Source organism: Nycticebus coucang, chromosome 8 (genome assembly GCF_027406575.1).
Source record: "Nycticebus coucang isolate mNycCou1 chromosome 8, mNycCou1.pri, whole genome shotgun sequence".
Classification (NCBI taxonomy): domain Eukaryota; kingdom Metazoa; phylum Chordata; class Mammalia; order Primates; family Lorisidae; genus Nycticebus; species Nycticebus coucang.
Genome location: NC_069787.1, coordinates 45513018 through 45801375, shown reverse-complemented (window position 1 = coordinate 45801375; position 288358 = coordinate 45513018). Strand labels below are relative to the sequence as shown.

Here is a 288358-nt window from a genome sequence, read left to right as displayed (position 1 = left end):
AATTATTCAAATATGGATATTTGAATATCAAATATTAAAGATATCCAGGAAAAAAGATCAAACAACTTCTAAGGAAGAAGTACCAGGCTGGCATTAGAGTTTGCAACAATATACATCATTAGAAAACAGTAGAGGGATAAGGGTGTAATCCTCCAGGAAATAAATAAAATAAAATAAAGTGGGAGCAAAACGTTACCATACCCAGATAGGTGGTTGAAATAGAAAAGTGACAGCAGGAATTTTTGAATCATACAAGCACCAGGAGAATGTATTTTCTATAAAGCCACCTTCAATAAATCATAAAAAAGTAAGTCTCAGTTGGATACTAGTTGGACAGAGATACTGCACCAAAATAAACAAAGGTGAACCTAGATTCCATTTAACTTTAAAAATAAGGAAGAAACAACCCTTTGAATTATAGTTTCTATAATATAATGTGAATAGAATGGCAATGAAGAAACTATCTAATGAGAGTTGGAAAAGAAATTAGCTGATTGTGTGAGGATATTGATTATTTTGTCTTTTATCAGCAGAAGACTAAAAGTCTCATTTTGTCTGATAGATCAAGCCATTGAGGTTTAGGTATATTTTAAGGTGTAAAGTAAGTATTAGAAGAACAAATAATTGGGCGGCGCCTGTGGCTCAGTCGGTAAGACGCTGGCCCCATATACCAAGGGTGGCAGGTTCATGCCTGGCCCCGGCTGAACTGCAACCAAAAAAAAAAAAAATATATAGCCGGGTGTTGTGGCGAGCGCCTGTAGTCCCAGCTACTCGGAAGGCTGAGGCAAGAGAACAGCTTAAGCCCAAGAGTTGGAGGTTGCTGTGAACTGTGTGATGCCATGGCACTCTACCGAGGGCCATAAAGTGAAACTCTGTCTCTACAAAAAAAGGAAAAAAAAAAAAGAAGAACAAATAATTATAGTAGTGCCTACTAAACCATGTTGGAGAAAAAGGTATTTGAGGTATATCAACACATCATTGTTCCTGGTATCTGTAAAATAGGAAATAAGTAGAGTAAATTATGTTACAGGTACAAATCAAACACTAAAATACCCAAAACAGGAAATAAAGTTTCCAAAGAGTAGTAAGATATCCAAAGTACACACAACAAAGCAAAGAAATATACAGAACACAAATAAAGTAGTAAATGAAGAAACAGCCCAAAATATGATGTCAGAGAGAATATAAATCATCTGTTTTTAATATAAATGGATATACTTACTACAATAAAAGTATTTCAGACTGTGTACAAGGCAAAAGCCAAACATTTCTGTGTGTACATGATAAATCTAAAACAGAAAGATTAAAAAATGAAAGGTTGTAGAAGCATGCTGAGCCCACCCATATAAAAATCATGGTTTATACTCTTAACACAAATAAGAAAAAATCAGTGCAAAAAGCACTGAATATGATCAAGAAGGTGTCATGGGTTGAATTGTGCCTCTCAGAGAGATACATTTAAGTCCTAACTGCAGTGCTTATGTGACCTAATTTGAAAATAGGGTCTCACAGGTGTAACGAGGTAAATATGAGTTTATACCAGATTAGGGAGAACTTTAATCTAATGACCAGCATTCTCGTAAGAGAGATATTTGGACAAAGACAGAGGAAACATGGACCTGTAATGAGGGAGACAGATTTGCATTGTAATACGACAAGCCCAGGAGCACAGAGAGCTGCTGGTAACTGGCAGAAGTTAGGAAGAGGCCAAGTAGCATCCTCTGGGGTGTTCAGAAAGAGTTTGTCCTTGTGACAAGTTGATTTTGGAGTTCTAGTCTCCAGAATTGAAAAGCAATAAATTTTCTGTGTTCTAAATGATCGAGTGTGAGCTACTTGTTATGGCAGCCCTAAGAAACTAATACAGAAGGGAAACAAAATTCCAATTAATATTTTATTTAATATTCATTTAACATTTCCAATTCATGTTTGCTTATAAACAAAAAAGTACATTAAGTCAATGAAAGATTAGACAAAAGTTATTTCCCATAGGAGATCCTCATTTACCTCTCCCAGGAAATGAAAACTCAAGTATGCAAAAGCTAAGTATGCAGAAGAGTAGACGGAAAGTAGATAAAATAGATCTAATTGAAGTATATCAACAATTATATACGAAAAGACAATGCACTTAATTTTCCTGTGCTAATAAAATATTTAGTTTTCAAAAATTCTAGTATTAGAAATCACTATATCTAATCTAAATGCAATGAGACTAAACATTACTGATCAAAATTAGACATTGTGGCTGACCACCAGGTAAAATAAGTGAGAGAGAGGGACAAAAAGAGAGAGAGAGGATGAGTATGCTTTCTTAATTTGGGATCAACAAAGCCATCAAAATAAGCCAGTAGATGATCTAATGCATGCCCACATGAGGGAAAAACTCAATTCAATTTAAGATGGGGGGAGGGGAGGAGGATTGGTGTGCTCCCACCTAACGGGCACAATGTAAGTGTATATGGCACACCTCTTGGGTGCAGGACACTGAACAAATGCAAACATTGTAACCTGGTTGTTTGTACCCTTACATTAACCTGTAATAAAAATAAATAAATAAATAATTAAAAAGAAAAAAGAAAAAAATACAGCATATACTAACTTAGTGAATTAAGAAAATGCTACATAATAAAACAATGATTTACAACTGAAAGAGTGCTCACACAAAAATAAATCTTAAATATTTACATTGTAAACAGGGAGAACGAAAACCAATGATTTGAGCACTCAATTCAAAAGATAAAAAATTAACATACGTGATGAAAATGTGTGTTTACCCAAATCCTATCTTCAGCCAAAAAAAAAAAAAAAAATTATAACTTTCTATTGATGTCAAGAAGTAAACAAGGATGTCCACTTTCACAAATATAAGCGTGGCATAAACATTTTAAAAAGAAGGTAATGGTATCATTATTTGCAAAAAGTAGGGCATATCTAAAAAATGCAAGAAAATCAGCTGAGAATTTACTCTACCGAATAAAAAAATACAGTGAGATGACTAAGAACAAAATTGGTGTATAAAAAACAACAGCCTTATTATATAAACAACTATATTTTCAAAACAGAACAGATTTTATTTCTAATAGAAATAAAGATAAAGTGCCTATAAAAAAACTAAAAAATATTGAAGACATACTTATAGAAGAAAGTGTAAATTGTTATCGAGACAACTAAAAAGACGTGTGGATAGAGGAAAAAATCGCGTTGATCCTTGTTAGGCAGACACTATACAAGGAAAACCTCGATTTGTCCTAAATTAGTCTATAAATTTAATTCAGTTCCAAAAAATATGCCAAAAGAATATTTTCTTTCTGGAACTGATAATCAGATTCTAAAGATCATATTAAAAATTAGTTATGTGAAAATAACCAGAATAGGTCTAAAAACAAAGAGTAGAAAGACATGAGAATCAACTTGCTAAATCACATAAAGATATCATCAAAGTGAAGTAATTAAATGGCAAATGTAGCATTGAAACAGAATACAATCCAGAAAAAGGGTTAAATTGCATAAGGAATTTGTTGTATGTCGAAAACAGAACTGATATCAGGAATTAAAGACAGATTATTTGATAAACGCCAGGGAGAAAACTTGATAAAACATTTAAAAAATGTGAAAATAATGAAAAAAATAAATATACTAGATGAAAACATAGAAGCATTTTTATTATTTTGGATCTAAGCCGTACTTTTCTTAATGTGCCTCAAATCACATAAATTATACTAAAAATGTATAAATTTAACTACATAAACATTTTGCAAGGGAAAAAATAAAAACACCATAGCAATGTCAAAAAAACAAGAGAACAACCCAGAAAACCTTCTAACAAATACCAACAGTATGACTATTTTTCATTTTTACTATGTAAAGTTTTTCTGTATCAGTAGGAAAAAATAGACATAGGATAAACAGACGCCAGAAAATAATAAGATAAAACAAGAAAAAAATGACTTTTAGATACGTGAAAAGGTATTAAGCTGACCAGGGCGCCCCCACCCCCCACCCCGCCCCTTGCATCCAGGCATCAGTTTTCATTTATCAGTGTGGACACAGAAGAAACATTCTCCTTCATTGTCATGACAGTTTAAATCTCAAAACTATGCAGAGATCAGCTTGATAATAAATTTGATAATGCATATTAAAATTTAAAATGTACTACGTTTTGATTTAGCACATTTACTTGTAGGTATTTTTTTTTTCCTTTAAGCACTCAAGAATTTAATGGATATACTCCAAGGCATATGTATAAGAACAGTTTTTGAAACACTGGTTGCAATACATAAAACACTCCGAATGTTCAACAATAGAAAACTAAATTCAGTATTATGACATAGCTTGATTGTATTACTATTTTCTGTTGGTCTAGGTTTAAACTCTACCTAGAAGAAGGCGTGGAACAGTAATAGTACTGGCCTATTCGGAAGGAAACAGGAAAACAAGTGGGAAGCCAGTCTTCCTTTCCCTATATGTATATTTACGTGTAGAACCTTGGATCGTGCACTGGGTACTTCTATCATCCATTCAAAATAGAAATAGGCACAGTGATAAAGGCGATGAAAGGGCTGTGGGAGGTACTTCATGAACAAAGTTAATATGTATTAAAACTTAGTGTGAAATTTGGGTTCAAAACTTTTTCATCATTTTGTATATTAGAATAGTTTCATTTAATTTTTTAGAGGCCAGTGTGCATGTTGAATTGTTTAATACGCACAACCTCCCACATTAAATTAAATCAGAAAGTAATCAGTAAATTAAATCAGAAAGTAATCAGTTTTCCTAACATTAGCTTAGTGGCTCTTTATGCTGAAGTATTAGATCAAGATGATTTTTTCCCCCAAACTGCAGTTATCAAATCATATTTCCTTTAGACTTACTTATTTGTATTTGAAGCAGAACTGTTAAACTTTGTCCATTTGCATAGGTCAGTTAATAAATCCTCCAACTATTTAATCTATATCCAGGATATATTTAACCCAGAAGCTCTGGTCTATCTTGATTTAATTTGATACTCTCTTTATTTTAGAACAGTCTGAATATTTACTACAAAGATTGTAGTTTGCCTTAAAATTCCATCATGGACGTTTTCATTCACTCCACAAATATTGACTTAAGCTCTGGGTTTATATGATGCTGGAAATATTTGCATGAAAAAGAGTGGAAGAGAGAATTACACAAATATTATGTTCTGTATTGCCTTGTAAGCCTCTGATGCTTTGTAATAATGTGAGATATTTATTTACATTTGCATTCAACTTGCATTTATTGGATAACAGACATTGGGTTATAAAAATAAATGAGCCATGGTCGCTGACAATCTAGCAGGGTAGAGGGATATATGAACGATTTATTATAATCTGATGTGGCAAATAAATTTATAGAAAGATTTACATGGGTGGAGAGCAAGAACACATAACCCAATCTGGAGAGTGAGACCGACTTGATAGAGACGGTGTCTCTGGGTCTGAAGAGATGGGTCTGATGAATTTAATGAGGAAAAATACAGAGAATATGGGATAGTGGTGGACTTTAGTTCTGAATCTCAGAATCTAACACTTACTAGCTCCGTGACCATGGGCAAGTGCTTCATTTCTCTGTTTATGATGGTAGTAAGAACAGTCCGTACTGGTCCGGTGTGACTGAAGATTAAATGAAAGAATTGGAACAGTGCCTGGAGTGTAGTAAGTGCAGTGTGTACACATGGGTCACTAAGGAAGTTTCCAGATAGACTGTGTAATGGTCCCACGTTTCACTTGAAAAAAACACAGATGACATTACACTTTTGTTGGGCCATGTCCTGAACCAGCACAGAGCCAGGCTCACACCTACCAGGTACAGGGCCTCCCTGGTGGTTGCTGTGGGCCTGGGGGTGGGAGGAGGCGCCCCACGCCATGCTGACTGTGGGCAGCAGCCCAGAAGCTGCCTCCACTGTGCTCGACCTGTCCTCCCTCCAAGGGTCCTGTGCTAAAGAGGAGTCTCTGCTCCCAGCTGCTCTCCGCCTACAAAGGCAGTATACCACATCAGCCCCCAGTTTCTTTCCCTGACAGATGGTCCAGGAAAGGCTGGGCCTGGGAGGAGACCCACCACCTGACCTCAGCTCCTCTCCTTGACAGCAGGAAAGACCAAGGGGTGTGGCTAGGGGCAGAGAGAAAGAACCAGGTCATCTGGGACTGTTCCCCAATAAGAACAGATAGTGAGGAGCCCCTAATGACCTTAGGCTAACCTGGGCTCACTGGGCCCATTATCCTGCAAGTAACTTGCAAATTCCAAGCCCATGGTTTTTTCAGGAAGTTTCTAGGGAACACGCCTGAATATTAAGAAGTTTGTCTTGTACTATCACCCTGGTCAGTTACCCCAAAGACAGGAGGCAACAGTCAATCCTTCCAGGAGAAAGGCCGGGCAAACTAGACAGCATGGTTCTCTTATACAAGATGGTGAGTGCTCAGGCCGGGGTCTCTTCACTCACTGAGAGGGACCCGTCTCAGTCTTGACGTGTGTTTTCCTCATACGGTATGTGCTTTTGTTCTATAATAAATGTACGTGGATGGTGACCCCTGTGTGTTTGTGATCACTTTGTCATCACTTGGGTGACAGTGCTCATTCCTGGCACTGGGAGCCAGGATCCAGGGAACACCCTCCTCCAGAGGGACCACACTTTCTCATTCACCCACGCACGTTTCAACTTGCGCTGCCTGTCCCTGTTGCTCGGAAGGTTTCATATGTTTCCATCTACACAGATTTTACGTTTCATAAGCTGGCTTTTTCCTTGTTTATTTTTTTTTTATTTTTTGTTGGAGACAGAGTCTCACTCTGTTGCCCAAGGCTAGAGTCATGGTGTCAACCTAACTCACAGCCTAATCTCAAACTTCTGGGTTCAAGTGATCCTCCTGCCTCAGCCTCCCAAGTAGCTAGGATTACAGGTGTCTACCACAATGCCCAGCTAATTTCCCCCTGTTTAGTATAGACAGGGTCTTGCTCCTGCTCAGGGTGGTCTCGAACTCCTAAATTCCATTTTGTTTAAAAAAAAAAATAAAGATAGAGAGAGAGACCCTGAGAGGTTCCCTAAGACTATTGATTTCCAAATGGGGGATATATGCCACTGGTGATAAACAAATACGATTCTGAATGTAATTCTAAAATGGAATTGAATTATGTGGGAATACATAATAAGAAAAGCTTCCCCTTTCAGTTCTTTCTCAGTATTTCTAATTATTTAAAGGGAGTGTTGCGCTGGGGGCCGCTTCTGGCTACAATGAGCTGTTTGCTTCCCCTCCCATCTGTTTTCAGGGATGTTACCTTGGTAGCCTGGAACTGGCCATGGTGGGAGGATGTACAGGATAGCAATCAGAAAATGCTACAAGTTACCCTCCTGTGGTTAAACACGGTCCAGAGCACATCCGTACTTAAAGGGACAGTCTTACTTTGATCCTACGATGCAGGTTCTCCCCTCTTCTGTAATCCAATGGTACTTCTTTTTTTTTTTTTTAATTAAATGAGAGCTGTGTACATCAATATGATCATGGGGGTTACTTCTTTTTTAACAAGGAGGCCTGAGATTCTCAGCCTCAGAGAGTTTGTGGTATACTCCCTTAACATCATTTTTCTTTCTTTGCCTTCATGCCAGCACTTTTTGAATTATCTTTCATATATGCCAGGTGTGTTGGTTTGGCTTTTATGTTAATGGTACAAAATGTTTTCCTTTAACTGTATTTATTTAAATCAATTCAATCAGAAGGATGAGCTTAGCTTTTAAAAAGCCAGCGTGCAGAGAGGGTACATAAGTAAGGCAAAATCAAGAGAGTGGGGCAGGGAAGCCCAGGGCTGTGTGCTTGCCTTTCACAAAATCAAATAATAAAATGTGAGGAACTTTGTAGCTTCAGAGCTTTTGTTTGTGGTTGGTTTTCCTATTTGTTTTTGTGAAAAGGCAAGCCTGTGGCATGGGCTGGGGAGGAAAGTGGTGAGTGTATTATCACTTGAAAGCTGACTTTGATGGCCTCCCTTTGGCCACTCTATTGATATCAAAGATACACAAAGGAGACCAAGTCCTTCCTAGAACTCAAACCAATAGCTGATGTCTATTGCACTGCGTAGTCCTTTACTTAGAGGAGCACAGCATGTCTGGAAAAAAATGCTATCTAATCCCTTCAGAGACGGTGCTTGTGGGAAGATATGAAAGTGAACATGTGAGAAGATGTGGTATCTATTTTTTTTAATTTCTCTATCTTCAATATTTAGAAATCAGGAATTAGTTATTTTTCTCTTTTCTAAAGATCTTTGTCCCCAGCTTTCAGTCCCTTAGACAAGCCCAGAATGAGACATAAAATAATTTTAGAATAGTTGAGCAGAGGAATAAGATCGAACCATTGTTTGAATGATCTCTAGAAAGCAATACGTTTCACTCAAACATTTCATCTTGATTTCCGTTTGCTCTTTATATAAAAATAAATCTAGATTGACAGGAGCTGAGTCACCAGTCAGGCCCGACATTTTCCACTGTCTTTCCAATGCGACTGCTGTAATAGTGGCGATTACACACACAGAAAATGCCCCCGTTGCCTTTTCTCCTTGCTTGACAGTCAGCGGTGGTGTGAGACCCTGTGTGTCTGCGTTACACGAATAGCCCACCATTTGCATTTCTATTACACCACCTCCCATGATCCCCTCCTTTAACAAGAAAAACTTAGAGTTCAAAATAAACATTATAAGATAGACATTTTTAATGAATACAAAGTCATGCTAAGTGGTCATAATTTTCACATACCCCATATTTATTATAAAGCATTATTCAAAATCAATATGCTTGCATGAAGAGTGTATTTCGCTCTGTATGTTTGTGGGATCGTTAAATGTTAGATTCCGTTTTATACCTTGTCTGGTATAATAACATAGAGCTGAAAAATATTAGTAAGTCATCAATTCCTCCTTTTACAAAAAAGAAAGAAGGGAAGGGAAGAGAAGGGTAAGGGGAAGGGGAAGGGAAGGGGAAGGGAAGGGAAGGGGAGGGGAAGGGAAGGGAAGGGAAGGGAAGGGAAGGGAAGGGAAGGGGAAGGGAAGGGGAAGGGAAGGGAAGGGGAAGCGAAGGAAAGGGAAGGGAAGGGAAGGGAAGGGAAGGGACGGGAAGGGGAAGGGGAAGTGAAGTGAAGGGAGGGGAAGGGAAGGGAAGGGGAAGGGAAGGGAAGGGAAGGGGAAGGGAAGGGGAAGGGAAGGGAAGGGAAGGGAAGGGGAAGTGAAGTGAAGGGAGGGGAAGGGAAGGGAAGGGGAAGGGAAGGGAAGGGAAGGGAAAGGGAAGGGGAAGGGAAGGGGAAGGGAAGGGGAAGTGAAGTGAAGGGAAGGGAAGGGGAAGGGAAGGGACGGGAAGGGGAAGTGAAGTGAAGGGAGGGGAAGGGAAGGGAAGGGGAAGGGAAGGTAAGGGAAGGGGAAGGGAAGGGAAGGGAAGGGGAAGGGAAGGGGAAGGGAAGGGGAAGTGAAGTGAAGGGAAGGGAAGGGGAAGGGAAGGGAAGTGAAGGGAAGGGACGGGAAGGGGAAGGGGAAGTGAAGTGAAGGGAGGGGAAGGGAATGGAAGGGGAAGGGAAGGGAAGGGAAGGGGAAGGGAAGGGGAAGGGGAAGGGAAGGGAAGGGAAGGGGAAGTGAAGTGAAGGGAGGGGAAGGGAAGGGAGGGAGGGAAGGGAAGGGAAGGGGAAGGGAAGGGGAAGGGAAGGGGAAGGGAAGGGAAGGGAAGGGGAAGTGAAGTGAAGGGAAGGGAAGGGAAGGGAAGGGAAGGGAAGGGAAGAGGAAGGGAAGGGGAAGGGAAGGGGAAGGGAAGGGGAAGGGAAGGGAAGGGAAGGGAAGGGGAAGGGAAGGGGAAGGGAAGGGGAAGTGAAGTGAAGGGAAGGGAAGGGGAAGGGAAGGGAAGGGAAGGGGAAGGGAAGGGGAAGGAAAGGGGAAGGGAAGGGAAGGGAAGGGAAGGGAAGGGGAAGGGAAGGGGAAGGGGAAGGGAAGGGGAAGTGAAGTGAAGGGAAGGGAAGGGGAAGGGAAGGGGAAGGGGAAGGGAAGGGGAAGGGAAGGGAAGGGAAGGGGAAGGGAAGGGAAGGGAAGGGGAAGGGAAGGGAAGGGAAGGGAAGGGAAGGGGAAGGGAAGGGAAGGGAAGGGAAGGGAAGGGGAAGGGGAAGTGAAGTGAAGGGAGGGGAAGGGAAGTGAAGGGGAAGTGAAGTGAAGGGAAGGGAAGGGGAAGGGAAGGGAAGGGAAGGGGAAGGGAAGGGAAGGGGAAGGGAAGGGGTTTTTGCTTTTTAAAAGCTAAGCACACTGGGGCCAGGACAGAAAGTGAGTGACTGGCTCAAGCTCACACAGATCTTTATAAGGATTGAACTTGAATCCACTCTCCCAATGACAATAAAACACAAATGTATTCTAGTACATAGGCTAGAGGGTAAGGGGAGAGGAGGATTGGCAGAAGGAGGGAGGGCATGAGGCAGGATCTCACCTATGGTGCACATTGTGAGGCTGTATAATATGCCCCCTGGGTGAGGGGCTCTGTTTCAACTAGACCTTTACCCTGGAAGTGAGAACAATGTAATCTAAAAATTTGTACCCTCATATTAATTTGAAATAAAAAAGAAAGAATCCAGTTTCCCTATATCCTTGTCCTGTGGGCATTTTATCACTCTTATATGCAAAGCAAATATTTAATGTGATCATAGCAAACCTCGGGTTGTGGACATATTCACTGTGAATATTCATTTAGTAAGGCAGAAATTCATTTGACTTCACTTTACAAACCTTCGCACAAATGAATGTGCAATATCCGGACATGGACGGGAAGCTGCATGTCCTGACCCAGATGCATATTAGATGTTCAAATGAATTCACCCATTAGCGTCACCAGTCTTCTTTCTAATTAATGCAAGTTGGGAGAAGGATGGACTTGAAGGGGCATTTACAAACTGTGCAGGGTTGAAGCTCACATCCTCTACCTGTGCATTTTTGAGAAGTGAGAGAGAAGTGCTGCTTGGATTTTATGTTACTCTGTATGTTTCTGGGATCATAAAATGCTACAATCAGTTTCATACCTTGTCCAGCACATGGAAAGAGCATAACACGTGTTAATTGCTATTAATAAAATACTTGTATTATTATATTTCACACCAGTGCTAAGAGGCAAATAATGAATTTTCTTGTCATTCACATGTGAATACCTTGAAGCTCTGAGAGAATTAGCAGTGCATCCTGGATGACAGAACAGATTTCCGTGGGACCAGAACATAGATCCTCTTATAAGCTTGTGACTTTGACTTCTATCCTGGGTAGCCAGGTATGACCATATATTCACCATATGAATCCAAACAATGTTTGGATCTTAGTGGGTTAAAATTATATCATTTAGTTAAGGAATGGACATTATACAATCAAGTTAGAGTCTACATGGGCTGCAGTTTGGTGATGATAAAAGTCATAGTAGAGAACGGGAAAGTTTTGTATTGGAGAGAATTGCTTAGATGTCATCACTTATCAACATTGCTTGAGCTTCACCTTGTGTCTGGGGCTAGAATAGGTATCAGAGCATCCTCAAGGAACTCTGTTGTTGTTACCCTTGAGCTTTGGAAAGTGCTAATTAACCACATGCGTGAAGACTTGGTGTGTGGGGCCGGGTCATTCTTTGTGTAGGGGGTTGTCCTGAGCACTGCAGGGTGTTTCCCAGCGTCTGTGGCTTCTCCTCTTTGGAGGCGGTGACACTTGCTTTCCTAGTCATGACAATTTGAAAATGTCTCAGACCTTCCCAAAAGTTCCCTTGAGGTCAAAATCATTCACTGGTCTTTTAGTCAATGTAACTATATATATAATCCAGTTTTTAAGAGAAGCTCCATACCTAAAACAGGGTCCCACTTTTTCTTTAAATTTTTTTCTTACTATAAATCAGTATTTCTCAAACTTTTATCTGCATGAACATAACAGGGACATAGAAGCTTATAAAAACACACCCCTGGGCCTCTCATTCCTCTTCCACCAGTTTCAGTTAGTCTGGGTAGGGGCCCACAGTTTTGCCTTCCTAACACATTTCTTAAAATTTCAAGCGATGTTGATGCTGCTGGTCTGGAGAGCACAGGTGAAGACTCAGCGTCACTGTAAGTGTCAGCAGTTCCACCTCGGCTGCGGTTGGTTAGATACCTGTAGGTTGGACCGTTCTTTGTATTTGCCCCCCGCCCCCACCCTGTGTTTCCCACACAATGTGCTCTCACTGAGTGGGGCAAATGAATCAGTGAATCTGAAAGTGTTTTGCAAAGGTTAAAGAGATCCCCAGACATAAAATGCCATTAGGATAGTAATGGAATTTGTACAATTTGGGGGTCACGTTGAGATAGTTCTGTATCCAGAAGCATTTTGACAAGAGAGCTAAAGGAAATGCCTCCAATGAATTTGAATTCATTGTGATTCAAACAAAAGATTGCTGGAAATTATTCTGTTGTCATGGCACATCAAGGAAGTTGATGGATAAATTGACATACTAATGAGAGTCTGAGTGACAATATGAAATGAAATCAACAGACTCTAAGTGACTTTTTGAATGACGCTGGGAAGGCATCTATTTCCATCAATGCTGATTATCAGAATAGCTAATCTTTTTAGGAAGTGCACTAACTTATACAGATTCTGCTGTGCTGGACCGTATCTATACAGGTGTTGGGATCAGAGACTACTTGGGCTGTGTAAAGAGTGAGAGGGGTTATTATTACACACAGTAAGTTCTACTGCTCTGCATTTTGTAGCCATGGTTATCTTTCCCAAGCCCTTTCCTGCCTAAGTAACAATTTTCTGCAATCTCCATATACTCCTTTGGATGATAATTGTCCTCAATGTTTTAAAAGCTGGAAAAAAAAGAAACCAAGGCACAGAATTTTTAATGATGGAAAAAAATAAACTTTTAAATGGAATAAAACAGTTTATAAATACAGCTAACATGAGGAAACAAGTTCTTAAATTTTGATTTTTTTTTTTTTTGGTAGTTTTTGGCCAGGGCTGAGTTTGAACCCACCACCTCTGGCATATGGGGCCAGCACCCTACTCCTTTGAGCCACAGGCGCCACCCACAAGTTCTTAATTCTTAAAAGGAGACCCTTCTAAAAACAGCACCCATCAATATTGAGTGGATTTCACAATGCATTCTTTCTTTAACTTTTTTCTCAATTCCTTTTCATAGAGATGTGACAGTATCTTCTCTTGAACGCCTGGAACCTTCTTTCCTTACTTCTACAGAACTGGTTCCTTACTCTTCAGATCTCCCTTCAAATATCATCTCTTCCAAAAGACCATTTCTGAGCCCTCTTAAGTCACACTTGGCCCTGTTAAATATGTCACTCTGATTATTTCTTTCATAGACCTAATCACCATCTGATAATAACCCGTGAATTTCTTTTTCTTTTTTTTGATATCCTCTTCACTCACAGAAATGTCAACTTCTGAAGGCCAGGGACATGCTTTGGCTTATCTGCCCTTGTACTGACAGCATCTTAGCACAATGCTTCAACAGAACAAGCATTTGCTGCACGTTTGTTGAATAGGTAGATCATCTTCCAGTTCCTATCATGGGTCAACCACCAATAATGATATTTAAACACAGATATTATCTCAAAGAAACTAATCTTTGATGCCTTGAGATCATCTTCCAGGTGGGGCCAATCCCTATTTTCTCCTAGCTACACATTAGTCTGTTATAGATCCTACAAAAAAATTAATCCTGAGGCTGCTGCAGAGATGTCAATAACCAATACGGTCACTTAATTTAATAGGAGACAATAAAGCATAATGATTAACTGAGCAGACCATGGAGCCAGATTGCTTGGTTCATTTTCTGGCTCTGCTAACTACTACCTGTGTAGTTTTGGGCAAGCAACTTTACCTCTCTGAGCCTCAATTATTTCACCTGAAAATTGAGATGATAATTTCTATTTTTGTTCTAAGGGTCTAATAACTTAATATGTGCAAAGTGGTGGCTGGGCACAGTGGCTCACGCCTATAAACCTAGCACTCTGGGAGGCCAAGGTGGGTGGATTGCCTGAGCTCATAGGTTCAAGACCAGCCTGAGCAAGAACAAAACTCCGTTTCTAAAAATAGCCAGGTGTGATGGTGGGTGCCTATAGTCCCAGCTACTTAGAGGCTGAGGCAAGGGAATGGCTTGAGCTCAAAAGTTTGAGGTTGCTGTGAACTATGATGCCACGGCACTCTACCAAAGGCAACTAAGTGAGACTCTGTCTCAAAAAAAAAAAAAAATGTGCAAAGTATTTAATATAGTACTCATCTATACTAAGCACAGTATAAATGTAATCAATAATCATTATGTATAGCCATAGATCAAGGTTCTACTCAGTTTGACTTCATATAAGTAAAGTTGCTGAAATTCAAGCCCTAATGTAAAAAAGCCATAATTGCCATTGAGAAATATAAGGGAAGCTGATTGAGGATGTCATAGACACGCAAATGTTAAGCTATTATATTTGGCATTTACTCTACCCACAAACCCATTTAGATTACACATTGAGAATATATTTCAATTTCAGGGTAAACAGACTGAACTTAGGGAAATGAGTAGCTTTCCCCCCATTTGTTACATGGGACATCACGTAAACAATCATAAACCTATGATAAGCCTGTGCTGGAAAGGGAAGTGTGTGATTCCACACAAGCTAAGCAGGCCCAGGTCTCGATGGACTCTGGATGTCCCTGAACAGCTCCAACAGACAGGGGAGAAATAAACGAAAAGAAACAGCTACATTTCAAATGGGGGTTATAGGTGTATCATAAATACTGCCTTATCAACAATAACATTAGGATCAAAAGATTACCCTGCAATCACTCGGCATCATAGCTCATAGAGATGAAATCAAGGTAGAAACACAACATCCGAGCATAAAACAACTGAAAAGTGCAAAGAAAATGTACAGACTGATCAGTGCAAACCTTAATAACCCCATGCAACCAGGAAACAATTCCACATGAATGATCCCCTTCAAAATAGCAAACATTTGTTACTCTGACTTTATTTTTATTAATGTAATACTTCGATCATATTGAAATGTTTAACATCTCTAACTAAAACTTAAGAGCGCTGGAAAAAATAATCTTAGTAATAAGAAATTAGGCTATAAAATTCAATAACATTGCATTTGAAATGTGGATCTTTTCATTAACCAGAAAATAAGTTTCTAAACTGAATTTTGCACATAAAATATCTGTCTATGGTTGTATGTTTCTCAAAACCTTTTCCAGATTGTTAAAGAAGTCATCGTGCTATAACTGGAGCTATTTGATCTTGTTTATTTTCTCTTTATGTGGCAGCCACTAGTTCTTCCTTCTCTCTCATTACCAGACTTTTTTTTTTTTTTTTTTTTTTTTTTTTTTTTTGTGGTTTTTGGCCGGGGCTGGGTTTGAACCCGCCACCTCCGGCATATGGGACCGGCGCCCTCCTCCTTGAGCCACAGGTGCCGCCCTCATTACCAGACCTTTTACAGTTATTGCCAAGAATCATATCCATTTGACTGCTCTGTTGTAATTTTGCTATTTCTTCCTTTATTATTCTGTTTGATCTCATTCTTACTCCTGTGGAATTCAGACTGTTAATCTGTATCTTTAGATGGCCTATTAACCTACAGATGACATTTCTTTCTTCAACATCTACCCATTCAGGCTCCCACATGTCACTTTCTCCTGCTCTCTGAACATTCTATACTTGTCATTTCTGTGATAATTTCATCTGAAAGGATGCTAATTAATGGCTTTTCTGTATTTTCTCAAACATTTTCCAGAAATAAAATCTCAAATTATAAGTTCTTGGCATGAAAAGATACCAAAAGCCTAATATTAACTAGGGGGAAAAAAGGCTATAAAGCATCAGAGGATTATGGAGAACATAATCTTGTTTTTATTAAAATAAAAGGATAGAATACACACATAGAAAAACACTAAAGGAACATATCAACACAATAATTGAGTTTTGGAAATTTTTTAATTTGTAGGTATTTTATTTGTATGCTTTTTCTTGAATTGTCAGTGTGCACTAGTTTTATTATCAGAAAACAAGAAGGCCTTGGTTTTTCTACTATCAAAAAAAAGGAAAGACAGAAAGGAGATAATTTTGTAATATGTTATAGAAATTCAATGGTTGCAAACATTTAGCACAGATTATGTTTAAGACATTAGAGTAACAGCACAGAGAGAAATAAAAGACAGCATTCAGAACTTAAGGTGCTTTTCATTAATCCAGACTATGCAATAAATGATTCAAAATGTCATAAGCCCCTATTCATTAATTTACTCAAAAAAAAATAGCATCTCTCATATTCAGTATCAGGGACTCCTCTTGGCACGAAGATGTTCTCTGAACCATCAAATTCTTGCATATTTTGCAGTTAACATTCCCGTGGAGGAGATGAACTGCCAGCAAATGAATATGCCAACCAGCAATCATAAATGCTATGCAGGAACATAGGGCAAAGTAAGAGGAGAGAGGGTGACAGAGCAGTGGCTTTTAAGCAGGGCATTAATGGGAGGCTTTTCTGAGCAGGTGAGGCTTTAGCAGAGAGGTGTATGAAATGAGAGATCAGCCGGGTGGGGCTGTCTGAGAACACCAGAGGGAAACACCAGTGCAAAGGCCCTGGGGCAGAATGTGTGAGTAGCATTTGAGGTACCCCACAAGGCAGTGTGGCCGTGGGATGGACAAAATTCAAGAGAGAATATGTTAGAAAATGAAGTCAGACAGATGGAGAAAGGTGGGAGACGAATTACATAGGCCAAGGTAAGGATTTTGAATTTTCTGACAGTTATTACCAGAATCTATAAAAAAGGTTGAGCAGAATGGAATGAAATAGAATCTTATTTACGTTACAAAAGTATCATTTTGGCTTTCCTGCAGAGAACAGTATTGGAGGACAAGAAGTAAGCTGTTGAGGGATGAGAGTTTAACCTAGTGGTTGGCAAACAGTAGCCCCGACTCAAATTTAGCTTACTGCCTAAAAGCAAAGAATGATTTTTACATTTTTAAATGATTTATTATAAATGATTATTTAAGCAAATACACAATATTGTGGATGCTGCCTCTTGGCTGGTAAAAGTTAAGCTATTTACTATCTAGCATTTAAAGAAAAACTTTGTTAATCCCCAGCTTAGAAAACAAGGTTAAGCTTTAGGCTCGTGCAGTTTAATCATTTATTATTTTTTCATGCAATTTTTTTGTTCTGGAGAGGAAAGGGAGAGAAATAATGATTGACAGAAAGAATGAAGAGTAGAATGTGAGGAAGATAAAAGTAGTTGAATTCAGGGTACATTTTAAAGGCCAAGGGACAAGATTTGCCTATAGATTGGAAGTGGCATATGATTTAGAAGAGTAAATATAACTCCAGGAGTTTTGGTCTGATTAGCTGAGTGGATGATGGTGAACAGGTGATCATTAGGAAGGAAAAAGGTGGGCCAGGGTGGGAGGAATCGAGAGTATTTTGTTTGGGGTATGTTAATCTGGGGATTCCTTTAGATGTCCAAATAGAGACCTCTGGTGAATGCTGAGAAGGAATATAGATGATCTCTACTAAGGAATTAAAGGGATGGGGGCTGGGCATCTCCTTCATGGTGACATATAGAGGCCTAGAAACACTGCCTTACATGAGTACAATTTCACAGAGCTGGAAAAGGAGGCAGAGCCCCTGGATCTAAATGAGTAACAGGAAAAGCAGGATGGTCAAGTATAAACGTTAAAAGAAATAAAAGAGCTCACTCAGTATCTACATGAGGAAAAAGGAGTCAAAATAATTTCAATACATATTTATTGAAATCTGCAAGTCCAAGAACAGTGGAAGACAAAAACAAAAATAACTCTTTTGGGTTAATTCCACAATTAACTGACTTTAGCTGAGTAAATACCATTTTAGAATTGCCTGAAAACAAATAAACAAACAACCCAAATACACACACACATACATACACACACACTTTACATGCTTAGTTATATTCTAGGTACTTGCGCTGAGCATTTTGCCACATTTGTATAATCTCCAACCTCACTTTAAAGCTGTGAAAACTGAGGCTTAGATTAAGAAAGTAGTTGAATTAGAGTAGAACTTAGAGCCAGAACTCAGAGCCCTGTGCTCTAACACTTTTCCTAGAATACCTATGGATGGAAGGCACATTTCCCCAGATGGAAAAAGTGAACTGGTTCGTAAGAACATTCTTCAAATTTAAGAAAACTAATACTAATAATTTGGTATGCAATCCTTGTGTGTAAATGAAGAACTTCATTAAAACAAATAAACAAACAAAAACCCAGAAACAAACAAAAAGATCCCAGCATTTCCTTGTTTTGAGGTGCCTGTGTGTTGTAAATACAGGTCTGACAATTAAGTTCACAAACTTGCCATCATGTGCTGTTGTTGCTATTTTTGGCCAGGGCTGGGTTTGAACCCACCACCTCCGGTATATGGGGCTGCCTTATCGCTTTGAGCCACAGGTACTGCCCGCCACCAGTGTGCTTACACTGGCAGCACTGCACAAAGAACTCAGTAAGGTTTCATAACCGTGGTGGATGAGTGTCTCAGAGTTGTGTTCATGTGGACGTGTGGTGATATTTTGCTAAATGGTGTTTACCTATTATTGTTGTGTGTTTTGTGTTTTGTTGCTCTGACAAAAACGTCAGAGCTTGAATTAGAGCGCTGAACAAATACTGATAAATTTCCTGTTAAACTTGGCAAGAATGGAAGTAAAATCAGAGACATAATAGTTCAAGTTTATGGGAATAATTCCATGAAGAAAATAACAGTATACACATGGAATAATCATTTTTCTGAGGAGAGAGAAAGTGTCACTGATAAAGAGAGGTCAGGATGTCAAGTAATGAGTAGAACTGACAGAAATATTAAAAAAGATTTTCAAATTGTGTACCAAAATTGTCCAGCTGACTGTGAAAAGCATAGTAGATCAAATAAATATCAATCAAGAAACAGTTAGGAAAAACTTAACTGAAATCATGGCAACAACTCATGGCCCTTGCATCACAACAGTGCACCAGCTCACATGGCACTGTCTGAGTCTTTACCCAGTAAACACATAACTGAATTGGAGCACCCTCCCTACTCACTGGATCTGGCCCCTGATGACTTTTTTATCTAAAGATAAAGGAAATATTGAAAGGAAGACATTTTGATGACATTCAGGACATCAAATGTAATACAACAGCTTTGATGGCCATTCCAAAAAAGAAATTCCAAAATTGCTTTGAAGGGTGGACTAGGCACTGGAGTCTGTACATAGCTTCCCAAAGGGAGGACTTTGAAGGTAACCATAGTGATTATTCAGCAACTCATTGCACCAAATAGTACTTTTTCTAGAACAAGTTTGCAAACCTAATTGTCCCACCTCATATTACTATGAATAATAATGAGCTATGGTTTAAGACACAGTAAGAAGTATGGGGAAAATAGCATTATGCCAATTAAATTTACTCTGCTGCGACCTATAGAGATTTTGTGCTACATGGAGAATACTGACTGGCAATTATTCTCAATTATCATTTCCATTTACAGATATTAGTGGGATAATAACAACTTCACATTTAATCTGTTACTTGTGTAGAACTATGGATTTTATTGATTGAATACATTCTTAAGGGCTTTAGGAAAATATTGTCTGCAGAAGATAGTCTCCCTAGAGAGTTTTAGAACTCTCTTTGTCAAAACAATAAACAATGGCTTTGCCATGTTCCCTCACATGTTAGATAACTAATTCTCTTGCAAAGATTTTGCTAGATGGTAAGCAATTAAATCCCTGTGTACATTCTGTAGCAACCCAGGAAACCAGTCACAATGTGGTAAACAGGCAGGTCCCCTGCACAGGGACCTTCCCCAGCCACCTGGGGTTTGGCAGAAAAAGGGAAAGAAAGGCTACAAAAGTTACACACACACACACACACACACACACACACACACACACACACACACACACACACACACGGTGTTGTGACCCATGGCTGAGGGACAACATTGTATCAGCCCCTTGTGAAGCTAACAGGAGCCATCCGGAGCCCAGTACTTAGGGCTATATATTTAGAAAATTGGAAGCATGTTTACTACAAGGCAGAACATGAAAATGTAACAGCTTCATGTTTCAATTAAACAGGGAGCTCTTTGTTTATGTGAGAAAGTTATCAGGCTGAAGGATAGGGTAGTACTAAGCTACAAATCAAAGAATACATTGGGGGAAATTTAATGAAGGAAAGTTACAGCCTTCAGGTCCAGGTGCCTGCAGCTGTGGGGTATCTGTGGGGGCAACTATCAATTACTTTCTAGTTTTATTTATATCCTTGTCTCTAAGCTGCTGATCTCTAACTAGACATTTCCTAGACTATTTCTTATCCATTCTTCTGGATATTCCTATCCCCCTTTGCTACCATAGGTGTGCATTCAAATTGGGGAGATGAATTTTGGGGCCATAGCCCGCTTGAGATTTCAGGGGAATGCCAGCCTCGTCTAGCTTTCACCCACACATTCCTTGGAAGATACATTCTTTAGGCCCATGAAATTTAGACACCTCTTGTAATATATTTTCAAAATACTTTTTTTTTTCATTCTGGAGAAATGAAGAAAATAATAAGGACCAGCATGTTGAATACGAAGCAGACAGTATTTTGAAGAAAGTTTTATGACACATTATCATTTATTTAGAAATAATATGGACAGATAATGATAATATTAATCAGAATGGCTAAAATTTATTGAGCATTGTCTAGGCTATGCATTCATTTTCTCTGAGTCCTCGCAACATATGTACTATGAGATTGGTACTAAAATTTCCATTTTAAAGATGTGTAAAGAAATTTGTACAATTAGTAAGTGGCAGAGCTAGGTTACAAACCCAGGTGATCTGATTCCAGATCTGGAAGGTCTTCTCCAAAAGAACCACAAATGAGTCTCTCCTTCGTGCTGTTTTTCTCATTAAACCTCATACAGTGACTTTAAGTTCATAAACATTTAGCAAAGTTACATATTCCAAGCTAACCATGTAGTATTAAAGGTTTGGTAGACTGGGTTATAGCCTATGTGATTAGAAATTGGGGCAGGAGGTGCAATGAAGTATGCCCCTTTGTGGCTAAGGGTCTTCAGTTATAGATTTGGATAGACTAGATTATGAACTGCTGAAATTATTCCTTACTAGCTCAAAAATACTCCAGAGGAAAATGCCTTAATATTTAATCCTTCCTAACTCCTGTTTTAGGTACATTCTGAGTTGCATAGAACTACAGTCATTCTTTGACAGCACAGTGTAAAATGTACAGTATAAAGAGTGACTCTTATCGATGGAATGCCCTTCTGTGTCCTCTGTTTAGAAGCACAAGAATAAAATTAGATATCTGCTCTATTTGGGTCTCACATGGTTGACCTGATGCCAAAAGAATAAGTTAAATATGGCTTCGTAGGGGTAAGGCCAATACATATAACCTATTCTACTCTAGTGAAAACTGTTTCTACTCTCCTTGATGAAGTGGGCAAGGAGATTAGTGACATAGAACGTGAATGATGGCAGCTACAGCAAAAGGTCAGGTTTATCATGTGAGAGAACATTTCGTGTCTTGGGCACCTCGACCTGTATTATAGTGCATTTTTATAAATTGAACTATGTGAATTTGAAATAATGAGCAACTGAAATACATTAAAATATTCTTACTTGATGTATAGAATTAAAGGATATTCTCTCAAATGAAACAGGGTTAGAATCTTGTCATTTGAAAACCGGCGAGCTGGGCGGCGCCTGTGGCTCAGTCGGTAAGGCGCCGGCCCCATATACCGAGGGTGGCAGGTTCAAACCCGGCCCCGGCTGAACTGCAACCAAAAAATAGCTGGGTGCTGTGGCGGGCGCCTGTAGTCCCAGCTACTCGGGAGGCTGAGGCAAGAGAATCGCTTACGCCCAGGAGTTGGAGGTTGCTGTGAGCTGTGTGATGCCACAGCTCTCTACCGAGGGCCATAAAGTGAGACTCTGTCTCTACAAAAAAAATAAATACACTAAAAAAAAAAAAAAAAAGAAAAAGAAAACCGGCGAGCTAAGTCCACTAGAAAAGGGCATTACTTTTTACATGGTGGAGCTCCTGAAGCTGGTGAAAAGAAATATCTGGCAGGACTATGGAGATCATAAAAATATCAGTGGTTGCCAAGGGCTGGGGGAAGGGAGGGATGAATACACAGAATGCTGAGGAATCTTAGAGCAGTGAAATGATTCTCTATGACATTACAGTGGTGGATACATGTCATTATACAACTGTCCAAACTATTGAATGTACAGCACCTGGAGCGAGCCCCAATGAAAACCATGGACTTTCGGTGTTATGATGAGTCAATGTAAGGTCACTAATTATAACCAATGTACCGCTCTGGTGGGGGATGCTGCTGATGCAGTAGGATGCATATAAGTAGAGGAAAGAGGTATATAAGAAATCTCTGTGAATTCATCCCAATTTTGCCATGAATCTATAATTTCTTTTGAAGTCTTAAAAATGAGAAACAAAGGGCAGGGACAGGGCTCATGCCTCTAATCCTAGCACGCTGGGAGGCAAAGGCAGGTGGGTCCCTTGAGCATGGAGTCTGAGATCAGCTTGAGAAAGAGACCCTATCTCTAAAAACATAAAACTAAAAACAAATAAACAAACAAACAAACAAAAAAACTAGCTGGGCGTTCTGGCAGGCACCTGTAGTTCCAGCTCCTTGGGAGACTGAGGGTTGCTATGTGCTTTGAGGCCAAGGCACTTTACTGAGAGCAACAAAGTAAAACTCGGTCTCAAAAAAAAAAAAAAAAAAAAGAAAAGAAAAATAAAAAAGAAATACTTCTTTTGCTGCCTTATGATTAGGCTGGATTTATTTGACTTTGTCCTCACCACATCCCTCTTCAGTGAAGCAACGGTCTTGCACCTCATTTAACAGCAACATGAGCTTCTGACCCTGATCAGGCATTTTCTTATAAATATAACATGATATTGTTCCCATCTTACAATAAAAGTATTAGTGTCCATCTATAAAGAAGCGTTCATTTGAACTCATGTATATGAGCATGACATATGTATGTGTAGATTTTAATAGAAAGAACCTTCAGCAGTTTCTTCTGAGGCTTCTGTGAGACCTTGTTTACCTTGCAAATGAATATCTTAGGCACCAAAATCTTACGGGTGAAAACTAAGCTATAGTGAGGATTATTTTTTACACAGAAAGGTGAATAAGCATATTCAAAATTACATAAATATGTCTGGTGAGAAAGAAATTCTGCAGCAAAATTCTTACATATTTCAATCTATTAGAAACTATTCTTTGAAGGATGTAGACTTATCAAAGTATAGATGCGGCTACAAGAATATTAGCCTTTAAATATAACTAATGAAAAAGAAGGCACAGTTTTAACCTGCTTTTTTTTTCATCTTCAATACTATTGACATCAAAAGACCATTCAGAATGCTCATAAAAATTACTTTGCATCTTTCTTATGACTAAAAAGAGTTTTTCATAAATCAGATTAATCCTCATTCTCTGACACATTTACCAGAATTCTGAGATGAAAAGAAAAACATTCTTGGGCGGCGCCTGTGGCTCAAGGAGTAGGGCACTGGTCCCATATGCCGGAGGTGGCGGGTTCAAACCCAGCCCCGGCCAAAAACACACACACACACACACACACACACACACAAAATTCTTAATATACATCCTTCCTGAGAGAGCAGTAGAGGCAAGATCTGAGTCCAAAATTATTCATTTCTGCTTCAAATATTTCTTGAAATCTTTTCCATGGCTTTGATGTGCAAGAAATAGCTGGAGAATTTTTATCCCCACCCACTCAAGTAACACAAATAATCTGCTCCCCCTTTCTACAAATATGAAAGAAGGAAACTGTCCATGATGATTTGTGGAGAGTAGGTGTGTGTGAGATCTGCTATTTCCATGGTTGGTTCAGAAGTTGATGTCACGATTGCTTCCCACACAACAATATGGGAAACTCTATTAGCAGCAGGAATCCCAGTTGGCAGAATTGTCAGTTGTACCTGTTAAACAGACAGTTATTTGGAGGAGGAAACCTCGGGACACCTTATAGAAGTCAGTCTATGTTTTATCTAGAAATTGGAAACTCCTAACATGGGATGACATATTTTAAAGTCATTAAGAACTTCAGCATGGTACAAGTGATCATTAGTATTAGTTATAGCAACAACACTAGAGCTGTGCGGAGGTCTTTCATATGACTCAAAAACGTTTGTCAGAAATCAAGTGTTTTGTTGAACAGGAATGATAATATAATAATTGATATATTAATATATAATAATATTAGCAATATAAAAATTAAGTTAAACATTTCAGAGGTTGCCTGGAGAAAATTTTTCATAGGAAATGATGACGTCAGGTTGGATTGAAAGATGATGGTCTCAGATTCCAAGGGGATCAAAAATGACTGTGAGCATGACTTTGGCAGGAGATCATTTTACCCTGAGGGCGTTGAGACAGAAATACTCGCCCCTAATAGATGGCAATACGTGGGCTGAAGGACTCATGTTAGTGTGACAGCCATAGGCTCACCAGTTTGAGCGGCTCCAGGGGGCACCAGTCATCCATTCCTCCTTTGCATGAAGTGGCTTAGAATACTAGGCACCAGACAGAAGCTGCAATTTGGAAAGACCATCTGAGAGATTCTTCATAGAACCAGACCCCTGGTCCATAAGGTACACATTGAGAGCAGTGTCACTTGCTACTTGCTCTCATCACACTTCTGTATAGATGTCTTTTTGTTTTTCCTTTTCCCTACTGCATGAGGACAACAAAAACGGATCTGCCGAGGTACCAAGCTCTCCCTATTCCTGTAGATGCTGGCTGTTTCTTTGAAGAAAGTTGGCAAGTTATTCTGAACCAGCCAATTGATCCGTTATAACAATAAGCTCCCACCAAATTCAATTGCTAGGTTCTAATTCATATATTATTCATGTATTTTTAAGTTTTCCTCTTGGGAGCCTTCTCTATAACTGAGTAAAGCCTGAACATGGGAGCTATCCACATTCCAATGTAACAGTTTTCAAACTTTGCCTTAACTGTAGATTCCTTTGTTCAAAGATAGGCTCATAAAGATGCCCGGAAAATAAAATAAACAAGAGGTGCTATTTTTGCTGAGTCTGGGGGTCTTGCCTGCTCATTGTCTATGCCAACTCATGGCCTTGACTTGTTCTATAGAAGCCACTGAGGGAATTCCACTGACTGCCTTGGGCTCTGCCACACCCTGTATAAACAACACCACTTAGATAAAATCCATATCATTGCCTTAAGTGAATTTCTGGAGTCTATTATCAGTTTTCTTTGAAAATATTCCCTTCCCAGAACACATGTACATCGTTATTGGGATTGCAAACTAATATAGCCTTTTGGGAAAGAAGTATGGAGAATCCTCAAAGAGCTAAAAGTAGACTTTCCATTTGATCCTCTAATCCCATTACTCGGTATCTACCCAGGAAGGGGAAAAAATCATTTTACCATAAACACTTGCACTCAAATGTTTATTGCAGCTCAATTCACAATCACAAAGATGTGCTCATCAGTGCCTGAGTGAATTAATATATTGGGATAGATGTATACCACAGAATACTATTCACCTATAAAAAAAAATAAAAATTTTACATCTTTCGTATGAACCTAGATGGAGTTGAAACACATTCTTCTCAGTGAAGCATCATAAGAAGGGAAAACCAAGTATCCAATGTACTCAATATTAGTGTGGAACTGGCAGATGTACATCTACAGGCCCATGTGAGAGGAAAATCATAATGAAATTCAAGAAGTAGGGAGGAGGAAAGAGGAAGGGAGTCGGTAAGCTCCCACCTAATGGATACAATATTGGGGTGTGCGGCACACCTCCTGAATACCACTCAGACTTTTCCTAATAAATACAAATAACATAACCTAACCGTATGTATCTTTATGTTGATCTGAAATAATAAGAAAAAGAGAACATGTTACCTTCCTCATTATAACAATAATCTGTGATTCTAAGTCCTAATCCAAATTGAGCACAACAGTATTAATCCGTATCTGTAGAACTGTATTATTGAGGAGTCTGTGGGTTGCAAGTGGCAGGATCCAACTTCATCCGGCCTGAAGGGGTTCTTGTGGCTTACACGAAGGAAAGACTTAGAGCTAGCCATGAGTTCAAGGGCTGAGAAGATGCAAGAGCTCTCTTTCTCTCTCCTTTTCTATCATTCACCTCAATGTATTTGCTATTGGCCTTATTTATGAAAGGCTTTTTCTTTGTGTGGTATCCCCAAAGTAGGGGGATTTTATGTGATTTTCTTTCCAAGTAATTCCAATGGAATTTTTGAAATTATGATTCATTTCACTCATTGTTTTTACCTACGTTCTCAATGTATAAGGTTTATCTTATTTAGAGTATTTTGGGGTTTACAGAAAAATGGATCAGAAAATGCTGAGAGTTCCCAAATATCCTCTACCCCTCCATACAGTTTTATCTATTCTGTGGTACATTCGTTACAATTGATGAGTCAGTATTGAGACAGTATTATTAACTAAAGTCAATAGCTACCTTAGAGTTCACCCTTTATGTTGTAGAGTTGTATGGGTTTTGATAAACTCATCATGTCGTGTATATACTAACCATAGTCTCTTACAAAATACTGTCCTACAATTTCTGTGTTCCACCTCATCATCCTTCCCTTCCTCCTGTCAAACAGCTGGCAACCAGTAGGTAATATTGTTACTGCTGCTAGGGTTGCTTTTTACCTAAATGCCATATAGTTAGGATCATATGATATGTAGCCTTTTCACACTGACTTTTGTTCACTGAGCAACACCCATTTGAGTTTCCTTCTTGAGTGGCTGGAGAACTCCCTTGTTTGTTTTAATCACTGAGGAGTATTCTTCTGTATGGATATACCACAGTCTATTTTTGTATTCACCTATTGAAGGGGATCCTGAATGCTTCCAAATTTCAGCAATTATGTATGAAATTATAATGAACATGTGTGTACATGTTTGTGTGGACATAAGTTTTAAAATTATTCTAATGAATATTGAGATTAATTGCTGGTTCATGTGGTAATATAATGTTCAGCTTTAGGAGGAAGGAACTACAAGACTGTCTCCAAAACTGGCCATACTGTTTTTCACTCTTACCAAAATCAGTATGTTCCCGTTACTCCATATCTCAGCCAGCATTCCTTGTTGTTAGTGTTTAGTATTTTACATTCTAATAAGGGTGTAGTGGTATATCATTGTTGTTATAATGTGTGATACCTTAAAGATATTGGACCAGTTTTAACTCGTGCCCATTCATGAGCCATTCTCTGTAGTCAAGGGAAGAGAATATGGTGATTAGTCATGTCTGCATATCAGGATGGTTAGTGATTTGCAGATACAAAATTCACAAATGAAAAGTGATTTACAATTAGATGAGAGAGGGAATTGGATACCATACTGACAAATACATCAGAAATTCACCAAAACATAGACTAACTCCTGACAAAATACAATAATATTAAAGAGAGTGTTCATATTAAAAGCATGCTTAGGTGGAAAACACAGGTTGTCTTTCAAGCATCAGGGGAAAAGATGACGTACATATGACATAGAGATTGCAGCACTAACTATGGGAAGACTAGGCTCAATTTGTACCATTTTAAAAAAGTAGAATAAAATACATTTGTTTTCAATCTCAGTTCTTCACTGTACATATCGATTTATGAGTATGTACAGTTCCTTTCTGTGTGAAACATATCACACAGTGGAAATGAAATAAACAATCCAGTAGAATTCTTTTACAACTAAAATGAAGCTATTATTCAATGTAATTACTAGTCTGAATGTTTTAAAGTTTTTCTAAATAAGAACTATGGAGGTTGTTTATTCTACAAGATGGTTCATTGCACAATTATGAATAACCAGCAATAACTCTGTGAGTTGATGATCATAGGGTATGTTTTAGTTGAAAACATATTTTTGGCAATGAATATACAATGCTTATTAATTCAGTCAAAGAGCTCATTACATACATTGATTCAATAAATGTTCTTTGAAAATAAATATGTTGGTCAAGTAATAGGTTGCCAGTCAAAATGCAATTGATGAACTGGAATCTTTTAATTGGCAAGAGGAAGTATGGGTTAAATGTTCACAAATATTGGCACTAGTTAGTGATATAACTAGCGGGAGAAGAAGAGAGCTGCTGTAAACATTTCACAGTTTGATAATGATATTTGTACAATGATTGATTTAATTTGGGGATTGATCATTAGCAAAAGTGTAAGCCATATGGCAACTGATATTTATAAATCTGCTTTTATCAGTCAGTTTTATCCCATTGAGGGCAGCAATTTAAAGATGCAACACATTCTAAGTTTCTTAATACAGTATTGCAAAGACTTTATGAATATAGATTTAAATATAGTTTTGAAAAGATTCTACATAGATTCTATTCATTGTACATAGAATTCTATTCTATATAGAATCTTTGTAGAACCATGAAGGACTGGTGGTAGAAAAGAATTTTCACTTACCATTGACTACATTTATTCCATTCAAAGACTTGTGTTTATTTCATTCAAAGTTCTGATATCATTAGAAATTGATTTTTCTTGGAAATTCCTTGTAAAAAATGTGTAAAATAATAATGATTTATGTCATTGTTTGAAGATACAGATTTTACCTACCATGTTAAAAATTAAATCTGAATTAAGTCAAATGGCAAAGATGGGGTTGCTAAAGAAACAAATATCCTAAATATTTATACAAATTTTATCAAGATGTGTCTTTTCTTAACTTATTAAAAATAAGGTATTTGGGAGGATTGGTAACTAATTCATCTGCCCATCCCACTGAAACATGCTATAGCAGCTATAGGCTTAATTAGTCTACTTTCTACTTAAAAGAATACCCTTTTATAAGTACATATGATACTGTTTTTACAAGAAAGAATATTTTGTGAGTGTATGATGCCCCATAATCATATCATTGTATACAGTTATGATTTAATAAAAAAATAAAAAAAAGAAAGAATATTTTACCTCCATTAACAGAAAACATAAAGCAAAGAACAACATTTTCTGAATATAAAATTAGAGATCTTATCTATATGTTCATTTCTGTTTATTCAGGTGACTCAGGACATCACTTAAGTATAATTTAAGCCATCATTTAACTGTCAATGTTTAATACTGTCATTACTGAAAGTACACTGTCATTTTCATTACTGTAACTGCCGCTGTCACCATTGTCGTCATCATTACCAACATTTTATTTTCTTGGTGCATAAAAATAGTCATGTGTTGCTCTGGTCGAGAGAAGCAAGTGAAACTTGGTGCCATATTTTAGCCAAAAAAAAAAAAAAAACAACAAAAATGCTTTTGGTTCTAAATTTACAGAAGGAGAAATAAAAGAAGAATATGGGTTGTAATGAATGGTTTTAAAGACGGAATCAATCAAATATGTATTAAACTACCAGAATAGTTCACTCGGATCACTGTGTTTTCCTATAGGTAGAACACGTGACTGGGAGTAGAAAAGTATGGCTTGGTCATTAAGTAATTTTCCAAAACCTACTTAATCATTCTGAGATGATTTTTTCAGCTATAAAACTAAGAAATCAAAATAGAAGTCAAAGCCAACACAGTTGCTTAGCTTAGGTAGCCACCCTCTCAGTGGAATGACATTGGACTTTTTCCTGACATCAGCACCATTTCAGTTTTCAGCGCAGTTGACAACTTTCAGCCCAACACTTTCACTCCACTCTGAGTTGTGCAGCTTCCTGGCCTTTGATACTTTGTCTACAATAAGATCAAACGTTCTTCTTGAGTGCTTTATTTTAGAACATTCCAGCTGTGAAAAACAAACAAATAAATGTGGAAAGACATGACAAACATTATCTAAATATTTAAAAAATTTCTCAAATAATAAATGTTTCTAGAAAAATTCTACTCCTAAAACTTTCCATTTCCAAATGTCCATATGCATTTATTCAGTTAGGTCCAGAAAGAAGGGTTATTTTAAGTGCAAATATAGGACTCAATATTTCATTTATTCAGAAGGGGGCACACTTGTGCTTTTTTTTTTTTTTTTTTGTAGAGACAGAGTCTCACTTTATGGCCCTCGGTAGAGTGCCGTGGCCTCACACAGCTCACAGCAACCTCCAACTCCTGGGCCTAGGCAATTCTCCTGCCTCAGCCTCCCGAGTAGCTGGGACTACAGGCGCCTGCCACAATGCCCGGCTAATGCTTTTAATGCAGATGTATTCAGATTTGCTAGTATATGGAAAGTATACAGAAAGTTTTTGCAGATGACAGAACTATTCTTTATTATCAGGATTTCTTAAAAATATGTCATATTTCTTAAAGAATGAAAGACTTCGATATGCAGATTTCTTTTTGGAGAAGGCTTGTATTTGTTATTATTTTTGTTTTTCTTAAGTCCAGAGATGTTTGAATTGTTCAATGTGATTAGCTTCTCTGCTCACAAAGATATCTGTGGCCATGGAACATGTTTTCGACAGCTTCTGTAAAATTATAGTTTGATCCCTGACTTTTGGCAATTGGATAGTCTTAGAAACATTTTCTCCACTGGTCTTCATTACTAATGTGTCATCGTTTATATGCTAAGGTGACACTGACCTGCTTGGGGAAATAAAAAGACTCACGCAATGAGGTGTCTTTTTACCAGCATATTTAATTGTCCTGAGCCATAATTGTCTTTCCCAGGGACACAAGGTGGGGTTTGGCATGATGGTTCCCTAAGATAGGAGTTTACATTAAAGAATTAAAGCCACTTTTGAAAAATCAAAGCCACTACCACAACTTTGGCTTCCGTGTGGTTATGTTCTACCTAATTCAAGTATCTGTTAAGAATGATATAACCCAAGCAGTTTAGATCATATGGTGGTATCAGGTAAAGATAAAGGAAACAAGAAGATAGAATTTCTGTGTGATTAAATTTGTTCTGAGGTTATGTTAAACACTTATCTTGATTGTAATCTGTAGGACAGTATGTGACAGTGGGAGATATCTTAAACATTTAAAGATCGTTTAGAAATGGTGAAGAACATTTAAAATAATCTAGTAGAAAAATGTGTAAAGGTAAAAGATGGCCATTTGATGATTTCCAATAAGAAGAATGATTGTGAAATTATCAATATACCATAGTCAACATCTAGAGGAGAATAGATTTAGTCTATTTTGTAATCTTAAAAAAAAAAAAAAAAAAAAAAACACATGTTAAATGGGATTGAGTTTTGGACGTCTGTGAAAGATTGAGATTAGCATCAGCCCCATCTAAACAATCTCTCTTTCCTTTTTATTTTTGGAGCTAAAACTTAACACATTTTTTCTTCCATCATGGTATTTTCAGTCTTCTTCCCTCATAAAATTTTTCTCTCTAAGACTGATAATATCAAAACAGATGTACATTAGTATATTTTTAGATTATAATCTTGCAATATTTCCCCAGTTTCAATATTTATCCATGTGCCTTGACTGACCATTCAATGTCTCTCTTAAGAGAATGACCTGAGAGAAATAGCTGTACTAAAATGTTTGGTAAACGGTCTGTAAAGCTAGTGAATGATGCCCCATGATCATATCAATGTACACAGCTACGATTTAATAAAAAAAAAAATAAAAATAAAAAATAAAATGTTTATTGCCACGATGCTTAAAGTAGTGAGTAGTTGGCAACCACAGAAGTGTAAATTGAAAATAATTAGTTAATAATTTTTGGTACAAATCTTCAAATAAATACTTTATAATTATTAGTATTATAAAGAAACTCCACATACTTTTGTTTTTAGAATGTCTACATACATTGGTAAGCTGAAAACACAGGTTAACACAGAGATTATGAAGTAATTCCAATTATAAGAAAGAACCATCATTCTACTCTCTATCTTCATGAGATCTATTTCTTTAACTCCCACATATGAATGAGAACATGTGACATTTGTCCTTCTGTGCCTGGCTTATTTCACTTATGTCCTCCAGTTCCATTTGTGCTGTTGCAAGTGATAAGATTTTATTTTTTATGGCTGAATACTATTTCCTCATGTATAGGTACCACATTTTTATTTTATTTTATTTTATTATTTTTTTTTTTTTTGTAGAGACAGGGTCTCACTTTATGGCCCTCGGTAGAGTGCCGTGGCCTCACATAGCTCACAGCAACCTCCAACTCCCGGGCTCAAGCGACTCTCTTGCCTCAGCCTCCCGAGCAGCTGGGTCTACAGGCGCCCGCCACAACGCCCGGCTATTTTTTGGTTGCTGTTTGGCCGGGGCCGGGCCTGAACCCGTCACCCTCGGTATATGGGGCAGGCGCCCTACCAACTGAGCCGCAGGTGCCGCCCGGTACCACATTTTTATTTACCCACTAATCCACTGGTGGACATTTAGGTTGATTCTATATATTCAGCTATTGTGAATAATGCTGCAATGAACTTTAGAGTGCAGGTATCTCTTTGGCACACTGACTTCATCTTTTTTGTGTATATACCAAGTAATGGGATTGATCCTACCGTAGTTATAGTTTTAATTTTTTGAAGTCACTCCATACTAATTTCCATAATAACTGTACTAATTTACATTCTTGATTGTGTATAAGTGCATCCTTACCAGTAAAAACCATTTTACCACAAGTGGAGTGAGAGGATATCTCATCTTGGTCTTGACTGCCATTTCTTCAATGATTATTGATGTTGAGCAACTTTTGATATACCTGTTTTCCACTCACATATTTTCTTTTGAATAGCCCTTTAGCCCCTTAAATCAGATTTTCTTTCTTTTTCACTACTGCATTGAGTTCCTTACATATCCTGGTTATTAATCCCTTGTCAATTGAACAGTTTGAAAATGTCTTTCCCATTTGATAGGTTGTCTATTCACTTGTTTCCTTTGCTGTGCAGAAGCTTTTCAAATTAATGGGATTTGTCCATTTTTGCTTGGTTGTCTGTGCTTTTGAGGTCTCACTCAAGAAATCTTTGCCCAGACCTGGAATATTTCCTTACTATTTTCGTACTTCCATGTTTTACATTTAGGTAGTTAATGGATTTTGATTTTGAGAGTAGAATAATGGTTACTGGAGGCTGGAAAGGGTAGTGGGGAGGAGGAGACAAGAAGGGTTGCTTCATGGATACAGAAATAAGGTTAGCTAGAAGGAAAGAAATCCAGTGTTCAGTAGCACAATAGGGGGACTGTGGTTAACAATGACTTACTGTGTATTTCAAAATAACTAGAGCAGTAGAATTTAAGTGTTTCTAACACAAGGAAATAATAAATGTTTGAGCTGATAGATATCCCAGTTACCCTGATTTGAACATTGCACATTGTGTGCTTGTATCAAAATATGATGTATACCCTACAAGTAGGTTGAACTATTATATATCCATAAAAATTAAAGTGGTAAATCTAAGCATATTTCTTTAGAGATTCAATGAGTGGAACTATTTAACAAAGAAAGAATTTTGAAAGCAGAAGGTAGAATCAAGTTATTACAACATGTTTCTGCATTAGTCTTATTATGTTGGGTTTATAAGTTTGAAAGGAAAATCTAAGCATGTTTAAAAATACAGTATGTGCTTAAAAAATGATAATTATACAAGAGAGAAACATTAGATACAAAATAAATCCCAACATGTTTCCAATAGTGATTTTCTTGTCGAAGTGTTATTGTGTGTGTTCTTCATCACCTAGTGTACGATAGCTGATATTTTAAAATGATGTCCTTAAGTTTTATTCAGAAAATATAACAAAACTGTGGATAAAACACCACTAATCATAAACTCAAACTGCTTAAATTTCCGTCCATGGGAAAACAGGTCAAAAAAACTCAACTCCTGTGCACGGGAGAGATGAAGAGAACATCGTGAGAAAGAGCTGTGGGAAGCAAGTTGGAAAGAATTTGAAGGCACAGACTCTAGATCTTTTCTCTCCTACTGTATAGACTTTTGCTTCCTCTAAGAGCCTATAAAATGAGAGGGTTAGACTTTAAGACCTCTGGAATTACATAGCTGGCTACAGGCACCCACAGAAAGGCCTGGCTAGTTTTTCTGTTTTGGATAGGCACTAGGTCTCACTCTTGCTCAGGCTGGTCTCCTGAGTTCAAGTAATCCACCTGCCTCAGCCTCCCAGAGTTCTGGGATTACAGGTGTGAGCCCCCACACCCAGTTTCCCTGATAATGTACACAATGGGGGGTGCTCAGCATGCCCCCTGGGTGAAGGGCTCAAATGCAACTTGAACTTTACCTTAGAAATGAAAACAATGAAACTTAAACATTTATACACTCACAGTAATCTGAAAGGAAAAAGAAAAAAAAAAAGCTAAGTGTAATTAGAAAAGTTGTCCAAAGGTGGTTTAATCTACTGAGATCTTCCAAGTAGATTTGGAAGACCAAACCTTCCAAGTAGGTTTGTCCATGTCAAAGCAAAGATTTGATGTATGGTCTAGATCATTAAGATTCCAGCTATCGGCCTCTTATAATTTCCCACAAGGCTACAAGCTTCTTGAGGGAGCCATGGTATCATGCATGTCACTGTGTCTCTCACCCTCAGCCTCCAGTCCTTATCCTGTATGGACCAAGTAAGGGAAAGTCTGGTAAATGAACAAATAAGTGAAACCTTCAATGTATAAGTGAGTGAATGCTTCACAGGACAGATGGTCATGTGGAAAGTTGGATAAGAGAACAAATGAGATTTCTGTACAACAAATACATCTACTTACCTGAGGTAGAATGAACTACTTGGATGGTACCAGGTAAAGCACTTTCTGCCCCTGAGGTTCAGCTTCCTCACCTTCAATATAAAGGGGTCAGACTATATACTTTCCAAGCTCTCTTTCAGTCCTAAGATGATGTGACCCTATGTATCTGGGAAACAGACACTTTTTCTGGTATATTTTCTTTTCTCTCATCCCCTACAAGCAGTCCATTAGGCATTTCTTGTTTGGATATTGGATCTGAAAACCTCCTGCCCTCATCATCATCCTGGTCTATGCCACCATCACCTTTCACCTGAACCTCAGAGATTCACCTGTGTTCCTGCATTGGCATGTGTGCTGCCATGGAGTCCATTCTTTACCTACAGCAAAGAGAACGTCATGTTTTAGCAAACAACTTAGATCGTGTTACTCCCTGGTTCAAAGCCTTCCAATTACTGCTCAGAGTAATGCCAATAAAATCCAAGTTTCTTAACCTGGCCTCTGTGATCTGGCTTCTGTCTACCTCGCCCTTCTCCGATCATTCTTCCCCATTGTTTACAGTGCATGTTTCTGACCACTGGACAGAAACCAATGCACTCCCACCTTAGGGGTCTGTCATTGCTCTTGTCTCTGTACGGAAGCTACTTTTCCTTAGAACTTACCACCTCCTTCTCAACATTCGGAAAAATCAGCACTTGCTCACAAAGTCTCCTCCTAATTACCTTGCTGTAGTATGTCCAAGACACTTCCATTCCTTTTGTATCCCACTGCTATGTTTTATAAGCTTTGTGGAACCACTTCCCTGTCTCAATTATATTGTTTATTATTTGGGTTCCTAGTTCACAATTTTTCTCCACTCTCATTTATATACATAAGCTTTCCAAGGACAGGGAAATGCTTTATCTTGTTCATTGCTCTACCCTTATTGTGGAGAACAGTGGTGGACATAGCACCAGGTGATAGACGTATGTCAGGAGCTCCAGAAAGAGTTGTTGCATATTAACAATAATTTTTCCTCCAGACATTTTTGACTGGTGTGGTAATTCATCTTCATCTTCGTGGATTTGTGTGGTGCCATTATGAAATGCCGTTGGGGGTGATGATATCTGCCTCATGGGATCATTGTGAGGGTTAGAGGAGATAATGTATATAAAAGGTACTTTGTATAACATAATAGCATTTATCATCATTATCCCAGTTCACAGATAAGGAAGCTGGAGCTCCAGTGATATATTACTACCCAAAGCTACAGATATAAGCTCTTCTGTCCTCTCTGCAAAGAATCACAAAAGTATTTTGCCATAGCTTTTCTTTTCCGCCCCTATTTTGGGCTGAACATCTCTCATAAAAGATCATGAGAATAACAAGGACATCTCCAATAAGTTAATAATGGTAGGAAAAAAAATATTTTTGAAAAGAAGGATCATAAAGTTTAGTAAAAACAGTCCGAATGAATATTAGGATAAGAAATTCAGGGCAGAATTTGGCCTACTGGCCCACATGGTAAGGGAATAAATTACTTGTGATGTTTAATGGAATGCTATAGAATAGTTAATAGGTTTGTGAACAAATGTCCCAGACTCTCAGCTCACGGTATGATTTCCCAATTCAAGAAACTTTTCTACCCTGAGGGCAATCATTTTTACTCAACTTTTGTCCAAAGAAATTGCCACTATTTCATATTTTCCTTTCTTTTTATATTCCCTTAATAAAAGTTTTCAGCATTATCTGATGAAATTCTGCACTACTGTTTGATGGCATGACACCTTCCTGTCATCAGGAGTCACTGGCACTAACCAGAACAGTTTATGACATGAGAAAGTACATTAGTATATTCAGTTACATAGCATATTCTTATGTAATTCATACAGTCAGCTATTTAGAAGAACTCAATTTCAGAGTTGTGTGATTTCATTTGTAGTACACTTAAGTAAATTTTTATTCTTAAACTTTTTTATTCTTAAACACTGTTATACAGAATATATAGAATAAATACAGAATAAACCTTATGACCAGAGATGCTTAATGATGTGTCGAGGTCTTCACAGCTACTTCACAAGCAGAGTGACAGTGATGGGTCTCCTCACATCTTATACACCAGGGCTGACCTCCCCCCCTTGCCCACTACTTTCCTAAAGACTTAAGCACACAAATCTGAGTTAAGTAACATTTCCTTGATTGTCTTTGTTTGCACTGAAATGCTCTGACACAGAGGGATTATACAAGATTATTTTGCAAACAGTAATACATTTTGGAAAATGAAAATGAGGAAGTAATTTTTTTATTGTTTTCTTGGAGAAGAACGACATTTTAGGGCTGAAAACATCCTTTCCTTAAAAACATCACAGGTCCAGAGAAATACTGGGACTTTCCCAAGTTCATATAGATCTAGAATCCAACTCCTTACAATATATCTTCTAGTTTAGTCTATTTTCCATTGTATTATTTTGATTCTAGTTCCTAGTTCATTAATTTGTCCAGTGTGACCCACTAATAACGTGGTGGTGCAAATCATAATGAAGTTAGTAAGTTATACTAGATACTCATGAATTACCTGCAATGTGAAGCCTCTGTAAAGACATTTAATAAGTAATCTTCTTTCAGCCTCATAATAACAACAAGAGGATACACATAGGTACTAACCATAATTTAAGAATAAAGATATTTCTATTCATAAAAATGTTTCTGTAGTTAGAAAATGGAGGACCTAGATGAAAATCTCACCTCTATGCCTCAAGAACTTGAAAATTTTAATCTCTTTTAGATTTTTTTCAAGACATGGTAAGCCATATCTTTTGTCTTGAATTCACAACTTGGGTTCCTGTATTTGCTGTGTTTTCTCAGAATTTAGCTTTTTGCTAGAGAAGCAAACTAAACAGATGATCCCCACTCTCAACCTTCCCTTTATGTTTCTGCCATGAGATCCCTTTGTGGATTGTTGCATCTAGACTCGTTTTGTTTTGCTTGGTCAATACAATGCAACAAAACCAAGGTGGTACAGTTACTCCCTAGACTGAGCTGTTGCAAAAATATTTATGGGTGAGTTTAGTGGAAGAAGAGAGATGTGTGACCCAGACATGCCTCAAATGATAACCCGTCACCCTCCAGAAGCAGAACCCAGAATAGTCACCTTGCTAATAGGTGGCTAGCCCCAGACACTTAAGGATGTTTAATTAAAATCAAAAGTACCACCCACCAGAGTTCAGCCCAAATGGCTGACCCACAGAAATAAGAACTAAATAATTAGATATAGATTTGGGGTAGTGATAAAGAACTGATACAACTGACATTACCAACTTTCTTTTAAGGAAGAAGGAATTGAGGCCCAGAGAGATTATCTCACTTGCTTTTAAATCGGACAATCATTAAGTGGAGAAAATTGTTTTGTGGACTCCATCATAGGATGGCAAAAGTTAATTTTGCAGCCATATCATTAATTTCTATAGCCACGTGGATATATCAATGTATTCTGAAATGTATTTAATACTGGTTATAATGAATGCCTACAGCTTCGTCCATTTCTGAGAGAGCTTGTCCAGAGCCCAACTTGTCATCAATATCATCAAGTTGACCAATGAGGGAAAAAGGATGAGAACAGGCCCCTAGGTTTTATGTATTTGATTTTACACATATTCAGACCAAGTTATCCAGATTCTAGTTAAAGGTTCCTAATGAGTTTGCTAGGAGAAATTGCTTTCTGGGCTCTAAATACAAAGGGGCAAAAGGGCCTATTTCCATTTTAAAAGCTCAAATGCTGAAATAAATGAAGTGCCTTGAAATCATATGAGAAGAGGCTACCCCAAAATCTAAAGAGTAAAGAACACAGGCTTCAGAGGTGGTAAATTTATTTTTTTTTTTTTGTAGAGACAGAGTCTCACTTTATGGCCCTCTGTAGAGTGCTGTGGCATCACACAGCTCACAGCAACCTCCAACTCCTGGGCTTAAGTGATTCTCTTGCCTCAGCCTCCCGAGTAGCTGGGACTACAGGTGCCCGCCATAATGCCCGGCTAGTTTCTGGTTGCAGTTTGGCCGGGGCCGGGTTTGAACCCATCACCCTCGGTATATGGGGCCGGCACCCTACCGACTGAGCCACAGGCGCCGCCCGGTAAATGTATTTTTAAATAATGAAATTTCCATTCTACTTCATTAAATGTCATTTATTCAGAAGAGGTGAATCAATAGGAAAAAACACCTTGTACAAGACTCTTTTTCATGTCAATTTAAATAAGAATGTTATTCAGTTTGTGCTTCTCTTAAAATAGTTTAAAATTTATATTAGCATTTCTTATACCCACCCAAATAAGCAAAAATAATTTTTCATATAATTTATTATAGCTTATAATGAGGTAGCTCTGAGTATGTTAACATTATTTAATGCTTTTCCATAAAATATTGATATATTTCTACTCACTAAATCTTAGGTATTCAAATATTATGTTAAAGTAATATCTATATCATCATCCAAAAATCCAGAACATAATTTTACAGTCTTGATTGTAAATTTTAACTATATGAAAGCTAGAAGTACATGATGACCATAATACTTTTTGAGGGAGTTGTCTACCAAAGAAAAATTATTCCCTTATTGAAAAATTCAATAGGTATTAATATATATAGGCACAATCCATGCTCTGATTACTTGGTTATAGCTTTCATTAAAACCACAGGCCAAGGCAATTGAGACTTAGAGTGCAGGATATTAGTGACAGGGTTAAGTCAACACAGTATATTGTAATTGTGCATTTCAGGATCCTCTTATTTGAACTTAAGGGAGTCAGTTTCCAGGAAAGGTGACATGGAAGGTGATACCTGATAGATTGGAGGTCATCTAGGCAAAGAGGAGACGTATGTTTCACCACGGTGAGCATCACAGGCAAAGGCATAGAGGGAAAACAGAGTTTGGAATTCTCTGAAGCAGTAAGAGAAGTTCAATTGCTTCTCAGCCTTCTGGCTAAGATCAAGTGAAGAGATAAAAGAAGTTTAATGGTGACTAGAAGTTAGAATTCTTGAAAAAAATTAAACAGGAATTGTGAATAATAAATAAGACTAAGGTTGCATCGTGGAAGTTCATTTCCATCGTGTTAAAAAAAAAATTGATAATTCCTTCCAAGAGGACTGAAATTCTGTAGGAAACTTTTAACTAAAGAAGCGGGCTGGTCAACTTCACATTTAAAAAAAATCATTTCGATGTGAAGGAAAGATCTTGGATAGATAAGAACAATGGAAGTAAAGGCTGAGGAGTTCATTTGGGAATGGCCATTGTGGTTCCAGGTGAGAGATGCTATGGGCCTCAACTAGAAACCCACTAAGCAGGTATAGAGAGAAGTAGGCGGAATCATCAGGTTTGTAGGAGATTAAACTAGGCGGGCTTTAGAGTTGTTCCAAAGTGGAAGAGGGTAAGGATGAAGGGCTAGGAAAGATAATTGGATTTCTGGAATCTGCAACAGAGATGGCCAGTTCCACTATCAAACTAGGAAACATAAAAGGAAAAGCTTGCAAGTGAAAGTAATGAGGTCATCTAGAGCCAAAATAAGTTTTTGTTTCTCTAAGACTCCAAATGAGATGGCTAACAGCAATTTGTGCCTATGGATCTTGAACAAGATCATTTCAGGAAAAAAAATACCTGAGCTAGAGATATAAATTTTGAAATTGTCAGTAAGTAGATGGTAATTGAACATGTGGAAGTATAATAGATATTACCCAAAGCTAATATATAAAGGAATGGTTCTCAAACTTTGGAGTCAGACAAATTACCCAGGTTATCTGATAAAATTCAGTCAACTCCTGGGTATCAGCACAAAAGTGTCTCATTGAGTAGAAGTAGAATGTAGTTCACAAATGTGCATTTTTGACAAGTAGAGCCCTGCTCCACGATTTTGCTGGAGATGATACTCTGACCCTACTGTGAAGTAAAAAAAGAGGATCTCACATCAGAACCTGAGAGATGGAGAGAGAAAGAGGAACCTGGGAAGAAGACTGTGAAGAAGTAACCATAGGTACTGAAGGAAAACAGAATAAAATGTTACAGATAATATAAAAAAATAGTGGGTTCAAGTGTGGTCGGCAAGGGCCAAGTGCTGAGAGATACGGCAAAGACGAAGGCTAACACACGCCCACTGGATCTAACAAAAAGGAGGTCATTACAAAGTCGGCAAGAACAATTTCGGTAGAATTATGTGGGCTGAAGGCAGATTGCTGTGGGCCGTGGGGTGAATTTGAGTTGAAGATGAGACAAGAAGCAGAGACAAAGTGTTTTAAGAGAAGTTAGCACTGGAAGGGAAGGAAGGTGCTGCGTTACAATGTGGGGGAGGGGTGAGGTTTTTTTAGGAGGGAAACAACATGAGTGTAAGTCCTACATCACACTATACATGCTCCATCTCTAACTTTATGTTAATTTTTTTTTGGCTAGGTCAAATGGAAATTTAATGAATTAAAATAAAATAATAAAATATGTTTTAATGTACATTGCCAGATTACTTTCCAAAAAGGTTGTAGTGATTGACAAATTCCAACTTCCCTTCATCTATGGGAATAGCACTTTTCTAGCATCCTCTCCAATTCACATTGACTTTATTTATTTGTATTGGGGATTCATTGAGGGTACAAGATGTGTCACACAGTGAGACCCCCTTCTCTCTCTCTATTCTTCCTTTCTCCCACCCCCTCCTTCCTCTCTCTCTGCTCTCCACTTTCCCCATCCACCACCATGTCATTAATTGTCATTAATTGTCCTCAAATCAAGATTGAATACATAGGATTCATGCTTTTCCATTCTTGTGATGCTTTACTAAGAATAATGTGTTCCACTTGCATCCAGGTTAATACAAATGGTGTGAAATCTCCAGTTTTTAATGGCTTAATAATATTCCATGGTATACATGTGCCACAGCTTTATCAACAATAAAAATCCTCAAAGAAAGCATAGGAAAAACACTGGAAGACATCAGCCTGGGGAAAGACTTTATGAAGAAGATTGCCATGGCAACTGCAATAATGACCAAAATAAACAAATGGGACTTAACTAAACTGAAAATCTTCTGTACAGCTAAGGAGATCACAACCAAAGCAAATAGACAACCTACACAATGGGAAAGGATATTTGCATATTTTGAATCAGACTAGGAGTAATAGAGAATTACTAGGAGTAACAACTAGGAGTTATAGAGAACTCAAATTAATCCACATGTAAAAAGCCAATAATTTCATATTAGGGAAGAGAGATGAACATAACCTTCTCTCAAGAAGACAGATGAATGGCTAGCAAACATATAAAAAAATGCTCATCACCCTTAATTATCAGAGAAATGTAAATCAAAACCACCCTGAGATAACATTTTACCCCAGTGAGAATGGCCCACATCACAAAATGTCAAAACTGCAGATGCTGGTGTGGATGTGGAGGCAAAGGAATGCTGGGAATGCAAACTATACAACCTTTTTGGAAGAGAGTATGGAGAAACCTCAAAGAACTCAAGCTAGACCTCCCATTTAATCCTGCAATCCCATTACTGGGCATCTATCAAGAAGGAAAAAAAAAAAAGCAAACAAATTTTCATCATAAGGACACTTGTACTAGACTATTTATTGCAGCTCAATTTACAGTAGCCAAAATGTCGAAACAGCCTAAATGTCCCCCAATCCAAGAATGGATATGTTAATGTTTTTAACAAATTAATTAAAGTGTAATTTACATTTTATTTATTTTTGAGACAGTCTCATTCCTTTCCCCTGGTTAGAGTGCCATGATGTCATAGCTCACTGTAACCTCAAACTCCTAGGCTCAAGTGATCCTCCTGTCTTAGTCTCATGAGAAGCTGACAAGCACCCACAACAACATCTGGCTAGTTTTCCTTTTTTTTTTTTTTTTTGTAGAGACAGAGTCTCACTTTATGGCCCTCTGTAGAGTGCTGTAGCCTCACACAGCTCACAGCAACCTCCAACTCTAAAAACTCCTGGGCTTAAGCAATTCTCTTGCCTCAGCCTCCCGAGCAGCTGGGACTACAGGAGCCCGCCACAACGCCCGGCTATTTTTTGGTTGCAGTTTGGCCGGGGCCGGGTTTGAACCCGCCACCCTCGGTATATGGGGCCGGCGCCTTACCGACTGAGCCACCGGCGCCACCCTTTTTTGTTAGTAGAGACAGAGTCTCACTCTTGCTCTGGCTGGTCTCAAACTCCTGAGCTCAAATAATCTACCTGCCTTGGCTTGCCTCCCACAGTGCTACTGTTTCAGGTGTGAGCCACCACGCCTGGCCACAATTCATCAATTTAAATGTACAGTTACAGAATCTGATAAGATGATAAAGCTGTGCACCCAGTATTAAGACATTTTCATCGTCACATATGCCACCTACACATGCACAGTCAATCCTTAGTCACCAGCCCGGCCCCAGACAAGCACTAATACACTGTCTGCCTCTATAGATTCATCTGCTCTAGACATGTCACGTAAGTTCCACTTAAGCTCAGTTTTCTCATCTTTACCATGAAAACTAAGATAACATCAATCTTAGGGATAATGCAATGTTTAAATGAGATTTTATATATAAAGCTCCTAACTGTTCAACCTAGAGTTGGCATCCAAAAAACTTTAGGTATTCATATTGTATGATGATGCAACAGTCAAGAGTGTGGTCAAATACCATAATGCCATTTTGTTCATTAAATTTATTTATTTTATCTGTTATTCTCATTTATCTATTTTCCATATTTATGCTCTTAAAATTCAAAACTCTTATCATTATGGTCAAATACCATAATGCCATTTTGTTCATTAAATTTATTTATTTTATGTTATTCTCATTTTTCTATTTTCCATATTTATGCTCTTAAAATTCAAAACTCTTATCCCTAGTGTAGAGAAAATATGCAGACATACAGATACATAAACCAAGATGTAATAATAATATTAAACATACTTAAAAATCATTTAAAATATTGTATTTTTGTACATAATATATGCCTTTTATAATTTTCCTTTTTTCATGTTACCAATATCATACATGAAGCCAAAGAAAACAATACTACTACTAATAAAAATTCATAGGATTTCTTGTCAATTTTTTTAATAAAATTCAAAACTCTTTAAATTTAGAACTCCGTAGACTGTTTGTGATTGATAAAAATCACAACAGTAACAACAGTACCATCCTCCATTATTTTGGAGTAACAATATATAAGGAAATTTGGCAAAATTTTCCTGTAGGAAAATTTCATGCTGAAAACAGTTTTATACAGTAGATAAAGATCTCAGATGATCTGTGTTGGAGAAAATATTTTCAGTTCTTTCTCACTGGACCCCATAGCCTGACTACATTTGCTGCCTTGGCCAATGAGAACAACAATACCGCTTACAGTGGGTTGATATTGAGAGAGGCAGACTGGAATCGTATGAATCATGTGTGAGATGAGGCTCAGACACAGATTCTCATGAGCTTTTGTATCTTAGTCAAAGAGGAAAAGTAAGACCAGGAAGGGCCTAACTCTGACAATCACTGCAGTTAGCCATTCAACAGCTCAAGACAGTTGCTTTCTCTGTCCCAACCAACCCCGACATACATTTACTTCCTTTCCCACTCTAACACCTGCATTTTGTGCCCCCAAATAGCCAAAGTTCACTTTAAAAATTTGTCCAGGTAAAATAAGTTTGTTCCCTCTTCTCTCTCCCTCTCTAACAGAAGCAGACTATGTTTGTTTAGGATTTATTCTCTGATGGCACTCATTAAACCATTCATTTTAAGGGAGTGTTTTATAGCTTTAAAAAGAAAATAGCTCCCAGAGAAGAAAACGGTCTATATTAGAATATAGAAATCAGGTGTTGAGGGGCTAAAACTGTCTAATAAAACCCTGAGGCAGTCCATCAACGTGTTCAGACACACAGTTCTTGAAGGGAAATAAGAAAGCATCTTTTTGGCCAAATAGGATTGGCACCATCCTGGTTTTCACCTCACATGCTCTGAGAGACATAGATTCCCTTCAGTATTCCTTTTTTTTTTTTTTTTTTTCCTTTTGGCCAGGAATATGTGTGAATTAAAGTAGCAGCAATCATGATAACATGTATGTTAAGCAACAAAATAGTTTGCGCTGATGCAGACAGAGTTACAAGTTACATTTTCAACTTGGGTTTACACGTGGAAAATATTTCTACTATTTCATTCAATGTCATCACTTTTTAATGGTTTCTATTTCATTTCATTTTTAAGCTGTAAATATAGTCTAGTCTTTTACAGAAAAGAAAATCTAAATGGTTGTAATGCCAGAGGCTGGAACTAGTTTGTATGCCTGCACCATTAGTGCTCAGGTTACATATATCTAAACCCTCAATTATAGGTTCCCAATGATAAAACCCACTTGGTCATGGTGTATAATTTGTTTGATGTGTTGCTGGATTCTGTTTGTTAGGATCTTGTCGAATATTTTTGCATCAATATTCATTAGTGATATTAGTCTATACTACGTAGAATATAAATGTCTTAACACAATAACTATGAAAATGCCACGAAGGCAGGCGGCGCCTGTGGCTTGCCGGTCCCATATGCCAGAGGTGGCAGGTTCAAACCCTGCCCCGGCCAAAAAAAAAAAAAAAAAGAAAATGCCACGAAAGCTATGTTAACCAGTTTGATGTATATATTCAAATTGTATATAAATTGTATATAAAATTGTATATAAATTCAAATTGTATATAAAACCAGCACATTGTACCCCGTTACTGCATTAATGTACACAGATTTGATTTAATAAAACAAAAAGAATTGTTTTGCGCCTTACAGTGTATACATATAACAAAAAATAAAATACCAAAAATAATAAAAAAAATTATAGGTTCCCAAATCCAAACAAAATTTAGCCCAGAATTTTATTTTATTTTTATTTCTTTGTTTTTGTTTATTTTTTAATTCTTTTTAATTAAATGATTAATATGAGGGTACAATTTTTAGGTTACATTGTTCTTGCTTCGAGGGTAAAGTTCCATTTGTAGAAGAGCCCCTCACCTAGGGAGAGTGTTATACACACTTACAGTGTGTACATGAGGTGAGATCCCACCCCAGGCCCTCCCTCCTTCTGCCAAACGTCCTCCACCGCCCCCTTCTTCCCTCTACCTCCAAACTAGACTATATTAGTATTTTATTGTTCTTATGAGCATGTGATTCTTTATATATTGATCTCATAGTAGTATAGAGCACATTGGATATTTATTTTTCCATTCTTGTGATACTTTACAAAGAATAATGTATTTCAACTCCATCCAGGTGAATGTAAAACATGCACTGTACTCCATCTTTTTTAATGGCTGAATAAACTGTGGAATACATATACGGTATATGTAGGTTGCTTTCACGACTTGGCAGTTATGAATTGAGCCACAATAAACAATCTGGTGCAAATGTTTTTCTGGTAACATTATTTTTGTCCTTCTGAGTGGACACCTAGTAATGAGATTGCAGGCTCAAATGAAAGGTTTACTTTTAGATCTTTGAGGATTCTCCATACTTCTCTCCAAAAAGACTGTATTAGTAATTGCAACAACACCAAAAAGAAATAACTGGGATTTGATCAAGCTGAAAAGTTTTTGCACAGCTAAGGGTACCCCAAACAAAGCAAACGAACAGCCTTAAGAAAGGGAGAAGATTTTTGCATGTTATGAGTCTGACAAAGGCCTGATAACTAGAATCTACAGAGAACTCAAATTAAACAGTAAGAAAAGTGCAAACAACCCTCTTATAAGTGGGCAAGAGATTTGAACAGGAACTTCTCAGAGGATGACAGACAACTGGCCAACAAACACATGAAAAAATGTTCATCATCTTTAATCATTAGAGAAATGCAAATCAAAATCTGAGATATCACCTAAGCCTTTTAAGCACCAATTGATAGAATCATATGGTCTTTGTTTTTTATTCCATTTATGTGGTGTATTATATTTATGGATTTACCTATGTTGAACCATCCTGCATCTCTGGGATGAAACCCCCTTGATCATGGTGTATAACCTTTTTGTTGTGTCGTTATATTCTGCTTGATAATACCATGTTGAGTATTTTTGCATTGATATTCATTAATGATATTCATCTGTAGTTTTCTTTTATGGTTGGGTCCTTTCCTGGTTTGGGCATCAGGGTGATATTTGCTTCATAGAATGCATTAGGGAGAATTCCTTCCTTCTCTATATTTTGGAATAGTTTATACATTATAGAAAGTAGTTTCTTTTCGATGGTTTGATAGAATTCTGGTGTGAAACTATCTGGCCCATGGCTTTTCTTTTTGGGGGAGATTTTGTATCATTGATGCTATTTCAGTGCTTGATAATCATCAAGCCACAATTTCTAAATCTTTCTGGTTTAAGTTATTAGATATCTTATTTTTCTGTTTCTGCTTAGTCTAGCCAAGGGTTTATCAATTTTATTAATCTTTTCAAAGAACCAACTTTTTCTTTCACTTATCTTCCAAATAGTTCTTTTGTTTCCAATTTCTTTTAATTCTGCTCTAATTTTGGTTATTTCTTTTCGTCTGCTGGGTTTGGGATTAGACTGCTCTTGCTTGAGACCCACTCCCCCACTCCCAACCCCGGGCAATTGAAGCAACACAAAAAATACATTACTGGGATCTGATCAAACTAAGAAGTCTCTGCACAACCAAGAACTCAGTAAGTAAAGTAAGCAGACAGCCCTCAGACTGGGAGAGGATATTTGCAGGTTATGCTTCTGAAAAAGGTTTGATAATCAGAATCCACAGAGAACTCAAACTTATGAATAAAATAAGAACAAGTAATCCCATTTCATTGTGGGCAAGGGACTTGAACAGAAACTTCTCTGAAGAAGATAGGAACATGGCCTACAGACACATGAAAAAATGCTCATCATCTTTAATAATCAGAGAAATGCAAATCAGATCCACTTTGAGAGATCATCTAACTCCAGTAAGGATGGCTCACATAACAAAATCCCAAAACTACAGATGTTGGCATGGATGTGGAGAAAAGAGAAGACTTCTGCACTGCTGGTGGAAGTGCAAGCTAATACATCCCTTTTGGAAAGAAGTATGGAGAATACTCAGGTATCTAAAAGTAGATCTGGCAGTTGATCCTGCAATTCCTCTACTAGGTGTATATCCAAAAGACCAAAAATCACTTTATACCAAAGATATTTGCACCAGATTGTTCATTGCAGCTCAATTCATAATAGCCAAGTCATGGAAGAAGCCCAAGTGCCCACCGGCCCATGAATGGATTAATAAATTGTATATATATATATATATATATATATACATACATACACACACACACACACACACACCATGGAATATTATGCAGCCTTAAAAAATATGGAGACTTTACCTCTTTTATGTTTACATAGATGGAGCTGGAACATATCCTAGTTAATAAAGTACCTCAAGAATGGAAGAAAAAATATCAAATGTACTCAGTACTATTATGAAACCAATTTTAAATCACTCATACTTTCATATGATCACAACTATTGCCCAAGATGGAAGAGGGAGGAAGGGGGTATGGGAGGGAGGTCAGATCAAGGGAGAGTGAATGGTGGGATCATACCTATGGTGCATAATGCAAGGGTACACGTCGGATCTATTAAGTGGAGTATAAATGTCTTAACACAACAATTAAGTAAATGAGATGAGGTATACATTAACCAGTGTGATGTAAGCGTTCCTAATTCTACATGAAATCAGCACATTGTACCCCACAAATGCATCAATGTAGACATGTTTATGATTTAATAAAAAAAAAAGGAGAATTCACACTATTCACATTAATTGAGAGAATTGACAGATATGGCAGAGTTTTCATCATCTTGTTTTTCAGAGGTTCAAAGCTTATTTTTATCCCTTTTCCCCATTGTGGAATCTAGACTTTGTTCTTAAATATCTGGGTAGGTTTACTTTGGTGGTATACCATCCTGATGATTATTATGAAGAATGGGTCTAAGTATTTCATGTAGAGCTGTTCTAGTCATGGCAAATTTCTTCAACATGTATATGTCAGTGAAGTATTTGATGTATCCATCACAAATGAAACTCAGTTTAGCAGGATACAGGATCCTGGGCTATAAATTGTTTTGTTTTAGAAGGTTGAAGGATGACGACCATCCTCTTCTGGCTTGAAAAAAAAGTTTAGGTGAAAGATCTGCAGTCATCCTGATGTTCTTCTCCTTGTAAGTAATACTTTTCTCATGCCTGGCTGCTTGCAGAATTTTCTCCTTCCTATCAACATTGGAAAAATTAATTACAGGGTGTCTAGGAGATGCTTTGTTTGGATTGAGTTGTCCTGGGGTTCTGAAACTATCTACTATCTGAATTTCTGTATGTCTTGTAATACTTGGTAAGTTCTCTGCCATAATATCTTGGAGCAGAGAATTTGTGCCTTTGGGACTATCCTCTGTAGGAGACCGAGCAGCCACTGGAGGCTCTGGGAGCCAGTCTGTGTGCCGGAGATGTTCTGCAGCCCAGAGACAAGCCTCAAGCAAGTGCATGCATTAATGAGATAAGATCGGTCTTCTTAGCAAGCAGGTGCTGAAACGTGGACATATGTGGTACAACAGGGTGGGAGTAGAGCCCGTGGGGAAAGAGCACATCGAGATCATTAAGCATGTAGCTCCAGTACATGGGTCCACATACCTGTTGTATAATGCTTCAATAAAAGGCCACGACAGAGGTTACTCGGGGTGCTCCCTGGATGTTGGGAAGCCCACCTCTTACAGGCTTGTACCTTCCATCTGTGTCCCGGCTGTTTTTATTTGCACGGGGATGGGGTGCCCACAGCGGGCACTAACAATCCTCTTCTTCAGAATCCCTATAATTTGGATGTTGCATTTCTTGGAATGATCCCATAACTCAGGGAATATTCTGTTCTTTTCCTCCATTTTTCTGCCTCTTTGAATGCTTGGGATAATTCAAAACTCTTGTCTTCTTTATCTGAAATTCTTTCTTCACACTGCTCAGCTCTATTTCTGAGGGACTCTACTATATTTCAAAGCTCCTTCAATACCTTTTTTCAATTACTTAAGCTCTGCTTGTATCTTTCCTCATTCTGTTCATATCCTTGGTGACTTTGTATTTCTTGAGACAACTTCTGAATTATTTTTTCGTTCTCTGTTTCCATCTTTCCTTCTATTAAATTATCTTATTTGCCATCCATATTCTGAATTCTCTTTCTGACACTTCAGCAGAATTCTATTTCTCTGTGGATGGTATTTTCTGTCGTATTTTGACATCCCGGGGGAAGTTGATTTGTTCTAATTTTTCATATTGTCAAAGTCCTTCTGCTGATTCCTCGCCATGAGTCTTTTCAGCTTCTTTTCTTTTTTTTTAGATGTTAATTATACTTTTCTTAGATGAACGGATAGGTTGTCTCTATTGAGTCCACCCCTCACTGTTGTAGTGCCACCACTGCTGTGACAAAGGCAGACAAGTGGTGTATCAGCAGCCTTGACAGTGTCTCCAGGGGGACAGAATCAGGAGAGAGCACTGGCCCAGAGCTCCAGTCAAAGTCACTTTGCCAGTGCTCTCCAAAGCACTTTGCTGCCTCCACCCACCCAATCAAGCTCCTGAGGCTGCCCAGCAGACAGCATTAGCCCAGAGTTCAGGGAGATGCTCATGCACGGGGCACTGTCCACCCAATCAAGCTCAGAAGGCCACCGCTCTGTAGAAAGCATATGCCCAAAGCTCAGGCAAAGTCATTCAGACACTGAGCCCCGCCCACCCAGTCAAGCTCAGGGGTCCTCTGCCTGGCTGAGGGCACAAGTGTAAAGTTCAGTCAAAAGTCTCTTAAGCACTGGGCACTGCCCACCCAATCAAGTTCAGAGGTTGTCCTGGAGGGAAGAAAACAGAAATCTGTGAGATTTCTGAGAATTCCCGAAGAGCTAGAGCAAGTTAGTTCACCTTGTCCCTGCCAAAGTTAGGACTGCAGCACTATTGTTCTCACACTGCAAGTAGATGGAGCCAGAATTCCCAAGCTTCTCAGTAAACTGGCCAAACACTCCAACCTCTGCAGGTGGCAGTCCTTCCAGCAACTAGGATGGGGGAAGGGTGATCTGTAGCCTGGGATTGCAGGAAGGTATTTGGTCTTTTGTGCCAGGCGGGATGGGGCCTAGGCTCAGTGGTGGGAACTCATTTATGAAGAAGGACTGGGACTTAGCAATTGCTAAGGTGATAAGGTGAACAGACTTTTGATCCCTGTTCGCTGTGGGCTGCTTGCCCTCTTGGAGCTTCTTTTGGGAGGAAGGGTCTCCCTCTTATCGGAGCTAGATTCATACATGATCTTTGTTGTTTTTCTTCTTCTTTCTTGTTTCTGCCACTTCACTCAGCTTGGGTGATGTGTACCTCACATACTCCTTTCTGTGCGCAGTTCCTCACATTCGGCTTACATCCACTGCAGTCCAGCATCTCCCCTTTGGAAATGAGCTGCTGGCAAAAGCCGCTTCTAGTTACCTATCTTCTGAGTTAATTATTCTCAACAAATCATAGTCTACATGGTTGATTGCTATGGACTAAACTGAGTCCCCCCCACAATTTCATATGCTGAAACTCTATCCCCTAATGTGACAGCATTTAAAGATGGGGGTTATGAGAGGTAATTAGAGTTAGAAGAAAGTCTTCATTATGCGATTAGTCCTTTCTTTCTGAAATGTGATGGCAGAGTGAGAAGGTGGCTATTTGCAAACCAGGAAAAGACGGCCCTCACTAGGAACCAAATCCATAACCACCCTTATCTCAGACTTCCCAGCCTCCACATCTATGAGACATAAATGTCTGTTGCTTAACCCACTCACTCTATGGCATTTTATTATAGTCATCTGAGCTGACTAAAACACTGATAATACACAGTATTTTTATTCCCTACACAAATTCTTAAATTTCCTATTTATTCTATTCTATGGTTCCAAATATTAGACACACTACACCTTTATTTACTGGAATAAATCATTACTTCAGAACAGACCTGGTACCAATTTCTTGAGGTTTTTTCCCTTATGTATGTTCCATTTGTTGCTACCACAATCACAATCACAGGGTGAATGTCACAATGATTGTAACACATGTGGGCAAATACTTTATGATGAGTTTAAATTACATGTGAGTTTCTTTCATATATGTAAATAGGTTAAGTGTAGGTTGGAGGAAGATTAGTGAAACTGCTGAGAAAAAAATTAAATTAGGACTGTGAAGATAAAAGATCTATTAATAAACAAATGCATTTGTCTAAGATTAGAGTTGATAAAGTCAAAATGCAAAGTTTATCTATCCCTTACCAAAAAAAAGTGAGAATCAACAGAAGCAGAGAAAATATTAGATCTTTGATTTTAGTTTGTCTATTTTATTATCACACACAGATAGTTATATCTTCTTAATATCTCTTACTGCTTTAAAATCCTTTGACTGCGTAGGGCTCAGAAAGGAAACACACCTATAGGCGTCACGTGCACCAAAAGCCACGGGCAGAAAAGGAATATCTTATTTGAACACCTATAGGCCTCGTTTGGAGTCAAAAGGTTAATTCAGGACCTAATGACAGGTTTAAATGGTACTTTCCTAGTATCCCAAATACTAACCATTCCACATTCTATATCATATCGTTATTGCTATAATTATAATTCTACTTTATATACTGAAGAAACCCAAAACTTATGGCCAGCGCATATTGGATCCCACTGCAATCACTGCAGGACAATTAGCTCTTAGTTTGAAGTATTCAGCTCAAGTATCATCACCATTTATAAATGAAGCTATGCTTCACTCAGCATTTTTCCAAATCACAAGCAAAATGGAGTTTTCCTGCTTTATGTCACTACTATTCTCTCATTATTGATTTTATCACACTTCTGCTGTTCTTCCCTATGAAGTAGTGAGGACCTGATAAAAGGAGTAGCATATAATTTCTCTTTGTTTACCTGTGCCTAGCAGAATACCCAAAGCAGCATTTTATATAAGCTACAGATTTGTATATAAAAAAAATTACCAAACCACTTCAAATTCCTAATTTATTTAGTGAAGGATACAGAAAATGAATGTGAATGTCAAATGTGAAATACAATGAATGTCAGCACACCTAGGATTTCTAGCAAGGACATGCAGCTGTGGTTAACAATGTGCAACGTATGATTTGCTGGATTAGAAAAGCTTAATTTCCTGCTGCACTAGAGCCCCGTTTTATAATTTTGCATCACCAGTAAAAAAAAATACACACACATATTTTTGTACTAATGCTTTTATCTGGGAAAATGTTAACATCTATTAGACTTTGTTGGATCCTAAGTCTAATTTAGCATTGTTAAAGCAGCAACTTCAATTGAGTGAGAAAGCTATTGAGTCCACTGGCATTTCTGAAAGCTCTCTGGGCTTCTTATTACCTAACATCCACAGCACTAGCACATGCCAGGTACCCCTAAACCTTCTTAGAGTTTAAAACTGGAACTCTGAATATTCAGCCCCCGGTTTAGTGCCAGGCTCTGAATTATATTGTTTAAACATTGAGTGAATGAATAAATACATGAATATATCAATGCTTGTTAGATAAATACTAAAACAAGCAGCCAATTTATAGCAGTTCATAGATTGCTAAGTTCCTGGTCTTTTTGTTGAAATACAGTCATGACATGATAAGTATATTTATTTCATAAATCTAAGTGAAATATTATAAAAACTATATTCCATGCAAAATTTCCAATTACTCAGATTCCTTTACTACTACATCAACTAATATTTCCAACCATACTCAATAGGAGAAATGGCCAACAGTAGCATTGTGATGTAGAAGTGCCATGAAATGTTTTATTAAAGTCTTTAAAAGTTAATGTTTAAGGTTGGATTTGGAACAACTACTTACTTTGGTTTAAAAGCAGCATTCCTATATTTTAAGAAAACTTGTTAACTAGCCAAAGGACCAGGAAAGGGGTGGATAAGTAAGACAAAAAATCATACTGATTACAGCCACCCTACTCCAGCTATGAACTAGTGGGGGAAAAATAAAACAGAACAAAACTAAACAAAACAGAATACAGTCATTCACTGTCAATGAAGTTATATTTCATAAACCCCAAATGTACCACTTACAGGTAACCTCTGCATAAATAGATTAAATTTCCCAACTAGTTAGATTCGGTCTCTGTATTTACTTCATCCGAGATCAACTTTTGTTTTGTAGAAGTCATTAAAGATTATCAGATAAAGCACTGATATGACATGGATGAACCTTGAGAACATGATGCTAAATAAAGAAAGTTAGTTACAAAGGTCCATCTATTGTATAATCTTGTTTATGTGAAGTGTGAAGAAAAGGCAAATCTACAGACACCGAAAGTAGATTAGTAGTTCCCTAGGGCAGAGGAGAGTGAATAAGAGGGTTGGAGAATTATAGCTAAATTGTGTAGGTGGTAGTGATGAATATATCCTAAAATTTATTGTGATAACATATGGTACAACTCTTTGAATGTACTAAAAGACATTGAATTATATAGTTTATATGAGTATATTATATGACTTGTCAGTTAAATTTCAATTAAGCTACTAAGATTATCAGGAAATGCTTCTTAGATAAATTTATGTAGTCTCTAAAATAATTTTTAGAAGCTGGGCACAGTGGCTCATACCTGTAATCCTAGCACTCTGGGAGACCAAGGTGGGTGGATTGCTTGAGCTCAGGAGTTTGAGACCAGCCTAAGCAAAAGCGAGACCCTGTCTCTACTAAAAATAGAAAGACTGAGGCAAGAGGATCACCTGAGCCCAAGAGTTGGCGGCTGTGAGTTATGACGCCTCAGCACTCAACCCATGGTGACATCTTGAGACTGTCTCAAAATATATATTTATATACAATAATAGTTTTTAGATAAGAGACTTCATTATCAGGATCAAAAATGTAGCACTAGTAGAGTATATTGCACTTTGAGACATAAATGGAAGTATACATTTAAACTTGATGTCACTCTCTTAAAAGTTTATCATTACATGTAAAAGGTTGTAACCAAAAGTTATGTAGTATATAAGATAAGCTTTTGATTTATAGCTAAAAAAAATTCAGTTACACTTAATTACATTACACCATATGATGCTAAATTCTAGCACTCTAAAAGATATGCAGGCTTTCAAAAAAAACTGTTTAATCCAATTGTCAGATATTAACTCTAAATGAAGAAATAGCTAAATAACAGAAGCAGCTAATTATATTGGTCTAAGGCTTTTTCATCTCAATAAATAAATAAATAAGTAAAAGAAGAAGTGGTTTTTCTTTGGCCGAATTAATATAATAGCCTGTGAATTATAAGATCAAGCAAGCAAACTGTATGTTTTCTAAAATATGAAGTATCCTTCATCAAGTTTTATACTTAGGGCAGCTAAGAGACCAATGTGGAAAAATCAGCAGTAAGCCCTAAGGACAGGCAGTGCACAGCAAGAAAGAAAGCAATTCCCTCGTGTCTTTTGCAGGTCACTACCAAGGACCATGTTAGCAGATCCACACCAGACCCTTAACAGGCAGTTCTACTGCTACCAGTAATTAGCTTGGACAGTTCTGGCTCCAAGAGTAGCAGCAAGGCTACACCATAATGAGCTCAGCTGGGATTAGCAGGACAGGGCAGGGAACCAAGAGAGCTCAGGCATTCTGCATTGCCATATGTATCTAGAAGATCAAACAAGGATGGCTGGCTAGGTTATCCCCTCTCCACCTCATTCCAAAAATGAAGCACGGCAGTGTCTAAAATACAGGCTAATGAAGAGCGACACCTCCAACAGATGAGAGCCACATTAATTAACACAATCCCTAGATCATATTATACGGTTTCTGTTAGAGCTAGTAAATGTGCAACTTGTTATTGCATGATATATATATATATATATATATATATATATTTCTTTTTTTAAAGCTAGCCTTTTCGTCTTTACTTTTATTGGGAAGGAACAGATTATTTCATTTTCAAATTTTATAAAGTATTTCTTTGATGGCCTTTAACGAAAATTCTCCCAAATGTTTATCAAAGTCCATACTGTTAAAAGATAAACTCACTTTTGAATCATTAGCTCCTGGTTTTCCCTTTTGAAATATGCCAGTTCATTCCATACAGCATCAGAATCTTCTTGTTGAAGTTGTTTGGGATCTGCTCTCTTTATCTTTCTAATTTCATTCCTGTTTTTAAAATAAAGTTGCCTTTTTCTTTAACATGTTCAAAATACAGTGTAATTTAATTTATATACTCTTTTGAATTTAAAAATATCTATTGACCAAATTACTAAGTCAAACTGTTTACTGGATCAATTTCCTAAAACTTACACATGTAGAAATTAAACTCCCCTATCATAATTTCCTAAAGCTCAACTGCTACTATGGAAAGCAAACTTTTTTTTTTTTTTTTGAGACAGAGGTTCACTATGTTACCCTTGGTAGAGTGCCAACTCTTGGGCTTCAGTAATTCTCTTGCCTCAGCTTCCCAGGTAGCTGGGACTACAGGTGCCTGCCACAATGCCCAGCTATTTTTTGGTTGCAGTTGTCATTGCTGTTTAGCAGGCCCAGGCTAGGTTAGAACCCGCCAGCTTCGATGTATGTGGTCGGTACCCTACTCACTGTGCTATGGCGCCAAGCCTGGAAAGCAAACTTTTAAGCAGATACATGATATTCTTAGTTCTATTCTTGTCATTCATCTTAATAGTAATAAAACATACACTTCAGAATTTTAGCAATCTCCAAAAAGTCCTATAAGCAACCAACTCATCTAGAATTTGCTGCCAATCAATCTGAACATGGTATAGATGCCCTATCTTATAAAAAGCTATTACCAGCGCACATGTCACTTTTCCACTGATTACTAAAAAGTTAGGTGAGCAAAAGCTAAATCTAGAACAAATTGCTTTATCACTGTTTTACAGGCAAGCAATATGAAACACTTCCATTCATCAAAGGAAAAAATAAGATGTGACAATTATCAACAAGTCACACTAAATGCCCTTTACATTTTTATTTTCTGTACGTAAAAGACACTCTTCGTTCTTATTTTGTAAAAGTGCTGTACTGGACAATTTAGAAACAGTATTTCTCTATAGAGCAGACCAATGTGTATCATCAACATTGCCCTAAAGGATCCATCTCAAAAGATGAGAGGGTAGTAGATTTTCTGTACTCACTCAGTCCTTTGCCCTCTGTTGATACTGTTAACAGGGGAGCCACTTACAACTAACCAAGATCTGAACACCTGTTCAAAGCAATTGAATTGAGACTGCCAATTCATTCAGATAAGATGGAGAACAAACTGATGGATAGTAAAGATCTCCAAATTGCATACTAGGTTGAAATAGTTTTAAGGTAGTTAATTATATATGTGAATTTCATATTTCTCTTGTTTTTCCACTAAAACTTGAACACTTTCTGGGTTATAAACATTGTAATCCCATATTTTATTTATTTAAAAGCAGCTTTCCAACCACATGCATACTAAAAATATTTGCATTAAATTATATACTTTTATTAAGCTATTCCACTGATATTAAAAATACATACAGTAATTCATAATCATCTACATCTGATATCTGCAAATGATAGGAACATTTTTACTTACTGCTAGCACATTTCTGTTTTTATTTGTCATTTCTCCATCTAAATATTCACAGGAAAGATTTGACTACCAAATAATATCTTTAAAACCAAACAAAAGCCATTACAACACCTACATAATGCTACTCCATTCCATTTAATATTTACGAAAATGCCTTTATGAGCTATGTAACTCACATGCCACTGCCTTCTTCCCACTGTTTTAATTGCTCTTTTACTGCTCTGTAGTTGGTCTGTAACATCTGTAGCCTTTCCTTGCGTTTTTCATGGGCATCTCTTAGCTCATCATTTTCTTAGCTCTGTAAAACACAAAAAGCAAGTATGTAAGTTTGAAGAAAGTGTTAGTTTAATGTTTCAATTAAAAGGTTACCTAACCAAAGATGAAATTTGAAAGAAAACAGTGTACAAATATGAATAAATTTATAATATTTAAGCAGAAGAAAGCAAAGAATTTCTCAAGTCACAGAATAGGTTTGCTGGATAAATTCAACCTACACTGCATTTTCTAAGCTGCTTACATAATGTGAAATTTTGCCATCAAGTTAATTTCATTCCTTTCCCTGTTGTTAATATACATACAAATATTCATAAGCCTATAGTATAGATTTTTAATTTTCTTTTTTAGCATATGCATTTATCTATATAAGCATGATTATTTTGTTAAGGTGCAAATACAACTAATGTAAGGATATTAATCACAGTAAGAACAATTCTTCAGCCGGTGCATTCATAATTAATATGCACAAAGCCCAAAGATGATAAAGAAGAAAGAAAATAAGACAAGGCCTGGCATGGTGTCTCATGCCTACAATCCTAGCACTTTGGGAGGCTGAGGCAGCTGGATAGCCTGAGCAAGAAATGAAAAATTAGCCAGCATCCTGAAGTGAGCCTATAGTTCCACTACTTGGGAAGCTGAGACCAGAGGATTGCTCCAACCCAAGAGTTTGAGCTTACTATGAGCTATGACACCAAAAGCTCTGTCTCAGAAAAAGAAAAAAAAGAAACTAGACTTATGGGAGAAGCAATATAGTTTAACCTTTGGGGGTTGTATAATAAAAAACTAAATAAAAAGCTAGGCTTATTACTTTTGAAATGGTCATAGAACAGGTAACTACACATTATGTTGTTTCAACACTAAGCTCAAACGATTACACTCAACTACTTCTAAATGTATAGCACATGTGATACATGTTCATTTTTAGATATAATCATAAAATCTACTTATAAAGACTTTATAAGTAGCAAATTCTTAGTCTTTGGACATATTCACATGATACATGTAGTATGTTTCACAAAGTAAAATAAATAGTGAGTTTTTTTCCCATAGAATTTCAAATATTTTAAAAACTTTTACTCCTATTTCTGTATGAATGAATTTGTATGTTTATTTGGTGGAGGCAACAGGTACTCTCTATCGTCATAGTGACGTGAGATGAGTAGGCACAGGGCAATCAGGAATATCTGCATTCCATCCTTGGAGCTTCTCCTGGTAGTTGCATTATCTTAATAACACTATTTAAATTAATTCAATTTCTTTTTTAATAAAACATGTAAAAACAACCAAAAAAGCAGGTTTAAATTGTGATGATTAAATTAAATTAGTGAACATAGAGCCCCTGGCACCTGCCCTTTAAAGACACAGAGCACAAGTGTCCTTATGATAAAAGGATTTTTTTCCTTCTGGGTAGATGCCCAGTAATGGGATTGCAGGATCAAATGGGAGGTCTAGCTTGAGTGCTTTGAGGTTTCTCCATACTTCCTTCCAGAAAGGTTGTACTAGTTTGCAGTCCCACCAGCAGTGTAAAAGTGTTCCCTTCTCTCCACATCCACGCCAGCATCTGCAGTTGTGAGATTTTGTGATGTGGGCCATTCTCACTGGGGTTAGATGATATCTCAGGGTTTATTGCAGCTCAATTTACAATCGCCAAAATGTGGAAACGGCCTAAATGCCCACCAACCCAGGAATGGATTAACAAGCTGTGGTATATGTATACCATGGAATACTATTCAGCCATTAAGAAAAATGGAGACTTTACATCCTTTGTATTAACCTGGATGGAAGTGGAAGACATTATTCTTAGTAAAGCATCACAAGAATGGAGAAGCATGAATCCTATGTACTCAATTTTGATATGAGGACAATTAATGTCAATTAAGGTTATGGGGGGGAAGCAGAAAGAGGGACGGAGGGAGGGGGGTGGGGCCTTGGTGTGTGTCACACTTTATGGGGGCAAGACATGATTGCAAGAGGGACTTTACCTAACAATTGCAATCAGTGTAACCTGGCTTATTGTACCCTCAATGAATCCCCAACAATAAAAATAAATAAATAAATAAATAAATAAATAAAGTCACAGAGCAAAAATTAGCTTCTTTCAGTCTCCATTTCCCAGGTGATGCCAAATTCACTGTCTTCTTGACCATTTGCCTCCCATCTAAACAGTAAGGTAATACTTTTTACAGAATTTGCATTATTTGACTGCAATTCTGTCTGTTTCAGGGGTATATATATTTTGTCATTCTACTTTTAATACATTTCTAGTAGGATAATTCTCATAAGTAGTTATTAGCATGTACCATTTGTTTGTACCAAGAAATATTCTATATGCCATATGAAAATAGGAGTAGTTGATGGAAAAGCATGAGAATAGCATTAGTTGACAGGTACAATCAAAATAAATGTTATCCTATAGAGTTTCAGAAGATACACAATTCACAGTTAATGCAAACTTGCTAAAAGTTGTATAACTTAAAACATCAAGTAAAAGTCAAACATTCAGGAAAGTGAGTTCAATTTTGTTCATTTCATTTTAAAAAGCATACATGAAATGCCTATGATGCAGAAGCTTAAGTGCCAGTAAGAGTTCAAATCTTGCTACTCAAAGTTAACTACATTTTACTTTGATACAATTACACAAGTTTAGTACATCTCAGTTTCTCTATCTTCAAAACATATTTATATCTCTTTTAAGATGTTAAGAATGATTTAACCTGGAAGCTAAATTTTTCATAATAAGTTTGATAAACAATCCAAATATCACTTCACATCTTTAACACAATAAGCTTTCTAATCTTAAGTAGGTTAAATAAATAAATTAGCCAAACAGAAGATTAACAATTAACTGTTAGATAGATCTACCTATCAGTTAGATAGATAAATAGATGACAATAAGCTAATTATGTTCATTGGTATTTCTTAAAACTAAAAAATAGATTAGGAATTTCAATACAGTGTATTAGAAATTTGCTAATAAAATAATTTAATTACAAGAAATTTATAGAGTATATTGGAAGAATGGTTCATGTAAAAACATAATTTCAAAATAAACTTACACTTGAACTATAACAAAGATTTCATTTTAAAGATTTCAAAATAGCTTTTTATAATTATTATTCATTGAATCCAAGTCTGTCTTCTAAAACTCTTATTTTACAATGAATTTCTTAAAAATTAATACATACAGGCCAGGTGTGGTGGCTCACACCTTTAATCTCAGCACTTTGTGAGGCCAAGGTAGGAAGATCACTTGAGGCCAGGAGTTCAAGATCAGTCTAAACAATATAGTGAGAATCTCTCTTTATGAAAAAGAGAAAAATTAGCTGGGCATAGTGGCATAGGCCTCCAGCTACTCAGAAGGCTGACGTGGGAAAATTGCTTGATCCCAGGAGTGTGAAGTTATAGTGAGCTATGATCACACCACTGCACTCTAACATGGACAACAGAGTAGAACCCTGCCTCAAAAGAAAAAAAAAAAAAATTACTTATAAACCCTGTATTTGGGGAATCATTAAAGTTCTGGGTTAAAGTCATTAAAAACTCTTGAGTAAATAGACCCTAAAACATTGATCGAAAAGTGAAAATTAATAGAGTAGGATATACAAATTTTCTTGATTACTTTTCACAATGATCCTCTATTGAATTAATGGAACAAATTTGAGATTCTTTTTTTTTTTTTTTTTTTGTAGAGACAGAGTCTCAGCTTATCGCCCTCGGTAGAGTGCCGTGGCGTCACACAGCTCACAGCAACCTCCAAATCCTTGGGTTTAGGCGATTCTCTTGACTCAGCCTCCCAAGTAGCTGGGACTACAGGCACCCGCCACAACGCCCGGCTATTTTTTTGTTGTTGCTGTTTGGCCGGGGCTGGGTTTGAACCCTCCACCCTCGGCATATGGGGCCGGCACCCTACCCGCTGAGCCACAGGCATATTTAGCATTTTTTAGTACTGCTTCAGTTCCTATTGATCACTGAATCTAATATCCAATGTTTTCCTTCATTCTCAAATAGCAATTGACTATCTTACACCATTAAACTTAAGAATAAACTCAATAAAAATCTCCCAAGTCCTATATATCGCTCATGATGTGCCTGTATCTAAACTAGGCATATTAATCAAAGCACTGAATACAGCCATTTTTGATTCCTAAAGCTTTAGTGTAAAATGTTCAGTATTAGCAAAATCTTGGCTTTCCTGTAGTAATTTGAATACATGACTAATTCGAGTAAGTAGTGATTACAAAAAAGGTTTCATACATGAAATTTTGAAGGCCACCAGGAATAAGCACCAGTTGACCGACCTACAAGGGCAATTCCATCAGAGTGACAGCAGATTTCTCAGCTGAAAAACAATCTGTGGGATCACACCTGTGGTGCATATTACAGGGGTATTTGCGAAACTTGGTAAATGTAGAATGTAAATGTTTTGGCACAGTAACTGAGATAACACCAGAAAGGCTATGTTAACCACTGTGATAAAAATGTGTCAAATGGTTTATGAAGTGAGTGTATGATGCCCCATAATCATATCATTGTATACAGTTATGATTTAATAAAAAAAAAAAAGAATAGACAGGACTCTCATTTTCAATATACTCAAACACAACAACTTCCTGCCTAGGATTCTGTATTCTACAAAACTAAGTTTCATATTCAATGGATACATGAAATGTTTTCCCTGCAAGCAAACGTTGAAGAAATTTGCCACTATAAGACCACCTGTCCAGGAAGTACTCCAGAGTAATATCACACATGGAACATAAAAATGTACCACAAGCAAAGACACACAGAAATTAAAGGTCATAGCCTAACTTCCTCAATGTTACAAGTGATAAATGTAGGTGGCAACCTTCACAAAAGACAAACACAAATCCATCATAGTCAAGCCATAGTGAATGGCTTGAATTACCCACTGATGAGACACAGACCAGATGACTGGATCAAAAGCACAAGCCAACTATATGCTGTCCTCAGGTAACATATTTAACAGCTAAGGACAAAACGAGACTCAGGTGGAGGGATTAGAAATCAATATTTCAGGCAGATGGAAATCAAAAGAAAGCAGGGGTCACAATTTCAAGATACATTGGGCTTCAAACCACAAAAGATAAGGAATGATAAAAATAAAGTACTCTATTTTCTTGTCAAGGGAACAATACCAGAAGACATCTCAAGCCTAAGTCTTTATGCACCCAAATTAATTAAATGTTTCCAGATTTACAAAATGAACTCTAACAAGTCTGAACAATATAATATCCTATAACAGCATAATTTCTGGGGACTTCACACCCTATTGACAGAACTGGACAGACCCTCCAAACACAAACTGAGCAAAGAAACGATCGAATTTAACACGACTCTACAAAACATACCACCCCAATATTACCAAATACACATTCTTCTCATTAGCTCATGAATAATTTTCCAAAACTGACCACATCCTAAGACACAAATCAAACCTCACCTAATTTAAAAGAATAGAAATTATATTCCCAAAATCATAAAAAACTAAACGATCTTACGCGAAACACAACTATTTCAAGGAGAAGACAAAGGAGAAAAATCATCAGATTTGTCTAACAAAATGATGATGAAAAACCTCTGGGATACTGAGAAAGCAGTCATAAGAGCGAAATGTATTGCATTACATGCCCACAGCCAATAATTTAAAAAGCACAAATCAACAATCTAATGCATCATTTCTAGGAACTGGAAAAGGAAGAGCTATCCAATCCCAAACCTAGCAGAAGGAAAGAACCAAAATGGGAGCAGAAGAAAATGAAATTGAGAACAAAAGAACCATTCAGGAGATTAAGAAAACAAAAAGTTGGTTCCTTAAAATAAATAAAATTGATAAAAATAAAAAAAATTGATGAAACTTTGGCTAGTCTAACTAGAAACAGAAAAGTAAGATCTCTAATAACCTCACTGAGAAATGAAAGAGGGAAAATAAGAATAGATGTCACAGAAATACAAGAGATTATCTCTGATTGCTACAAAAATTGCTATGCCCAGAAATTTAACATTGTGGAGGAAATGGACTAATACCTGGAATCATACTACCTACCTAGACTTAACCAGGAAGAATTAGAACTCTTGAACATACCGATATCAAGCACAGTAATTGCAAAAATAAAATAGCTTCTAACAACGACAACAAAAAGTCCTGGACCAGATGATTTTACACCAGAATTTAAACAAACATTCAAAGAAGAGCTCATACCTATGCTGTAGAATCCATTCAAAAACACTGAGAAGGAAAGAACACTCCCAATTCATACTCTGGAGCAAATATCTTCCTGATACCAAAACCATAAAAAGGACCCATAAAGAAAAACACACACACACCCCCCAATTTCACGAATGAATACAATCCAACAATACTCAAAATCCTAGCAAATAGAATACAGGTGTGGGGGGCGGCGCCTGTGGCTCAGTGAGTAGGGCGCCGGCCCCATATGCCGAGGGTGGCGGGTTCAAGCCCAGCCCCGGCCAAACTGCAACCAAAAAATAGCCGGGCGTTGTGGCGGGCGCCTGTAGTCCCAGCTGCTCGGGAGGCTGAGGCAGGAGAATCGCGTAAGCCCAAGAGTTAAGAGGTTGCTGTGAGCCGTGTGACGCCACGGCACTCTACCCGGGGGCGGTACAGTGAGACTCTGTCTCTACAAAAAAAAAAAAAAAGAATACAGGTGTGGGACCGCGCTGCGGCGGGTGACAACGGTCCCCACGTCAGTCTCACCTCACGGGCTGCCGTGGTGACAACCGCTGCGGCTCCCCCGTTCTTCGGCTCCCCGGTTCTTCGCCGCCTTTGCCTCCAGCAGCCCCGCGTCCCGGCAAAGTCTCCGCGTCCGTCAGCCGCTGCCTGCCCGACTGCGCGCCACGTGACCCGGCGCTGGAAGACAGCGTCTCCGCGCACGTCGGACGGGCAAGGCGCCTCAGGCCAGCGCGGGCTCCACAGTGGCCCTGGGCTAGGAGGCGGTGCTCGCCACAGCCCTAGTGCCGGCCCTTCCCGGGGACCCACGCCGACGCGGTCCTCCAGAGCCTGCGCGACCGGCAGAAGCTGGAGGCGGTGTTAGGGACCCCGGGACGAGCCTGCCGGGTGCCGCAGCGCACTCACACCAGGCCCAGCTTAGGCGAAGTGCGCGCGCGGGGTGCGCGAGGGTACCGCGCCTGGTGCGGCCGCTGCGCGGCTTGAGCCAGGCCCTGCGGGAGGCCGAGGCGGACGGCTCCGCCTGGACCCTACTGCACGACCAAGCCGCGCCGTTGCGTGCCCAGCAGGCCTACCGGTTGCAACCGCTGACCCAGGCCGTCTATCTGGACGAGGCGCGGCGGAGGCTGGAGAGGGTCCGGCACCGCCAGCTGAGTCTTCGCGAGAGGGCTCGGGAACGGAAGACCGAGCTGGAGGAGGAGGCCAAACTATCCGGCCCCGGCAGCGCACGGCGCGGGGGATGGATGGTGTGCCAGGAACGGTCGTCGCACGCTGTCAAGCCGGCCAGACAGGTCCCGGACACACAGCTCACAGCGCTGGGTCACGTGAGCCGTTGCTGCTCCCCGGTGCCTCGCCGCCTCACCGCCTTGGCCTCCAGCAGCCCAGCGTCCCGGCAAAGTCTCCGTGTCGGTCAGCCGCCGCATGCCTGACTGCACGCCACGTGACGGCGTCACGTGACCCAGCGCTGTGAGCTGTGTAGCCTGGACGCGGGGCTGCTGGAGGCCAAGGCAGCGACAGCAGCCCCGCGTCCCGGCAAAGTCTCCGCGTCCCTCAGCCGCCGCATGCCCGACTGCACGCCACGTGACCGCGTCACGTGACCCAGCGCTGTGAGCTGTGCGTCCGGGACACGTCTGGCCGGCCTGACCGCGCGCGACGACCCTTCCTGGCACCACAGCATCCATCCCCCGCGCCGCGCGATGCCGGGGCCGGATAGTTTGGCCTCCTCCTCCAGCTCGGTCTTCCGTTCCCGAGCCCTCTCGCGAAGACTCAGCTGGCGGTGCCGGACCCTCTCCAGCCTCCTCCTCGCCTCGTCCAGATAGACGGCCTGGGTCAGCGGTTGCAAACGCTAGGCCTGCTGGGCACGCAACGGCGCGGCTTGGTCGTGCAGTAGGGTCCAGGCGGAGCCGTCCGCCTCGGCCTCCCGCAGGGCCTGGCTCAGGCCGCGCAGCCGCCGCACCAGGCGCGGTACCTCGCGCACCCGCGCGCGCACTTCGCCTAAGCTGGGCCTGGTGTGAGTGCGCTGCGGCACCCGGCAGGCTCGTCCCGGGGTCCCTAACACCGCCTCCAGCTTCTGCCGGTCGCGCAGGCTCTGGAGGACCGCGTCGGCGTGGGTCCCCGGGAAGGGCCGGCACTAGGGCTGTAGCGAGCACCGCCTCCTAGCCCAGGGCCACTGTGGAGCCCGCGCTGGCCTGAGGCGCCTTGGCCGTCCCACGTGCGCGGGGACGCGGTCTTCCAGCGCCGGGTCACGTGACGCGGTCACGTGGCGCGCAGTCGGGCAGGCAGCGGCTGACGGACGCGGAGACTTTGCCGGGACGCGGGGCTGCTGGAGGGCGAGGCGGCGAGGCACCGGGGAGCCGCAACGGCTCACGTGACCCAGCGCTGTGAGCTGTCCGTCCGGGACCTGTCTGGCCGGCTTGACCGCGTGCGACGACCGTTCCTGGCACAGCATCCATCCCCCGCGCCGTGCGCTGCCGGGGCCGGATAGTTTGGCCTCCTCCTCCAGCTCGGTCTTCCGTTCCCGAGCCCTCTCGCGAAGACTCAGCTGGCGGTGCCGGACCCTCTCCAGCCTCCTCCGCGCCTCGTCCAGATAGACGGCCTGGGTCAGCGGTTGCAACCGGTAGGCCTGCTGGGCACGCAACGGCGCGGCTTGGTCGTGCAGTAGGGTCCAGGCGGAGCCGTCCGCCTCGGCCTCCCGCAGGGCCTGGCTCAGGCCGCGCAGCCGGGGCACCAGGCGAGGTACCTCGCGCACCCCGCGCGCGCACTTCGCCTAAGCTGGGCCTGGTGTGAGTGCGCTGCGGCACCCGGCAGGCTCGTCCCGGGGTCCCTAACACCGCCTCCAGCTTCTGCCGGTCGCGCAGGCTCTGGAGGACCGCGTCGGCGTGGGTCCCCGGGAAGGGCCGGCACTAGGGCTGTGGCGAGCACCGCCTCCTAGCCCAGGGCCACTGTGGAGCCCGCGCTGGCCTGAGGCGCCTTGGCCGTCCGATGTGCGCGGGGACGCGGTCTTCCAGCGCCGGGTCCCGTGGCGCGCAGTCGGGCAGGCAGCGGCTGACGGACGCGGAGACTTTGCTGGGACGCGGGGCTGCTGGACACAAAGGCGGCGAAGAACCGGGGAGCCGAAGAACGGGGGAGCCGCAGCGGTTGTCACCACGGCAGCCCGTGAGGTGAGACTGACGTGGGGACCGCGGTCCCACACCTGTATTCTATTTGCTAGGATTTTGAGTATTGTTGGATTGTATTCATTAGTGAAATTGGGGTGTGTGTGTGTGTGTGTTTTTCTTTGTGGGTCCTTTTTATGGTTTTGGTATCAGGAAGATATTTGCTCCAGAGGATGAATTGGGAGTGTTCTTTCCTTCTCAGTGTTTTTGAATGGATTCTACAGCATAGGTATGAGCTCTTCTTTGAATGTTTGTTTAAATTCTGGTGTAAAATCATCTGGTCCGGGACTTTTTGTTGTCGTTGTTAGAAGCTATTTTATTTTTGCAATTACTGTGCTTGATATCGGTCTGTTCAAGAGTTCTAATTCTTCCTGGTTAAGTCTAGGTAGGTAGTATGATTCCAGGTATTAGTCCATTTCCTCCACAATGTTAAATTTCTGGGCATAGCGATTTTTGTAGCAATCAGAGATAATCTCTTGTATTTCTGCGACATCTATTCTTCTTTTCCCTCTTTCATTTCTCAGTGAGGTTATTAGAGATCTTACTTTTCTGTTTCTAGTTCGACTAGCCAAAGTTTCATCAATTTTTTTTTTATTTTTATCAATTTTATTTATTTTAAGGAACCAACTTTTTGTTTTCTTAATCTCCTGAATGTTTCTTTTGTTCTCAATTTCATTTTCTTCTGCTCCGATTTTGGTTCTTTCCTTCTGCTAGGTTTGGGATTGGATAGCTCTTCCTTTTCCAGTTCCTAGAAATGATGCATTAGATTGTTGATTTGTGCTTTTTAAATTATTGGCTGTGGGCATGTAATGCAATACATTTCCCTCTTATGACTGCTTTCTCAGTATCCCAGAGGTTTTGCATCATCATTTTGTTAGACAAATCTAATGATTTTTCTCCTTTGTCTTCTCCTTGAAATAGTTGTGTTTCGCGTAAGATCGTTCAGGCAATTCGTGTGCATTTTACATCAAGAAAACTCTGTTTTCTTAGCTTATTGAAAATGATAAACTATTCTGATAATTTTAGATTAAAAAAACATTGTTGTCTATTCAGTTTTTTAATTTTATTTCCTTTAACAGAGCTTTTTCTTTCTGGAGTAAAAGGTTTACACCCAATATGTTGAATGTACTTGTAAATATTTCTTTCTTTTTGATACTATTGTGAATGGAGTTGTTTTCTTAATGTCATTTTCAGATTGCTCATCACTAGCATATAAAACTACGGTTGCATTTTGCATGTTGGTTTTGTATCTTGTGACCTTGCTGAACTCATTTCTCAGTTCTAGCAGGCTTTAGTACAGTCCTTGCAGAATTTCATATTCAAGTTTATGTCGGACCTCTTCTTTTTCAGGAGGGAGGGCTTTGTTTAGCTTTCTTACGCAGTTTCTCTGGACGACAATCCCAGTTCTAGGAAGAACAGAGCGGTGGAGTTGACATTCTTGTCCTGTTCTCAGATGTCAAGATAATTTTCACCATTATAACAGCGTTAGCTGTCGGTTTTTTCACTGACTCCTTTTAAGGGGTCAAGGAAGTGCCTTTGTATTTCTAGTTCCTGGGGAGCTTAATCACGAGCAGGTTGGATTTGTCAAATGCTCTCTGCGTATGTAAAAGGGATCTTTTGTTGTTCTTTTATAATTTTTGATTATTAATAGTACATAATAGTTGCATGTCCTCATCGGGTCCCTGTGATGTTTTGATAGAAGCAGACAATGTGAACAAATCAAATCAGAGTAACTGAGGTATTGCTAACTCAGGCGTTCATCATTTCTTTGTGTTAGGAATATTCCAACTCCATTCTCTTAGTTATTTTATTTTATTTGTTTTTATTATTAAGTCAAATGCACATAGATCATGAATACATTCATGCATATGTGGGGTATAATGTGCTATTTTTTTATATACAATCTGGCATGGTTAGATCACTTATGGAGCATATGACAAGGGTACAAGTCAAATCTGTCAAGTATAGAACATAGATGTTTTGGCACAATAATATAGTAAATGAGGTGAAAGTTATGTTGATTGGTTTGATCTTTTAGTTATTTTGAAGTATACCCTAACTTATTGATGATTAGAGTCACACTGTGGTGTTATCACATATTGTTCATTCTACCTATCTAAGTATAATTTTATACCTATTAACCATCCCTACTTTATTACCCTCTCCCCGCTGGTAATTATCATTCTGCTCTTTACTGCTGTGGGATTAATTGCTTTCAATAACTAGCTCCTGTGTATGAATGAGATCATACACGATTTGTCTTTCTGTGCTTGGGTATTTCACTTAACATAGCATTTGCCAGTTTCATCATGTTGTTTCAAATAGCAGGATTGCATTCTTTTTGTGGCTGTATGATATTCCATTGTGTAAAGATACAATTTCTTTATCCATTCATCCATTGATAAGTGACACTTAGGTTGTCTCCATATCTTATTATTGTGAATAGTGTTGAAATAAATACCAGGGTGCAGATATCTTTTTGATAACTGTATTTCCCACCTTTGGGTATATACCTAACAGTGGTATAGCAAGGTAATGAGATAGTTCTGTTTTTAGTATTTTACTTTTTTTTCCCCCCGACACAGTTTTACTCTGTCACCCAGGCTAGCATGCCATGGCATCAGTTTAGCTCACAGAAACCTCAACCTCCTAGACTCAAATGATCCTCCTGAGTTTCCCTTGTAGCTGCAACCACAGGAGCCTGCCATAATGCCCAGCTAATTTTTCTATTTTTATTATTTTTTTATTTTTAAATCATGACTGTGTACATGAATGCAATCATGGGGCACCATACACTGGTTTTATAAACAGCTTGACACATTTTCGTCACACTGGTTAACATAGCCCTCCTGTCATTTTCTTAGTTATTGCGTTAAGACATTTATATTCTACATTTACTAAGTTTCACATGTAGTCCTGTAAGTTGCACCATAGGTGTAATCCCACCAATCACCCTCCCTCCACCCATCCTCCCCCCAACCCTCCCCTCTCTCTCCCCCTTCACCATATTCTTAGGTTATAACAGGGTTATAGCTTTCATATGAAAGCCATAAATTAGTTTCATAGTAGGGCTGAGTACATTGGATACTTTTTCTTCCATTCTTGAGATACTTTACTAAGAAGAATATGTTCCAGCTCCATCCATGTAAACATGAAAGAGGTAAAGTCTCCATCTTTCTTTAAGGCTGCATAATATTCGATGGTGTACATATACCACAATTTATTAATCCATTCGTGGATCGATGGGCACTTGGGCTTTTTCCATGACTTAGCAATTATGAATTGGGCTGCAATAAACATTCTGGTACAGATATCTTTGTTATAATGTGATTTTTGGTCTTCTGGGTATACACCTAGTAGAGGAATTATAGGATTGAATGGCAGATATATTTTTAGATTTCTAAGTGTTCTCCATACATCTTTTCAAAAGAAATGTATTAATTTGCATTCCCACCAGCAGTGCAGAAGTGTTCCCTTTCCTCCACATCCACGCCAAAATCTCTGGTCTTGGGATTTTTTGATTTGGGCTAATCTTACTGGAGTTAGATGGTATCTCAAGGTAGTTTTGATTTGCATTTCTCTGATGATTAAAGATGATGAGCATTTCTTCATATGTCTGTAGACCATGCGCCTGTCTTCTTCAGAGAAGTTCCTCTTCAAGTCCCTTGTCCAGCCTGCGATGGGATCACTTGTTCTTTCTTGCTTATATGTTTGAGTTCTCTGTGGATTATGGTTATTAAACCTTTGTCAGAGACATAACCTGCAAAGATCTTCTCCCATTCTGAGGGGTGTCTGCTGACATTACTCAGAAATAAAAACAAAGCAGGAGGAATCGTGCTACCTGACCTCAGAATATACTATAAATCGATAGTGATCAAAACAGCCTGGTACTGGCACAGAAACAGAGAAGTAGGTGTCTGGAACAGAATAGAGAACCAAGAGATGAGTCCAGCTACTTACCATTATTTTATCTTTGACAAGCCAATTAAAAACATTCAGTGGGGAAAAGATTCCCTATTTAACAAATAGTGCTGGGTGAACTGGCTGGCAACCTGTACAAGACTGAAACTGGACCCACACCTTTCACCATTAACTAAGATAGACTCTCACTGGATTAATGATTTAAACTTAAGACATGAAACTACAAAAATACTAGAAGAGAGTTGAGGGAAAACCCTTGAAGAAATCGGTCTGGGCAAGTATTTCATGAGGCGGACCCCCTGGGCAATTGAAGCAGTTTCAAAAATACACTACTGGGACCTGATCAAACTAAAAAGCTTCTGCACAGCCAAGAACACAGTAAATAATTTTTCTATTTCTAGTAGAGAGAGGTCTCTTTTTTGCTCAGGCTGGCCTCAATGTCTTGAGCTCAAGCGATCCTCCTGCCTTGGCCTCCCAGAGTGCTGGGATTATAGTCATGAGCCACCACACCCAGCCCATTTTTAGTTTTTTTGAAGAAGCCTTCATAGTGCTTTCACTGATTTACATTCTCACCAATAGCATATGAAGACTTGCTCTTTCTCCACGTTCTCATAAGCATTTGTTCCTGCTTGTTTAACAAAAGTCACTTTAGCTGGTGTGAGATGATGTCTCATTGTAGTTTTGATTTGCATTTCTCTGACACTCATGATGTTGAACATTTTTTCATTCCCCTATTGGTTATATATGTGTCTTTTTTTAAGGAAAAAAAGAATCTCCTTTTTAAATCAGATTATTTGAGTTTGTCCCATTGAGTTGTTGGAGCTCCTTATGTATCCTGGTTATTAATCTCTTGTCATGTGGGAAGTTTACAAATATTTTCTGGTGGTCTCTTCACTTTATTTCCTTTCTATGGAGACGCTAGTTTGATGAGATCCCATGTATTCAATTTTGCCTGTGCTTTGGGGCATTATTCAAGAAGTCCTTGTCCAGACCAATGTCCTAAAATGTTTCCCCAACATTTTCTTCTAGTAGATTTGTGGTTTCACGTCTTACATAGACATTTTTAAGTCATTTTGATTGATTTTGTACATGGTAAGAGATGAGTCTCATTTCCTTTGTCTCTACCTCTACATAGATATCCAGTCTTTACAGCATCATTTTTTGAAGAAATTGTACTTTCCCCCTATAGATTGTTGCCAACTTTGTCAAAGAAAAGTTCACTATAGATACGTGGATTTGTTTCTAGATCCTCTATTTTGTCCCTTTAGTCCATGTGTCAATTTTCATGCCAGAATCATGCTGTTTTGTTTGACAAAGCTCTGCAGTATGCGTATAATTTGAAATCAGATATACATTATGTAATTCCTACAGTTTTGTTCTTTTTGCTTAGGATGGCTTTGGGTATTCTGGGACTTTTGTGATTTTATATAAATTTTAGGATTACTGTTTCTACTTCTGTGAAGAATGTCATTGGTATCTTGGTATGGATTACATTGAATGTGTAGATTGCTTTGGGTAGTACAAACAGTTTAACAAGATTGATTCTTCCAACCCACGAGCATGGAATATCTTTCCATTTTGGGGTGTCCTCTTCAATTTCTTTCATCAGTGGTTTCCAGTTTTCATTATAGAGATATTTCACTTTTTTGGTTAAATTTGTTCCCAGGTATTTTATTTTTAGCTATTCTAAATGGGATTAATTTCTTGGTTCCTTTTTGCAGTTATTTCCTGTTGTACAATACAGAAATGCAAATGGTTTTTATCTGTTGATTTTGTATCCTGTAACTTTATTGTGTTTGCTTATCAATTACAGTAGTTTTTTTTTTTTGTTTGTTTGTTTGTATTGTTTTGTTTTTTGGTGAAGTCTTTAGGTTTTTCTAGTTATAGAATCATACCATCTGAAAACAATTTGACTTCATGCTTGTTTGTTTTTGAGTTAACTCCTTCTTAATCTTTTTTTTTTTAATTCAGATTAATATGAGGGCACAAATGTTTAGGTTACATTGTTTTCATTTAAATGTAGAGTTCAGGGCGGCGCCTGTGGCTCAGCGGGTAGGGCGCCGGTCCCATATGCCGGAGGTGGCGGGTTCAAACCCAGCCCCGGCCAAAAAAAAAAAAATAAAAAATAAAATAAATAAATGTAGAGTTCAGGTCATGGTTGTAGCTGAGGTATTGACTTCTACCTTTTTAATTTGAAGTCATTTCTTTCTTTCCCTAATTTGTTTGCTCTAGCTAGTAATTCTAGTACTACACTGAATAATAGTGGTGAAAGTGGGCATCCTTGTCTTTTTTTCAGTTATTAGAGGAAAGGTTTTCAGTTTTTTCCTATTCAGTGTAATACTAACTATAGGTCTCTCATATATGGCTTTACTGTGTTGAGGTTAAGTTTCTTTTATGCCCGGTATTTTGAGAAATGTTATCATGAAGAGGTGCTGAATTATATCAAATGCTTTTTAAGCATAAATTGAAGCAATTGTATGGTTGTTGTTCAGTTAATAAGATACATCACATTGATAGATTTACATATATTGAGCCATCCTTGCATCCCTTGAATTCCTCATGATCATAATAAATAACCTTGTGAATGTGCGCTGGAATTAGATGTGCTAGTGTAGTGTTGAGGATTTTTGCATTCATATTCATTGGAGATATTGGCCGATAATTTTCTTCATTGTTGTTATTGTATATTGTCTTGGGTATCAGGATGATATAGACCTTGTACAATGAATTTGGGGGTCGTCTTTCCTTGATTAAGAGAGACTCTTTCACTCTATTTTCTTTATAAGGCTGATAATTCTCATAATTTCCCTTTTGAGGCTATTTTCTGAAAGGAAAGGACCCTTCCTTTCTTGGAGGCTTCCTTCTGTTGTTGTTGCTCTTTTTTTCTTTTTCCTCCTCTATTTTCAAATAGCCTGTCTTCAACCTCACCATTTTTTTCCCTCTGCTTGGTCAATTCTGTTGTTGAGGATTAAAATGCATTTCTCAATTTGTCAATTGAATACTTGCGCTCCAGATTTTCTGCTTGATGTTTATTAATATTTTGAGACAGAGTTTCACTTGGTCACTCTTGGTAGAGTGCTGTGGCATGTTAGCTTACAGCAACCACAAACTCTCAGGTTCAATTGATTCTCTTGCCTCAGCCTCCCAGGTAGCTGGGACTACAGGTGCCCACCACAGCACCTGGCTATTTATAGAGAAGGGGTCTCGCTCTTACTTAGGGTGGTCTCAAACTCATAAGCTCAGGCAATTCACCTGCCTCAGCCTCCCAAGTACTGGGATTATAGGCATGAGCCAATGTGCCCTGCTGATGTTTATTATTATCATTTTCTTTGTTAATTTCTTCTTTTAGGCTTTTTTTTTTTTTTTTGAGACAGAGTCTCACTGTGTTCACCTTGGTAGAGTGCTGTGGAATCACAGCTCACAGCAACCACCAATTCTTGGGCTTAAGCAATTCTGTAGCCTCAGCCTCCCAAGCAGCTGGGACTACAGGTGTCCGCCACAGTGCCCAGCTACATTTTTGTTGCAGTTGTCCTTGTTTAGCTGGCCAAGGCTGGGTTTGAACCCTTCAGTCTGGGTGTATGTGGCCAGCACCCTACCCACTGAAGTATGGGCCTAAGCCTTTTTTTAGTCTTTTTATGAATTCCTTCTCTGTGTTGTCCTGAGGTTCCCTGAGCTCCTCAGGACAGATATTTTGAATTCTTTGTCTCAAATGTCATATATCTCCCTTGCTCTGGGATTTGTGACGGGCACCTTATTTAGTTTGTTTGGGTATTCTTTTCCTGGGTATTCTTGATGCTTATGATCTGGTCCGTTGGTCACACGTCTACTGCTCATGTGTGAGCATGAAAGAGTAGGTAAGTGTTCTATTATTCACAGGCTAGACATATTTGACTGCATCCTTCCCCACAAGGCATTCCAGATATTCAAAAGGAATTAAGTATTGTGACTAAGTCTTTGATAACTGCTGCTTTATCAGAAATGGGATGTCCCAAGCCTAGTAATGCTGTGACTCTAGCAGATTCCTGGTGGTACCCCCTTGATGGGCTTGGGTAAGATAGGGGAGAACTCCCTAGATAACCAGGAAAAGTCTCTTCCTCACTGTCTGTGAAGGGCTGCTGAAATTGGGAGAAGAATGATGTGGTTACACTTCATGGCTACCAGTGCCAGGTCACACCTAAATCCAGCACTGTCTCACTCAAAGACCATAGTGACCTGGCTGCCCCTGATTTTAATTCAAATCCCAAGGCTCTTTGGTCAGCCAGTGACTTAAGGGCAGCATGTTTACTTCTGGTCCAGGGTGAATTCAAAAATACTCTCTAGGAGCTGAGGCCTAGATTTAGTTTGGTACACTCCTATGCTGTGGCTAAGCTGGTGTCTAAGTTCCAAAACAAAGTCCTCCAAAATATTCCCTTTCTTTCTCCCAACTGGAAGAAGACTTTCCCTACACTGCACTGCCTGAAGTCAGGGGAGAGGTGAAATAGGCTTGGCCACCGCTGCTTATGTTTCATGGGTGCACCCAAAGTCCACTGGTTCTGGGCCAGTGCAGGCAAAAGAATTGCCCAAGTACTGCAGCTTTTGTAGCATGATTGCCTTATGAATTTAACCCAGGCCCCAGTCTGCTTTTTGTCATCTAGCTATGGTGGCTAGCTGGAATTTGGATTTCTGGGTAGAAGATTTACTCTGGGCGGATCTAAATGCTCCCTCTGTGGACAGTGGCAGAATTCTTCCCTATGCTGTGTTCCCCCGTAGCAGGATGGCCCTTGAATTTCAATGACTATCCTATAATCACACAGAATCTCTCAGATCCCACACAGATCTCTCTCTCCATCCTACTTGCCTTGCTGGCATGGCATCACTGGGGCCTGGGATAGGGCTGGCATGGGCAGTGCGAGATTGTCTTTTCTTCCCTCTTGAACGCCTCTTTCTTTGCCGTATGTTTAAAATTCAGTAGTATGATCACTCACCAGATTTTTGCTTCATCTGAAGGTCGTTGCTTGTGTGGATAGTTGCCAGATTTGTTGTTTGTGCCGAGGAACTATCTGCCAGAGGTTTCTGTTTTTCCATCTTGCTGTTCCCTGGATATATGGCTTCAATTTTTAAGTCAAACTAGAGGTAAGAGAATTTCTAACAAATTTTTGATATAAAGCATTTATTAAATGTGATAAAATTCCTTGCCATTTGTGACAGTGGTTGAACAGTCAAAGGGTCATGACCCTGTTTATTTAGCTACTGTGTAACTTCAAGGGAGTAGGGTGTGAAGTTAAAGATAACGTTTGAGACCTGGAGAGTATTATACATAGCAGCCTTTCAAAGCCTCAGTGATCTTGTCTGTAAAATGTCTATAATCATTAGGATCTTAGGTGTTGACATTGAAGAAAGGATATTGAGTGCTGAAAGAGATAGAAGCCTTCACATATACAAGCTAGGAATAACATATTGTGGAATGTGGGTTAATATAGATGAATCAGTAGATGTTTATTAAGTACCTACTAATTATGAGCACTTTAAAGGTATGGAAAATGTAGAGAATACATCTCTGCTCTCAAGGTGGGAAAGCAGTGGTAAAGATAAAGTGATGGTAAGCAGGAGGACATTGCCTCATCCCACGGGCCCAGCTCTCAGCTGTCCTCAAGGAATGAAGCGTCATCTGTGTACAAACACGTTCGAGCTTCACAGCCAGACTGTAAGTTGGGTTCAGCATGTTCACCTCCCTTGTAAAAAGGAAACTAAAGCACCAAGAAATCTAGTAAATTTGTCAAGTTCACACAAACAGGGAATAGTGAGATTGCGTCTAAAGAGCAGAGTGAGCTTACAGTCTACAATAATGACTTCTGTATATCACAAAAAAAAAAAAAAAATCCTGAATTTTGTCTTCAAATCTTCAACAGTAATTTTATGCTCATTCCAATAATGTAGATGGAGCTAAATCATATAATATTCAGTAGACGAAATCTTACACAAGAATATGTTCTGTATGATCTCATTTATATAAAGTTCCAAGGAAAATTTGATCTCTGTTCTGCTTAGGAACCAGATTTTTAGGGCTTCAAAAATATGTCAAAATATTTATTTTAATTAAGTTATTTTTTAACCAAGTAAATTCCATGTGCATTTGATCAGCTGACTAAGCTGTACTTTCATTAGGAATAGTGAATCCTGGGTGTGAGAATGAGTAGGTCCCTTGGACCCAGAAGACAGACCAGTAAGCCACAAAAGATTATTCTTGGCTCTTTAGGTTCAATGGAGTTTGTCCTGCCGAGTTTTGGACTGACTTGGGAGCCATCCCCCCTTTCTTCTTTCTTTTTTTTTGGAACTGAAATGTCCACCCTATGCCTGCCCCACCATTGTATTTTGAATGGACACAACATACCTGATTTAAAATATTCACAACTCAGGGGGAGGAATTTTGTACATTGAATTTCATGCATATCTGATTTAAGTAACATTTTGATGAGATTTGGGGCTTCCGACTTGAGAACTGATGCTGAAACTAGTTGAGATTTTTGGCACTGTTGGGGTACAATAAATGTATTTTTTAGGCGGGAATGATGTACATTTGGGGGAGCCAGAGTTAGTATGCTGTACACTGAATATTTGTGCCCACTATTTTGTATATTGGAGGCCTAATTCCCAAAGTGATGGTAATTAGAGGTAGAGTTTTTCGGAGATAATTGCATTTTCATAAGATCATGGGATACAGTCACCATATTGGAATTGGTATCCTTACAAGTGGATGGAAGACAGAGCACTCATGCTCTCTCTCTCTCTCCCCCACCCCATGTGAGGATACGATGAGTAGATGACTATCTGCCAACTAAGATGAGGGCCCTTGCCAGTCACCAAATTTCCTGGAACCATACTGAAGACCTTGGACTTCCCATATTCCAGAAATTTGAGAAATAAATGTCTGTTCTTTAACCCAGCCAGTCCACAACAACCTGAAATAAGTAAGATAGATTGGCATGTGCAATTGACTATAATAAAAGCCTCAACAACTAACTTATCAGAAAAATCACCTGGAAAATGTACTAAAGTGCAAAATTTTAGGTCTTAAAGCCCTGTAGATTTTGCTTTGGTAGCACTGGATATGGGCCCTGAATATGAATTTTTAATAAGCATCACACTTGATTTTAATGAAGGTGATTTCAAATGCTCTACTTTGAAGAACACTGCTTGGCATCCAGTTCACACTCAGTGATGATGTTTTATGCCTTTGACATCATACAGGTATAATTTGCCTACCATATCCCAGCAAGTAAGTGATAAAGTGAAAATTCTGATATCTGTTTCATAGGGCTTTCAAGATTAATGAAAGGGATTAAACATGTAAAACATAATGCGAGTAAATGTGTGCTGTTATTTTTGGACACAAATAGTTACTTAAACCAGAAACAGTGATTTTCAATTTGTAAATATCTACCTCCCTAGAATCTAAACTACCTAAATTTATGGGAATATTGACTTCTAAACTGGCATGTGGAAGAAAAAGAAAGAAAACTATTGACTATTTGGCACATTATTATATCCTAAAACTTGCTCAAGTTCTCATCTAGCAAGCATTGGGGTCTGTTTCACTTCACATTCACTTAATTCCCAAATGACTACAAATAGAAAATGTGTGGGACACATTTTCTTTACCGGGGAAATTAGTGACTTTGGAGAGATTATCCTGAAATAGGAAGCCCCATAAGCTTGAGGTGGTGGTGTACTGTAGTTAAACATAGAAGCCCCAGACAGAGCGAGGGAAGGCTGAAAGAACCGCAAGGTCACATTGTGTTTACAGCAAAGGCTCATCCCATCATTCCTTCCCTGTGTGGCGCTGTTCAATTTAGCCTCAGTCAGGGAGAGCTGGTGTACTAGCAGATTTTGTTCTCAAACCTGGAACAGGGACAGTGCTTCCAAGGAGCCCATGTCATATTCTGCAAAGCCTGTCTGAGTCTCAGTTGGAAATCATGAGAACAAGTCTATCAGGACTTACATGGAGCAGGGTCCTGTGTTCTGTGACTTTTTAGGGCCATGTTTTATGATTCATTATGAGAATAGGGGCCTGAATAGGAATAAGGTGAACAGTAATTATGAATCATGTGGGAGGCAAATTGTAAAACTGTTGCATTTTGAACTTTCCTCTGGAGTTAATATATTTCTTAGTCAGTGGTTATTTCCTGCAATTAACCCAGGTTTTTGGTGGTCATTCTATCTTAGCTGAACTAGACCACATTACAAAACAAACAAACAAACAAAAAAAAAACATTGACTATACTCTTATCATTCTAGTTATGTGACTCAAGACATTAAATAAGTTCACATGTGAAATGATACCAAGAGAAAACTGATTTACCAAACTCTCTTTTCATCTAGACTTTCATGTCCTACTGACCTTTCCAGGACGGAACACACAAAACAAAAGTCTGTGTTCCTGTCTGCAAGGTGTTTACTCAACCTGTGTGTGGCAGTTCTATTCTCAAGATGACAAAAATACACAAGAGAATCACAACTTAGATTTCTGAAATGTCAATTTTGCCTGAAGATTTGGAAGAAATTATTTTTAGACTCAAAAATGTAGAAATTCATTATGAAGCCAAGCATAAAATTGTCTGGCCTGTGGTAGTACTGCAGGCTGCCCTGGGACTGTAGGCCCCATGCCTTGGGTAGTCCTGTTTATTCTGACTGTCAAGCGCCTTCCCTGTACCAGGCAATGTTCAAGTGTTCTGCCTGTCCTCTCTCATTTTGCCTTCACATGATGGTATAGCTATTATTATCCCCATTTTACAGATGGGAAAGCTGAGGCTTACAGACTACAAAAGCTTACACACTGCTACGTAGTAAATAGCAAAGCTTGACTTTACATTTATATTTGAAGTTGGCAAATTTGTACCCTTAATACAGATTTATGGTGAATCTTGATCTTTTCAGTTACCCTGTAGCTGTGAATAGGATTTCATGGACATATTTAACAATTAGCAAATTAAGTAAGAATAAAGGAGTAGCTAGTTACATGTGAAGTTTCATTTCTAGAAAGCCTGCGTGATTTTTTTTTTTTCAATTTCCAGAAACTCCACTGATATATTTCTTTGGTAGGCTCTCGTAGGTTTTATTTGGTGAGAAAGAGCAAATTTCTTTTAGGGTATCATGCCCTTCCTTAAAAATCAACCACCTATTCTTTAAGTGGAAGGCTAATACAAGCAGTCCCCAAGTTACAAATATCCAACTTTCACATAACTTGCACTTACCAACAGGAGCTATTACAGTTAAGTCTCCAAGTTACAAACATCCGACTGATGTATAACTCACACTTCAAATGGAGTTTATCACAACTAACAGGTAAATATACCTCTTCCAACTTACATACAAATTCAACTTAAGAACTGGCCTACAGAACTCAACTTGTGCGTAGCCGGGGGAATGCCTGCAGTGACATTCCATAACGCATTCTTCTTTTTCCGAAACTGGAATTTACAGTGGCTTCTGGTTCATAGTAAGTGCAATGTTTATGCAGAGAGAATTTTCTTGTATTTCTCATAGTACATGATCTCAGAGTTAAAATGAGTTTGCTCTTAGCAGCTGAGGACTCATATTCCTGTATTTTTCTCAAGCTAATGCCTTGTGCCTTTATAGTTTCAAGTTCGGTCCAAAAACCTTGAAAGTCAAAGATAAGTAGTTAGCTCCTCTGTTTCAGAACTGATCCTACACTGCAATTTTATGAATTACATATATGAGATTGAGGTGTGAAAACTTTTAATTGTCTCTGAAAAGTAGTGTTTGTTTGAATTATCTCTAGGCAACAAAAACACCTCACTGGGTCTGGCCAGTGCTTCACCATTCATCAGGAGGTCTCAGGTAAATTATCTCATCTTGTACTCACAACAGCCCTGGCAGGTCTGTCATGATTATGCACATTTTATAGTTTCGGGTAAGTTAAAAGGTAGCTGGGAAGTGGTGAGGCAGTCCAAGACCCAAGTCTTCTGTGTCCAAGTCTGAGCCTTGCCTAAATCATACCTGACTTCTTTTGATCCTTTCTACCTAACAGAAGCAGCCAGGGTGCATCCTGTGATGAGTAGGCACTTCTCAGCCTGGAGTTCGTGAGCTGGTTGATATGATGAACAGCAACTTTTGGTGACCTTTCACCTCTTCTCTTCCCTCTTTGGCACTCGTTCCCACCACTGGAATCTCATACTGGGTTTAGCTGTACAAAAGTCCGTGAGCTACAGCCTTCTGGACATTCCTGCCCTCTGTGATGATCTAGTTTCAAATATCAAGGGTTTTACTTACTTCTAGCCATCTTAAAAGAGTTGTCACGAATGAAAAACAGACAAACAATTTTCCGGCAAAATCTTTGCAACTAACGATATAATCACTATTTTTCAGGAATTATTTTTGTTTCAGTCAGAAACTATCTAAAGACTCTGACTTGACTCGGAGGTATAAATCATCATGGCTTCCTCCCTCCCTCTGTCCTTCCTCCCTTCTATCCATAAATGAACATACTTTGGTGAGATCAACTAAACATCTTAAATGTGCCAGGTAAGGGGCCAAGCAGTGTAGATAAAGTGTGAAATGGTGCAGCCTCTGCCTCAGAATCTGACCAGGAAGGCAGACATGTTGACAATCAGGATACAAAGAAGTGCTCTGTTGGAAGAGCCCTTTGTTAACTTTCGCTGAGGAAATGATTGAGCAATTGAAAGTAGTGAAGTCATTTCTGGTTTTAAAATGTGTGCAATTAGTAAGCTATAAATAGATACATCAAAAACCTCAAAAACACCAAATAAGACACAGGCTTATGAGAGATATTTCTGATAGAGGGGATCTTTATTTCTTTGAAATAATGCCATGTGAATAGTGGCAAATTGCCCTCATAGAGATTAAATTTTTGGATTATTTTCCCTAGCTTTCTTTTCTGATGAAGTGCAGTACCATAAAAATTACCTTGTAATTATTTGGAATTTGTTTTTCTTTTTTTTTTATGTTTTGATGAATATATTCATATAAAGTGGTAAAATCAAGCTAATTAACATATCCATCATCTCACATACTTATCATTTTTGGGTGACCACTCACTTTTTTTCTTTTTTTATATATATATATTTTTTTTATTGTTCGGGATTCATTGAGGGTACAATAAGCCAGGTTACACTGATTGCAATTGTTAGGTAAAGTCCCTCTTGCAATCATGTCTTGCCCCCATAAAGTGTGACACACACCAAGGCCCCACCCACCTCCCTCCTTCCCTCTTTCTGTTTCCACCCCCATAACCATAATTGTCATTAATTGTCCTCATATCAAAATTGAGTACATAGGATTCATGCTTCTCCATTCTTGTGATGCTTTACTAAGAATAATGTCTTCCACGTCCATCCAGGTTAATACGAAGGATGTAAAGGCTCCATTTTTTTTAATGGCTGAATAGTATTCCATGGTATACATAGACCACAGCTTGTTAATCCATTTCTGGGTTGGTGGGCATTTAGGCTGTTTCTACATTTTGGCGATTGTAAACTGAGCTGCAATAAACAGTCTAGTACAAGTGTCCTTATGATAAAAGGATTTCTTTCCTTCTGGGTAGATGCCCAGTAATGGGATTGCAGGATCAAATGGGAGGTCTAGCTTGAGTGCTTTGAGGTTTCTCCATACTTCCTTCCAGAAAGGTTGTACTGGTTTGCAGTCCCACCAGTAGTGTAAAAGTGTTCCCTTCTCCCCACATCCACACCAGCATCTGCAGTTTTGAGATTTTGTGATGTGGGCCATTCTCACTGGGGTTAGATGATATCTCAGGGTTGTTTTGATTTGCATTTCTCTAATATATAGAGATGAGGAACATTTTTTCATGTGTTAGCCATTCGTCTGTCGTCTTTAGAGAAACTTCTATTCATGTCTCTTGCCCATTGATATAAGGGATTGCTGGCTTTTTTCATGTGGATTAATTTGAGTTCTCTATAGATCCTAGTTATCAAGCTTTTGTCTGATTGAAAATATGCAAATATCCTTTCCCATTGTGTAGGTTGTCTCTTTGCTTTGGTTATTGTCTCCTTAGCTGTACAGAAGCTTTTCAGTTTAATGAAGTCCCATTTGTTTATTTTTGTTGTTGTTGCAATTGCCATGGCAGTCTTCTTCATGAAGTCTTTCCCCAGGCCAATATCTTCCAGTGTTTTTCCTATGCTTTCTTGGAGGATTTTTATTGTTTCATGCCTTAAGTTTAAGTCCTTTATCCATCTTGAATCAATTTTTGTGAGTGGGGAAAGGTGTGGGTCCAGTTTCAGTCTTTTACATGTAGACATCCAGTTCTCCCAATACCATTTATTGAACAGGGAGTCTTTCCCCCAAGGTATGTTCTTGTTTGGTTTATCAAAGATTAGGTGGTTGTAAGATGTTAGTTTCATTTCTTGGTTTTCAATTCGATTCCAAGTGTCTATATCTCTGTTTTTGTGCCAGTACCATGCTGTCTTGAGCACTATGACTTTGTAGTACAGACTAAAATCTGGTATGCTGATGCCCCCAGCTTTATTTTTGTTACAGAGAACTGTCTTAGCTTTACGGGTTTTTTTCCGGTTCCATACAAAACGCAGAATCATTTTTTCCAAATCTTGAAAGTACGATGTTGGTATTTTGATAGGAATGGCATTGAATAGGTAGATTGCTTTGGGAAGTATAGACATTTTAACAATGTTGATTCTTCCCATCCATGAGCATGGTATGCTCTTCCATTTGTTAATATCCTCTGCTATTTCCTTTCTGAGGATTTCATAGTTTTCTTTATAGAGGTCCTTCACCTCCTTCGTTAGGTATATTCCCAGGTATTTCATTTTCTTTGAGACTATGGTGAAGGGAGTTGTGTCCTTAATTAGCTTCTCATCTTGACTGTTATTGGTGTACACAAAGGCTACTGACTTGTGGACATTGATTTTATATCCTGAAACATTACTGTATTTTTTGATGACTTCTAGGAGTCTTGTGGTTGAGTCTTTGGGGTTCTCTAAGTATAAGATCATGTCGTCAGCAAAGAGGGAGAGTTTGACCTCCTCTGCTCCCATTTGGATTCCCTTTATTTCCTTGTCTTGCCTAATTGTATTGGCTAGAACTTCCAGCACTACGTTGAATAGTAAATGTGACAGAGGACAACCTTGTCTGGTTCCAGTTCTAAGAGGAAAAGCTTTCAGTTTTACTCCATTCAGTAAAATATTGGCTGTGGATTTGTCATAGATAGCTTCAATTAGTTTTAGAAATATGCCACCTATGCCTATACTCTTCAGTGTTCTAATTAGAAAACGATGCTGGATTTTATCAAATGCTTTTTCTGCATCTATTGAGAGGATCATGTGATCTTTATTTTTACCTCTGCTAATATGCTGGATAACGTTTATAGACTTGCGTATGTTAAACCAGCCTTGCATCCCTGGGATGAAGCCTACTTGATCATGATGAATGACTTTTTTGATGATAAGCTGTAATCTATTGGCTAGGATTTTGTTGAGAATTTTTGCATCTATGTTCATGAGTGAGATTGGTCTGAAATTCTCCTTTTTGTTTGGGTCTTTTCCTGGTTTCGGTATCAGGGTGATGTTTGCTTCATAGAATGTGTTGGGGAAGATTCCTTCTTCCTCAATTTTTTGGAATAATTTCTGCAGTACAGGAATAAGCTCTTCCTTGAAGGTTTGATAGAATTCTGGAGTGAAGCCATCTGGACCAGGGCATTTTTTGGTTGGAAGATTTTTTATTGTTTCTTTGATCTCAGTGCTTGAAATTGGTCTGTTCAGTAGCTCTATTTCTTCCTGGCTGAGTCTAGGGAAAGGGTGTGATTCCAAATATTGATCCATTTTCTTCACATTGTCAAATTTCTGGGCATAGAGTTTCTGGTAGTATTCAGAGATGATCTCTTGTATCTCTGTGGGATCAGTTGTTATTTCCCCTTTATCATTTCTGATTGAGTTTACTAGAGATTTTACTTTTCTATTTCTAGTTAGTCTGGCCAATGGTTTATCTATTTTATTTATTTTTTCAAAAAACCAACTCCTTGTTTCATTAATTTTCTGAATGATTCTTTTGTTTTCAATTTCATTGATCTCTGATTTGATTTTGGATATTTCTTTTCTTCTACTGAGTTTAGGCTTAGATTTTTCTTCTTTTTCCAATTCCATAAGATCTCTTCGAGATTGTTGATGTGCTCTCTTTCTGTTTTTTGAATGTAGGCATCCAAAGCGATGAATTTTCCTCTCAAAACTGCTTTTGCAGTATCCCACAGGTTTTGGTAGCTTGTGTCTTCATTGTTGTTATGCTCAAGGAAGTTAATAATTTCCTGTTTTATTTCTTCCTTCACCCATCTGTTATTCAACAGAAGATTGTTTAGTTTCCATGCCTTTGGGTGGGGTCGAGCATTTTTGTTAGAGTTGAGTTCCACCTTTAGTGCCTTATGGTCTGAGAAGATACAAGGTAAAATTTCAATTGTTTTGATTCTGTTGATATTTGTTTTGTGTCCCAGGATATGATCAATTTTGGAGAATGTTCCATGGGGTGATGACAAGAATGTATATTCTTTATCTTTGGGATGGAGTGTTCTATATGCGTCTATCAAGCACAGTTGTTCTAGGGTCTCATTTAAGTCTCTTATATCCTTGTTTAATTTCTGTTTAGAGGATCTGTCCAGCTCTGTAAGAAGAGTGTTAAGGTCCCCTGTTATTATGGTATTATCAGCTATCATATTGCTCAGACCGAGTAAGGTCTGTTTCAAGAATCTGGGAGCATTTAAATTGGGTGCATAGATATTTAGAATTGAAATGTCTTCTTGTTGTATTTTTCCCTTGACCAATATAAAGTGACCATCTTTGTCTTTTTTGACTTTAGTTGCTTTAAATCCACATGTATCTGAAAATAAGATTGCAACTCCTCTTTTCTTCTGAATTACATTTGCCTGAAAAATTGTCTTTCAACCCTTGACTCGGAGCTTTAATTTGTCTTTTAAAACCAGGTGTGTTTCTTGCAGACAGCAAATGGATGGCTTGTGTTTTTTAATCCAGTCAACCAATCTATGTCTCTTCAGTGGGGAATTCAAGCCATTAACATTTATTGAGATAATTGATAAGTGTGGTAGTATTCTATTCGTCTTATTTTGTGAGAGTCCATTGCTTAGTTTTATCTTTTGCTTCAGTGTGGAGGTTTGGTTCTGTCCTTTAATTTCTGAGTTCTTACTTTGCTGCTGATCCATTGTGGTGGTCAGTGTGCAGAACAGGTTGAAATATTTCCTGTAGAGCTGGTCTTGTTGTGGCGAATTTCCTCAATGTTTGTACATCCGTAAATGATTTGATTTCTCCATCAATTTTGAAGCTTAGCTTAGCAGGGTACAGAATTCTGGGCTGGAAATTGTTCTGTTTAAGTAGATTAAAGGTAGATGATCATTGTCTTCTTGCTTGGAAAGTTTCATTAGAGAAGTCTGCGGTCACTCTGATGGATTTGCCCCTGTAGGTCAACTGGCGCTTACTCCTGGCAGCTTGCAGAATCTTTTCTTTTGTCTTGACTTTGGACAGGTTCATCACAATGTGTCTTGGAGAAGCTCGGTTAGAGTTGAGGCGACCTGGGGTCCGATAGCCCTCTGAAAGCAGTGTGTCAGAATCTTTGGTGATATTTGGGAAATTTTCTTTTATAATATTCTCTAGTATGGCTTCCATTCCTCTGGGGCATTCTTCTTCCCCTTCTGGAATTCCTATAACGTATGTTGGAACGCTTCATAAAGTCCCATAATTCTGACAGTGAACGTTCTGCTTTCTCTCTCTTCTTTTCTGCCTCTTTTACTATCTGAGTTATCTCAAAAACTTTGTCTTCTACCTCTGAAATTCTTTCTTCTGCATGGTCTAACCTGTTGCTGGTACTTTCCATTGCTGATACTTTCCATTGCATCTTTAAGTTCCCTGATTGACTGTTTCATTTCCTTCAGCTCTGCTATATCCTTTTTATATTCTTCATATCATTCATCTCTTATTTGATTCTGTTTTTGGATTTCCTTTTGGTTATTTTCCACTTTATTAGCAGTTTCCTTCATTGTTTCCATCATTTCTTTCATTGTTTTCAACATTGGTATTCTAAATTCCCTTTCTGTCATTCCTAACATTTCTGTATAGTTGGAATCATCTGCAGTAGCTACCTCATGGTCCCTTGGCGGTGTTGTTCTGGACTGGTTCTTCATGTTGCCTGGCGTTTTCTGCTGATTCTTCCTCATGGGTGATTTTTTTTATCTGTTTCCTTGCCCTAATTTTCCTTTCACTTCCTCTTGCTCTTTAAGTTCTCGTGCCTGTGGACTAAGGGTTACAGGACCAGAAGTGTGAGAAGGTTTAAGAGCAAAAAAGGGATGAAAGAAAGGAGGACCAAGTGATAAGAAAAAAAAAAGAAAAATAGAGAAAGGCGAGGGGGTGGGTAAAAGGAATATTGACAAAAAGAAGAGAGGCACAGAAAGAGGGAGACGGAGCAATATAGGTGTACACTAGGGTACCTTGATGCAACCTTAAAAAAAAAAAAAAACACCTTCTGGGGGTGCCCAGTGGGGTGGTTCCCTTGAGGTCAGCAGCTCTTTGCTAACCTGATCAGACACAGTACCCCACCTCCACCAAGTAGAGAGGAAAAACAAAAATGCTATAAATCAAACCAAAACAAGCAAATAGAAAACTTTATGGGATAAAATTGGCTGGAAAAACCAAATAAGAGCGGTAGAAACACGAACAAAAATGAAGTTCTAATTATTGAAATAGACAGCAATGGGAAATTATAATTAAACTAGAAAAATTGAGAAAGAAAAAGGATCTGTATGGAAAAGGTTGAACTTAAAAAACAAAACAATCCACAACATCAAAATAAACAAAAAAAACAACCAAACAAACAAACAAAAAAAACACAACCAAAAACAAAGCAGTATGTATATGTTAGTGACTATTGTCTGGGCAACACGTGGTCTTCTGGGGTATGAGATGTTAATCACAGTTCTGATACGACTGGAGGCTGCTAGTTTCTCGAACCCCAGCAGGTAGACACCCTAAATCTCTCTTCAGCCCACTTAAAAGGCACTTTGAACTTGTTCACTTACTGAGCAGAAGCTTTCTCAGGGAAGTGCTTGTCGCTGGAATCACTGGAATCACTGTCCCCGAAAGAATAGGTGGATTTACTATTTCTCAAACTCTACAGTCACTATCTCTGTGTTCTTGCTATTGCTTTCCTTGCTGGAGGAGGCAGCCCATACTTTGTATGGGCTACAACTATATCCCTTATTTAACTTACTCATTTTTTAAATTGCCCCTTGTTGGCAGTTAGCAATCAAATTCTTAATTAGTTTAAATCCACCTGGCTATTTTTCCCCTAATAAATCAATTAATTCAATTCACATGGAGGGGGTTGTATTTAGTGCCACGTTTCAGTCATTACTGACCATCATTGTGTGTGGCTGCCGTATGTACAGTAAAGACATGATATCCAAGCAGAATTTTTATTCTCCACTGTTTTTCAGTCTGAAGCGAAGAATGTGGTTAGTGTTTTTAATGTAGAAAGGGATTTTGCAACAGGCCTCAGAAGACCAAAACAGAAAGTAGGAGTCTAGTGTATGTTATAAGCAGGTTCACTGTTTAGGTTACAGCCTTCTCACATACACCTGATGATGTGCAGTGTCATTCATTTCAGACTCAAATTGTATTTGTTCAGTAGAAAAATTGTGAGATTATATTCTCTGTTGTTGCAGTAAAGGTTGCTGAACATTGGGATAAAGGTTCCAGGAACATGTTGAGAATGAATTCCACATAATTATACTTTGCCCTCAAGTTTCCCATGGGTACATTGTTTGGGAAAATAGGGCAAATTTAAGATTTCATTTTTAAAATCAGCTTGAAGAAAGACTTTCATATATGGATAAGTTTCTTTTCACCATTTAATACTGTTTCTTTTGAAAGAGAAACTTCTTTGGGGGAATGGTAGTGAAGTATCAGCATACAGAGAACTATAATGATCAAAATAAAATTTTTTAAAATAGGTTAAGTTTAAAGAAATTTCCCAAATGTAATCAATATATCAAAATAGTTAAGTATAGACTGAAATTTATTGCTGTAGCATAGTCGTGGGCATTTCATTCAGGAGTCTGAAAATACTGTAGCTGATTGACAAAATATAATTTTACTCATCTATTCTGATTCAGTTTGTCAATAAAGTATATAGAACCTCAGAATTAAGCACAGGGAAGTAAGCAAGTGGGCAAGTAACTCAAAGGCTTGTGTGCCATCACCACCTTGGAGCTAGACTTACGGAAGTACAAATTCTAGTGCCACAAAGGGTAAAAGGAAATCTTGGCTTACTTTGTTTTTTATCAACAGCTTTATAGAGACATAAGTTGTACATTACACAATTCGGCCTTCTAAATTGTACAATTTAATGACTTTTAATATATTTATAGAAGTGTACAAACATCACCAATATCTAAATCCAGAACATTTTCATCACATCAAATGAAACTTTATACCCATTAGCAAACATATCCGGTTTCCCATCCCTCCAGCCCTTGGCAACCAGTAATCTAGTTTGTGTCCGTGTGTATTTGGATAATACATATTAATGGTATTATACCATAAGTGGCCTTTTGTGACTGGCTACTTTTACTTAGCATAGTGTTTTCAAGGTTCATACATGTTGTAGTGTGTGTTAGTGCTTTATTCCTTTTTATTGTAGAACAATATTTCATTTTATGAATTTACAAGATTTTGTTTGTCCATTCATTAATAAGGGACATTTGAGTTGCATCTCTTTGGGGCTATTGTGAACAATACTGCTATGAACATTCATATACAATTTTTTAAGGACTTAGTTGCAGTACTCTTGGATATATGCTTACGATTAGAATATCTGTATCTTGGCCGGGCGCAGGGGCTCATGCCTGTAATCCTAGCACTCTGGGAGGTCGAGGTAGCTAGACTGCCTGAGCTAACCAGTTTGAGAACAGCCTGAGCCAGAGCAAGACCCATCTCTAAAATAAAAACAATAGCCAGGCATGTTGTTGTGGGTGCCTGCAGTCTTAGCTACTTGGGAGGCTAAGGCAAGAAAATTGGTTAAGCCTGAGAGTTTTGGATTGCTGTGATCTGTGACACCACAGCACTCTACCAAAGTGACAAAGTGAGACTCTGTCTCAAAAGCAAACAAAAAAAATAATAGTTGTGTCTTATGGTAAATCTATGCTTAACATTTTGAGAACTGCAAAACTGTTTTCCAAAGTGGATTTGCCATTTTACAAACCTACTAGCAATGCATGAGTGTTCTAACTTCTCCACATTTTCACCAACACTTTTTATTGTCTTTGTTATTACAGCCATTCTAATGGGTATGAAATCATCTCTCTTTGTGTTTTGACTTGCACTTTTCTAATGATCAACAATGTTGAATAGCATTTTGTGTGCTTTATGTTCATTTGCACACCTTTTTATGTTTAAGTAGCCACCTTGTAACCATTTAAAAAATGTCTATTCATATCCTTTGCCCATTTTTTAATTGAGTTGTGTTTTAATTGTTGAGTTGTGAAGTTTCTTTATATATTTTGGATTTAAGTCCTTTATTAGATATATGATTTACAAATATTTTCTCCCACTGGTCTTTTGTCTTTTTCAGTTGTGTCCTCTGAAGGACCAAGGTTTTTAATTTGAATGAAGTCAATTTTTTCTATTTTTAAAAAATTTGTGTCTTGTGCTTTTGGCATCATATATTAGAAGCCATTGCATATAGCTGGGTTACAAATGTTTCTGTATAAGTTTTCTTCTAAGAGTTTTATAGTTTAAACTTTTACATATATGTCTTTGATCTATTATGAACTAATTTTTGTATATATGGGAGGTAGGGGTCCAACTTTACCCTTTTGTATATAAATATACAACTCTCCTACACCATTTGTTGCAAAGACAATTCTTTCCCCATTGGATTATGTTGGCAACTTCATCAAAAATGAAATCAGGGCGGCGCCTGTAGCTCAGTGAGCAGGGCGCTGCCCCATATACTGATGGTGGTGGGTTCAAACCTAGCCCCGGCCAAACTGCAACAACAACAACAAAAAAAGAAAATAGCTGAGTGTTGTGGCAGATGCCTGTAGTCCCAGCTACTCAGGAGGCTGAGGCAAGAGAATCGCCTAAACCCAGGAGTTGGAGGTTGCTGTGAGATGTGATGTCATAACACTCTACAAAGGGTGATAAAGTGAGACTCTGTCTCAAAAAAAAATAAAGAAATAAAATCACTGTGCATGTAAAGGCTTATTTCTAGACTCTCAGTTCTATTTCACTGACCTAAATGTCTATTCTTACTGCCAATAACACACTGTTTTGATTACTGTAGCTTCGCAAAACTTAGTAAGTTTTTTAATCAAGAAATGTGAGTCCTCCCACTTTTTGAAGCACTTTTTAGTTCACAATACCTGTCATGTGATCTTCACAACAACTGACATGGTAGTTATTATTTAAGGGTCAGTTTATGAACATTCAATAAACTTTTTTTCTTTTTTTTTTTTTGAGACAGAGTCTCACTATGTTGGCCTCAGTAGAGTGCCATAGCAGCACAGCAACCTCAAACTCTTGGGCTTAAGCAATTCTCTTGCCTCAGCCTCCCAAGTAGCTGGGACTACAGATGCCTACCAGAACACTTGGCCATTTCTTTGTTGGAGTTGTCATTGTTGATTTTAGCTGGCCCAGGCTGGGTGTATGTGGCTGACACCCTACCCACTGAGTTAGGGGCACTGCCTCAATGAACTTCTTAATGACTTATTTAGACCCTGGTGATATAAAGATGAAGGAGGAAAATCCACTTCCTTCAGAAATCAACTTAATGATGCAGAGATGCAAATATATAGTTGGATAATTACAAGTGTCACCAATATTAAAAGTGATACTAGGGTGGCGCCTGTGGCTCAGTGAGCAGGGCACTGGCCCCATATACCGAGGGTGGCGGGTTCAAACCCAGCCCCGGCCAAACTGCAACAAAAAAATAGCCGGGCATTGTGGCGGGCGCCTGTAGTCCCAGCTACTCGGGAGGCTGAGGCAGGAGAATCGCCTAAGCCCAGGAGTTGGAGGTTGCTGTGAGCTGTGTGACACCACGGCACTCTCCCGAGGGCGGTACAGTGAGACTCTGTCTCTACAAAAAAAAAAAAAAAAGTGATACTAATGGACATATAAGTCAGGTGCTTCTGGAAATATAGAGAAAGAAGCTCCTATTCTGACTGGGATATGTGTTCAGGAATAAATAGAGGGACAAAATTAAACCTAGATGTGTAAGAAGTCCTGAAAAAGACAGCCCAATGTGAAAAAGGGGAAGAAAGTAGAGCAACTCTTCCACCATTTCCGTACCTTTGCCTGTGGCATCTTTATTGCCCTTTCTCTCCAGCTGTGTTTTAATAATTCTATTCAAGCCCTACTCTTACTTGAAGCAGTGAGAATAAACACATATAGAATTAATGAGAATCTTCCTTCATAATCCTTATTAAGCTAATATCTGAGAAATAAAGAACTCTCCATATTAAAAATATTAATAGTACTTTCATCTTAAATTTATCTTATTTTTTCCCGGGATTTACTTGAAAGCATGATAGGCATGTTAGACAATCTAATTACATCATAAATGCAAATCTAACTTTAATTTCCACTTCGCTTTATTTTTCATCATGGTAGTCAATGTGAAGAAACCAGGTCTAGTTTCTGGGACTATGTTATAGTAAAACAGCATCTCTAACTGATAAGTTGGAAATATTTCATAAATTTAAGGAATAATTATTACTTTTTTCCAAATCTGGTCATTTCTTCTTTATTTCATTGTGGTTACTTTTAATGCAGCAAAACACCATTAATTGAAATCACTGAGTCAGGCACTGTTGGCTGTACCTGATAGCTATTCCTACCTTTATCATTAGCACAGAAACCCAAGGAAGCCACATGGGAGAAGGGCTCTTTTGCCAACCCCACAGACTAGATTATGACTAATCTACATACAGGTTAGACTTAGAATAAGTCTAAATAAATCTAAAATAAGCCTAGTAACCACAAACCCTTTGCTAATAATTAGTTCATGAGTGAGCATGTGACCCGGTTCTGGTTTAGAAAAAGAAAAACTTTGATCTTGGGACTCCCAATAACAATTTTACTTCCTTATGAAAAGAAAAAGGCCAAGGAGACCTGTCTCTTCTTACTACATTGCACAAAGTTGCATGAGGATGTAGTGTTTTGAGCTGTAGTAGCCACCTTGCAACCATTTGCAATAGGCCCAAGGATAAACAGCCAACATATGAGGAAGGCAGAGGAAGAGAGAGATACATAATATAACATTGTTCACCAGTTATACTTGCAGCACCCACCGACTTTAGATGTCTTGTTTCATGAAGTAATACCTGCTAATGATGGCAATGCCATGCTGCTTGGTTGCTGTAGCCTTGCAGAATAATTTGAAGTCAGGTAATGTGATGCCTTCAGATTTGTTCTTTTTTCCTTAAGATTTCTTTGGCTATCCTGGGCCTTTTTTGGTTGTATATGAAATTTAGATTTATTTTTTCTAGATCTGTGACAAATGACATTGGAATTTTTATGGAAATTGCATTAAATCTGTAAATCACTTTAGGCAGTATGGACATTTTAACAATGGTGATTCTTCTAATCCATGAGCATGGGATGTTTTTCATTTGTTTGTATCATCTATGATTTCTTTCACTAGTTTTTTATAGTTCTCCTTGTAGTAATCTTTCACCTCCTTGGTTAAGGATGTTCCTAGGTATTTTATTTTCTTTATAGCTACTACACATAGTATTGAATTCATAACTTCTATTAGAATATAGAAATTCTATTGATTTGTGTACATTAATTTTCTAGCCTGAAACAATACTGAATTTATTTATCAATTCTATGAGTCTTTTGGTGGAGTTTTTTGTGTTTTCTAAGTACAAGGTTAACAAACAATGATAGTTTAGACCTCATCTTTGCTGATTTGGAGACCCTTTATGTCTTTTTTCCTGATTGCTCTAGCTAGGACTTTCAGAACTATGTTGAATAAAAGTGGTGACAGTGAGCATCTTGGTCTTATTCCAATTCTTAGGGGGAATACAAGCTGCTTGTTTTGCCACTTTGTCACTAGAGCTAATGTCTTAGTTTTGGGGATCTTTTATAAACCCCCAAGTCTCAGGGTTCAAGGGACAGAGGTCAGATCTGAGATGTAAGTGCTCTATGACCTTAGCCATGTCACTCAACCAATCTGGATCTCAGTTTCCTCACAATGAAAAAAGGAACTTGGACAAAAATAATCTTGAGGTCCTTTAAGAAATCAGTGAACTTGAAGATAAAGAAATAAAAATTATATAAATTGAAATATAAAGAGAAAAGGATTAAAAAATAGAATAGATCATCCAAGCGCTATGGATCAGTATCAAACCATGTAACATACTTCTATCAGGAATCTCAGGAGGAAAATATGAAGTGAAAAATATTTTAAAATATAATGGCTGGAAATTTTCCAATCTTAATGAAGAGCCTCAAGACTCTCTAATTTCAAGAAACTGGGGTCAGAAAACTAGGAGCAGAGATATAGTTTATCATAACTTAAAAATATTATTTATTCTTCTACATGTTTGTCCATGTGTGTTACATATTGCCTTAATGAGAAATTGTGTGTGAAATTGTTATTGCTCTTCAATACATCTATAAAGTCATGAGTGAAATGCCCCAGTGCAGAACTCATGCTCGCAGGAAATAATTTCATCAGCGAAGAGCTTTGTCCACACCAAGCAAATAATGGCTGTGTGGAAAATTACATTGATGTAATAATAGCCTAGAAGTATTTACAAGCAAACTCTCACAGATATTAGGAAACAGAGAGGCTCACAGATTAAATTAAGATGCTTGAATCTCATATTTGATGAAATTAATTTAAAATACACGATGGTTCTGCAAGGGGAAAATGATGAGGTAGCTTAACAATCTTAGGGTAGGGTGCAAGCTTCCACCCTAAGAGAACTTTATAATCAGAAAAAAAATGGCTAATCTACAAAATCACTTCTTGAATACCTCAGAGTCAAGTTTGTATGACAAGCAACCATCCCAAAATCTAATGAAAGAGGAGAGATCGGATATAAGCACTTGCTCACTTGAGATAGTTACAGGATGCCATATAAGCTAGTTAGAAGATTTTCCTCTAGCTAACAATTTTTACTGCTAAAGGCTGAATGTGGACTAGTATAGAAGGATATAACCTCTAGGATCCATAGACAGAAGAGGAATTTTCACAGACTTGCAGTTCTTTCTTCAGGGATCTCACTCAGTGCCCATAAAAAAATATTGGAGGCAGGAAAGACAAGAGATAATGTAGGCCTGGGGGAGGATAGCAGCCACTTCCAAAAAGGCAAAAAGTCCAAACTAATCCCTTCTCCCCTGAGGAATAGAATCATTAAGCCACTGGGGGAAGAGTCACAAACTGTCATCATTAGAGCACCCACGCACCTGGAGGAAACAAAAAAAATAAAAAAACAACTACCACGAACCTTCGGTTCTTAGGGGAGGGACCTGAAAAGTTTCTGGTCCTTTAGAGCACCTTTACCCTTGCGGGAGGAGAAAAAGCATTCAGAAGGCCGGAGTAGGGCACCAGCCCCATGTACTGGAGGTGGTGGGTTCAAACTCTCCCCAGCCAAAAAAAAAAAAAAAAAAAGAAAAGAAGGCCCTACCCCAGTTCAACTCCTGATTAATTGATTCAACACCCCACACTAAAATGCTAACAAAAAAAGAGGCGGGTCCACTACTTTCAGTATACTACTATGCTACACAAAATGTCCAGCTTTCAATTAAAACTTACTAGTAAGAAGCAAAGAACAACAAAAAAAACACAACATTCTGTTAAGAGACAAAGCAATCAATAAATGCAGATATTATTCAGATGTTGTAACTGTCAAACAGATAATTTAAAATAACCACAATTCTAGTATACAACTTGCATAGATTGAAAATTTTAGCATAGAGATGGAAACCACAAGAAGCAATTACATGAAATCCTAGGGGAAAAACACCGTAAAAGAGATATAGAATGATGTCGAGAAGCTCATTGACACACTTGACATAGCTAAAAAAAGAATCGATGAACTTAAAGGTAGGGAAATAAAAACTGCACAAATTGAAACACAAAGAGAAAAAAAGTTAAAAATAAATATCACCTAACCCCAGTGAGAATGGCCCACATCACAAACTCTCAAAGCTGCAGATGCTGACATGGATGTGGAGAGAAGGGAACACTTTTACACTACTGGTGGGACTGCAAACTAATGCAACCTTTTTGGAAGGAAGTATGGATAATCCTCAAAGCACTCAAATTAGACCTTCCATTTGATCCTGCAAGCCCATTACTAGGCATCTACCCAGAAGAAAAAAAATCTTTTTATCATAAGGACATTTGACTAGACTGTTTACTGCAGCTCAATTTACAATTACCAAAATGTGGAAACAGCCTAAATTCCCACCAACCCAGGAATGGATTAACAAGCTGTGGTATCTGTATACCATGGAATACTATTCAGCCACTAAAAAAGATGGAGACTTTACATCTTTTGTATTAACCTGGATGGAGGTGGAACACATTCTTCTTAGTAAAGCATCACAAGAATGGAGAAGTGAGAATCCAATGTACTCAATTCTAATATGAAGGCAGTACATGAGCTAATACAAGGGGGATTAGGGGAATGAGCAAGTGGGGAGAGGAGGAGGAAGGTGGATGGAGGGTCATAGTGTCACCTCTTGGGGGCGGGACACAATTTATAAGAGGGACTTTATCTAACAAATGCAATCAGTGTAACCTAATTCTTTGTACCTTCAATGAATCCCAAACAATAAAAAAAATTTTTTTTAAAGGAATATGCTATCTAAAGCTGTGGATCAACATCAAACTGTGTAACATACATATTTCCAGTAGAAAAATAAGGAGTAACTAGAGCAGAAGAAATACTTGAACATATACGGCTTGGCATTTTCCAAATTAACTGAAGACACCAAGCCACAGGACCATCAATTTCAGAGAACTTCATACTAGACAAATACAATTTACATACATGCACACACACCTCATATTCAAACTACCAATAACAAGAGATAAATCCTTGAAGGCAGTCAGAGGTAAAAAGTACATAAGAGTTAAAGAATTGCACATTTCTTGTCAGATACTATGTAAGCCCAAAGACAACAGAATGACGTATTAAACATTTTAATTAATTCTTTTTTATTAACAGATAATTATATACTATGAATATTTATCATGTACAATGTGATGTTTTAAAATCATATAGATAGGCCGGGTGCAGTTCCTCATGCCTGCAATCCTAGCACTCTGGGAGGCCAAGGTAGGTGGATTGCCTGAGCTCACAGGTCGAGACCAGCCTGAGCCAGAGCAAGACCTTGTCTCTAAAAATAGACAGGCATTGTGGCAGGCACCTGTAGTGTCACCTACTCAGGAGGCTGAGGCAAGGGAATCCCTTGAGCCCAAGAGTTTGAAGTTGCTGTGAGCTATGACGCCATGGCACTTCACCAAGGGTGACAAGTGAGACTCTGTCTCAGAAAAAAAAAATAATAATACTATATATAGATAGATAGATAGTGAAATGGCTAAATTGAGCTAATTAATAGGCATTACTTTCCCAACTTATCATTTTTTGTAATGAGAACACAAAATTTATTTTTGGCAATTTGCAAGAATATATTATTATTAACTATAATCATCATGTTGTACAATAGATCTCTTAATTTTATTCTTCCTAAGTAAAATATTATATCCTTTGACCAACTTCTTGCCAGCACCCTTTCCACATTCTACTCTCTGCTTCTATGAGTTTGACTCTTTCACATTGCATATTTAAACATCTTTGTCTTTCCTGGCTTATTTCCTTCAGGTTCATCCATGCTGCCACAAATGACATGATTTGATTTTCTTCTTTTCTAAGGCTGAAAAGTATTTCATTGTGGATATATTCCACTTTCCTTTGTTCATTCATCCACTGCTACACACTTAGGTTGATCTCCCTATTTAGCTATTGTGAATAATGCTGCATGAACATGTGAATGCAGATCTCTCTTCAACATGCTAATTTTATTTCCTTTGGATATATACCCAGTTGTTGGATTGCTGCATCATATGGCAGTTCTATTTTTAGTTTTTTGAGGAACCTCTATACTGTTTCCCATAATGGCTCTACTAATTTGCATTCCCATCTACAGTGTGCAAGGATTCTCTTTTTTCCACACCCTTGCCAACATTTGTTATGTTTTGTCTTTTTGTTAATAGCCATCTGACAGGTGGGAGGTGAAATCTCATTGTGGTTTCTTTTTTTTTTTTTTATTAAATCATAGCTGTGTATAATAATGCAATCATGAGGTACAATGTGCTGGTTCCACATACAGTCTGAAATATTTTCACTGGACTGGTTAACATAGCCTTCATGGCATTTTCTTAATAATTGTGTTCAATCCCTTATACTCTATCATTGTAGTTTCTTAAAAAATAATTTTAATTTCAAACTATTGAGGGGTATAATTGAAGGGGTCTTCATGGATGAATTGAATAATGCTGAAGTCAGGGCTCTCAGTGAGAATATTATACATTGTATCCAATATGTAAGTTTTTTTTTGTTTGTTTTTGCAGTTTTTTGGCTGGGGCAGGGTTTGAACCCGCCACCTCCGGTATATGGGGCCTGCGCCCTACTCCTTTGAGCCACAGGTGCCACCCCAATATGTAAGTTTTTATCCTTCACCCTCCACCTCCCATCCTTCTTAGTTTCTGGTGCCCTTTGCACCACTTTATGACCATGTGTACTCAACATTTAGCTCCAATGTATTAGTGAGAATATGTGAGTTTTTTTCTCATTCCTGAGATGCTCAGGCCAGTGTTCTCTAGTTCCATCCAAGTTACTTCAAATGAAATTATTTCACTCCTTTTTATGGCACAGTAGTAGTCCATGGTGTGTATGTGTATATGTGTGTGTGTTCATATTTTCTTTATCCATGCATCAATTGATGGGCTCTTAGGTTGATTCCACATCTTTGTAAGTTTGTAAATCTTCTTTTGAGAAAAGTTTTCAGGTCCTTTGGCTATTTTTTAGCCTCGATAATGTTTTTTTGCTATTGAATTGCTTGAGTTTCTTACATATTTCAGATAGTAAGCTCTTAGCAGATGTATGGTTTGTAAATATTTCTCCTGTTCTGTTAAGTTGTCTCTTCACTCTGTTGATTGTTTCCGATGATTTCTGTGCAGAATCTTTTTAGTTTGGTGTAATCTCATTTGTCTATTTTTTTTTTTTTTTTTTTGTCTCTTTTGGCTGGGGCTGGGTTTGAACCCGCCACCTCCAGCATATGGGACCGGTGCCCTACTCCTTGAGCCACAGGTGCCGCCCGCCCTATTTTTGTTTTTATCACCAGAATTTTGGGGGTCATAGTCACAAAATTGTTGCCCAGACCAATGTCACAGAGATTTTCCACTACATTTTCTTCTACAAGTTTTACAGTTTCAGTTTCATTGAAGTTTGAAGTTGATTTTTTGGATATAAGATAAGGATACAATTTTTCTGCTTGTAGATATTCATTTTCCAACATTCTTTATTGAAGAAATTGTCTTTTCTTTATGGAGTATTCTTGGCACCTTTGTTAAAAGTTGATTGACTAATAATAATAATGCAAATAAAGCATTAATATTAATGCAATCATATTATTAATTATTAATGCAATAATATAATAATAAGTGCCATAATAATTATTATATTATTGCTTAATATTTTGATGCAGCAATTGTCGGATTTCTTTCCTGAACGTATTTATCTTCGTTTGTTCTTAACGAGGTTTTTGTTTCTAGTCCTTATCTTAAACATTGTTATTATTATTAAATTTTAAGCCTTTTTAATTTCGTGAAGACAAAAAGTGGAAACCTAATAAATGCATGTATATGTAAAATAATTTTTTAAAAAGTTGATTAACCATAAATGTGTGTATTTATTTCTGGGATACCTGTTTTGTGCCATAGATTTATGTTTCTGTTCTTAAGCCAGTATCATGATGTTTTGATTACAATAGCTTTGCAATATATTTTGAAGTCACATAGTGTGATACCTCCAGTTTTGTTCTTTTTACTCAGAAAGAACAAAGTTATTCAGGTACTTTGGTGGTTCAGGACAAATTGTAGGATTATTTTTTTCTCTTTCTGGGAAAAAATGTCATTAGAATTTCAATAAGGATTGTACTGAATCTGTAGATGGTTTTGGGTAGTACGGACAGTTTAATAAAATATTAATTATTACAATCCATAAACATGAGGTACTTTTCATTTATTATGTCACCTTTAATTCCTTTTATCAGTGTTTTATAGTTTTTAGTTATATGTTTTATAATTTCCTTGTTTAAATTTATTCTTAAGCATTTTTGTAGTTATTGTAAATGAACTTGTTTTCTTATGTCTTTTTCATATATTTCATTATTGGTGTATAGAAAAGTAATGATTTTTGTATGTTAATTTTTTGTCCTGCAGTTTTGCTGCATCTGTTTTTTACAAAAGATATACCAGCTTTTTGGGAGTCTTTAGGATACTTTGCAAATATTATGATGTCATCAGCAAAGAGGGAAAATTTGATTTCTTCCTTTCTAAGTTAGATGTCTGTTATTTCTTTCTTTCTTTTTTTTTTTTGTAGAGACAGAGTCTCACTGTACCGCCCTCGGGTAGAGTGCCATGACATCACACGGCTCACAGCAACCTCTAACTCTTGGGCTTACACGATTCTCTTGCCTCAGCCTCCCGAGCAGCTGGGACTACAGGCGCCCGCCACAATGCCCGGCGATTTTTTTGTTGCAGTTTGGCTGGGGCTGGGTTTGAACCCGCCACCCTCGGCATATGGGGCTGGCGCCCTACTCACTGAGCCACAGGCGCCGCCAGATGTCTATTGTTTCTTTCTCTTGTCTAATTTCTCTGACCAGCAATTTTAGTATGATGTTGAATACAAGTAAAGAAGTAGGCAAAATAGTATATTCATGTTAGTCCATTTGGACTACAATATATTTTAAATCTGATGCTTTCTTATAGACTTTCTGTCTGGAAGATCTGTACATTAGTTTTGAAAGTATAGGATACAAACAGTATGAAAAGATCACACTATGTGCATCTTAGGTTATGGTGTTCATATGTCTCATCTGTCTGCAAGATCAGCCCTCTCCACTGATAGTGTAAGTGTGAAGGACAAGAGTTAGGTTGAAGCCAAGAGAAAAGGTAGTTAGAACCAATGCATGTTTGAGAGATGCTAGGAAAAGTATATAACATACCAACCAGCCTAATGAACAGCTTATATGGACAGAGGTAACATAGGGTCAGAGTGATGTTACCAATCTAATACTGAGTTCCTTAATATTGCTTGCTCAGTATTGAGTATTGAGTGCTCATGTACCTCACATCAGTTTTAGCATAGCATGAATATTTTGTGCCTGTTGATCCTCCTATCCCTTTATATATTAATATGTAGAAGTAATAGTTTCAGATCCTTTTTATTATATACTTCAAGCATTCTATCTATCTTTAACATGTGTAATAGTTAACTAACTCACTATTTATCATCTAATTAATTTTATATGTCTGACAAGTCACTGGGTATCTACACTTAATGCACCTTATGCGTTTAATTCATTCCATTTGTTTTTCTTGTCCCCTATAACAGAATTGTCAAACAATACAGAAATCCTACATTGTGATAGTGCTAACTCTTCAGAAAAGGTAGAAAGAAAACCTACTCTCTGCTTCCTGGGCACTGACTGACCCTGACATCCTTGTCTTGTATCACTTTCATCTCTATTACTATCAACTGCCAGGAGCAAATTGCTAGGACTAGGGCAAGATGATCCAAGTCACCTCATTTTAAAAAAAAGTCTTTCATTGACAACTCACCCCTTTGGTGACCTGATAGCATCTCTATCCCCAACCTGACTGTTGCCTCATTTACCTTATATTAATATTTGAGAAGCAGAGCTTGGCTTTTAAAACCCTATCCTCACTGTTTCCATCTTGTTTGTGCCCTCCTGCCTTCGCACTTATCCTCATAACCATCCCATAGCTGTTTAACAACTCCTGCCACAGGTCCTAGCCCTTGTTTTGGTTTCTATTTCTGAATAATAGGCTTTGACTAAACCTTATTCCCTAGCTATGATCAGCAAGTGTGTTGCTATTCACCACTCTTTGCCCATAACAGACAAAACTAAGTAACTTTTTTTCTCTTTCCCGTCAAACCTAGAAATGGGCTGAAAATACTTAACAGCACATTCCAGATGGCCCATCATAATCAATCGAAGATGCCAGGTAAGATGAAACCTAATGGCCAACCCAAGTCTCTTCTTTCATTATGGATTATTGAGACATAAATTGTTTTAGCCTAATCTAACATGCCGTAGTCCTAGGCTTCCCCAGGTTATGCCCCAGCTTCACAGTTGGCACCTGGTAACTGACTGAAAGGTGATAAGTCACTGTGAATAAACTTTTACCTTGATGAGTGTTGCACTGACCAACATGTTCAAAAATCTGCTATGGTTCCCTCATTTACTGGGCACTTTAATGTCTCCATTTTATGCATGCTACTCCTCCTCCCTTGAATGCCCTTTCTGTCCCAGACAGAATTTCTAAATGTGAATATCTAAAATCTGATCACATGACTCAGTAAAACCCTTCACTGACTCCCTATTGACTGTTGGATAAAGTCCACTCTCCTCAGCCTGATGTAGAGGACTTTCTGTGAGCTGCATTTGACCTACCTCTTCAACCATCTCATTCTAGACCCCCACTTCCCTCATACCCTATCCAAACCAATCTATCTTCAGTTTTCCACTCTTCTCTCTAGCATCATGAAATGTCCTATAATTCTATATGCCTGGTGAATGCCTATTCGGATACTTAGTTTCAGCTTAAATATCACCTCCTCTTTGAAGGTGATGGTTTGAAAAAAATCACAAATACAACTATTCTCTTTATTGCATTTTCTGGGAGACACAGGAGTCTTATTAAATTTCTGCTCATCTTTCTGGTAGAATGACTCATTTAGTTCCAGATTATCTTTTTAGGATGTTTGTATAACAGATAGCGTTGGAAGATGGAGACAATGTTTACTTCCAGAAGTATGGGCAGGTTTGTTTACTGTCCAGTTCATAAAAGATGTCTCTTTTTAGAGCAAAGTACAGGCAAGTTCACTGACCATTATAAAATATTCAGTTTCCCTAGACTGACAGGTTCTCTCCCATAATGCAACCCACCGCATATTCAGGCATCACCTGGACTATTCCTTTTTCTCTGATCTAGGAATCTTATGTTTTCTGCCAATGTTCATGAAATCATGACAAGCTTGCAAATGATTAAAACCTCAGATCCTTCACAGTTCTTGACAGTGCTACACTTGAACTCTATAACACTCTGGCACAAAATATTATTTTATTGCATTTTTTGGACACCTACTATGTACTAGATACCGTGACCAGACCTGAGAATAGAAAGCCAAAAGACATGATTTCTATCCCCAAGGAGAATATACTCCAGTGCAATCACAGCTTCTTCAAGATAATTTATAAGTTAGCCTTATTGTAAGAAAGAAAAAATAAGGTTGTTAAGGGATTAAAGAAAAACTTCACTCAGGTGGCAGAGTTCTAGTCTGGACTTGTAGGTTAAGAAGAGGATTTGCCTAGGCAACCAGAGGAAAGATTTCACATAATTTTAATGAAATTAAAATTCCTGTGACATAATTTTAATGAAAATTCCTGTCACATAATTTTAATGAAAATTCCAAATTCTCTTCCAATCATCTACTGCTATATAACAAAAGAATCCAAACCTAGTACTGTAAAAATAAGAACCAGTTTAGTATGCTCATGTATCTGTAAAATAGAAATGCCGAAAGGGCAGACCAGGGACAGCTGGACTCTGCTCTGTGTCTTGCATCTAGAAAGACTCTAGAAATCCAGAAATGGCTTTAAACGACTCAAATGCCTGAGTATTGTAATTATATGAGGTCAGCAGTGTCCTCCAAGAAATGGCCTTGCCTATTTGTCTGGTTGCATCCTCGAGGGCATTTTATCTGCTGATACAAGAAATTGAATGGTGAAGAGTAAACAGTGTACACATTGGCTCCAATAAATGTCTGCTAAGGGACAAGTAATTTCTAGCACTAATGATATTTGTGACCCAATATAACCTTTCTGGTACAAGTGTAAAGGAGGTGAATTAAACTATAAGATGAAAGACAATGAGATCAGTAAGGAGGATACCAGAAGAGAAGTGGTGTTAGAAGAACATTACTGTAGACACAGCATGAGCGAGTGAGTGGATGACACTTTTGAGCTTGTCCTTTCTTAAAGATGTAGCTAAGCACTGGTGTGTGCTCTTCCCCTCCAATACATTTTGAAATGCCTCTTTGACATTTTTATCCATCTGAATGTCCTTTACCTGTAAATATGCTCAAGACACTCCTATTCTTAGAAAAATAATAATAATTGTAAAATTCCCCCTTGACCTCAGTTCTCCTCCAGGACAACCAGACAATTTATTCCTATCCATCCTTTGGCCACCACTTTCATTAAGAAAACAATTTCTTCTCAGATCACTAGCAAATTCAGTGGGCATTTGATAGACTTGATCTTACTAGACTGGCTGCTGGATCTGAAACTCTCTAAAGCTCCACTAAAAACTCTGTGCCCGGGCGGCACCTGTGGCTCAGTCGGTAAGGCGCCGGCCCCATATACCAAGGGTGGTGGGTTCAAACCCGGCCCTGGCTGAATTGCAACCAAAAAGTAGCCGGGCATTGTGGCGGGCACCTGTAGTCCCAGCTACTCGGGAGACTGAGGCAAGAGAATCACTTAAGCCCAGAAGTTGGAGGTTGTTGTGAGCTGTGTGATGCCACGGCACTCTACCCAGGGCCATAAAGTGAGACTCTGTCTCTAAAAAAAAACAACTCTTGCCCTGGATGACTGGGACACTCTTCAGTTTCTTTTGACTTTTTATTTTTCATTCTAGTTTCTTTATCCAATCCCACAGCCTCACTGAGAAGTGTTTTTCAGGCTAATCATCCTGTTTTCCTGACTCTAGAGCACTGACCAGTGTAATATTCACTGGCCACATGTGGCTATTGAGCATTTGAAATATGCTAATCCAAATAGAGATGTATGGTAAACAGAAAATGCAGGCCAAATTTCAAAAATTTAGTTCAAAACATAAAAAAATAAAATACTTTAATTTTTTGTTTGTTTGTTTTTTATAGAGACAGCGTCTCACTCTGTTGCCCAGACCATAGCCTAGAACCCCTGGATTTAAGCACTCCTCCTGTCTCAGATCCCACATAGCTAGGACTATAGGTGTATGCCACCATGCCTGGCTAATTTTTTTTTTAGAGGTGAGGTCTTACTGTGTTGTCAGAATTCCTGGGCTCAAGCAATCTTTCCACCCTGGCCACCCAAAGTGCTAGGATTAGAGGTGTGAGATTTTTTAAAGTATTAGATGTATATTGAAATTGTAACATTTTAGATATAGTGTGTTAAATAAAATACATTATCAAAATTAATTTCACCTGTTTCTCTAGTTTTTTAAAGTAACAGGTTTTTTGTTTTCTAAATTTCAAATTTTAAAAGTACATATGTGCCTTGTGTTTCTATTGGACAGGGCTACTCTCCCTGGGTGATTTCACTCAGTATCATATTGCCCTTAAAATTATGTAAATCTAATCTCTCTTTCTCCCTTATCTACAGATTCATATATTCACCTGCCAGCTTACCATTTCCATATGGGTGACAGCTAGCGACAGCAGACATTTATGGTGTGCTTTCTGTGTGCCAGGCACCACACTAAATACTTCATGTGTATCAGTTCATTTCTAATCCACAACAGCTCTACAAGACAGGCTCTATTCTCTATTTTAGTTTATTTACTATCCTCTATTTTACAGATGAGCAAATTGAAGCACAGAGAAGTTAAGATATGAGTCTATGTTCACATATCCAGTAAGGGGTTCACAGATGCAAATACAGGAATTTCTGCCCCCAGAACCTATTCTTTCCCAAAACATTATGCAACATAGCTCCTACATATGCTTTAAAAACCTGTTTATAACTGAACTGGCAAATGTTGAGCTGCATAACTTCCACGTTGCCCCCAGATCCACTATTGCCCTAACACTACATTGGTGGGCCTCCTTTGTCTCCATCTCTACTGCTGCATGGGTTTGGCCAATGAGTAATCACAGCAGGAGATTGGAAGGAGAGGCTAGAATGAGGTCACGGTGTTTCTTGCTCTCCTTCAGCTCCCTACAGGGCTGCAGCAGCACTCCTGCTTCCCTATCCCTTGATTGAAATCGTAGTTCTTGTTGGGCAGCCTTCTTCACACAGCCATCTGTCTCCAGCTCCCAGTAGCTGGTTTCTTCAGGTCTTGGGTTGATAACCGCCTTCTTTCCTCCACCCCATTATAATTAGCTCCAAGGGGCTGCATTAGTACTCATGGATTCTTTATACAATACCCTGCCCACAATTTTGTGTAAATAATTTATTTATTAAGCCCTCCTCAAATTGCCCATCCTGATGTGATTCCTGTTCCCCATGGATCCCCTGACTAGAATATACATGTTCCTTTTTCGGTATTCATTAACTCAGCAGCAGCATAAATACTCAGTCACCAAAGCTAAACCTGGGAGTATCACTCTGTTTTCTCCTCCCTTCACCACCCCAACTCCCACGTCTACCCTTTACCAAGACTTGCCCATTTTGCCTCTTTGCTGGTTTTGTCTTCTTTAGGACTTGCCATCTCTCATGTCTCCTAGATTATGGTACCACCTTCCAACAAATCCTACTAAAATCCACCCTCAGTAACACAGCCAAAGCAAGCTCTTTGGCTCTTTTTTCATTTCTTTGACAAAATTAAAAAAATCTCAGCAGAATTCTCCCTTGTTTAACACCCTTCCCTAGCTCCACATCACCAAGTGCATGGTACTTCACCAAGAACACACCCCATGAGTCTCTGTCTGACAATTCTAGCAGGCTGCTCATGCTTCCAAGTTCACACCATCAGCATGCATTTCTCAACTCTGGGCCTTTGCATGTCACTTCTGCTCACCTCTCCGCCACCACCCCAACTCCCAGCTTGGCCAACTCCTTCCTCATCCTTCACCACGCATCCTATCACTTAGGGAGATTATTGAAAGTCTTCCGAAGAGCATCTCTCCACACACGCATTAGTAGCTACTTCTGGATAAGTTTTCCCTCTCAATGCCACGTGCATGCCTCTGCTATTGCACTTGCCACCTTGTCTTTTTATTACATCTTTGAATGTCACGTGCCCCCTTCATGTGCCTGAGCCTAGCTCAGTGCCCAGCACTGACTACACGCTCAATGAATGTTTTGTTGAATAAACATATATAAGGTAAATATTATATCCAACCCACAGAAAGTGAAGTCACTAAGGTATGTAATTTTGACTATCTAAAATGTAAATTCAGTTTGCATTTAAAGACTCAACATCAGTTTTTGTTGAATACTTTAAGCCAATGTTTCTACACTTTATACCTGTGGAGACACCCAATCTAACTCTTAAGATATTTAATATATTTCCACTAATCTTTTCCCCTAAACTGTGTTTTCTATGAGTGACGTATTAGTTTTTTTTCCCCTAAGCAGTATGATTTTGTGGTATGCAGCTAATACTTTCCCTATACCTTGCTTCTAAAATATAGCCCTTTATTTCTTCTATCTCTTTCAGTAAATTTGAAAATTCATAGTTGTTTCACTGCTTGTTGTGTTGACAGTATTCCATACTTTTGAAGACAACTTTTGCTTTCAAAGGTACCATTTAACAAGCAGATTTGACCATTACCCAATCTCAGTATGAAATTCATTTCCAAAGAAGAGATCGGGGCTGGGCATGGTGGCTCACACCTGTAATCCTAGCACTCTGGGAGGCTGAGGCAGGTGGATTGCCTGAGCTCAAGAGTTCCAGGCTAGCTTGAGCAAGAATGAGACCCTTGTCTCTAAAAACAGCCAGGTGTTCTGGTGGGCACCTTGTAGTCTAAGCTACTTGTGAGGCTGAGGCAAGATGATCAACTGTACCCAAGAATTTGAGGTTGGTGTGAGCTGTGACACCAGGGCCCTCTACCAAGGGTAACAAAGTGAAACTCTGTCTCCAAAATAAAAAAAAAAGAATTCTTTCTCTCTACTTCTTCTACTCCAAAATCCACCCAAGAAAACCTAGTCACTTCAATTAAAAGCTTCAGAGCTGACAGATTAGTTATTTTTCAGGGCTCCAAGAGTCTATTATTTCACATTTTTAGGCTGTGGCTTGTTTAAATGTTGTTTTTGTGTAGTTGGGTTTGTTTTGTTTATTCTGTTTAAATTTTTCTTTGCCTATTTTCAGGACCCTGAATGAAAATCTACATGGAAGCTGAGAGTGCAGAAGAGGTAGTTCAGTGATTACATTTCTTACATTCTTTTTCCCCAGAGGTAGAAGTCAAGGGGTGTTTAGTCCAGAGAACTCGGTGGAAACTCAGCCACACCTTTTCATCCTATCCATTGTCCTGGGAAATTCTCATCAAGGTAAGCTCTCATGTCTTCCTGCATGTAATAATCTTGAGATAAAAACTTTTCATTTTGCTGTTTTAAGAATGTAACTAACTCCCATCTCATGTGTACATTGTTTGGTAGATTTCTGTGGTGAGCGTGTAATTTTAACACCATAGCAGAAGCAGCAAGACTTGTGGCTGTGTGAGGCCTCCAAGATCTTCCCTTGTGCACATCACGTACAGGACCTTGAATCTCAAACTTATCACAAACGTATGCACTTGTTAGGTGTGTTGGAGGTTCTGTTGCCTAGTCACACCACCATTGTTGTTGTAGTTGGACAATGTTCTTGAATTTCAAATACCATTTTAAAATAGTCTTGTGTTGCTTGAACCACAGTTGTAGTTATACCATTTTCCTTTAATGCCATCGTTAGAGTGAACACCACACTATGCATTGCTACCATAATTCAATTCAACTTTGAAAAGTAATACATAACATTGCTTAAAATGTATGCACATTTTTTGGCATCCCTGGGGGTATATGTGTGTGGTTTCTTACATAGACAACACATATTATTCCTGGTGGGCCCCTTTCCCCAACTCTCTCCTTGCTTCTCTGCTTTATAGATGAATGTAGAATGCACAAAAGCAGAGTCAAATTTCAGGGCAGGTGGGGCCGTGCCTATGGCTCAGTGGGCAGGGCACCGGCCCCATATACCGAGGGTGGCGAGTTCAAACCCGGCCCCGGCCGAACTGTAACAACAAAAAAATTGCCAGGCATTGTGGCATGCGCCTGTATCCCAGCTATTTGGGAGGCTGAGGCAAGGGAATGGCCTAAGCCCAGGAGTTGGAGGTTGCTGTGAGCTGTGTGATGCCACGGCACTCTACTGAGGGCGATAAAGTGAGAGTCTGTCTCAAAAAAAAAAAAAAAATCTCAGGGCAGGTGATTTACTCCATCTCCTGCTCAGTCCCCTTTGGTCTTCTGTGTCAGTCCCCTTCTTAATTCATTCAGCAATAATAGTCACCACGTTCTTAGCCAAATGTACACATCTTTGGCCAAAAAAATATATAAATAAAATTAAAAATAAAAAGTCAATTCTGCTATTCTGTTATTATATCTACTTTTGAAACATTCCGTATGATTATTCACTTAGATAAAATACTTCAATGGCTTTTAAAAAGGAAAAATCTTGTAGCAAATATGCACCTACATGAGCTTTTATTTCTGAGACAAAATGCCTTAGGTGACCTTCAGGGACTCCTTAGCTGGATAACACTAAAAGGACCAACTGATTGTCCCCCAAAGATATTCATCCCCTGGCTACATGGAAGCCGCAACAGTGCTGGGAGGCAGTGCTGGTGGCATGAGCCTGTGATCTGCCTAGTTGCAGAGGGAGTCCCACGTAAATGGGCCTGCGTGCCCACTTGTGGCCTACTGTTGCTGTCTTGGAATTCTTAATAATTTTTGAACAAGGGTGCCCTAGTTTTCATTTTGCACTGGGACCTACAAATTATGTAGCTAGTCTTGCTGGGAGGTAGGAACTAACAAGCACAATTTATGGGGGAAAACATACTTAATCCTCTATACATTCTTTTCACAGAATCAGGCCAAAAACATTCCAGAGAGCAAAAGGATTCCCTTTCTTCACCTTGGTTATTTCCTTCACCTTGCTCATTTTATATGAACGTGATTATAGTATCCTAGAGCATGTAAAAGAAGGATCAGAAAAAGGAATGATAAATTTAAATTGTTTTTTATATTAGAGACAATAATTCTGGTATGAAGAGAATAATGCAGTTAGTGATTTAAAAAAAAATACTCTAGATCATGAGAAGTTTTATATTCCATTTACTATAAGCCTAAATTACCTTAGAAACCTCCAGAGTAATGACCACAATCATTGCTTTATTTTCAGTACTTAAATTTACATTTTAGGGAGGAACTTTTCCAGAAATTTGATATTAAAGAATTTGCTGATTTGGGAATGAGAAATGTGACAGTTCTTATTTCTCCTCTACTCTGGGAGGCAGTAGAACATAGTGAAAAACCAGTATCTCCAGGAAGGATTTATTTCAGTCCCAGCTGAATTACCTCAAAGACATCCCTTAAATACTCTGAACTTCCGTTTCCTCAACTATAAAACTAGGTGACTAATATTCATTTCATAGGGTGGTTGTGACAATTAAACAAGATAATGCTGGCAAGTGATAGACACTCAGTAAACACTATCACATAATGAGGGCTGAGGGTTGAACAAGATATGAGAAATGTGGCTCAGACCAGCTCATGTACTTACAACTCCCCTGAAATACCCCTTTTCTCATAATTAAGTGTGAATTGTATTTGAAATTATAAAAATAAAGATTAATTTCCCTAGCCATATACAAGGAATAACAACCAACATGCTTTCAGTTCCTAAAGCACTTTAATGCATTATCTCCCCTGATGAGGCCACACAGCTGGTAAATGACATTGTCTAGAATCCTAACTCTAAATTCTGTGATCTTTCTTCTTCATTGCTTACTTATTCTATCAAATATTTGGAGACTCTTCATAGTGCTGTCTTCAGGAAAATTGCTGTGTTAGATTACTAAGGAAAGATGGTTAAAAACACTCTATAGTCAAGAATTCCTTGGCACTTAAAACTAGGCTCCCCTCTTCCCCCACTGATGTCCAGGTATCTTAAGGTTGTCAAATTCAAGAGAAGGGGATCCAGATCGTGGATACAGACAGCCGAAGAGGACAGGGACTTACCGAAAATGAATTCACTTGCATACCAGTCCTACGTAAAATCATCCCTGACTTTATGTAGCAGTGTTGGTTTAAACCCCAAATTTCAGAAAAGCTTTATTATGACCATTATTATCAGGCACCACACGAAAGCATCTCATCCCCACAAAAAAAGCTTTTGTGTTGTTTTTGTTTTGTTTTGTTTGTTGTTTTGGGAGAGATTCTATCTCTGTTGCCCTAGGCTAGAGTGCTATGGAGTCATGGCTCCCAGCAACCTCAAAATCTTATGCTCAAGTGATCCTCTTGCCTCAGCTTCCCATGTAGCTGGGACTACAGATGTGTGCCACCACACACTTAGTTATTTTTTTTTATTATTATTTTTAGTAGAGATGGGGTCTTGCTCTTGTTCAGGCTGGTCTCAAACTCCTGACCTCAAGCAATCCACCTGCTTTGGCCTCCTAAGAGTGCTAGGATTACAGGAATGAACTGCCGTGCCTGGCCCTCTGTGGGGTTTTGTGTAAACTCTTCTCCATGGTAGACAGCACTCAGAAGAGATTTATCTAATTTCTTAGATGGTTTGTCTTCTAGTTCTAGTCTCTCTGTACTTGGCTTCTACTTAATGTGGAACCCTGTGTGCCAGCCCAAACTTACCTTGTTCAGGTTCAGGGACCATGGGGCTAGTAAGATGGAACCTCGGATCTCGCACAGGGCTGCCATCCTTTAGATGTTTGCTCTTTTTAGTGGATAATGGCCCACCCTTCACGCACCTTTCCTGTCTCCAAGTGTCTAGCCAGAATGAATCACAATCCAAGACAACATTCTGCGTTATTTCTTTTTCTTTCTTTTTTTGTTTTTGAGATAGTCTCACTTTGTCACTCTCAGTACAGTGCTGTGGCATCACAGCTCACAGCAATCTCCAAATCTTGGGCTTAGGTGATTCTCTTGCCTCAGCCTCCCAAGTAGCTGGGACTACAGGTGCCCACCACAACGCCTGGCTATATATCGGCTGGGGCTGGGTTTGAACATGCCACCTCTGATATATGGGGCCAGAGCCCTACTCCTTTGAGCCACAGGTGCCACCCCAACCAGCTATTTTTTTGTTGCAGTTTGGCCAGGGCTGGGTTCAAACCTGGCACCCTGGGTATAGGGGGCTGGAGCCCTACTCACTGAGCCGCAGGTGCCGCCCAATTTCTTATGCCTGGCTTGTTGGGGAAAATTAACTCCTTCCTTTTAGCCACCAAATTATGAGAAATGGCAGAATGTGATCTTGTCACAGATTCAGAAATAGTTCCTCTTCCTTTTACACCAAGCATTGGCTCAAATTCTCTAATGGTGATAAAAACCAAAACCAGGCATGCAAAAATCATTGGTACATGTGATATAAAACCTTTGCTGTGGATTTTATCTTTTAGTTCTCTAAGTGGCCACTCCAGAAGGTTCCACATGGGCAATTTCTTTTGGACTTTACAAATTGCATTTTGACCACCTCTAGTAGGAATGAGACAAGAAAGACATTAATTTCTTTATTTTCCTTGCTGCTGGGAAGCTCAGGAACACTATATGAGAACAATAGTAACCCCTGTGGTTAGTGTATTTGCCTCCTCTTCCTTCCCTTTATTCTAATTTTCCATTTTATCATCTAAGTGGGTTCAAATAATTTTGAAAAGGGATGGGGTAAAAATGAATCACTGCAAAAGCCTTAGAGTTTTCCAAGTCGTTTAAGCACATCATCAGAAGGATAAAGGTCCCAGGTATCTTGCAGTATCCTTAGGGAATAAACAGGCAGACAAAGCGTTCTGCAATCTCAAATCCATGGCCGGGTGGTCTGTGGTTCCCAAACTTCAAGGAGCATCAGAGTCCCCTAGGGGGCTTGCTAAGACACAGATGCTGGGCCTCACCCCCAGAATTGTGAGTCAGCGGTTCTGGGATGGGGCCTGCATATTTACATTTCTGACAAGTTCCCAGGTGATGCTGATGCTGCTTTTCAAGGACCAAAATTTGAGAACTCTTGACAAAACAACAGAGACAAACCTCTAGAGAGACATCTAAGTAAAAAAGATATTTATACAAAGTCTTCATCAAGAAAAGGGCAAAATAAAGGGAATAGAAAGCAGATACCAACAAGTAATGGAGATATTAGGAGAAATAGGATTAAAGAGACCAGGGGAAGCCAGAGTCCTGAGGCTGCCTGAAAAAGGCTTTGGGAAAAAAAGTTCGACTTAAGCCTGAGATAAAAACCAAGAGTGAAAGGCAGGCCAGGCAGTGGGGTAGATATCAACAACCGGGAACAGAAATGTTGGCAGCTTTGTTTGCTAAATGATGCCCTCAGAATGCACCACCCAAAGAACTCAAACATTTATTGAATAAAAGAACCAGAAAGGGGCAGGGCCCAGTGGCTCATACTAGTAATCGCAGCACTTTAGGAGGCTAAGGTGAGAGGGTCACTTGAGGCCAAGAGTTCCAAACTAGCCTAAGCAACATAGCCAGATCCCGTCTCTAAATAAAATTCAAAAAATTAGCCAGGAACAGGTGGTACCAGCTGCTTCACCCAGATGCTCATGAGGCTGAGGCAGGAGGATCCCTTGAGCCCAGGAATTTGAGACCAGCCTGAGCAAGAGCAAGGTCTCTACTTAAAATAAAAAATAAAATTAAAAAAAAAAAAACAACCAGCCGGGCATGGTGACACCTGCCTGTAGTCCCAGTTGCTTAGGAGGCCAAGGCAAGAGGATCACTTTAACCCAGGAATTTGAGGTTGCTGTGAGTTAGGCTGATACCACATCACTATACCTAGGGTGATGGAGTGAGACTTGGTCTCGAAAAATAAAAAGAAATCAGATAAAATAAAACAAAATGAATTGGTCAACAACAGCTATGTGGAGAGGAGATGGAAAAAACAATATGTATCCATGTTTTCAAGCCTGGGCAATAAGGAGAAATAATTACTGACAAACATAAGGAGGTGTGGAATAGGTGATAGATTTTGGAGAAGAGATGATAAGGAAGGAACTATTCATTCTTAGTTTTAAAGCAAGGCATGGGGAGAGGGAAGGGCAAAGCCTGTCCAGCAGGCTGGCTATAAACCACCAGTTTTAGTTTGGGGAGAAGAAAGGACTGGGAGAGTGGAATCATTCTCATGGAGATGACAATCCGGTCACAAGAAAAGCATCATTAGCCCTCAAGCCAGCCTTTCTTCCCTGACCCCTTTGCTCTGTGGATCTCCTGGGAGCTCTGACAACTTTGGCAAGTTGCAGCCCAAAGCCTTTGCCCTCACCCCATGTCCGAGGCTGTCAGGAGGTGCACATCAGTTGCACAAAACTGCCCTGGCAGTTGCCTCTGACCAGGGTGCAGAGGCCAGAGTGCTTCACAGCCTTTCCAGGGCCTGGGACTTAGCAGCCCGACTCTATGGCAACCCTGGCAGGCCCAGCTGGCAGAGGCAAGGATGGCAACAGCAAGGCCCTCTGTCACCACACCCTGTTGGAGGGGAGTCCTGCCAGAAGGGGGAAAGGTCAGGCCGGGGCTGGAGCTGAGACAGGCAACAAGTACTAGGTTTTGAATGCAGCTGGAGGCCAACCAGGGAGAAGATATTACTGTAGCAACAAAGGCCAGCAGGAATGTCAAGGCAGGGGGAGAATGTGACCGCACTAAGGATAGCACAGAGACGGGAATGTAGAGGGCCCTTCCCATGCACCTGATTAGAAGAGAAGACTGGAGGGCATGGGATGGGGTGGGGGGATAAGAATGAATAGTTCCTTCTGGTTTATAGAGAAGAAATGGAAGAGGGAGGAGCATGAAAACTAGCAAAGTTTTTGAAGAACCAGTAAGACTTAGCATACTGGAAGCTCTAGGCAAAAACCAAGGAAGTTAGTCCTTTGAAGAACAAGAAGACTGAGATTATATACAGTGACTTAGAGTAAGCTGGAAGAAAAAGAGGTCCTTGGAAGACATACAAAGTGAAACAATGGAAAAATGAGTTATTCCTTATGTCTTGGGGTTAGGGGTGACTTAGTCTAGCTAAATGTGTGACACATCACCATGCACATTTGGTGGTTTGCTAGTGAATCAGAGTCAGCGCATATTTGATGTTTAAAGAGCCTCTCAGGTGTTTCCAATACTCAGCCAGTTTAGAGAACCAGTCCAGAGATACTGAGAAGGTAACTTGACTCAGGGAGCTGTTTGTTTTTTTTGCTGCCATGGAAGCAAGAAAGCATCAGAGGAAAGTAGAGCCGTGGGGCCTTGTGAGTCCAAGGTCATGAGTTGCATGATATAAATTGGAAAGCGGGATTTCGAAAACTTAACCAGGTTCAAAGATTGGCAAGCTGGAAAATAGCAAGGAAGCCCTGATCAGTAAATCTTGAGTTAATTTAACAGTAGGATCTGAAATGGGAAATTGCAGAAAACAAAATTTGCACTTTAAAAATGGCCTGTGAATAGAGAGGACCAATTTGCTCTAGAGTGCATACTGTGTGCTAAATACAAAATAAATTAAAATAATACTCACCTAATTTTTTAAAGAAGTTTTTAGAAAATACATATGAGTGGTTTTACAGTCACAATAATTTTTAATCATGATGAAGATACCACTAGGCCGACATTATCACTATTTTTAGGGGGAAACTTAAACTCTAAGAATTTAAAAATCTTGTACATGTTTCTAATCCAAGCATATATTCTTCTGAAATATTCTGCCACTAGAGAATATTCTTGTGTTTTTATCTACGCTCTTTAAGACCAGATTCATGGACACTATTTGTCTAATAGGAACCTTAACTCCAGGTGGGCTTGGTGGTTCACGCATGTAATCCTAGCATTCTAGGACACAGAGGCTGATGGATTGCTTGACCTCAAGAGCTCATGACCAGCCTGTGCAAGAGCAAGACTCCTTCTTTACTAAAAAATAGAAAAAAATAGACAGGCACTGTGGCAGGGGCCCATAGTCCCAGCTACTTGGGAGGCTGAGGCAAGAGGATTGCTTCAGCCCAAGAGTTTGAGGTTGCTGTGAGTTATGATGCCACAGCACTCTACCCAGGGTGACAGAGTGAGACTGTCTCAAACAAACAAAAAACCTTAACTCCCCTTCTATAGCTTATGGGGCTGAAAGAACACCAAGAAGACTTGAACAGGGCGGCGCCTGTGGCTCAGTCGGTAGGGCGCCGGCCCCATATACCGAGGGTGGTGGGTTCAAACCTGGCCCCGGCCAAACTGCAACCAAAAAATAGCCGGGCATTGTGGCGGGTGCCTGTAGTCCCACCTACTTGGGAGGCTGAGGCAAGAGAATCGCTTAAACCCAGGAGTTGGAGGTTGCTGTGAGCTGTGTGAGGCCACGGCACTCTACCCAGGGCCACAAAGTGAGACTCTGTCTCTACAAAAAAAAAAAAAAAGAAGAAGAAGAAGACTTTACCAAAGGAACTACACTATCTGCCACATTTTCCTTCATGACAAAAGGAAGCAGTGCTGACCCCACTGAAAGAAAAGCAGGAATTAAACAAATGCATGGGTTACAGTATTATTTTTCTGTAATAAGAAATATGGAAAATATGGGGCGGCGCCTGTGGCTCTGTTGGTAGGGCACCGGCCCCATGTACCGAGGGTGGCGGGTTCAAACACGGCCCCTGCTGAACTGCAACAAAAAATAGCTGGGCGTTGTGGCGGGCGCCTGTAGTCCCAGCTACTTGGGAGGCTGAGGCAGGAGAATCGCTTAAGCCCAGGAGTTGGAGGTTGCTGTGAGCTGTGTGAGGCCACGGCACTCTACCGAGGGCCATAAAGTGAGACTCTGTCTCTATAAAAAAAAAAAAAGAAAGAAATATGGAAAATATAAAAGCAGACTTTGAACTCTTACCGTATCCTATAAAGACATATTACTTTAAAGTCAGAATGAGTCAGCCAAAAAGAAGTCGTTTTTAGCTTTTCCTGAAGCTCTGTTTTCTCAAGCATATTCCCAAATATTAGATCCTGAAAAGAAAAAGTTTATGATGTCCAAAGTAAACCAGCCAGAGTCAAGAGTAGCACTCAAATGTATTTTTAATCATTACTACTTTTCCTTCTACTTCTTAGCATGTAAACCTAACTGCCAACCTACCGGGTGGTTGTGACAAGCAACTCAATTACTTCAATAAATGTAAGGACATCATTATTACCAATGTATTAAAATTTCTTTCTTTTTTTTTTTTTTTTGTAGAGACAGAGTTTCACTTTATGGCCCTCGATAGAGTGCCATGGCATCACACAGCTCACAACAACCTCCAACTCCTGGGCTTAAGCGATTCTCTCGCCTCAGCCTCCTGAGTAGCTGGGACCACAGGCGCCGCCATAACACCTGGCTATTTTTTCGTTGCAGTTCGGCGGGGGCTGGGTTTGAACCCGCCACCCTCAGTATATGGGGCCAGCGCCTTACCGACTGAGCCACAGGCGCCGCCCTATGACATTCTGAAAATAATTTGGGGAGAAGTTTTTTTTTAGAATATACATATGCATATCTGAATGTGTGTTTATGTGCGCATGTGTGTGTATCCACAAATATACATATATACATTGTTTTCAAATCTAATAGAACTGGTAGTCAAAGAAAGTGCTATGAGGGTAGCACCTGTGGCTCAGTGAGTAGGGCGCCAACCCCATATACTGAGAGCGGCAGGTTCAACCCTGGCCCTGGCCAAACTGCAACAAAAAATAGCCGGGCATTGTGGTGGGCGCCTGTAGTCCCAGCTACTGGGGAGGCTGAGGCAAGAGAATCACCTAAGCCCAGGAGCTGGAGGTTGCTGTGAGCTGTGACACCATGACACTCTACCAAGGGCGATAAAGTGAGACTCTGTCTCTACGAAAAAAAAAAAAAGTGCTATGAACATAAGGTTAACTTTCATAACCTATGGAAGGCAGTTACTATGACCCAGAGGAAAAGAGAAGATCTCCTTCATATTTCAGTGTGACTATGGGTCATTGTGATCTTTCAGGATCAGAACAAAGGCATATCGAAGGCTGGTAGCCTTAGTCATATTGGCAGTTGAAGTTGAGCATGCCCTGTTTTCATCTTCTTTAGACAAGCCCAGAGTGCCAGGTGTGATTCTCTGGTTCTCTGCCCAGGTTTGCAGATTGTAAGTGGCACCAGTCACATCCACTCCTGGCTAAAAAGAGCATGCTGGTCTTGAGAAGATTGTACACTTTGGGCCACATAATCTGAGTCAGAAGAGGTAATAGTGGGAAAAAGGCTACGAAAAAGGGAGAGTTCAAGGTACTATTTGAAGGATAAGATAAAATGTCATCAGAATCAAAAGAAAAGTCTTTCTTATATTAACCCAGACAAAGAATAAAGTTGTTAATTTTTTGTATGAAGTGCGTATTTTTATAATGATTGATTTCAAGAATATTCTTTGCCCTACAGGTTTTCTACTGGTAGCCCTTAACAGTGGAAACTGTACTATTTAACTGATCTCATAATTTCTTGAAATACTATCACTTCCTTAAAGAAAACTGAAGTTTCGTAGAATATTTCATCACTACCAATGTTGACATTAAAAATATTTCACCAATTCTTCCTAAAATGAGTATTTGTTAATTCAGAAATATTGCTCCTCTTTTAAGTTTTCTTGGCAATTAGGAAGAATAAAAGCACTAATAAATGATGAAGTACTATGCTGGTAGCTATTATAGAAAAAATGCTTCAAAACTGAATAAACATAAAAGTGAGACTTTTACTCTTTGGGAAAGAGTATCATGATGTTTGCATTTTGAAAACAAATTCTGCAAATAAACTTGTCAAAATATATTCTTTAAGTACTAAAGAATGTATGATTATGGAAAAAATAATTACCTCTTCAACTTGAGAGAAGGAAAATTGTTGGAACAGTGTAGGCAATGCCTATCCAATAATAAAAAAGGTTTCTCGGACCACAATTAATTCTCTAAACCTTCAAAAGCCTATCATTAATCATTAATTTTGAAATAAAACAGGAAATACCTGTACTAAGAGAACCTTTGAAAACAAGCAGAATAATTGGCAAGGAATATTTTGAGAGGCACTGACAATAATGTAATGCCTGGATTAGTCTTTCAAAAAACATGAAATTGTAGCTGGGAGGCACATGTAGCTAAGATTCAGCATTCCAGTGCTGAGCATTGTAACTCAGTTCTCTTGATATTCTGACACATGGAAAATGTTCCCAAAACTCAACTGCAGAGTTCCTATATGAGTTAAACTTCCACTGCTATAAAGGAGCTCACAGATATGACTGGCAGGAAGATATCGAAGGGCTTTTGTGTTGGGCCACTTTCAACAATGAACAAGAACACTTTTAAAAGATATTATCTATGTATGTTTGTGTGGGTATGTCTATATGCGTGAGGACATACATGCATGAATTCATTTCTAGCTGGTTTCATTCAAAATGGACTGACAGATGGTTATATTTAGTTGTCTATTAAATCTATTTCATTTTTCAATTGTAATTCTTTGAGCTGTATCTAGAAGTATGCAGTATTATCACTATATTATCCATCTAAAATGTTTGCACCTTTCCAGAAATGGACCTTGGATTTTCTCACCTCTTTGTCTTTACTCAAGCTGTGCTCTCTACTTAGAATACTTTCCTTTTGTACTTCTTTCTCTCAAGGTTAATTCAAGGGGTAAACCTTCTCCTGAATTCCGGATTTGATCTCCTTCATTTTCTTTTTACTTTACTTTGAATTAAGCTTATTCATTAGTACATTTGCCTCCTTTTTCCCCTTCCTCCACCCCCAAAAACTAATCAGTAAATTTTTTTGAAGGACAATATTTTATTTTCCCCTTATTACAAAAAAGTAATTGAGAGTAATTTGGAAACCAATACTAACCTCTACTAGGGACGTTACCAATCAGAGAAGGCCAACAAACCTCTACGAGGGACTTTAAGACCGCTGTTCCCCTTTAGCCAATAAAATATTTTCTTGGTCTTTCTTCTGAATGCACCTTTTAAAGTTTCCCTGTGAGTTCCTTCAGTGGGGCACTGAACCCCTTTGTAGTCAGATGCTGCCAGATCACCATCTGCTCAAATAAACTCTTTAAATCTTAAAGTATCTATCTTTTTTTTTTTTTTGTAGAGACAGAGTTTCACTTTATTGCCCTTGGTAGAGGGCCGTGGCATCACACAGCTCACAGCAACCTCCAACTCCTGGGCTTAGGCGATTCTCCTGCCTCAGCCTCCTGAGTAGCTGGGACTACAGGCGCCCGCCACAACACCCGGCTATTTTTTTGTTGCAGTTTGTCCAGGGCTGGGTTTGAACCCGCCACCCTCGGTATATGGGGCCAGCGTCCTGCTCACTGAGCCACAGGTGCCGCCCAAAGTATCTATCTTTTAACAACCTATGTAACACTGATTAGTACAGTGGCTTTGCCTAGAGTGGGTGCTCAAGAAACATTTGATGAGTTAGAATAGATTGTTCTGGATTGAATTGCTGAGACTTTCATGTTCACTGAAATAGGAGAATTCACTTTTTATGGTTTGTTGGGTTGTCTTTATTCAGACACTATTCTTTTTTTTTTTTTTTGTAGAGACAGTCTCACTGTACTGCCCTCGGGTAGAGTGCCGTGGCGTCACACGGCTCACAGCAACCTCTAACTCTTGGGCTTACGCGATTCTCCTGCCTCAGCCTCCCGACAGACACTATTCTTTAAAACAGCATTCAATATAAATTATAAGGATTTGATTTTTCTCTCCTTTTTTCCATATGAATTACTTTCCTCCCTTCCTTTTTCCCTTCCTTCCTTTCTTCATTACTTCTTCTAACATAAATTTAATGCCTCTTATTTGGCAGTTATAAAACACAAAAAGATTTCTGAGTATTCTCCATATCCACGCCAACATCTCTGGTTTTGGGATTTTGTTATGTGGGCTAATCTTACTGGAGTTAGGTGATATCTCAAGAATGGAAGAAAAAGTATCTAATGCACTCAGTCCTACTATGAAGCTAATATATAGCTTTCACATGAAGGCTATAACCCAACTATAGCACAAGACTATGAGGAAAGGGCCAAGGAAGGGGAAGGGAGTGGGGGGGTTAGGGTGGAGGGAGGATAATGGGTGGGGCCACACCTACGGTGCATCTTAGAATGGGTACAGGCGAAACTTACTAAATGCAGAATACAAATGTCTTCATACAATAACTAAGAAAATGCTGGGATTACACCTATAGTGCATCTTACAAGGGTACATGTGAAACTTAGTAAATGTAGAATATAAATGTCTTAACATAATAACTAAGAAAATGCCAGGAAGGCTATGTTAACCAGTGTGATGAAAATATGTCAAATGGTCTATAAAATCAGTGTATGGTGCCCCATGATCGCATTAATGTACACAGCTATGATTTAATAATAATAAATAAATAAATAAATAAATCCTGAAAAAAAAGAAAAGAAAATGCCATGAAGGATATGTTAAACAGTTCGATGAAAATATTTCAGATTGTGTATGAAACCAGTACATTGTACCCCTTGACTGCACTAATGTACACAGCTATGATTTAATAATAATAAAAAAAGACACAAAAAGAAATGAGAAATCTGTATTTAGATTTAGAAATTAATAATCTGACAAATATGACATTCAGAATATAAGAAATTATATTCTGAGTGAAGGCAAAGACTTATTTGATACATTTACCTTAACAAAAAAGATATTTAAAAACTTTATCAAAGATGTCTTAAGTGGTCAAAATTTAAAATTCCTCCCAAGTCTTTCTTCTACCAGAAAATGAAACCTTTCATAATATGACAGTAGCTTAATCCCAAATTACAAATTTTAGAAAACAGATTGGGAGAGAAGGCAGGGCATTTTGTATTATCTTCATACACTCGCCACCACCCAAATACCTCAGTTTTTAGCTTTTCTTTAAACAAGAGATCAAGTCTCGCTCTGTCAACCAGGCTAGAGTATAGTGGCATGATCACAGTATATGCAGCCTCCAACTCTTGGGTTCAAGCCACCCTCCAGCTTTGGCCTCTCAAAGTGCTGGGATTACAGGTGTAAGCCACCATGCCTTGCCTCCTATCTCTAGCATTTAAAAGGCAAATTGCTTAGGGTGGTGCCTGTAGCTCAGTAGGTAGGACACCAGCCACATACATCTAGGTTGGTGGGTTCAAACCCAGCCCGGGCCAGCTAGGACAACAATGACAACTGCAACAAAAAAATAGCTGGATATTGTGGCAGGCACCTGTAATCTCGCTGCTTTGGAGGCTTAGGCAAGAGCATTGCTTGAGCCCAAGAGTTTGATGTTGCCATGAGCTGTGACGCCACAGCACTCTACCTAGGGCGACAGCTTGAGACTCTGTGTCAAATAAATAAATAAATGGCAAATTGTTTAACACTGTAACCTACCTCAAGTGATTCATTCTCTATTATTTATTGAGCAACTACAACAAGCTAGGTAATATTCTAGGTACTAAGTTTAATTTTAAAAAAGAATACATTTCAGCCCAAAATTAATATAACTAGTTTTACCTTAGAAGGAAGCAGGCTGAATTAAAGACATCAAGGAAATAAGGTTGCCAGATAAAATACATGATGTCCAGCTAAATATAAACTTCAGATAAACAACAAATAACAGTTTATTACATGTATGTTTCATGCAATATCTGGGTTATACTTATATAAATAATGTATTTATTGTCTAGCTGGAATTCAAATTTAATTGGACATTCTGTGTGTTTTTAAAGACTATTTTTTAACAGTAGTTTTAGGTACACAGAAAAGTTAAAAGGAAGGTACAGAGATTTCCCACATACCCCTGCCTGTATATACATATAGCCTTCCCCATTATCAACACTCCCACCAGAGTGGTTCATCTGTTACAGCTGATGAACCTACATGAACCATCCATAGTTTACATTGAGGGTTCGCTCTTGGTGTTACACATTATGGACAAAGGTATAGTGACATACACCCTTCATTATAGAATCATATGTGGTATTTTCATTACCCTAAAAAATTCTCTAACCATCTTCCCCCTTTCCCCCAACATGCATTATTATTAATATTTGCTAACTCTGGCAACCCTAGTGGGAAAAAGACCGGTTACACTGCCTCCTTCCTTTGCAGAAGCTTGTCTGGTTGGGACTAAACCATGAGACCCAGAGCAGACAGCTCAAGGTGGCAGACTGGCTTGGGGTACACATAACTGCATAGGGAGGGCAGAGGATTAAGCAGGGAGAGCTGTAAGGAGCTGACTACATCACGTAATAAAGTTGTAAATTGTTAGAATGGGCTTGGAATGGGGGCAGACACTGAGAAAGAAAAGCACAAAAAGAAATTGAGCATCACTGTAAGAGGCTAAAACTCAGGCAGAAAAGCTCAGTATTGGTTTTTCCATACATTAGTGATAACTATTCTCCTTCATCTTCACAAATCTTTAACAAAGTCTGCTGCAAATATACATTTGCATGTATGTAAACAAAGGAACAGAAAATATTTTATACGTGTACAATAACGCTTGCTTCAATCTCAGGACTTTAACTAGTTCTTCAAGGTCCCAGCCAAATAGCTTTACTATGGACACAGGGCCATCCCAAGTATTTGCAGTAAACACCAGGAGAAGACAGCTCTTCCTTTCCTAGAAGCTAGTAAAGTTCTGCCAAACACATGCTTGTGGCTCTCACTTCAGAAGCATATAAACATCATTTTCTACTCTCTGCCCAGGAGCTGAAGCCAGAGTCTAGTGTTTCAATGGCATTATCAGATAAAAAGTTCCTAAATAACATCACCAAAAGGTCAGCCATATATGCCTGGCCTTTTTTGATCAGGGATCTAAGCCTCCTGGAGTTTCTGTATACCCTCTGGGTCTCTGGGATTCTGTATGCCTGCTGGCTCTCAGAGGTTTCAGGTCCCATCTGCCTGGTTTCTGCCTCTCCTCCAGCCAGACTCAGTTGAAGAGCCTTAGTTGTGCTGCTAAAGTACAATGAGAACGCTCCCTCTGTTCCAGCTGTAAGTCTGAAGGCTGGCCTTAACGCTTTTCCTTTCAGTTTGGAATCCTCCCTCCAAAATCTGGACTCTAAAATGTACTCTCTGAGATAACCTCTTCTGTTCTCCCCCCACCTACACCCTAGCAACTCCCTTCCCCTGTTAGCTCATGTCCTCCTCTCTCACCCTTAGCTCACAGCGTAACTTTTCAACATTTAACTTGTCTCCTGGAACCTGAACATAGACAATCTGGCTCTCTCCTCATTCCATATTTCATTTTTGGTCTTGGAGCTAATAACAATGTGCCTGAGACAAAGTGTCAGAATTGTTCCCTTGCACCTCCACCAGGGAGTGGATAGAAGAAAAACATCACACACGAGTCACATTAGCTGCTATGACAGACAAACTTGTCAACTTTAGTGGCTGCATGCAAAAAAATGTGTGTCTTGCTCATAACAGAAGGGGGACTGTTGGCTTTTTTCTGCTATATGGTAACTCCAAGACAAGAGTTCTTCTATCCTGTGGCTCTGCCATTTTTTAGGGCTTCAGATTCTCCTGAATTGAGAGGGCAGAGAACATAATATATGCCCACTTTTTAAAATTATTGGGTGGAATCACATTTTCACCTAGGGCAAAGGGCTGGGAAATGTGCTCACTGGTCTGGAAGCCACTATTCACTAACAACTGCACACCATGGAAGTGGGTTACACAAATCTTTGCTAGACAATAAGCTGTCTCTGCCAGAGGCAGTAATCTTCAATTGTCTCAGTCAAAAACACAGCTTCCACCCTAAAAAGAAATAATAATGTATAAAAGTATTAAGATCTCAAGTATGCTGAATAAATTAATGAATAAAAGGCTTATGGAAAAGAAATGGATTCTTCAAAGTGAGTTGACAAGTCTCTGAGTAATTTATATATCTATGGTGCTCCTTCCTCTGTGTATACCATAACAGTACATAACTGGTTTCTCAATCTCCTGTAGCTAAACAAAAATAATCGAGAGATAAACATGTGTAATGGGTTTTTTATTGCCTATAAGCTAAACACACCTGGTTGAAATATAGTAGATGAGATTTCAGAGAACCTTCTCATTTTTGTTATTTCATATAGAAAAAAAGCATAGAGTTTTACAAACTAAGAATACTTGCTAACAAAATTTATTCATTTAACAAATATTGTTTGAGGGGAAGGGGTGGGAGTTATAGTAGGGGATAGTAGGGGGACCACACCTATGGAGCACATTGCAAGTACAAGTTGGATCTATCATGTGTAGAACACAAATGTCCTAATGGTATAATTGGGTAAATGAGGTGAAAGCTATGTTGATTAGTATGATGTAAGCACTCCAATTTGTACAAATAATCAACACATTGAAAACGGCATAAATCTATTTATGATCTATGTACAAAAGACTTAATATATACAAAAAAATAAAATGAAAAAAACAAAAAACAAATATTGTTTGAATGCTTACTATGTCTGGGTCATGGTCCTAAGCATGAGAGCTATGAGAGTAATAAGCAGGGTCCCTACTCTCAAGTAGCTTACAGGCCAGTGAAATAAAAAGTGCATGTCAAAGTAGTTTCATTTTTTTTGTAGAGACAGAGTCTCACTTTACTGCCCTCAGTAGAGTGCCATGGCGTCACACGGCTCACAGCAACCTCTAACTCTTGGGCTTACGCGATTCTCTTGCCTCAGCCTCCCGAGCAGCTGGGACTACAGGCGCCTGCCACAACGCCCGGCTATTTTTTTATTGCAGTTCTGCCGGGGCTGGGTTTGAACCCACCACCCTTGGTATATGGGGCCGGCACCCTACTCACTGAGCCACAGGTGCTGCCCAGTGGTTCCATTTTTAATATTAGACAGTTCTTAGTTTGTCCTTTGAGAAGAGAGGACTAGATGTCAAGATTTGCTGTGGACGGGCGGCGCCTGTGGCTCAGCGGGTACGGCGCCGGCCCCATATGCTGAGGGTGGCGGGTTCAAACCCAGCCCTGGCCAAACTGCAACAAAAAAATAGCCGGGCGTTGTGGCAGGCGCCTGTAGTCCCAGCTACTTGGGAGGCTGAGTCAAGAGAATCGCCTAAGCCCAAGGATTTGGAGGTTGCTGTGAGCTGTGTGACGCCACGGCACTCTACCGAGGGCGATAAGGTGAGACTCTGTCTCTACAAAAAAAAAAAAAGGAAAAGAAGAGAAGAAAAAAAAGATTTGCTGTGAACTATTTACAGGAAAAAAAAAAAACCCTCAGCCAATGCCATATAGATTTTTTGTATTGCTTGAGGGTAGAATCTATGTCTTTGATGATCAGTATTGGTCATATGGTTATGGGACAGATAGCTGCCTACATGATGCACTTTGTGAGCTTATACAAGGCCCTTGATGACAAAGCGTTTCCCATTACTAGCTTGAGAGCTAGCACATGGGGCAGGTATTGGGCATTATCATCTTAGCAGTATGAGTCAAACTTTAGAAGAAAGGATGAAGAGAATGGATAAGAGGACTAAACACTGAAATAGAGAGATAGAAGGATACAACCAGAAGTTAACCTGGACTAATCAAGCCTGAATCAGAAGAGAGGAAAAATTACTACTTTTAAGAGTCATGGCTATTGTAAAACTCTGTTGCTCATAGAATGCATCCAATTCACAGGCATGTCGGGGGGGGAAATCTTAACTATCTTAAGAATGCATTTTGACTCTTTCTCCAAGGTTTTGAAGTTTTGCTATTGATTTTAACAGGAATTTTATACGATTCGGGATAGAAAATTGGCATGAGGGTCCATTAGAATGGCAATGTGCAGGCTTTCCCCAGATTGCCAACTACGTAATGTGCTTTTTCTTACTACAGGAACCCACACATTGTTCAGTTTTCTTCAGTTGAGCTCAGATCTTATCAGGATCCTTGTTATGAAGGTCCACTAATGAGAAATAATCACCCTATTCTTTCATTTGCCCTTGTTGATCTCTGTTATAGCATTTACTGTATTTTATGGTGGATTATTATTTGTGTTATCCTTATTTCTCTTACTAGATGAAAAACTGTTGGCAGGAAATGTGAGGATTAAAGACCTACTCTGGATTTAGATAGATGTGGAAGAGCCCTACCAAAGCTCCTTAACTGTGTGACCTCAAACCAATAATCAACTGCTCTCACCCTCAATGTGTTCTTCTGAGAATGGATATTATAATAAAGGTAAAATATTGATAGGATGGTACTCGACATACAACAATCAATGGAAGTTAACTAGTTTTATTAGACACTTTTCCTTTCTAATTTAATAATTTCAACCTCAGGAAGCCAGTGTTGGTAAGCCATTTTCCTGAGGAGGGCTCCACATTACAGAGGTTACCTAACTTTCTCAAGGTTATGCAGCTGGTTGATAGAAGAACCTGAATTTCAACACAGATTGTATTCTTTCCAGGACAATAGGAAGCTAGTATTGATCCATAGCTAACTTGTACTGTGACATTTTATTAAGTCCTTTTCTGTATCTTGTTTTCTCCCAGTGAAACAAATAGGCTCTTGTAGGTAAGGATCTTGGCTCAAGCATCCCTGTGTTTATCACAGGAATAGTATTTCCTGAACATTTGATGCTTTGAGACCTGAAAATTGAGAAAAGATACTGTCTTTAATTCTGAGCAATGATTTGTTTATATAAGGACAATTTTACTTTTTAATTTCAGATTAATATGAGGGTATAAAAAAATCCATTTACAGTGTTTGCATTTGCTAGCTAAAGTCCCTGCTGTAGTTATGTCCTATACTCAGGAGGTGTGCCCACTAGGTGCGAGCCCACCAACCCCTCTCCTGCTTCCCTTCTCCCCACCTCACTTCTTGCCCCCTACCCCTACTTGAATTAAATGGCATTTTTCTCTTGTGTGGGCATGTATTGGTTGGTCTACTGGGTTCATATCAGTATTGAGTACATTGGAAACTTGATTTTCCATTCTTGTGATACTTACTAAAGAGAATGTTCCCCAACTCTATGCAGGTTAATACAAAAAATAAAATCTCCACATGTTTATGGCTGAATAGTATTCCATGGTATACATTACCACATCCATTCATGGCTTGACAGGCACTTAGGTTCTTTCCACATCTTAATAATTGTAAATTGAGTGGGGATAAATAATCTAGTGCAAATGTATAATGACAATTTTAAAGTTTTTTCATATAAAAATGTTTCACTGATGGAATGCCTGCACCCTCTTCTTCAAAGCTTCTTTCCAGCCCCAATCAGTTAGGTCTTAGCTTCCTATCTTGATTTTTCTCCAGAATCAGGATTATGTACCCCAATATTAACAGAAGCAGGGGTAAAGTATACATTAAAGTGACTTATGTTCTGTATTTTACAATTCTGTGATATTTTCACTTGGAAATCCAGAGCATATTTACTCTTCAATGTTAAAGAATGTTTACCAATTAAAAGATTAAAAAAACATATTCTCTAGAGAGAAAGGCAGCTCTCAGCTCCCAACAGTACCTCTCATATCTTAATACTTAAAATGTAAGAAATGTAAAAGGACCCAGGGAGACAGACAGCTTTCATAATTCAGAATTTCTTCACTTACCCACTCCAGCTTTTCTTTGCTTTGGTGGCTCTCTCTTTCCAGTTATTCTTTAAGTCACGTGTCTTGCATCTCTCCTTGAGATCAAAAGAGAGACTGTGTGGGGGTATAACATCTTTAAGTCAGGGTGGATTTGGGGTGGGAGGGCAAGGTTGTGAGGCAAAGGGAGAGATTCAAAACTGGTCTATGGAAATCTGGCTTGGAAAGGTTCAGTTACTGGCCAGCATCACAGTTTGTGCGTGGAAGCACCAGAACCAGAATGTGTGTGTGTGAGGGGGGGATGGGGGGAGGTGCTTTTTTGTTTGTTTGTTTTTTTACTGCAAGTCTGAGGTTTTGACACAGCTAGCCTGGAGGATTTTATGGTTCAAGTCATTCCAATTTTGTACATGAAAGTTGCTGATACAGGTTTTCTGAGGACACACTTTACCTGCCAGCTGAACAGAAGGTTCTTTGATTCCTCAGAGAACTTGCATCCTTTAGGTAACCAGTTTAGAACAAATGAATTCATTTCTTGTTAATGCTGTTTTGCTCTACATGCCAGTCACACCATACCTGAAAACTGAGTTTTTCTCTAATGGGTGGGTTGGCTGAGGCTGCACCTCTCAGGTGAAGGAAAACCACACGGAGTACTTGACCTGACTTCTCCACCTCCAGCTGTGCTCTCTGGGATCACTCCTCCTCGCATCATCTTGCAGTAAAACAGCAGATAACCTGAATGTGGATGCCTCACTCTAGTCTCTGCTCCAATAGTGACTCCTTGAACTACATAGACCTGTCCAAAATCTTGTTCCTGGTTTCCCTGACATTCTGTGGATAAAAAATTAAAAAGAAAAGAGGCAATACATCTGAAAACCTCTTGGAATAAATACATATATACATAGTTTGCAGTTCAGCTTGGTGTATTTTTAGCATCAGTGTATACTCCGTTGGTCAAGCACATTAGTGTTCCATTACTGGAATAATATTGGTGACATGCCAAGTGTCTTCCGATTCGATATCAAACTGGGAATGATAGCCAACTTGCAAGAGTGAACTAGCATCTGTGGAGCTCCTTATCACTGAGATAACTGATTTTATATTGATATTTTCCAATTTCCTCATTTGCTTTTGCTTTCCTTCCTGAAGAGCATGTTTACTGTTATTTTGGATCAGTTTTTGTGATCCTGGTATTAAGTGAGACAGCTTTGTAAACAAGTTGCAAGCCATTATTAGTTTATCAGTAGAATGATGTCAGGTCCATTGCCAAGATTCATTGATCTGTTTATTATGACCCTAGCCAATACAATATTAGTGGCAATTTTAAAAACCGTCTTAGGGTTTCACTTACAGAAGTCCACTGGTTCATTTATTAACCCGCATTTGAAGACTAACTTGCTGTATAATCTTGCCAGCATTATTATGACAGTTGTTATAATCCACCGCAGCCAGGGACCAATATCCCAATGACATGTTCTATTGTTTCACTTGTGATATGAGAGCAATACAAATTGTTGACGATAATTATGTTGATTTTCAGCCGTTTGCAAATTAGTAAATTAGTGCATTTAGAAATATAAATATGGGGCGGCGCCTGTGGCTCAATCGGTAAGGCTCCGGCCCCATATACCGAGGGTGGCGGGATCCTGTAGTCCCAGCTACTCGGGAGGCTGAGGCAAGAGAATTGCTTAAGCCCAGGAGTTGGAGGTTGCTGTGAGCTGTGATGCCACGGCACTTTACCGAGGGCCATAAAGTGAGACTCTGTCTCTACCAAAAAAAAAAAAAAAAAAGAAATATAAATATGCCCAAAAGATAATATGTATGTTGGGGCTAGTTAACAAGTATTTATTGAGTGCCTATGGTATGTGTTGTAGACTATAATAGGCACAGTGGTAGGGACATCAGAGATGGTATAAAACAAACAAGGAACATATCTTAGCAGACAATTTGTGCTAAATAAAAATGAAAGTACCTTACTAATTGAGTTACTATTTTCTGGCAACAAATAACCCTGAAACAATGGCATAAAAGAATTTATTATTTCCAACAATTCTATGGGTTGGCTGAGCTGTTTATCAGCTGGTTTCTCCTGGGCTCAGAGGGATGTCCAGCTTGAAAGACACGGGATGGGAAGGGCTTCACTCACATGAATGGCAGTAAGTTCTGGCTGTGGGCTGAGCATTTGCTTCTCTTTGAGGTGGCCTCTCATCCCCTCTTAGGGCAGACCAACTTCCTTACATGTTCTCAGGGCAATGCTCCAAGAGGATGAAAGCGGAATCTGCAAGGCCTGTTGAGGTCTAGCCTCGCCTCGGGAATTGCATAACATCATGTCTGCCACATTTTACTGATCAAAGCAAAACATAAGCCCAACCCAGGTTCACAGGGTGGGGAAACAGACTGCAGCTCTGATGACAGGAGCAGCAAACTCACATTTAAAAGGTGAACACATACCAGGATGGGAATGTCGGCACCAAAATATGGCACCTTTACCTCCTGAACTAAAGAAGCCGCATCAAGGGCTCTCTGACGCCTCATCATCTCCCATCCTCTGTCTCTCCCAAAGTACAGGATAAGGATGTACTCGAAGTTCCCTGATCTATTTAGAAATGAGACCCACCAAAAAGAGACATAAATGACTTTGATCCTCCCCCTGACATTTTATTAACCAGAGAAGATTAAAACTCATATTACAGGCTCAGCACCCGTAGCTCAGCGGCTAGGAGCTGGCAGGTTCGCATCCAGGCCCAGCCTGCCAAACAACGACAACTACAACAAAAAAAATAGCCGGGTGCTGTGGCAGGCACCTGTAGTCTCAGCTACTTGGGAGGCTGAGACAAGAGAATCGCCTAAGCCCAAGAGTTTGAGGTTGCTGTGAGCTGTAACACCACAGCACTATACCGAGGGCAACATAGTAAGACTCTGTCTCAAAAAAAAAAAATTTACAGAGGAAACTACTTAAAATTAACACCACATTTAAAACCCTGATGAATCTTGTCCCAGACTATTGTTTATTCTTAGGTACCATTCAGTTTCCAAAAGGAATTATTTACTAATCATCGTCTAAGCATTGGGACCATTCGTTCCCCCTAAAAATCATTTGCTACCCCTCGAAATACGCATTCTTCCCACCTCCCCTTTTCCTATGTAGATGAGTATATAAGCATCCAGACTTCATTGGGTTATTGGGTAATTATTCTCCTGTGATTCCTCTATTCTTATGTACATTAAATATATTTATATGTCTTTTTCTACTATTAATCTAACTATTGTCAGTTTATTTCTAGGGAACTTTCAGAGGGCTGAAGGGAAGTGGTCCTCACAGGTGGAATTTGTGACAAGTTTTGCAAACTACCACGCTTCCTATGTAAAAATTATTTCTTCACAAGAGTTGTTTTTGCACTTCTATTCTATTGCTGTAGATGATAAATATTGGATCAAAACAAAGCTCTCCTCATACCTTAGGTTTATACAGGTTCCTTTCCCTATTTTAGGAATTTATCAATTTTAGATATTTATCAATTTTAGGAATTTATCAATTTTAGATATTTAAGTGTTAAAAGACTTGTATCCAGGATTTTACTGTTCAAGTATCTGGCCTAGTATTCAGAAAATAGTGGGCTACCACTTATGCTTTAAAAATTGCCAGAGGGAGATAATTGTAGAGCCCTGAAAACAAAGAAGAACTAATTAACTTTGTGTTTCCCAATGTTAAAGTCTATTTATCTTCAGTTGCTTTTAATTTTTGAGTCTGAAGGCATTGTCTTCTTTAAACTTTTAAAGAATATATTTTAATAAAAACAATAGGTTCTAGAGTAACATTTTATTCTAGAAAATAAGTTATTAATTTTATGGCAAACTCAGATGTGCTCTGTATGTGGAATATATTTACTTATATTATTTTCTGTTATTGAATGCTGTGTACACATTAAAACACTGGGATTTGACTCCCAGATCCTCTGGAAATGTCTCTTCATAATTATGTTGACTTTGCAATTTGTTTATTTAAATTATTTTCAGAATAAGTTATTTTATTTTCATGATTCAAAACTCAAAAGATACAAAAGGTTGTATCCCATCAAAAGTCTCACTCTCAGTGCTGGGAAAACTGGATAGCCACATACAGAAAAATGAAACAGGACCCCTACGTCTTACCACTCAAAAATATTAATTCAAGATAGATAAAAGACTTAAATTTAAGACATGAAACCGTAAGAATTCTAGAAGAGGCTCAGCGCCTGTGGTTCGGTGGCTAGGGCGCCAGCCACATACACTGGAGCTGGAGGGTTTAAATCCAGCCCGGACATGCCAAACAACAATGACAACTACAACCAAAAAAATAGCCGGGTGTTGTGGCGGGCACCTGTAGTCTCAGCTACTTGGGAGGCTGAGGCAAGAGAATCACTTAAGCCCAAGAGTTGGAGGTTGCTGAGAGCTGTAATGCCATGGCACTCTACCAAGGGTGACATACTGAGACTCTGTCCAAAAAAAAAAAAAAAAAAGAAGAAGAATTCTAGAAGAAAAGAAGAAAAACTCTTCTAGATGTAGGCCTAAGAAAAGAATTTATGACTAAGACCCCAGTGGCAATCATGGCAACAATAAAAATAAGTAAATGGGATTTGATTAAACTAAAAAGCTTCTGTACAGATAAGGAAACAATCAACAGAACAAATAGACAACATACAAAATGGGCGAAAATATTCACAAGTTATCCATCTGATAAAGGGCTAATATCTAGACTCCACAAAGAAATCAAGCAAATCACAAGGAAGCAAAGAAACAACCCTGTTTAAAAGTGGGCAAAAGATACTTTTTGAAGAGACATTTCTCAAAAGAAGAAAGACAAATGGTCAAAAAACATATCAAAAATGCTCAGTATCACTAATCATCAAGGAAATGCAAATTTAAACCACAATGAGATATCACCTTATCCCTGTTAGAATGGCTTGTCCAAAAACAATAGATGTTGTCATGGTTGCAGAGAGAAAAGAACATATACATGCTTTGGTGGGAATGCAAACTTGTTCAACCACTATGAAAAGCAGTATAGAGATTCCACAAAGAACTAAAAGTAGACCTACCATTTGATCCAGGAATCCCACTTTGGGGTATCTACTCAAAGGAAAAGAAGACTTTTCATCAAAAAGATACCTGCGCTTGAATGTTTATTGTAGCACAATTCACAACTGAAAAAATGTGGAATCAACCCAAGTGTCCATCAATTCATGAGTGGATTAACAAAATGGTATATGTATATCATGGAGTACTACTTAGGTATGAAAAAGATAAGTTAACACCTTTTACAACAATCTGTATGGAAATGGAGACCATTCTCATAATGAAGTATCTCAAGAATGGAAAAACAAACACCACATGTATTTCCTATTAAATTGGAACTAATTGACAAGAACACGTGTGTACAGTGGGAAGTAAAACTCAGTGGAAATCGAGTGGGGTTGGAGGAGGAAAGGAAGGGAAGGGCAAAAACCTATCTAATGGGTACAGTGAACACTATTCAGTTGATGGGCACACCTACAGCTGGGACTCAAGCATTTCAAAAGTGATCCATATAACAAAACATTTGTATCCCCTTAATATTTTGAAATTTTAAAAAGGGCCAAAAAATGTACAAAAACCAAAGTTTACCATTAAAAAAAACCTTACTCTCACTCATTCCTCCCTCTCTGACAGTTAGTGTTATCAGTTTCCTGTGCGTTCTTATAGAGATATTTTATCCACACACATGCAAATACATAGAGATATTTCTTGTTTACACAAAAGGTAATATGCTATATATGGTGTTCTTTACCTTGCTTTTTTCCCTTGCTATATCTCACTCCATTTCAGTATTTTGATTTTTAAGAGCTACATAGTATTCCATGTACCATAATTTATTTAACCAGTTCCCTATTGAATGGACACTTAGGTTGTTTCTTATCTTTTGCTATTTTAAACAAAGCCACAGTAGATTGCTGTCACTTTCTTCAAAGTATACCTAGAATTTCATAGAAGTTCAAAGTACATATGCATTTGTAATTTTTGATGAATATCACCACATTATCTTCTCTAGTAGCAGAACCAGTTTACACTTCTACCAACAATGCATGAAAGTGCCTGCTCCTAACACCTTTGGGCAGGTAGTATCAATGGGCTTTTACTCATTTTAGAAGTTGTTGTTACAAGTTGCTTTTCTATAATGCCTTAAATTAGAAAGAATACTTTGACATTATTCTGAGTTCCTACAACAGTGGCTTAGGTTTTATTATCATAATTTTCCAAGGATCATGCCACAAATAGGGAACAAAATCAGACGTGGAACCCGAGTCTTTCACCTCTGAATCATAATTTTCAGCAGTCAAATGAAGCAGTTGTAATATTTCTGAGAAATTAACCTTCCCATGTACTAAGTTGCATGGTGCATAGTTTCACATTTTTAAATTATTAAGTACTATGGAACATAGCAGATCTAATCCTAGGCAAGATAGCAAAATCTGACGTTTCCTTGCATTTGCATGCATTCCACTCTGAAAAAAATCAAGAATACAAAGTGCTTCGCTATTTCTTTTTTCTTTTCTTTTTTTTTTTTTTTTTTTTTGCAGTTTTGGGACAGGGCTGGGTTTGAACCTGCCACCTCTGGCATATGGGACCGGTGCCCTACCCCTTTGAGCCACAGGCGCCACCCACTTCATTATTTCTTGATACTATATCTGAAAGTAACTATAAAGACAGTTTTCAACCCCTTAGCTCTCACCCTGTCTTTACTATATTACACTGCTTGGATTGCCTTTACAGATACCAAACTGGGTGGCTTAAACGAAAGTTATTTATTTCTCATAGTTTTGGAGATAGGGAAGTCCAAGATCAAGACACTGACAGATTTGGTTCTTGGCGAAGGACTTCTTGTTTATGACTGCCTTCTTTCTGTGTCCTCACATGGTAGAGAGAGAGTGGGAGCTTTGGGCATTCATGAATGCCTCCTATAAGGGCATTCATTAATCCTATGATGGGGGTCCCACTCTCATGACGTCCTCTAGTCCTAATTACTCCCAAAAGCCCCATCTCCAAATACCATGACATTGGAGGTTAGGACTTCACATAGGAATCTGGGGAGATGTAATTCAGTCCAAGGCAAACCCTATGATGAATGGGTAAGAATGCAGTTCCCAGGCTTAGCTTTAGATTGTGGATGGTGAAGCAACCCAGACTGGCCCCAGATTTGAATGGGAACCCAAAATTGACTCAACATAGGTCTCCTCTGTTGCCTTCTCTTATTTTTGATATTTTGTATATTCAACCACTGACCACCTGTCTTTGGCCAGGCACTGTTTTCTAGGTGCCAGGAAGAGCACTGAACAACATCAAAGTCCAACATGCACAGAGCTTACATTCTGCTGGGAAAAAATAAATGTCAAATTAACATTTAATGTCAGGGGTAGCAGGTGCTAAGAGGAACAAGCAGGCTGGGTGTCAGAGAAAATGTTACTTTAAAGAGCTTGCTTCACCAGCTACCTCTCCTTTTGTTTACAAGGTTCATAAGCCCTCTTTCGCTTGCTTTCTCTTGAACTCTCTCTACTCCATCACTTTCTAATGCATATGGTATTCTTTTTTTTTTTTTTTTTTTGGCATTTTTGATATTTGAAAGAGCATTTAATATTGAGAAAGCCTCTATTATTTATTGAACTCTTACAATGTGTTATGCTCTGTGCTCAAATGTTTTCTTGGACTTGTTCATTAATCCTCACAACAACCCCATGAGGTAGACTTTATTATTGTTAATAATTTTCAGATGCAGAAACCCACTAGTGCACAACAAAGTTAAGTAAGCTCATTGGTCATTTGTCTATCTTTCTTGGAAAAATGTCTATTCAAATTTGTTCACTGATGAATTAATGTGAAATTATGTGAATTATGATCTGAATGTGTCTGAATTATGTGAATTATGATCTGATTTATGTGTTGAAATTTAAGGACCAATGTTATAATATTAAGAAGTAGGGCCTTTAAAGGTGATTAAATCATGACATCAGAGCACTCATAAATGGAATAGTGCCCTGATGAAAGGACTTGAAGAAGTGAGATCACTCTTTTCTGCTAATCCGCCAGATGAGGACACAGCCTTCTCCCTTTCTTTTACTTTGCCCTTCCTTCTCTCTGCTGTGTGAAGATGCAGCAAGGAGCCCCTCCCGAACACCAAATATTGGCACCTTGACTGGAGGCTGTGGACTTCCCAGCCTCCAGAACAATAAAAAATACATTTCTGTTCTTTGTAAAATACCCAGTCAGTGGTATTTTGTTGTAGTAGCACAGAGGGATTAAGACATTGTCCACAATTTAATGATTATTCTGGACCACAACCCACATCCTTGGGCATTTCTTTTTATATTTCCCCTCTAGAATTCATTCAAAGAGATGTATCACTTTATCATAACCTTTGGGTTAATAGAGGCACAGTTATAATTGCTATTCATAATAAGGAGAAATCCTGGTCAATCCTGATGTGCCATCTGGCCTAATTAAAAAAAAAAAGTCGACGCCTGTAGTCCCAGCTACTCGGGAGGCTGAGGCAAGAGAATCGCGGAAGCCCAAGAGTTAGAGGTTGCTGTGAGCTGTGTGACGCCACGGCACTCTACCCGAGGGCGGTACAGTGAGACTCTGTCTCTACAAAAAAAAAAAAGTTGGGTGGTGCCTGTGGCTCAAAGAAGTAGGGTACTGGCCCCATATGCCGGAGGTGGTGGGTTCAAACCCAGCCCCAGCCAAAAACTGCAAAACAAAACAAAACAAAACAAAAAAAGTCAATGATGGTAATTACAAATCATTTTAGAATTTATAGGTAATTTAAATAGTCTGATTCTTAAAATTGGCAGTTGATTAAGATTCTCATTGACCCTTCATTTCTAATTTTCCTCATTTCAATCTACTCTATACATTGCTGCCTGAATAATTTTTAACAGTGTAAATCTCATCATGTCACTCTCTGGCTCAGAAGCTTCGATAACTTCCCATTGCCAACCAAAGTAAATGCAATCTTCTATAATCCAAGATCTTTCCATATGCTGTGGTTTGTATGTGTCCCTCAAAAGTTTGTGTGTTGAAGACTTGGTTGCCATCTTGGTGGTGTTGAGAGGTGAGGGCTTTAGGAGGAGTTTGGGTCATAGAAGCTCTGCACTCAAGAGTAGATTAGAATTGTTATCACTTGAGTGGATTTGTTATCTTAGGAGTTAGGTCTCCTTTTTTTCTCTGACATAGTTACTTCCACCTTCTGCCCTTCAGCCATGGGATAACCTTCTCTAGGTGCTGGTATCATGTTCTTGGCTTTCCAAGCTCCAGAACTGTGAGCCAAATAAACTTCTTTTTATAAATTATCCAGTCTATTGTATCCTGATATAGCAGCATAAAATGTACTGACATCATCTTTTTTTTTTGACACAGACATCAGTGGAATTCACATTTTATAGTGTTACCCCAAATGCAAACATGTATTATGTACATAAGCAAATACACACTCAACAAGAAAACATATCTTTCACAAAAAGTTTACACTGTTACTATATGAAATGCATTCTGATATTCTGAAACACTTCTCCCCCAGAGGAAAAAAAGAAAAGAAAAAAAAAATGTGATGACTCACTAAATAGATGTGCAAACATGACTCTACAGCATGGCCAAATATGGCAAGTTTCTTCAGAGTTTGATAAAACCTACTCCAATGATAGTAAAACCTGGTTGCACATTAGAATCATTAGGAGAACTGAAATCATTAAAAAAGAAAAAAGCCAACATAATCTCAATTTCCACCATCAAAAATCAAAAATTATCATTCATAAAGCCCAGGAAAGACCCCAGAAGACTGTGTTTTTTATTAAATCTCCCCAGTTAATTCTGTTGTGCAGCCAGATTTGGGAACAATTACTCTTACCATGTACTACTTGTCTTTCCCCTATCCCAACCAAATATTTCTTGCGTTGTGTATGTTCATTTTCCTCTACCTGTTGTCTATGCCCTCTGCCTTTCTCAGGCCTTTCTCAAATACCACTTCCTACTTAGTCTTCCAAACCAAAGAACAGTGTCCTCCCCTTGGGTTTGCCAAGATATTTATCTGGGTTTTGTTGATGGCACTTCTCTCGCCCCAGCTCATTGTGCGCATCTTTCTCATACATGGTATGCAACCACATTATAATTATCCCTCATAAGGGAGAACAAGACCCACTTAAAGTTAGAATTTGAAAAATTTCCTTGAAATAGAAACTTCCATTCTGGGGAAGAGCTAGTAAAAAGAGAGTTTTAGTAACATCGGATTCTATTATTTATTCATTTTTTTTAAACAGAGTCTTACTCTGTTGCCCAGGCTGGAGTGCCATGGCCTTCCTCACAGCAACCTCAGACTCCTAAACTCAAGCAATTCTAATGCTCCAGTCTCAGCCTCCCAAGTAGCTGAGACTACAGGCACCTGCCACAGCCCTGGCTATTTTCTCTATTTTTAGAAGAGATGGGGGGTCTCATTCTTGCTCAGGTTGGGTTCAAACTCTCCTGAGCACAAGAGATCCTCCTACCTTTGCTTCTTAGAGTGCTAGGATTACAGGCGTGAGCCACCATGCCTGGCTGCATTCTGTTATATTTGAATGTGACATTATGGACATGAATGTTAAGACTTTCTATAGATGTAGGGGATATTCACGCAAGCTAGCCTTTGGTTAACTCTTTTCCAACATTCCTTTCATCACAGACCTCTAAAGGAAGAGATTGGCCAGACCTAAATGCCCATAATCAAAATAGGGTGGAATCAAAATTCTCCCCATCTTGTTTGATGTTAGTCTCCCTTAAAAGTTCCTAGTCTCTGTGACTGGGGGCTTCTAGGTCATGTCTGTGAACTTGAAGCAAATCAAACATCCCAAATATTTTATTTTCATCTGATTTGGCTGTGTGTGATCAGAGCACCAGCACACGTTATAGAATTATGTTTTCCATTTTGCATGGGTATAAATTAAAACACAGAGGGGATTTGATTAGCTCAAGATCCCAGAGTGACTAAAATGATGGGAATAAAGCCTTGCTCCCCAGATTCCTGGCCCAGTTCACTCTATACAAAACCACAGGTATGTTGCCTTCTTGCTGATGAGGCCACAGAGCATTCCTTGGAGGGGATACCCACTAGCTCTGGGAGGATGAAGGCACAGGGGGAAGCTTCAGAGAGCAACTCAGAGAATCAGAATAAGGGCCAATGACATCCTAGAAGTTTGAGTGAACATTTTTCAATAAGATTTAGAAAACATGTGGTTAGCAAATACATAACAGGGTTTAGGGATATTTATTTTAAATGTCAAGCCACTTTGCATTTATGGATAATATCTAGTCCTGTATGTTCATCTCTTACTCTGAGTACAATGTAAACAAAATGATAAGACAATATAAAGTTTTTTAAAAAGACAACCATCATTTAAACTCCTAGGAAATGCTAAAATTTAAAATGACACCAATGACAAAATGAAGGTGGTGCTAGTGGTGTCAAATTATATAACTGGGTATCAGAATTAGCAAAGAGTGGAAATTCTGGCCTCCCGGTATATCTCAGAAGAGGGAAAACCACTGGAGATTCCCCCTATATACCCAAGATCACAATGTCACCCCATTTGACAGTGGATACTCTACTTGGTCAATCTTTCTGACCTCATCTGAAATGAAAGGTATCTTGGGATCTTTCCTATTTTTTTTTTTTTTTTTTTTTAGAGACAGAGTCTCACTTTGTCACCCTCAGTAGAGAGCTATGGCATTACAGCTCACAGCAACCTCTAGCTCTTGGGCTTAGGCAATTCTCTTGTCTCAGCCTCGGGAGTAGCTGGGACCACAGGCTCCTGCCACAATGCCTGGCTATTTTTTTGTTGTTGTTGCATTTTGGCCTGTGCTGGCCACCCTGAGCCACAGGCACTGCCCTCTTTCCTCATTTTCATAGTATTTTGATTGAATATATATGTTCTCTCTGCCTGGCCTCTCCTTCCAACTTTAACCTATCCCACTCTTCCCTTTCCATCTGGGCACACGTATCACACTAAACTTTACATTCCTTTCATACCTCAGGGCCTTTGCAAGTATCATTTTTTGTGCCTAGGTTATTTTTTTGTTTTTCAAGACAGGGTCTTGCTTTGTTGCCCAGGCAGGAATGCAATGGTTAGATAATAGCTCACTTCTACCTTGAACTCTTGGGCTTAAGCTATCCTCTTGCCTCAGCCTCCATAATAGCTAGGACTAAATGCATGTGTCACCATGATACCAGCTAATATTTTTATTTTTTGTAGATACAGGGATTCACTATGTTGCCCAGGCTGCTCTGGAATTCCTGTCCTCAAGTTATCCTCTCGCTTTGGCCTCCCAGACTTGAACTATCATGCCTAGGTTCTATTTTATTTTTATTAAAACATTTATCATCGGGTGGCACCTGTGGCTCAATGGAGTAGGGCACTGGTACCATATGCTGGAGGTGGTGGGTTAAAGCCAAGCTCTGGCCAAAAAAACCCAAAAAAACAAAAACAAACAAACAAACAAACAAAAAAAAATTATCATCATCTTAACTCTAATTTGTTAACTTTTTTATTGTCTATCTTCTCCACTAGATAGTAAGCTCAGGACAAATAGAGGCCTTGTCTACCCTAGTCAAGGGTTTACCCCCAGCATGTAAATTACTTGGCAATTATTAAGGGCTAAGTATGTGTGTTGTATAAATGAAACATCCATTAGTGATGTCACTGGAGGAAATTCCTCTTCAACTCCATGGATAGCTCTAAGAAATCACCTAATAATGATTTTTGGGATGACTTCAGCAAGTACATTAGGTAATATTTCCAAAGTATAGGCTGGCTTCCAGAAAACATTAGCCAGCCTTCACTGTTCACAAGAAGATGAATTCAGCTTCCTATTGGATAATCTTTTACTTACATGACGTAGTAAAGGATGAAGGGCAGGTGTCCTGGGTGTCAGGGAAAAGCTGTACCCTAGCCTGTTGTGCCTGCTTCTGGCAGCAGAAGAGCCCTGATGAAAAGCAGAGGAAATTACAGTCATCGGGCCTTGTGGTCACAAGGGCATGTGTTACATTTGCAAGGTCATCATGGAATAATTTATGGTATAGCTTGCACACATTTTCTGCTGAAAGGGAGATTTTTCTTTTTTTTTTTTCCCTACCATATCCAACAAATGGTTTGCCAAAGGAAGGGCACAAGATCAGCAGCACGGATGAGCTGGCTCAGTGTTTTTAGACAAGAACTTTAATAAACCAAGATTCCCTCTGACTCCTCCAAAAAGGCCAATAGAATTTACTCATTACCAAGTGTGAACAGCAACCACACAAAGCCACCAGATCACTTTTGTCTGCCATACCAAAAGCCATTTCTCAAAAAAATTCCTAAATAGTAACACTGTCAATGCTTATTTTACTAAAATCTTTAGGGAAAAAAAGAGTGTTAACCTACTTCTTTATGAATAAACATAAACATTTATGTACAAATGGAGCACAAAGTATGTGGTGCACAAATAAGATACATATTTTGATGGTAGGAGAGAGGGGACTTGACTGTATATAAAGGGCATAGAACAAAGGAGATGAAAGAGATATGCAAGGGGGGCTCTGTTTGACACAATTACATTGCAATCATATACATAGCTCAGGCGATATGGAGCTTTAACAAAATCTATAATACTTGAGCAGCAGACACAATGCATAGCTAAAGCAATAAGTTAAGATAGCAAAACAGCATGCAATAGAAACAAAGCACACAGAATGTAGTCTGGTCCCAACGACCAGGTGACCAGGTACAAATGAAGTCAAAACTTATCATATGCATATGTAACCTTATAAACCCTACTATAAAGGACTTCAATTTCTATAGAAATATGGTTTTCACATGAAATTATTTTATGGCAAAGAATTAGAACTTTGTTTTCATAAATTATTTCATATAATCCTTTGTTTGTTTGTTTGTGTGCCTGTCACTCTATCAGGGATAATGGGGAAATTAAGAAAAGTTTAATATGTAGTGTCTCCTCAAAGAGCTTGCTTTCTCATCAAGGAGATAAATTAGACACATATAAAGTAACCACAATTAAATAACAGTATGTAATTAGGTAATAAATCAATGATCCAGGCTATAAATGCAGTAGGAGCTGGGGGTGGGGGAGAGAGAGAGAGAGAAAGCATGAGTATTCTCAGAAATAAAGATAGGCTCCATGAAGGATGTGAAATCAAATCCTGAAAGATGGATGGGATTTAAGGGCCGAAGATGGACCTGGGATGCAACATTTGCTTTAACATCTATATACTATTTCCTTAGGCAAGGTGAAGTTTCAGAGTCTCTTTATCATCCATATAAGAGTGATGATAATGCCTAGCTCTGTCTGTTGGAAAGATTCAATAATGTATGCAGAGAAAACGATAAATAACTTGACATATAGTAGGTACTAAGTAAATTTTAACTATAATTATAAATGGTCTTATGTAGTTGTGTCCCTGTTGTGAGGGACTTCCACTCACCTTTGGAAGTTGGATATAATAAGTTGGCACAAATAGGTAAAGAGAAAGAAGTGCATTTTGGGGTGGCGCCCATGGCTCAGTGGGTAGGGTGCTGGCCCCATATACCCAGCATGGTGGGTTCAAATCTGGCCCTGGCCAAATTGCAATAAAAGCATACTGAGAGACAGAGGCAAGAGAATCGCCTAAGCCCAGAAGTTGGAGGTTGCTGTGAATTATGTGATGCCATGGCACTCTACTGAGGGTGATAAAGTGAGACTCTGTCTCTACAAAAAACAAAAAAACAAGTGCAAAGTGCATTCTGCTGTAGAGTCAAGAGAAAAATGTAGAAGTGATTATGCACATTTCTAGGAACGCTATCCAACCAGAATTGTGGGTTCATGCCTTGGTGAGGAAAAACATTGTATAAATAGGAGGAATCATTCATTCATTCAACACAAACTTAGTAAACAATAAGTAGGTAACAGGCACTGTACTAGGGTATAGGAGTTGAAAAATGGTGAGCCTTGGGCGGCGCCGGCAGCTCAGCAGATAGGGTGCCAGCCGCATACACTAAGGTTGGCAGATTCAAATCTGACCCAGGCCAGCTAAAACAACAATGACAACTGCAACAACAACAACAAAAATAGCTGGCGTTGTGACAGGTGCCTATAGTCCCACCTACTTGGGAAGCTGAGGCAAGAGAATTGCAGCTGTGATAAGAGCTGTGGAACTACCCAGGGCAACAGCTTGAGACTCTGACTCAAAAAAAAAAAAAAAAAAAAAAAAAAAGGTGAGCATTGAAAAGGAGATATTACAATTTGCCTTGGCATGGTAGAAAGCAGAGCAAGATTGAAGATATTTATTTAGCTACTTATTAAGCAGGGGAGGGACATAAAATAAAAATAGAATTAAAAGAGCTAAAGTCTGGCAGCAAATGGATGAGAATGGGAGTGGAAGGTGAATATAAGGAGCACAATTGAAACATTGCTGCAATAGTTAACCTGAAAGAATGGTGGTCACATAAATAAACTTGGAATGGATAAATGTGAGGAGTAAACTGAAGGAACTTCTTTGTGAATTAATAAAAAATGATTTGGGAGATGAAAGCAAGGAAAAGATGGTTCAACATTGAATACAAGGTTTGCCTCTAAATGAATGAAATGAATGGAAGAACAGTAAAGACAGAAAAAGGAAAGTTGAAAAAAGAAATTTGAAAGGGTCATGAATGGTTTCAGTATCAGTGTGAGTTTGAGATGAAGAAGAGCTAGTTATTGAATATTCTATTAACAAGAGCCATTTAGAGAAAGTAAGCTAAGGAATGAGAATTTGGGGAAAATAGAAATGCATATTGAGTTCAGGTTGCATTTGGGGTTCAGACGCTGAAGACCATAACAAAAAGAGAAGAGAAAAACCATGAGGCTTGACCATTTGAGCAGCAGGGGTGGGAGAGGATGTTAAGGAAAGGAAGGAGCCAGCATAGGAAAGCATGAAAGAACACTAGAGGGGAGTGTTCATTTTTGAAAGATCATCAGTATCACAATATCTGAGAGTCAAAGAATAGGATTGGGGTACATACTACTGCATTTGTTCACAAAACGAATAATGGATAACTATAAAATAATGCAGACTTCTAAAAATATGTTAATGGCAGGAAATTTTTAAAATATTTTGATATTGCAAATATAGATTTAATGTTTTCAAAAGTCTGGCAGATAATTAATCTGTTGATTTGGAAATAAGAAATTAGAATTCCTGGGGGTTCGCAAAATAAAAATGTATTTTGTATTTTCCAAGACACTTCACTTACATCTTTCTAAATAATAATATTGAATGATCGTAATTACATAGTAATTCATTTTCCTGTGATACGGTTATACTAAATTCTCAGAGGTTTTTTTTTTATTAAATCATAGCTGTGTACATTGATATGATCATGGGGCATCATTCACTAGCTTCAAAGACCGTTTTAGTCAAGTATGATTTAGTACATGAATCAGTGTATTGTACAAGAGTATATATTTCAATAACATGTAAAAATTAACTCTACCTGATAAGGATACTTAATAGAAAACACTAAAATATAGGAAACATTAATATAACATCAATGACAATGAAATATACTTAAAAATTGTAAGCTAAAACCATAAATATTTAGTATTTTAATATGTTTAAAATAAAATTAAACTTAAAACTAAGTTAAATTAAAACTTTGAAAACATTAATTGCTTTATCTCAATCTCGGTTTCATGATAAAGTTTCCCTATGTAGAGAAATTTCTTTCATTTGCTGTTGACATTGATCAAATTGATAACAGTAAGTCTGAAAGCATCCTAAAGTTGAGCATTAATGTATATATTATTCCATATAAACCTACCTTCTTTTTCTTTTAGGATGAAAATATTTTGTCTGCCTTTATGTTGGTTTTAATATTGAAATTATATTGCTTTCTTTAAGTTCATATTTTTCCACAACATTTATATTTCCTGTCCTTTGTATTCACATAGAACAGTCATCTATTATGAATATATTGAGTAGCATTTGAATAATACAATATTCAGGATCTTCTACCAGGGTAAACAGCAATACTCAAAATCATGTGTTGAAATGATCAATTTAAGGACTTATTTTGTTTTTAAAACATGTTATTCCTTGGAACACACACATAAAATTTGTAAAGAGCATATTATGCAGGCCAAGCACCTTGGCTCACACTTGTAATCCCAGCACTTTGGGAGGCCGAGGTGGGTGGATTGCCTGAGCTCCCAGGTTCAAGACCAGCCTGAGCGAGAGCGAGACCCTATCTCTAAAAGTAGTCGGGCATTGGGGTGGATGCTTGTGGTCCCAGCTACTAGGGAGGCTGAGGCAAGAGAATCCCTTGAGGCTAAGAGTTAGAGGTTGCTGTGAACTATGACACCAGGGCACTCTACCAGGGTGGACAAAGTGAGACTCTGTCTCAAAAAAAAAGAAAAAGAAAAAGAATATGTTATGCAAATAAGCTTATATTTACTTAATTTGCAAAAATGACTCATCAGTTGTGGTAGACAGGATCATGAATACACACTTACAGTGTGGCCACAACCACAAACTAAACTAACTGATTAAACCGTAACCTCTTCTGGAAATGTAACCTTAACTTTCAACTCTGTGTCAGCATTTTGTGCTCTCACATTCAGTTTAACTAGTAATGTCTCAATTGATGCTTAAGTTTTAATTTTCATAGGAGAATTATGATTTAAGAATTTTTGCATTTTGCTGTTTTTCACAGATTTTTATCAGAATTTGGAAAAAATATACAAATTTAGTGGGAAATGACAGGAGGAAATTCCTACATGAAAACTCTAAACAGACATGCCACTTCTCTGTAATCTCAGAAAACTTTAAGCTGCAAGTACCGTAAATAGAAATGCAACCTCAAAATGGACTAAATGATAAGGAGGTTAATTATGTCACATAACAGCAAATTCCAGGCTGGTTGTGGTGGCTCGTGCCTGGAATCCCAGTACTTTGGGAGGCCTGGGCTGGAGAATCCCTTGAGCTCAGGAGTTTGAGACCAGCCTAAGCTAGAATAAGACCCCATCTCTACTAAAAATAGAAAAATTAGCCAGGTATTGTGGTAGGTGCCTATAGTCCCAACTGCTCATGATTTTGAAGCAGAAGGATTGCTTGAACACTTGAACTCAGGAGTATAAGGCTGCTGTAAGGTAGGTTGATACCAGGGCACTCAAGCCTGGGCAAAACAGTGAGACTCTATATCAAAAAAAAAAAAAAAAGTAACAAATATGTACATATATTTAAAAATGAGAAATAACTTTTCCAAAGCAAGACAAAATTTATTGAGAAGTATGGCATTGATTTACATTTTTGGTCAATCTCTTAAACGTTTGATATAATAAAAGACAGGTGGTTTCTCACATCTATTTCTGCATTCAAACTGTTGTGATATCACATGTCAGATTGCTTTTGGAAAACACCCACTGTACACACAGGAGTAAATGTGAGTGAAAAAGGCAAATAACTTGCCAATATATATTTTTTTATTAAATCATAGCTGTGTACATTAATGCAATCATGGGGTACAATGTGCTGGTTTTATATACAATTTGAAATATTTGCATCAAACTGGTTAACATAGCCTTCATGGCATTTTCTTAGTTATTGTGTTAAGACATTTGTAGTCTATATTTAGTAAACTTCACATGTACCCTTGTAAGATGAATTTTAATTAGAATAGTTTTGACTTCATGGGCCTCCTAGAAGAGTCTTTGGGACACTTAGGCTCATATTTGAGGATTGATGGTACAGGAAGTCAACTGTACTTGCTACATAACCCCAAAGAATGAACTCTTTTATTCCATTATTTTTACAGGGAATTTGTTTGGCCCTTGTATCAATATAGTGTAATGATTTGGACATTTCTTCATTAATTCAAAAAATATTTATGAGAGTTCATTTTGTGCCCGGCACTATTTCAGGGGCTAAGATAAGGTGTATACATTGAGTCCTCACTTGGCAGGGTGTAGTCCCACAAACACCCATATTCTTTCAGACTGGGACCATAGGTACCCTAATAGTGATGATCCTCAGTTGTAATTTTTGGGATGTGGGAGGAAGCTGGAGTACCTAGAGAGAAAATGCACAGACAAGGGGAAAGTATGCAAATCCCACACAGACATCGGCCCCACCTGGGAACTGATTTTTTTCTGATCAACTACTGCTGTTAAAGGGACCTGCTGTGAAGTCCTTGTCCTCATGAAGCTTACGTTTTAGTTGAAGAAAAACAATACACACATAAATGAGACAATTTCAGATACTGATAAGGAACAAAAGTATTGGGAGGTAAGTGTGAGGGGTGTTTTGGTGGTAGGGAAAATTGATATTAGACCTGAGACAGGAACGGTAAGAAAGAACCACTGGAAAACTTGGGAGAACATTCCAGGTAGAGAGAATGGCAGGGGTAAACCACAGGAAGAAGCTTGGCAAATGAGAGGAACAGAAAGGAGAGCATTTGTGACTTGAGTTTAGTCCACAAGGGGAATGAACAAATGGACTAAAGCAGTGGAGTCAAGCAGCTGTAGCTCATTAAGGTCTTGCAGGCCACAAAAGGGACTTAACATTTTATTCTCATTGTCATACAAATCACTGGAGGAAGTAAGACACTTCTCTTATAAGCTAGGCTTTGCTGCCTTCTGTAAATTCTCCCACCTTCTCCAAGGACTGCTTTACAGGCCAACACATTCCCCATCTTTATAAAGATGATGCTTTAGAAAAGCATGTGACCCCAAGTAGACACATCTTGCCTCACATAAATTGTTTGTATGTTAACATCCAAAACAGATAGATCTGGAACCAATCAGGAGAATGTAAATTACAGGTTGCTTGATGTGCCTTAACTTCTGCATGTTGGCCAGTGTAGGTGCACAGCCAAAATGAACTGTGTGAATACAATTGTTTGGCAATTACTGGTCTGTCACTTGTCCAAAGTGCTAAGTGTGTGAATGGATTTGTATGGGTAATGACTCTGAAATTACCAGCTAGCTTTTCTCATCTCTCCATGATAGAGGAAAACACATCCGAACTTGGCTCATTTCTGGAGAAGTCTTGTGATGATCCTCAGTTGTTCAGAATGCACATTTGGTCATCATTATCCCTCCGGTAATCAGTTTCTACAAACTATAAGATGATGTTACAGTTACACCTTATTCAAATCATCTAAAGATGACCCTTCCAAGAGAACATGTATTTAAATATATATGGACAGTTGCTGGTATCTCTGCTTTAATTATACCACAGTGAGAGAAATCTTGTCTCACTGGAAACCTCTAGATGGACCACGTGTCTAGAACTCTAAGGTTATTTACTGTAAATAATATGGGAGATGTGATTACTAGACAGATTCCTCCACAACAAAATGATGCACAGAATCCACAAACGGAGTGTCTTGAAATCAGCTTTGAAAGGGCCTAGAAACAGCCAGGAATTTGGACCCAATCAGTACACAGAACTGCAGGTGCTGTGTGTCCCTCTCCCCCAGTTAAAACGCTGGATCCACGTGAATAATAAGCTTAATCACATTTTCAAGACAGCTGTGGGTACTTGGGACCTAGTCTCTCGTCAGCGGCTCCCGAAAAAATTTTGAAGGTTACTATGAAAATTTATATTAAACTTAAGACCAGATTGTGCATCAAAGAAAATAAAACGCCTTAATTTCAAGGCTACGTTTTTATTTAATTGTGATCTCTGATTGCAATTAAGCAGTCTCTCTCTCACCCCAAGGAAGAAGGGAGGATTTTCACTTTTCTGTAGGAACCGGTAACCAAACCTGTTGTTCTGCCAAGTCAGTCTTCCCCATTCTCTGATTTCTTAGTGCTCTGGGAGTGGCCTGAAACCTCTGCCTGCCTCCCGTCAGATAAGCAGAAAGTTTGCTCTAGCTTTGATAAATCTGCACTACGCAGATATGTTTTTGGCACTAAGTGTACGTTCCCAAGATGATGACGATGAAGTCCCCCCACCCCCACCGGCCCTTTCTTGCGGCCACGGAGTGTGTTTTGCCTGCGTTTAAGAAACGTCCTTCATCTGCTGGCGTGTGCGCGCTCCGCCCGAAGCCAGCGTTTCTGAGTCGCAGGGCAGGGCGACTTGGGTCGGCTGAGTGTCACCCACAGATGTGACCGGTCTTCCCCCCCGCGGGCGCCCGCGGAGGCAACAGCCTCCTTCCTCTCTAGCCCGCGGCCCGCGGCCCAGACCAGGGGAAGGGGACGGAAGCTCTCGCCGCAAGCCGGCGTCTGGGCCGGCACACAAAACGCCGCCACCAGAAACTTTTTCCCCCAGCTGCGCGCAACTTTTGGCCTTTCCTCCCGGCACGTTCTCGTCCCGAGTTTCTGTGCCCAGGGTTTCCCTCCGCCTTCCTCCACAGCGGCGCGCGGCGGACCTGGGCTGAGAGGGGCCAGGGAGCCGGGGCAGCCGCGGCGGGGACGCAGGAAAAGGGCAATGGCCAGGGCAGGACGGGACGCGGCGGCGGCGGCGGTCCGAGAGGAGGAACTGGTCAAAGGGGACCGCGACCCGCGAGCGCCCGGAAAGGAAAGAGCTGCCGCGGTTTGCTGCCGTCGGAATAAAGTTGGCGCCCTTTCCTCGGCGTTTCGCAGCCTTCTCTCCTCGCCTTTCCTGCCTCCTCCCCCCCTTTTTTGACAGCTGGGAGCTAGCGGCCACCTCCACCTCCACAGCCGCACCCCCGGGGGGCGCCGGAGTTGTTTTCCATCCCCAGAAAGTTGTTTTTCCATCCACAGAAAGAGACCGAGAAGGTGGGAGGGGGAGAAATATACATGCTCCTTCTTGAAACCCCTAGAAATCTGAGGACGAACAACCACCAAACTAAGCTACTTTTATTTTGCAAAAGGGAAGCAACATTGTAGTCACGACAATTTTGCAGAGAGAGGAAAAACTTGTGGGGCTTGGAAAGCCGCTCCGGGTCACCTCGCCCGCAGTCTCCCCCTCCTCCCGCGAGCAGCCCCCTCCCGGGACAGTGCGTTCCTTTTTTTTTTGTCCCGAGGAGGAGCCGGGGGAACTCTGCGGGATTGGACTTGAGGAGGAGCGCGACCCTGGGCGCGCGTGTAAATCAGTCACCTGAGCGCTGAGGGGCCGCGGCGAGGGCGCGCGCGGGCGGGCGCGCGGGCGGGGAGAGGCGGAGGCGGCGAGTGCGGCGGCCCGGAGGAAATCGGAGGGGAGGGAAGGAAAGGCCGAGACGGAAGGAGCGAGAGGCGGCCGCTAAGAGGAGACCAAGAGGCGGGGGCTGCCCTTGACAACCAGCATGCCGAGATGGTAAGAAGTTTCCACCCTCCTTTCCTTTTTATTCTAGACTTCGTAAGAAATGACTCCCGCGCCCGAGCCCACCAGAGCCGCCCGGGGGCTGTGTTTTCCTTCAGTCCGGCGGCGTGAGGTGGAGGGGGCGCTGAGGAGGGCGGGCGGGAGAGGAAAACCCCAGTCCAACCTGGCCCCTGCTGTGCTCCCGCAGTCTGCCCCTAAACTTGGCCCCAAGTTTCCGAGGCGAGTCCAGGTGGGAGGGTGTGTGTGTGAGGGGGGCTCAGTCAAGTTCGGCCGCGCTCGCGGCTTCAGAGCAGAGGTGAGCAGCTGGCGAGCGGGAGGCTCCCAGGAGTTGGGGACGAGGTGGAAGGGACGCGGGGGACGAATGGAACGCTGGAAGGAGCTGGGGCGGAGAGGAAAGCGGCTGGGACCTCCGGTAACTTTTACAACTCGCGGGCCGTGAGGGACGGGCGGCTGGGCGTGGGTGCCCGGCGCGGCGGCGAGGGCGCAGCCGCCCGGCCCGGCTCGGCTCCTCGGCTCGTCCCTCCTTCTGCCTGTTCCGAGCCTGCCCTTTGTAAGGAAAGGTGGGAGGAAATGCCTCCAAGTGCAGAACGCGGGGCAGGCGAGTCACTCCTCGCCTGAGAGGGATCCACACGTATTTTCCAGGTGCAGTTCTAAAGGAGCCGATTTGTTTTACTTAACACATTGACTGGACTGTGGGATTTGGGGCCCGGGGAAGGAGCAGAATAAAAGAAAATAATAATAATAATAAATAACCCAACTAGGTGAAATCCCCTGTGAGGTGAGGCTAAGGTTTTTAAGAAGTCCCAAGTGTAAGTGCAGGAGGGAACTGGCATGGCTTTGCGAAGCGAGACTCAGCCCGGTCCTTGTCCGCGGAGCGGCTTCTCTGCAGCGAGGCAGCGTGCAGTTAGTTCGCCGGGTGATGAGCCGCTCTGTCCTCTTTCGGGGAAGTGATTTGTTAGAAATGGGGCCTGACCCCCCAATGTACACAGCCCTACTATGAAACTAATTTGGGACTCTCACATGAAAGCTATAACCCAGCTACAACTTAACAATAGGGGGAAGAGGGAAAGGGGGGGTGGGTAGAGGGAGGGGGATCGGTGGGATCACACCTGTGGTGCATCTTACAGGGGTATTTGCGAAACTTGGTAAATGTAGAATGTAAATGTTTTGGCACAGTAACTGAGATAACGCCGGAAAGGCTATGTTAACCACTGTGATAAAAATGTGTCAAATGGTTTATGAAGTGAGTGTATGATGCCCCATAATCATATCATTGTATACAGTTATGATTTAATTAAAAAAATAAAGAAAGAAAGAAATGGGGCCTGACCAGTCCCTTCCTTTCAGTTTGCTTCCACCCGGCGTTGCTATTGTTACCCCCACTTGGGGATCTGATATACTGCGTTCCATATGTAGATGGAATATGTAAGGTAAAGGGTGATAGCGGGTTGGCATTTTTTCCCTCTTCCCTTCCCCCTAATGTGACATCTCTTGTTTCAGTGATCAAAGTCACAACTGGAGTGTAGGAGATGCGACTGTCAAACGCAGGCACACACACATACACAAACGTGCGCCCAGGACTGTGGTTACAGTAACGTTGACAGAAATTAAAGTGGTTTTGAAAGCAGCGTGCGATTTATGATGGTTCCCATTTACCCTGGAGTCAAGCTGTTGTAAAACTGATGTACAAAAGACATCCTAAAATAATCCTGTGTACCCAGGATTAAAGTGGCAGAAAGTGACCCGTTTTATTATTTTTTATGTACTTCGTGGACACTTGGCAATTGTTGGTATCTGCGTTTAAGTGAGGCATAAAAACAAAATAGTAAATATATCTGTTTAGAGCCCGAGAGTTTTTCTTCAAACAGCACTTTACACAAAAATACTGCAAAGGTCGGTTGCAGGTATTTTTCTTCCTTTTCCCCATAGCCTATATTAACTATATGTCTACACATCTCTTCCTATATACTAATCACTTTGGACAGTGTCTAAGCCAATTGTCTACCACTCTTTCATTCTGCAATTTCAAATGTTACTGTGCACACACGTACATGCCTTAAGTGGGGGAATTTATTTCTGGCACTGTTAGTGCCTCTCATCTGAAGATGTGCCTGAGTAGTGAGACCTTGTACAAGTTAACAGAACTTACTTTACCCTTTGGAACCACCTTCTCTCCGCCCCCCCTCAGCCCCCAATAAGAAAAAAAAAATCCCTTGTGAACTTTTAGGAGGATCTGTGTTTTAGATTGTATTTGTAGCTGTTTCATTTAAACGGTTCAGTCTTAATGAAGTTCTTAGTTGAAGCTACTCTTTCTGTTCCCAGAGAGCAGTGTATTTAAAATCCAGATTGCTAATTACTTTACCAAAGTAGGGGAGTATCTTCACCTGAAGGAAGTAATACTGAGCCTGAAGGTGAACTCTGCTTGGAGTGTCTTGTGAAACTGCCTTTATTTTCCCTGGAGAATATGAAGTTGGGTGGTGTTGGCATGTAAAACTTTGAATAAGAATAAACCTCACGTGATATTTAAAAATTGATATTAAGAAGTTATTGATAGCAGTAGTACATTCTTAATACCGGATTTTTTTCCTGAGATGTAAGATAGCTGTCAGATACAGATATGTGATTACAAAAAGAAGCAGACAAAAGCAGAGCTGACTATTGCTATATTAAAATGTAAGTGTTACAGTTTGAATTTTCAAGTGAGAGTTTTTGAGTTCAGGGCTTTACATAACATTTTGTCCTAATCTTGCTTGCTGTCAGGGATGTTTCATGGTTGTGCAATTGCTGCAGTCAAGAATGCCAATTTGCATTCCAGGAGTGTCATTTGATTACTTTTATGTGCACAGCTCCAAGACCCGGCCCAGACCTCTCGTTTCATCTTGCCATGTCACGAGTCAATGCTGTGTCGTCTTTTCAAAAATCTGCCTGATTTAGACAAGAAAGAAAAGTACTTTCATGTTGCAGCCGCAGTCCCCTGCTAACTTGTCAGCAGCAGAATATGATTCACTTGGGCCCAGAAGAATGGAACAGAAAGGCGGGTTAGGCGATTCAATAAAGCCCACGGACAGGTAGTGTGTGACACCCCCAGAGAGCCGCAGTTAATGAAGAACAGGTCTGCTTAGTTCTCCACACGCTGACCTGGTGCTGTCCCCACAGTTTTCTCATTTGATCTTTCCCAGCAAATTGATCTTTTCTTGTATTTTTTTTGCCTTCCAAGTTAGTCCTTGTGGGACTGAAATTAGCAGAGCAACTTAAGTTGGATAATACAGCTGTTCAGAAAAGAAGAAATTGGACACTGGCTCAAAAAGAGGTGGGGGCGGGGGGGATATAAGGAGCTATTCTTTTTGTTGTTCCTGGGACTATTTCTTATATTAAGAGAATCCAAAATAGGTGATGACTTGAAGTTAGTTCTTTCCCTTTTAATTTTGGAGTTAAGGTTCAGTTCTATTTTAAATACTCCTCAAATACTTGAAAGATGGTTTTTGTGAGTATGAGGATCTTGATTTAACATTTTTCATACTTGTTTAAAATGATTTGCCAGTCAACTTATATGGTTTTTATGGCTATTGTAAGATGGTATAATACAACTGTATTATTTATGGTCTTCTAAATAACTACAATCCCCAAATATCCAATACCAAATTACAGAAAAGATTAAACAATAAAAAAGTCATTATACCAGTGTTGTGTATAAATATTATGGCTCCTGAAAATGTTTTCCACAAATTACCATCAGCATCTTTTTTTTGCATAAATTCCACAGATACACTGTTAAAGATTTTTTCTTTATTTTTAAGACCCTGCATTTAAATGTATGCTTTTAAAACTCACATAAGACAAATGTTATTTGTTTTTTGAGATTAAAATTAATTTGAGACAAGGTGGTTAAATCTAACTTTGGAATGTATGCATAGTTAAACAGATTAAAGTTTCACTATAGAATTTTGTACATAAAGCTTGGGTTGGAAGCAATTAATGGAATCTTAACATGGTGAATGTATAAGGAGCAGTGTTTTCTGAATTTCTCAGCAGATGGTCTCATTTAACATCTACATTCTTACAAGAGACAGAGTTAAAAACATTTCTTATGGAAAGAGAGGCAGTCTCCTCAAATCTTTCCTGTTGGATGGGAATTATGTAGGATCATTGGTTAGTAAACTCCTCTCTGAAGAGCTAGAGGGAGCCTCATGATTTTATGAGGTAGACTTAAAGTTAAAAAAAAAAAAAAAACACTTGGGCAATCAGAATGTTGTACTAAAAGAGTAGGTAATGAATACTGGCCCGGTTTTTAGGCTTGGAGGTGCTGTTATTATATATTTGTTAAAGCAGTGATAGAAGCCAAAGAACTTCACACAAGAACAGTCACAGAGCCGGTGAAGTTTTCTAGGTTTTTACCTTTCTGATGATTTGGAGATCAGGCAAAATGCAACCAAATACTGTATTTTAAATATTTTGGTTTGCCTAACTACTGTTTGTTGTTTTGTCAATTGAAGGAATTATTCTCATTTTAGGAGAGTAACACAACCTTCAAAGTTGTATTAAGAATAACTTCCTACCAAATCACTGAGGAGTGGAGTACTTTTGAATTCACTCAAGACAACCTCCTTTTTATAAATGTAGGTTTATAAAATAGTTGTACATAATAACTGCCATATTCTGGAGAGAAAATTCCTTCAAAATAAATGCTTCATCTTATAAGCACAAAGAGTAAGCCATTTATAAAGCTGATATATTACGGATCAATAGATAAGTTCAAATAAGAGAAATAGAATATAAGCGGTATTAAATTCAGTATTTGTCATGTATGGTAATTTCACATCTGTTTATCAGTCTTTCCACTAACATTTGTGATACATTTATGTTAGAGTCATCGATCATAATTGCTCTTTAATATTTGTATGCTAGTTTTTAGCATCATTACTTTGGACAAACTTATTTGCCATTTAAGTAAATAATATAATCCAGTGAGATAAACTACCCAGATTTGTCCTTTTTTTAATCTCTTGCACAGTAGCTCTCATTATGTTACTAGCCAGTAAAAGTCTTTATTTGTTGCTTGTTAGAACCCTCAGTACACTCCGAGTTCAGCTATAATTTAATTTGGCTGTTCAAAGAGCCTCCCTTGTTTTAAAAACATGTTCTCAGTATGCTTTTACCATTTTTTGTGAACCTATATTGTAAGTCATGCATATGCATAAGAACTATAGCACAGACACATAATTCTTGAAGTTTTTGCCTTTAAAAATATCTTTACAAAACATTGTCAGTTTTGTTCTGCTTTCTCTATTTTCTCTTTGACATTCTGGAACATTTTTTTCTTGGTAATTTAAATTGGTTTGTTGTTATGATTTAAACTGAGTTACCTAAGGAAAACAACCTTCCCTTAAGGTATAGAGAGAAAAATCATTACGAATTCTAGTTGAGGTTATTCAGTAATTACGAATTCTAGTTGAGGTTATTTCATAGTTGTGGTCGCCTGAAATTACAAAAAGTTTGCCTTGTACATCACAGATTCTAACATGATGAATTCTGCTTCCTTGCAGTAACTGCTGGGAAGTTTTGCAATGAGTGGAAGATGGCTAGAGAGTTTTTGTTGTATTTGTACCAAATCATGTTCACTAAGACTAGTACTTGACTATAAAACTGTAATGAGATAAGTAGTGAGAATTCTTCCATAAGGAAGGCAGAATGTGGAACTCCTAAGTGACTCACTCCATGTGTGTCTTACCAGTGGGAATTGCATAAAGTCAGCCTTCTAGATACAGTATTTAATAGTTGTCAAAATGTACAGTATTGTCTTGGAACTTGTGGTTCATGAGTTCATAGTCTCTGCTTTTTTGTGTTTAGTACAAAGATGTAACAACCCACACAAAACATTTTTCTCTTATTATGACCTTACATTTGCCAAAGTGCCCCATGCTGAAATTCCTTTTCAGTATCTTTTTTTTTTAGTCCAAAGCCAGACGTGTACCCAGACACAAAAGCCTCTGTGTATAGCAAGTTGTTTTAAATATTGTGACTCGACGATGTGCTGTCCTTTCTCTGCTTGAGCCAAGGATCTCTGCTCAGTGTCTGTGGATTACCAAGCTCCTTCTTTATTGTACCTCTTGTCAACCATTCCTATTCATTTAACCTTTCATTAGTGTCTGTGCAGGCAAGGAAAAACCGAAAGGCCCCACTGTCACAGTTATTAGATTTCTCGGTTACATCCCAGCAACCATAAAGAAGTAAGAGTCCACACTATGGTCGTGCATGCTGCTGTCCTGGGGTGCAGCTCTTCTGTGCATGTCAAGGACATGTGCCACATGTTGATATGCATCTCAGGGATAAATGCACAACATGGGGGACAGGCGGAGGCTGGCAGTAATGAGCTTTGTAGGAGTTATTGCAAAGACCAACAGTTTGTGAAGGAATTTTGCTTAACAGGCCAAGGAGATAGACAGAGTTGAGGGCTGCCAAGATTTGCCTGTGCAGAAGTTGTCAGTCACATTGTTTTCATCTAAACTTCATTTGAGGAGAAAATTGAATACGTTTGACAGTGACGAAAGATCTTACCTTTTTAAAAAAATTTTCAGAGGACAAAACCAATATTTCTCGTAAGTATTTAGTGTTATATTAATTTTTCTACTGACTGAATCATGTATATGAATGGATCTATTAATGATTTATCTTAATTGTTACATATGTAGAATATAGAAGATATTTCAGAGAAAAGATACTTCATATACTGTATGTTTTAAAATCTGTGTGAAAGTAATGTAGCCTATTAATTTTTCTATGTTGTTTTGATTTCCCTTTATTGTAGCCTGGTGTTATCATTTGTTTCTTTAGAAATGCATTTGCCCTGTTGCCCGAGGTAAAGGAGAAAAAGGTTGATCATGCATTCATTTTCAAATCATAACAAATACAATATTTGCAGATTTTGAATTAGAAAATATTATTTCAACATTTTAGAAGATTAAAAGAATTCTTTCTTTAAGAATTCTCAAAACATTTTATTAGAAATGGTAAATTACAATACATGTACCTTTGTCCCTCTAGCCAAGTTTTATCTTTTTTTTTTTTTTTTTTAACTAGGAGAGTCTTTGTTACCAAGGATGTATAAAATATTTTTGTCTTCCTAATTTCAGTAGTTTTTGTCAGTTTGAGTGCCCAAACTCTTTTGAGGCACTCTAATAACTTTTTAAGTATACTTAATGACTTATCACCAAATCCCTATAAAGTTATTTATGGTTTTTCTAGAACCTTGCCTTTTTTTAGCCCAGGCTAACTTTTTGGTAGTTGTATTTGAAACTTTTCTCTGGTAAGGTTCTGTTGATATGTTATGAAAGTATTATCTAGATCAGTTATCTTTGTTTCATGAAAAGGAGATGAGCTATTTTTTCATACTCTTTTCCTCAGGTGGGATGTTTCCTTCCAGGGAAATACTACTCAGTGTTTGGCAGCTAGGTACCCAGCCAGCCTAGGGCTGTCCCCCAGCCTCCTGGCCAGTGAGTGAAAGGTCTGTGTCGATTGTATTGAGATGAATCTGATCAGGTTATCTGAAGTGAACTGATGGCCTTCTCACAGACAGGACGCAAGTATCTTAGCTCTCCTTTTCCTAATAGTCCCATTTTCATTCACTATGGTTGTGTTGAGAGTAGTAGGAAAGAAGGTCTTGTAATGACAAATAACTTCCCTCTCTCACCTAAAAGAAAAAAAAAATCCCAAACTAGAAAAAATAGTCCAGTGCTATGTGATAATTAAAGAGAAAGGAATACATGACAGTAGCTACTCTGCAGATATCCTGCACCTGTGCTGCATCCAGTCATGCAGCTGGCTGACTACTCCTTGGAAGACAGTTGTATCATTGGCTACTAAAGACTGAGAACATCCCTGGGCCTAGGGATCTATGCAGGCCCAGTTCTATCCCACCTACATTTGAAAGCCTGCATTCTGTTATTTGTAAAACAAATGAGGTAATTTCTAAGTTCCTTTCCAATTGGTACATTTTGTATTTTATGTGAGAGGACTATGTAATTATAGCAGTTTACTATTTCTTTAGCTTTATTGAAGTATAATTCATATACCAAATAAGTCACCCACTTAAAATATACGTTTAAAAATACTCCATTACATGGATGTGCCATCTCTTACTTTTTCATACAACAAATTAATGTACATTTGGGTTGTTCCCACTTTTTTCTTGTGTAAGGCTGCCCTGAAAATTCATGTAGAAGCTGTTTGTGGACATATATTTTCATTTTTTTCAGGTATATACTTAGGCGTAGAATTGCTGGGTCATATGGTAATTCTGTCTTGAAACTTTTGAGGAACTTTTAAATTGTTTCCCAAATCATCTGTAGCATTTTGCTTTTCTACCAATAGCATATCAGTCTTCCAATCCCATCATATCCTTGTCAACACTTGTTATTGTCTATCTTTTTATTTTAATCATCTGAGTAGCTGTGATGGTATGTCACTGTGGTTTTTATTTGCATTTTCCTGATGGCAAGTGATGTGGAATAGCTTTTCATCTACTTACTGGGCCATTTGTGTACTTTCTCATTAGAATAGAGCATTGTCTCTGTTGCCCATATTTCATTTGGCTTATTTGTCTTTTTATTGTGGAGTTTTAAGAGCTCTTCATATATTCTGAATATAAGTCCTCTATTAGAAAATAAGATTTGTAAATGCTCTCTGCCATTGTAAAGGTGGTCTTTTTACTTTTTTTAAATGGTGGCTTTTTAAGCACAGAAGTTTTAAATTTTGGTGAAGTACAACTTGTTTTTTCTTTTATTGTGTTTTTGCATGCTCTCTGAGAAAGCATTGTCTAATCCCAGGTCATGACAGTTTACTCCTGTGTTTTCCTCTAAGTTTCTTACAGTTTGAGCTCTTGCATAGCAGATCCATAGATTTTTGATACATTTGGGTAAACCTTTACATAGTGTGAGGTAGAGATCCAGCTTCCTTCTTTTGAGTGCAAGTATCTGTTTTTCCCATTTGTTGAAAAGACAATTTTTTTCCATTGAATTGTCTTGGCATCCTTGTGGAAAATTGACCATTAAAGGTAAGGATTTATTTCTGAAATTTCTGTTCTATTTTTTTTATTTTGTTTCATTTTTTACTGTTCTTCCTTTGGCGATTCTCTTTCTTGTTGCCTCCCAGTAGCTGGGATTACAGATGCCCACCACAACATCAGGCTGTTTTTGATGTTACTAGAGACAGAGTTTCACTCTGTCTCACTGCTGCTCATACTGGTCTCGAATCTCTGAGCCCAGGCAATCCACCTGCCTCGGCCTCCCACAGCTGTGGGACTACAGGCATGAGCCACCACGCCCGGCCTCTGTTAGTTCTATTGATCTACAGGTCTGTCCTTGTGCTAGTACTGCACTGTCTTGACTATTGTTGCTTTGTATGAAGTTTTGCAATTGAGAAATGTGAGTCTCACAACTTTGCCCTGGCTTATTCCCCTTAGCATATTTTCCTCATTTATATTTAATATGTAACTAATCATTTAGCATATAACAGAACTGTCTGCATTTTTAAGGCTGAACAATATTCCACTGTATGTATACGTGTACCACATTTTCTTTATCCTTTCATTCATGGATGGATGTTTAGGTCACTTCCACTTCTTGGCCATTGTGAATTGTGTTGCTGTGAACATAAGTATGTAAATCTCTCTAGAAGATCCTGCTTTCACTTCTGGATAAATACAAGAGAAGTGCGATTGCCAGATAATAGGGTGATTCTCTTTTTAATTTTTTGAGGAACCTTTATACTATTTTCCCTAGTGGCTGTACCATTTTACATTTCTGTCAGTAGAGCACAAAGGGTTCCAATTATCCACATCTTCATAATAGTTATTTTTTGTTTTTTTTGATAGTGGCCGTTCTAACAAGTGTGAGGTGATATTGTGGCTTAAAATTTTATTTGTAATTTTTTAAAAGACAAAGTCATGGTGTGACTATAGATCATTGCAACATCTAAATCCTGGGTTTAAATGATCCTTCCACCTCAACTTGCCTTGTAGCTAGGTCTGCAGACACACATCACACACCAGACATGGTCAGGGTCAGGCTATGTTGCCCAGGCTGGCCTCCAACTCTTGGGCTTAAGCGATATTTTTTTTGAGACAAGAGTCTCACTGTGTCGCCCTTGATAGAGTGCCATGATGTCACAGCTCACAGTAACCTCAAGCTTTTGGGCTTAAGCAATTCTCTTGCCTCAGCCTCCCAAATAGCTGGGACGACAGGTGCCTGCCTCAACACCTGGCTATTTTTTGGTTGTGGTTATCATTGTTGTTTAGCAGGCCTGGTCTGGGTTCGAATCTGCCAGTCCTGGTGTATGTGGCTGGCGCTCCAGCCACTGAGCTATGGGCACTGAGTCTCTTTAGCCACCTGAGTAACTGGGACTACAGACACGTGTTATCACACCTGACTAATTTTTTAATATGTAGAGATGAGATCCCTCTATGTTACCCAGGTTGGTCTCAAACTCCTGTGTTGAAGTGATCCCCCCACCCGTCCCCCGCAAGCCCCCCAAAGTCCTAGGATTACAGGCCTGCATTGCGGTTTTGATTCACGCTTCCTTGATCTTGAGGGTCTTGACCCTCCCTTGAGGGTCTTTTTCATGTACTCATTAGCCATTTAAGTATCTTTGGAGGGATGTCTATTCTAGTCCTTCACCTATTTTTTCATCAGATCATTTGGGGGTTTGGGGGTTGAATTTTGTCTATATATTCTGGATATTTATCCCTTATCAGAAATATGGTTAAAAATATTTTTTTCCATTCTTTGGGTTATCTCTTCCTCTGTGATTGCTTCCTTTGTTTTTGCTGCATAGAAGTTTCTAAGTTTGATTTAGTTCCATTTGTCTGTTCTTGCTTTTGCCGTTAGCAGTTTACTTTTAAAGCTCAGATTTATCTGATCCTCAGAAGAGTAAAAGCTACATTAAGAAAGTACATTCTATTGTTTAGGTAAAAAAACTCTTGGTGGTACTCCAGGGGATGAGAAATATGTCATTCGGTAGCCAAAAGATGATAGCTCCTAGTTCCCTGTGAAACACCCTGGTTTTACTGAGTTTAAAAGCATTCTAGGTATTCTATACGATAAGAGACACACTTTATACCCTGGAAGGTAAAATTAAGTACCCAGAAATAATTGTTTTTGGTTTTATAAATACCTCCAAAGGAAAGGGAAAAAAATCATTATTGAGAAAATTTGTCTTCCTAGAATCCCGTCATGACTGAAAAAACACCAACAGAGATAAAACTAAGAATTATTATGTGATCTCCAAACCCCAAATAACTGGTCCAGATGTTTTAAATAAATAACCATGTTCAGATCTGGCATGGTGTTTAGAAACATGAGCTTGTTTTATAGTCTACCTGGGAAATTTTGTAATTAAAATACCTCAACATTGAATTAGAGAAACTTGAGAGCAAATGAAAGGTAACTTAATTTGGAGGCAGCTATGTTGCATCATTGTTGAATTAAATGAAATACTTGTTTCCTTAAAGTTCTAATTTTCTCTTTATTCATGTCAGTAAAGACCTATATTTATTTTCATCTAAGTAATTGCTTTCCTGATATTCTAATGGACCATTCTTGGCTTAACTGCATTGTCTGTTTTTGGTTTTTTGCCAGTTATTTTAGACCAAAGTTTCATAATTTAGTCAGCATCAACTATTAATTAGACGGCCAACTGATGGAATTTATATGTGGAACCTATGTATTTTTTTCCTTATAAGTGTTTATATATATAAATTATAATTAGCAATTAAAAATGATAACCTCAGGACACATTGGGGGGGTTTATTTTTTCCCTGTGAAATTCTATAGAGGATTTATAATTATTTATAAAAGTTAAAAAAATTGTTAGGGCAGAAAATTTTTTGTTTAACAGGCAAGTGATTTTTGGTTACATACAAATGTCATTATTTTGATCACGTGGACCAAAACATTTTTACTTTAGTGTTCTTTTTAGACTGTTTTGACATGTGCTTATGTGTATTTTTTATATATATGGACTGACAAAGTCATTTATCTTGTTATCGATATCTTATATGGTTTGGGTAATATAATAAACCGAAACAACACAGTGACTCAATGCCCACTCAGTTCTTTATCCTGGGGTATCTAATCTCCTTGTAATATACCTTTTATTGTCTAGTGGATCAGGGAAGTTAATTCTATCAACACATATGCTAACAGGTAGTCTTCTGAAAGTACAATATGATAATTGAGGTTTTTCTCTCAGTCAGAATGGTGATTTGAAACAAAACATACCATTTTGAATTAGTTTTTGATAAACTTAAACATTAATTTTTCCTTAGGGTATATTCTAAAATATATGAACAAGTAAAGAAATGCTTTTTAAACTTAGAAGTACTGCCAGGTCTTGAGCCAAATTTTTTCACCTGATAAATGTCCTTTGTAAGAAATATTTTCACATTAAAGGCTAGGGCAATGTATACAACTGTAGTCCCAGCTACTCAGGAGGCTGAGGCTGGAGAATAACTTGAGTCCAGGAGTTCAAATCTAGCCTGGGCAACATATTGAGATCTTGTGTCTAAAGTAATACATAAATAGAAATATTTTGACATAAAGGTACATTGGTCTTCATAGCTTCACTTATGTTCGTAAACAATAATGTCACCAACGTGATATTTTTGTGTACACAGGGCAATGATAATTAGATCTAATGAAGTTAGTGTGCCTGCATGTGTGTGTTTGTGGTTTGTGTGTGTGAGAGAGGGAAGCAGCATTCATAAGAAACTAATATAGCAAATTCTTTATGGAAGATGGTAGAAGGCAAAAGAGTATGGTTGAATTTTGCCGGGGTGGGGAAGGAAGGGCTTGAGATTGATGTACTTTTATACTGTAGTACGTAATGGCTGGTACATTGTTTTTTGTAGTTTTATATATATATTTATGGATGGTGAGTGTAATACTGATTGTCTTACTAGTATGCTGTCAAATTGTATTCCTAAAGTATAGAAATGCCACAGTAATAAATCTGTTAGCAGCCAGTAAGTACATGTTTGCTGACTATATGTAGAATAACTTGCTATGGGATTAGCATGGAACAGCATTCAATGATTGTGTACAGATTTGATAAAACTAAAGAAGATGCTTTTTAATATTTTGATGTTTAATCTGTACATCTGGCATAGACATGTGGATTCTAGGTACCTTCATTTGCAAAGTATAACTTTTTTTTTTTTTTTTTTTTTTGAGATAGAATCTCACTCTGTTGCCTTAGGTAGAGTGCCATGGCATCATAGCTCACAGTAACCTCAAACTCCTGGGCTCAAGCAATACTCTTGCCTCAGCTTCTCTAATAGCTGGGACCATAGGCACCTGCCACACTACCCAATTAGTTTTTCTTTCTTTCTTTCTTTCTTATAAGAGATGGGGCCTTGCTCTTGCTCAGGCTGGTCTCAAACTCCTGAGCTCAGACAACCCACCTGCCAAGGCTTCCCAGAGTGTTAGGATTATAGGAGTGAGCCACCATACCTAACCTGCAAAGTATAACTTTTAATTATTTTAGAGTATAATGATTTAAGAAGCATTTGAGTTTCTGTTAAATCTATGTAACTCTATTAGATACTATAGGTATTACAGATGAAGTAGAAGCTATCATCCTAATATTAAGGAGGATACCCATTATCTTAAGAGAATAACCATAGTCCATGGTCTGCCTCTTGTGTTCATATGCCTAGAAACCTAATTTTGTTAATAAACTTTTGAAAAACTCATTCAGTTTGTTTGACTGAGGCATGGAGATTACACATATACACACCATATACACTTGTGCACACATGCCATATGAACGTGTGTGTATGTGCATACCATATGAGGTGAGATATTTGTGTAGTCATATTTGCATGATTGGCATGTTCTCTCCTTTGCAGGAAAATTTAAGTAGGGGAATCAATATTATGCAAATATTACTCATTTGTTTTTCTCTCTCTTTTTATTTTTTCTTTGAGACAGTCTCTTTTGTGTTGCCTTGGGTAGAGTGCCATGGCATCATCATAGCTCACAGCAGCCTCAAACTCTTTGGGCTCCAGAGATCATCTTGCCTCAGCCTCCTGAGTAGCTGGGCCTGTAGGCGCTCACCACACATTTGGCTATTTTTTCTATTTTTGTAGAGACAGCTCAGGCTGATCTCAAACTCTTGAGCTCGATCAATCCACCCTCCTTAACCTCCCAGAGTGCTAGGATTACAGGTGTGAGCCACTGGGCCCAGCTTATTGGTCATTTCTTTTCCCCCACCCCTTTTTTAAAAGTGGAATTTAAATTTGTTTATTTTTTATTTACAAATTAAAATGAGGGTACAGATGTTCAGTTTACATTATTTTCTTTTTTCTTTCTTTTTCTGAGACAGAGTCTCCCTGTGTTGCCCTCCGTAGAGTGATGTGGCATCACAGCTTATAGCAACCTTAAACTCTTGGGCTTAAGTGATTCTCCCAAGTCTCAGCCTGTAGCTGAGACTATAGGCACCTGCCACAATGCCCAGCTATTTTTTTTTTTTTTTTTTGTAGTTGTCATTGTTTTAGCAGGCTGGGACCTGGTTCAAATCTGCCAGCCACTGTGTATGTGGCCAGCGCATCTAACCACTGAGTGATGGGCACTGAGCCACATTATTTTCAATTCTAAGGTAAAGTTCAAGTTGTAGTTGAGCCTTTCACCCAAGGAGCATGCTGAACATCCTCACATGGTACACCTTAGGTGCGATCTCCCCAATTGTCCTTCCTTCTGCCTGCTCGTTTATTTATCAACTTGGAATTTGAGCAGAAAATATTAGGGTAGGGATGAGGGGCTTCAGGGTCTCCTTCATGTGTAGGGAAAACCTTCCCAGTGGCCTGTGTTGTAAACGGTGCACACTTTTTGGACTCCTTTCCTGGACTGTACTTGGAAGAGCACTGACAACGTTAGCCTCTTTTGCTTTTTTTCTGCCTCTATTCCCTTTCTGATTCTTTTTTTTCTTTAGATTTGTTAATATTCTCAAGTCCCTGTTAGTCAGCTGTCCTGGGAGCTAGTTGTTAAGGTGACTTTGCATCTGTTTGTTTTTTATGGATCTCATGCAGATGGCAGTCTCATTTCACTCATTTTAAATTTCTTGGGAGATACCTCATGCTACTTACTACCTTACACATAATATGTTTTATATATGGATAGGTGAAAATGATAGAAAAGGATGTACATTACTAAAAAAGATGTTGGAACTAGTTATTAAATACTTGGAAGAGAAAGTTTGTATTTGTTAAATTCTTTATAGATAAATATCTTAATCTGAGATTGGCCTTATGTATAAATGGAATAAACTATTGTAGAAGTCAAGAAAGAGGGAGGCTTGTTTTTTTAATTTCTGCATCTGTTTTCTGTATGATAGAAAATTTCCTTAGTTTCTTTCTTTTTTTTTTTTTGACAGACTCTCACTTTGTCACCCTTGATAGAGTCCTGTGGCATCATAGCTCACAGTAACCTCCAACTCTTGGGCTCAAGAGATTCTCTTGTCTCAGCTTCCCAAGTAGCGGGGGCTACAGGCACCCACCACAGTGCTGGGCTAGGTGGGGTCTCTCTCTTGCTCAGGTTGGTCTCGAATCTGTGAGCTCAGGACAATCCACCCGCCTCGGCCTCCCTTAGTGCTAGGATTACAGGTGAGAACCACCACACCTGGCCTCCTCAGTTACTTTCTGTTTTTCTTTTCCATTATAAAATAAGGTATAAGACTAGATTTTAAAGATTCTTAATAGTGTTTGGTATTGCGTCATGCTCAGCATCTTTTTTTTTTTTTTGTATTTTTTATGCGTGTTAAAGGAGTTAAAAAGTTAAAACTATGCCTTTACCTTCACATTTGTTGATCCTGCAACTTTCCAGTTTAATTTTTTTCACTTTCAGTCTTTCTTTCCTTTTAAAACACTTTAATATCAAGAATAATTTGTTACAGGGAGAGAAGGTAGAAAGATAAGCCACTGAACGAACATTCACTAGCCACTGTGCAGAAAAATAGAAGTTGGTAGTCCAGGGACTGACCTGGTGCCTTGGTTTCTTTAGGGTTCAGTCTGACTTGTATCCTCATACCCATATATTCAGGCCACATGTAAGTTTCAGAGCAGTCATGGTACTAGCATGTAATGTGAGAATTTTCTCATTCAAATCTACTGAGTTTAGTATGTCCCAAATTTTATTTTATTTTTATTTTATTTATGTTTTAGAGACAAAGTCTCACTTTTTTGCCCTTGGTATAGTGCCATGGCGTCACAGCTCACAGCAACTTCCAGCTCTTGGGCTTAGGCAATTCTCTTGCCTCAGCCTCCTGAGTAGCTGGAACTACGGGTGCCTGCCACCACGCCCTGCTATTTTTTTGTTGCAGTTTGGCCCGGCTGGGTTTGAACCCGCTACCCTTGGTATATGGGGCTGGCACCCTACTCACTGAGCCACAGGTGCCGCCCACATCCCCAATTTTTAAACATGAAAAAGTATCTGAAGTGAAAACAAAGTGAGGGGCAATTGTAGAGAGAATTGCACAGGAAATGTGGAACATGGATAAAAATGTAATTGGAAAGATACATTGACAAACGAAGGGACAGTTAAAATGAGTGTCATCAGACTTATTTTTATGTATTTCTCAACACTCATTTTCATTATATTTTTTTCGGAGTTTTATTTGGGGGGGTCTCCTCTTGTACCCTTCATCTATCAACAAGTCCTATCAGATCTGCCTTCCAATGACCATCCATTTACTACCTCCACTGCAGTCACCCTGGTCTACAACATGTTCATGTGTTGTACTAGTATCTTCCAAGTGGCCTAGTACCTCTTCCCCCACCCACTACTCCCAGAGTACTCTCCACAGAGGGATAACTTCCTTATCTCAAGATCTTTCAGCATCATCACAGCTGTAGTGAAATCCCAACTCCTCTCCATGACTGAAAAGGATATTAGATGTACAATCCCTGCTCAGCTCTCCAACACTGTTTCCTACCATTGCTCTCTCTGTTCCAGCTTTGCTACCTTGCTGTTCATTAGACTTTACCAACCTTGTACCTACCTCCACCCTTTGCATGGGGTTTCCTCTACCTGTAATGCATTTCTTCCACACTTTTACAAGGCATTCATTCTCTTTCATTTCACTCGGGTCTCCTCTGAAATGTCACCCCTACAAAGAGACTTTCCTGCCATGTTCCCACATCTCTTACCCTGTTTTTTTTTCTTTATAGCATTTTATTACCACTTGTCAATACATTTTTTGTTTATATGTAATTTATTGTTTTTATATAGTTTACTATTTGTCTTTTCTCCCACTCCCCCAGAATGCAAGCCCCTTAAGAATAGAGCCTTAGTCTGTCTTGTTAATTTCTTCATTTCTACTACCTGTGGCAGTACCTGGCATGGAGGACACTCAACAAACACATTGTATCAAATAAATCAATGAGTATACCACGTATGATTGCCCTTGTGATCATAAACTGATTCTTTATCACTGTTTGTCATCTCTTAGTTCTGTGCAGAGTTATGTATGGCATCTGCTGCTGTACTTCTTCATGGTTTATGTGTGGGTCAGTTGGAATAGTGGTTTCCAGGACAGATGTGAATATTCCAAGGGGTGTGTAGAAATCATCGTATAAGATGTGGGAGAAAATACATTGTAAATGTGGTTTATCTTTTTCTATTTTTGTGTTTTATAGGGTGCATGACACCTTATCATAGTACGCATCTGAGGGAAACCTTGTGTAGTCAAAAAAGTTGAGACTTTGGATTGAGCATGATCTGGACAAGAATGATTAACTTTGTTTAGAGCAAAAGATATCTCTGTAGTCAAGCTGTTTCTCATATTTTGTGCTTTTGATTAATAAAGTGATGGAGCTACTGTTGAGAGTATAAAATCTCTTCCCACTATTCAGAAAATCATGCAATCTCATCCTGAGCTCAGAGTGAGACATTCTATATGATGAAAGTATGTATATCTCTCTGTATATATAGTCCTTAATATTCAACCTCTGGTAGAGTTTCTAAGTCTCTGGTTCAAAGCACACTAATTTGGGGGCCCTTTGTATACCTATGTTAACATATGCATGGGAGGTATGTGAGCTATACCACATAATTGAAAATTTTCTAATTGGTCTATTTTGGGGTGATCTGGGCTTTTTGACTATTCTTTGAATTATTTTTCCCCTCATTTTGAACAGGTAAGGCTTTTTGACAAACTATTCTTTAGGCTCCCATTACTTAAATTTTTTTTAAACAGTTCTATTGACATAACTCAATACCATAGAATTCACTGCTAAGTAAGTGTACAGTACCAGTTTTTAGTCCTAATATGTGTACTTTTAAAGTACCATTTTGTAGTCCTAATATATGTACTTTTAAGACTTTTAGGGAAATTAAAAAAAATATATTATACTTAGAATTTGGAAGGAAGTCTAGTTATATACTTATTTTTGAGACAGTCTCACTATGTTGCCCTCGGTAGAGTGCCATGACATCACAGCTCACAGCAACCTCAAACTCTTGGGCTTAAACTATTCTCTTGCCTCAGCCTCCCAAGTAACTGGGACTAAAGACGCCTGCCACAACACCCGGCTATGTTTTTGTTGTAGTTGTCATTGTTGTTTAGCAGGCCTGGGTTGGGTTCAAACCCGCCGGCCCTGGTCTATGTGGCCAGCGCCCTAACCACTGAACTACGGGTGCTAAGCCATATATACTACTTTTAAATACCCACAAGTTAAATGAACTTGTATAACATTTGAAGAGCTTATTAATAAAATGTTTGACAGGATTCATAAACTTGATAAGGCATTATATACATAGATACACTAAAGAAACTTGAAAACCACAAATAAGCAGATTCAAGCAAATATTATTTTTTATAAAATAGTCATTTTAAGGCCGGGTGCAGTGGTTCACCCCTGTAATCCTAGCACTCTGGAAGGCTGAGGTGGGCAGATTTCTTAAGATCAGGAGTTTGAGACCAGCCTAAGCAAGAGGTAGACCCCATCTCTTAGAAAACAAAAATAAAAACTAAAAAACTTGGGCTCTGTGGTGGGTGCCTGTGGTCCCAGCTACTAGGGAGGCTGAGGCAGAAGGATTGCGTGAGCCTAAGAGTTTGAGGTTGCTATGAACTATGATGCCATGGTACTCTACCGAGGGCTATAAAGTAATACTCTGTCTCGATAAATAATAAATAGTCATTGTAGAAGATCATGCAATAATGGTGTCATAGCTTAAAAGTGTTTTCAGAGCTCTTTATTTGACATTGACTACAGACAGCCTGTGTCTAATTCCTCTTACATATGTTTGATACTGGAACATTTTCTATGACATAAGTTTTGATTTTCTGAATCATTCAGAAATCTTTTGGCGTTAAGCCTAAAGAACTTAGTGGGTGATAAAGCTAGATGGGCCGGGTGTAATGGCTCAAGCTATTATAGCCCTAGCACTCTGGGAGGCTGAGGCAGGTGGATCTTTTGAGTTCAGGAGTTCTAAACCAGCCTGAGCAAGAGTGATACCCTGTCTCTAAAAATAGCAGGGCGTCGTGGCGGGTACCTGTAGTCCCAGCTACTTGAGAGGCTGAGGTAAGAGGATCACTCGAGCCCAGGAATTTGAGGTTGCTGTGATATATGACACTACAGCACTCAAACCCTGTGACTGAGAGACTGTTTCCCCCAAAAACTATAAAGGTAAATAATTCTGTTTTTGATTTATTTTTTTTTAAAGGCAAAATTGATTTTTCACATCAGTTTTGGCTCTAGAAGTATTTTTTTTTTTTTTGTACAGACAGAGTTTCACTTTATTGCCCTCGGTAGAGTGCCGTGGCATCACACAGCTAAAAGCAACCTCCAACTCCTGGGCTTAGGAGATTCTCCTGCCTCAGCCTCACAAGTAGCTGGGACTACAGGCGCCCGCCATAACGCCCAGCTATTTTTTTGTTGCAGTTTGGCCGGGGCTGGGCTTGAACCCGCCACCCTCGGTATATGGGGCCGGTGCCCTGTTCACTGAGCCATAGGTGCTGCCCTAGAAGTATTTACAAATGATGAATTCTATAAATGTTTGGAACAATGGTAACATTGTTGGAAGAAGTACAGTATCGTGAGGTGACAACTTTGACATATTGATTTTTTCCCCCACCAGTTATGGGACTTTTTTTTTTTTTTTTTGAGACACAGTCTCACTATGTCACCCTCAATAAAGTGCTGTGGCATCACAGCTCACAGCAACCTCAAACTCGGGTTTAAGCAGTTCTCTTGCCTCAGTTTCCCAAGTAGCTGGGACAACAGGCGCCCACCACATTGCCTGGCTTATGGAACGTCTTTAAATCTATAAAAACTCGTTTACTTATATAAGAATTAGTATGAGATTTTGGACATACATAGATTCATGTATACATACATGTATGTTTATAACGTCTTTATAAACAAAGATGTTTATAAACATCTTTCCCTTGAACAAATTGTGTCATTTTATAGTCCTGTATAAGTCTATGTGATAAGTACCTGATAAATTCTACTATAGAGTACATTTTGTGAATCGTGAATAAAATTATTATAGGTTGTAGCGTGAGAAGGCTTTGGAAAGCAAAGAATATCAAGAAAAAAATTTTTTTTTTTGGAGACAGAGTCTTAAGCTTTTTTTCTGGTTGAGTGCCATGGTGTCATCAGATCTCACAGCAACCTCCAGCTCTTAGGTTCAAGTGAACCTCTTGCCTCAGTTTTTCTATTTTTAGTAGAGAGGGTGTCTTGCTCTTCCTCAGGCGCGTCTCGAACTGGTAAGCTCAAGTGATCCACCCGCCTTGGCCTCCCAGAATGATAGGATTACAGGTGTGAGCCACTATACCCAGCCAAGAAAAGTTTTAACTAAGATATGAGACTACATTAATGCTTTGTGATATTAAACACTTTTTTATATAGCTTGTAGGCTAGAAATTAGAGGGCTTGTCACATAACCTGTGTTGTATGTTTTCTTTTAGTTGAGGAAGTCTAGGTGAGAGCATAAAAAATACTATGATGTTAGAAATGACAAAGCTGGTGATTTGTGCACATAAACTATTTCCGAGGCGTTCTTATCCACACTGGTATTGACAGAAATCGAAGGAAAAAGTAGTTGCTGAAGGTGAATATGATTGGGATTTTTTTGTGTGCTTTAGTTTAAGACTTGTTTTTGAATTTCTATAAGTTGTGGTTTGAGGTTAATGTTAATTAAGAAAAGTGTTAATGCTTTCTTAAAAAAAATCTATTCTTAAACTTCCTTCCAGTTCATTTACAACCTCTTTTCCGCAGCATAAAACGTGAATTTTGCATGTAATCTTCAGGTCTCATAATCATTTTATAACTAAAAATGTAAAAGAAGTGGGCATAGTGGCTTGTGCTTGTATATTGTAAATCTAGCGCTTTGGGAGGACAAGGTGAGAGGATTGCTTGAGGCCAGGAGTTCAAGACCAGTTTGGGCAATGTAGCAAGACCCCATCTCTACAATAAAAAAAATTTGCCAGATAAGGTGGTGCACACCAGTAGTCTTAGCTTTTCAGATTTCGGAATATTTTCATATATGAAGTGACATATCTTAGGGATAGGTCCCAAGGTGAAACATGAAATTCACTTATGTTTCTTAAATCCCTTATACACATAACATGAAAGTAATTTTATACTATATTTTGAAAAATTAGGTGCTTGAAACAAAGTTTGGATACAATGAACCACGGGGAAAAAATGGTATCAAGTGTGGAATTTACCACCTGTGGCATCATGTTGCTCAAAAGATTTTGTATTTTGCTATATTCTAGATTAGGAATTATCAACCTGTAAATATAAGGGTCAGCTTTTCTTTTGTTAGCTGAAATCTCCTGGGTGTTTTCTTTTAGCCTAATCCAAAAGCTTTTACATAACTGGTATACTAGGCTTCCTATATAGTTGTGAAGGTGAAGAGGGCTCTTAACAGGCCTTGTTATAAAGGTGGAAGGCTCTGCTGGACTAAAACCCAAGGGCATAATCAACGCTGTTTTTGGAGGGACTTGGGTGCTATTTTCATGGACCATTTGGCCCATGAGATGAGATTTGGTTCATAATTCATTGTCATGTACTGTAACTCTTGTGGGAGTGTATAAGGTCTAGCTGCTTTACATTGGATAGGATCTTGTTCCAGGGTGGATTATTATACTCAAGAATGCACTTAATTACAAGCTTTATGTTTCCAACACCCATTCACAATACCTCCTCTTCAATACACCTGACTTCATCAGTGGAATTTCATTTGCAGATTGAGGACAGTGTATGATTTCCGAGGTGGAAGCTGTCAGACTTAAAGTTTACCTCCTTATTTCCATGGCTGCTCTTTACCTTGATATTTCAGACCTTTCTATTTAAAACCTCTTTTTTAAGGTTAATTTTCTCAACAAAAGAAATTATTTGATCAGATATTTAGGGAAAAAGCAGCAAATATTGGGTGTTTCTGAGAGTATCCTTATAAGAGTTTGAGTTTTGTTTGGTGTTTTTTTTTAAGCTATTGCATCTTAGGCTTGATTTTAATAAAATCTTTGAATAGTGGCACTTCCTTTGAAAAGGGATGCTTTGGACTATTGGTTTCAATCTTTTGAGATTGAATACAGAAAGTTCTTAAGGTTAGATCCCTCCAGTTTCTTGAATTTGTGCCTCTTACAAGCTTAATGACACTTTATTGTAATCAGGTTTGCAGGTCTATTGCAAATACTGCTGTGTAGATTGTCAGGTATATTATTATGATCTTTTCATTTTTTTCCCCATCTTTATTAAGGAATAAGTGGGCTTAACGGGATTGTGATTTACTAATGGATTTATTTAATAATTTCATTTTTTAAATTTTAAAGCCTTCGTAATGATTTTGGTTTTTAAGTATCTTGATATATCTTGGACAAGCTTTTAATTGTCAAAATGAAACTTTGCTGCCTTGTATAGTGTAGTTTCAGAATATAGGGTTTTATTTTTGATTGAGAAACCTATGACTAGAACTATTAAGACTTCCTAAATATGTTTGGTCAACATGTAGTCTTCTTTGGAAGGTGATTTTTTTTTTTAAATCAATTGAATTTTATAAACTCTACTTCTATAAGTTGTTAGCTCAATGAAAGCCACAGGGTGTTTTTTTTTCCCCCCTGAGAAATCTTTAAAGAGATGTTTAAACTAATCAAAATATGCTCACAATGTAAAAGAAATAATTTGATGTGGCAAGTTTTAAATTAAAAAAAAAAAAAAAAAGACACATACACTCCATAACCTTTCTTTGAGTTTTTGGTTTAAGTCTTCTGTCATATAATGCCAGAAACTTTGTTCTAAGCTGTGTGTGTGTTGAAACATGCATGCGTGTCCTAGTGTCATAAATAATTATATCTCTTGTATGCTTGCTTCTAGTAATTGGAAAGTAGACCTACCGCAGCATACATCTTAACATCTAGTTTTATCTTGAGGACCTGCTGCAGAGATCAAGTTTTCTACCATGCAGCAACTTGACATTGTGAATAGTTAGTAATATTTTAAATATATCATCTACTTTGCGTTTTGCAGAAATAGTGTACTTTGAGGGAAGAAAAGTTTCAGGTGTTTTTAGAAGCACATCTATCTTTACCAGTAATTATACACTAATACTGACCATCTTTGCAGTTTTGATTGAGATATTTCATCTTTGAATTAGAAATCGATGGTCTGGTGTGGTGACAGCAAAATTTTGTGGGATTTCCTTTTACTTAGAGTTTTTCAAAACATTATGGCTTGTGGAAAAACTGCTGATGCTTTGGTCGTTTAATCTTCATAGATTGGTCTAAAGTAACTTGGGGTTTATTCTGTAAACATACATTGAGTAGAATTTTTATGGACTAATTTAGAAATCTTGTCTCGGACATGCTTATGATTTGGGTAACAAAGTTTCCTATGTGTACCAGCATGTATAAAAATATGTGGTCTGTGTCCGTGCCTGCTGAAGAACTCTCCCCATCGTTGGTGAGAGCTGCAGCCTTGTTGAAATTAAAGTCTTAGGACTGGGAGCAGTTAATGCTGGTGATAGATTGTGGTATTTACCGTTGTGCTGTGTTGTGTGGTGATCTAGTTCTGTGGATTTACAACGTCTAGTCAGAACTAGGGAAAGAGTATACTGCAGAATTTGTGGCAATTAAGTATTTTTAAAGCAAGAAATATAATGACTTTTCTTATTAATAAGCAAGCCCTTTGGGCTTTGCTTTAAAAGAGTGAACAGATTATACATTTCTGTTACTGATAATTGCTCAACAGTTAGCATTTTCAGTATTAAATTTTAAGGTATTACTTGCTTTGAAGTTTCATTTTTTTCATTCTTTTGTCATAGTTAAAAATAAAACTTCAGTACCATGTTCCAAACTTAGCTCTGCCTTTTAAATTTTGTTCTAAATTAGTTTTTATAAATCCTGCATTGTTTCTGTCATATGGACAACTTAAGTATGCAGAGACATTGAACTTGAACGTTTGGTGTTTTGGAATATGAGGTTTAGACTCTTGGTATAATTTCTCTGTTTTGAAAACTGAATTCCCAATGGTTTCTTTATAATCAATATATCATGACTTGTTGCATTAAAAAAGTTAGATGGTCTAGGCCATCTGACTTTTGAAGATTGTGAAAATAAAAAAGCAGGTGTTAAGTCATGAAAGAGCCCCTCCATTTTCTAAATGTCCATTTCTTTCTTCTTCTTTTTTTTAAAGACAGTCTTACTCTGTCAGCAGGCTAGAGTGCACTAGCATCATTGTAGCTCACTGTAACCTCAAACTCTTGGGCTTAAGCAATCCTCCTGTCTCAGCCTCCTGAGTGAGTAGCTGGAACTACAGGTGTGTGCTGTCATACCCAGCAATTTTCTCTCTCTCTCTCTCTCTTTTTTTTTTTTTTTTTTGTAGAGACAGGGTCTTACTCTTGCTCAGGCTGATCTCAAACTTATGGTCTCAAGCAATCCTCTTACCTGGGCCTCCCAAAGTGCTAGAATTACAGGCATGAGCTACCGTACCTGGCCCTAAATGTCCATTCCTTTTTGAGTTTTTATGGTGTCAAATTAATGCAGATGTGCTTGGTTTTAAGGACCAGACGCGATGGCTCACATCTGTAATCCCAGCAGTCTGGGAGGCCAAGGCAGGTGTATTGCTAGAGCTCAGGAATTCAAGACCAGGCTGAGCAAGAGCAACACTCTGTCTCTATTAAAAATGGAAAAACTAGCTGGGTGTTTTTAGGCTATAGTCACAGCTACTGGGTAGGCTGAGGTAAGAGGATTGCTCAAGCCAAAGACTTTGAGATTGCAATAAGCTATGATTCCCTGGTTCTTCACTCAGGGTGACGGTAAGATCCATCTAAAAAAGAATAGCCAATGATGGAAATCAGAATTTGAAGCTGATCGGATACATAGAGCAAGAGTAATTACACAAGTGGGGCATCCAGGCAGTGCCTGAGAGGACTGACCCGAGCCTGATTGATAAGAACAGTTTTCCCCTCAGTAGCTGACTGTGAAATAGGAGGGCCTGAGCTGTTGAGGCTTGTTTGGGTTCTGTACCTGGGGGTTCTCCACCTGGATCCACTGAGTGTTTGGAAGTCTTCCTATTATGGCAGATATCACGGGATGTTTTGTCTGTCACAAATGACTGAATTGGGGATGCCTCTAGCTATTTAGTGGGCCAAGGACACTGCCCTGTCTGGATTGCAGAAGAATTTACACACAATGGTGAGTTGTTTGCCCAAAACATCAATGACATCTCTACTGGGAACCACTGGATACTTACTAATATAAAAATTGAAAAATATTAGTAAAGTAAGATACTTTCCTCGCTAGAATTCTCACCTGACATCTTTTTTTCTTTAAAAAAGAAGTAGATCAGGCGGGACACAGTGGCTCATGTCTGTAATCCTAGCACTCTGGGAGGTCGAGGCTGGTGGATTGCCTGAGCTCAGGAGTTCAAGACCAGCCTGAGAAAAGAGTGAAATCCCGTCTCTAGGTTCCTGTAGTCCCAGCTACTTGGGAAGCTGAAGCAAGAGGATTGCTTGAGCCCAGGAGTTTGAGATTGCAATGAGCTACCACCACAGTACTCCACCAAGGGCAACAAAGTGAGACTGCCTCAAAAAAAAAAAAAGGCATTTATTTTTTTTTTTTAAAGCATATACTAGGTACCAACTTAACAAGTGGAATGCTAAATTTCACTTCTTTTTTTTTTTTTTTTTTTGTAGAGACAGAGTCTCACTGTACCGCCCTCGGTAGACTGCCGCGGCGTCACACGGCTCACAGCAACCTCTAACTCTTGGGCTTAAGCGATTCTCTTGCCTCAGCCTCCCGAGTAGCTGGGACTACAGGTGCCCGCCACAACGCCCGGCTATTTTTTTGTTGCAGTTTGGCCGGGGCTGGGTTTGAACCCGCCACGTTCGTCATATGGGGCCGGCGCCCTACTCACTGAGCCACAGGCACTGCCCTAAATTTCACTTCTTAACATTCTTGTGTAAATGTAATTTGTAAAGGCACAAATACCTTTGGCCACATATAAATATGTGGATATTTATACACTTGGCATACTAAAAATATTTCATCCTAGACCCCCAATCAAACCCAGATATACCCATTTATGCAAATGCCCATCATGTTATATGTCAGTATTTGGTAAATTCACACATAATGAAGTATGTTGAAGCTCATGTCTCTAATTATTTTTGTAATTTAAGAGCAGTTATCCTTGTGAGAAATTGCTAAACTATTAAAGGATTTTTAGATCAATGGAAAAACCCGATGGAGTAGAAACCAGAATTTGATCAAAACAAATATTTTCACATGCTTTTTATTCCTCATGGTACTCTCAGTTCTGAAATTTTGACTGGGAAGAGAATTTCTAACATAAGGCCACTTATTTTTGAATAATACTCAACCAGGAGTAACTGTTTGATGGACTGGTCCATACTCAAGCCTTCTCTTCTCCTTCTACACACATTTGTAGGCTTACAAGATAAATTTAAAGTGCTTAGAAATGTTTAATAAAACCCGTTTACTTGATAGAAGTAGAGTTTTCATTTATATAAAAAAAGGAACTTAATTTTACTGTACAGCTTTAAAATAAACCCAAGTAAAATATCCATACTATCACAGGACAAACAGAATAATAACCCTTCCCTTTTTGGTCTCTAATAAAAAAACCTTTTATCCAGTAATATTATCTCCCCCATTGACTCCCTCTTTAGTAGCCCTTAGCATCTTTTACTATTTAACCTCTCCTCTACAAAATAGGTATAATAGTACTTATAGTGGAGTGTTTTTGAGATAATACACGTGAAAATGTCTGGCATAATTATTTGTCTAATGCAAGTGCCAAACATCCACTCATTTATTTTCGCATCATGGTAGCAGAAAATATCATACTTACATCTACAGGAATGATTTTGGAAACTATGATGCCAGTATCTTTTCTAAAATGAATTTCTCTTACTAGTTTAGAAGATCAACAGAGTGCAAGATAGTGTTATTCCCTAACGTATGTTAAAATAACTGAGATAGGGCAAAACAGCCTCAAAACTCAAAAAAAATGCATGTGTTAAATAATGTTTTGTAGACACAGGCTTGGGAAATGTAACTTTTGCTATGGGTAGCCATCATACATAAAGATCTTTTATTGATTAATCTTTTATTTTGAAGTATTTTATCTTTTTTGACATGTTTTATATAATCATTATTTAAACATTTTCAAACATTGTATTTTTTTTTATTTCAGAACAACACGTGGTAAATACCACACAATATGGTAAAACCACCCAAGGATCTTAAGGGTTCCATTGTTATCTTAAATGACAGACACACACCTCGTGACCTGAGTTTGCTTAGCTTCTGATGATAAGATGGTTTGATTGTGGACATGCTGTTTAGCCATCTGCATTTTGAGGAATAGTTAGTTATGGTTCTGAATGCCTCACCAAAATTTTTACAAATGTCTAAATATTTATAATGTAGTAGAAGCAGCATAGTAGCCTAAGGATAGAAAGCATATAGGTCAGAAAGGCTTGAGTTTGAATCTATGATGTGAGAAGTTTCGCAAGGGACGGCATTTCTTTTTAAGCCTTAATGCCCTCATTTGTAAATATGGAGGATAATAACTGTCATTGCATAGGGCTGGACTGAGGATTAAATAAAACATAGTTTGGGTAAAGATCAGCACAGTGTCTGACGTAAAATAAAAACTCATTAAAATGGTGGATGTCATTCCGATTTCCTTGTGTTGTTTAAATAAAGGACACTTTAATATTATGATGCCCACTAATTTATGTCTGAACTTTTTTTATTTGCCTAGAACATTTCTGTATGTGAAGTAGAGAATTGCAGTGTTCAAATGTAGAATCTGAAGAGCAGCAGAAATATAACTGGTGGAAGTAGTGTCAGATTTCAACCAAAAAGATTTATTTTTTTAGGTATAATATTTACTGTGGCACAGTTATGCCTGCTTATTGTGAAGTAGTCAAAAATACAGTATGGTATTTAAAGTGTAATAAATACAAAAAATTGTCCAATCTCAGAATATGTATGTATGAGGGAACTCTTCTCAGATGAGCAGTTTTAGACTCATTTTACCATAGAATTGCTCAATTAAATGTGATTGAAATGTTCATTTGGTGTCAAATTCATAAACATTATGTATATGGTGTCTATGACTGGTGACTATGTATAAGAATACTAGTTTTTCCTTTTTACTTGAACTGATTTCTTTTTTTGGTTTTAATATGTCTTACTGTCTAAGTTCTTGAGCCTTAGTGACAAAACTATAAAGTGTTTCTCACAAATGTACCTGCTTGGAAAGGCATACAGCCACTACAATATTTTGCTATTGTGACATTCAAGGAAAAACACTTTTTAATAGGGTAAATACTTCTGAGAAGAAGCAAAGGTCAAGCTGTAGCGTGAACTTTTGAGTGACCGCTAATGGCTTATGGGGAAGATGCCATTCATTAGCTGCACGGATATAAAATGACAATAAGTTCTTTACCCTTTTATGCTAGGGGCATTGAATTCTTTAAAAGCAAAAGGGAGAGGAGCATATGGTGAGAAGTTAAATGATCAGGACACAGAGAAATCAGGGAATGGTAAGTGTTAGGGTGCGTGTGATAAACATTACACATAGGCACTGTAGTATTGATCAGAAGGCACAAGGTCTGGGTTTTTTCTAACCCAGGTTCTGTCTCTGATTAGCTGTTTGATCTATGTGACTGCTTTGGTACTCCTTAGAGCTCCTTATCTGAAGAGTAGAATACATTAAAGATGGAAAACAGGTTGTAACTCTCAGGATAATGATAGATTGGTAATGGCTACTTGAAAAGAGAATTCTGAGATTGTACCTTGGATTATTGGGAAGGAGTTCTAGGGATTAATTCTGATGACTAAATTCAGTTTCTGATGATGGTTGGGAGGATGGTGGTGGGTGTCTGCTTATAGGTAAACATGTTTGTATGTAAGTACACACACCACTTTTGTTGATCAGTCATATTTAAGAATCCTTAAATTACATTCAAGGATTACATACCAGAGATTATGTTTTTCTTGGCTGTAAGGTTGAGAGGATTTCTACTAATCAGCCTTTGTATTTCTGCCTGAAAGCCAGTGTATTTCTAGCTATGGGAAAGAATTACAGATCATAGACCAAGATGCCTAATAGAGATGGATATAGTGATGTCATCTAGGAAGGAATGAGGTGGTTCTTGCCAGAGCTAAAAGCGGGTACAACATGCTTTAGACTCACATGGTGTTCCTTTCTAACCTGCAGTTCTGCATGAATCAAACCTAATAGGTCCCTTCAGAAAGGTAGCAATCTAATGAACTACAGTTAAATATTTATCATTGCTTAATATTGGGTGTAGGACATTTATTTTTATTCTAGGATAACTTTCAAAATCAGGTAGTATTTTGGGTAGTAGTTTAAAGCCACACAGTAAGAAGACTGGTAAAAATGGGTGATGGCATGTAACTTTTTCCAGATGGATACATAGCTAATATAAACAAGGCATTAAAAGATGCAGAGTTCTTAGCAACTAGTGCTAGTTATGAAGTAGTTTTCTTTCACATGTGTCCCTCAGGCTCCTATAAACTGTTGGAGAATTACTGATTGACTTAAAGGTACAAAATTCTTAAGTTTCTAATACCTTTTATCTGGGAAAGTTATCTGGAGTTGTTACCAATTTAACCCTCCATTTTAGGAACACCCTATTTTTATATCTTTTATGTATCAGTCCTTTATACAAGGAGGCACCTATGATTAGTGAAATTAGTAGTTTTCTTTCACATGCGTTCCTTAATAAATTATATGTAGCAACAAATTATATGTAGCAACAACATTTGTGGCACATGTAGGCCCACAACAGCCTTTTTGTTATTTCTTTTTATCTGTCTCAACCACCATTAATGTCATCCTTACCTGGGTCAGGAGTCCATGTTTTATTCATGTTTGAATTGCCAAACCTAACATTAAGTCTGGCACAATATACTATAAATGTTGAATCAGTATCCGAATTATAATTCTACCTAAAAGTAACGGTGAGCTAGCAGGTGATAATTGTATCTACTTTGAAGTCTAAATTGGTGTATCTGAAAACACTGGATTTTCTATCCTGCAATTTGTGTGTGTGTGTGTATTTTTTTTTTTTTTTTGAGACAGAGTCTCACTTTGTTACTTTGTCGCCTTTGGTAGAGTACTGTGGCATCAGAGCTCACAGCAACCTCAAACTGTTAGGCTCAAGTGATTCTCTTACTTCATGCTCCTGAGTAGCTGGGACTACTGGCACCTGCCACAAATGCCTAGCTGTTTTTAGGGTTGGGGTCTTGCTCTTGTTCAGGGTGGTCTCGAACCCGTGAGCTCAGACAATTCACCTGCCTTAGCCTCTCAGAGTTCATATATGTTAGTGTGGTATGTTCTGTGGGCATAGAACATACCTTTTATTCTCAGTTATTATCCTCCAGTTGTTATCTCCATCTTACATTTCTTTGCTTTGTTTTTCCTGTACAAATCTATCTAGAATTAAACTGTCAGTAGAGATCTAGGCTTGAAAACAATTCTAAAAAAAAATTTTTTTGGTTAAAAATATGTGAGAGGTTGAAACTTGTGTGCAGCATAAATATAGTATTATGTGTGCCTTACTTAAGTAGGCCTAAATACCTGGAAGCCTAAGCTGTAGCTGCAAAGGGCAGTGGTGGATCTTGTTAAGGTTTGGCATCTGAATAATCTGGTTTTGCCTTCTACTTCTGGTAGTTTTATACCACAGAACATAAAATATGGAAAGCAGAGCAAAAGTGAAAGAGCATATACCCTGCGTGTTTTTAATGTTTGGCAAAGGTGATTGTAGAAGAGGAAAGCAGTGCTTTACAACCCCTAGACGAGCTGGTTGGCTCTGAAATTCTGGCTCCTTGTCTTCAAAGTGGCGTAAGAATACCTGTCTTATATACCTTAGGAGGATTGGTGTGCTAACATGTTTGAGAGTACTTTAAACAATGTAATTCTGAAGTTTTGTTTATCTCATTCTACAAATATCATTTGAAGCTCCTTTTTGCCAGGCATTGCCTTTGAGGCTGGAGGTGGCAAGAACTCGGCAGTCTACCAAGGATTTTCCAGTCTGGTGGAATTATGGTTTTTTAAGATTATGTTTCATAGAATTTCAGTTTTATGTTACTGAGATCTTTGTTGTGGGTCAATTTTTAGCTCCAATAATATGAAAATAAATTGAAATTTTGAAACTGTTTTATTTACTTCTCTATGCTTATAAAAGCTTAACTCTTAGATTTTATATATGTAGTCCCTAACCTTAGGTTCTGAGACAGTGGGAAAGGAATTTGTGATAAGACAAAATTTTTTTGGCAGAACCAAAATATTCTAACATATGTTGAACCAGGTGTGTAAGTTGAATACCTTTTAGACATGTGGCTGTCATTTTTAATATAAGTGGCTTGCTATCACTCAGAATGCTGCGGACAGACCAAGGGCCTTTTCTAAATCTTCCATAAGCAGGAAAGTTTAATTTGTATGTTTGCCTTTTCCTCTCCTCCCCTCCCCTCCTATTTCCCCCCCTCCTCACCCTTCCCTTCCCTTCTCTTCCCTTCCTCCTTTTTTTGAGGTTGGCTCACCAAAACCTGGGATGAGGGTGAGGGAAATCATTTTGGTGATTTGTTAGTTACAGTTTTTGTAGCAGTTTCACTTTTAAAATTGATTACTGAAGTATCTTTTCTTTATTCCTGATAACTATCTGGGAGAAATTAGGATTGAATGAGTGGGTTGAACTTAATAAAGAGATATTCAATTATATTCTTGAATTTGTTTTCTAGACTTCCCCCCCCCGCCCCCCGGAAGGAAGAGTTCAGAATAAGTTTTAAGAACCAAGATAAACAGAGATTACTTCACATTCTTGGACACATCATTGTTTTGGATTCTATTTAGTTTGCATATATCCCTTTATAATTCTAAGAATATTATTACTGATGGTCTACTTTATATATGCATTCATTTGACTCTAACATATAGTAATCATTGCTTTAAAAAGTGTGACCTCTAATCCTTTTTTCCAAATCAGAACAAATTGCTTTTGAAAGCAGGGCCATAAGGATACCTCAGATGGCCATAGACTTGGCCCACAAAGGAAAGAAAATTATGGAGAGAAGGGAGTCATGCCTTTGGTCCCCCCAGATCCTAATCTGGGAACCATTAGCAGGACCATCTTGCTGTGAGGCACATTCGTAGCATGAGAGGCAATTTCTAAAACTGCTAAAACCAATCCCTGTAGGGTTTTAGAGATTAAACTCACCCCCCTATGTTATAACCAGATGAAAATAATTATGTACTGCAGCCTGCTGAGTGGGGTGAAATAGATTTCTAGTGCCAGGATTCTTAACTAGGTGGGATGGGTGCTGCGTTTCACTGAAGACTTGTTGTAGTTGAAAACTTTATCCTATTAGAGCAAGTCTCAAAACTGGTAAGTCTGGAAAAAAATAATACAACTTTTTTTCAGACCTCTTTAGCTTAAATCTGTGTTTGCTGGCAAGAGACTTAGCCTCGTGTTTAAAATAGGATGCCAGAATTGTGCCTTGCACCTATTAGTTTTCTGGTAAATAGATGTTAAATAAATAAAAAATTTTATAAGCACAAATGCAGTACAGTCTCAGTTTCCTCTGTAAAATAAGGAGAATAATGGAACCTAAATTGTAGTTATGGTGGTGAGAATTAAATGAGTTACTACATGTAAAGTTCTTAGAAACATGTTTAATACAGAAAATCAACTATCAATAGACTGAAAGTCAATCAGTTGTTGAAAAAAATCCTTTTATCATAAGGACATTTGCACTAGACAATTTATCGCAGCTCAATTTACAATTGCCAAAATATGGAAACAGCCTAAATGCCCACTAACCCAGGAATGGATTAACAAGCTGTGGTATATGTATACTATGGAATACTATGAAACCATTAAAAAGACAGAGATGTCTGTGTTAACCTGGATGGAGATAAAACACATTTTTCTTACTAAAGTATCATAAGAATAGAAAAGCAAGAATCCAGTGTACTCAATTCTAATATGAAGGCAGTAGATGAGGGGAATGAGCAAGTGGGGAGAGGTGAGGGGTCGGGCGATGGAGGGTCACCGTATGTATGGCACACCTCTTGGGAACAGGAAAAAATTATAAGAGGGACTTTAACAAAATGTAGTCAGTGTAACCTAATTCTTTGTAGCTTCAACGAATCTCAATTAAAAAAAATAAGTATAGAACAATTTTGACACATTCAAAAAAAGCAATGATACTTGCTGTTGTTATATAAAGTTGCAGTTGTTAACATCTCATCCATATGAATTGTTTCTCTACCTGTGTAGGGCGATGTTGCTAACTGTACACACTCTATAACTGATTTCTTCTTTTGAACAATGGCATGAGGTTGGTGATACTAGTGGAATGAAGCCAATGTAAGCGAATGAGACTCGTTGATTAGTTTGCTTGCTTGCTTTTTCTTGAGACAAAGTCTCACTATGTCGCCCTCGGTAGAGTGCCGTGGCATCGGAGCTCGCAACAACCTCCAACACTTGGGCTTAAGTGATTCTCTTGCCTCAGCCTCCCACGTAACTGGGACTACAGGTGTCTGCCACAATGCCGGGCTTTTTTTTTTTTTCTTAATTGCAGTGTCGTTGTTTTTTAACTGGCCTGGGCTGGGTTTGAACCCGTCACCCTCTGGGTATGTGGCTGGCACTGTAACCACTATGCTATGGGCACCGAGCCATGACTAGTTTTCTTAAAGACAACAGAGAGGTCACTGATTCTATCTCAGTGAACTATGAATTCTCTGAATGAATGTTTAGCAACTATACACAGGTGAGGATGAGACTGCCAAAGATGTATTACCTATTGTAGAAGTATTAGCATCTCACTTAAAAAGCAAAACTGGCAAATGGAAATTGAGAAATTCATTCCATAGTGCACTATCTCTTTGTCAATCCTATTTATAAACTCTTCGTTGAATGCTTACTGAATATATAGCAAACATTCTACTGGGTTCTGGGGATTCAGTGATAGAGAAAAAAGACTAGAGATCTTACCTTATGGAGTTTACGTATGAACTGGGAGACTTATATTATTTAGATAATAAGGCAAAAATGTAAAATGATAACTGTGGTATGTTTTAGGAATGCAAACCTTGGCATCCTTGATAGGATGACACACGACTATAGTAGACCACCATCATTATTAGTGAAATTGGCAGCTGTGGAAGGCTGTAAGCATGGATTGAGCTCAGAGGAGTTTTTTGAAGGGTTGACTTGGCTGCCTGTCAATCCATTTGAGGTGGTTCTCCTTCTGGAGTCAGGGGCACCATTTGTCTTCAGTGCAATAGTAATGATTCCTTATGGCAAGTGGCCAAGTCACCAGCAATCCCAGCATGTCAGGGTCCTGTGATGAGACTGAAGGACAGTAACACTGAAAAAACACAGAAAAAAATTGCTCTTTGCCCTTAGTGAACTAAGGATAAAGGAGCAATAAATGAATATAGTCAGCTGTTACTACTGGGAGGCTAATGACCTCAAGAGTTCTCAGCTTCTAAGTCTACCCTTTTTTCTTTTCCCTCTTGGCATTTCATTGCTTGAGAGCAACTGTTCTAGGAAATGGAAAAAGAATTGGCATTTAGATTCAAAGTGGGAATTTTCTTTACTTTTTAACAATCCTGGTAAAATGATTATAGAGGCAGAAGGTTGAAATCACTCTAAAGAATGTTTTTAGATTCCCTTGTTAATCTTGTTCCTCTTCTTTATGGAGAGAGCTTCTGAGAGAAGATCTTAATTTATCATCTGATGAATAGCTCAGTTGTCATTTGAGAATAGGAAGTAAAGTTGGTGGTGACAAGAGAAGGGTGGATTGATAGGAAGTGTGTCATTGTCATGAGAGTTTTTGTTCTAATTCTTCAGACACATAGCTATGTGACATAGGGTGAATCAGTGAACTTCTATAAGGGTGATTCCTGGTCTACAATAAGAAGGAGTTTGAACCAAAGAACTTTTTCTCAGGGTTTATTCACTTCTGTCTTCTTTTTCCCTCTAAATACTATATGGAAAATGTTTTAGAAATTAATGTGATTTATTTTGAGGATTTCACAGATCCCTTAAGAGAATTTAACCCAATTATAACCTAAGAATATGGGGAAAGGGGAAAGGGAGAGAAGGGGAGGGGGAGATACACCTACGGTGCATCTTACAAGGGTATATGTGAAACTTACTAAATGTAGAATATAAATGTCTTAACACAATAACTAAGAAACTGCCAGGAAGGCTATGTTAACCAGTGTGATGAAAATATGTCAAATTCTATGTAAAACCAGTGTATGGTATCCCATGATTGCATTAATGTACACAGCTATGATTTAATAAAAAAAAGTGAAAATGGAGAAACTAATATTGTAGATAAAGGACAGCAATAAAGCAATAAGTTCCTGACCAATTAAAAAAATATATTTTGTGTTTGTTATAAAACTTGGGTTAGGATTCATTAACTCACTTGTTTTGTAGTCAGGACATGGTTGGGGTGGAGGTCTTCATAAATTTGTGCATAAATTGATACCATTGTATAAGCAGATTGAACGTTATAGCTATGTTCTTGGAAAGAGAATCTTTTAGGCTTCTAAAACTGGGTAGAATGTACTGTGTTCTCCTGTCTCACAAATTGCCTGCTTTTCGGTGGAATTCTGTGGCTTCCTCGTGGCTCCTTTTCCCTTGATAGGATGACACACGACTCATGACCTCAAAGAACCGCTGGATTTTATTCTTTTATTCTTTTGGCATTAAAGTACGTATAATAGCCTCATATTTTTCCTTTGAAGACTCCCTTGTAGTTTTAATAAGAGATCAGTAAAGAGTTCATGTTCACGTTCTTTAAAAATGCCTTTTTTTTTTTTTTTTTGAGAAAAGGTCTTATTTAAAATGCTATTCTCAAGAATCTATGTTCTCTTCAACAGGAATCAAAAAAGTCATTGTTTTAAATCTAGATTTTGGTTTCATTCATTCATTTCTGTTGTTTTTTATTGTTTCTGCTGAAACAAAAGTACCATGTGAATGAAACCTACTACATGGACATTTAAAAAGCTCCTGCAGCCAGGAAATGGCATTACAGTATTTTACTCATGGCCAGCTGGAATTCTAATAGATTGGCTTGCTGGTTGTCCTCTTAGTTTCTGTTTTGGTTTGAGTATTCAACTCTTCTGGCCTTCCTGGACTTGTTAATAGTTATGTGCTGGTCTATAATACTATAGAGAATGGTAAAATAATTGCTGGTAGACTCTCCAAAGTTTCCTAGATCTTAATGATGAGTGTGCATATTTGATAGTCTGTGGATGTTACAACCATTGACATTATTTGCTCAGTGGAGAAAACAAAAGCATTAAGGAGAAATTGGGGGTCCAAGAAACTATAACCCATGAACACTTCCTTGAATTTTATTTTATTTTTTTTTCTTTTGAGACAGAGTCTCATTTTGTTGCCCTTAGTAGAGTGCCATGGCTTCATAACTCACAGCAACCTCTAAGTCTTGGGCTCAAGTAATTCTCTTGCCTCAGCCTCCAAAGTAGCTGGTAGGCGCCCGCCATAATGCCAGGCTATTTTTTTTGTTTTGGAGAAGAGGTCTCTTGCTCTGGTTTTGAACCTGGGAGCTCAGGGCAATCCACCTGCCTTGGCCTTCCAGAGTGCTAGGATAACAGGCATGAGCCACTGTGCCTGGCCTTGAATTTTAAAACATACAGTAGACTAAGGGCAGAGTACTACATGAAGATTCATTTCAGCCCAAGCTTAATTATGTAGAGTTAAGCCACCAAATCTGTTCATATAGGTATTATGAAGTCTGTCTGGAAAATACCCAGCTGTGTAATATTAATATGAAGAATATTATTAATAATGGCTGGATACTTTCAGGCAACTTCGTATATAACTCTTGAGTCTTTGAATACTTCTTACCTTAATTCCAGATTTTATTCTATTCTAATTTTTTTTATGTTCCTGATAACAAAAAACAAACAAACAAACAAAAAAAACTGAAAAAACCATTACTCTGCATTTGACATAAGATACAATGTTTTACTTGTTATTTTTCTTATAAAATGTAAGTTCATTGTAAGAAATTGTAGATGGTTAAGTGACAACACATAAACACAGATACATTCCAGTTATTTGAATTTACATGAGGTTTTTACTTATTGATTGAATACTAAGATAAAGGCAAATAAAAATGGTCACTTAAGATGGGGCACAGTGACTCCCGCTGTAATCTTAGTACTCTGGGAGGCTGAAGCAGGAGGATCCCTTGAGCTCAGGAGTTTGAGGTTCCTGTGAGCTCGGCTGATGCCATGCACTCTAGCCTGGGCAACAGAGTGAGACTATGTCTAAAAAAAGAAGGAAAGAAAGAAAGAAGGAAAGAAAAGAAAGAGAAAATGGTTACTGAAGCTCTTTTATATATTTGGCATTTCATTGTACAAATTTGCACATTTATAATTTTGGCTTATAGAAGTTTTAAATTATTTAGCTTTTTATCTAGAAATATCACCCATTTTTGAAGTCTTTTAATTGGGGGAGACTGTATTAGGCTGGAATAATGATAAAGTATGTTATATAAATAATTGCAAATACCCAGATTATTTCTTTTTTATAAGTTGCAAACAAATCTTATAAATTGGACCTTGGCATTGATTATTTTAGATTGCCTAACTTGTCAAGAAGTATAGTTTCTGTTACAAGGAAATAATGATGTTTCATTTAGAGGATGAAACATTTTCCAAGACTATGAATCTGTTATTGGCTTCATTCACCCAGTTGCCAGTGGAATCCAATTTCTAGAAGGCAGAAGCAGTGCCATTCACCCTTGCTGTTATTTAACCGATTTCTTCAAATTTTAAATCCTTCAACCTCTAAGCATCCTTAGGGTTTTCCTCTATCAGGTTAAATGTGTGAATAACAGAATAAAAAGTGAGTTGAAGATTTGTTCCATTTCCTTCTTTCAAATAATGATTTCTCACGGTTTTCTTTTTTCCTTTGGTCATCTACATTCAGAATCTAAGTCACTAAATGAGTTTTATCAAAGGAGGAAAATGTACTTAGATACTTGGAAATTGAAATGAGATTCTTAAGTTGGCAATCACCTCAAATGAAAGTATAGTCAGCCTTTTGTATCCAGGGGTTCAGAACCCACAGATTCAACCAACTATGGATGAAAATAGTGGAAAAAGAAATTCCAGAAAATGTTACATTATTGCTGATGTTTCAGACAGACATTTTTCTCGTCTTTATTCCCTGACCAATACAGTTAGAACAAATATTTATATAACATTTACACTGTATTAAGTGCTATAAATAATTTAGAGATTATTTTGAGTTTACAGGAAGATGTGTGTAGGTTATATGCAAATACTATGTCACTTTATATAAGGGACTTGAATGTTGTAGGGGTCCTAGAACCACCCCTCCATATGTCAGGACAGTGGTTCCAAGTGAGTGTTGCTTTGTCTTAGCCAAGGTGCTATAATTAGTCTTAATGAATGTTAAGCATAAGCAATTTTAAGGATTTTAAATGTTAAATAAGCAATTTTATATCTTAATTATATATATATAATAGAAATAATTGCCCACCAATGAAGTTTTGTTTTTGTTTCTGCTATATTATGTCATTAGAATTGTTACTGAAATGCAATTGTGTGGAGTTTTTAAAAGGAAATCTGGAATATGTTGCTTAAAGATTTTAACATAGATTCTAAATTTCTACACAGACCTTTGTAGCCTTTTCATAGATGTAATCATTTCTGAGAGGGCTGTAGTGAATATTTTTATTCATTTTACAAACTTTTGGAGCAGGAACAGGCATTAAAATGTTTTCATGTACAAGTAGGTGGTTTGTGTACCATAGTGTGAATATGATGTTTCCTATTTTCTTTAGGGGGACATTTTTTGTTCCTGTGGGGAAATAAACTTCCCATTTATTTTTCTTAAATATTTTTAAACTTGGCTACTTATTTTTTTAAGTAATCCCTGCCACTTTTTATATGTAGAACCCAAGTAGCATTTGTAGTTGAGTCCTGTACATCAAAAACTAATTTCATCTAGCAAATACTCAACAAGTGCCTACTGTGTGTACATGTTTGTAGAAGTACAGTTTTGTTTGTGAACATCAGCGCTGAGCATGGGTCTAAATCTTGTTCTCTGCAAACACCCCTGAGAATAGGAACTAAGGTGAAAATGTGTTTTGGCCTATATCATGTTTTCTAGTCATTTCTACATATTTCATTAGAAAAATATTTTTAAAAAACGTTTTGGGTTAGGAACCAATCCACTTGTGCAACTTGTGAAAGTCTATGGAACACCACCACCATCAAAAAAGCCAACATTTTCACATCAGGAATGTAATCACTCAGGCACCTAATAAAAAGAGTGCTTCAGCCAATGCATAGAGGGAAAAAAAGCAAAACCATTCATTTGGTAGTGGGAGGGTAGGGGCAGGGAGCAGCCCTCCCCTGAAGATAGAATTCTTTAAAAATATGTTGCCATTAATATTTAAGACAGAAAGTGTTCTGAACCCGCTCCTCTCCTTTCCCCTTTCCTCGCAGCATTTATGTTTTAGTTTGCTCCCAAATGCTCACAAGTCTATGCCAGGCGAAATTCACAGAGGAGGCTGCAGTCCGGCAGAGGCCACTCAGGGGAGGGATGTGGGCGGAACAGTCGCGCTCTGTCCTCTCAGGCCCCAGGTCCTCCGTGCCTGGTGCTGCTCAGGACTGGCCTCCCTTCTGCTCTGCCTGCCCAGCCTGCCCAGCCCGCCACCCCCCTGCTCACACATGCGGGCCCCTCCCCCTCCAGGCCTCTGGTGTTGCTTCGAGGCCGTCTAGTCATACGCTGTCCATCAGATGTGTTTACTTTTTTCCCGACAGCTGACACATCTGGAGCACATATTCAGGTTATTCCAGTGCCACTAGACACATTCCACAAGATCATTTCAGTGGTTGTTATGGCGATCTTCCTCTCTCCAGTGATTTTCTTTTTTTTTTTTTTTTAATTAAATCATAACTGTATACATTGATATGATCATGGGGCATCATACACTCGCTTCATAGACCATTTGACACATTTTTATCACAATGGTTAACATAGCCTTTCCGGCGTTATCTCAGTTACTGTGCCAAAACATTTACATTCTACATTTACCAAGTTTCGCAAATACCCCTGTAAGATGCACCACAGGTGTGATCCCACCGATCCCCCTCCCTCTACCCACCACCCCCCCATCCCTTTCCCACTTCCCCCTATTGTTAGGTTGTAACTGAGCGAGGAGAGGGCCTCCAGTGATTTTCAAGTTGCATGACAGATATAGCTGGAGCTAACCAGGGGGACAAAAGTCAACGGGATCAGGCCCTTCTTTCACCGAATGAACTAATTAGTGACCCTGCTGGCCTCCAGTGATTTTCAAGTTGCATGACAGATATAGCTGGAGCTAACCAGGGGGACAAAAGTCAACGGGATCAGGAAGGGCTTCTTTCACAGAATGAACTAATTAGTGACCCTGCTTTCTTCACAGGGCAATGAGCATATGGTTTAATAAAGTGAGTCTACGACACTTTTTTTTCTCTGTAGGCAAAGCTGTCACTGGCTGAAAACTTTCCTGTTTTTACTGGTAGGACCATAGTCTGCTGTCTTTCAACAGAGTTTACTTCACAAGTAGAAATTGTTTGCTCCTGAGAGTTAAACTTCAGAACTTTTTCTTGGCTTCATACTACCTAACTATAGCAGATCCTTCAACTGAAAGAGACAGTATTCATTTTAGATGCATTTCTTTGGAAGGACTTATGCTAAGTCAAGACTAGCATTTTCAGTTAGGTTTTTGTAAGTACTATGGATTGGTTCCTGAAAATTCAGAGAAATATTTGTTATTTGTGGCTTTCCTATAAAATATAATCAATATTTCTCACTGAATTAGGTATAAATTTATTTGGACCTGTGATTTTTTTGTTGGGCACAATTATATAATATTTTAATACTAAAAAGTTTGATTAATTAAGGAACTCCATTTTTTATCACATTTTAAGTAACATTGCAGACGTCTGGTTATGATTCAGTTTTGTGTCCCGAGGCTTAGTCTTTTATATTTTGTGTAGCTTTTTAGACAACTTTATAGTGTGAACATATCATTGCAGACATGGGAATTTAGACCTGAAACCATTTTGTATTCTGAAGTGAAATACTCCTTGCAGTTTATAATAGATATTTAAGGTAACACTGTAAAGCTCTGCCATCTTTGATTACTCTATGAAGAATACAGACGTGCCTTACTAAATGCCTTTTTAATGAATGTACATATCATGTGGATTCAAACTAAACATGTGTTGCCATTGAACATGACTCTGAAATCTGTAAATCATATGGGCTTATTTCCTTTTTCTTTCTTTCTTTTTTTTTTTTGGTATTACTGCACTTTAATTCAGTGTTTAAAATGTAGCTGACTATAGGTATTACACACTTTTCTACATATGTACCACAAAATGTTTTTTACATATGTGTGTACATAGTATTCTCTTAATTTCCTTTTCTTACTTGCTCACCAACACCCACAAACTCCCCTCCCTTGCACATACCTCATTTTAAAGTTTAGCCTCAAGGCTCTAAAGTTTCTGTGAACAACTGAGTTTCTTTTTTTCCCTATTGATTGAATTACTCACACGTTGACTGAGTTGTCTGGATTCTGGGAATATGACAGTGGTGACAAGTAGGAAAATCAGAAGTGGACTCTTCTAAGCACTTTGTCTTTTTTTATTTTTTTTTAAGACAGTCTCCCTCTGTTGCCTAGGCTTAGTGCAGTGGCATCATCACAGCACACTGCAATCTCAACTCTCCTGGGCTCAAGTCATCCTCCTGTCTTAGCTCCTGGATAGCTAGGACTACAGGTGGGCACCACCATGTCTGGCTAATTTTTTCTATTTTTAGAAGAGATGGAGTCTTGTTCTTTGTCAGTCTGATCTCCTGAGCTCAAGCAGTCTTCTTGCCTCTGATTCCCAGAGTGCTAGGATTACGGGTGTGAGCCACTGCACCTAGCCTCTTAATATCTTTCTCCATTGGTATAATACCCCTTCCCTCTCATACTCCTAGTCAAATTTCGTATCTGTGGGTTCTACTGATGCCGGTCACCAGACTGTTTAGTAGTTCCTGCTCTTAGGAATACTGGAAGGATACTGAAAGTTCATATTATTAGATATGAATTTAATTCATGGAAACCTGCTTGTCGCCTCTCTTGTGTTTTTGCTAGTTACACATGATTAACTGTGGTGCCTTTCAGCGCCTCAATTACTTGGGCGAGTATGTATCATGCAGGGATTGAGCTCAAGTTAGAATGCTGAGAGTGGTATAAAATTATGTTTCCTTCTCCAGATGTAACTTTACAGTAATTAAACTTAATGCAGTTTAAGCTTGTAGTCAGTGTTGTGGTTGCTATCTCCAAGTCTAATTGGTAATATCACTTAAATCACAGCACTTATTGCCAGTTATCTGGGAATGAGAATAAACCAAAAAAGTCCCATATGTTAACCCTTGGTTTTTCTGCATCAAGTGATCTTGTCCCTTTATCAAAATCTGTTATGTGGAATTTTGATACTATTTATGACTTTATGTTCTTAATTTAGATAGCTCTGTGTATGTATCCATCCATCATTCTACCCATCTTTAGGTTGTGATTTTCTGTAGTTTGCTGACCTGGTTTTTGGAGATTCTGTCTAGCCTAGCGCGAAGCTATTGTGCACTTGGTTTACTCAGTTTCCCTAAGTAGATGGTCAAAATCCATGGTGAAAACATACTTGCCCAATATAAAAGGGTACTTGTTAATTATATTTCAGTCCAAGTTTCTGCCAAAAGAATAAAAGTGAAAGGGTCCAAGGAATATATCTGAAAAGATCTTAAGTTTAAAATTTTATTTTGTGTTTATTTTATTACACCCAGGAATATGGCAACCAGCTTAATTCAATCAAATAGCCAGGGTGCCAGAATAGTTTCCCTGCATGTGATAGCTAAATAAATAGTGGACTCAGTATAGCAATGATAATCTCAACTTATAGGGTTTTCCCAGTTGTGAAATGTTTGTGTTAAGGATGACTTTTCTGTTGTTTTTGTTACAGTCTGACAGCTGAGGATGCTTTTAAAACCTTCTAGTCACTTAGGGTAGAGCTATACTATCCAGGCTTGGTGGTTCTAAAAGGCAGGTCCAATCCATCACAGAAACAGCAAGTCTCTGGGTTATAGGGGAAGATTGAGGGGTGGGGGAGTAAGGCAGGGAGAAGGGGGAGCTGCTCTGTCCAGTTTACATTTGTCACCAGTGACTAGCTTTTAAAAAATGTATTAGCTGTGCATGGTGGTAAGTAAGATCAAGCTGCAGGGGATTATGGCTTTGAGTGGGTCAGAGAGCTTGGAATGCATTCAGTTCCATCAGGGGATTTGTGTCCCTCATCATCAGCCTTAACATTGCTAAAACAGTAAAGATTGAGAACAGACCGGTGTCACCTGCTCTGAACTTTGAGAAGCCCAGGAGCCATGAAACAAAGGGAAGTGGTTGTTTAGAAAGTGTCCCTTCTCTCTGTCCCAAAGTATTTTTCAAATGGCACATACGAATATAAGGAAACACAGATATACTCAGGTGAAAGGTGGTCGGTCCGTGGTTGAATTATTTCCACAACTTACTGAATATGTCACAGTCATAATTTGATAAAAATGCCTTCTACAAATACCTTTCAGTTAATGAACTTTTTTTTGTGAGGCGGTTTCCAAATGAAAATGAACAGTCAGTAGTTAGGAGGGAATATTTCTAAGATTTGGTCTCACTGTATGGGAGAAAAAGCTTTTGCTTGGTTTGGTTTGGTTTTGGTTTTGGTGACCCTCTTCTCCTCCTCCCTCAGGAAGAAAGTTAAGAGAACACCACAAAGGTCTACTTTTTTCAGGGATTTTGAAATTTAGCATACATGCCAGCAAGCAGTTTAGAGGCAGGAAGTCTTTTCTAGTAGTGCAGTCATGAACTGGTAAACTAGAAGCATCTGTAAAAATTTAAAGAAAATATCAACTTTCTCAAAGCTCCAGTCCAAATGTAATGAGGTGCAAATCATAGCACTGCATAACCCTTCCCCACCCCAATTGTGGAATGAGATATTAAGACAAATATAAAGAAGAGGACAGGGATTTCAGAACTCCATTGAAGTAAATTTTGTTTTTCAGATGAGTTGGCATATGGATGACTAAGAGTAGCTCCAACTTTGAGGGTTGATGATCAGTAAACAAATGATTTTCTGCTCCGGATCTATAGGTACCATTTTGAAAAGTGATTGCTTTTAGGGTGCGAGTGTGTGAAATGACATACCTAGTCATTTGGCTGATTAAATTAACAAGATGTGTTAAATTTGAAGTAAACTTCAGCTGATTTGTATCTTTGCCAGGCACCTCTCTCATTACAGAAAGAAAAAAAAGGGGGAGGGTAAGAAAAAAAGATGTGATTTGTTTGAAGGAACACATCTGGGGTGTGATCTGCTCTATCTTAACACCAGATGGCAGGTTTAGGCTGACAACTAAACCCACTTTGGCCTGGTCAAACTGTATTTTAGTATGTAGTTTTCTCCACCTCTTACTCCTCCCACCCCCCCCAAATCCGTACAGGAAGTAGAACAATTATTTGCACTCAGGGCTAACAGTCATCTTGTATCTGCGGCTTTGGGTTCTCTTTCTCTGCCTCTCTACTGTTTATAGACAAGGCTAGCTTCCCTTGGCAACTCTTGAAACAGGTTCCCTCTGTGGCTCATACCTTTTCAAAGGTATGTTTTGTTGAGGCAGGGGTGTGGTGCCTTTAGGTGGCTGGTGCTTGTCATGACGTGCATGGCATTAGCTGGGCTGAGCAGTGACTAGAAGTGACAGTGTTGGGTTGAGGTGCCTGGGGGCCTTTCAGTCATCACACTACTAGAGCATTGAGAACATGAAAGCACCTCAGAGCACCATTGCTTATTGTGGAGATAACAGGGAGAAACAAGGTTAGGAGGTGGCTGTGTTGCCAAGTACCCCCCCTTTATTTTCTTGTCCTACATTTTACTTGAAAAAGTGTCACATATGTAGTCTTTGGAAAGAAAGAGTGTTAGGGAGCTTTGTCCAGAATCACAAAAAAAGGCAGTTTGAATTTCTGTAAGTTATAAGTACTGCCATTAGATTTACAGTTTCTTTGTGTATTGTCATGTCATAAAATGACCAAATGTTAAAAAAAAAAAAAGTGAGAAAAGCCTTAATTAAACACTTTAGGGAAAAGAGGCCAATAAATAATATATTCTTCCTTGCTATTGTTTGATACCTTACCTTTTTGAAGATAATGATAGCAATCAGAGCCTAGCTTGGTTGCTCATTCTCAAAGGACTGTGTCAGAAGGTTCTTGTCATCTCCATCCATTAGATTTTTTGGTAGATTTTCCAGGAATTATTTTTAGATTCTCACTGTGGATTAATGGACATATGTGTAACCTATGCAAAGAGCTACAAAATGCATTCATTAATCCATTCTACAAACTAAGATTAATTAGAATTGTCTGTAGGCATTCCTATGATAAGGTCACAAATCTAATATTATTTGATAGGAGCTGTTAGGGATTTGAATGAAATTTCAAAATCACAAAGAAGGAAAAAGACCTCAGAGGAAGTCAGTAAATGTTCTTACTCAGCAGAGCTTGAAGTTAATTCTGGGGCTTTTTCTTCATCATAGTTCAGCTTTTTGAGTTGTCGAAGATCACATGTTTAAAAAACAAACACAGTTTCTCTATTCTAATGTTGCTAGTTATTGAAATCAAGGCAGTCAGAATTTTTCCTGGGCGGGTTTTTAAATTATTTAAGTTAAAATAAAATTCCATGCATAATTTTTATATGGCACCATGCAACTATTTTATATACAAAGTTTTCTACTTGGCATATTAGAGAAAGAATTTGTTGGTTAAGGATCATCGAATAGAATTTAGTAAGAGTATTAAGAATAATCTATTTAATATGGTTCTGGTAAATAAAACACAAGCCAGACTTAGTTGATTCTCTTCAGGAAACTTAGCCTGATACCAAGGTAAGAGGAAGAGCCATTGGATAACTTGCAGTAGTAAGGGCTAACTAATATGGTATTAATCATAGCGTGGAGGAGGTACATTATATTAATGAAACAAAACCATTTTCTAGGTCCTTAAAACTACTTGACCAGTTAGAGTAATTTGAAAAGAGATGCTTCCTGGTAATAAATTCAGTTTGTAGTATGTACTTTTTGTGTTTGGGCCTTTTGTAATTTTTTTATGGTTTCAAAAAATATATTTAAGGGTGGTGCCTGTGGCTCAAGGAGTAGGGCACCCCTTATGCCGGAGGTGGCGGGTTCAAACCCAGCCCCGGCCAAAAAAAAAAAAAAGAAAAAAATATATATTTAAATTTGGAGAGCAGTAATGATAGTACAACATTTGATTAGATTTTAATGTTTCACATAGTTGAATATATTAATTTCTGAAGTAGAATATTCAGTTTCCTCTAGAATGTTTCCATTTATTCACTACAATTCAATCTTTTTTTTTTTTTTACCAACTTGTCACACAGCTTTTATTTTTTTTTAATTTTTGATGTAAATTTACTTTATTGCATCTGACACATTTGGGTAAATGACAGTAACTTTGGTGTTTTTAAAACGTTCCCTGATTCTAGAAATCAGCCTTCAAATGAGCTTCAGGCAGTTTCCCAGTTAAGTTCTTAATGGATTGCCATCCTTCTGCCTATCTCTCTTTTTTTATTTTTTCCTTACATGCCATACAGTAGGAAACTACCTATATTACTATACTAACCCTACTTTAAATACTAGTGAGAGTTTAAAAGGATGTGATTTTGCAGCTAGGCTTACTTGATTTTTATGAGTGGTGTGTGACCACAGGCAAGTTTCTCAAGCTCTGCACCTTAGTTTCTTCTTTTTTACGGATAAAAGTTAGGCCTAAATTATGCTTTTTGTGAGAATAAAATGAGATCATATTAGGATGTAGAATTAGAACTAGTACAAAGACTAACATAGAGTAGAGGGAGGTACAATACTTGATAGTTACTATTATTAAAATAGAAAACTGGCAGGAAATTGAAACAAGCTATGACTATTTGAGGAGTGGTCAGATTCTGAGTATAATACTTTGTAAAAGGTGCTGTTTGAAAATTACAAAATTCTTTATGCCTCATTTAGTTTATATCGCTGTAGTATTTTTTCATTAGTTTACTTTAGCCACCATAGATACTCTTATCAATCACCAGATTGATAAGACAGAGATAGAAGAAAATTATGATTTAAGCTGAACTTACCTACTTTAATACTTTTTTCCCCTTTTTCCTTTTTTTTGAGTTTACTTAGAAAGGAAAAAAAAAACACTTTATCTCATCACTACAGGTTGAACATCCCTTATCTGAAATGCTTGGGATCAGAAAATTGTTTCAAATTTTTGATTTTTTCAGATACTGGATTATTTACAATATATTTGCCATTGAGCACCTCAAATCTAAATGTTCTGATGAGTCTCCTATGGGTACTCAAAAAGTTTCATATTTTGGGCCTTTTCAGATTTTTGGAATTTGATGCTCAACCTATATTACATTTGTATGTTTATGTACACCTGACGATCTTTCCATATAGTCTGAATATTGTGGGCCTGCTTTCGGAAGGAAAAGATTTATAAATCAAAATTGAGAAATCCTGCTTTTTTTTTATTGTTGGGGATTCATTGAGGGTACAATAAGCCAGGTTACACTGATTGCAATTGTTATGTAAAGTCCCTCTTGCAATCATGTCTTGCCAAATGTTACTATCAGCCAGGCCCCTATGTTTGTAATTTGCATTTCCCTAGCAACTAATGATCTTGAACTTCTTTCTTTGTGCTTTTTCAGCATTTGTATTAATACATCTTCTTGGGTGAAACGTCTGTTCAAAACTTTTGCCTATTTTGAATTGCATTGTTTATCTGGTTTTCATTGAGTCAAAAGTTTCTTATATGTTTTCCATGTAAGTCCTTTGTCAGATATATAGTTTTCAAATATTTCCTCCTAGATTATGATTAGCCTTTTTGTTTTCTTAACAGCATCTCTGGAAGAACACTTTTTTTACTGTAATGAATTCAGTTTGTAGATTTTGTTGTTTAGAGTTTATGCTTTGAGTTTCATATTAAGGAAATCTTTTCCAAGCTTAAGAATATTAAGAATCTTTTTTCTAGAAGTTTTCTCTATTTAGTTATGACATTTAGGTCTATGACTCAGTCTAATTAAATTTTGTAGCTACTATGAGTTATGGGTCGAGGTATATTATGTTGCATATAGATATCCAGTTACCAGCAATATTTCTTGAAATACTATCCTTTCCTGTATTGAGTTGCCTTGCATCTTTGTAAAAATTAATTGGCCATCTACATGTGAGTCCACTTCTAGCCTCTCTTCTATCTATTTGTGTGTCTTTTTTAATGCCATAAACACTTGATTTGATTACTTTTACTTTATAGGTCTTAAAACTAGTAGTGTAAGGGCTTCAACTTTCTCTTTTTGGTGAAGCGATTGGAGCAGAATGTAGTAGATGGGTCATTATTATATTCCACCGCAGATTCTGAAATACCCTGGTCAGGAACAAAGTTACCTCCTAAGAGATTGACTTCCTTAAAGAAATAAGAATCAAACTAGCATTAGCAGCACTAGGTGATAGAGAGAAAATAGAGCAAACCCTTCCATGTTCTGAGGAAATTGATTTTAACTTGGGATTTTATACCCAGCCCAACTACCAATCAAGTGTGAGAGCAAAATAAACATTTTCTGAGACACAGACTCAGAGACCAATCAATAGGCCATCTCAGGGAAAATTGCTTCAAATATACATGGCAAATAGAACATGAATCCAAGAAAGAGAATACACAGTATCCAAGGAAAGCAGACCAAATCTAGAAGAATCCCCAGTGATAGGTATGTAGCAGGTCCAGGAATCAGCCAAACTATAGCAGTGAGTCAGAGAGTCTGCAGAGGAAGATTGCAAGCACAAAATGGAGTTTTTCTGAGGCAATTATTTTCTTATTCTTATTCTTCCATAGATATAGTGTTTATTTTCTAAAACTTCTTTAATAATTTTTATTTTATCATTGATATTCTGCAGTTTGAATATTATGACCATTTTGGCATTTATTCTGTTTGGTCTTATCTGTACTTCCTTGATCTTGGTTTTGAGTCTGACATTATTTTGGAAAATTTGAGTCACTATTGCTTCACATCTCCTGTGGTTCATTTCTCTATTCTTCTCATTCTGGAATTCACATTATATAAAAAAAAACTTTTGTAGTTATGTCACAATTACAATTCTGGCAAATCCCATTGCTTTTTTATCTAGTATGATTTCTCTCTGCTTTTCACCTCAGAGAGTTTACATTGACATATCCTCAAGGTCACTGATTTCTTCCTTAGCTGTGTCCAATCTAACAATGAACTCATCAAAGGTATTCTTTATTTCTATAACAGCTTTAAATTTCTAGCATTTTATTTTATTATTTCTTAGAATTTTAATTTTTCTGCTTATCTGTGTTTTCTTGTTGTCTATTTTTTCCATTAGTCCCCTTAGCAAATTAACCATTGTTAACTTAAGTTTCTGGTCTAATAATTACAACATTCCTACCATATCTAGGTCTGGTTCTGGTCCTTGCTCTGTATGTTCAAACCATGTTTTTTTCTTTTGCTTTGTTTAGCATTTTACCCATTAGAATGCTTTGTGGATTTATGTTGTTGAAAAGCAGACATCGTCAGCAGACCAGGTAAAGGAATTGTAGTATATAGGCCTTTAGTATGTGGTAGAAAGGTGTGGGGCGAATATAACCATCTATAATCTTATAATTAGGTCTCAGTCTTTGAGTGAACCGGTGTCACTGGGCTATAAGCATTACCAGCCCTTCTCAGGGCCTTGATTGGTTTTTATATACAGGGTTTTTTTTTGTTAATTGTTTATTTTCTTTATAAACAATCATGTAATTTGCAAATAAAGACAGTTTTATTTTTTCCCACTCCAATTTGTATACATATAATTTCTTTTTCACCCTCCATTGTATATCATTGCATTGGTTAGTATTTCTTGTAAAATACTGAATAGGAGTTATAAGAATAAACATCTTACCTCTTCCTGATCTCAGGGGAAAGACATTTGGTTTTGTACTATTAAGTAGGTATGATATTAGCAATACATATATTTTGTATTTGTTCCCTTATTGGATTGAGGAAATACCCCTCTATTGCTTGTTTTATAGAGACATTTTATTGTAAATGTTGGCTGCTGTCAATGCTTTTCTGTACCTATTCCTACATTATATGAATTTTAGCCTTTAGCCTATTGATACGATGGATTGTATTAATTGATTGGGAAATGTTGAATAAGCCTTACACACTTGGAATGAATGAATCTCAATTTTTTATTGTCTAGGAGTCATTTTTATACATTATAGGATTTAATTTTTAATGCATAGGTCCCTTTTATCTGTAGGGGATATATTCCAAGACTCCTAGTGCATGCCTGAAACTACAGACAGTACCAAACTTTATATATACTATTGTTTTCCCCTTACATGCATACCTATATTAAAGGTTAAATGTAAGTCAGACAATCAGACTGCATAAGGTTACAATAATCACTAATAAGCAAAATAGAGCAATTATAACAGTATATTGGAATAAAACTCATGTGGATGCCCGCTGTGCCTTCATTTGTTCTCTCTCTCTCTTTCCCCACCCCCACCACATCAACCCCTCTCTCCCTTTCTCCAAACCAGGAAAGCAAAACTATGCATAATAGGGACTACTATTATATATATACTACTATATATAAGTTCTTTACAACTTAGATATGGGAACTCTGGAAATCAAAACTAATAGCAATAGATAAGAAAAGTGACAACCAGGGACTTAGAATTGAGTGAAGAACAAGAGGAGGGTGCTTGGGTAGCAGGTGTGGCTGGAGACATGGGGAAAGTCCTGCAGAAAACCAGGCTTTCAAGTAACTTGAAAGAAATTTTTAGAATGAGTGGAAAGAAGTGGATTGAACAGCAACTTCCTAGAGCCAGGAAGAAGACATCAAGTCATAACCCCATCATTTTCCAGCTGGTCAACAGCACTGAAATAGACATTCTACCTCTCTGAGCCTGACTCTTAACTCTTAAAAAGGCAGTCATATCTACCGTTTGAGGCTGTGGTGATGATTAAATGTGCTTCCTTTCTTCCTCCCTATGTCTCCGTTAGTACCTTGCTGTGTGCTTTAGGGCGATATCTCCCAGAAGTTCTACTATCAAAAGATATGCAACATAGCGTATCCCCTTTTTAAATAAACTGGGTTAAATGCATTCAACCATTTTCCTTTATTATAGAACTTCTCAGAGTCCTCAGCATTGCACTGTGTATTATGACTCTCTGAGGGACATATATATTATGAATCATTTCTCAAAGTTGTTTGGCAGCAGAATTCTTTTCAAAGGGAATGACACAAGAGATTATATGAGACAAGTCAACACAATGTACTATAGGAAGTGCACATACAGAGTAAGACCTGGGAACCAAACATCAGCACATAGGAGTTCACAGGCTATATTTGCTGTTTGGTGGTTGTGTTGCATTCAAAACAAGTATGTGATATTTAAATCCTTTGCACTCCAATTTTTCTGCCATCTGCATACTCTCTAGCTCTTTATTTTGGGTGGGAAAGAGGTTGGGAGATTACTTGTAATTATACCTGAGGTTAAAAGAAAAAAACATACATATGACCTCACCTGAGGATTTTATTATGTATTTTAGGTTACATAATTAGTATTTTTGTTTCTCTTCTGTTTATAATTTTTTACAGTGTAATTTTTTTTTTTTTTTTTTGTAGAGACAGAGTCTCACTTTACCGCATTCAGTAGAGTGCCATGATGTCACAGGACTCACAGCAACCTCTAGTTCTTGGGCTACCGCGATTCTCCTGCCTCAGCCTCCCAAGCAGCTGGGATTACAGGCGCCTGCCACAACGCCCAGCTATTTTTTGGTTGCAGTTCAGCTGGGGCTGGATTGGAACCCGCCACCCTCAGTATATGGGGCTGGTGCCCCACTCACTGAGCCACAGGCGCCACCCTACAGTGTAATATTTCTTGAAGGTGGTAACTGCTTAGGTCTTTGTCTAGGTGGAAGGGGGATGAGTGACAAGTAGTGTTTATGGAGAAAATACTGGGTAGCCAGCACTGTTGTGACTGACTTAAGCCAAGTTACCTAACAAATTAATGATTTATTTTAGGGCCTGATTGCCACCACTTACTCTCCATAAAGCCAAGCGTGGAACTAATGAGGGACATGAGAGGTTGCCACTGGAGCACCCAGCCCAGCCTGAAGCAGCAGCAGAGAGAAGGTCTCATCAGCAGAATGTCCAGTCATCAGGACCCTCCTGGGGGATGGATAAAGTGTGTAGGCCCGAAGCAAAATGCACCCATGCAGGGGTTGTCTCAGTAATGAGGGGAGGTGGTCTAAAATCTGGGATTGTTGCCACCTTTGCCCTGGGGGTCCTAACCATCCTGGCTTCCTTCTGCCCAAAATACCTCCTGGACAGTTCCTGTGGAGGAGCCCCCAGACCCACCTCCTTCAGAAGCTGCCCTGATCCCTCAACAGCAGGTGACCATGGGCGGGGCTGTGCACATCCATTTTTTATACCTGTGAACAGGTGGCTGTATGTAGCTAGTTAGGTCCCTGTCTCATCTTCCCAGCTGGGCAGCAAGGTCTTCACAGTGTGGGCATCTGTGTCTGATCCATCTCTGGCAGCCCAGTGGGCCTTGGCCAGATGGCCGGCATGTGGGCTGAACAGTGAGGAACCCACAGGGGCAGAGGCTGGAGGTGTGATGACTTCTGTGGCAAACTGGAAGACTCACTGTGTGTAGTGGAAAGGGTGGGCTGGGGCAGGAAAAAAGTCAACAGGGGCTAGAACATGGAGTGACCTGAAAATCGACTGAGGAACTGGGACTTGCCCTGAAGGGGTGAGAGCCAGTGGGGAATTTAAGGGCAACAACAGTGGGTGACCACTAATTGGGCTGTGAGGCACAAAGAAATTCCTCTCTGGGGGACAAAGTGGACCCACAAGACTCCCACCATGTCCTCAGATCCTTTTTGCTTCCCCTGGCCCTGCACTGCTGGGGTACAGGAGAGTCATCTCCCTCACTGTTATAGTGGTCAGGGCCGCTGCATGTTAAAGACTGCTCACACCATGGGGCCAGTCCATGCAACAGGGCTGGGGCCTTCCCACACATTCCTGAGAATTCTTAGAACCTCAAGAGGCAGCTGATTCAGGAGTGTCTGAAACCACAGATCTATACCTGTCATGGAAATACCAGGGCCCTGAGAAGGTGTAACTTGTCTTATGAAAGCCATTCTTCCCACCACCTGCCATTCCTCTGGACTGTGGTCTCCCAGGATCCATTCTGCCTTTGACCCCTAGGACGTCTGTTTGGCCCAGAAGCACCCTTTTACCTCCAGCTGGCTGGAGACCCACACCTCACTCTGCGTCTGAGAAGAACCTTACATATCAATGTGATAAAAAAGAGAAAACATCACAGAGGAAAGTTCAAGTGTTATACTTTTCAGACAACATAGAGGGACAAGCAGCCCTAACACACTCTGGAGACCATACCCAGGTCACTCTCTGACACACTAAACAGTCTGCTTCACACAACATTGTTACCCTACTCTGGATAATGAACACAGGCCAGCAAGAACTCAAATCCCCATTGTTCCTAGTGAAGATGTTAACCAGGTGACATCACAGGTGTGTGCATCACCACTTTGTAAATGACCCAGAGACTCCTGTCACACCAGACCCAAAAGGACCAAAGGTGAGGAGGGGAAAGCCCTGAAGCACTGGTGGCCCTGTCCCAAGTAGGTAATTCATGGTTATTGGGCACGGAGTGTCCCTCGATCACGGGGAGACTAAGGGGTGGCATCCAGATCCCAGTGGCCATGGTCATAAAGGAAAAGGCGTAAAGTGGCAGGGTTCCACACTGGATCCCACTCATCCCCTCCAAATCACACACGAAGAACCCTGGGTAACCCTGCCATCTCATTGTATAGCTGTGGCATTGATGGGTGCGTCAGTAGGACGCATTATACCCCACGTTATTATGTAATTGAGAAAGGACAATTAGCCACCAAATTCTGCTTCTCTCACAGGTTCAAATGTCATTGCTACGAAGAGTCTTTTTAGACAAATTGGGCCTCAATTACAATCGCAGCCCAAGACAATTATGAGCAAGCCTTGAGACAGCTGTAACAGGGAACAACAATGACCTGCAGGTGTAGAGGGCGTGGACCCTGGGACCTGGGCAGAGGGAAGCCAGGGAAGGCTGAGGGGGTTCCTCCAGGACAGGCGACTCTCAAACCAGGCCACCTTTTCCCGTTTGTTGAAGGAGGCTGAACAGCCTGGTCTTTATGGCATCCTGATTTCCTGTTTCCCTGTGTGCCATCCCTAAACTGGCAGAACCTCTGTCTCTCTCCTCCCTCCCCTCCCCCTGCCAAGAGGAAGGTAAATGACAAGCTCCACAGCTTCTCTGGTTAAGTTCTGCTCCCTGTTTGTCTGGTGCTTCCCAGCTGCCCTACCCCCGAACTAGAAATCTGTCCTCTGGATATTGCAACATTTGTATCACTGTGTTAGGGCTTTCCTGGGCAAGCCTCCTCATTTGTTTTCCGGCCACACTAATTCTGAATTGGCTGGGTTTGACCTTTAGTGCTTTGCTAACTGAGAGGGGGAAGGGAAGATGGAAACATAGAAGTTCTCTGCTAGGTTTCGGGGCTTCCCTACCCCAATGTCTGACAAAATGTTAGTTCAGGATGGGGTACGGGGGACTCCCCACTAGACTGCCTCCTGAGCAACTGGAATGCCTAGGAAGGGTTGGCAAGAAAATGGCTCATTGTTATGTCTCCTGACTGGAATTTGGGGTAAAACCCTGGATGTGTCTTAGTGTGATCCGTGATATGTAGGACTATTTCTGCTATCATTGGTTGGGTGGGAGCAGCCAGGTCATCTGAGTTGTATGTATTGATGAAAGTGCTCGTGTGTCTAATTGTGTAGGTCTTCCTAGTGTGAATCCTGATTTCTTAGATCACAGGTTAATAAATTGGATAAATATAAATAAAACAGAGACAATGTCTTCAGATTTTTCTATACTCTGCTAGTGAGGGCCATATGGTATGCTATTCGAGGAAAATACAGAGGTGGCCCTTCTCCTCACTATCTCTCTAGCCACTCTGAATTATCTTCTCTTGCATGAAGACCCCAAATTCTCAAAACATTCTCTTTTCAACTTCTGTATCACTTAATAAGTTGTAACAAAAAGTTTATGTAATTATTCATTGAATGCCCCTGTTTAAAAGTAAACAGAAAGCCTTAGGAAGACCATGTCTGTTTCATTCACTGCCACGTTCCTAGGATTCCACATTTCTGAGTCCAAGTACATAATAGGTGCTCAATAAATATTTGTTCAACAAATGGATTTATCAACCACGGGCTACAGGTATGTACACATAGCTTGAGTCCACAGATAACCCCAAATAATTTCAAGTTTATGCGTTTCCCTCAGCAGTTTGTTTGATAGGTAGGTCCTCTGTGAGTAACATCCATACCTGGCCCTCACTCATCTGCCTTATTTGTGCTAAGTCAGCATATTAGGTTCAAACAACTCAATGGTAGACAGAAGTGATTAGCATTACCTTCATTTGCAAAGTGTCAGGAAAAACAGAAAGCAAAGGGTCACACATAAGCTTCCAGCTGCATCCTTGATTGCTATTAGCAAATGTGTTTTTCTGGAGGCTAATACCTCCCGGGCCTAGGCTAATTTCTTAAGCTTTTTTATTACAAGTCCATGCTAATTCACATACCTATTTCTATAAAGGAGAATTGAGAATGTCCTTTCTTAGGGTCTTCCCTGCACTTCAATGTTACTGGTGAGGGAAAGTCTGGGAGTCTGGATGCACATGGTTTGGTATATGGGGTGAACCAAGGAGGAGGAAGTGTTATGAAAAAGGCAATAAACATGCCCCTAGTGAGGAAATATATGCATACTACCATCTAAGTTAGAGGTTGTTTCAAAGTTGATTCAGTGTATGGATTTGAAAAAAAAGATAAAAAGAGAGGCAAAACAGGTTGTGAATGTGGAAATGTGTTTTTGCAAAGAAAGGACTGAACACAGAGGAACGGTGTTGTGTGGGAGCAAAGGCCCATGCCTGGTTCAGGCCTCTTGGACCCACCTGTGCTACAGTAATAAAAAGGAGGAAAGATCAAAGAGAAAAGTTCAAGTGTTACATACACTATTTCATCAGAACACAGCAGGACAAGTGGTCCCCTAGGGTACTTTGGGGACCACAGCCATGTCACTATCTGACTCCCTAAACAGTCCGGTTCACATGACTTTGTTATCCTACTTAGGATAATCAACACAGGCCAGGGACACCTCCAGTCCCCATTGTTACTGGTGAAGATGTTAACCAGGTGACATCAGGGTGGGGAGGCCACCCATGCGTGTGTGCATCCCGGCCCTGCATACCGCCCAGAGTCTCCTGTGTGGCTGTTGGGGTGACCTTGGTAGTTCCCTCCAGGCCCCTTTCCACTGAGTGTTTCTCATTCACTACAAGTACCAAGCTCCTCCTGCAGCCTACACCAGGGTGTGCATGGCCCCAGCTGCGCAGGGAGGACGGAAAACAGCAAAATACCCAGGACTCAGCTTTCAGGATTCACATTTATTTGTACTGATTTGGAAGAAACGGGACTGGGATGACTAAGAACCCTCTTGCCCGCCCCACAACCATGGAAGAAAAGGGAGAGAAGGGCAGTGAGGAGACCAATGCCCAGGAGTCACAGTCCAGCCACAATGGTTGTCCCATGGTCAGGGGTAGGAAGCCAGGCCATGCTCCCGCTCACTCCTCTCAGGCTGCTTTTCTGGCCCCCCCACCCAGTTGGGAGTCTTTGCCTGGCCGACCTCCCACACCGTGTTTCCGGATGCTGGGAGCTCAGGGCCTTCTTGCCCTCCAAGGAGACATTTGAAGTGGGCTCTCGGGTAATTTGAAATGTGCCCTATATTTTCCTAAACCTGGTCACCCTCTGTGCAACACGGGCTGTGGACACAGGCCAATAGAACCTAAGTGTCCACTGTTCCTTCTGAAAAGGTTAACCAAGTGACATCAGTGTGGGGAGGCCACGCATGGGGTGCGCATCTCTGGGGAGCCCAGAGACTCCGGTGTTGCTGTGAGCTTGGCAGTTCCCTCAAGGCCCCTTTCCACTGGGGTGTCCGGACTTCTGAAACTTGATTCCCTGTGACCAGCCCCAACACCCCATCCCTGCCTATGTCGCCCACCATCCGTGTCACAATCAATGAGGTCAGCTCTTCAGAGGTGACACATCTCTGACAGCAAGCTGCATCTGCCTGCAGGGATGGGGGTGTTAGCTTTATGTCTCCATTCCACACGTACCTGAACTTCACCTTGTGCCCCACCCGTGTACACACAGAGAAAGATATAATGTCAATGTCAGTTTATTGAAAATCCTCTAAAACTGTAAGACATGAAAGGAAAAAGCTTGGCCGCCTCACCCTGGCTGGTCTGGGCCTCAGATCTCCAGGCTGGTCACAGGCACCACCTTGTTGCAGCGGCGGAACTTCTGGGCAAGCGGGAGGCAGAACATCTTACAAAAGAAACTGGCAATCCTCCTTGCGCACCCCCGCCAGCCATGGACGGCTTCAGTGGTGTCCTCTTCCACTACCACTACCTGCCCAGCCGCCGGGAGGGAGTGCTCTTGTCCGGGATTGGCATGAGCTCCTGCGTCTCCCTCTGGGCCTCCCCTAAGGTGGCTGGTGCTGGGGGAGGGAGAGGACGCCGGACCAGGCTAGGGGGCACAAGTGGCACCGGGAATTGGCGGAGTGGCGGTCTCTGGTGGCATGTCTGTCACTGCTGTGCGTGGCCTCTGGCTGTCTTGCCCAGCCTGGATCCAGGGGTCTTCCATCATCTGACGGAGGCTGGGCCTTTTGCTGGGGTCAGGGTTTAGGATCTTTTGGAGATAGGATTTTAATTCAGGGGTAGTGAAAGCAGGTGTCGTATAGGTGCTATTTAAGACTGACCTTCCTAGTTCCTCCGAATCCCGTCCGAAAAATGGGATGGTCCCAGTGGCCATTGTATAGATTATGTCGCCAAGGCTCCAGATTTCTGCCTCTGGTCCTTTGTAGGGCTGCAGCAGGAAAATCTCTGGGGCCCAATACGCAGGGGTGCCACAACAGCTCGTGAACATCTCAACTTCGGTGAACGTTGTGGCCAAGCCAAAGTCAGCTAATTTCACATTCTTTTGGGAGTCCAGTAATACGTTGTCAAGCTTCAGATCCCTGTGCAAGACGCCCTCTTTGTGAAGGTACTCCACGGCTTTCAGTATCTGCAAGAATATGACTCGGGCCTCCCCCTCCTCCATCTGGCCAGATGTGTCTATTCTGTTAGCCAGGTCACCACCACCTGCATGTTCCATAATGAGGTACACCCGATCCTTACCCTCTATGACCTCCAGCAGCTTAATGATGTTGGGATGGTCCAAGCACTTCATGATCTCAGGCTCCGAAGAGGCACAACCACGGTGTTTGCTGATGATCTTCACCGCCACCTTGGTCCCGGTTGGGAGGTGCCGAGCCAGCTTCACCTCACCGAAGCTGCCCCGGCCAAGGGTCTTCAAGAACTCATAGTCCTGGAGGACCTCCTTGTCCAGAGACGCGGAGGCCACCCCAGGTGCCATGGGGAGCCTGACTACTCTAGCACTATGCTAGATAAGCTACGCTAAATAAGGAATCAACAAAAACAACTAACACTATGCTAAAAACACTAACAAACTATACTAACTGGGGCACTAAATAGGCTAACACTACTAATGAAAGCTAACTAGGATAAAAATAATATGTCAACTGATGCTAAGAAAACAAATAACACTATGCTAAAAATACTGTCTCCGCTATTCTAAACTACTCACTGGGATAACTGCGAGAACTACCATCAAGGAAACACACTATCTGAGGTCTAGTCCGCAGGTCACCAAAAGAGCTTCCTGGGCTGTAATGACCAAAGACACAGGCCCAGACAGAGGTTTATGTAGGATTCAGCCTCAATGGCTCTCTATGGGGTCAATGGACCAATCAGGGATGGGGATAACACAGAGTGGATTTCTTTCTTTCTTTCTTTTTCTTTCTTTCTTTCTCTTTCTCTTTCTTTTTCTTTCTTTCCTTTTTTTCCCTTTATGAGCACAAAAACATTTTCCCCTTGAAAGTGAAACATGGGCTTCTTGTTTACATGGATTATAGAGATTGATATTTGAATCAATTATTAGAAATTAAAACCTGTGCGACATTTCAGTGGCCTTATCACTTATCATTTGAAAATATATACAAACTTTAGGTTTCTAGAGACCTCATCATGTCTATATGGGAAGTGTTGAATGTTTTTTCTTTAAATTTGGATTGTGGTCAGAAAGATGCCATAAATAGCTGTCATGACAATACGATGCAGAAGTGTTTTGGGGTGTGCGATACACAATAAATTCCATTGTTAACGTCAAGGAGTTGTGAGGATGATGACTCTCATCATCATTTTTCCACATGAATAACATCATATTTCTCACCAACAACCTCGGAGGCTGGATATCGATGGGTTGAAATATTCAAAATCATGGGGTGAGGGGGAAGGTCTGTCTACCGAGAGTCCAATATCCAACAGAGTGTGCTTCAAAAGAAAATACCTTCAAATCATACCGGATAATAGGTTCAGATGGAAAATATTTAGAGAACTCCTATGTTTACAACAATAAAAGAAAATAACCTAAGGTAACAGTGGCCGAAGGACTTGAATAGATATCCCTTCCAAGGTGGTACACAAATGGCCAAGATGCTCATGAATAGATGCTTAACAGCACTAATCATCAGAGTACTGCAAAGCAGAACCACAAGGAGAAACTGCTTTACACTCCTTAGGATGGCTCCTATCCAAACAGCAACGGAAGTCAGTAAGTGTTGGTGAAGATGTGGAGAAAGTGGAACTCTTGTGCACTGGTGGAGGAGGGGATGTAAAATGGTGTATTTGCCTTACCAGACATGTTTATTTCTTTATCAAGGTCTGAGTTCCTATCTAGTGTCTTTTCTATCCAACCAGAAGGACTCCTTGCATTGTAGGGCAGGGCTGCTGCAGGGAGAGTGGTGGGAATTCAGGAGTTACTGTTTACTGGGTACAGAGCTTCAGTTTTACAAAAAGAGTTGTACAGAGAAATGGTGGTGACAGTAGCACACGGTGTGAGTGTCCTTCAAACCTCTGAACTGTACATGGAAAAGGAGCAAGGTGGAGATACTATGTCATGTGTGTTTTTTCAGAATCAAAAGAATGTTTTAAAAATGTCATTAAGGCATTGATGGAAAACAAAGGCAAGGATATAGGGCAACTGTTAGGAGCAGTATCCATCGGTGGAGCCACTTTGAGAGAGTTATTTTGCAATAATAACGCATGCTCAACGGCCTAGAAGACTCACTATTGGGGAGACACCCAACAGAAACTCCTAAGCGTGCCCTCGGAAAGGAAGGCGCCTGGATGTTCTTATCAGTCCCGTGGATCTGAGCCTCAGACTGGAAGGAACGGAAATGTGCACAGCAGCATGGGTCAGTCTACTGCCCTGTGTCCATACAATGGCGTGATATATGGAAATGTGCATAGGGACCTGCAATGTGTGACAGATGAGGAAGCTCATGAACGATGTGGAGCCGAGGAAGCCAGGTATGGAAGAGTTTAACTATAGCATCAGGCAACATTAGGCTTTTGATGGTAGAAGTCAAGGTAGGGGTTTCCCTAGGGGACAGGCTAGACATCAGAGGGGTCTCCAGGAGACCCTGGGGTGCTGATAATCTGTTTCCTGATCTGAGTGCTGGATACAGGGTGTGTTCAATATGTGGCAAAAAAAAAAAAAGTAAGTCGTATAAAATAAAAAGTGCAAGTTGTATATTCTAGTGAAGTATATTTAAATTAAAAATGATTGTTAAAATCACCAGATTTCCTATCAAGCCTAGAATGAAAGAGGGACCCTCAGCCTGCCGTGCCTTGTTCACCAAGGGCAAGTTTACGGTGACCATGTAGTTCTCCTTTTTGGTGCAGGGAGGCTGCCACCGGGCTCTAAGCACTGCAGTGGCATCAAGGTGAGAGCCGAGGCCAGGGCTCCAGCACACTCCTGGTGAACTATGGCGTGGCCACGTCCACCTGAGTGCCAGGATCACCATCACTGCCTATCTGCTCTTCAAGGTGAGCTGGGGCCCTGCCCCTCCCATACCTCCTTCCATCTCCTTCCTCGAGGTGAATTATTCATTTGCTCTGATGAATTCCTAAGAAAACCCCAATTGTTCAGAATAGCTTTTGGCATGCCTCCCGCTGCCTGTGACTTTCTGGCTGACAGCAGGAACTGATGTAGAGGAGCAGAGCCTCCCCCGCAGGGGACAGTGGGTGCTGACAGCCACATGTTCAAATGGACAGTGATTGGCAGGCTTTAAAGTGTGCTGACCTGCCTGGCTGTCGTGACCACAGCAGTAACGTGGACTCCAAAGAGTTGGAAAAGGTTCCAACAGGGGTCAGGGCAGAGGGGCTCTTCTGGTCCACTCCAGTCCCTTCAGAATCCCCACAGAGACCCAGAACCGGGGCAGTGGTCTTTGGCGTGTTAGATTCTGAGGCCTCTACAGACTTGTTTCTGGGGTGGAATCTGCCCCTTGCCTGGTGTCTGTGAATCCCTGTTCCCGTGTGAGGCGGGAGGTGGCCATGGCATGTGCAGGGTGGAGCACACGGGCTCAGCTCCACACCAGCCCCAAGACTGCGTCCGGGTCTGACACACAGCAGCTCTGTGCTCTGGCTCATCGAACTTCTCTGGGCCTCCAGGTCCCTGCTACCGTATAGGCTGTGGTGAGGATTACTGAGCTGATAAGCAGAGTGGGTGTAGAAAGCAGTCTGGGAGGTAGTGAGTGCTCAGTGAGGGTCATTGAGTAAAACATGAGGACGAGGACTTGGCCCTCCCACCGAGGGAGGTTGTGAAGTCTTCACACAAGGGTTCCCGCACAGCAGGCGGTTCGATAGACCTGCCCTGCCTGTGTCTGATCCCTGCCTAATCCACAAGAGGCCCAGAGGGGCCGCGCTGGTGGGATTTCCTTCTCCTGGGGGAGCCCCCAAGGTCCTGGATGGGCCGGGCAGCCCTCACATTTCCTGCCATCCAGGGTGACACAGTGCTGGTCCCCACGGTGTGTGATGTTTATTTCTCCCTGTGTTCCCTTTGGAGGCCAGTTCAGTGACCTTAGGACCTTTCATCTCTGCACTTGTAGCCCTGGGCATAGTGCCAGATACAGAACAGAGTCCAGCCAAGGGTGTCCCTTGCCTGATGTCTGTGAATCTCTCTTCCCATGTCAGGGATTTTAGGGTGAATAAGTGAGGAAATGGGCCTAGCATCACCCAGCAGGGTTGAAAGCAATGCGCCCTGACCCCCAGAGCAAACTCAGCAGCCCTTTGCAGGTGTCAGCTTTGAGCAGCTTTGAGCAGATGCCCACCCTGCTCCTCCTGACCCTCCATCAACTCATGAAGCGCGTGTCTGTGAGACCTCCCTGTCCCTACTCCAGATCAGGGCATGCCCCAGAGCAGAAAACACACAGAAACCTTTGTCCTGTGATCTGCGACTCAGAGAGAGAGAGAGAGAGAGAGAGAGAGAGACACTACCATGTGGATATAGAAATCCCAGTTAGGCCAGCAGTCATTTTTAGGCAACACCTTGCCATACCTTTACAGAGACGGAGCTTTTCACCAGGATCCAGGAGAGGGAGGGAGGGAGTCGGGGCCCTTCCTGGCTGCTTGGCTGAAGCAGCAGAGACCAAGCTTGAGCTCACTGTTGCTATCTGGATGTAAGGGTGAAAGAAAGGTAGTTGTGGTTTTGAGCTTAGCAGCTTCCTGACTGGATGAACATAGAGATGAATTAAGTCAACTTACTGGAACAAAACCCAAAATGGCCCCGCCTTAACCAATAATTTTATTTCTCTGTCACCTGTGACATTTCATACGGGGGTAGTTTGGCCGTTCCTTATTCATAAGGGGTTCAGACTTGTCTTTCTATGTCATCGTGCTATTACGTGGCATATATAGTTTAGGGGACTCGGGGTCTAAAATGCTTGATGGAGTTCCAGCTGTCACATCTTCTTTCCACATAGCCTCAAAGTTAAAAAGCTCACGTTTTAGCTCACCTACTTGTTTGTCATTAGCCTTGCCAGGGGCTTAGAACAATTTCTCTCTACATCTCATTGACCAGAAGATTGCCCATTATCCATACCAGGAGACAAGAGAAGCTAGAAATGTTTTCCCTGGAACACTTATACCCCCCCAAAAGTGGGGGATCCTTTCTTAAGGAAGAGGGCCGTGTGGAAACTTGGAAGGCAGCTAACAGCCATTGCTGCCACCTATATTTGCTGGTTCGTGTGTCTTTTCGCTCTGCAGCCAGTCTTGAGCACTGCTCATTGTGAGCTCACCACTCTCCTTCAAGCCTGCACAGACATTTGGGAGGTCAGACCTAGAGTCTTAGGCAGGAAAGGCTCCAGTGGCAGGGTGTGCAGCACATCTGTCTGGCTCTGGGACCTGTGCTGCTTTGTACCAAGGCACGTCCATGAACCCCCAGAACCAAAAGTTGAGTCTGTGCGTTCCCCCCATCTCAGCTCCTCCCGGAACCTTGTTCAGGGCTTGTTAAGGCTGATAGTTCACATGACCTCAGCAGACTCGGTTTTCAGTTTTATTTTTTTTATTTCTGATTAATAAGTAATGATGTTTGCATTTGTTACGTAAAGTCCCTGTGGTAATAGTGACCTACACCCGGGAGGTGTGCCACATACCCTTACATTGTGCCCATTCACTGGGAACACACCAACCCCCGCCTCCCCTTCTCCTCTTCTTCCCCATAACTTGAGATTTTCTCTTGGTTGGGCATGTATTACTTCACCTACTGCTTCATATTAGTATGGAGTTCATTGCGTACTTGATTTTCCATTCTTGACATACTTTCCTAAGAAGAAGGTGTTTCAACTCCATCCAGGTTAATACAAACGATAGAAATTCTCCACCTTTTTATGGTTGAATACTATTCCATGATACTCACATACCAGACTTCAGTAATCCATTCATGTGTTGATGAGCAATTAGTTTGTTTCTGCCTCTGGGCAGTTGTAAACTGAGCTCTGATAAAACATCAAGTGAAAATATCCTTATGATAAAATAATTCTTCTTTGTTCGGGGTAGATGCCTAATAATGGGATTGCAGGATCAAAGGAAAGGTCTAGTTTGAGTTCTTCTATGATTCTCCATACTTCTTTCCAAAGAGGCTGCGTTAGTTTGCAGTCTTACTAACAATGTAAAAGTGTTCCCTTCTCGCCACATCCGGGTCAGCGTCTGAAGCTTTGGGAGTTTGTGATGTGGGCTGTTCTCTCTGGACAGTGACATTTTCATATCATACACAAACTTAACTCACAGTGAATTCAAGACTTAAATGTCAGGAGTTAACAGTATAAAACTCGTAGGAGTAAACGCAAGAGGGAAGCTCGAGGACAACGTGGGTCCTGATACTTCCTGCTGGTGGGTCCTGAGGGATCAAACCCAATATAGTGAATCTTGTGTGGAAAAGTGTTGGCTTAGGAAACAGGGAGATATCCGAATGCCTCTGGCTTTGAACAGGCCTGAGACTTTGAGGCAGTGATCAGGACTGTGGCTGCTGCTTCAGCCCCGGGAGAGGCACAGCCCCACCAGCATAGGATCCCACGCCTTCTCTTTAGACCCCTTTCTGGACTTTCTTAACGTTCCTTCTCTATGTTCTTTGCAGGAGGTATCAGGACCCACAGGACAGCCTGTGAGGGTTCGGGTTCTCTTTTCAGTGGGTGATCTAGAGGTGTGTAATGAAAAGTTAGGGAATTTCTCTGCTGACCCTGGGAAATTCACAGAGGAATGTGAATACCTGGCTATTGTTTTTGATTTGACCTAAAAGGATGCGTGCGTCTTACTCTCACATTGATGTTTGTAGATGACAGACACAGGATTTGGACAGCTGGTCACATCTAAGGGGACCAATTCCGTGCCCTAGTCAAAGCTCCTGCCTGGGAATCAAACAGTTCAAGGGGATCCAGGGTGGAATCTGCATCTGTGTCAAAGAGGATCCCATCTCCGCAGCCAAATGCTAGTGTGTTTTATAAGGGCATGGAAGCTATTCAGGTGAAACCACTCAACTTTGCCAAAGTAACAGAGGGGTTCAGGGAAAGGAGGAAAGCCCAGCAATATGTAGAGAAATAATCACCGAAGCTGTCAGAAGGTGGACAACATGGAGCCAGATCAGCCGAGGCAGAAATAGTGATTGATCCACGATTGACACCTCTGACTGTGATAACCCATAGGAAACTCCAAGTTGGCCTTAGGCCCCCAGACATGTCCCAGATACTGTCAGTGGCCTCCTCTGTCCCCAACAACCGGGATATGTAACACAGGGGAGTTCCAAAAGGCCAGAATACTGGGGGTGCCTTTTGTAGCAATGCCCTCCCCAGACACTCACCCCACAGTGCCCTGGTGATGGTGGAAAGACCTGCCACCCTTGTGGGAAACCGGGACACTTTTAGAGAGTGTCACACCAGCCCCAGAAGGACCAAAGTTGAGGAGGGAAAAGCCATGAAGCACTGGTGGCCCTGTCCCAAATGGGGACATCCTGGTTATTGGGCACGGAGTGTCCCCCGATAACAGGGAGCCCAAGGTGGGGGGGTGTCCCGAGCCTGGTGGCCATGGTCATAAATGAACAGGCCTAAAGTGGCAGGGTTCCACACTGGCTCCCACTCATCCCCTCCAAATCACACATGAAGAACCCTGGGCAACCCTGTCATCCCCTTACGTAGCTGTGGCATTGATGGGTGCCTCAGCAGGAGGTATTATACCCCAAGTTATTATGTACTTGGGAAGGACTATTAGTCAGCCAGCAACTTCTGCTTGTCTCAGAGGTTCCAATGTCATTGCTACGAAGAATCTTTTTAGACAAATTGGGCCTCAGTTGCAATCACAGCACTAGACCATTAGGAGCAGTCCTTGAGACAGCTGTCACAGGGAACAACAAAGACCTGCAGGTGTAGAGGGCGTGGACCCTGGGACCTGGGCAGAGGGAAGCCAGGGAAGGATGAGAGGGTTCCTCCGGTACAGGTCACTCTCAACCCAGGCCATCTTTTTCTGTTTGTTGAAGGAAGCTGAACAGCCTTGTCTTTATGGCATCCTGATTCCTGTTTCCCTGTGCTCCATGCCTAAACTGGCAGAACCTCTGTCTCTCTCCTCCCTCCCCTACCCCTACCAAGGGGAAGGTCAATTACAAGCCTCTGTGGATTCCACAGCTTCTCTGGTTCTTCGGCTCACTCTTTGTCTGGTGCTTCCCAGCTGCCCTACCCCCGAACTAGAAATCTGTCCTCTGGATATTGCAACATTTGTATCACTGTGTTGGGTCTTTCCTGGGCAAGCCTCTGTGTTTGTTTTTCAGCCCGACTAATTCTGACTTGGCTGGGTTTGACCATTAGTGCCTTGCTAACTGAGAGGGGGAAGGGAAGACGGAAACATAGTAGTTCTCAGCCAGATTTCGGGGCTTCCCTACCCCAATGTCTGACAAAATGTCAGTGCAAGGTGGGGTTGAGGGGCATCCCAGGGGACTGCCCACTAGACTGCCTCCTGAACAACTAGAATGCCTAGGAAGGGTTGGGAAGAAATGGCTCATTTCTAGGTCTCCTGCTTGGAAGTTGGGCTAAAACACTGGATTTGTCTCGGTGTGATCTGTGACAAGTAGGACAATTTCTGCTATCATTGGTCGGGTGGGAGCAGCCAGGTCATCTGAGTTGTATGTATTGACGAAGATGCTCGTGTGTTTAATTGTGTAGGTCTTCCTGGTGTGAATGCCTGATTTCTTAGGCCACAGGTGAATAAATTGGATAAATATAAATAATACAGAGACAGTGTATGCAGAGTTTTCTATACCCTGCTAGTGAGGGCCATATGGTATGCTATTCGAGGAAAATACAGAGGTGGCCCTTCTCTTCACTATCTCTCTAGCCACTCTGAATTATCTTCTCTTGCACAAAGACTCCCAATTCTGAAACCATTCTCTTTTCAACTTTTATATTACTTAATAAGTGGTAACAAAAAGTTTGTGAAATTATTCATTGAACTCCCATCTTTAAGAGTAAACAGAATGCCTTAGGAAGACCATGTCCATTTCATTCGCTGCTATGTTCCTAGGATTGCACATTCCTGCATCCAAACATATAATAAGTGCTCAATAAATATTTGTTGAAGACATGGATTTATCAACCACGGGTTACAGGAAGGTACACATAGCTTGAGTCCACAGCTAACCCCAGAGAGTTTCAAGTTTCTGCATTTCCCCCAGCAGTTGATTTGGTAGGTAGATCCTCTGTGAGTGATATCCAAACCTTGCCCTCGCTCATTAGCCTTATTTGTGCTTAGTCAGCATATTAGGTTCAAAGAACTCAGTGGTAGACAGAAGTGATTAGCGTTACCTTCCTTTTCAAAGTGTCAGGAAAAAACAGAAAGCAAAGGGTCACACATAAGCTACCAGCTGCATCCTTGATTTCTATCAGCAAATGTATTTTTATGGAGGCTAATATCTTCCGGGCCTAGGCTAATTTTTTAAGCTATTTTATTACAAGTCCATGCTAATTCACATACCTATTTCTGTACAGGAGAATTGAGATTGTCCTTTTTTAGGGTTTTCACCGCTATATAAAGTGACTGGTGATGGAAAGTCTGGGAGTCTGGATGCACGTGGTTTGGCAGATGGGGTGAACCAAGGAGGAAGTGTTATGGAAAAGGCAGTAAACGTGCCCCTAGTGAGGCAGTATATGTATACTACCATCTAAGTTAGAGGTTCTTTCAAAGATGATTCAATGTGTGCATTGGAAGAAAAAAAAAAAAAAACTACAAAGAGAGGTAAAACAGGTCATGAGTGTGGAAATGTGTTTTTGCAAAGAAAGGAATGAACACAGAGGAATGGTCTTGTGTGGCACCAAGGCCCAAGCCTGGCTCAGGCCTCTTAGAGGGACCCACTTGTGCTGCTGTTATAAAAAGGAGGAAAGATGGCAGAGAAAAGTTCAAGTATTACACTATTTAGTCAGAACACAGCAGGACAAGTGGTCCCCCTTGGGGGACCTTTGGGCACTTTGGCCAGCAGGACCTCAAGACCCCATGGTTCCTCGCGAAGATGTTAACCAGGTGACATCAGGGTGGGGAGGCCATCCACGGGTGTGTGCATCACTGCCCTGCAAACGGCTCAGAGACTCCTGTGTGGCTGTTGGGGTGACCATGGTAGTTCCCTCCAGGCCCCTTTCCACTAAGTGTTTCTCACTAACTCCAAGTACTAAGCTCCTCCTGCAGCCTACACCAGGGTGTACACAGCCCCAGCTGGGCAGGGAGGACCCAAAACAGCAAAATACCCAGGACTCGGCTTTCCGGATTGAGATTTATCTGTACAGATTTGGAAGAAACAGGAGTGGGATGTCTAAGAACCCTCTCGCCCTGCCCCCCACAACCATGGAAGAAAAGGCAGGGAAGGGCAGTGAGGGGACAAGTGCCCAGGAGTCACGGTCCAGGCTCAATGGTTGTCCCAGGTGGCTGTGGGTAGGGGGAGTCTAGGCCGTGCTTCCGCTCAGTCCACTGTGGCTAGGGGGCCTCCGCAGGCCTCAGGCTGCTTGTCTGGGCCCTCACCCATCTGGGACTCCTTGCCTGCCTGACCTCCCACACCGTGTTTCAGGATCCCATAAGCTCAGGGCCTTCTTGCCCTCCAAGGAGACATTTAAGGTGGGCTCTCAGGCATTTGGAAATGTGCCCTACATTGTCCTTAACCTGGTCACCCTGTTGTGCAACGCGGGCTGTCAACACAGGCCACCGGAACCTAAGTCTCCGCTGTTCCTTCTGAAAAGCTTAACCAAGTGACATCAGTGTGGGGAGGCCACACACGGAGTGTGCGTCTCGGGCCTGCACACAGCCCAGAGACTCTGGCGTTGCTGTGACCTTGGCAGCTCCTTCGAGGCCCCTTCCCATTTGGATGTCAGGACTTCTGAAACTTGGTTCCCTATGACCACCCACCCCCAATCCCTGCCTATGCCGCGTACCATTCATGTCACAATCAATGAGGTCAGCTCTTCAGAGGCGACACATCTCTGAGAGCAAGCTGCATCTGCCTGCAGCGCTGGGGGTGTTAGCTTTATGTCTCCATTCCACACGCACCTGAACTTCACCTTGCGCCCCACCCATGTACACACAGAGAAAGATACAATGTCGATGTCAGTTTATTGAAAATCTGCTAAAACTGTAAGACATGAAAGGAGGAAGCTTGGCCGCCCCACCCTGGCTGGTCTGGGCCTCAGGTCTCCAGGTTGGTCACAGGCACCACTTTGTTGCGGCGGCGGATCTTCTGGGCCAGCGGGAGGCAGAACATCTTACAAAAGAAACTGGCAATCCTCCTCACGCACCCCCGCCGGCCCTGGACCGCTTCAGTGCTGTCCTCTTCCACTACCACTACCTGCCCAGCCGCCGGGAGGGAGTGCTCTTGTCCGGGACGGGCCTGAGCTCCTGCATCTCCCTCTGGGCCTCCCCTAAGGCGGCTGGTGCAAGGGGAGGGAGAGGACGCCGGACCAGGCTGGGGGGCACAAGTGTCACCGGGAATTGGCGGAGTGGCGGTCTCTGGTGGCATGTCTGCCACTGCCGTGCGTGGCCTCTGGCTGTCTTGCCCAGCCTGGATCCAGGGGTCTTCCATCATCTGACGGAGGCTGGGCCTTTTGCTGGGGTCAGGGTTTAGGATCTTTTGGAGAAACGATTTTAATTCGGGGGTGGTGAAAGCAGGTGTCGTATAGGTGGTACTTAAGACTGACCTTTTCAGTTCCTCCGAATCCCTTCCGAAGAATGGGGCGGTCCCGGTGGCCAACGTATAGAGGATGACGCCAAGGCTCCAGATTTCTGCCTCTGGTCCCTTGTAGTTCTGCCTCAGGAAAACTTCTGGGGCCAAATACCGGGCTGTACCACAAAAGGCTGTGAACGTCTCAACTTCGGTGAAGGTAATGGCCAAACCAAAGTCAGCTAGTTTGACATTGTTTTGAGAATCTAACAAAATATTGTCAAGCTTCAGATCCCTGTGCAAGATGCCCTCTTCGTGTAGGTACTCCACGGCTTTCAGTATCTGCAAGAATATGGCTCGGGCCTCCCCCTCCTCCATCTGGCCAGATGTGTCTATTCTGTCAGCCAGGTCACCACCACCTGCATGTTCCATGATAAGGTACACCTGATCCTTACCCTCTATGACCTCCAGTAGCTTAATGATGTTGGGATGGTCCAAGCACTTCATGATCTCAGGCTCCGAAGACGCACAAGCACGGTGTTTGCTGATGATCTTCACCGCCACCTTGGTCCCGGTTGGAAGGTGCCGAGCCAGCTTCACCTCACCGAAGCTGCCCCGGCCAAGGGTCTTCAAGAACTCGTAGTCCTGGAGGACCTCCTTGTCCAGAGACACGGAGGCCACCCCAGGCGCCATGGGGAGCCTGACTACTCTAGCGCTATGCTAGATAAGCTACACTTACTAAGTAATCAACAAAAACAACAACAACTAATGCTCACTATGCTAAAAAAGATAACAAACTATACTAACTGGGGCACTAAATAGGCTAACACTACTGATGAAAGCTAACTAGGATAAAAATAATAGGTGAACTTATGCTAACAAAACAAAGAACACTATGCTAAGAATTCTATCTACGCTATGCTAAACTACTCACTGGGATAACTGCAAGAACTACGATCAAGGAAACACGCTATCTGAGGTCAAGTCCGCAGGTCACCAAAAGAGCTTCCTGGGCTGTAACGACCAAAGACCCAGGCCCAGACACGGCCTTATATAGGTGTCAGCCTCAATGGCTCTCTATGAGGTCAGAGGCAGGGGGAAATGGACCAATCAGGGCTGGGGATAACAGGGTGGGGTTTTCCTTTCCTTATATGGGTGAAAAAACCTTTTCCACTTGACAGAGAAACAGGTGCTCTTTAAAATCATACAGAAAATTAACTCCCAGTGAATTCAAGACTTAAATGTCAAGAGTTAACAGTATAAAACTCCTTGGAGTAAATGGAAGAGGAAAGCTTCTGGACAACATGGGTCCTGAAACTTTCTGCTGGTGGGTCCTTAGGGATGAAACCCAATATAGTGAATCTTGTCCGGAAAGTGTTGGCTTAAGGGAGCAGGGAGATATCCGAGTGCCTCTTTGCCTTTGAACAGGCCTAAGACTTTGAGGCAGTGATCAGAACTGTGGCTGCTGCTGCAGCCCCGGGCGAGGCTCAGCCCCACCAGCATAGGATCCCACCCCTTCTCTTTAGCTTCCTTTCTGGATGTTCTTAGCTTTCCTTCTATGTTTCATTTGCAGGAGGTATCAGGACCCACAGGACATCCTGTGATGGTTCGTGTTCTATTTTCAATGGATCATCTAGAGGTGTGTAATGAAAGTTAGGGAGTTTATCTGCTGACCCTGGGAAATTCACAGAGGAATGTGAATACCTGGCTATTGTTTTTGATTTGACCTGAAAGGATGAGTGTGTCTTACTCTCACATTGATGTTTGTAGATGAGAGAAACAGGATTTGGACAGCTGGTCAGCTCTAAGGAGACTAATTCCGTGCCCTAGTCAAAGCTCCTGCCTGGGAATAAAACAGTTCAAGGGGATCCAGGGTGGAATCTCCATCTGTGTCAAAGAGGATGCCATCTCCACAGCCAAATGCTAGTGTGTTTTATAAGGACATGGAAGCTATTCAGGTGAAACCACTCAACTTTGCCAAAGTAACAGAGGGGTTCAGGGAAAGGACGAAATCCCAACAATATGTAGAGAAAGAATCACTGAAGCTGTCAGAAGTTGGACAACATGGAGCCAGATCAGCCGAGGCAGAAATAGTGATTGATCCACGATTGACACCTCTGATTGTGATAAAACATAGGAAACTCCAGAAGTTGGCCTTAGGCCGCCAGACAGGTCCCAGATACTGTCAGTGTCGTCCTCTGTCCTCAACAGCCAGGCTACGTAACATAGGGGAGTTCCAAAAGGCCAGATTATTGGGGGTGGCTTTTGCTGTAATGTCCTCCCCAGACACGCACTCCAAGGTGCCCTTAGGATGGTGGAAAGACCTGCCACCCTTGTGGGAAACCTGGACACTTTTCACACCAGCTGTCACAGCAGCCCCAGAAGGACCAAAGGTGAGGAGGGGAAAGCCCTGAAGCACTAGTGGCCCTGTCCCAAACGGGTAATTCATGGTTATTGGGCATGGAGTGTCCCTCGATCATGGGGAGACCAAGGGGGGCCGTCCAGATCCCGGTGACCATGGTCATAAAGGAAAAGGCCTAAAGTGGCAGGGTTCCACACTGGCCCCCACTCATCCCCTCCAAATCACACACGAAGAACCCTGGGTAACCCTGCCATCTCATTGTATAGCTGTGACATTGATGGGTGCCTCAGCAGGACGCATTATACCCCACATTATTATGTAGTTGGGAAAGCACTATTATTCAGCTACCAAATTCTGCTTGTCTCAGAGGATGTAATGAAATTGTTACAAAGATTGTGTTTACACAAATTGTGCCTCAATTGCAATTGCAACCCCAGACAATTATGAGCAGCCCTTGAGACAGCTGTAACAGGGAACAACAATGACCTGTAGTTGTAGAGGGCATGGACCCTGGGACCTGGGCAGAGGGAAGCCAGGGAAGCCTGAGAAGGGTTCTTCCAGTACAGCTGACTCTCAAATTACACCATCTTTTTCTGTTTGTGGAATTAGGCTGAACAACCTTGTTTTTATGGACTCCTGATTCCTGTTTCCCTGTGCTCGATCCCTAAACTGGTAGAATCTCCGTCTCTTACCTCTGAGATGGGGAAGGTAAGTTACAAGCCTGTGTGGATTCCACAGCTTCTCTGGTTGAGTTCAGCTCACTCTTTCTCTGGTGCTTCCCAGCTGTCCTCCTCCCTAACTGAAAAAGCTGTCCTCTGGATATTGTGACATTTGTGTCTTGGAACTTTCCTGGGCAAGCCTCTGTGTTTGTTTTCTAGCCGCACTAATTCTGACTTGGCTGGGTTTGAACATTATTGCTTTGCTAAGTGAGAGGGGGAGGGAAGGTGGAAACATAATAGTCCTCAGCGAGGTTTAGGAGCTTCCATATCCCAATGTCTGACAAAATGTCAGTTCAAGATGGTATAGTGGAGCTTTGCATTGGACTCCCCACTAGACTGCCTCCTGAGCAACTGGAATGGTTAGGAAGGGTTGGGGGCAAAAATGGCTCATTTTTATGTCTCCTGACTGCAAGTTGGGGTAAAACACTGGATTTGTCTTGGTGTGATCTTTGATAAGTAGAACTATTTATGCTATCATTGTTTGGGTGAGAGAAGCCAGGTCATCTGAGTTGTATGCATTGAGAAAGATGTTTGTGTGTTTACTTGTGTAGGTCTTCTTAGTGTGAATGACTAATTTCCTAGGTCACAGGTTAATTAATTGGATAAATATAAATAAAACTGATACAATGTCTTCAGATTTTTCTATACCCTGCTAGTGAGGGCCATATGGTATGCTATTCGAGGAAAATACAGAGGTGGCCCTTCTCCTAACTATCTCTCTAGCCAGTCTGATTTATCTTCTATTGCATGAAGACACCAAATTCTCAAAACATTATTTTTTCAACTTTTATATCACTTAATAAGTTGTAACAAAAAGTTTGTGTAATTATTATTCTGAATGCCCATGTTTAAAAGTATACAGAAAGCCTTAGGAAGACCATGTCTATTTCATTCACTTTTATGTTCCTAGGATTCCAAATGCTTGAGTTCAAGAATATAATATATGCTCAATAAATATTTGTTGAACATATGGATTTATCAACCATGCATTACAGGAAGATACACATAGCTTGAGTCCACAGCTAACCCCAAATAATTTTCAGTTTATGCATTTCCCACAGCAGTTTATTTGATAGGTAGATCCTTTGTAATTTCAAAATCTTGCACTCACTCATTGGCCTTATTTGTCCTAAGTCAGCATATTAGGTTCAAACAATTCAATGGAAGACAGAACTGATGAGCGCTACCTTCATTTTCGAAGTGTCAGAAAAAACAGAAAGCAAAGGGTCATACATAAGCTTTCAGCTTCATCCTTGATTTCTATTAGCAAATGTATTTTTATGAAGGCTAATATCTCCTGGGCCTAGGCTAATTTTTTATTACAAGTCCATATTAATTCATGTACCTATCTTGTAATACCCAGCAAGAGGACCTCTAAAGCCCCCTAACTGTCTCAGCCCGAGTCCCCACACATCTCCACCTCCCCAGCCACGACAAAATCCAGTAACAGGTTTCAGAATAGAATAAGGATGTTCCCTCAGTTCTCAAAAACTCTTAGCAACAGATAAAATAATGGTGAAAGCTTACTCAAGGTTAGTTTCCCAAACTAAGTTTCTCCCGGTGCCAACTGCCACGATATAGCCCCCTCCTGAGCCAACTCTGTAACCCCAACCCTGAGCTAACTGGCCACGTTCTGCTCTGTGCTCACCAGCTTGCCTGCCAACACAGCACAAAAATGGTATCAAAATCAGCCTACTCCTCATTTCAGGGCTGTTTGCCCTTTGGTGCAGTGACCCACCTGCACAGGTGTAATAAATCACCATTTGACTTATACCTGAATTGGGGTCCAAGTCGTTCTTACAGGTGGCAAATGAGTACAACATTTCTGGAGGCCCCAGCCAGATTTCCCACCTAGGCTACTGCTGCCCAACATCTGCAGGGGAAGTCCTCAGAGAGACATTCCTCTGACCCCCGAGTCCTCAGATGTGTGGAGCCAGGACATAGTTTTACAAAACTTTTAAATTGGTGATTAATCAGTAACATCCAGGTGAGTTTTATAAGTTTGTTTGGAACTCTAGAGGTATTTTTGGGGAAACTAAACCATTTGGACGCAACTACATGGTCTGTTTTCAGATGGGGGTGAGATGTCTCTCCCCGTCCTGGGTCTTGTGTCTGGCTCACAGGAGTGAGTCCTAGGTCTTGTGTCTGACTCATGGCAGTGAGTCCTGAGTCTTGTTTCTGACTCACGGGCATGAGTCCTGGGTCTTGTGTCTGGTTCACAGGAGTGAGTTCTGGGTCTCGTGGGGGACTCACAGATGTGAGTCCTCACTGTGTATTTGTTTTTGTCTTTCTATCTCTTGGTAAACACCCTCTTCCATGTCAGTGAGATTGTGTGAAACTTGTCAGTCTTTTCCGTACCCAGTCTGTTAGTTTCTCTTCTTTGGACTCACAGAGTGTAGATCTGTTAGTCTGTCAGCCCTTCCTGTTAGGACTCACAGAAGGTTTTTTGTTTTGTCTGTTTTTTTCTCTTCTGTAGGCTCACAGAGGGTGATTCCCTAGTCTGTCACGTCGTCTTCTTAGGACTCACGGAGGGTGGGTCTTCGGTTTGTTTGGCTAGTATGTGTGAGTTGTTTGTCAAATTTGTGTTTGCCATTTCCAATGGTTTGTCAGAATTCCTTTCAAAGATTTGTCAATTCCAAATTTAGGTGTCAATATCTCTGTTTTCTTGTTGCCTGTCAACATGTCAATGTACAATTTGTTTTAACCCAGGCTATGGCCACTGGTTGTGGCTAGAGCACAAGAGCCAATTTTCACCCTGGGGATGGCCGCTGAGAATTTCTCAGCCCCTGGTGAAAGACCGATTCTGTCCCCCTGCCTCACCCTGCCAACTAGCCTGTTTACCTTCTCTTACATCCTCTATGTCTCCCACTGCTCTTGACATCGCTTTCTGGGTGGGAGTTAGATCTTTCTTATATGACCCTTTTGTACTTGCTCATTTTAAATTGACATTATAGTGTAAATAACCCACCTGCATTTTAAACCTTCTCTTTCTGGCAATTAAAGAGTGACTACAAAGTTTAGTAAAACTGTTCCTCCTATTGACTGCTAAAAAACTATGGTTGCTATGTAACAATTAGTCTTAACATAAGGTGCTAGCATTTAGCAAAAGACCCAAGGTCAATTACTCATTTAGAACAAAAGACAAAGAAAAAACAAAACAAAACACAGTCCTCTTTACCTTTTAATACAGCATCCACTTGGCATTACTCTAGTTAGTTGGCACACATTCTACCGATGGTAAGGTGGCCTCAAGAAGGGGAACAGGCTGTGGTCCCTGTTATGGGAGGTGCCATCTGGAAACATCCCAGGGTCGCTAGAGAACCTGGAGCCCCCAGGACACTGATTGAGGATCACTCCTATATTCACCTGAGAGTCCACTTCCAGAGGTAAGGCACTTTAAAGTCTAATTTTGACTAGTGTCAGCAGACATTAATTTAATTATTCAGGGTATTTTTGTTGTGCTTGTTTTTTATGAATTTTTAGAAAAATATGTAACTGATTGTTGAATTCAATTGTTATAATTTGTGTAGAGCCTCTGAGGGAAGGCCAAAGAGACCAGGACCTCAGGTTGCTGGGCTATTAGCCTGTCAAATGTTTTTAGATGCATGAGAAGCCTCAACCCTACTGGCCAGTTGGAGGCTCCCAGAAATGTATGTTTGCACCTGTCACCAGAAACACCATTAAAATGAAAGCAGGCATCCAATCAACCCCTGCAGTGTTAAGTCACCCATAGACCTGTTAAAAACTATATGAGAAAGTGTTCTGGTTCTAGTTTTGAGAATATGAGAGTGTAAGAGTAAATGTGATCTTTTATTTATTTTTTTTTTAAATCTTAATTATTTAATCAATGTGCTAGAATCTCAATGTGGATATGGAAGAAAAGACTCATTTTATAAACAGCAGGAGCAATATATTTTAAAGGCTGAAGTGTTTGTTTTTTACTTTTTGGTTTATTTTAAAAAAATAACTTTTAGGTATTATTCATGTCAGTCCCTTGTCTACCGTGTCATTTTATTGCATTTATTCAGTGTTTCTTAAAAGATTGGTCTCAGCCTAAAACAATCCTGTATTAAACAAAAAAAAAGAAAGAAAGGAAAAAAGTATAAAAGAGTTTTAAAAAGATTCCCTAGGACTCAGCATTTTATAACTTGAGACACCTGAGTTCTAGTTCTTGTCAGCAATTAGAGGTTTTTTCCTCTATATTGTTAGCATAAATGTTTGTCTGTTTTAATTCACTGTTTCCCTGTAACATCTGGTTCCCTGATGAGAGTACTCCCCAGCACCCTGACTGATGCCATTCCCTAAGAGCCCTCCCCTACTAATTACACGGAGAGGGGGCCCCAGCACGGTGGCAGGAAGGTCCCATGGTAGTCCTCTGTGACAGCAGCCCACCAATAGAGAAATGAACATGCAGAGGAAGATCAGGCTCTGACAATAAACCTACTTTTGTTAACTCCATCTCTGAAGTAAAAGGTAAAATACAACCCCCTGTGTATTTCAAAACTTCCTCACCCCTAGGAAAATAAAGTTTAACTACCTTCCCATAGTGTTCATATGGAATGTTAAGGTTAAGTTAAACATCTAACTTCTTTAAAGGCAAGACAAAGGTCAAAAATTCTAAAATATTTGTACAATGTCTGTGCATGTTAAACAAAACTTATAAAGAAGTTTTCGTGTAATCCAGTTAACTATGTATTTCCTTTAATTTTCATTGGAAAAATAACATGTCTATGAGTATTGCTAACCTAACTTCAAACAGAGCAGAAATCAGTTATGTGGACCTGGACTAGTTTGTAACGGCTTTTTATTTTAAATATTGTTGATTCTTTCTATGTTCTGTTTTCTAGAAGTCAAGAAAATAATTTTCTGACTTTTGAGCTATTTACAGCTTTTCAAGTATGTACCTATAAGCAAAGTTTGAAACAACATGTAGTTTTTCTCTCTCCTTGATTTCTCCAAAATTTAAAAGCCACTATTAAGTATTCTTAATTTCTGGAAATACAGTTATTTGCATAAGTTCAAAAAGAATCTGTTTTGTTGTATAAAATAATGAAGACTCTAGTTACCACTGCTTTGTCTGGAATAGCATTTCCAGAAGTGTCCAAACTGCACTGAGGAATTACAGTTGACATTATAAAGCCAATAAAAAAGCCCTTTGAAAAAAGGAACTGGCCAGATACCCATCAGTAACATTTCCTGATCTGTAGTAAGTGACGAAAGTCACTTGCTGACGGGTCCAGGAATCAAATATGCTTGGGGACCACAAGAGAAGAGAAATTTACCCAATGCATGCAGGTATCTAATGGCATAAATGAAACCTGGGCTCGTGAAAGGCTTCAAGTCCAACTGAGATTTCTTATAAAAGGTTCCAGCAAAGCCAAATTTAAAAAAAGAGCCTAGATAACTTATAATTAGTTATACTTACTGCACTCTATGCAAATAATTAAATCTAGTATACTGAAGGTACAGTTTATTTTAGCAACTAAGTTAGTTATGCTATATTTTGTTTTTAGTAAAGAGAAAAATTGGAGAGAAAAAAATATAGCTCAGAGAGAAAAGGCTGTAACCCACCTGTATTAAATGCCAGCCTTGTCTGTAATGTCAACTCATGAAATGAGACATAATTGTTTTTACAAAACTATTCTGTTCAATGGGGCTAAGAGACTGGCCAAAGAGTATAGAATTATATACAGTAGTGATATTTACTCTGAGACCTTAAGACTCAACTAAGATCACCTGTTAGCTACACTGGAGAATTTGTATAGTATCAAATGTTAATGGTATAACTGTAACACTGCACCCTACTGTGCCTAATCTGTATACTCTGCTGAGTTTGCTGCTAGTAGAAGCCAAGTGGCCCACTTGCCTGGACTTAAAGGATGACATCCAGAGACAGCCAACCTGCCCTGCTCCGGCCACATAGAGCTGGCTGGCCAACACACAGTGAAGCCTGAGGATACTACTTGAGGGACTTGTCTTAATTGGACTTTTGCACTTTGGGGAAAGGTGGGGAAATGTCACATGGAAAAGTAAAAACTTTTTAATATAAAAAATATAAAAAAGTAAAAAGCCCACCATCACAGTACTATTAAGGCCTAAGTAGAAAACCCAAGAAGAGTCACAGTCCCTAAGACCTCAGTGCTAAAATATCAGCACCTTCAGAAACAAGCTGATATGAAGACCCTAAATCAACTCCTTGGACAGTAGACCACTGGCAGGTCTGTTAAAAAGTGTGTGAGAGTGTGTAGGTGTGGTGTGACTGAGAAAACTCTGAGGGTGGAGTTAGACCTCCCTTCACAGGATGTAGGAGAGTGTTAGTTTGCCTCCTATGGCTAACTGGCAGCTTCAGTTAAAATCGAGGCTGCTCTGGTTAAAAAATGGGTTGGGATTGTATACACGTAAATGCTTAAAGAAATACTGAGATGGGTAACAATGGGGGGGCTTTGATCCCCCCCACTCGCATTCACAGAGTGAAATGAATGTGTGGATGTCCCTGCTCCAACTTTGTCCCCTGGCTATTCTGAGCTGAATCAAGGATTTGATTCCCCAAAATACCAGTGGGGAATGTAATACCCAGCAAAAGGATGCCTAAAGGTCTCTAACTGTCTCAGCCTGAGTCCCCGCACATCTCAACACCCTCCTCCCGGCAAAATCTGGGAACAGGTTTCAGAATAGAATAAGGAACTTCCCTGAGTACTCAAAATCCCCTAGCAACAGATGAAACAATGGTGAAGGCTTACTCAAGCTTAGTTTCCCAAGCTAAGTTTGTCCCAGTGCCAACCGCCATGCTGTAGCTCCCCCTGAACCAACTGTGTAATCCAGTCCCTAGGTTAACTGGCCACGTTCTGCTTCTGAGCTTGCCAGGTTGCCTGCCAACACAGCACAAAAATGGTATAAAAATCAGCCTACTCCTCATTTCAGGGCTGTTTGCCCTTTAGGGCAACAATCTGCCTACACGGGTGTAATAAATCATCATGTGATTTATACATGAAGTGGGGTCCGAGTGTTTCTTACAGGTGGCAAATGAGTACAACAATTTCTGTAAAGGAGAATTGAGAATGTCCTTTCTTAGAGTTTTCACTGTACTTTAAACTTACTGGCGATGGAAAGTCTGGGAGTATGGATACACGTGGTTTGGCATATGGGGTGAACCAAGGAGGAGGATGTGTTATGAAAAAGGCATGAAGCATGCCCCTTTTGAGGAAATACATGTATAATACCATCTATATTAGAGGTTGTTTCAAATGTATGGATTCAATGTATGGATTTAAAGAAAGAAATAAAAAGAGAGGTAAAACAGCTTATGAATATGGAAATGTGTTTTTGCAAAGAAAGGACTGAACACAGAAGAATGGTTTTATGTGGGACCAAAGGCCCATGCCTGGCTCAGGCCTCTTAGAGGGACCCACTTGTGCTACTTTTATAAAAAGGAGGAAAGATCACAGAGAAAACTTCAAGTCTTACACTATTTAGTCAGAAAACCGCAGGACAAGTGATCCCCTAGGGCACTTTGGAGACCACAGCCATGTCACTATCTGAATCCCTAAACAGTCTGATTCAGTCAACTTTGTTATACTACTTAGGATAATCAACACAGGCCAGCAAGATCTCAAGTCCCCATCGTTCCTTGTGAAGATGTTACCCAGGTGACATCAGGGTGAAAAGGTTACCCACGAGTGTGTGCACTGGGCTTTGCACACGGCCCAGAGACTCCTGTGTGGCTGTTGGGGTGACCTTGGTAGTTCCCTCCAGGCCCCTTTCCACTGAGTGTTTCTTATTAACTCCAACTACTCAGCTCCTCCTGCAGCCTACAACAGGGTGTGCACAGCCCCAGCTGAGCAGGTAGGACCCAAAACAGCAAAATACCCAGGACTCAGCTTTCTGTATTGACATTTATTTGTACTGATTTGTAAGAAACGGGAATGGGATGACTAAGAACTTGCCCACCCCCCACACCATGGAAGAAAAGGCAGAGAGGGGACAAATGCCCGGGAGTCACAATACAGGCTCAATGGCTGTCCCATGGTTGGGGAGAGGGGTAGGTGAAGTCCAGGCCGTGCTTCTGCTCACTCTACTGTGGCCATGAGGCCTCAGCAGGGTTCAGGGTTTCAACTCTGCCCAACTTGGGCTTGTGCCTTTCTGTCACATCAAGGCACTCGCCTCTGCACTCTGTGCTCCTGAGGGATGGGCACTTCCCCTTGGTTAAGGCCCTGGGTTAAGTCCTAGGTTTTTATCCTGAGTACAGTCTTCTTTCCATGTCTCACTGTGGCCACTTTCTAAACCATAGATGATAGAAAATGCACTTCCACTCATACTTTTAGACTTTGCTTGGGTCACAGGTCTGTTTAATTAATTAATGTCTTTTGGTTTCAAGGTGGGTGCCCTGCAGGAACCACTCCTCTCCCGAGTTTGAGTGACTAAAAATGACTTCCAGGTCATGCTATTTCAACAAGTATGCATTGAGCACTTGCTGGATACTGGACACTGGACATTAGACCACTTAACTTTGTCAAAGAAATTTGTACTTTTGGGGTTATTGCTTGTTGGCCAGAACAGATTTCTCCCTGGACTCAGATCCAAGGCTGCTGTTTATGGAGCTCAAGTGGATGCCAAGGACAGAGGCCAGAGCCTGTCCGGGCAAGGCTACGTTTTTAACTATGCAATGGTGGGGCTAGGATTTGAACAAAGTTTCATCCCATGAGGAGGCAGAGGAGCCTATGTTTGAGAGTGATAATCATTACAACAACTCTGAGGAGACGGGCAGATTCTCGCTGCCCACCAGGAGTAAAGTGAGCACGGCAGGCCCCCTCATCCCTGAGTATGTAAGTGATACTTCCTGCAGCAAAATGGACTTTGGAGATGTGAATAAGGATCTTGTGGCAAACAGCCTGGATTTACTGGATTGTCTATGGGTGAAATCACACGTGTCCTTCTGAGAGGGAGGCACAGAAGAGAAGGCAATGTGAGCAGAGATGGGAGTGCTGCACTGTGAAGATGCAGGAAGAGGCCAGGAGCCAGAAATACAGCAGGTGCTGGGGCCTGAAAACAGTAAGGAAGGAAATTCTATGTCAAGCTTCCAGGCAGCCCTGCCTGTCAGTGACTTGACTTTAGAGTGATCTGTGACTTCAGGACTTCTGGCCTCCAGAACTGTAAGAGAGCACCTGGGCGTTGTTTTAAGCTACCGAGTTTGCAGGAATTTGTCAGGCAACTATAGTAAAGAGCACACTAACACAGAGGAGAGAAACATTTGCCTGAGGCCCAGGGCTAGGAAGTAGCTGTTCTCCCAGATTTCAGCAAAGTTCTCACATCTACAGGCAGACATGACTGGTTCAAATCATGTAGATGTGGGCCTTCCCCACTGCACTGAGGTCACATATCACTCATCTATTCTGTTGATTCCACCTTTTGTTCTTTTCCTGCTCTGAAAGTGAGGACCAGACCATATTGTCATGATGCTCTAGGCAGCCACTGGCTGTTCTACCCAAGGATGCTCTGGAATCCATCAGTCCTTTTATTTACCATCTCGCGACTGCTAAGAAGAAAGGTGGCACCATTCTTGATCAGCTTTCTTCCCTCTTTTCCTACCCAAGATTATAATGCCAATTCACTGATCAGTAACAAGAATTCCTTAGGGACCACTCTGTGCCTTGCCCCGCACTGACCCCTGGTGCTGTGCCTTTATCAATCCTAGTGAGCAAGTGTTCCAGAACTAGGTCTCCGTCCTGAAGGACCAGCCATTTCCACAGCACCTGGTGTCTTCTTTTTTCACTGTCTTACTTCAGTTTTCCTGGGGCTTGAGATGGATTTGGATGTGTGTGATTTCTGGAGTTAGCATGACAGCTGAGGGCAAGGAGATGAACAAGGATGGAGGTCTGGTTGGTTTAGACTCACACTACGGTGCTTTCCCCTGCCCAGCAGGAGCCACCTCTGGGTGGGGGTGTGCATGCGACATTCTGGGAGAGTTGGCTTGTAATGCTTGAGGACAACTCTCTAGAGGAGGGGCCACTGTGTACCATCAGTGGCAAAACACCCTGTGGGCAGTGTGCGATGGTGGAGCAAGGGGGGGTCCCTAACTGAAAAGGAGCTCTGGTGGGCACCACAGAGCCTCTGAGTAGCACCTGAGTAGCAAAGCTGAGTGTCTGCTTTCTTTCTTGTGGTATTCTATGAAAAAGTCATCTGGCCCTGAGCCCCTGCTTCTAGTGACTTTTTGTTGTTCAGAAACAAGGTCCTCTTGGTTGCCCAGGCTGCAGTGCAGTGGCACTATCGTAGCTCACTGCAGCCTCCTAATATTGGGTTAGAACCATCCTCCTCCCTCTGCTTCCCCAGTGGCTGGGACTACAGGCATACACTATTACTCTTGGCTAATGGTTAAATTTTTGTAGAGACAGGATCTCACTATGTTTCTAGGCTGGTCTGGAAGAACTGGCCTCAAACAATCCTCTTGCCTCAGTTTCCCAAAGTGTTGGGCCTGGAGGTGTGAGCCATGTGCCTGGCCAGTTCTTGGGAGTTTTAACCTCAAATCAGGGACCTGCATTTCTTGCAGCTGCTTAGTCTGTGCCCAGTATTTGTGATCTCTGGTCTGTGTTTACACGAGACTCCCTTCCTAAATGTTTCCTTCTTTCTTCACTGTTTGTATCTGCTGCTACCCCATGCTCACTGGCCTTGGGTTCCATGAAAACCAATTTAGAGTCTGCTTTGTTTTGTAAGCATGGTTGAAGGTGTGGGCGAAATTGGGTGAGCTTCCCCTGCTGGCCTCCGGCTGACCACTGATGTGAAGCAGCTGTTCGGAGTGGCTCCCATGATCCCTCCTACTGGTATTCACATCCTTCTAGAATCTCCATTTCTTTCATGTGGGCTGGATCTAGGGGTCTCTGCAAGCTCATGTGGATCCCAAGTATAATCTGCTAATGTGGCTCCAGAGGCCAGTGGGCTCACCCTTCGTCCCAGGAAGGACCTGTGACACTGCCTACAAGGACTTTCCCAGGGTGGACAGCCACTAGCAGGTGCTTCTAGTGAATAGAATTTGGCAGAAGTTATGAGATGTCCCTTCCAAATTCAGGCTCTAAAAGATCGTGTCTCCCATCTTACCCACACTCGTCCTTGCCCTTTGCTTGCTCTGATGACACAAACTGTCATGGTGTGAACCTGAGCTCAGGGGAGAGGCCCACGTGATGAGGAACTGAAATTGGCCTCTGGCCTATAGCCACAGAGACAGCAAAAGCCTGGAAGCTGATCCTGCCCTCATTGAGTCTTGAGATGACTGAATTCCTGACACAGCAGCAGTGACATAATCAGCGGTGGTGTTCTAAGCAGCAAAGTCTGTGGGTAATTCCCTACACAGCAGTGAGTAACTAATGCAAAGAGTTCTGGGAGGTGGAAACTGAGACAGAACCTGTATCATATGTCCATAAAACTTTATATTATGTGGTAACATTTTCCCCAGATAATAAAAAAACAGCCAGAACATGATTTTTCGTAAATTAATCATAGTTTATTTAGCCTTTCTCATATTATCGGCTATTTTGATTGCTGTCATTCTTTTCCATGATGAGTAATGATACCAAGTTTTGGACATGAACTTTCATCTACATCACTGTTTACTTCCTATGGGATTGTTTTCTAGAAATGGACTTGTTACAGAACACATATTTTCATGATTCCTGGTAGATATTTTCTGATTCTCTCCTGGAAGCCTTGTATCCATTCACAGTCTCATCAACAGAATATGGTAATGCATGTAGGAAGCCCATTCTAGACTGAAACTCCCTTGTTCTCGATGACTAAGGGAGCTCCACATCTGTCTCTAGATCTGCAGAATCTAGCTCAGGGCCTGACACAGAGTAGGGTCCCTTGAGCGATCACCAGAGTATGGAAAAGCCTTCATAAAGGCTGCAAGAATCTTGAGACTCCTTATGTTTGTTTCCAGGTGTGACTTCTCATTGGAAAACTCCTACTCTTCACCTTGTGACATCTGACTGGTGGGGAAAGGTGTACACAGACTTTAGCATGCATCAGAACCACTGGCAGTCTTGGTAAAATATAGGTTCTCAGCTCCAGTCCCAGGGATTCTGAATCAGGAGGTCTGTGAGCGTGCGTTTCTAAGTAGCTCCTGAGTGATGCTGAGGCTCCTGGTCCCTGGGCCTCACGTGCAGTAGCACTGGAGCAGGGGACATCTGCCATGCTTTATTCTCTAAGACCCTCTTGAGTACCACCCCCACCCCACCCTGTGTGGTGTGTGGGGCTGCCAACCAAGGTTGCCAAAACACCACTGCACAAGGGTGGACATGGGTCCTCTGTTGGTCAGAGAACCAGTAAGAGGGCCCAGGTTGGTATGTGACTTGGGTAGGGACATTCAGAGGCATTTGCAGGGATTAGGTGGATGAGGAATGAGAAAGGAAATTTCCCATTTGAGTTTAAACGGAGAGGATCAAGTGAGCCTGGAGATTTCCTGAGAATGAAATTAGCAGAGCCAAGGAAGTGGAGAGAGATAGTCTTCTCAGGGTGGAGTATGAGCCCCATGTCTATTCATACCTTGGGCTTCCTAGAAAAGGCCCAAATACACTGCTCTTTTGCTTAAGCTTGTTTGAGTTAGGATTTAGTCTTTTAGAATTTGAAGAGATCTAATTCAGGATTCCTATGATCTGGAATGCAGGAGGATGCGAATGTGGACATTAGCAAGAATGACTGCTCACAGACGTCTCTCTGTAAAGTTCAGGGACTCTCAGTGTAACCTCCTGGCCCTGGTTCTGGGACCATGTGCTAACCCTCAAGCAGAGGAAAGACTGCAACACTGCCTGTGAAGATTTTGAGCAGAAGAACACATGCCAGTAGCCCTCTCCACAGTTGCATCATTAGCCCAGTTCTCTGCCAAATATCAGGCTTGCTCAAAAGGTAAATGTGTATGAGGTCTGAAAATTAAGTTCACAACTGATCCTAGAAAAGGGGCTACATACCTTATTATTGAATATTACTATAGTCAGCTTCAAAACCCTCCCCTCTGGAAGCTATGCACTGATGGAATCACCTACTCCACACTTCAAAGCAATTTTGGAACTCTTTTTATTCTGGAATAGCTATTAGAGTTATTGTATTGCCCTTGATGTCCTGAATGGCATCTAAATGTCTTCCTTTTAATGTTTCTCTTTGGGTAAAGAAAAAAGTCACTGATGACCAGATCAGGTGAATAGGGAAGGTTCTAATATAGTTATTTGTTTACTGGTTATAAACTCTGTCACAGACCGTGCCACGTGAGCTGAAGCATTGTCATGATGCAAGAACCACAGCTTTCTTATGCCAGGATAGTCAGTTAAGATTTTCCTGTTTCTTTATTGATATTCACTTGGTCTGTTATGCTTCTCACAGTCAGCCAATGATTTTTGATGTGAAGTTTAACAAATTTTTGCAATGTTTTCATCAGTTCTGCTCATTATGGACCACCCTGACTTTTCTTCAGCAGTGACACTGTCTTTCCCTATAGAAAAATATTCAATCCAGTTGTACACTGCTGTTTTCTTCATGGCATTATCCCCATAAACTTGGGCTAACATGTCCCTGATTTCACTTTCACACTTGCCAAGTTTAAGAAGAAATTTAATGCTTGTTCATGGCTCTTAATTCAAGTTCCAACATTCTCATGAAGTCATACCAAAAAGTACAACAATAATTAATGCCACTCCTCAAGACATGTCACATATTGACAAGAACATAGCTGTGAGACCCTGATATATCAAGGTGATGAAACCTTCCTGAGTTGTTTGTACAGTGTTGCCAACGTAAGTGCGTGAAGTGCACGGTGGGAAGTACACAAACTTAATTGTCAGAACTTGTGTGTGTCTGCACATACACATACAGTAATGGTTATTATTATTATTATTTTTTAGAATAAGGGTCTGGCTTCACTGCCTATGCTGAGGTGCAGTGGTGTGATCATAACTCACTGTAGCCTCCAGTACCTGGGTTCAGGGGATCCTGCCACCTTTGCCTCCTGAGCAAGTGGAACCACAGGTGAGTCACCAGGCCCAATTTTTAAATTTTGTTTATAGGATTTGGTCCCACTGTGTTTCCCTGGCTAGTCTAAAATTCCTGGCATCCCAAAGTGTTGGGATTATAGGCATGAGCCACCACTGTCAGCTCAGAAGAGGTCAATTACATGTTTAAGGAATGATCCTCTGTTTACCTGAGTTCTCTTTATTAGAGGTAAAGTCTTTGATTCTACAATAGGAAACAAAGGTGCTGATGAAGAAGCTTCTGGGAGAAAGGTTGTAGTTACTTTGGTTACAGGGTGAATGGGATGTGATCAATCCAAGGTTTGACAGATGAAGAGGTGAGGTGGGAAGGGGGTGCTGTGGGGTCCTAGATACTCATGAAGAAAGAGTAGGGGGCAGAGACGGGCATCTGTGGATACTGAAGACAGAGGGCAGAGCCACTCTGGGTCTTGAGAGCATCTCTGTAGTCAGAAATACACTTGATCGTCAAGCAGCATGCTCGCTGTTCTGTGCCAGTGCTCTTTACCCTGTAAGTAACCACTTCTTCTTCCTCCCAGGATTTTCCTCAGGATTATTATCTTAAGCCTTCGCAAAATCTTTCAAGACCACTCCTTCCTTCTATTTATTTAGTTGTATCAATTAAAGAATGATGAGGTTTATAAATTTGCAGAGGAGAGCTTCATTTCTCCTAAAGGGTTGCAGCCTGCAGGGTGACCTTTCTGACAGTCTGGGAAACCACAGCCTTGGGCAGAAGCTCAGAGCATGTACTTTTAAAGGTCTTAGCAAAATAACTAAGACAATGCTACAAAAGCTGTGTTAACTAATGTGATGAAAATGTGTCAAACGATCTATGAACCAAGTGTATGGTGCCCCACGATCGTACTAATGTACACAGCTATGGTTTAATAAAAATAAAAATAAAAAAGAAAGGAAGGCAATGAGAATAGGAAGTTATGCTGAGTGGGGTGGCCACTATCACTAAATATATGTATTTAACAAGTGATAGGAGTCGTAAGCATTTATGAAAGGAGAAACATGCACACATGCAATTCAGCTTCCTGCCCCTGCACAGGTCACATGTGCAAAAATGGCAGTGTTCCCATGGTCTGAGTGGGTCTGGGTGCAGATTTTGGCCCTCTAGTGTCAAAAGGCAGATATAAAAATCCTCACTGTGCATCCTCCATAGACTGGCCAGACCCACTCCATCCATGGTCAGGGGCTTCCTTTTAGGAAGGAATGCTGGTCAGCTGGGCTGTAACTGAAAAAACGGAAGAGCAGCATTAGGTGGTTGGTGGAAATCAGTGGTGGAGCAAGTCTTTCCAAAGGGCTGGTTCTGTTTAACCCTTAGAGAAGACAGCCTAATAGCAGTGAACAAGGGAGGGGGCATAATGTTGTGTGTCTCCAGTCCTATCATGGCTGGAAACTCAGCTTTTAAGGTTTTCGGGGGTCCCTTGGCCAAGAGGGGGCTCACTGAGTCAGTTGTAGGGGTTTAGAATTTTACTTTTATTTTTTAGTTGTTAAACAAATATTCATTGCCAGACACTATGCCAGATTAAGTGTTGGGGTAAGAGCTGACTCAAGAAGCATCTATAGCCCCTGCCATCAGGAGTTTGCAGCCAGGAAGAAGAGGGAGATGTTAATCTAATAACCACTCAACTAGATAATTACAAATTCTCATATGTGCTGAGAACTACTGTCAACTGAAGAATGATGAGGTTCATAAATTTGGAAAGGAGAGTTTTATTTCTTATCCACAAGCACTCAGCTCAACATCTTCATTAACAAAACTTTTCTATTGACTATCCACATTAACACGTTTTATCATTTCAGAAAACTCATGTGCTGGAAGCTGAAGATGCAAATAGCTATATCGTTTATTTGGGAAAATCCAATTATCCATATGGTAGATTTTCCAAGAAGCATTCTTTAGGGTAAATATCCCTTCTCAGGATAACGGGTTGCTTAATCAGGCTCATCAAATGACTTTTCAAGACTGCTCGGAGATCCTTGTCTTTCTGCGTCCATCAATCCTAAGTGATTACTCTGTGAACTTTGTCCAAGCCCCATCTGACCTGGTAGTGAATGAACTGCCTTAAACTAGTCTCCTGAATCTTTTCAGTACCCCACCTTTGCCTTCTCCCTCAGACATGCTACTAAGAGTTTGACAAGGTTGTGCTTTCTCTTGGCTTGGTAAACAATGAATTCGAAGTTGGCAGTTGATAGTGCTCTGAAGAAGTGAACTGCAATTCTAAGAGACTTTATAACAGAGAATGGAAGCCAACATTGGAGTTTTCCCTGGAGAAGTAATGCATGAGCTGAGTTGTAAAGGATGTAAAATAGTTACTGTGGCAAAAGGAGACAAGTGGATGAGAGAGGGCAAGAATGGGATAAGAGGAGTGTGCAAAGGTACTCGGGAAGAAGGGCACATGGAACTTCAAGGGACAGAGAAAACTCAGAATGGCTGGAGCCCAGGGGCAAGGCCATCACAGTGAAAGTTTAGGCTGGAAATACAGGAGGGTTGAGATCACCCACTAGGGCAGTGGTTCTCAACATGTGGGTCATGACCCACAGGAACTGTATTAAAGGGCTGCGGCATTAGGAAGGTTGAGAACCACTTCCCTAGGGCCTCATAAATTGCCCATGTAAGCAATTGTGGCCTTTATCCAGAGAGTACTGGAAAGCCCCTGACAGATTTTTTAATTCAATTTTTATTTTTAAAAGTGCTCTCAATTTACAATCAGAAAGAACCATTTATTAGGAGGCTACTATGGGAATCAAAGAGTATAGACACCTGAGTAGCTGGGATGAGCGAGTCAGGGTGCTGGCAAGGAGATGGAAAGAAGTGGTAGATTTGGAAGTTCTGTAGAAAGTCAAAGTGAGGGCTGGAGAAATTAAGTAAATTGATCCAAGTCACAGAGTGGGTATTTAAATTTGTATTACTAAAATTATAGGAAGTAAGAAAAAATACTACGTGAAGTTACACATTCCCTTTTCTCAGTGACATCACAAAGGGCCTCCCTTCCCCCTTAGCCCCCAGAGCACCGAACAGAAATATACTACATAATTGCAAACCTCACTTGAAAGGTAACCGTGTGATTTTTAAATGATGCATGTCCCAGTTGTTTATTCCTCGTTCATTAGTACATTGAACCTCTTTTCTGTGCACCTCCCATCAGTTTAGCATGTCTGTTTGTCTGGGGTGTCACTTTTGCACTGGTTTTGTCTTCACCATCTTTGTAGGTCAGATAAGAACTGGGGGAGTGGAGGAATTCTCAGGGCCCTTGTGTCATGTCTTGCCACTCCGGGAGAAGTGTCCCAGCCAGGTGACCTGTGTCCTCTCGTCAGGAGCTGATAGGAGACGTGGAAGACGCCGTCTGCCTCCACGCCTTTTACTGTGCCATATGGAGGCGCTGCGGTGCCCTCCCTGCGCGGTATAACTGGTGGCTGCAGGCCCCTGATGTTCTCTTCTACCCGCTGAGGCCGGAGTTGGTGGAGTCCACGTACCTCCTCTACCCGGTACTAGAGTGCGCTGAGCAGTGCTCTGTGTGGAAACGCTGGGAAGACTGGAGCCTCCGGTTCTTCATCAACACCTGCTGACTGAGGTAGAATTCTGTGGTTTCCTAATGACTCTGAGAGGGCTGCCAGCTGTCTGTAGTCTCGTTAGTGCTCAGAACCACTCCTGGCCTCACAGGACAGAGAAGGTGTCTACAGTCAAATATATTTTTTAACCTCACATTTTGAAAAGCCGAATTATGTTTTTACCATAAGACTTACAACTCATATCTTTAAATATTCAAGAGCAATATGTTACGTCCAGTTTTGTTCTACATTTATTTGATCAAAAATCCCTTTTGGGGGGATATAATTTTGTACTAATGTGCTATGGAACCCTGGTCTGTGTAGTAATTATTCAGACAAAAAGAAAATTATTTTTTTCTTGGTTGTAAGTGAAATAATCTGGGATTCATCTGAATGCCCATCTCTGTTTAATTGTTTTTTTTAAGAAAGCAAACATACAGCGTTCATCCTTCATAAAATTACTTTAGTGCCAGAGGGAAAGTCACTGTAACTGTGAAATGTCTTTTCCGTGATGGCTGAAGGCAGATCCTTACACTTCTGTGCATGCCACACATGTACACACACTGAGGTCCTCACAAACACAGCAGCAGAAGCTGCCAGCTTTCTAAGAAGTTGCTTCAGTGCCCTCCACAGGCCTGCAACAGACTCCCACTGCACAGCTTAGTTCTGGTAGATGGAATGTGACTTGCCCAGCTCTGGTGGTAGGAATTGTACTGGGGTTTGGATTTATTAAAAAAAAGAAAGAAATTATACTGCATCTTTGCCATTTGCTTCTAGATGGAGAAAGGGGAAATCATGTGAACCAGTAATGATCCTTATGCCTAAAGACTGACCTCATGAATTTTAGCGAATCTCTCAGAAAAGGTAAAAGATGATATCCTTAAATTTGGCCTCTCTGGGCCCCTATAGAGCAAGACTGCCCACACTCTGCCATCAGCCTGCCCACTGCCCTCCGAGCGCCCCTCTTGAGATTAGTCCCATTGCCCGTGAGTTTTATTTCTTTGTTTCTGTCAGTGCCTCTTTGCTATTTTCAGCTTCTTCCTCACATTCACTAATTTCTTAGGATCTAGAGAATTCTGGCACTTTCCATCTTTACCTTTCCAAGCCACACCCTGTGTTCTTTTAATTCAGAGACAGCTAACCTTGTAGCTGTTTCCTTTTGCTGCTGCAAGTTGGCACTAGGCTTGAATTAAAAAGGCTTAAAAATATTACCCCCAGTCAACTGATCTGTGCAACCTAAGGCCATAGGTGCATAACCTATATCACCTTAGGGAGATGTCTCTGGAGTCAGATGTCTAGGTTTAAACTCCAGCTCTCTCCTAAAGGACGTGTGGACATAGGTGAATAATTTAACCACTTTAAGTCTCCAATTCCTTATATGTAAGAGGGGTGTCCTATATTTGAAATCATGAAATGAGATCAAACATTTAAGGCACCTAGCAATTGCCTGGCACATCAAGTGAGTACCACTTTGGTTTAGTTATTCACCTACAAAAATGTTCTTGATGTAAATCAAAGTCATACCTGGGCAGAACTATTGGCTTTTTTCACACCTTCCTCCTTCCAGGCCTTGCTTCCTTAGTGCTGCTGTCTGAAGAGGTTAACTCCAGGAAGGGAGACAACCACAGTAATATAATCTGAGAGTTGTAGGGTGCTTTATAATTTACATAGAACTTCCTTTTATATTTTTTCATTAAATTCTTCAGAACAGCATGAGAAATCAGGTTTATTTTTCCTACAGTCACAAGACAAGGAAGGAAGAGGTTTAGATGGTTTAAGCAAAATGCCACAGGTCCCAGGAGTTAGGGAGTGGCAAAATGAGAGTCTGGAAACCCAGGTCTTCTGCCCGTGAATAGGAGACTCCTTGCATTCTGATGTGCTCTCTGGGGCTGTGGGCAACTGGATGCTTGGGAGTTCCCATGGAGGACAGATGAGTGATGGATTTCCATAGGTCCCTGACTCTGCACAACTATTTATAGTCTTCACTATTTAGTTTGCTATGATTCTGGTTTCCATCCAGAGACGTCCAACTGTGGCCTGTGGCTGGCTATGAATGCTTATCCAAGAATTGTCTTGGGCCACACATTAAACACACAAGTGCTAATGAAAATTGATAGCAAGGGAAAAGGTCTGTGCATAAATTTCATGCTATCTTCCACCACAAGTAAGCGTTCATAGCCAGCCATGGGCCAGGGTTGGTCACCCCTGTTTGAAGCGATGCCTTTTTCTCTCACTCCATGGAGAAGAGACAACCGATGGCCATCATCAGTCCTGGGGAACAAGACTCTTTCTTTATCTAATCCGAGGTATATCTCCTCCTGCCCACAGATCTCTTTGTAGCATGTTCTTTGTACACGCTTTTCTTCTCTTCCTCAGTATGTCACCCTCACATCTGCCACTATGCTGTAGTCCTAGTACTGAATGACGGTGACATCGCTGGGATATAGAAGCACACCAATGCTGATTTTCAGTCTGTCTCTCTAAGAGTTTGTTGCTAGTTCAGTTTTAATAAGCAATCCAGACCTTAGACTTTTTGCTCTCAAGGATGACTGTGACAAAGGGCATTTGAGTTCACTGTACCCTCCTTTCACTCCAAGTTGTTCAACAATCCCACAAAGTCATTCTTTTTTTCTCCCCACTCAGAACCTGTACTTTTAGCCCTTCAGTTGTGTCACTGAAAAGGGAAGCCACTTAGGAAAGAAATACTTGTAACAAATTCACCTAAAAACGTTTAACTCTTTCTAGAAAATGAGTCTTGTGGTTTTTCTTTCCATTCTTACAAACTATTTCAGGATCCGTCCTTAGAAAATTGGAAAAGAGGATTGATCTGGCTTTGGTTTTTCAATTGACCTTCTTTCTGCCATTTTATTTTTGAAGGAATTACTCTGGACTCTGAGTAGTTAGAACTAGAAACCTGGAGATTAATTAATTCATTAAGCATTTATTGAGTTCCTAATGTTTGTCAGGCATTGTGCTGGAGGCTGATAAGCAAAATAGACAAGGTCCCTGCCCATGATGTTGACAGGCTAGTATGTTCTCAGCGGTAAGCTCACGCAAGTTACTTAATCAGTGTAAGCATCAGTTTTATTATCTGTCAGGTGGAGATCTTAATCTTCCTCTATGTAACAGAGTTACAAGGTCTAGGATACATGACTATGTTTTTAAAATGTCAGGAGTTGCTGTCATACTATAATTCATGAGATATCATGTTTGAGCTCCTTTGCTAATTTCTAAAAGCATTTTAAGTAATACTCCATAACTCTCATGAAGTATTACTTACATGTAAACTTAGGCTAGAAACTGTAACCCTAGAGAATAGCATTTATCTTCTCAAACTGGAAGTATAACCCTTAGGGTGTATAGTAGTAATGTACCTGTGGGTATAACATACAGGGCAGCAGCCTTATTTGATGCCAAATAGTTTAAGTCTTTTTTTATTCAATATAGATCTCAAATTTTAATATTTAACTAAGAGCAAATCTACAGAGATACTTACAATATAAAACCATTTATTTAATATATGTTACATTCATGCATTTCAAACAAGATACTGCAATTCTTTAATTTTATGTATATGTTTTACAATCTAAAATAAAACTAACAATATTTTAACTTTTTAAAAATTTGAGTAGCAATGCTTGAGAAAACAATCAGCGATACTGTCTTACTCCATTTTTTATTGCTTACAACAGAAAGCCTGTAACTGGATAATTTATAAAGAAAAGGAACTTATTTCATACAGTTACGGAGTCTGAGAAGTTCAAGGTAAAGGGGTCACATCTGGTGTGAAGGCTTTCTTGCTGTCAGGGGCTCTGCAGAGTCTCAAGGTAACACAGGACATCACATGGCAGGGCGCTGATATGCTAGCTCAGCTCTAGCTCTCTCTTTCTTTTCTTTTCTTTTTTTTTTTTTTAGAGTCTCACTATGTCACCTTGGGCACCTAGCTCACAGCAACATCAAACACTTAAGCTTAAGTGATCCTCTTGCCTCAGCCTCTTGAGTATCTGGGACTACAGGCCTCTGCCACAATGCCTGGCTACTTTTCTTCCTCTTCTTATTACGCCACCACTTCCACTCCCATGATAGCCCATTAGTCCATTAGTCCATGAGTGCATTAATTCATTCCTGAGAGTAGGGACATCACAGTCCAATCACCTATTAAAGGATCTACCTCTCATTACTGTTGCATTGGAGATTAAATTTCAACATGAGTTTTGAGGGGGACAAATATTCAAATCACAGCAGCAGATTAAATGCAAAGTTCAAATAAATTTTTAAAATAAAATAGAAAATGTCAGAGACATTTCAAATTTATGATAGCCTACTATAAGCCAAGCCTGCAGAAACATGAGGGGTAATTGATCATTTATACTTTTCTACTTTTAGAGATTCTTTGGCTAAAATGTTCGAGGTGGATCAAAAGGAGCAATCCTACATGGCATAGACTAAATCAAGCAAATAGAAAGCTTCTCCTTCACAGACTCAATATTATGGTTTCCCGCCTGTGCTGATTGTTCGTTCTTGGTATTTCAATACAGAGTACAGAGTTCCCTTAATGTATTGCTGACAAAACGTGAGTATAAAGCTACAGCTCCTCAGATACGATAAGGAGAGATGGCTGGAACTCCTTCGTGTTCAGTTTACCTTCTGGATAATGGTTTATCTGCTAGCATTACATGTTCCCTTTTATAAAGCACCATCAAAATCAGCTAATAGTTTTAAGAATGCAAATTTTGCCTTTCAAGTGTGATCAAGAACTCATTGAGAGTTCACATGTCTTCAAGTCTCCATGTGGCCTAGAACAGTATTGGGTATAAAGAATTTGTACCTTTTGAATGAGTTAGCCAGATGAATCTTATTTTCTACAAGTATTTGAAGTGGCTGTGAGTAGTATAGGCATTCCATAAATAAGCCTAATTTAAACTTGTCTCTGCTCTTCAGTAACAGGGTATTAACTAGATTCATTCCTGTTGCTTAAAAATTTTGGCTAAGGCTTCAAAAGTGAGATCAGTGGATCTTTGGAATCAATGGATCCATATCTCTTTGAGATATTAATAAAGATAGGAAAACCAGTCTAATGACTGCTACCCCCATCTGGGCTGGAAAAAAAGGAGGCTAGAGGTTGATAGGAGGGATTCTTTGAAACAAATTCCTGTGATGAAAGGAGGGAGATACTTGCTACTCTTTCCTTCCCTTAGTATTTGCAGCGCCTGTGAAAAGGGCACCACATTTATTGACCAAAGCTTTCCATGATGTCAGGAAGGGAAGGGAGGCCTCAGCAGGTGTATTTCCATGGTTTTCAGGGGGAAAAAAGAATGAATTCTTGAGTATCAGATGAATCCCAACATGCTGACAGAATATTAATGAAGAGCTTCCTATCAAGGCAAGGGGACCCCTGAGGATAGAAACCACTAAAGGGGGTTCTCTGGAAGGTTGGCTGGAGAACCTATCACTTGAATCAGTATCTAAATAACTACTTACGCACCCTACAGAAGCTCCAGAATTTGATGACTCCTGTAACAGAAACTATTAGACAATTTAAAAAGAACTATAAACACAGTCAGTAAGGGACATTTACCTGTTTTTCTTTTCATTCTTTCACTTTTTGCCTCCTCCTTTCCCTCTTCAAATATCACATTAAATCAACATTCAAAGATCCGGAGCAAAAGAAAAGAGTGTCAGGGAAAAAGGAACATGACTTGCTGTTCATCCTGCTTTGTTGCCATAGGATGCACAGAAATAAAACTCATTCTGACTTTAAATATAAGTTAAAAATGGAGTTTTCACTATTTATAATGACCCAAACGCCCACCACCCCCAAGTGTGTACATAAATTGCAGTATCACCACCCAGTGAAATGGGAATGAACTATTAGAATAACACGTGACCATGTGACTGATTCTCACATAGGTAACACTGAGGGAAAGATGTCAGAGGGAGAGTGCCTGCCTCGTGATTCAGTTTATGTAAAGTATAAAAACAGACAAAACTAAACTAGTGGAGGTCCAGAGTGGGTAGCCTGGGTGGACAGCGGTGGTTTTCTGGGGTATGAAAGTGCTTCTGGGATGCTGGAAAGTTCTGTTTCTTGATCTGGATTTCTGGGTGTTGTTAGTTTCTGAAAATGTGAATTATACATTTATCATTTGTGTGCTTTTATATGCATATATTATAATTCAATAAATCATTCACAATTTTTTACCCCTCCCAAAAGTAAATCAAATATTAGCAAGGTACGGGGTGGGGGTGAGAGAAGGATCCTGAGCTATGTGGATATGCTCGCTCTGTGAACATTCACTGAACGCATTTAGCTGTACTCTGCTGCGTGTGCATGTGTGTCTACATCTCAATAAATTTTACATTGAACTAATGGAGTACTTGAATCTATAACTCCAAACTTATTTCGTAGGTCCTCCAAATAAAGTGCTACCTATTAGAACTTTTAGTAACTTAATTATTTAATTAAACATTTCTCACTTAACTTTTCACTAAAGTTCAAACACATCAGTGGTAATCAAATATTTATTCATTGCAATAAATCAATACATTTATTTCTCAATCCAACGAAATACTTCTCTGGATTTCTTATTGTGCTTTTCCATTGGCCTGTTGGGATATTACAATCACCGTTTCATTCGTGTGAGTGGTGACATTCCACCTTGCACACCTGTAGTCCTTACGTATGACATGCCCACATGGCTCACAACTGCCCTGCAAGTCTCATAAATATATCAAATCAAAGATTTGAGCACAGTATGTGAGAAGACTTCCATCAATGCATGCAAGTTGGAAGACTGTTCACCTTTCAGCTCCTAAAAACCAGGCAGGCACCTGGAACCACAGATGGCAGATCACTGTGACAGTCAGTAGATTAAGATCCCAGTCCTTAATCTACTAAATACGTACAGACAAGGAGAGCTGCGAGAGCCATTTTATCAGATCGCTAATACAATTTTGTAAATAGAGTCATTTTATCAGATAACTACATACATGATCTAAGCTGGCAACAAATTTTTCTGTTGTTATTGGGTAGTTACCATTTTAATTAGGCTAATGTTTTAATGAGGAAGGTAGGGAAATTACGCTATTCAGAATATAGATAGGATTTAGCAAACATGGATAGAGAATATAAATACTGCATGTATCTTATTAACTTTTCCATCTGCAAAGCTAAATCTGTTTAATGCATTGCCTCTGAAATTAGAAACCACTGAATACCCATGGCAAAAGGTAAGTCACGGGTCCTATTTCATTCACAATTACATTGAAACAATCACTGAAGGACAAAATACTACACTGTAAAACGGAAATGGTGCTTTTAATTATTGAGTAGCAAATTTGGGAGAACCAAGACTCTAAAATCAAAAGTTTGCTACCAACTTCTTGAATATAATATTCGAGTCATGGAAGGAATAAGAAAAGTATAGGAAAATTCCTTCATTTTCTGTCTTAAGCAATATGTGTTTGGCAGCTGAAAAATATGGCTGATTTTAACCACATATAGCAAGCCTATTGAAATATTATCAATAAGAAGGAAGTGAATGAGCAGACATGAGTGTTACCACACCATCTTGATCTTGTATTTTTCTGTTTGGCAGCTGAAAAATATGGCTGATTTCAACCACATACAGCAAGCCTATTGAAATAATATCAATAAGGAAGTGAATGAGCAGACGTGAGTGTTACCACACCATCTTGATCTTGTATTTTTCTTTTGAAATAAAAGCATTACTCTAGGATACAAAACAATTGTAAAGAACAGTTTTCAAAAAGTTGCTTTTAAGTTTTTATGGCAAGTAAATGAAACAGCTTCCAAAGGATATTATTAGAGGAAGATATTTATTTGTTGATAGATATTTATTGTGACAGAAAAAAAAGATAGATATTTATTGTGACAGAAAAAAAAATGATAGGAGAAAAATCCCCTTTCTGAAATTTTTAGAGCTGTGAAATCCAGAGGAAGCAATAGTTCAAAGAGTTACTATGTCTATTATCAGGGAAGTCTGTGAGACATAAAAGAAGGACAAACCCCATTTGCCTGGGCAAAGAGCCCAGGCAGGAAGTAATTGCTAATTGAGGTGCAGCTGCAGATAGAGGTGATCAAATCCAAAGATCAAATGCTTATTTCATTCTGATAGAAATCATTAAATCATGAATCAACTTACCCCAGGCTCCTGTACACTCAGGAAATGACTATGTATACCATCTGCACATAACTGTCTTTCAATGCTTTAAAATGGTGACTGTCACTTTCATTACAAATTTCCTAGATATGAACAATTTATCAAAACACAGGTAGCCATAATTCACATTTTGCTTAGGCACAAGCATGAGATTCCATATTCTTTAGGATTCCATAATCACTAGGGGAAATTTCAAAACAAAACCTAAACTTGGGAGAACCAAGACTCTAAAATCAAGTTTGTTATCAACTTCTTGAATATAATATTCTTCATTTGGCTGTTCTTTATTCATATTGTGTTGACTAAAAATGAAATACCTAAAACATTATAAATTCCTTTATATAAAATAAAGTAGTAAATTTTGAGCCTATTTTCTTCACCATAAAAAGTATTCATAAAATGTCTGTGAAGCAAAGAGATATCTAAATACCTTGAGCTCTAGAAAATAGTAGCTGAAAAATAATTCCACATTATTTTCATATCTAAGAAGTTTGAAATATGTGGAAAGGTTTGAGTTGTTTCCACACAAAGAAAGGATGTGAACTGGCTCTGTCTTACACCATCAGTTTTAGTTACTCTCAATTTGCAGATGACTCACAAAGATATATCTACAGTGTCTGAATTATGTCTTGAACATCTCAAAGATAACTCCAATTCAACTTGTTCAGCACTGAACTCAAGGGCTCCTGCACCTTTCATATATGTATTTCTCTTACCCTCAGAAGGTCTTTGCTCATGTGACTCTTTGCTTGTTTCTTCTTCATTTAGTTAATGCCTACTTACCCTTCAGACCTCAACTCAAACATGATTCCTCAGGAAAACTCTCCCCAACTTCATGGCTAGGTTAGATTTTTCTAGTATACATACACTATCATATCCCTGTGAAACTTGTCTTCATGGCAATTGTCGAGCTATAATTTTGCATTTACTTGTGCCCATATTTTATTTGTATTTGACTCTGCTATGAAACTAGCATAGTATCTTGCACATACATGTACAACAAATGTTTGCTGATTGAATGAAAGAATTAATGAATGACTACAGGAATAAATTTCAGTGTCTTTTAGTCTGTGGTAAATACCAAGCTGAAGGTGATCTCTGCACTTAGTTTTGGTGTGGCCATGAACACGTGCCTCTCACCCTCGGGTAATGAGTAGCATAATTAACCGATGGCTGTATATGGAAGATGCAATATTGAAGGCACTGTGGCTTTGTTGTAGTTTGTGTTTCTGAGAATATTTATCCATCATATCTATTCAATATTTTGTACATTGTCACTGTGTGCTATTGAGTTACATAGAAACTGCTTGTAACTTAATACCAGCAGAAAATACATAGTACTATGCAATTTAATGATGTGTTTAAGATGAAGAACTTACCATCATGTCTAGAACATAGGGAGAGTATGGTACATGAGAGACATCACCATCACTAAGATCACCATAATCATTGCCAGCCCTCTCTTCTTCAGTGGTCTCTGCCCACCTTCACAGGGTGGAGCTAGGTGTGCAACAAAGGCTGTGCCTATTCAGAAAATTGTGTAACCTCCAGAAAATATTGTGTGATTGTTTCTAGTGAGGGACACAGCTTGACTAAATGCCAGCCAATGTAAAGAATATTGCAAACAGCCTTTTCATTTCATTCTATTCTTTGGTCAAATGCAAGTCTAGACAAGCAGGGGGGTTTTTGGTCCATTTTGAGCTGATCAAAATTTATGGCTATACTAAGCTGATAATAGTACTTTTGACACATGAGACAGAATCTCGTTAGGACCCCTTTTGATACAGAACAGTTTTTCTGTGATTTAACTCTGATTTCTGGAAATCACACATTGTTTTTGGAATGAATACTTGGTTACTGTAGAATATTTCCAATATCTTCAAATATATCTCTCTGGCTATGGGGAAATACTGTTTAACAGAATTAATTACTAACATTGTTAAAATTTTGTAATCTATTTCACTAATGTCAGAAGAGATAATGTAGCTTCTATAAAAATGACAAAACAACATTTATTAAAGTGAAATAATCCCAGTAAAAATAATTTAGCCCTTTACTGTTTTTTTGATTTTCTGCATCCATGGCCTTCCTCTTAGCAGAAGGATGATCTCTTCTCTTCCCAAGTCCAGGAAAGTCACTTTGGGTACTGAGCTACTAATCAGAAAAGAAAAAAAAAAAATTCCCATTTGCTTATTTGCCTATGGACCATGAAGGCGTTACTTGCATCTTGTCTTCTTACTCCTAAAGAAATGAAAACACAGCAATTTATTTTTCTTAGATAGTGACTATGAACACCCAGTAGCAAAATAACCACATTTCAAAAGTAAAAACAAAAAAAGATTTAAGAGATTATTTCTTTTCATTAAGAATATTATATATGTGGGTGGCGCCTGTGGCTCAGTGAGCAGGGCGCCAGCCCCATATGCCGAGGGTGGCGGGTTCAAACCCAGCCCCTGCCAAACTGCAAGAGAAAAATAGCCAGGCGTTGTGGTGCGCGCCTGTAGTCCCAGCTGCTCGGGAGGCTGAGGCAAGAGAATCGCATAAGCCCAAGAGTTAGAGGTTGCTGTGAGCCGTCTGACGCCACGGCACTCTACCGGAGGGCGGTACAGTGAGACTCTGTCTCTACAAAAAAAAAAAAAAGAAAAAAGAAAAAAGAATATTATATATGTGATACTAAGTGAATCTTTAAAATGTTAAAATTATTTTCTGTGCGTGGTAGAAAAATGGAAATTTATTTTTCTTTCTTCTGTGTTATACATGCTAATCAGGAGGCAGCAGATTAGTAAGTGGGAAGAATTAGCATTGGGCCCAGAAGTTAAGAGTTTAATAGAATTCAGGCTGTCAGATTAATTTTCTGCTCTTTCAAATACTATGAAAGGATAAAGTTTGAAGTCAAATACCACTTTTTGGAAACAGTGGTCTGAAGCTCTGCTAATTATAATCTCCAGACTTAATCTGTGGCCAATAATATATTATTTCTCCTTCAAAACCCTTAGAACTATACATTGTATTTTCATTTAAAAGGAAAATTGAAATTTGGAAGAGAAACAGCCAATATACATGGGATAAGGTTTTTTTTTTTTTTGCAGTTTTTGGCCGGGGCTGGGTTTGAACCCACCACCTCCAGTATATGAGGCTAGTGCCCTACTCCTTTGAGCCACAGGCATCATCCCACACAAGATAAGTTTTAACCAAGAATATGTTGCTTAGGTGGGGAATATATTTTTACTTTTTCTTTAATTTACATTCATGTTGGTATCATGTAAACATAAAAAAAATTTCTGCAACTAATCCCATACATTTTAATGTATGTTATGGCAAATTCACTCATTAATTAGGACCAAGAAGCATAAATCAGTGAAGGTTGAATTATAGATCTTTTTTTTTAGAATAAAGTATTATTGACCAACTACTTAGAAAGTACAAAAAAAAAAAAAAACCTCACTTCATTTTTGGTTGAAGGGGAAAATTGAAATATAGTAAAAATTATCTGGAAAGTAATGATGATAATAAAAAAGGTACATCCTATGAACACAAATAAGGATATGCTCAGTGGAAGAAATCACAGACAAACACATCAGACCAGAAAGACTGAGACAAACAAGTCATGTTTTTAGCATTAAAAGTTCATGAAAAATCCCTACAAACTAAACCTAATGAAAGCAAAAGTAAAGAAACTATGAATAAATATAAAGAAATTACAAAGATAACTGAAATAGAGTTAAAACAAAGAATGATCAAGGAATAAGATAATCCATAGGTACACTAATAATTAAAAAAAAAGAAAGCATCAATAAACAGAAATGAAGAGAAGAAAAACACCCTAAGATACAGTGTAAATAAAGAGAACTATATGATATTTTAAAACATCTAAGCAAAAAACCCAACTATATATATATGCACACACATGGCTAAAATGAGTGATTTTCTAGTAAAATACAAAATGCAAGATTATCCCTAACAGAGGTAGGTAAGTTTAATAGAGCCATAGCAATGAATATAATCTAGGAAAAAAATCTGCAAATATTACCAAATAGGATTCAGTATTAAATTTAAGGAGTTTTTCTCAGGAATGCAAGATTATTTCAACTTAAAGAAATTGATTAATACAGTTCATTAAATTCATAGATCCAAAGAAGAAAAATTGATCTCAATAATTATAAAAGCCAATTGACACAATATAAACACTATTCCTGATTTAACTGTGTGTAAGTAATAAACTACAAATACAATGTTCTTCACATTGAAGTATTACCATTTAAACATTTTTATTGTAACAGAATGATACTAAAGATCACCCAAAAAATAAACATGTGAGAATATCTAGAAAAGTTTTATAAAATAAAATATGGTTTTATCCTATAGTAAAGTATAACATTATAGAACAAGAATAATTAAAATCCCCGTGGACTATGGAAGAAACAGGTTTAACAATAAAAGCAATTAGAAAATCAAGAAACAAACATCTAGGACTTTAGTAGATGATTAAAGTTCAAATCAGGTGTGAAAAATATGGTGGTATAATCATTGACTGAACAAGTGGAAAAACATACTGGGTCCTTCCCTGACTTAACTTCAGACTAAATTCCATGGAACCAAAGAAAAAATCTCATAAGCCAAAAATAAAAGTGTCTAATGTGAATTTTGAGATTGACTTGACAGCATAATTGGTGTCCAGAATAATTGATTTAAAAATTATATTTATTTTAGTTACTAATTCAAAGACCTAGCTCTTCCTGAAGCTTTTAAGACCATCTTAAAATAGTTTTATAAGTCTGTTAATTAATCAAGTATATTTAAGGAGGTTTTTGCTTATGAATTAATACTTTCTAACATTTAAAATTACATTTATAAATTTGATATATCCTTTTAAGAATCTTAAAATTCTTATTAACATATGAAAACATGAGTCCTTAAATAAACCTTGAAATATAATGTTAAACTTTTAAGCCTGGGAAATTATATGCTAATGACAGTATTTCAGACTATTTTACAAACATTTCCACTTACAATAGCAATTCATGATCAAAGGATAACTCAGCTGAATGTTTTATTGGATCCACAAGGCTAATTTGTGACTCTCCTAGGTCACATTTATGCAGGTAAAGCCTTAAAAAAAAAAAGCAAAAACAGAAAAACCTTTATATATATATATTTTTTTTCAATATAGTTACTAGATTTTATTATTATGGGAGGAGAGGGCCACAAACCAACAATCCCCATGGCCCATGCAGCCCACAAATGACTAGCTACAGGAATAGCTGCAGCTACTTTTGTAGATTATGGACCAAAGAGTGAGCTCTACTCCTTCACCAAAACTTCAGACTATTCATTTCATAATATTTATAAAAATATCATTTCATAATATTTATAAAAATATCGATAAAATATTTATTTCATAATCCATATATTTAATTTTACATTTCCCCAATGTTAAAAAAGATTTTCCTACTAAAAAAGCAATGTGTCAATCAAAATTCTTCTGGGGTTATATTAACCAAAAAAGATTTTGAGGGGATATCATTTTAGTCAACTAAAAATGAATATTGATCAGAAATTTGGGAGATCTGGAGTTGCAAAAACCCAAGGCATTTTTTTTCCCTTAGGACAACAGGGAGCTCAGTTTAAAAATTTTTAGGTCCATAAGAAATCCAAATTCCCCCCTCTCTAAATGAGCTAGTCTGCAGCCAGCATCCCTAAGATTTGAGTCATCTAATACTGAATTCTTAAGTTATGATGGGGCTGTATTCCTTCAGATAGCCAGTATCTGACACTCTTCACTCCAATTGAATTTTACTTTTCATTAAGCCTTTTACCATATTTAAATGACATACTCTTGGATTCTGCATGTCTTTCTTGATTTTCTGCAGTTTGGGGCCACCATTTTTAAGGGTCTTCCTCCCTAGTTTACTTGCCTAGCACAATTTCCCACTCTGGAGCACTATTTCATACCTTCTTCTCAGTTCTCTAACCAACAAAGCTTGCTTCCACAGCTTCCTCTGAGTGGAAGGCCTTTCTTAGTAGTTCACTGGGGAGAATGAAGTGCTCAGAAGAGAACTCTCAAGTCCCTCCGCACACTCAGATGAGTGTCTATGCTCTTGTTCAATACTAACCTCTTTGTTCTTGCCTTCAAAGATCACTCAAGAAATTCTCCTATTTCCATTTCTCATATGATTTCCCCCTCTCTAGTAGATATTTTCCATCAGCATTTTAAAGTACTGTGATTTTTTTCCATCTTATAAAAAAGAATGCTCTCAACCTCACTTTCTATGCCAAGCTAGCTAATTCCCTATTTCTATGCTCTTCTGTAGAAAAACCTATTGAAATAATTGCTTATTTCTTCTCTAATTCTCTGTTAAACCCATTCCAATCAGGCTTTTGTCTTCGCCATTTGTTTTAAACTTCATCTCCTCAATGTCACAAATGACCTTCATGTTGCCAAATCCAATGAACAATTCTCAGTCTTCACCTAGATGTATTATCAGCATATGACACAGCTGATCTCTTTCTCCTCTCTGACACACTTACTCCATTCTGCTAACAGGGCACCATATGCTCTTGGTTTTCAACTCACTAACTGCTTTTTCTCAGTCTTCTTTGCTATTTCCTTAACTTCTCCTTAGCCTCCTAATGTTAGAGTACTCAGTTTCCAGTTCTCATCCTGTATTTATCAACACTCACTTTCTTAATGAAATAATCCAGTCTATTGGCCTTAAGCACTATCTTCCACAACCTGACTATTCAAAATTTGTTTCTTTAGGTCAAACTACTCTTTTAATCTTTAAACTCATAAGTCTACCTGCATATTTGGTACCTCTCCTAACTCCAAGGTTAACAGCAAAAACTCAACATGTCCAAAATTGAACTCCTGAATCTACTCTTAAACCTACCTCACCCCATATTCTTCAACATCTTAGTTGATTATAACTCTAACATCCTCGTTGTTCAGGTCAAAAATCATAGCGTTATACTTGACTCTCTCTCTCTCTCATACTTAAATGATACCTGACATCTATCTTTCTCTCATACTTAAATGAAATAATGCCAGCTATATATTTAAAATGCATCTAGAATCTGCCTATTTTTCTCCAATGTTGTTCCAAGCCACTGGAGAGAATACTGCAATAGTCTCTTACATATCTCTAGTTTATACTTTTGTTCCCCTATATTTTACCTCTATTTTCTTCTATTCCTGTTGGATCTATCATATAAATCATTAATATCTCCTCATTTCACTCAGAATTATAGTCATTAAACAGGCTTCTGGGCAATATGTGATCTCCCCAAATTCCCATACAGTTGGCTTCTAGTATATCATGTAACTTATTTACTGTTATTTGTAATGCATATTTTTAATGCCCTTTTCTTCATTTAAGTAAAACTACATGAAGTCAGAGATACTGGTCTTTTTTATTCACTGAAGTATCCTAAGCCCTTAGAATAGTACTTGGCACACAGTTGGCACTTAAAAAAATTGCTGATTAATTGATTAATTCTATTGATAAAATATTGGATATTTAACTTTGAAGAAATTAAATTTATGATAAAACAATTAAAAGTACCAAGGACAAACTGGCACAATCACTTTCAGGGGGCAGAGCAAGATGGCTGATAAGAAGGATTGTTCAGCTGAGCTCTCCTAGAATGGGAAAAAGACAGAACTCAGCCATATCTGACAAGGGACCTTACCCAGAGTCATAGCTCAGGGAGCACAGTGAGGAGGTGGTGAGCTGGATAGGGTGTATGATCTAGAGCAGTGGAAATCTGATGAATTAGACACAACTTACCAAAACCTGTGAGATACAGCAAAAGCAGTCTTAACAGAGAAATTTATCACATCAATTGCCTACATTTGAAAACAGAAAGAGAGTTCATCAACAAACTCATGAACCATCTTATGGAATTGGAAAAAGAAGAGCAATCTAATCCAAAACCCAGCAGTAGGAAAAAAAAAAAATTAAGTCAAAGATTAATAAAATTGAAAATAAAAGAATCATTCAGAAAATTAATGAACAAAAAGTTTGGTTTTTCAAAAAATATATATATAATCAATAAACCTTAGGCCAGATTAACTAGAAATAGAAAAGTAAAATTTCTAATAACCTCAATCAGAAACTATAAAGGGGAAATAACAACAGATGCCACAGAGACACAAGTGATCATCTCTGAGTACAAGAAACACTATTTCCAGATATGTTAATGAGAAGGAAATAGATCAATACCTAGAATCACACCCTCTCCCTAAATTTAATCAAGAAGAAATAGCTCTCTTAAACAGACTGATTTTAAGAACTGATATGGAAAATATAATAAAAACTCTCCTAACAAAAAAGTGCCCTGGGCCAGATGGCTTCATGCCAGAATTCTATCAAACACACAAAGAAGAGCTTATACACACACTGCAGAAATTATTACAAAAAATTAAGAAGTAAGGAATCTTCCCTAACACATTCTACAAAGCAAATATCACCCTGATACTAAAACCAGGAAAAGACCCAACTAAAAAGGAGAACTTCAGACCAATTTCATTAATGAATATAGTTGAAAAATTCTCAGTAATATCCTAGCCAATAGATTACATTTATACATTACAGAAATCATTAATCTCAACCAAGTAAGTTTCACCCAGTGATGCAAGACTGGTGGTTTAATATACACATGTTCATAAATGTAATTCACCATATCAACAGAAGCAAAATAAAGACCATATGATCCTTTCAATAGATGCAGAAAAAGCATTCGAACAAATTCATCATCTTTTTCTCATTAGAACACTTAAGAAAGTAGTCATAGGTGGGACATTTCTGAATTGATCAAAGCCATGTATAACAAAGCCATAGCTAATGATTATACTGAATGGAGTAAAACTGAAAGCTTTTCCACTTAGAACTAGAACCAGACAAGGTTGCCACTACTATTCAACATAGTGCTAGAAGATCTAGCCAATATAATCAGGGAAGAGAAGGAAATAAATGGCATCCAAATGGGGGCAGAGGAGGTCAAACTCTCCCTCTTTGCCAATGATATGATCTTATACTTAGAGAACCCCAGAGACTCAACCACAAAACTCCTGGAAGTGATCAAAAAATACAGCAATGTCTCAGGATATGAAATCAATGTCCACAAATCAGTAGCCTTTGTATATGCCAATAACAGCCAAGATGAGAAGCTAATCAAGGACACAATTCCTTTCACAGTAGTTTAAAAAAAAACCTAGGAATATACCTAACAATAGATGTGAAGGACCTCTACAAAGAAAATTATGAAACCCTAAGAAAATGAATAGCAGAAGATCTTAACAAATGGAAAAACATACCATGCTCAGGGCTAGGAAGAATCAACACTGTCAAAATGTCTATCCTTCCCAAAGCAATCTACAGATTCAATGCAATCCCCATTAAAATACCATCATCGTACTTTCAAGATTTGGAACAAATAATTCTTCATTTTATACAGAAACAAAAAAACCCATATAGCCAAGGCAATTCTTAGTAATAAAAACAAAGCTGTGGTATCAAACTACCAGACTTTCAGCTAAACTACAAGGTCATAGTGATTTTAACAGCATGGTATTGGCACAAAAATAGAGACATTGACATTTAAAACTGAATAGAAAACCATGAGATGAAACTAACATCTTACAGTCACCTGATTTTTTTTTAAAACCAATGAACTTTTATTTTTTTAATTTTTTTCTTCCATTCTTTTTTTTTTAGTTTTTTATAGTATTTTTTTATTGTTAAATCATAGCTGTGTACATTAGTGCAATCGCCTGTACCCATTCTAAGATGCACTATAGATGTGGCCCCACACATTGCCCTCCCTACACCAAAACCTAAAGCTAAATTATAGCTTTCACATAAAGTCACCTGATTTTTGATAACCAAACAAGAACATATACTGGGGAAAGACTCCCTATTCAATAAATGGTGTTGGGAGAACTGGATAACCACATGTGAAAGACTGAAACTGGACCTACACCTCTCACCAAATTTATTACAAAATTGATTTTTAATTCAAAAATTGATTCAAGATGGACAAAATATTTAAATATAAGAAATGAAACAATAAAAATCACCAAAGAAAGTGTGGGGAAAACATTTGAAGATAGTGGCCTGAGGTAAGATTTTATGAGGAAAACTTCCATGGCAATTGCAACAACAACAAAAATAAACAAATGAGACTTAATTAAACTGAAAAGCTTCTGTACAGCCAAGGAAACAACAACCAAAGCATATAGACAACCTTCAGAATGGGAAAAGATATTTGCATATTATGAATCAGACAAAAGTTTTATAACCAGGATCTATAGAGAACTCAAATTAATCAGCAAATAAAGACCCAACAAACCCATATATCACTGGGCAAGAGATATGAATAGAACCTTCTTTAAAGAAATCAGATGAATGGCTAACAAACATATGAAAAATGCTAATCACCCCACTTATCAGAGAAATGCAAATCAAAACAACCCTGAGGCATCACCTAACCCCAGTGAGAATGGCCCACATCACAAAGTCTCAAAGCTACAGATGCTGGCATGGATGTGGAGAGAAGGGAACACTTTTACACTGCTGGTGGGACTGCAAACTAACACAACCTTTTTGGAAGGAAGTATGGAAGTATTGATCTTACAATCCCATTAGTAAGCATCTACCCAGAAGAAAAAAAAAATCTTTTTTTTTTTTTTTTGCATTTTTTGGCCACCTCCAGTATATGGGGCTGGTGCCCTAATGCTTTGAGCCACAGGCGCTTCCCCAGAAAAAAATCATTTTATCATAAGGACATTTGCACTAGACTGTTTATTGCAGACCAATTTACAATCGCCAAAATGTGGAAACAGCCAAAATGCCCACCAAACCAGGAATGGATTAAGAAGCTGTGCTATATGTATACCACTGAATACTATTCAGCCACTAAAAAAGATGGAGACTTTGTATCTTTTATATTAACCAGGATGGAGGTGGAACATGTTCTTCTTTTTTCTATTTTTGGGGATTCATTAAGGGTACAAGATGTATCACACACCGAGACCCCCACCTCCTCCCTTCTTCCCTCTCTCTGCTTTTTCTTTCCCTCACCCACCTCCTTCTCTCTCTCTCTGCTCTCCCCGTTCTCCACCGCCACCATGTCATTAATTGTCCTCAAATCAAGATTGAATACATAGGATTCATGCTTCTCCATTCTTGTGATGCCTTACTAAGAATAATGTGTCCCACTTACATCCAGGTTAATACAAATGCTGTGAAGTCTCCATTTTTTTAATGGCTGAATAATATTCTATGGTATGGAAAATATTCTACTTAGTAAAGCATCACAAGAATGGAGAAGCAAGAATCCACTGTACTCAATTATAATATGAAGGCAGTAGATGAGGTAATACAGGGGGTGGGAGTGTTAGGGGAATGAACAAATGGGGAGAGAAAAAGAGGGAGGGGGATTTGGGTTATGGTGTATGGCACACCTCTTCGAGGTAGAACACAAGTATAAGAGGAACATTAATCTAACAAATGCAATCAGTGCAACCCAATTCTTTGTACCCTAATGAATCCTAAACAATTTAAAAATTTTCAATTTAGAAAAAAAAAAAAGAAAGTTTGTTACATGGCTGACTTTACAGTTTCAAAGATGTGGAATCAACCGAATTGCCCATCAACCGATGAATGGATTATATATAAAGTGTGGCATATGTATACTGTGGAATACTACTCAGCCATGAGAAAATATGGAGACTATACATATTTTGTATTTACCTGAATAGAGTTGAAACACCTTCTTCTTAGTCAACTATCACAAGAATGGAAAAGCAAGTATTCAATGTACTCAATAGTAATATGAAGTCAATAGTCAATTAAATACATGCCTACACAAAAGATAAATTCAATTCAAGTTGGGAGGAGAGGGGAAGAGTGGGGAGAGGAAAGAAGGGAGAGGTATGTGGAAGCACTCACCTAATGGGCCAATTTAAGGGGATATGGCATACCTCCTGGGTGCAGGACAAACCACAAGAGGGACTCTACCCAACAAATGCAAACATTGTAACCTAATAGGTTGTTATCTTATCCTCATATGTTAATATCCTCATATTAATCTGACATTTTAATAAAAAAGGAAGAAAGAAAGAAAAAACAAAGTAAAAGACCACTTTCCTTTTAATACATAAAGAGTTTTTACAAATCATTAAGTAAAGGACAGAGCAAGATGGCAGAGTAGGAGTTAACAACCTTCATTCCCCCAATAAAATACAAAAATTTGAAAGATATCTGTGAATGAAAATAACTCTGGAAGGGGTTGTGACTCCACCTAAGAAGCTATATAGCAATAGATTGGGGGAGGGGAGAATAATCACACACACATATAAAACAGTTTTGTTTTGCCTGCATCCCCATTCTCCATGCTCTACATAGAGAGGGATTTCCTCAACTTGCAATTCTCCCTCATAGATAATTGGAAAGTGGGGTAAGCAACCCACTTGCCAAGCCTTTTGAGGTGCTGCTTAAATGCCCAGCTTCAGTTTCACCTCACCTAGATTTCCTGGTCAACTGGCACCATTGAGACATCTGAAGAAGGTGAGGGACAAAATTAGAAATGAAAGCTATCAGTATCAACCACATACTGGGAGTCATCACAGTTGCCACTGCCCTTCTCTGTCCCAGACTCTAGCAGACTTCTCTGCTTAGCACCTTTATAACCATGAGAGACACTGTGCACTCCTTGCAGCTTTTACCACTGAAGACACTGAAGTGTTTGGTGCTACAGACTTCAGCAGCTTGCTCCTCAGAGGACCCCATGCCTTGCTCCCTAGAGGACCCTAGGAGCATTTTGCTGCAGACAAAACAGTCAGGATAGCCATAGAATAATCCCTGTAGCTTTCACCACTGAAAGCCCTGCAGTTTTTCACCTTCATAGTCTTCAAGTGCTTGAGTCACAACCCCTCTCCCTTGCCAATCCCAGGAACCACACTATCTGTTGTCACAGTGGGCATCCCAGCCCAGAGATGCAGTATAGTCTTATGGTGCCTATTCCATACACTCAATCTAGAGTCACCCCAGATATGTGCACCACAGCACCTCTGCCCAAGGTCACAGTGCAGCCACTGTACATGTGCTGGCAATTGGTTCTGATCTACCCACATCACACGCAATGTGCATTGACCTCTACCACTGCCTACCATAACTCTTTGCCACTGAACCCAGAGAAGCCACTGAGGAACCCAAAAACTGTCACTCCCACTGTGGACTTCACATAGCTCTTCCCACCAAGGACTACCTAGTAGCTGATATTATAGAGCCCAGCTATATCAGCTGATGAAATATTGGAAAACCCCTTAGACCTGGAGCAGCAGATGCCCCTCCCCCATAAGGTGCCCCAAATCACCAGAACTGGTGCCAAAGCACATACCCCCTTAACCCCTGGTGGTGAAATTCCTTCCTTAATAAAGGCAGTTCATAAAGTCTGGAACAGGTGAATTCCTCAAATGTGCAGACACCTTCACAAGGCTACAAAGATCATAAAGAATCAGGAAAACATGACCCTGGAAAAGGAATACAATACACTTCTAGTAACTGACACAGAAGAAGTGAAGATCTACAAAGTGCTTGACAAATAATTCAAAATCATGATTCTAAAGTTTAGTGAATCAAAAGGGAAAACAGGTAAACAATTTAATAAAATCAGGAAATACAAGAACAAAATAAGAAGCTCAACTGAGGAAAAAAATGTAAAAAGAATCAAACAGAAAATTTGAAGTTGCAAAGCACTATGACTGAAATACAAAATTCAATAGAGAGCTTCAACAGCAGACTAGATTAAGCATAAGAAAGAAGATAGATATAACTTAAAGATAGATTATTTGAAATGATCTGGTTAGCAGAGAATAAACAAACAAACAAAATAAAATGGAATGAAGAAAACTTAACAGGACCAGGCCTAGGAGACTCCATCAAGAAGGCAAACATTTACATAACAGTAATTAGAGAAGGAGAAAAGGATAGAAAGCTTATTTAAAGAAATAATAGTGACAGACTTCCCTAATCTAGGGAAAGATAAACATCCAGGTATATCAAGCTGAAAAGTTTACAATCAGATTTAATCCAAAGAAGATTACAATTAATGTGTCAAATATCAAACACAAGGAAAGAATTTTCAAAGCAACAAGAGAAAAAAGGAATCATATAGAAGAAATAATAAAAAGTTGTCATAGATTTCTTAGGAAAAACTTTGCAAGCTGGAAGAAAGTGGTATGTCAAAGTTCTAGAAGAAAAAATATGCAATCAAGAATACTTTACTGAGCAAGTCTGTTCTTTAATACAGAAAGACATAAATCCTTTCCCAGACAAAAAGAAGTTGAAGGAGTTAATCACCACAAGACCTGCCTTATAAGAAATACTAAAGAGTGTTCTTCAAGCTGAAGTACCACTAATAAGTAACATGAAAATATAAAACTTACTGGTAAAAGTAAACATATAGTCAAATTCAGAACACTAAAGCACTGCAAGGATGGTGTGTAAATCACTTATAACTCTAGTAGAAAGGTTAAAAGACAAAAGCATTAAAATTAACTATCATTACGTAGACTTATTAATTTATACACAATACAAAAAGATGGAAATTGTACGATCAACACCATAAAATGAAGGGGAGTAAAAAGGCAGAGTTTTTGCAAGTAGTTAACTTTAAGTTATTATCAGCTTAAAATAGAGTGGTGTAACTATATTTTAGTTACAAATGGAAACCAGAAAACAAAATGGTAACCACAAAGGAAAAACCTAGAAGAGATACAAGAATAAAAATAAAGATAAAAGAAGCGAAGCATACCACTACAGAAAAATCATCAAAACACAAAAGAAAACAGGAAGAGAGGGGGGGAAAGGGACAAAGGACCTACAAAAAAAATCCCAAACAAAAAAACAGAAAACAATTTTAACCCAAGAATATGGGGAAAGGGGAAAGGAAGGGGTTGGGAGGGGGGTTGGTGGAGGGAGGGTGATTGGTGGGATCACACCTACAGTGCTTCTTACAAGGGTACATGTGAAACTTACTAAATGTAGAATATAAATGTCTTAACACAATAAATAAGAAAATGCCAGGAAGGCTATGTTAAGCAGTGTGATGAAAATATGTAAATTTTATATAAAAGCAGTAAAAAAAAATTTAAATGGCTATAGCATATCTTTACCTATCAATCATTATTTTATATATAGATATATTAAACATGCCAATAAAAATACATAGAGGGGATGAATATTTTATTTTAATTTTTTTTTGTTTAATCACACAAAACACACCACCAAATGACTCACATCGGTTCCTACAGTTACAACCTGTGAAGCTGCTACTTTTCACAGCTTTCCTACATCCCCCGGGCCTCCTCCCAGTAACAGGGAGGAACGTCCCTGCTTGCGTATATAGAGTGCAGCACATTTGGCAGGGCCCAGCACTCAGATGGAGAAGAGGCAGCTTCAGAGTGTAAGCATTTAAAGGTGATTGTTCATTTTTTTTTTTGTAGAGACAGAGTCTCACTTTACGTGGCCTCACACAGCTCACAGCAACCTCCAACTCCTGGGCTTCAGCGATTCTCTTGCCTCAGCTTCCCGAGTAGCTGGGACTACAGGCGCCCGCCACAACGCCCTGCTATTTTTTGGTTGCAGTTTGGCCGGGGCCGGGCTTGAACCCGCCACCCTCGGCATATGGGGCCGGCGCCCTACCGACTGAGCCACAGGCGCCGCCCTTATTTTAATTTTTTTGCAGTTTTTGGCCGGGGCTGAGTTTGAACCCACCACCTCCGGCATATGGCACTGGCACCCTACTCCTTTGAGCCACAGGTGCCACCCTGAATACATGTTTTAAGAAACATAACTATATGTCACCTATAAGAGATTAATTTCACTCATAGGGACAGAGTTAAAGAGAAGGGATGAAAAAAGATATGCCATACAAATGGAAACCAGAAAAAAGCAGGGTTATCGATACTTATATCACAAAAAATAGGCCTTACTACAAAAAGTGCCAGTAGAGACAAGGAAGATCATCACATAATATTTAAAAAATCAGTTCATTAAGAGGATATAACAACTGTAAATGTATATGCACTTATCATCAGAGCACCTAAATAGACAAAGCATATGTTAATAGAGCTAAAGTGAGAAATTGTGAGCAATACAATAACAGTGAGAGGCTTTAATATCTCAATTTTATTAATGGGGTAATTTTTATCAATTAGGTCATCTGGACAGAAAACCAATAAAAACACATTCAACTTGAGCCACACTTTACCAAGTAGACCTAATAGACATAGACACAACATTCCATCCAATAGCAGCAGAATATCTATTTTTCTCAGATGCACATGAGACATTCTCCAAGATAATTATATATTAGGCCACAAAACCAGTCTTAAAAAATTTTTTAGGACTGAAGTCATCTCAGTTATCTTTTCTGATCACAGTAGTATAAAACTGGAAATCAATATTTTTAAAAAGCATAGGCAAAAGGCAGTGCCTGTGGCTCAGTGAGTATGGCACCTGTCCCATATACCAAGGGTGGTGGGTTCCATCCTGGCCCTGGCCAAACTGCAACAAAAAATAGCCAGGCATTGTGGTGGGTCCTGTACTCCCAGCTACTCAGGAGGCTGAGGCAAGAGAATCGCCTAAGCCCAAGAGCTGGAGGTTGCTGTGAACTCTGACACCATGGCACTGTACTAAGAGTGGCAAAGTGAGACTCTGTCACTACAAAAAAAAAAAAAGCATAGACAAAAAAAAACAAATAAATATACAAGTAAGACTATTTCCAATTAAAAAACCTTCACAGCAAAGGAAACTATCATAAAATAAAAAGGCAACATACAGGATAAGAAGAAATATTTGAATAGAATACTCAATTTTCTATACTCCATAGAAAATAAATAAATAAATGAAAACCTAATTAGAAATGAGCACTGGGATTCCACAAATACATGGCAGGAGGCACACAGAAAAAAGGAGAGGGAAGTGGGGTGACTCATTCAGCTGGATTAGAGGTCCCACATGTGCGTAGAGGGGGTAGGTGAGAGACTCCCAGGACACAACAATTCTACTGAAGACTTTGAAATCCTTGCTACAGGAGGGCCCTCCACCCTCACAGGCCTTCAGAAAGCACAGGGAGCTGTCTAGAGACTGCACACCAGCATTGCTTCAGAAAGGAGCAATATAAGGGGGGTGAGGGCAAGATGGCCTACTGAGAGCAGCTTCTGAGGGAGGCTCCTGTCCAAAAGGAAAGATAATGCCCAGAAACAGTCCAATTAAGCTGATGACTGGGAGCCCAGCCAAGAGAGATATAAGAACTTCAGGTCACCTCTGCTAAGGCAAGCTGCGAATCCAAGAAACCAAGCTTCAGGTACAAAATCATCTGGAAGGAGGAGTGTCCATCCCCTCCCCTAAGAAAGCTGTGGTATTTCTTTGCTTTTCTTTCTCCTTTCTTTTCTCTCTTCGTTTGCTCCTACAGATTTTCTATGGACAAGAGGTGAAGTATGGACCACTTGCCTCACCCCACGAGTGACTTCTGTGAGAAGTGGAGACTACTTCCTCAGAGGGACCTTGCCGTGACTCTGAACAATCTCTTACTAGGCAGAAATATCGAACTGAGATCTTCCCTGCCATTCTGAACTTCCAGTAGGCCCTTGCCCCTTTACCTAATAAACCAGAATACTGACCCCTTCTGAGACTGAGGGAGGAGATTCTTGAGCAGTTCCCCCCTCCCTGTCTGTTGGACCTAGCACCCCACCAGCAAGAGACTCTGGGGGCCGCACTGAGCCCCCCAAAAACAGGATCTCCACTGGCAGCCACGCAGCATCACACCCCGCACCCCATGCCAACCCTGACCTCCATACGAATGGTGCTATGAAGCATGAACAGCACCCACCAGGACCTCCGTACAAGCGGTGCCCACCAGGACCTCCATACCAGCAGTGCCGCGACCCATGACCCGCAACCCGTACCCACCCATATGCCTGCCCTAGGCAGGGAAGCCCTGGCCAGGGGCTCGCGGCGGCCAAGTGGCACACACCTGAGCCTCCATACTTCTACCCCAGCCAGGGAACCACAAGCAGCCACGTGACACCACGTCCCATGCCTCTGCATGCCCTGACCAGAAACTCAGGGAGCCGTGCAACCACATGTCCTCCTTCCCTTACTCTCCCAGCCTCCGCACTGGCCCACTCATCTGGCCACGACCTCTGGTAGCTGTGCACCCTCCGGAGCCATCCCTGCCTCTGTGTGGAGCCCTTCTCCTCACCAGAGACTGAAGGAGCCTTGGGCTCTCTGTGCCAAAGTCACTGGGTGCCAGGCACTCCCAGAACTGTGTGCACTACCACCCATTATGTTGTTGGATCTGGGTGTGTCACACTCCGGAACTGCTCCCACAACCAGAACTCCCTGCCTGGGGAAACCCCAGAGGAGTTACACAGGGTCACTCCCTACAAAGATCCAGCAACAATAGATTGATCCCACTGGCTTCTAATCTTGGAGAGAAACTTCCTCAACTCTGAGGACAGCCAGAGGCAATGGTGAAAAACAATCATGAGGCAAAATCAATGGAAAAACATTGGCAATATGATTAATCAGAGTAGATCAACTCTCCTAAGGAACAATGAGGCACCCACAGCACAAGATCCCATGTACAAACTAATAGCTGAGATGTCAGAAATCGAATTCAGAATATGGATGTAAATAAGATCAAATTTGAATTCCAAGTAGTAACCCAAAAGATGTCTCAAGAATTCAATGAATTCAAAGACCAAATGACCAAAGATTTTGACACATTGAGACAAGAAGTTGAGCCCTCAAAGATCTGAGAAACACAGCAGAATCCTTCAGTAACAGAATAGAGCAAACAGAAGAAAGGATTTCTGACATTGAAGACAAAGCTTCCTAATGCTCCCAACCTCTCAAAGAGGAAGAGAAATGGAGGGCAAAAACAATTCATTCTCTCAGAGAGGTCTGGGATAATTCAAAGAAAAGCAATATTCGTCTTATAGAGATCCCCGAAAAAAACAAAAAAGTGGCTTCACAAGGCACAGAGTCCCTTCTTCATGAGATTAAGAAAGAGAACTTTCCAGACATGCCAAGAGATTCTTAAATTCAGATAGCAGACAGTCAGAACTCCAGCATGACTCAACCCAAATAATACATCCCTCAGACACATCATAATCAATTTCACTAAAGTTAATATAAAGGAGAAAATTCTGCAGATAGCCAGATGAAGAAAACCATAACCAACAAAGGGAAGAATATTAGAATAACTTCAGATCTCTCTGCTGAAACCTTTCAAGCTAGAAGAGGATGGACATGGGCTTTTAATCTCCTAAAACAAAATAACTTTCAACCCAGGATCTTGTATCCAGCTAAACTGAGTTTCATTTATGATGGAGAAATTAAATACTTTAATGACATTCACATGTTTAAGAAATTTGCCATAACTAAACCAGCTCTCCTGGATATTCTCAGACCTATCCTCCATAAAGACCAGTGTAATCCTCCACCACAAAAGTAAACCCACCCAGAAAATTTTGATCAAATTCCAACTTCCACAGTCGCAAAAGGATTAAAAATGTCCACCACACTCTTGAAAGGCTTACCAATATTCTCAATTAATGTGAATGGTTTAAAATGTCCTCTAATGAGGCACAGGTTGGCTGACTGGATACCAAAACTCAAGCCAGATATCTGCTGCATACAAGAATCTCATCTTACCTTAAAAGATAAATATAGACTCAAGGTGAAGGGATGGTCATCTATACTTCAGGCAAATGAAAGCAGAAAAAAGCAGGCATTGCAATCCTATTCGCACATATAATAGGCTTTAAACCAACTGAAATAAAAAAGGATAAGGATGGACACTTCATATTTGTTAAAGGTAATACTCAATATGATGAGATTTCAATTATTAATATTTATGCACCCAACCAGACTGCACCTCAATTTATAAGAGAAACTCTAACAGAAATGAGCAACTTGCTTTCCTCCAGTTCCATAGTTGGACATTCTTTTTTTGTTGTTGTTGTTGGGCATTCATTGAGGGTACAATAAGCCAGGTTACACTGATTGCAATTGTTAGGTAAAGTCCCTCTTGCAATCATGTCTTGCCCCCATAAAGTGTGACACACACCAAGGCCCCACCCCCCTCCCTCCGTCCCTCTTTCTGCTTCCCCCCCATAACCTTAATTGTCATTAATTGTCCTCATATCAAAATTGAGTACATAGGATTCATGCTTCTCCATTCTTGTGATGCTTTACTAAGAATAATGGCTTCCACTTCCATCCAGGTTAATACGAAGGATGTAAAGTCTCCATTTTTTTTAATGGCTGAATAGTATTCCATGGTATACATATACCACAGCTTGTTAATCCATTGCTGGGTCGGTGGGCATTTAGGCTGTTTCCACATTTTGGCGATTGTAAATTGAGCTGCAATAAACAGTCTAGTACAAGTGTCCTTATGATAAAAGGATTTTTTTCCTTCTGGGTAGATGCCCAGTAATGGGATTGCAGGATCAAATGGGAGGTCTAGCTTGAGTGCTTTGAGGTTTCTCCATACTTCCTTCCAGAAAGGTTGTACTAGTTTGCAGTCCCACCAGCAGTGTAAAAGTGTTCCCTTCTCTCCACATCCACGCCAGCATCTGCAGTTTTGAGATTTTGTGATGTGGGCCATTCTCACTGGGGTTAGATGATATCTCAGGATTATTTTGATTTGCATTTCTGTAATATATAGAGATGATGAACATTTTTTCATGTGTTCGTTAGCTATTCGTCTGTCATCTTTAGAGAAAGTTCTATTCATGTCTCTTGCCCATTGATATATGGGATTGTTGGCTTAAATTTAAGGCATGAAACAATAAAAATCCTTAAAGAAAGCATAGGAAAAACACTGGATGATATTGGCCTAGGGAAAGACTTCATGAAGAAGACTGCCATGGCAATTGCAACAACAACAAAAACAAACAAATGGGACTTCATTAAACTGAAAAGCTTCTGTACAGCTAAGGAGACAATAACCAAAGCAAAGAGACAACCTACACAATGGGAAAGGATATTTGCATATTTTTAATCAGACAAAAGCTTGATAACTAGGACCTATAGATAACTCAAATTAATCCACATGAAAAAAAGCCATAGTTGGAGATTCTAACACCCCTTTAGTAGTGCTGGATAGATCCACCAAAAAGAAGCAAAGCAAATAAATTTTAGATTTAAATTTAACCATTCAACATCTGGACATAACAGACATCTACAGAAAATTTCATCCCAACAAAATTGAATACACGTTCTTCTCATCAGCCCACCGAACATACTCCAAAATTGATCACATCCTAGGCCACAAATCTAACCTCAGCAAATTTAAAGAAAAAACACAAATTATTCTTTGCATCTTCTCAAAATGTCATGGAATAAAAGTTGAACTCAATAACAAAAGGAATCTACATACCCATACAAGGACATGGAAGCTAAATAACCTTATGCTGAAGGATAGATGGGTTATAGATAAGATTAAGAAGGAAATCACCAAATTTTTAGAACAAAACAACACTGAAGACATGAATTATCAGAACCTCTGGGATACTGTGAAGGCAGTCCTAAGAGGGAAATTTATAGCACTGCAAGCCTTCCTCAAGAAAACAGAAAGAGAGAAAGTTAATAACTTAATGGGACATCTGAAGCAACTGGAGAAGGAAGAAAATTCCAACCCCAAACCCAGCAGAAGAAAAGAAATAACCAAAATCAGAGCAGAATTAAATGAAATTGAAAACAAAAGATTTATACAACAGATCAATAAATCCAAAAGTTGGTTTTTTGAAAAGATCAGTAAAATAGATAAACCTTTGACCAAACTAACCAGGAAAAAAAGAGTAAAACCTCTAATTTCATCAATCAGAAATGGTAAAGATGAAATAACACCAGACTGCTCAGAAATTCAAAAAATTCTTAACAAATATTACAAGAAAATTTGCTCTCAGAAATATGAAAATCTGAAGGAAATTGACCATTACTTGGAAGTATGCCACCTACCAAGACTTAGCCAGAACAAAGTGAAAATGTTGAACAGGCCTATCTATATCAAGTTCTGAAATAGCATCAACTATACAAAATCTCCCTAAAAAGAAAAGCCCAGGACCAGATGGCTTTACGTCAGAATTCTACCAAACCTTTAGAGAAGAACTACTACCTATATTACTAAACCTCTTCCTAGATATAGGAAAAAAAGGAATACTACTCAACACATTCTATGAAGCAAACATCACCCTGATCCCCAAACCAGCAAAAGACCCAACAAGAAAAGAAAATTATAGACCAACATCACTAATGAATATTGATGCAAAAATACTCAATAAGATCCTAACAAACAGAGTCCAACAACACATCAAAAAATTATACACCATGACCAAGTGGGATTTATCCCATGGTCTCAAGGATGGTTCAATATACATAAATCTATAAATGTAATTCAGCACATAAACAAAATAAAAAATAAATACCATATGATTTTCTCAAATGATACAGAAAAAGCTTTTGATAATATTCCACATCCCTTCATTATCAGAACACTTAAGAAAATTGTCATAGAAGGGAAATTTCTTAAAGTAATAGAAGAATGGAATAAAAAGTATCCAATGTATTCAGCCCTACATGAAACTAATTTATGGCTTTCACACAAAAGCTATAACCCAGTTACAACCTAAGTATAGAGGAAGAGAGGAAAGGGAGGGGAGGGAGGGGGAGGGGGATTGGTGGGATTACACCTGCGGTGCATCTTACAAGGGTGTATGTGAAATTTAGTAAGTGTTGAATGTAAATATCTTAGCACAATAATTGAGAAAAATGCCAGGAAGGCTATGTCAACAATTGTGATGAAAGTGTGTCAAATGCTCTGTGAAACTAGTGTATGATGCCCCATGATCATATCAATGTACACAGCTATGATTTCATAAAAAAAAAAAAAGTAATAGAGGCCATCTACAGAAAACCAACAGCCAATATCATATTGAATGGAGTTAAATTGAAATCATTTCCAGTTACATCAGGAACCAGGCAAGGTTGCCCATTGTCTCCATTGCTCTTTAACATTATAATGGAAGCTACTGCAATTAGGGAAGAAAAGGTGATCAAGGGCACCCTCATAGGGTCAGAAGAGATCAAACTTTCACTCTTCGCAGATAATATGATCATATATCTGGAAAACACAAGGAATTCTACTAGAAAACTTTTAGAAGTGATCAAGTAATACAGCAATGTCTAAGGCCACAAAATCAACACCCATAAATCTGTAGCCTTTTTATATACCAACAATAGGCAAGCCATAAAAACAGTCAAGGACTCTATTCATTTCACAGTAGTGCGAAAGAAGATGAAATATTTGGGAGTATACCTAACAAAGGATATGAAAGATATCTACAAAGAGAACTATAAAACTTTAATAAAAGAAATAGCTGAAGATGTTAACAAATAGAAAAAAATACCATGTTCATGGCTGGGAAGAATCAACAATGTTAAAATGTGTATACTACCCAAAGCAATATACAATTTTAATGCAATTCCTGTTAAAGAATACTTTGAAAAAGAAAAAATAATACTTTGTTTTATATAGAATCAGAAAAAACCTCAAATAGCCAAAACATTACTCAGCAAATAAAACAAAGCAGGAGGACCTGAGACTGTACTATAAATCGATAGTGATCAAAACAGCATAGTACTGGCACAAAAACAGAGAAGTAGATGTCTGGAACAGAATAGAGAACCAAGAGATGAATCCAGCTGCTTAATATTATTTGATCTTTGACAAGCCATAAAAACATTCAGTTGGGAAAAGATCCTCTATTTAACAAATGGTGTTGGGTGAAGTGGCTGGCGATTTGTAAAAGACACTTTTCACCACTAACTAAGATAGACTCTCACTGGATAAAAGATTTAAACTAAAGACATGAAACTATAAAAATACTTAAAGTGCAGGGAAAACTCTTGAAGGAATCGGCCTGGGTGAATATTTTATGAGGAGGACTCCCCAGGCAATTGAAGCAGTATCAAAAATACATTACTGGGACCTGGTCAAACTAAAAAGCTTCTGCACAGCCAAGAACATAAAAAGTATAGCAAGCAGACAGACCTCAGAATGGGAGAAAATATTTGCAGGTTATACCTCTCACAAAGGTTTAATAAACAGAATCCACAGAGAACTCAAATGTATTAGCAAGAAAAGAACAAGTGATCCCACCTCAGGGTCGGCAAAGGACTTGAAGAGAACCTTCTCTAAAGAAGACAGATGCACGATCTACAGACACATGAAAAATAGCTCATCATCCTTAATCATCAGAGAAATGCAAATCAAAACTATTTTGAGATATCACCTGACCCCAGTAAGAGTAGCCCACTTAACAAAATGCCAAAGCCAGAGATGTTGGCATGGATGTGGAGAAAAGGGCACACTTCTACACTGCTGGTGAGAATGCACACTAATACATTCCTTTTGGAAGGATGTTTGCAGAATACCTAGAGATGTAAAAATAGACCTGCCATTCGATCCTATAATTCCTTTACTAGGTATATATTCAGAAGACCAAAAATCACAATATAACAAAGACATCTGTACCAGAATGTTTATTGCAGCCCAATTCATAATTGCTAAGTCATGGAAGAAGCCCAAGTGCCCATCGACCCATGAATGGACTAGCAATTTTGGTACATGTATACCATGGAATACTATGCAGCCTTAAAGAAAGATGGAGACTTTACCTCTTTCATGTTTACATGGACGGAGCTGGAACATATTCTTCTTAGCAAAGTATCTAAAGAATGGAAGAAAAAGTATCCAATGTACTCAGCCCTACTATGAAACTAATTTATAGCTTTCATATGAAGGCTACAACCCAACTATAGCTCAAGAATATGGGGAAAGGGCCAAGGGAGGGGGGAGGTCAGGGTGGACAAAGGGTAATGGGTGGGGCCACACCTACGGTGCATCTTAGAATGGGTACAGGCGAAACCTACTAAATGCAGAATACAAATGTCTACATACAATAACTAAGAAAATGCCATGAAGGCTATGTTGAACAGTTTGATGAGAATATTTCAGATTGTATATAAATCCAGCACTTTGTACCCCTTGATTGCACAAATATACACAGCTATGATTTAACAATAATTTAAAAAAATTAAAAAAAAGAGCAGCGCCTGTGGCTCAAGAGTAGGGCGCTGGTCCCATATGCCGGAGGTGGCTAGTTCAAACCCAGCCCTGGCCAAAAAAAAAAAAATAATAATAATAATAATTAAAAACAAAATCAGCCATTCAAATAAGCAAAAAAATCACACACTTGGCTTTGCTTTAAATAACTTAAAAAAAAGAAAGAAAGAAAAGAACAGAAAAGAAAGGAGTTATAGCAGAATCCTGTAGGCTTTGGAGACCTGAGTACTGCAGCCAGAGTCGCTTTGAGAGCCCAGCCCTGGAGTTTTGCAACTGCCCAGCGGTGAGATCTGCCACTGCCAAATCCTCACCACCATTGCTGAGCCAGAGAGGGAGTAAGGAGGCCAGGCACTCAGACACCAAACTGCCATGGCTACGTGCCTCTGCTGCCACTGCTCACAGGGGCCCACTCTACTGCTGTTGTTGCTGGGGACTCAGGTGGGAACAAACCCCTAAGAACCTCTGCCTCTACTGCCAGCACACAGCAGGGCCTATCAGCCATGTTGTTGCTACTGCTGGTGCTGTGGAACCCAGGTGGGAGAAAATTCTCTCACATCTGACCAGTCCCTGCTATGGAAGAGGGCAAACCCTGCCATTGCTGCTGCTGCTGGACAATCCAGGTGAGGGCAAACCTGACAGTCACCTGCCACCATTACTTCTACTGCTCCATTACTACAACTGCTCCTTTTGTGGCACCCTGGTGGGAGCAAAACCCCATGCCTCCCTGCCTCCACTGCCACCACTTATACAGGCCTGCCCATTCAGCATTGCTGCTGTAGAACCAAGCAGGAGCAAACCCCCATAAACCCGCAGCCTCTACTGCCACCACTTAGGGGGTCCTGCTTTTTCCCTGCCTGAACATCCACCAGAACTTGCTTAGAACAAGAACATCCACCAGAGCTTGCTTACATTGTGACAACCACAGGGATCTAGGGGTGGGGCGTAGGAGAGGAGCATCTTTCCCAGAGTTCTAACTTTTAGGGTAGGCTGCCTCAAGGTGACTAGGAAGTGTTGCGAATGCTTCTTAGGTCAGTGGAGGGCAGAGAACCCACTCTCCTGCACCAGAGAATACCTGTCTCATGATCTGAAGTTGTCTGCACCCCACTTATGCAAGTGCAGAGAGGAGTTATACGAGAGAAGAGTGTGCTCACCCCAGAGCAGAAGCTGCACCAGAACTTGGGAAGAGATGTGGAGATAGGGACCTCTTGTCTGCTAACCATCCAGAGCTGAGACCTAGCTCCCAAGCATGAGCTTTGTCATGGTGGTTCCAAACCAGAAATCTCAGCTCTGGAGTCTCAATTTCTCTGGGTCCACACCCATTGATTCTTAGTGCCCTCTTGGACTTCAGCAGCCATGGGGAACAGAATTCCATGGAGCTTGGGGTTTGCTCCTTTCCCTCTGAAAAGTATTTTTGAGTCAGTAAAGTGCCTTTGAGTGACTCAAGGACAAAATCTACCACCTCCCTCAGGGCTAGCAGTCTTCTCTCCAAGACTTCCCTCCAAGTGAATGCTGGAAGGAGCCTATCTGACAGGAACCACATCTCCTCTGCTGGAATACTTCAGCTGCATTCCACAACCATCCTGACAGCACTGCACACAACAGGCTGAGCTGCCCCCATCACCTCTGCTGCAGCTCTGCCATGGTGGGAATGGCATATTGGTGCTTTTGGGTCCCTGCAGGACAGAGACCACTGAAGAAGCTCCACATGGACCTAACAGACACATACAGAACATAGCCGAAATTGAGAGGCATAAGTGGCTGTGGTCCCATAGCTGTCAGCCTCTGCAAATCTTGTATCCATCACTCCTGTCCCAGGCTCACAGTGCATCTGTCTTTTTCCTGCCTGAGTATTCTTCCAGAGCAGCAGAGTTCCCAGCAGAGAACAGGTGAGATAGAAAGGTATCTATTTTGAGTTTAAGCAAAGAGATCTAGAGGACAATAAATCAGCATAAGAATGCTGGGAATATTAAAAAACAGGCTCCTCTGATTCCACCCACAAAGGATCAAACTAAATCTGCAATAACAAACACTGATTAAATGGAAATTTTTGAAATGTCAGATATGGAATACAAAATATGAATTGCAAGTAAGCTCAATGGGATCAATGAGGAAGTTGAAAACCAGTAAGAGGAAATTAGAAAATAATTCAAGGTATGAATGAAAAATTCACCAAAGACATAGTTAAAAAAATAAATAAATAAAACAGACCTCCTGGAAATGAAAGAGTCATGTAGCAAATTTCAAAATATAATAGGAAATTTTAACAACAGATTATACCAAGCAGAATAAAAAATTTCACAGCTCAGAAACAAAGATTTCAAATTAACCTGCATAGTAAAAATAAATACAAAAGGATCAAAGGACATGGAGAAAGTATCCAAAAAATATGAGATTATATAAACACCCAAACAGAAGAGTCATATGTATCCTTGAGGTAGAAGAGGAAAAGGCTTGTAGAACATAAATATCTATTTGAGGGAATAATGGAGGAAAACTTCCTTAGTCTTGCTAGAGATTTAGACATTGAGATACAAGGTCAATACACTTCTGGAAGAATTATTGCAAATAGAACATCACTAAGGCATGCAGTCATCAATCTTGCCACCATCAAAGTGAAGGAGAACATCCTACAAGTGGCAAGTTGAACATGTCAAGTAGCTTAAAAGAAAAACCTATCAGGATAACAGCAGACTTCTCAGCAGAAATCTTATAAGCCAGAACAGAGTAGGGTCTCAACTTTTATACTCTTAAATGGAGTAACTGTCAGCAAAGAATTCTGTATCCTACAAAACTACATTTCATAAATGAAGGGTAAATAAAATCTTCCCTGAAGAAGCAAACACTAAAGAAATTTGTCATTATCAGACCTGCCCTACAAAAAATGCTTGAAAGTGCTCTAAGCACTGAAAATGGTTGATGTGTACCACTGTGAAAACAATCAAAAGTAAAATTCCCAGGGTGGTGCCTGTGGCTCAGTGAGTAGGGTGCCGGCCCCATATACGAAGAGCAGCATGTTTGAACCCAGCCCTGGAAAACTGCAACAAAAAAATACCCAGGCATTCTGCTGGGTGCCTGTAGTCCCAGCTCCTTGGGAGGATGAGGCAAGAGAATCGCCTAAGCACAAGAGCTGGAGGTTGCTGTGAGCTGTGAGTCCATGACACTCTACTGAGGGCAACAAACTGAGACTCTGTCTCTAAATAAATAAATAAATAAATAAATAGTAAAACCCCCAGCTCCTAAACAACAGTAACACAGGGAAAATACAAACAAAATGGGTAACAATGAACATAATGACCAGAACAGTATTTCACTGATCAATATTAACATTGAATACAAGTGTTTTAAATTAACTAAAAAAACATAAAACAATCCAAATAGTCCAGGTGCAGTGGCTCATGCCTATAATCCTAGCACTCTGGGAGGCCAAGGCAGGTGAATTCCTTGAGCTCACTGTGGAAGATGAGAAACTTGAAAGCAAGATCAACGATATGGACAAACAGAAGATTCTTGACAAGTATAATGAAATTATCAAGTGGCTTGATAAGAACCAGACTGCAGAGAAGGAAGAGTTTGAACATCAGCAGAAGGAGCTGGAGAAAGTCTGCAACCCCATCATTACCAAGTTGTACCAGAGAATGCCAGGGGGCAGGCCTGGAGCAATGCCTGGGGCTTCCCTGGTGGTGGCGCTCCTCCTTCTGGTGGTGCTTCCTCTGGCCCCACCATTGAAGAGGTTGATTAAGCCAGCCCAAGTGTAGATGTAGCATTGCGCCACACAGTAAGATATTGAAGGATCCAAATTTGTAGCAAATTATGTGGCAGATTTAACGCTGGGCTGCTATAGCGAATTACTGGGCATTCTCAGTACTTGAATATGGAACATGTGCACAGGGGAAGGAAATAACATTGCACTTTAAAAGCAGTGTATTTTAAAAAAAAAAGCAGTGTATTGTGAGTGGAAAATACAGGGTCTTAAAGCTGTATTTAAAATTGAAAAAAAAATGAATGACAATAAATACATTCAGAAAAGAAATTAGACGATTGCTGCATTGAAATATTAAGCAATAATAATAATAATAATAATGCAAAGAAAGTAACATTCACTTTGTCAGTTAAGAGTATGTCTATTACAGAATGCTTTGACTCTGAAGCTCAGTATGGAGTGCTCTGTTTTCTAAAAATCCACAGTTTCCCTTAAATGCAATCTGACTGTTTGCACTGGTTTTATCTGTCAAATACGGATCTTCCTCATCATCCCAGAAGAAAGCGGGCAGGAATGAAACCTTTGTTTTCACTTATAAAGGAAAATCTTTCCCAGAAGTTTCCTCTGCATTCACGATTCTCAGAGCCCACCAAGCTGAGTTTCTTTAGGTGCCATCAGCCAGAACTGGGTCTCATGACACAGTCTGCTGTAAGAAAACATGGGAGGGACCGAGCCAGCTGCCACAGGCTCAGAGCTCTTGGTGAGGAAGAAGGAGGAATTGCCGTTGGGGAAATCAACAGTGTCTGCCACAACTGTGCAATTCATTCATTTGTGCAGTAAATTTTCTTTGAGTACCTTTTAAATGTCAGAACCTGTGCTGTGGAGCAGAGATCCCTGTCCCCCACCTAGACCTTACATTCTTAAGGGAGTGGTGATGAGAACATTTTAAAAAGTAAGGCTCATAGTCTTTTAGAAATTGATACATGCTTTGAAGGAAAATGAAGCAGAGAAGGACAGAGTGGGTAAAACTGGGAATAGGGCCACAGTTTAATATCAAGGAGTCTGGGAAGGGCTCGCTAATGGTGAGGCATTTGATCAAAGGCCTGGAAAATATAAAGGAGGAAGTCATGCATCCATGTGGGGAGAGTATTCCAGGCCAAGGGAAAGTCAAGTGCAAAGGCCTCCAGATGGGGGTGGGCCTTACATGGTTTTGGAGCAAAAAGAAAGCTGGGGTTGATGGAGGGGCGTGAGAGCCTACAGAGCAGTAGTGAGGTGAGGCCAGGGCAGGACATGGGGGCCACTGTGCATTACAAAGGTCACTGCAAGGAATTGGCTTGCAGGGCGATGAGGAGCCCAGGGAGGATACTGGGTAGGGAGTCACATGACTAGACTTGTGTCTAACAGGATTACTCAGAATGCTTTGCGGAGAGTGAGCTCAAGGATAGAAGCTGAGAAACCAATGGTAAGGCTACTGCAACAATCCAGGCGAGAGATAATCAACTGCGTTGACCAAGTAGAGGCATTCTTCAACGTGTTAAAAAATAGAGAAAATACAAAAGATAGGAGCTAAGCAGGAATGTCTTCTCCCAGGATGTGTGTCCCTTGCTGCTAATACTGTATAGAGCCAGAAATTGAAAGAGCAATTGGCTTCTTCATTCTCATCTTCTCTCGTGTCATACCTTCCTTAATTATGTACCATACAAGTTCATTCTTGAGCTATGAAACAATGATCTATGAACCTGTATGTTTCTTTTCCCTCTGGTTTGAGAGCTCCTTATCAGTCAATACTTCATGCAACCAGGAAGAAATGCGAGGAACTCGATATGGTATCTTGTTTCAGGTTAAATTTACCACATTAAAAATAAATGGGAAATGATCCTGTTTTCCTTTTTCGGATTTTAATAACCAGGGCTTAATCCAAGAAACCTTTTTGCTCAGATATGTTTTGTTCAATAATCATCTGTTGTCACGCCCATTAAAAGACATGGCTCTGGGTAACTGGGTAGGCCTGGAGGGATGAAAGGAAGGAGAGAGCAGATGGTGAATGTGAATGGAGGGCAGGAGAGGAGGAGAATGAGGAGTAGAAGATACGCAGATGGGAGCTCTTATGAGCCTGCAGCAATGCGCAAAAGAAGAAAGAAAGAAATAGTGCTTTTCCTGCCAGAGCCACAGATGTGCCAGGCCTTCCTTTCTTGTTCAGAGAGTTCTTGACTGACCCAGGGATCAGGCAGCAATTCTGCTGCCAAGTCTTGGGAAGACCACTGGAAAGAGAGAGTTTCCCTGTTTAGAGGCCAGATGCTTGTCCTGTAAAGAAAATTCTAACGCAGGTAAGTACAGTTTTTATTGAAATTCTACAAATGCAGTGAGATTGATAATGCTGTAATGTTTCTCTCCCTCACACACACTTGCTTTAGTTCTTTCTCTCTCTGTCTGACACACCAGCCATTCCCTCAGCGTCCAATGCTGCCTATGCTCTCTGGCATTCGGGCATAGAATCAGCACCCTGCAACTGACACTGGAGTGATCACCTTAACTCCTTAACTCATCAAACTAACATGTGTATTATACATAATTGTCACTAATCTAATCATAAGGTGATGCTGTCATTAATACTGCAGACATTATTCACTAGAGAAGCGGTTCTCCACCCACAGGAACTGTATTAAAGGCATTAGGAAGGTTGAGAACCACTGCACTAGAGCAAATAGGGACCACTGTCAGTCATTCTCATTTCACAAATGGGTAACTGTGGCTTGGGGATAGAAATGATTTGCCAAGACCACACAGTGATTCAGGGACAGAAAGCAGAACCAGCAGAATTGATTCACAAGCCTCTGTCACAAGGAGATTTTTAGCTTGTCACTTTTCAGGGAGGCACACTGAAAAAAACATGGTTTGAAATCTCAGATTCATGCATTTTATGAGGAGCAAGGCTATTTCTTTCTCTTACTCTCCACCCCTTATTTCACTTAAGAATTTCTTAGGTTTTCTCCCTTGCTGGAAAAAATGATGCTGAAAAGACTAATTTTTGTCCATCCTCCAAAAAATAATCTGACCTGGGAGGGGAGGGAGGGGGGAGAATGGGTGAAGGGAGGGTAATTGGTGGGATTACACCTACTGTGCATCTTACAAGGGTACATGTGAAACTAAATAAATGTAGAATATAAATGTCTTAACACAATAACTAAGAAAATGCCAGGAAGGTTATGTTAATGTTAACGTGTGATGAAAATATGTCAAATGGTATATAAAATCAGTGTATGGTACCCATGATCGCATGAATGTACACAGCTATGATTTAATAAAAAATTTTTTAAAAGGGAAAAAATCTGACCGGTTACAATCCCACCATTATAACAGAATTATTTTCATCTTTGCAGTTTTTTATCTTTGTTTTTGTTGTTTGCTATCTAACAACTTGTTTTTAATTAGAGTCATGATGAGCAGGCTAGTTTACATTCTGACAAGTTGATCTAACAGCGAATAATAGGCATTCTTCCATTCTGTATAATCATCACTTCAAGTATTTGTTTCTGATTAATACATGTTAATTTTGAAATATACATATTTTGAAACTACTGAAATTGTTGGAAAATATCATCTCTAATTCAACCACTCTTGGAAAAACTAATGTATTTTCTCAGGCTTCACATATATGCTCATATATATATATATATATATATAAAATTTTATATACATAAAATTTCAGGAGTTGGAGCTAAGGCTGTGGAAACATGATTCTATTTGGCCCCTCCTTTGAGAACTAGGTGGAGAATAAAGACCCCGAGCCTCAGTTTCTCCGTATATGAAATGTCATTATTAAATGAGTCATGGCAGGGGCTGTTAACAGGACGACGGTTTTGTAACGTGTACAGCGAGCACTAAGAGGCGGCAGCACCGGGCAGTCTGCCGAGGGTGGCTGAACCACACAGTCCTGTCAATTGTTCCTCCCGCCTGGGGCTTCTCTTCCTGGCCTCGGCAGGCGCCGCCACCTGGGGCCGCAAGGGGGCGCTGTGGCCCCGCTGCTCGGAGACCACGCGGTGCGCACGCATCCCGGCGCCGCCCTGTCCCATCCTTCTTAGCGGGTAAACAGACACGGCGAGGTGGATCCGTAGGATGCTGCGCACAATATGGGCGAACACCTGCCGCTCCTGCCTGGTAACTGCCCGAGGCAGTGCCCGGTGGCGGGAAGGGGGTTGAGCCCTGGAGACGCTAGCGGCGCGGCAGGGCCGAGGAGGCGGCCGGGCGGGCGGGACCCTGGGGACCTCACCGAGAAGCGGCTTCTTGTCAGCCCGGAGACGGAGACAAGGGTTACGGAGCTTCCTCAACCCTGCTCGGTGTCGGATGCGGGGGATGTTCGCTCGCAAGGTGTGTGTGTGTGTGGGGGGGGTGTACCCGTTCTCTTCATGCTCCTTGTGGCCTGAGCATAGCTCCGAGACAATGCTCTGCAACTGGGGGACTGGGTCGGATTAGCAGCCATTACTCTTCCTGGACTCATTCCCTTCAGTGATAGTGACAGCTAACGTTTATTAAGCGCTTACCAAGCTTCCGGCCCTGAAGTAAGCGCTTCGCATACATTTCTACGTTTAATTCTTTCCACTTCACTATTCGGATTCCGATTTGGTAGGCGAGAAATGGATTGGTAGATTAGTTCAGCGACTTTCCCAAGGTCACACAGTTGCAGAGCCAGGACTCCAGCCCTGGTTTATCTGTCAGCACAGAGGGTATTTTTTTACCCACTTCTTTATTTACTCAGTGTTTCTCAGTGTCTGCTCAGTTTTTGTCAGGCATGTAAAAATATACTTAATTAGAGATACTTAAGAGTGTGATGTTAAACTCAGTTTTCTCTTTCCTGTATGAGTTGTGAAATTTTAGTCCTTGGCGTTGTGTTGGAATACTGAATAGAAAAAAAGGCTTGGGATAATTGTATGAACTTTTCATGGAATGCTATAAACAAAACATGCTTTCCAAGAAGGGTATATGGTATCATCCAAACTGAGACTGATTTACTCCCTTCAATATAAGCCAGGCAATATGTTAGGTGTTTTGGGAATGAAAAGAAGTATGAGACACAATCTGGTACTTGAGGTTCCTAATCTAGATGAGGCTACTGAGAATACACGGATAATCAGCAGAAGCAGTGATTGATTTAGGGCTGGATAAATGAATGCTATTTTGGTTCTTCAGAAGGAAGGGAGGATTGTTCAGGAATCAGAGGAATTGTGGGAAAGCTTGGCAGATCAGGAGGCATCCAAAAGCATACAGTTATGATAGGGTTGTGGAGAATAAGGCCTAGACCTAGGAAGCAGGTTGGGTCTACGTTGTTGGGGAACTTGAATCTCTTGCCAGTGGGTTTATTCTCTCCCCCACACACACCCCGGAGTTGTCAAACAATTTCAGGTTTCAGGTAGTTAATTGCCTAAGTAAAGCTATGCTTGAGATTAACTTGTTTACTGGGAGTAGCATGGATTGAAAGAGGAGGAGACTGAGAGTATGCCCGCCATATAGGATGGAGCTTTTCTATAAACATAAATCACAGTCAGAGTCAGTGATTGGTCTTGAAAGCCATCCTGAGTTGATATAAAGGCAAATGTGCCAGTATTCAGCAGAAAAACAGCTGTTTTTTTCAGAGAAATCAGCCCCACCCTGTATGTGCCAAATCCAGTGTTTCAGGGAGAATGGTGAATAGAAGATGGAGGATACTGATATTCTGTTGGCATTCACATGGTGTCACTGCATGAGATGAGTCATCAGACTTCACCCTGATAGCACTAAACCATCGTTGTTTGTTTTCTCCAAACAATATTAAAGTTCAGAGGGCCCAGAGTTGTAGATAAAGCAGTAATGGTTTCCAAATTATTTATGAGTTTTTTATTTGTACAGAAACATTGGATTGTCCATAAATCCATGTTCTATGACTTGTTTTGAAGAGCCATTTTAAGTGCTCAGGAAATAGCTTTATATTTGAGATGTGAAGAATCTATCCTGGCCAAATGAAACATTAATAGATAAACATAGCTGAATCAGGGGAAATGAATTTTGGCCATATTTATGACAAAAGCTACTACAGAAATCATTTAGAAAGTAGCAGAAGAGTTAAAATGTAACTTTTAAAAATATTAATCCATCCTTTGTGCTAATTAGTTGTTAATCTTACTTTCTGTATTGGGGCCTTTAATTGCAGTAACACTACACCCTTTTGCTAACATCTCTCTCTCTCTTACCTAACCCTGAAGACCTCGGTTTATCAACAGCAGTTCTTCTAAGACCAGTGCTCATTCCATTACCGTGGCAGGCTTCGCTATTGTGTCTTCTTCCCGTACTATTGCCTCCATTACCCTACCTCCCAGCACCTCCTGGAGTGCACAGGGCATGTATGTGAGTATGCCCCAGAGTGCCATGAAGTACACAGAGAGTGTATGTGAGTACCCTGAGGAGTGCCCTGGAGTGCACAGAGAGTGTATTTGAGTACGCTTAGGAGTGCCGTGGAGTACACAAATAGTGTATGTGAGTACGCTCAGGAGTGCCCTGGAGTGCACAGGGCGTGTATGTGAGTATGCCCCAGAGTGCCAGGAAGTACACAGAGAGTGTATGTGAGTACGATCAGGAGTGCCCTGGAGTTCACAGAGAGTGTATGTGAGTACGCTCAGGAGTGCCCTGGGGTGCACAGGGTGTGTATGTGAGTACGCTCAGGAGTGCCCTGGAGTGAACAGAGAGTATATGTGAGTACACGGAGGAGTGCCCTGGAGTTCACAGAGAGTGTATGTGAGTACGCTCAGGATTGCCCTGGAGTGCACAGAGAGTGTACGTGAGTACACTGAAGAGTGCCCTGGAGTGCACAGAGAGTGTATGTGAGTACACTCAGGAGTGCCCTGGAGTGCACAGGGCGTGTATGTGAGTATGCCCCAGAGTGCCAGGAAGTACACAGAGAGTGTATGTGAATACGATCAGGAGTGCCCTGGAGTGCACAGAGAGTGTCTGTGAGTACACTGAGGAGTGCCCTGGAGTTCACAGACAGTGTATGTGAGTACGCTCAGGAGTGCCCTGGAGTGCACAGAGAGTGTATGTGAGTACACTCAGGAGTGCCCTGGAGTGCACAGGGCGTGTATGTGAGTATGCCCCAGAGTGCCAGGAAGTACACAGAGAGTGTATGTGAGTACGCTCAGGAGTGCCCTGGAGTGCACAGAGAGTGTATGTGAGTATGCTCAGGAGTGCCCTGGAGTGCACAGGGTGTGTATGTGAACATGCCCCAGAGTGCCCTGGAGTACACAGAGAGTGTATGTGAGTACGCTCAGGAGTGCCCTGGAGTGCACATGGCATGTATGTGAGCATGCCCCAGAGTGCCATGAAGTACACAGAGAGTGTATGTGAGTACGCTCAACAGTGCCCTGGAGTGCACAGTGTATGTGATTACACTCAGGAATGTCCTAGAGTACACAGAGAGTTTATGTGAGTACGCTCAGGAGTGCCCTGGAGTGCACAGAGAGTGTATGTGAGTATACTGAGGAGTGCCCTGGAGTTCACAGAGAGTGTATGTGAGTACGCTCAGGAGTGCCCTGGAGTGCACAGGGCGTGTGTGTGAGTACGGTCAGGAGTGCCCTGGAGTGCACAGAGAGTGTATGTGAGTACACTGAGGAGTGCCCTGGAGTGCACAGAGCGTGTATGTGAGTGCGCTCAGGAGTGCCCTGGAGTGCACAGAGAGTGTATGTGAGTACACTGAGGAATGCCCTGGAGTTCACAGATAGTGTATGTGAGTACGCTCAGGAGTGCCCTGGAGTGCACAGAGAGTGTATGTGAGTATGCTCAGGAGTGCCCTGGAGTGCACAGGGTGTGTATATGAGCATGCCCCAGAGTGCCCTGGAGTACACAGAGAGTGTATGTGAGTATGCTCAGGAGTGCCCTGGAGTGCACAGAGAGTGTATGTGAGTATGCTCAGGAGTGCCCTGGAGTGCACAGGGTGTGTATGTGAACATGCCCCAGAGTGCCCTGGAGTACACAGAGAGTGTATGTGAGTACGCTCAGGAGTGCCCTGGAGTGCACAGAGAGTGTATGTGAGTATGCTCAGGAGTGCCCTGGAGTGCACAGGGTGTGTATGTGAGCATGCCCCAGAGTGCCCTGGAGTACACAGAGAGTGTATGTCAGTACGCTCAGGAGTGCCCTGGAGTGCACATGGCATGTATGTGAGCATGCCCCAGAGTGCCATGAAGTACACAGAGAGTGTATGTGAGTACGCTCAACAGTGCCCTGGAGTGCACAGTGTATGTGATTACACTCAGGAATGTCCTAGAGTACACAGAGAGTTTATGTGAGTACGCTCAGGAGTGCCCTGGAGTGCACAGAGAGTGCATGTGATTACACTCAGGAATGTCCTAGAGTACGCAGAGAGTTTATGTGAGTACTCTCAGGAGTGCCCTGGAGTGCACAGAGAGTGTATGTGAGTACTCTCAGGAGTGCCATGGAGTGCACAAAGAGTGTATGTGAGTACGCTCAGGGGTGCCATGGCATGCACAGAGAGTGTATGTGAGTATGCTTCAGAGTGCCCTGGAGTGCACAAAGAGTGTATGTGAGTACGCTCCAGTGCACAGGGCGTGTATGTGAGTATGCCCCAGAGTGCCATGAAGTACACAGAGAGTGTATTTGAGTATGCTCAGGAGTGCCCGGAGTGCACAGAGAGTGTATTTGAGTACGCTCAGGAGTGCCCTGGAGTGCACAGGGTGTGTATGTGAGTATGCCCCAGAGTGCCATGAAGTACACAGAGAGTGTATGTGAGTACGCTCAGGAGTGCCCTGGAGTGCACAGGGCATGTATGTGAGTATGCCCCAGAGTGCTATGAAGTACACAGAGAGTGTATGTGAGTACGCTCAGGAATGCCCTGGAGTGCACAGGGCATGTATGTGAGTATGCCCCAGAGTGCCATGCAGTACACAGAGAGTGTATGTGAGTACACAGAGGAGTGCCCTGGAGTGCACAGAGAGTGTATGTGAGTACACTGAGGAGTGCCCTGGAGTTCACAGAGAGTGTATGTGAGTACGCTCAGGAGTGCCCTGGAGTGCACAGGGCGTGTATGTGAGTATGCCCCAGAGTGCCATGAAGTACACAGAGAGTGTATGTGAGTACGCTCAGGAGTGCCCTGGAGAGCACCGTGTATGTGAGTACGCCCAGGAGTGCCCTGGAGTGCACAGAGAGTGTATGTGAGTACACTCAGGAGTGCCCTGGAGTGCACAGAGAGTGTATGTGAGTATGCTCTAGAGAGCTGTGGATTACACAGAGAGTGTATGTGAGTACGCTCAGGAGTGCCCTGGAGTACACGGAGAGTGTATGTGA

General features: G+C 39.8%; 1 long non-coding RNA gene across 1 annotated transcript; it reads left to right on the top strand.

The window, feature by feature from the left end:
* The first annotated feature begins 125778 nt into the window (after positions 1-125778).
* Positions 125779-246742, top strand: LOC128592618 (uncharacterized). Its single transcript, XR_008381948.1, has 6 exons — positions 125779-125822; positions 227733-227770; positions 241715-241971; positions 242726-242812; positions 245641-245713; positions 246335-246742. It is a non-coding gene; the product is annotated as an uncharacterized LOC128592618 (long non-coding RNA).
* The last annotated feature ends 41616 nt before the right edge of the window (positions 246743-288358 follow it).